The sequence below is a fragment of the Ochotona princeps genome, chromosome 24 (assembly GCF_030435755.1).
Source record: "Ochotona princeps isolate mOchPri1 chromosome 24, mOchPri1.hap1, whole genome shotgun sequence".
NCBI classification, from domain to species: domain Eukaryota; kingdom Metazoa; phylum Chordata; class Mammalia; order Lagomorpha; family Ochotonidae; genus Ochotona; species Ochotona princeps.
This window is the reverse complement of record NC_080855.1, coordinates 28,481,848-28,765,393: the sequence shown is the minus strand read 5'-3', so window position 1 is coordinate 28,765,393 and position 283,546 is coordinate 28,481,848. Positions and strand designations below refer to the sequence as shown.

Sequence of the window (283,546 nt, the reverse complement as noted above, 5' to 3'; positions counted from 1 at the left end):
TCCCCTGCTCCAAGCCAGAAGGAGCTCTCTGGCGTTTAGGGCAGCTGAGCCGGACTGAGTCCTCCGGGTCATCGGGTCCAATTCCAACACTTCACGGTTGAAAGCACTAGGCCCTGATTCAGCGAGGCGGCTGTGAGGGTTGGTCAGAGCCAGGCTTGGAGAAACTTAAAATTTCGGTGAGGTTTGCCTCTACAGTAAATACCTCTGTAATAAACCAGGAACGAGTGGATAGAAGCAGTGAGTTAGAGGATGGCTGTAGGGACGAACATTGGTCAATGGGTGGATGAACAGATGGATGGATGGATAGGTGGATGTTTGGTGAACAGATGAAGGAATGGGACCTGACCCAATAGCTCAATGGCTAAATCCTCACCTGGCACGTGCCAGGATTCCTAAGGGTGCCAGTTCGTGTCCCAGCTGCTTCATTTCCCATCCAGCTCCCTGTTTGTGGCCTGGGAAAGCAGTAAAAGATGGCCCAAAGCCTTGGGATCCTGTGCCGGCATGGGAGACCCAGAAGAAGCTCCTGGTTCCTGGCTTCTGATTGGCTCAGCTCCAGCTGTTGTGGCCATTTGGGAAGTGAACCAGCAGATGCAAAATCTTTGCCTCTCCTTCTCTTTGTAAATATGATCTACCTTTCCAATAAAAATAAGTATCTTTTTAAGAATTTCTCCTAGCTGGACCAGGTATAGCTGCGCTGTAACACCCAACAGTAAAAACTGGAATGGGTATGGGCCATTGGGCAAGGACACTGTTCCTGCCAGGACAAGGGATGAGCCAAGTTAAGCTCTCTCTGCTTCGACCAAGGATTCACTGATTTGTGTGAGATATGCCACTGGGAGAAGACCTGATATAGGAGCCTGAGGAACTCCTTTGCCAGGACAAAGTCCCTGCGGGTGAGCACAAGAACCAAGGCAAGGAGCAGCCCAGACCAGGCCAGGTTACAGTACCTGCCAGCAGACACATGGGTCAGGTCTGGGGACGGGCTAGGCTGGGACAGTTCATTACATCCACTGGCAGATCTGAGAACCAGGACAGGTTGCAGGACAGGCCAGCGTGGGCTACAACACCAGCCAGTTGACATTAGAGCCGGGATTGGGGACTGACTATGCCAGGTTAGGCTGCAGCACCCACCATCAGGAGCTGGAACAGTGGGCTGGCTGAACCGAGCAAGTCTGAAGCATCTGCTGGTGGATGCCAAGGTGAGGTAAGCCATGCCAACTAGGCGTGGTGGGTTCCAGGTCTGGAAGCCTTTGGGACCTTGATCCGGCAGGACTCAGGTCTTTGGGTCTGCCTGCACGGTGGGTGTCAGATCTGGGAGCCCTGGGGGCCTTGATCCGGTAGAACCCAGGTCCTTGGGCCCGCTTACCTGGTGAGTATAGGGTCTGGGAGCCTTTGGGGCCTTGATATGGTGGGACCTGGGTCCTTGGGTCCGTCTTTCCGTGGGTTTCTAGTCCAAGAGTCCCAGGGTTGGGGGACCCTGAAGGGCCCTTGTCAGGTGGCCCAGGACACCAATGGTATCAGGGGAAGCTCACTGGCCGCCCAGGGGCATGCTGCTGTGGACTTGGTGTATGGGCTTGCAGGGGTCTGGTGATTGCACAGTGGAGGTGGGCTTGCAGGGGTCTAGTGATGGCATGATGGCACAGGTGGGGGCGTGTGCAGGGGCCTGGGTTTCGTGGCCAGAATTGGTAGTCTGACCATGGAATTCATGTATCAGAGCTGAGCCTCCTGGTGGGAAAGACGGAGCAGTGGATGGCTGACTCAGAAGCATATGGAGGATAACGCAGCCCCTTGGGGCCTGCAGAGGACAGCTGGTACCATTGCAAAGGAAGGAAGACAGAACAAATTGAACAACTACCCCAGCCAAATGATGACAGCAAATATTAACAGACACTCTAAGGTTAACTATGTCAACCAACGGACATTGCAAAGGGTTCCTCACCCTTGGGTCAGCAAGATCAACAGCATTTCAAAACAAGCAAAACCACTTAGGCAAGGCTCTTGGAGCATGCACCACACATTGGAGACCCTGGATTGGTATCAGGTGGCCATTTCCCATCCCCAGGGCCTTTCTCATCAGGCAGACCTCAGAGATCATTCTGATTATTATACACCAGTGGGGCAATTTTAGGGGACATCAGCTAATCCTTCATCTATAAATGGGGAGGGAGACCCCATGCATTGGGAATATAAAGGGAGAATAAGTATATAAAACATTTAACACAACTGGACACATTAAAATGGTGAGCTAAGTCACCACTTGTAACCATCAGCATCCCGTATAAGGACCAGTTCACATTCTGGCTGTCCACTTCCAATCCAGCTCCCTGCCAATGCTCCTGGGTAGGCAGCAGAGGATGGCCCAAGTACTTGGACTCCTGCCTCTATGTGGAAGACCCAGAAGAAGCTCTAGGCTCCTGGCTTCGACCAGGCCCAGATCCTGCCCTTGTGACCATTTTGGGAGTGAACCAGTAGATAGGAGATTCAGTCTCTTCTCCTATTACTCTTTTAAACAATTTTTCTTTTTAATTTTCCTGATGCGTTGATGAGTAGCTGACACACAGCTTCCTCCACCTTGTACCATTTGGACAAAGGAAGACACGGCTTTGACCTCTTTACAATCCACACACAACACCATGAGCTGTTGACTTCTCCAAGAGAATGCATATGGGCATCCTGTCCAAATAACAGCCAAGTCATTCCAAACAAGGCCATGCTCCACTTTCTGAGAGCGAGACTATAGCAGGAGTCTCAAGAGCCTGAGATGGATGACCACAGACCCCAGATGGTTAGATTATTTTGGGGCAACCAAGGAGGAACAGACAGAAGACCCAAAGTGGGGAGAGGGTGAGGGGCAGGAGGGGACCAACAGGGAGAAGTTGGGCTCCCTGCGGCCACCGAGAAGGCCTGGGACCCGACTACTCCCTCCTGATAGCCCTCCAGCAGACTGCTCACTGCTGGTGTCCCAGCTCAGACCTTCAGCGCTCACTCCACTTACTGAGCTCCCGAGGGTCCCCTGGACTGACTCTGAGCTCCCCAGTTTTGTTGAGGAGAGGAAAGAAGGGAAAAGAATATGATTCAAGTACAAGATGTGTCTGAGACAGCTGCGGTAGCCACCCCCATCCTCCATTGTCTAGGGGTGGGTCTACACAGCACACAAGATCAGATCTCCAACCAGGCAGAGGATTGGAGTGTGGGGGAGCCAGACAGAAGACAAGGGAGGCAATGGCAGTTCTCCAATCACCCAGCATGGCAAAATACCCAGGAGAGCGGGTTAAACACAGAGAGCTGGGTCCCGCCCCCTGGAGTTGCTGATTCAGGCTGTTTAGGCCCCACCCCCAAATTTGAATCCCGTACAAATTCCAGGTTACGCTCAGCTGCTCCCCTTGGAGAAGAAGGATGGACAGGGCTATATTATCAGGGCAAAGAAATTCTTTCTCCAGTCCCAGAACATAGTAGGTCTTCATGGAGGATCCTTTGAACTGACAACCCTACACCAACAGTCCTACTTGTCCCCAGCTCTGTTTCCTCGAGTTGTAGCTAGCTATGACTTTATCCTTCATTGTCAGAAGACCAAGGTGGTTAACCATGAGATAAGCTGGGGTCCACTGTAGTGACACAGTACCTATGACACCAGCATCCTGTTATCAGAACAGTGGTTGAAACTCCTAGCCATTCCACTTCCAATCCAGCACCTGGGAGATCGGCAGAAGACGGTCCAAGTGTTTGGGCCCCTGCCACTCACATGGGAGACCTGCATCGAGTTCCTAGCTCCTGGCTTTGCCCAGACCCAGTCCTGGCTGCTGCAGCCATTGTGAACCAACAAATAGAAGCCTCTCTCTCTGTCTCTCCTTTTTCTGTCACTGGGCCTTTCAAATAAATAAATCTTAAAAAAAAAAAAAAAAACTTTGAAAGGACCCTATTCACATGTCTTTTGTGTCTGTGTATTATTTTCCTTATTTTATTTCATTGTTGTTGCTGTTAACCTCTTATTGTACTTAATTTAATCCAATTTATTGTATTTAATTTATAGATTAAACTTCATCCCGTGGTTCAGTACTAGCTCAAGTTCCCGGCATCCACTGGTGGTGTTTGAGCCTATCCCCCATAGGGCAAGTCTTACACAAGAAAAAGAAAGTCAGGAACAGGCATTTGGTCTCGCTGCTAAGATGCCGCTGGCATCCGCATCACAGCGCTTGGGTTCATTCTTAGGGTTCATTACTGAGTCCTTTGGCTTCCTGCTAATGTAGCCACTGGAAGGTCGTAATGACAGCTCCAGTCACTGGGTCACTGGGCCACCCACCCACCTGAGAGACCCAGATTGAGTTCCCAGGTCCTAGTCTCAACCATGACCATGGCCAACAACTTAAACATGAACCAGTGGATGAAAATGCTTTCTCATTCTCTCTCTTTTCCAGGGGTGGAAGGACCCTGCCTTTTTGAGCGTGCTGCCTCCTGGGGTATGCAAGAGCAGAAAGCAGGACTGGGAAGCACAGATGGGGTCTCTGAGATGGGATGCAGTAATCCCACATGGCCTAAAACAATGTTCCCAAAAAAGGAAATGAACTCCCTCTCCTTTGCATGGCAGAAGACCTCATGGACGCGACCAGCTAGACCCAGACCTTCTTCCTGTTCTGACTCCTGGATTTGGCTCAGGCATGGGGAATGGGAAGTGGGGGATAGAGGCGTCCCCCTTTTGCTCCCAGCCCCCCACAAGCTGGAGCCACCTCATTGCCATGCAGCCCGCATGGCTGCACAAATCCCTTCTGGATCACCGAGAACAGGGGGTCTGATTTGCAAATGTCAGCCGCTCGTTAGCAATCCCGATGGCCGCGGTGGTAATGGTGCCTTTTCATGTCCCATCGTGTTCTACCGCATCAAAACTGCCACACGCGCCTGGTTTTATAACATCACGGCCTGGAAATAAATGTCCAAAATGATATGAAAATGTACTAGGAAGAGATTAATAACTATTCTTCTAGGAAGAAAGATAGCCCTTTTCAACCAGTCTATTATATGTATTTTTTCCCTCCTTTAAAAAAAAAAAAGTTTCATGATAGCATCTCTCCTTTGGGGAACTGAATTGTATTATCACTCACAAGCCATAATCAGTTCTGTCAGCTGTGGGGCTGAGCCACTAAAGGCAGGAGGGAGGGGCTTGAGAAACAGGACTTGGGGGCGGGGAGGTGACTCCAAAGGGTGGGCCCTGGAAGGGGGGGGCCCTGGAAGGGGAGGCCCTTGACCCCATCTCACACACACACACACACACACACACACACACACATCCCATCTCCAAATTTCCTTTCCAAAGAACATAGAACCTGGGTCATGAGCACTTTCTCGCATCACAGGAGGCCTGGAGAGCAGCCAAGTGGCACCTGTTTCCATGTGGGAGGTTTTTCCTCTCTGGTCCCAACAAGAACCCTGTAGGAGGAGTCCATGTTGTAGCACAACAGGATAGGCTGCCACCTGCTACGCCGGCGCCACATGTCAGCATGCCAGCCTCTCCACTTCTGATCCAGTTCCCTGCTTGTGCACCTGGGAAAGCAGCAGAAGACAAGTGCCTGTGGCCCTGCCTCCCATGTAAAAGACCCAGATGGGGTTCTAGGCTCCTTATTTCAGACTGACCCAGCCCTGGATGTGCCAGCCACTGGGGGAGTAAACCAGTACATGGAAGATCTCTCTTGCTCTGTTTTTCCTTCTCTCTCTTTCGCTATAACCCAGCCCATCTGATCAATAAAATAAATCTTATTTAAAAGAAAAAAAAAAGGATGAGAGGACAACAGCAACCCTTTCTGCGGCACAGCCTACAACAAAATGGCTTGCATTTGCAAGTTTCCAATTTCTGCTAGGCAGGACAGAAAATGAGACCTGCCACCTGCCGTAGATGACAAGATGTGGCATATGCATTATCTCCTTTCGCTACCTCAGCAGACTGAAGGGCTTGACCTCAGCAGCAATACCTCCATTTTATTGATAAGAACGCTGAGGCATCATATTGTCCCTTCTCGCCCAAGCCCAAAGAGGACCTTGGAATCTCCCCAGGTCTTCCTGACTTGGAAGGTTCCCCCCCTCTTCCAGTACTCCATACTGACCCCCACACAGCCAGCATGGAGTACCACAGAGACCCTACAGACAGCTACTGCCTGTGCCAGAGGGAGCAATGTTCAGGGAGGGATGGGACTGGGATAAACACCAAGGTTCAAATGAGAGGGGCTGGCATTGTGGCATAGCAGGCTAAACTCCGGCCTGTGATACCCACATGGCCTTGGATGCTGGTTCGAGTTCCAGTTATTGCACTTCCAAATCCAGCTCCCTGATAATGTTCCTAGGAAAGCAGCAGCAGAAAAAAAAAAAAAAAAAACAAGTGCTTGGGCCCCTGCCACCCACCTGATATACCCAGATGGAGATCCAGGCTCCTGACTTCTGCTTGGCTCAACTCTGGCCTTGGTGACCCTTTGGGGAGTGAAACAGCAAATGGAAGATCTATGTATGTGTGTATGTCTGCTCTCACCCCCATAACTTTGCCTTTTTAATATGTAAATCTTAAGAACTTAAATGAGACAGAGCAGATGTTCAACCTAGTGGTTAAAATATCCACATGTCCCTTTGAAAAGTCTGAGTCTAACACCCAGCCTAGGCCTCTGACTCCAACTTCCTGCTATTGCAGACCCTGGAAGGCGGCAGTGATGGCATCAAATGATGGGGTTTCCTGTCACCCATATGGGAGATCTGCACTGAGTTCCCAGTTGTGGACTTGGGCCTGGCCCATCGCTAGCTGTTTGCAAGGATTATGAAGGATGAAACCAGCATATGGAACCTCCCTCTCTCCATCCCAGCCCCACCACCCACTCTCAAAAATTAAGTAAAATAAATAAAGCATGGATGGGCGGGAAGTTAGTGTAGCTTTTTTTTTGGAAAGGCAAATTTATAGAGAGAAAGAAAGACATAAAGACCATCCATCCACTGATTCACTCCCCAAATGGCCACAACAGCCAGAGCTGAGCCAATCCAAAGCCAGGAGCCAGGAGCTTCTTCCAGGTCCCCCATGTGGGTGCAGGATCCCAAAGCTTTGGGCTGTCCTCGACTGCTTTGCCAGGCCACAAGCAGGGAGCTGAATGGGAAGTGGAGTAGCTGGAACACAAACCAGTGCCCATATGGGATTCTGGCGCATGCAGGGCAAGGATTTAACCATTGAGTCATAATGCCCAGCCCTGGTTGTGTCTTTAAAAGGGCTCACAGAATTCATTCCACATCTTATTGACCACAACAATAGGTGCACAAACTTAATTTTCAGGATAAAATTGCACAGATATGAAGGCTCACACAGAAACATACCAGTGAGAGTACATAAAACTGTGGCAACCATGGGGGCTGTGGTCAGTGTCACCTTGCCACTTGGTAAGCTGGCATCCCAGATAAAAAGAGGAATGTGAATCTTAGATCACTGAATTGTTTCTTACGTGCAAATCCATGATTATGTTGAGATAAAGCAACTCATTTTTGTTTTTGTTTAATTAAGTAGGGATAGCCTTCCAAACCGAAGGTACCCCAAGGCTGAGAACTGGGAAGGGACCCAGCCTCTGGGGGAATCCCTTGTCTGACGGAAGCAGGGACTTTTTGGTTGTTCTGGGAGGCAAGAACTCTGCCTGCTCCTTGCGAACTGGAAGACTTGCTTGCTGTCACTCACCTCCTGGAACACATGGATGCCAACATGGATACCTAACTTGGGTTGGGTAGACGGTGGGATGTTGTAGAAACAGAGAGGGACTTAGCCACAGACCTGGGTTCCATTCCTGCCTCTACCACTAAATCATTAAGGACAAGTGGAAAGTTTAGCTTCTTGGAGACTTCACCTGCTCCTGTGCAAGACAGAAAGGAGCCTACCTGCCACGTGAAGGGACTTCAAGGAGGAAGTATAATGAGGGGCTGGCGTTGTGGCAAAGTAGATGAACTACTGTCTGTAATGTCCATATCATGTGTGAGTGCAGGTTCAAGCAGTAAGTGATGGTGCAAGTCCTTGGGACCCTGCCATCCATTCAGTATGGAGTTCCAGGATCCTGGCTTCGCAGTCATTGGAGAAGTGAATCAGTACATGGGAGATCTCTCTTTCTCTAACTGTGCCTCAGTGGGCACCCAATAGATAGCCAGGATTAGTTAGTTCCACCTGGTGGTTCATTCCAGTGGGAAAGGGGGGTCACTGAGGGCGCCTTCCTACACCTGGCAGAGGGAGAGGGGCAGGTATTCATGCCAATATTTCTTCCTAGTCTGTTGACTGTCTCTTCTCTCCATTGATCATTTCCTTCCCTGTGCAAAAACTTCTGGGCCTAATGGAATCCATACGGGCAGTTGCTTTTGTTGCTCACACATACTTACACAGCATGCACAGGCATGCATGTGAGTAAATATACCCACAATCACACACACACACACTACATCCTGCTCCCAGTATCCTTCCTGCCACTCCCCTCTTCAGCCTCCACTTGTCCCACTGGACTGACTGGGAGCACCTCCACCTCCAGGCACACACTGAGCCCTCTTGTTTCTACACTCACTTCCTGCCTGGATCTTGCTTGTTTAATGAGCAGTGGGGTTTGGACACCTGCCTTGCCTACGGGAGGGCCTGGGTTTGGGGTCCAGCTCTGCTTCCACCTCCAGTTTGCTGCGGATGTGCACCCTGGCAGGCAGCAGGGGATGTCCAACTAGCTGGGAGAGCCAGATTAAGTTCTTGCCTGCTGGATTTGGCCTGGTCCAGCCATGGTTGCTGCAGGCATGTGAGGAGATAAAACTCTCTCCCTCTCTCTCTAAAATAAATAAAAGTTGCAAACCACCATGACAGATCATGTCATTCCAATTATAATGGCAGCTATCAAAAAGACAATAACAAATGCTGATGAGGATGTGAAAAGAATGGAACCCCTAACACTGTGATGGGAATGTAAATTAGCAGTCGCTACAGAAAGCTACAGGGAGATTCCTCTAAACATTCAAAATAGATCTAGTACTGAATGAGCCAGCTACCCCACAGGCAGAAAACTGGCGTGTGAAAGCCATCTCTACACTCCCACATTCACTGCAGCCTGGCCCACAGCAGTCAATTTGGGCATCAGCCCAGGTGTCCATCAACAGATGAACAGAAAATGTGGCCTAGATGCACGATGGGATATCACTCGACCACAGAGAGAGCCGAAATCCTGACAATGGCCATGAAACATATGGAGCTGGAACTCAGCTCATTGTAGAAAGAAACATTAGCCACACATAGAAACATAAACAGTGCATGTTCTAAAGCACAGGTTTAAAAAAAAAAAAAGTTGATGTGAACTTTGAACATGACAATTACAGTTTGGGAAGGTAGGGGGTGAGGAAGAGAGGGAGGTAGGATAACAGGTACCAAAAACAATCCGGGAGAAGTCATCTGGTCTGGGGCAGCAAGCTAAACCACTACCTATAGCGCCGGCATCCCATATGGGCGCCAGGTTAAATCCCAGCTGTGCCACTTCCAACCCAGCTCCCTACTTCTCTCTCAGGCCTCTTTCCTCACCTATGAGGGTTCCACCCCCTGACTCATCACCTCCTGAGGACCCCACCTCCTGGGAGAGCAGTCTTCCAACATGAGCATTTGCAGGTGCACACATGTTCAGGCCTTATAGCCATACTTTGGGTTGATCCTGATTATTTGGAAGATGGGCGACACGGGTACAGAGGCCAAAATATAAGTTGAAGGCGCACTTCTGAAGGCTGGGGGTGGCAAGTCCTCTCTGGTCAGCTCTCAGACGCCCCCCATTTGGGATAGAGAGAGAGTAACAGCCTAAAGACATGATGGTCTCTTGCTCAAGAGATGGAGCTGTCCTCTCCAGCGTCCACCATTCAAGATCACGTCCTGGGGAAGCTGGGACCAGCCACACCCTGCTGTGTTCCAAAAGCCAAAGCGATTTTCCCCCAAGAGAGACACCCTCCAGTAACCCCTTAACATAAGTCCCTCTTCACTCTCTGTATCCTTGTAATATACTCCCTTTGGAGCTGAGTGTGGCCACGTGAGAGACCTGTAATTCAGGAGAGGAGGAGGGACCAGGCTAGGAGAAGGACAAAACACAAACAAAAGGGAATTTTTTTTTCTTTTTTGGCCATGATCTCTCTCAGCTCAGATCAGCTTAGCAAGTCTTCTAGCCTCATAAAGAGAAATCTTTAACCCAATTATGTCAAACCCCACTGGATACATTTGATCTGGGGGAAAATATCATCTCTGGCAATCATAAAGAATATTAAGGTATTAGCAGCCGCCGTTTCAGGATTGCGTCGGAAGGGGAGCTGGAAATAATTGCACATCAGTTGCTCAAAAATCAGCAGTAAAAGAAATTGACGTGACTGTCTAAATTACCCTCCCAGCCATATAAATTAGGATTTTTATACCTCCCGATGACAAGAGACCAGGCCCTGGCTGTGCACAGCAGAGAAAGGAGTGGCTGAGCTCTGACTCCTGCAGGCATCTGGGCCCCAGAGCTGAGCTAGGCGAACCCAAGCTGTGTGAGGCAACCACTTGCCAGCCCTTCCAGAAGATTCTCCAGCTCAGCATGGCGCCACCTGGGAAACACGCAGACCTCTTGCAAGCCTCTCCCCGGCTCCTCAGACAACAAAAGGAATGTCTCCCTGGGCCCCCAACAGCTCTCACAGCCCTCCCCATCACTCCCTGGGAAACAAAAGGCTGTGGAGTTAGCAGGCAAGCTGTTAGCAGTATCAGCACTCACTACGAACACGCAAGGGCCGCCTTCGTCTGCGTTGCCGTAGTAGAATGCCTGAGACTAGCTCTTTTGTTTAGAAGCAGAGGTTCTCTCTTTTATTTTTTGTTACAATTCACTTATTTCTACTTGAAAGGCAGACTTACGGAGAGAAGGAGAGACAGAGAGAAAGATCTTCCATCTTCTGGTTCACTCCCCAAATGGCCACAATGGCCTGAGTTGAGATGATCTGAAGCCAGGAGCTTCTTCCAGGTCTCCTACATGGAGTGCCTTGGGCCATTGTCCACTGCCTAGAAGCAGAGCAGCTGGAACACAAAACCAGCACCTTGGCTCCAGACAGTTCTAGGGGCTGGGTGGTCCACAGGCAGGGGACTGCCTCGCTGCCTCCCCACATGGCAGAAGGCAGGACACAGAAAAGGGAAGGGGCCAAACCCACGGTTTCACTAGGAGGATCCTCACCCTGCAGTGCCAGCCTGAACCCACTCATGACAGCAGAACCCTCAGGATGAAGACAGTGCCCCCAGGACCTGCCTCTCAACACTGCTGTCTTAGGATTTACATTTCTACCACGTGAACGTTGGGGGACACACACAAACCATAGCATGGACTTGAGCTGCAGTGTTCCAAGCTTTGTGGCAGACTAGTCCACACATCTTTTGCTGCAAGGGCCAGCAAGCAATAGCTAGAAATTCTTTAGAGTGTGGAGGAGAGTGCCAAAGCCAGAGGCAGGGAGGGGCAGAGGAGGAGGAGGAACTCCTTCTACAGCCACTGGCGGAGGCCAGAAGACACTTGGTGACTTCCTGTTACCTAGCCAATGGCAGGTGCACAACAGACTGCCATGGTCTCATTAGCATCTGCCCACCTATCTCTCTGTGTTTTTCGACTCTGCATCTGTCTTATTGCCCTCCTCCCACGGTGACCATTCAGTCAGGAAGATATAAGCTCACCTTCACTCCACTCCAGTTAGTCACTCCTGAAGAAACAGAAAGAAACACAGAACACACACACACACTAAACAGAGTGGCTATCTTAAGCTGCAAGAGGTCCTGTGATTGGTTCTGCTTTATTACATTCCCATCCCCTGGACTGATCACCATTGACGGGATGGGATACACTTTATGATTGGCTAGATTTGAGTCACATGACCCCAGGTGGATTTCTTATTCCCAAAATCCCCTGAAGAAAAGGAGGATAACTTTCCAAAGGAAAGGAGGATGTTGGGTCTTCCAGCAAGCAGCTTCTTTACAGGATCCCAAGAAATAAGTGATGGGGGCCCAGCATATCTCAATTGACTAATCCTCCACCTGTAAGCACTGGGATCCCATCTGAGTGCCAGTTTGTGTCCCAGTTGCTTCCCATCCAGCTCCGTACTTGTGACTTGGAAAAGCAGCAGTGGATAGCCAAAAGTCTTGGGACCCTGAGCTTGTGTGGGAGACCCGGAAGAAGCTCCTGGCTCCTGGTTTTGGATCAACTCAGCTCCAGTCATTGCAGTCTTTTGGAGAGTGAACCAGCAGGTGGATGGTCTTTCTCTCTGTCTTGCTCTCTATAGATCTGCAGTTCCAATGGATACACATAAATCTAGAAGGAAGGAAGGAAGGAAGGAAGGAAGGAAGGAAGGAAGGAAGGAAGGAAGGAAGGAAGGAAGGAAGGAAGAAAGAAAGGGAGGAAGGAAGGAAGGAAGGAAGGAAGGAAGGAAGGAAGGAAGGAAGGAAGGAAGGAAGAAAGAAAGAAAGAAAGAAAGAAAGAAAGAAAGAAAGAAAGAAAGGAAGGAAGGAAGGATAAAGTTGGACTAGATCTTCACCCACCCCTGGTGTTATTTCTCCAGGGCTTTGAGTCTAATGGGGAACTTGAATTTCAGGGGCAAAGGCAGCCAATTGTCATAAACACTGAGACACAAGATCCCTGCACTACTTCATAGCAGGGACAAAACAGAATACAGTGGGCCATGATACAACCACGGGCCCAACAATGTCAAGGCCATATCCCTCCACCAGCGAGCCACAAAAAATCTGGGCAGGTGGGTGCATCAGGTGGGTCCTGGTTGAATGAACCCCTGGGGCTCCAGTCTCTCCCAGGAAGAAGTCATTTAGTGGCCAGCCCCCTTTCCAGAGGCCCGAAAACGAAGACCAGGCCCAGCTGAGGTTATGCCAAGGTCATGGCTGAAATGGGAACAGGGCCCACGTGGTCACCCATCTACCAAGGAAAGATGCCAGCGGAGGTGGCCGCTGTGGCCTTGCATCCTTTGAGTTCCCGAGTTAGCCTGTGCCTTCTCTCTGCCTTTCACAGTACAGTGCAGGCAGCCTGGGCACAGCTCCCTGAATCAGGATCTGTAACAACCTGGGGTGTTGCTGGCTGGTTTGAGACCTATTGAAGTGTTTGCCTCCCTGATTGTACTGGAAACCAGTGGAGAGGGACCAAGGAAGTCTCTCTCCCTGTCCCCTGACTCCCGGGAAAGCAGGTGTGGTGCCCACTTTGCTGTTGACAAGCTGGATGAGAGCATTCAATCTCTCCACCTGTCAAATGGGAGAGATGGCTCCTTGCTGCCACTTGCAGACAGCAGCCATGTCAGAACGGAGTGTACCAAAGGCCAGAACAGCAGCAGCCACATCCCAGCCACCCCACCAGACAGGTCTCCTGCTCACTGCGCTCATCTGGAGATGATCAAGACCAGCTCTTAGCATCCTCAGGCCCTAACTGACGGGTGGATTCACCCATGTGGAAGCCAAATCTCCAAGACAACACTTCCGAATGATACGACACAGCCCCAGAGTGTGGGAGGCTACGAGTCACTTGTCAACAAAAGCCCAGCACTTTGCTGTGAAATAAGCATCTGATTCCGGATGGGGGGAAGGGGGTGGGGAACTTAATTAAAGCTGCTGGTGGTGCTCAAGTGATTCACAGCATCCCTCCCAGCCTCCGCCTGCCTGGCAATTCCCTGGAGAGACACTGATTATCTCTCAGGGATGTTGTGAAAGTCCCCAAACACTCTTGGAAACAACATGCATCTTTAATACATTGTAACTGGGGGAAAAAATAGATCATGCAGCACTTTTTTCAAGGAAAAAAAAAAGCTCCAAAATTTGGAATAAAGAAGAAATCTGAAAGCAATGGGTGGGTCCAGCACACAGACCCTGGCGGGGAGAAATGTGACCTGCAGGGTTGCAGCAAGCCCCAACTGCACGCCTACTGTGTGCTGATCCATGGACCAATCCCAGGCCGGCTCTTTTCCCCGCTTTGACCTGAGAGGAAATGAGCTTTGCAGAGAGAAGCTGAGATGACAGGCTCTTGGCCTCCCTTCCGCTGAGCAGTCAAGCCTGGACTGTCAACCTCACGCATGAACTCAGAAGTAACAAATGCCCCAGAGCGAAAGCAACTGTGAATTGGCAGCCCACTGTGTGCAACCTCCACCTGCAGAACCTCAACCCCTCTAATCCTTGCTGCTTCCAGGCCCTGAAAGAGAAAAAGGTAGAGAGACCTTCCATCTGTTGATTTGCTTCCCAAACGCTGCCTCAACAGCCAGGAATGGTTAGGCTGAAGCCAAGAGCCCAGAACGCCACCCGGATCTCCCATGTGAGTGGCAGGGGCCCAGGGTACTGAGTTATGAGCTGCTGCCTCCCAGGCACATTAGCAGGCAGCTGGTTGCGAAGTACAGTAGTTGGGACCAGAATTGGCATTCTGCTACGGGATGCAAACATCCCAAGCAGAGGCTTAATCCACAGCAGCACAACGCCAGTTCTTGTTCTCTGTTGTTTCAATGAAAACCCTGAGGCTTTTCTTAATAACGAAAAGAAGGATATTTAGCTCACAGTTTTGGAGGCTGACGTTTCAAGTTCAGAACATTAGAACCGAGTCTCCAAAAGCAGGATCCACACAGCCAGCCCCAGACTAGGGCGAGCTCGTCCACCTACGCAACATTGTCAACCACTCTTTGTACCCTAGAAAGATATGTCCAGTCCTACTTGGTCCAGGACACAGTTCCGTAGGATTAAAGATGTGGACTCTGGAAAACACACAGGGAGTATCCCTTTCAAGAACTCCAGTCCCCCTGGAGAATGAGGCAGAAAACAAGTATCAAGAGATGAAGAACAGCTCTGGACTCGAAAGACTTAACCTGTTTCTGCCTCTCACTGGCTCTATGGCCTTGGGAATGGCAAGAACTGGGTCTTCGTGTCCCTGTCTAGCAAATTAATTGAATCCCCATCTCACGAGGTCACATTGGGGAAGAAGCACCTGCACATAGTGGGTCTCCACAACAGATGGCTATAATGATGGCGGTGTGGCTGTACAGCTGATGACCGTGACAATGGATGTCCTGGTGGAAGAGCTTACAGAAAGGATTGATCACCATTAAAAAAAAAAAAAGTATTGATAATTTCAGCCTCACTCTTGACCTTGGGGAAGGAAGTAGGACTGGACATTGAGCTCGGCCATGTGGCCTGTGAGGTAATCCATCAGGGATCTCCAGGGTGGTGCACACAGCTTTGTGTCCCCACTCCCTCCCCAGTACCTTCCCCAAGCATGTCTCCCTTTTCTATATTCTGGAGTTGTATTTTTGCAATAAAGCTATAACTATACCTGGGGCACAGTATTGAGTTCCTGGGGCCATTTTAGCAAAGTATCAAGTCTAACGGGTGGGTTATAAGAACCCTAAATTGGTCCCTCACTTGGGGATGTCCAAGACTGGCAGCTGATATCTGATGGTGCAGAGCTGAGTTCTTTACCTCTGGGGTCTGTGCTAAGTTCAGGGAGCCAATGTCAGGATGATAGATGGACGGAAGGTGGATGGAGGGATGGATGCATTGTGAATGTATAATGAATGAACAATGAATTGAAGGGAGGATGGATGGATGGATGGATGGATGGATGGATGAAAGAATGAATGAAACATCAGTTAGAACTGTTAGAACTCCTAAGGGTGGAGCAACACTGACTTGAACAAGGAGAAGTGGGGTGGCATGTCCGGAGAAACAGAGAGGAGAGAAGCACCTCCAGGTGAAGATGTTGAGCTTTTCCCTCCTCCACTCAGCCCTGCTCCTCCTCCCAGCCTCCCCTCCCCACCTTCACTAATGCCCAGGATACTGATCATTGGGCTCCAAAGACAAGATATAGCTCCCAACCCCAAGGCCACAGAGGAAAGGAACCTCAGACCAGACCATCTTATCTGTCCCAAGTCAAGGACGAGAACTCCTGCCACTCCCGCTTCACCTCACTCCCCAGAACTGTTAAATGACAGTCTGTACCATCCATGGAAACAGTGTGTGCCAGCCCAGAGAAGTGAGAACAGCCAGCCAGGGCAGCCAGATGCCCAAGGAGTGACACGTAAATTCACAGCTATGTGACAAAGTTCAGCAAGACCTAGTTCCAGGGAAGATCGGTTCCATGACAAATTCCCCTCCAGAGTCAAACTCCCTTGAAGAGCAGAATCTGTGTGAACAGAGCGTATTCCTGAGGGGCCACTTTGCTTCCTGCTGGGTAACGGCGACTCTCCAAGGACAGCTATTCTCCTGCCAACTGCTTGTTCCCATACAAACAGAGAGCCTAAGTGTGGGTGAACAGGACACGCAGCTCACAGCCAGACAGGCAAAAGGACAGGCGCAAAAGCAGGCAGCAGCCGGTGCAACGCAAAGCCAAGAACACCTGGGAAACCTGGGTTTATGTCCTATTTTGGTTTTTGTTGTTGTTGTTGTTGTTGTTACATAGCTTTACCCATTTGAGTCAGAGAGATGGGGATCTTCCATCTACTTGACTGGCCACAAAAAATCCAATCTGGACCAGGCCAAAACCAAGAGCCAGGAGCTCCATCCAGGTCTCCCAGATGGCTGACAGAAGCCCAAGCCCTTGAGCCATCTTTCTGCTACTTTCCTGGCAGTATCAGCAGGGAGCTGGATGAGAAGTGGAACAGCCAGGGTTTTAATCGGTGCTCCAGTGCATGATGCCAGGAATGCAGGAAGTGATCCAAAGCTCCATGCTACATTGCCAGTCCCAGTCCTGGATTCAAAACCGCTTTCAATCCCTATCTCACCCTCACCACGACAGCCCTTCCCTCTACCTTGATGGAGGGCTTCCAGTGGATGATGATATTAATCCAGGAATCTGATGTGACAAGCAGGGAGTTCATTCTATGCTGTGGGGTTCCCACCTTGTTGCCACACGTTCTTTAACCAGCCTTCCTTCTGGAAATGCTCCCCACTCCATTCGCTGGCTTGCGCAAGTGTCAACGCCAATGGTATCTACACCAGCATCCCCTGGGAAGCAAAAAGAGGATTTATTTTTTAAGATTTATTTACTTTCCCTGGAAAGGCAGATTTACAGAGAGAAGGAGAGACAGAGAGAAAGATCTTCCATCCATTACTTCATTCCCCAAGGGCCCAACAACAGCCAGAGCCAGGCCAATCTGAAGCCAGGAGACAGGCGCTTCATCTGGGTCTCCCATGTGGATACGGGGTCCCAATACTTTCAGCCAGCCTCTGCTGCTTTCCCAGGCCACAAGCAGGGAGCTGGGTCAAGTGTGGAGAAGCCAGGGCCAGAACCACATGGGATGCTGGTGCCACAGGCAGAGGATTAGCCACACCCGCCCAGGAAACCTTTTTTTTTTTTTTTTTTTTTTTAGTTTTTAAATTTTATTTTCAATGATGCTTACATAGTTGATCAGAGTGGGAAGGGTCAAGGATCAAGGGAAAAATAAATAAATAAATAAATAAATAAATAAATAAATAAATAAATAAATAAATAACAAGGATCAAGGAAAAGTGGGCAAGACCATTGCAGCCATTTAAGGAGTGACCCAGTGGATGGAGGATCTCTCTATTTCACTCTCTCTCTCTGTCTTTCGCTCCCTCTCTCTCTCTCTCTTTCCCTCCCTCTCTCTCTCTTCCCCTCTCTCATTCCTCCCCCAAGGCTCTCTTACACCACTCTATGACCTTGCTTTCTCCCTCCTATGTCCCATCTATGCTTTTGTCTCTTTGTCCATCTGTCCCCTTATCCTATGCTAAGACACAGCAAGAAAGACCTGCTCTTCCACCTGTTAACTCCCCATGCTGCAGAGCTGTGAAGGGATGGATGGATGACAAACACAGGCTGCGGTGCTCTGGAACAGCAGGACAAACAGCAAATGGAGAGGACCACAACATTGTGCTCATGCCAGCTGGGGGCACATACAAAAAACGCAAGCGTGTTGAACACCATTCCTTCTGCTCTCACCAGCAGCATCCCCTCAGTGTCTGCCATTGGGCAAGAAGACACTTGTGCATTTCAGGCTCTGGGTGGCAGCCAGAGGGCCACCAGGAGGGCCACCGGGGGCCACACAGAGCCCACAGCACTGGTGCTGCAGGCAGTGGCTAAGTGTACTGTTCCACAACATCAACCCTCTTGGGGTAGTGTTATAGCAGCAGAAACCGAATAAGGCTCGCCCCCCAAGAATTGCTGGTAGAAGTGTGAGGAACTGAAACTCTGGAGGGTGACCAGCCAGTGAAGGGTGAGTCGTCATGCAAGTGGCCAGCAGGGGCAGCTGGGCTTTGCCCTGCTGAGGACCCACGCGAGAAGGAGTAGAACAGACACGTGAGACTCTCACCTGAGGGGCCTTGTCCTCCTCGGGGGACACAATCAAATGCCAGCGCTTATCAAATTGTGATGATCTGGGTCACTCTTCCTGAGGAGGCCAAGGGTTTGGGAGGGGCCCACACACCTCAGCCTTTTGCCTGGGTGGGACACAAGGCTGGCTCTGAACCGTCTCAGCATTGGAGTCCTCCGATGCGACAAACAGGGGGCATGAAACAGACCAAGATCCTGGAGCAGCAGCCCAGCCTCCAGCATCTGACTCGGCAGCCCCATTTCCATCACAGCTGGTAAGCACTGGCCTAAACTTTGCAAAACTATTGCACAGAAGCAAGTTAAAAAAAATAATAGTACTCCTTCCTTGAGATATAATGATGTCACCTGTAGGTAGAAATCCAACACAGGGGGCCGGTGTGATGGCTCAATTGACTAATCCTCTGCCTGCAAGCACCAGCATTCCATATGGGCACTGGTTCATATCCTGGCTGCTCCGCATCCCATCCAGTCCTTAGGCACCTGCATCCATGTGGGAGACACAGAAGAAGTTCCTAACTTCTTTCTTCTCAGTTCTAGCCATCTTGGTCATTTGGGGAGCGAACCAGTGGATGGAAGATCTTTCTGTCTCCCCTTTCTGTAAATCTGCCTTTCCAAGTAGAAATAAATTAAACACACACACGCATGACCCCAAGGGTCTAGACACACACAAAAGGCATGAGCTGCCTTTACCACAGTGACCCAGGAAAGCGAGGCAGTCTACAGCAGAGGGTAGCTGAGCCCACTCCGAGAGCAACATGGGTGTGTATCCCCCAGGGGGTCAGAGTGTACTGACACCTTTCAGAGACATTCTCAAGTTCAAGGACCAGGCATCCACTTTGCCTCTCCATATCCCGACACCTTATACATAACAGGTGCACAGAGAGTGGTTGCTTGTGGATGTGCGTCAACGAGTGCCTTGGTGAATGCAAGTGTGTCTGGATATGTGTGTTTGTAAGGTATGTGCCTCCAGACCCCCAGCCTGATAATCAAGAAAAATCGCTGCCAGCTGCCACCATGGCCCAGGTACCTGTCGGAAGATATCAGCTGCCTAAGCGACCAGTCCACCCACATGGACTGGCTCATATCCCCTCCAGCTTGCAGCGGCCACTAAACCCTCATTAACCCAGCACAGCCCTGGCAGCTCCAAGACCCCAGAGGAGCCTTTTGCCCAGAAGGTGGGCACATTTCTGTCATCTTCCTGATTCTCCCAGCACTAAATCACCCCTCACCCCCACAGTCGCTGGAGGTTTAACTGGCTTGTAACAGATTTGTTCACAGATAAAAGTCAGCCGCCAGCACATCTGGAAGCTGACCCCAGCGCAGCCGTGGACGGCTGTGGGTCTCTGTATTTGACCTCTGTCTGGGTAGATGGATTAGCAGCCAGAGAGTGTCCCTGGGAGGCCTTCCTGGAACCGGCTGACCTCAACACCCACAAAGGCTCGTGTGTCCTCTTCTCTGAGACCCTTGTCTCGCCTGACCCTGAGTTACAAATGCACCAGGAGCAAGATTTATGGACAGACAAGATTTCTCCCACCTCTTCCATTTATTTCCTTGTCTCTCCTTTATCCGGCTCAAAACAAAAATCTCAGCCAGAGAGGTAGTACCTCTGCTGTAGCGCCAGCATCCCAGACAGATACCAGTTCAAGTCCCGGCTGTTCCACTACCCATCCAGCTCCCTGCTTGTGGCCTAGGAAAACACCAGAGGATGGCCCAAAGCCTTGGAACCCTGCACCCATATGAGAGACCCAGAAGAAGCTCCTGGTTCCTGGTTCAGATTGGCTCAGCCCTCAGCACTATAGCCATTTGGGGAGTGAGCCAGCAGGTAGAAGACCTCTGTCTCTCTTCCACTCTCTGCAAAAAATCTACCATAGAAATAAAAATAAATAATTTTTTAAATACATGAATTTCTTTTAAACGTTCATCACTCATTCTACAACACTTAGTGAGACCAAATGATATCTAGGGAATCTTGGCTATGGAGACATTAACAGATAAGGTAAAATTGACATAACGAAAAGCTATAAGACCAAGAGGGGTTGGGGTGGCATCACAAACATGGAAACTCAAATTGCATTTCTGAGTATGTGTTGTGGAACGGTGGGGTTAAGCCACTACCTGTGATGTCAGTGTCCCATATGGGCTCTGGTTCCAATTCAGACTGCTCCACTTCAGATCTAACTGCCTGTTAACATGCCTGGGAAAGTCATGGAAGATGATCTAAGCGCTTGGGCCACTGCACCCACGCGGACAACCCAGATGAAATTCCAGGTTCCTGGCTTTGACCCAGCCCAGCCCCAACTATGGCCGCCATTTTGGAAATGAACCAGCAAGCACAGGATTTTCTCTCTCCCTCCCATACTTTCACTCTCATTCTAGCTCTTAAATATACAAAGAAATGTGAAAAAAGATAAAGTCAGCTAAATCCAATCACAGTAATCCCACCCACCAATTGGACTAATCCAATTCAATCTCTTCCCCCAAGGCCCTGCCTCTACACACCACAATTGGGCTGGATTAAGTTTTCTGTTCAGCCATGAACACAAAACTTTTGGGCCTAAGACACACACGTGGGACAGGGTGAACGACGCTGAAACCCTAGCAAGGAGACTTCTCATGCCAAGGAGATGTGACAAGAACAGCAGGGATTGGACCTGGTACAATGAGCCTAGTGGCTAAATCCTCACCTTGCATGCGCCAGGATCCCATATGGGCAGCAGTTCGTATCCCGGCTCCTCCACTCCCCATCTAACTCCATGTTTATGGCCTGGGAAAGCAGTGGAGGATGACCCAAAGCTTTGGGATCCTGCACCCACATGGGAGACCCAGAAGAAGCTCCTGTCTCCTGGTTTTGGAACAGCTCAGCCCTGGCCATTGCAATCACTTGGGGAATGAACCAGCGGATAGAATATCTTTCTGTCTCTGCTTCTCTCTGTAAATTTGACTTTCCAAAAAAAAAAATCTAAATAAATAAATACAACAGAAGGGACTGCGGCCATGGAAGGAGGTGAAGTGTCCCAAAAGGGTAGCCCTATGATCGGGCATCTCACCAGATCTTGAGTAGATGGCAGTGCGGGGGCAGGAGGGGAGGACCCAGGGCTGGAGGAGCAAGACGAAGGGGCAGCGTGAACAGACAGCGGTTCAGGAACACCTGCTCCGGAGCCAGGCACCCCTCTCCAGCCGCTGCATTCTGCTGCTCTCTGGTCTTCGAGCTGTGATGCCCTCTCTCACATCTGCTTGGTTTCCCACTCCTTCTGTGACTCTCACAGACAACCTGGACAGCTACTCTACCCCCTGCCCACCCCCACCCACACACCCACACACCCACCCACAGATGAACCTCCAGGGCTCTTGCTTCAAGAATCTTCCATGGAGAAAGACTGGTTCCGGCCATCAGTCCTTATGTGGCCCCACTGGACTAGGGTGGTATGTAGGCACTGGGGAGAGTCTTTCCCCAAGCTGAATAGTCCAGTCTCTCACCTTGATCTCAACATATAAAAGGACTCAACTGAGCCTGTGTTTATACATTTTTTAAAGATTTTTTTTTTTTACTAGAAAGTCAAATTTATAGATAGAGGAGAAACAGAAAGATCTTTCATCCACTGATTCCCTCCCCAAGTGGCCACAACAGCTAGAGCTCAGCCTATCCAATCCGAAGCCAGTAACCAGGAGCTTCTTCTGGGTCTCCCACATGCGTGCAGGGTCCCAAGGCTTTGGGCCACCCTCGACTGCTTTCCCAGGCCACAAGCAGGGACCTGGATGGGAAGTGGAGCTGCCGGGATACAAATCAGCATCCATATGGGATCCCGGCGCCCCGATCGTGTTTTCAAAGAGCTCGAAATATTTCTACTACACTAACACAATGATCAGCATTTTAGCCCTGAAGAAGATCATGGTATACCAGAAGGCCAGTGGTTATTCTTCAAAATGGCCTTTCCATTGACTCAGGGAGGCGTCATGGCCATCTCAGCCAAAGGAACTGTGCTGCAGGTCCCAGGGTGTGAATCACTCTACCCACAGCACCCAGACCTCAAGTATGTGGGTGCATGTACCCTGGACCCTAAAAACCCTGCACAACACCCTGATACAAATTAGGCCCAGCACTCTGGGTGATGGTGTGGAAGGAGGATTCACCTTTGAACAAACTCCCTGTCTTGCTCAACAAAATGGCTCAACTGGCTACTCCTCTACCTGCAAGCCCTGACATCCCATATGGGCACTAGTTCATGTCCCAATAGGTCAAGCTGCCACTCGGCATTTTTGCATCCCGCAGAGCAGGTGTTGTCCCAGATACTCTGCTTCTCCAATCCAGCTTGTGGCCAAGGCACTCTGGGAAGCAATGGACAATGGTCCAAGTGTTTGGGGGACACCATGGGGAGCTTCTGGATCCTGACTTCAGCCCAGCCCGGCCCTGGCTCTTACAGTTACATGGGAAGTGAACCAGCAAATGAGAGAGCTCTCTTTTCACTCTTTCAAATAAATGAAATAAATCTTTCATTGAAAACATTCTTCCAAAGGGAGAAGCCACACCCAGCCTCTTTCCCCTACCCCCAGACACAGGAAGGAAAAAAGAGCATACGGAAACTTAATGGTCTTACCCACTTTCCTGTAGCCCTTGACTCTTTACGCCCTAATCAATGAGGTAAAGATCAACATAAAATAATAATAATAATAATGACATCCTTCCACTGTTTGTAACATATGAAAGGAACAAGTGGGTTTTCACCCATTTGAAGAGGAAGTTCAAGTGCCCTCACTTTCCCACCCAGACTTTGCCTTGTTGGATCGGCTCTTCTTCCCTATGGAAAACCGAGAGTGGGGCAGGCTGGTTACTGGGCCCCACCCCCACAGTCAGCCATAATCTCCCATTCCCCACCTCCCACACAGGACACCTGCAGATGCACTCCAAAGCATTCGAAGGGGGTTGGGGATGAAATGAAAAATGCATTCATTTTTGTGTAAAAATAAATAAGTAAATAAAGAGGTTTGAAATTCAGGCATAATTGTTTTCCTAATTCACCTTTTCATAAATTTGTTGAAGCTACTTTGAGCACATGGCTTTCAAAATGTGTCAAACGATTGCCTCTCAGCCTTTTGGCTAAGATCAAGTGTCAAAATGTCTCAAACTGGGCCTGGTGCCATGGCCTAGTGGCCAAAGTCCTCACCTTGCATGCACTGGAATCCCATATGGGCGCCGGTTCTAATCCTGGAGGCCCTGCTTCCCATCCAGCTCCCTGCGTGTGGCCTGGGAAAGCAGTGCAGGACGGCCCAAAGCCTTGGGACCCTGCATCCGCATGGGAGATCTGGAAGAAGTTTCTGACTCCTGGCTTTGGATCGGCTCAGCTCCAGCCGTTGCAGTCACTTGGGGAGTGAATCATCGAACCAAAGACTTTCCTGTCTCTCCTCCTCTCTGTATATTGGACTTTGCAATAAAAATAAATACATCTTTTTATTAAATGTGCCAGACTGAATTTACCGTTTCATTCTATTCTGTGAAGCTTATAAAGTCCGCTTCTCGAGCCCCACCTCACAGCCAACCAGGGTGGCATAGCAAGCTAAACCTCAGCCTGTGGCACCAGCATCCCATATTTGTGCCAGTTTGAGTCTTGGCTGCTCCACTTCCCATTCCAGCTCCCTGCATGTGGCCTGGAAAAGCAATGGAGGATGGCCCAGAGCCTTGGGACCCTGCACCCATGTGGGAGACCCAGAAGAAGCTCCTGGCTCCTGGCTTCAGATTAACTCAGAGCCAGCTGTTGCGGTCATTTGGGGAGCGAACCAGCACATGAAGATCCTTCTCTATCTAGCCCTCTCTGTCTCTCTGTAACTCTGACTTTCAAGCTAAATAAATAAATCCTTAAAAAATAAAGAAATTAGGGCTTGGCAGCGTGGCCTAGTGGCTAGGGTCCTCGCCTTGATCCCATATGGCCGCTGGTTCTAATCCCGGCAGCTCCACTTCCTCTTTGTCTCTCCTCCTCTCATTATATCTGACTTTGTAATAAAAATAAAATAAAATAAAAAAAAAATAAATAAAATAAAGAAATTAAATAAATAAATAAATAAATAAATAAATAAATAAATAAATAAATAAAAGTACCCCAGCCAGGGGTTGTAGGAAGTGTCTGTAGCAACAAAAATTAGGATCCAAGGTGAAGAGAGGGGGAGGATTGGAGCCGGTGTGGAGGGGCTGTCCAACTGACACCCAGGGTCTCCTGGATACATGGATACAGTGTTGACTCTGAGCTGACATTAAGTATCCACTCTGGCTCCTGCCCCCAGGATCAGGTCACTCCTTGAGTTTCTGAGCTCTGTGGAAGTCTCATTTTCCTTGAAACAACTCTAGGCCATATTCTCTGCAGAAGAAAAAGAAGCAGCAACAGCCAACATGCACCTGTTTGTGACTCCGTGACTCTCCGGATAAGCTGCTTAGAAGGTTTTGCTTTTCCTCCCCTGGCTGCCGAAGATTTAGCTAAAATGGGTCTGGTGAGACGCCGCGGTCCCTGTCATTTCTCAGGAGAAAGGGCAGACAACCTCATGCCCCCACCCCCGCCCCCTCCTCCCCCTTCCTTCCCACCAGAAGAAGGATCAATGTCACTACCAAGCTCACATGTCATCGGTGTTGGCAGGTGCCATGGAGAGCCGGCCGTCCCACTGACAGCATCAGCTGTTGCTCCCTGTGTTCCCAGGCGGGATGCCGCGTCTGACAGAAGGAGCTGGCGGGGCGGAGCCCCACACGGCCCAGGAATGTCACACAGAGCATCAGCGTGCGTCCCCAGCCCCCTCCGCCTCCCACTTCTTGCTTACAATAGAGAAGCCCAGACTGCCTCAGCCTGGATGCCCGAAGATGAAAAATCCATGTCTGCCTTCCAGCTGCCTCATTTATCCATTCATTCCTTCCCCCATTCCCTAAGTGAAGCCGTAACTCCCAGACACCCACAAGGTGACCGTCTGTGAATGGAGGGCCTTGGCAGGGATGAGTAAGCTATAAATGCAGCCCTGGGGGCGGGAAGCCCTGGCTGACTGATGTCCTTAGACACAGAGGAGAGATTTGGACACACACACACACGAGACACCACGATGCGCATGCATAGAGGCATGGCCCCGAGGAGGACATGACAAGCACTCAACCATCCGCACACCACAGACAGAGGCCTCCGCAGCAACCGACCCTGCGGAAACCTGGATTCTGAACCCAGCCCCACCCTACCACCCCACCCTACCCCTGGCTGGCTTGCCTGCCTCTGCAGGTGCCTGAGGCTTTCCTCTCAGCAGGTTGGTTCACACCTACCGTTCCCTGCTCTGCCTGGCACAGCTCTCTGCCTCCTGCCTCCATGGCATGATTCAGCTCAGCTTCCCCACTTCCTTAGGGGACCCCCGATTCTCTCCCCACCAGCTCCCCAAATCCTGATCGCTGCCTCTGAGTGCACTCAGAGGTCTCCAACACAGCACCTCAAACACATGTTGGAGGAAGTCTCTGGGGACAGGTTGCTTATGGCCAAGGTTGAGGTTCAAAGCAAGAAACTGTATTTCTCTTGCTCTCTCTCTCTCTCTCTCTCTCTCTCTCTCTTCCTCCCTCCCTCCCTCCCTCCCCCAGGCATTGGATTCAGCTCTCTGGGACACACAGGATAGGCTGGGCCCTGCCCAGGGCTCACACTCTGTATGGAGGAGAAATAAGCAAAAGATGCCAGGAGATGCACACGGCCCAGCAGGTGCTCCTAGCACCCAGGAATAGAGCGAGGCCCTCTCTCCTTCATTCACTCACTCTCTTACTGGCACTCTCCCCCCCTCCCTGGACAAGTCAAGAAGCCTCGCATGAGATGGGCAGGTTCAAACACAGTCCAGGTTGTTCGGTGTGACAGCTCAGCATCCATGGCAGCAGGCCGGTTGTGGGTGCTGTGTCTCTGGGAGCCCAGGTTTCCACCTGCTGATGGAGGGACTGCACCTTAAGGTGATGCCAGTGCTTTGCTGGATCTTCAGCAACCAAGTTCAGGACCCAGCAGCTCTGGCTGTGGGGAGGACAGAAGCCGAGAACTACAGGAGATAACAAATCAAAAATGCAGGAACCTGAGTTGCCACACCACATGGGGACACTGCACTGGACAGTTTGGTGACATTGGACTCAGCAAGGGGGAAGGGAGACCCCAAGTATAGGAAGAGCCCCAGCTCCAGGTTCTGGTGCCCAGATTCGCCATCTCCCTACAGGGGCAAAGTATGGAGGAGGTGGGTCCAACACAGTAGCCTAGTGGCCAAAGTCCTCACCTTGCATGCACTGGAATCCCATATGGGTGCTGGTTCTAATCCCAGCGGCCCTGCTTCCCATCAGCTCCCTGCTTGTGGCCTGGGAAAGCAGTGCAGGACGGCCCAAAGCCTTGGGACCCTGCATCCACATGGGAGACCTGGAAGAAGTTTCTGACTCCTGGCTCCAGATCGGCTCCAGCCTTTGCAGTCACTTGGGGAACAACTCAGCAGATGGAAGATCTTCCTCTCTGTCTCTCTTCCTCTCTGTATATCTGACTTTCCAATAAAAAAAAAAAAAATCTTAAAAAAAAAGAGTATGGAGGAGGCAAATGTACTATTTGTTTTCTAGAGGGCTAGCCCTCAGAGTCTAGGAAAGCTGATCATGGGGGCAGCAGAAGGTTCCAGAACACAAAGGAACAACTTTGGAGGTTGTGTCGCTGGTCTCGCCATACCATAGACAAACTTCCAGGAGGCAGCTTGCCCAGAGCTCTCCTGCCCCAGGGGGAACTGGATCCATGACTCTGCAATTTCCTCAAGGTCAAGGGTCCTGGCTGGACATCGCTCCAGAACCCTCCAGTTGGGTGTCATGCAGGTCTGCTCATCGGAAGGCCAGGAAGATAAGAGGGTCCTCTCCCTACAGCCATCGAACAACCTAGGATCTGGGGTAAGGACCCCGGAAGCTGCCGCCCCCAACACTAGAAGGACGAAGAGGCAGGGGAGGCAGAGGAATGCTTTGAAAGTTAAAGTGACAGAGAGAGAAGGAGAGAGAGAGAGCCAGAGAATTTCCATCTGCTGGCTCATTCCCCAAATGCACACAACGGGCAGGGCTGGGCCAGGCTTGAAGTCAGATGGCCAGGACTCCATCCTGGTCTCCCACATGGGTGGCAGGGACCCAAGTGCTTGAGCCATCACCTGCTGCCTCCCAGGGTGGGCATCAGTTAGGAAGCCAGGACTTGACACAGGTACTCCGACATGGGATCGCAGGTGCCTCAAGCCACTGAGTTGAATGCCTAACCCCTCCTGCCCCTGCCACCTCGCCCACTTCTCCCACCCCTCCTGCCCCTCCCGCTGACGGGCAGAACCTCCGGCAAGCCATTGCACCTGTCTGCAGAACCAGTAGGAAGAGCAAAGAAGAGTCACTAATGAAAGCTGGCGGTCGCAAATGTCACATTAGCCACAGACCCAAGTACACTTGTGAGATTGAAACAGGGCGAAATAGATCACCCTGAGTGAGAATATTAACATTTACCGTCCCAAGCATATTGCAAATCAAGCCTGCAGAAAACTAATTTAGCTGTGTCCTGATTTCCATACAATCCCATTTGCATTCTCCAAGCAACACATACCGAGGCGCTACCCCCGACTGACTGAAGCTCTCCTGGCCGCCCCCTCACCCACACAGGGGCCCTTGTCCCTGCAGCCTCCGCGCTTACTGCTTCTGCCTTCCACACACAGTGCCAGCTGGCAGGACAGCCTCCAGCCAGGGGCCCGCAGCCGTGGAAACAGAGCCGGGACTTGAACTTCACACCTTAGCACTCCTGGTCCAGACTACAAGATACTCCAAGGCCTTAAAGAAATGACTTGACTCTTGACCTTGGAGGAGCCACACTACCGCCAGCCTCCCTGGTGCCAGCTCCCAAAGAGGTCCACCAAGAGACCTCATCCTGGCCCCCTCGTCATTTAGCCACCCAGACCCAAGTGTGTGTCTGTGCCTAACAGTTCCACCGGCTATGGGATCCTGGGGAACCTTGCCTAACCCACGTGATGTCCGAGGCCCGTTACCGCCTGCACCCCATCAGCGCTCAGCGCCCTCCGCCCATCCTGAACCATCGCTCTGGGCACCAAACCTATGTTCCAGATAGACCCATACCCCTAATGCGAGCGGGGTGCCCTTCCCCCAAAGGACCAGGCTCTGGTCTCAGAGAAGACAGCCACTCCCTCCGCAGAGCAATGGGTAACCCCTGGCTCTGCCAGTTCCCTATAGAATCCATGTCCCCTTTAAGCTTTGGTCCCCATGGCAACCAGGGACTCCCTCCACCCTGACACCTGCAGCACCGCACTACCCTCATTGGTTTGAGGCCTGAGACCCTCTCCAAAGGGCTCTGAGAGCTTGGGCGCTTGGGTCCCATTCAGCTCCAGGCTAAGGGAGCGGTCTTCCAACTAAAATCCCTGGGAAGAGAGAGAAGATACTGACCCCAGGAGGAATGTAGCACCCAAGTGAAATATCCCCCCTCAAGCAACAGGAGAGACTACAGAAGCCATCGCCCAAACATGGCACACCTGTCAGCGAGCGAAGATATCAGAATTAAGGACCCAGGGAGAGCAGCTGGGAGCAGTCGTGCACGTGTGGCCAGCCCACCCTCAAGGCAGGCAGAAGTGCAGGTCGCGCCAGCAGCAGAAAGCTGAACCGGCCAGCGCACAGCAGGGCCAAGCCACAGCCCAGAGAGATGCTGAGTCGCCACAAGAATGAAGTCCCTGCTCTGTCTGTCACAGCGGCTGCCACCTCTGTCAGGGACCTTCTGTCCCTGAGCCTCTAGCCTGCACCATCTTCTGGCTGAACCCACATCATCATCCCACCTACCCCACGGCCTCTCTGCGTCTGCTTTTTGCCCAGCTGCTCACACCCGGGAGATCCCAGCCTTCTGGCCCAGCCTCAAAGAGCTCTTACTGCCTGTTCCCAGAACTTGCCTGCTTGCTCCATTTCCTGGGCAGCCCTCCCACCTCCAGCCTAGCTCCCCTCCTCCCACTGGGCTGTAAATGCCTCCTGGGCAGCTCCTGTGTCTTTCTTCTGCGGTTCTAACAGAAGCCAGCTAAATGCACAGACGCCTGCAACGCGGGGACCAGGGTGTGTGTGTGTCTGTCTGTCTGGTCCCCTAGGCTGTGCAGGTCCTGGGATAATCCTGCCTCTCACCTCTGTCACATGAGTTTGAGCCCGTGCAAGGTGCCAGGACCAGCCAGCCAGCCCCTTTCCTCTTCCTTCCCCAGGACCTGGAGGAGCACCCCTGAATGGATCCGAGGCGCTCCGGGCTGCTGCCCAGACCAGCAGGGGCAGCAGCTCCAAGCAGAGCCAGACAAAAGCCCCTGACGGGACTCACCGCCCCTACACCCAAAGCCACGCCTCCTGAGACTTACTCTGCTGCCACTGGGTGCCGAGCCCGGGAAGCGCAAGTGACTGCTGACGGTTTCTGTGAGTCCACAGCGACACCTGCTGTCCCTAAGGAGCACTGCTGCTCCTTGCTCAGCTGTGCCTCCTGATAGATTGCGTGTCGTGTGTCTGTGCTGTGTATTGTATGTTGGTTACACATGTTGTCTACAGTGTATGTTGTATGTCTCTGTATAGGTTCTGTGTTCTATATGCTGTGTGTGCTGTGTGTGTGGCACGTATGCAGCTTAAGGATGTTACGTGACTGTGTTGTGTGTCAGTGTGTGCTGCATACGGTGTGCCTTGTGTCTGTGTATCAGTGTGTGTTGTGTGTCCTTGTGTATACTTGGTGTGTGTGTCCCTGTTGTGTGTCTACACGCATTGTATATGTTGTGTGTGTGTTGTGTAGGCTGTGTGTCTTGTATGTCGTGTGTGTCCTGTGCAAGCTGATCCCCCACTTCCCTAAACCACAACCACAGGGTCAAGGCCGAGGTCAGCCACGATCAGAGGCAGGGAGGGCAGACACCTGCCAGGGTGTCACCCTTGGCCACTCGATCCCTGCGCCTGCCTGTAACCAAGGAGCTGGCTCCCTAAGGCAGGGTCCGCTTGGGGCAGACGGGGGTGTGCACCCCCAGCCGGGAGGCAGGTGGGCCTGAGCCTGCCCACACCTCTCTGTGAGCGCTGGGACCACAGCCGGGCTGCCCTTGGGACAGGGCGGCTCGTGGAGGCCTGGGGAACTTCCAGGAGAACTGAAGGAGCTGCCTTGCTGTCCTGGACCCTGGACCCTTGCTCCCCACAGCTCTGGGACAGCCTCAGACGTGAGGGGCAGTCTGGGAAAAAGGGCACCAAGCCCCCTCACCCACTCCCTGATTGGTCAGCTGTGCGGCGGCTGGCTCAGCCCCTGGCGCCGCTGGACTCTTCTGATTACTGGGGGACTACTGCCACCTAGTGCTCAGAAGGATAAACAGCAAGGACATAAGGAACAGGTGTAATCCACTTGGGGCGGAGGAAGGGGGCGCTTAAGACAGGAAAGAGTCCAGACTGCCCATCGTGTCAGGAGTCCCTCTACTCCTTATCCCCAGATGACAGCCAAGAAGGTTCAGTCACTCAGAAGTAGCCGATGCCAAGTGTCCATAAAATTTGGTAGGATTGGAGGAGCCGGCGCTACGGCATGTAAGGCTAAGTTTCCACCTGTGGCGCCAGCATCCCATATGGGCACCGGTTGGCGCTCCAGCTGCTCCACGTCCCATCCAGCTCCCTGCTTGTGATCTTGGAAAGCAGCAGAAGATGGCTCAACTCTTTGATCCCCTAAACCTACATGGGAGACCCAGAAGAAGCTCCTAGCTCCCAGCTTTGGATCGGCTCAACTCGGGATATGACAGCCATTGGGGAGTGAACCAAAGGATGGGATATCTCTGTCCCCATCTCTCCTCTCTGTAACTCCATTTTTTAAAAAAATCATGGGCCTGGTGCGGTAGCCTAATGGCTAAAGTCCTCGCCTTGAACACACCAGGATCCCACATGGGCACCAGTTTTAATCATGACGGCCCTGCTACACATCCAACTCTCTGATTGTGGCCTGGGAAAGCAGTAGAGAACGGCCCAAAGCCTTGGTATTCTGCACCCACGTGGGAGATTCAGAAGAGGTTTCTGGCTCCAAGTGGAGTGAATCAATGGCTGGAAGATCTTCCTCTCTGTCTCTCCTCCTCTCTGTATATCTCTCTTTCCAATGAAAAAATACTTAAAACACCTGCTGCGTCCCATCTTGAAGGTTCTAGTCCGAGTCCCAATTCCTTCTGCTTGGGATCCAGCACCCCACTAAGGGACACCCTGGGAGGCATCAGGAGATGACCCAAGTACTCAGGTGTCTGCCACCTACATGGGAGGACCAGGATGGAGTTCCAGGCTCCTGGCTTCACCCGGCCCAGCCCTGGCTATTGAGGTCATTTCCAAACCAAATCAAACTCACTCTCTCCTCTTTTCAAAAAAAAAAAATTCATTTAAAAAATGTATCAAGGTGAAGAAAGACCAAAACAATTCAGATCCCAGAAGGACCACGATCTGAAATTGAATTATAGATGAGGCAGGGTGGGGGTTACTGGTGAAAGGTGGTATTTAGTTCCAATGGCAAATTTTGAATTTGCTCTGGAATGAGGTAACACGATCGTCTCGAGTTGAACTTCCTCAGTTAAGCACTTGCATTCTGCAAGAGAATGTTCTTTTGTGTCACAATGCACACACGCCTGTATGCAGTGGTGAAAGCAGAAGCGCATGCAAGGACTCTCAGCTGGGTACAGGAAAGAAAGTTCATACGCACAGCAAGCAAAACGGCCTTCCTTTCCATCTGAAAGATTCACCTACGTATTTGGAAGGCAGGATAAGAGAGTGACCGAGAGGGATCTTCCAGGAGCCTAAGAACACCACCCTCTCCCAGCCACCATCTGTTGCCTTCCCAAACACATTAGCAGGGAGCTGGATGGGAAGCAGAGTAGCCAGGACTCGGACGGGCGTTCCAGTGTGAGATAGAGGTACTCCCAGAGGCCAGCCCCACCCCCCACCACACCCACTCCCATTGTTGGCCAGTGTTGGTCCTTAACATTGTTGCCTCTAAGCTGTTGTATGCTATTAGTGGGTCCAATCATTACACTGTCGCTTCAATGCATTTGAAATTGTGTCCGGTGTTTTAAACTTTGTTTGAGAGGCAGAGAGAGAAACAGCTACCATCTCCTGGTTCACTCTCCCCAGTGCCTGCTACAGGGGAAAGGGCCAAGGACAAGGGCGAAGCCAGAAGCCAAGGAGGAACCCAGATACTGGAGTAATCTCTGCTGCCTCCCATGGAAGCTGGAGTTAGGAATCAGAAACAAGGTATCAAATCTAGGCTCTGCAGTGTGGGACACGGATGCCAAAAGTCCCAGCTCTCACTTGCTGGTTACAACCTCAGAGGTGGATACCCACCCTAGGCCTTGCAGGTCGGATGCTCCATGCAATGGGCCAGGTTCACCTGACCCCCCTCTTTGCTCCTCATTGTCCCTTCCCCACACTTAGTGGGGGTGTGGGGGTGACCTCCTGCAGCCCAGTGTGCTGCATACACAATGACATGCACCAGTCTCAGCAGCAGCAGCTCCCTTGAATGTGTTGCTCAGCCTCTCTGAGCTCCTAACATCCTTAATGGCACTTGTAGCCAAACGCCATGTGGAGGAAGACAGACAGGCTAGGGAAACATCCCAACACAGAGGCCCTTGGAGAGGCTCGCCCCTGGACCAGTGGGCAGAAAGAGTGCGGAGGGGGACATGAGAGACATAACCAGCCACAGCCGGTTGCCATTCCTCCCTCTAGAACATTCCAATTCAGCAAGGTTGGCCCTCCCCAACCTCCGAGGATAGAGATGAAGAATCGAGAGCTATCAGTCTCACCTGGGTGGTGGCACAGAAAGATAACAGGACAGAGAGCCTGGGAAGCTTATCTAAGGACAGGTCCCTCCAGCTAGCCAGCATAGGGCAGGAGGCACCAGCTTGCCCAGGAATCCCCAGGAGCCAGGATGGATATGTGGCCAATCTGCAAGAATCGGTGAGAGCCGGCCCAGCCACAGAGCAAGGGTGCTGGGGAGGGAAGCTGGGGCAGCTGGGAAGCTGAGGGAAGCTGAGTTCCATGAGAAGCTGTCTGGATTGGAGGGGTTGTGGAGGACACCTGTGACAGCACACAGATATCTGACATCCTGAACCGTCTCTGTCTCCCGTGCTGGGCACCATGCACCTAGCACACGGGACAGGGTGGCTGGGGAACAGGGAATGAGCAGACTGGGAGGGTCCAGGAAGCGGTGTGTTCTAATCCTGAAGCCCACACACCAAGATAAGGATCCCGGCTCAGTCACTGCCTCGCCAAGGAGCCTGACCCTGCCCAGGTCTCAGGCAGTGCCACAAACAGCAGCAAACCCACACATTCAAGTAGATTAACACAAACACCTGGATAAGCATTTGGATCAGCAGCTAAGAGACCTACATCGCATAGCTCATACTGGTTGTAAGTCCCAGCTCCACTTCTGATCCCAGCTCCATGCTTATGTGCCTGGGAGGCAGCAGGTGAGGACGCAAGGACTTGGGTCCCTGCCACCCATCTGGGAGACCCAGATGAAGCTTCTGGCTCCTGGCCCAGCCCCAGCTGTTGAGAGCCTATGTGGGAAGTGAGTCAGAAGATGGACGATTCTTTCTCTCCTTAATAGAAAAATTATTTTTTCATTTGTTTTTATTTGAAAGGCAGAATTACAGAGAGAAGGAGAGAGAAAGAGCACCTAGCGTCTGCTGGTTCACTTCCCAGTTGGCCACAAAGGCCAGGGCTAGGCCAGGCCAACCCAGGAGCCAGGAACTTCACTCGGGGCTCCCACATGGGGACCCATCTTCCACTGCTTTCCCAGGTGCACTAGCAGGTTGTTAGATGGGAAGTGGAGCACCCAGGGAATAAATCAGTGCCTGTATGGGTCTACAGGCCAAACCACTAAGTGGTTTCTCTGGCCAAGCCATGGAGATTTCCCAACCCGCTGGTGCTGGGGGAAGAGGCCCTCTCCTTTCTCCACTGTGAAAATGTCCTCCCAGAGATCCTCACCTTTCTCTATAAAGCCCCATTCCTGGTGGATGTCTTGGTGGTTGGTATGTCTTGGGGCTTCCACATCCCACCCCGGGGTGCCAGGTTCGAGTCCCAGCTCCTCCACTTTTGATCCAGCTTCTTGCTGACGCACATCCTGGGAGGCAGCAGATGAGAGGCTAAGACCTTGGGTCCCTGCCACCCACTGGGGAGACTCAGGTGGCGTTCCAAACCCCAGGCGTCAGCCTGGCCCAGCCCTGGCTATTGCAGGCATGGAGGAAATAAATCTGTGGATGGAAGCTTCTCTTTCTCTCATTCTCCTTTTCAAATAAAATGAAAACAAATAATTTTTTTTAAATATTTAAGCAATGAAATTCCTGGACTGGCGTGATGGTTCAATTGGCTATTCCTAATTCCCAGATGGGTACTGGTTTGTGTCCTAACTGTTCCACTTCCCATTCCAGCCCCCTGCTTGTGGCCTGGGAAAGCAGTGCAGGACGGCCTAAAGCTTTGGGAACCTGCACCACATGGGAGACATGGAAGAAGCTCCTGGCTCCTGGCTTCGGATCAACTCAGCTCTGGCTGTTGTACATTTGGGGAATATATCAACAGATGGGAGATCTTTCTCCCTGCCTCTCCTTCTCTCTGTAAATCTGCCTTTCTAATAAAATAACTTTTTTTTGTAAAAATTAAATTCTTCTTTCCCTGACCTTGTTAGTGGTTTTCATGCCAAAATAAAAACTGCAGAGCTAAGAAATTTCAAACAGCATCCCATCAGAAGGCAAAGCAAGAGCGCCACCAAGTAAAAGGATAGGATGGGCCAAACTTGGGGACAGGCGGACCTCCTTGGTCCACAATGGCTGCAGCTTATTTTATGCTACCACTGAGTTCCCATGGTAACATGTCCCACCATTCTGCATCACCAGGTGGGGGGTCTCCAGAGTCTTTGCTCTGAGGGCCTCCGTGTCTCTGGGGAGGGTGTATTTTCTCAGGCATGTTCAACAACCGTATTTCCTAAAGCATTGGTACATCCAGCACTCCTTGACATTGTATAAGGAGACAGCCTGTTTGAAACTGAGTGACTGTTCAGCAGAAGTGGTGCGTGGGTGGGGAGCAAGCTGATATCCTTTCTCTGCTTTCCAGGCATCTCAGACTCGTGGGGACATGATCATTACAGCTTCCATCCACTTCGAACAAATAGAACAGGGATCCACCATGGAATTCTGCCATGGTCAAGGAGACAGGAGATGCCAGTTCCCTCTCTCGGCCCATTCCATTTGCACCAAGAGGAAGCAGAACGGAACTTGTGTTGACAGGTGGAGGTGAGAGCAGGGAGCCCTTCCCCAGTAAGATTCAGAGTTAGGAAACATGATCTTTCTGGAAGCAGCAAATCGGGTCAGAGGGGCATGATGGGAAACCTGCTGGAATGTGGAGAAATGAGGTATGACCCAGCAGGGTCGCTTGGCTTTGCCACTTGAGGCTAATGACTTAACCTCAGCTCATTTGTCACTGGTGGACAATACCTGGGATGTCTGCTCACAGAGCCAAGGAAATGATGGAATGTAGCAGGCTCCCAGTGAAAGTCGAAACTGCAGCAGCAAACCTGAATTGTAGGAACAGGCCTTGAGCCGAGCATAGTCAAGACACCTGCTTCCCACCCGTCAGAGTACTTGGGGTCAAAGCCTGGTTCTAGTTCCTGGGGCCAGCTTCCTGCAAATGTTACCTCCTGGGCGGCCCTGCCACCCCGGTTGAGGGAGCCGCCTTGGCTGGATCAAACTGGTTCAGACCCCAGCTACTGTGGGCGATAGAGGAACTAGCTAGCAGATGAGCGCTGCCTCTGTATGTCTGCCTCTTACATAAAGACAGAATTTTCAAGGAATTGTCAACATCAGCAATTCTTAAGCCACCTTCCTGCCTCAGGACCCTCTCCCAGATGTGAGCCATAGCCCAAAGCAAGCCACCGGCCACCCATTCAGCCCCTGAGGTTGCACCCAATAAAGCAGTTTATGGACCTGCTCAACTGCAAAGCGTTGCAGGCCATTAACTTCAATCCCAGCTTTATTACGCAAAGACATTGCAAGCCAGGGCAAGCCTTGGTTCAGGAGACACAGTTGCCAAGGCCCAGTGGGGTCCCCCATCAGAGCAGGTGCACACACAGATCGGCTGCTCGTGGCTAATGGGCTGCTCACAATCTCACCCACAGTCCGCTGGCATGGAGCCCCGAGGAACCATTCTCCTTGCGAATGTTCTGGAAGACACCAGACTGAGCCAGCCCACTTTCTCAGTACTGCCCCCACACACACACACACACACATACACACATGCTCGCACACACACATAGTATAGTGAATGCTCCCTAAAGGGTGACACGCAGCATCAGCCATCCTGATCAATCCTGGGTCTGCCAATGCAATCCCATGTTGGACATCTGTGAGGCAGCACCTCATTTATGCAAAGCAGAGAGAAGGCAGGGCTGCCGGAGGCTGGGTGTGAAGCGTGGAGGGAGTGGGGAGGGGGAGGGCAGGCTGATGGATGCCCCATTCCCGTGCAGAGCAATTGGCATGGCGCCGTGCTTCCCCAGCAACAGGCTCTGATTGGTCCCTGTCTGCCCACCAGCTGACACAGATCCTGCCAAGCCCGCGGTCAGTCCCGGCTCAGTCCTGCCCCGCCCCTTCCACTTTACAGGATCGGATTACCACATCAGAGGCCCTAACACCATGCCCATCACCGCATGAGGCACACTGTAAACCAGCGCCTTCTTCCAAGACATACACCTCACCTTGGTGCCGAAAGGAAAACTCTCTCTCTCTCTCTTTCTCAATTTTTTCATTGCAAACCTCTGGATACACAAATCCAAACAGAGCTCCTTCTCATCCCTCCGTCTCTGTGGTTCCTTCAAGAGACAATGGGGTGTCCCCAGTTGTCCCCTGCCCGGCTGGGCCCCTCAGTCCATCTTCTCACCTCTCCCAAAGCCTTCATCTGCTCCCCAGACAGGCTCCCCACCACTGCAGGGAAACTAGCCAAAGCCATCTGGGTGCAAGATGCAGCTGTCTGCTCTGAAAACACCTGCAGGCCAGGGACAAGACACAGGGCAGGGGCAGGGAGTAAGACACCATGGGAGCCGGGCTTGGGCAGCGAGGCCCACTGTCCACAGGCAACATTGCCCTGGAAGCCCACCCACCTAGGTCAAGGCCTAGCAGCCCCAGGCCCTGGATCAAAAGCTGCCACCCACCATCACCCCCCAATTCCACCTCCTTCCTAACAAGCTCCTTCTAAGTGCAGATGCCAGCATGCATCATCTCACTTGAAACCACACCATCGGCTGGTCATGCTGTCACTCATTCAGGGCCTCATTCAGCTTTACAAATGGAGCTCAGAGAGGCTGAGAGACTCTCAAATGGTTGCACAGCCATGGAGCAGGAAGCCAAAGTTCAAAGCAAGTCTTCCCCGGTGTTGATGCTGAGCTTTTTAAGAAAGAGAGAGGGTTATTTTTATTGGAAAAGCAGAATTACAGAAGAGAGACCAAAAAAATTATCCCATCAATTGGCTCAACTCCCCCAAGTAGCCACAACAACCAGAGCTGAGCCAATCTGAAGCCAAGAGCCAAAAGCCCATCTGGGTGCAGGATATCAAAGCTTTGGGCCATCCTCTATTGTTCCCCCAAACCACAACAGGGTGCTGGATGGGAAGTAGAACAGCAGGGCCACAAACTGACACTCATATGGGATGCTAGAACTTGCAAGAGGAGGATTAGCAAATTGAGCCATTGTATTGAGCCCAAAGCTGAGTTTTTTCTGCCGAGTGTTGCTACTTCTGGAAAGGGATTCAGCTTGGAGAGAGAGGCAAGCAGACGCAAAGAGGCCAAGGAGACAGGGAAGAGCAAAGATCCGAGAGAAAAACCTGAAACAAATCTGCCCTGGTCAGGTCCAGAGCACAGCAGGGGACACTTGAGAGCTCGGTAATGTCATGGGTTCGAGTCCCAGCTGCTCCACTTCTGAATCAGTTCCCTACCCATGTGCCTGAGAACTGATTGTTAACACGCCTCCCCCCTCCCCCACAATGGTTGCAACTGCTGGGGCTGAACCAGGGCAAAGCCAGGAGCCAGAAACTCCATTTGGGTCCCGCCACGTGGGAGGCAGGTACCCAAAGCCTTGACCCATCTTCCACTGTTTTAGCAGGTGCACCAGCAGGGAGCAGCCAGGACTCAAACCCAGCGTTCTGATATGGGACAAGAGGTGACGTAACTCACTGCACCATAACAATGACCCCCACCATCTGCCTTTCTAAAAGAAAGAAAACTCTTAATTCCAGCAAAACACGTTATGGGATACAGCCTTTGATGGCTACAGGATAGAGAAACCAAGTTGCACACCCCGCCCTTTCTACCTCCTCTCACACCATTCAAGTTAATTGAAGGTGTGAAAAGTCCACCCTGCCCCTCCTGCCCTTTGCACCATTCAGAACAACTGACAACTCCAGAGGCTCCACATACCCGGCCCCTCCTGCCTGCTAGTATACTAGCTCAGGGTAACTACAGGAAAACTTTGGGCTCTGGTAACTTCCTTCCTGCCTCCTGCACATGGAAGCTTTGTTTGTACTGCGTGGCTCTCAATCTGATTGGAGGATGAGAGCTTAAAAACCCCTGACTTTGGCAGCTCAGCGCAGTGGCTTCTGGAGTATAGCGGGAGCTGCTGTCGCCAAGCTTGGGAAATAAAGGCTCCTCCTAGCATCCTACACTTGGGCTCAGTGTGATCTCTCTCGCACTCCCCAACAAACTCCCTCCTAGCCAAGCCTCTAGCACCACGTGTTTGGCTACAACAAACAGGAGCACTTGACGAAGCTCTACTGATCAATACCCTTTCACTCTCAAGGAAGGCGCAAGACTGCACCTTACCTTCCAAGTCAGAAAAGTTTCCAAGAGAGAAAGTAGTGTCACCAAAAGCAAACAAACACCAGCTTCTGTGTTCTTTTGCACTGTAACTGCTGCCAGACTAGTAAAATTGTTGGAAGCGGAGGGCTATTGCCATGACGTAAATTTTTTCATATCCCTCCCCCACACACACCAAACAAGAAGGAGAAACATAAAATATGGAAATAATGATCACACCCGCTTTTTCCTAATCCTTGATCCATCCCACTCTGATCAACTATGTTAGCATCATGTAAAAATTAAAAATAAATTTTGAATAGATAAATAGAAAGGTGAGTCTTCAAAAATTACAACACTGTTGCTCATCTGCTCCGAGGTTGCCAGGGGATTTCAAATTCCATTTAACAATGACCCAACGACATAGATCAAACGTTTCTTTAGCAACAACTTACACAAGCTTTACCAAAACAAACTGGAAACAGCGATCTCCTGGGAATCATCAGAATGACCCTGCCATCAAGGACTTAAGGAGCCAAGATAACAGAACAGTCAGCAAGTTCGGAGTGAGCCGACTTTCAGCATCCATTCTCCTCCCACAGCGGCTGACAGCCTGAGTGTGATCAGAGGGTCCTGAAACCTTACCAGCTGGAGGAACAAAAGTTCCGAGCCTACCAAGGAGGGAAGGACACGTTAATCAGTACCAGCTTGTCGGCAACTTCTATACTCGCCCTACTTACAGAGACACCGGTTCCGTGGTTCAGAATTCAGACCCGGAACCCCCTGATGGAAACTGAAGTGAGCGACCCCAGCCTTAATGACCCCACACAAACACAGCTTTCCTTGCAAGAAGGGAACACCATCCAGAACCCCAACTTAGTCTGGACCTTTTTGGCTTTTTTTCCCAAAATGTAGTCCAAAAATACAAGCTGAAAATGACCCATAAACAAAAGAAAACAGAGGCAACAGGCATAGATGTTGTCCTGACTAAAGAAGCACAGATATTAATGTTACCACATGTGGGCCCTTCAGAGTAACTAGAGAGGTATTTAGTCTAACAGTTATGACCGATGCCAGCATCCCACAGCAGAGTCACCAGGCTCCAGCGACTGACGTCAACTTCCTGCAAACACAGATGGGAAGCAGCAGTGGTGGGTCAATTTGCTGGGTCCATGCCATGCACACAGGAAACCTGGTTTAAGTATGCTGCTTCTCACTTTGGCCCAACTTCGCCCTAACCATATGGAAACATCCTTAGGAAGCCCTCAGCCACTCCCCACCACCACCTAGGTGTTCCCTGCTGTCCACCTGTGACTCTCACCTATCATCTGAGAGGGGGCAGTACTGCATTGCTGTGTAACCAATCCCCTCACAGGCCCCTATAAAGGCTCATGATAAGGAGGGGGCTCACTCTCTTGATCAAGTGACTGGTCGTTTTCCTCCATTTTCCTCCATTGCTCTACCCTCCCCCCAGGACAGGTAATCCCCTGAGCATGGCCTCTGTGTGTCTGTATTCCTCTCCCTCTGTTTACTGCTTAGGTAGGACAATGATGTTATTTCCGATTTGTGAGCTACCAGGAGTTCCAGGAGACGTGAGGCCTAGCGGTGGTGGAATGTGGGCAGAGAAGCCAGAGAAAGGTGAATTTCTGCAGCTTTGTAAGCGTGTCCAGATTATTCGTTGCATGTCTCTTAGGATAGCTTATATTGTTGGGGAAGCTGGGACATAGGACTTCAGCTTAATGGATGGAATTAAGGGATAATGACCATTGGATTCTCTTGGAGTTATGATTGGTTGGATTCTGATTGATTGGCTTGCCATATTTCTAGTGTGTTCTGTTATCACCAACCTTGGTTACTAAAGACTCCTTAATAAACCTCAGACATGTCTGGTGTGATCTTGTTCACACCCCGTAACAGTGCCCAGCCACATTCCATCGTTAAGAAAACTTCAGCCTGTGGACCTCCAACCCAGGTAGCTTCTATAATTCCTCTTAGTGTTCCACATTTGCTCCCTGGTAGAAGACCTCCTGGCCCTCCCCGGGATCCACCACTGCCTCAGGTCTTACAGATGTGCGGCAGCAGAGTGAGTTTTGCCCCGGATCTTCCCCATCGTAGACAAGACGAAAACACGTTGTATAGTCCTGAACTTGTTCAGAGGGGTCATGATGATGATGCTTCCAGCATGAGTGGAGACGATGGCTGTCCCAAGACATTGGTCAAGATAAAAATGACGACAGTGACACCGACAGATCAGATGGAGAAGGGGAGAATGAATTTGTGCATTATGATGACAAAGGAATAAGGCAACAAGGAAGAAAACAAATCAGGCTTTAGTGTACGATTTGCTGATATGGCCTGGAAAATCAAGGAAGAAAAAGAACATGAAGGAGTTGACGCCACTTCAATGGCAAGTCAGGAGATTCCCCAAGGAGGGAAGAGAGGTGGAGAAATTTTCACACAATGAAGATAATTGTGACGATTCCGCAGCAGGAAAGCAGTCACAAAAACGACATCAAGAAGATTCCCGTTCTGATGGCGCGGGCGCATCTTCGTAGCAGCAGACTCCTCCCCAGTCTGTTCCTCCTCTCTCATGCCAGCATCCCCTCCTCTTGGACCACCACCTGCTCTGTCTTTACGACCTGCTGGACCACTACCAGCCCACCTCCATTCCTGCGACCACCTGGAATGCCAGGACTCTGAAGGCATTTACCCTGACTTTCACCCCCAGGTCCACCGCCAGGTCGTCCTCCTGTCCCTCCATCTCGTGGACCGCCACCAAGGCTACCTCCCCCTGCACCTCCAGGCATCCCTCCACCTCATCCTGGCATGACGGGCCCACCTTTGGTGCCTCCACTCAGACCTGCCCCACCTGGGCTTTTGAGTGTCCCACCCAATTTGATTCAGCGACCCAAGGTGGAGGATAACAAGTGTAGCCACCATGAGGAAAGCCACAGCAACCATCAGTGTCAGGCCACATATCACTAATCACAAGGCAGAAATGCCTCGATTTATTCCCACCGCACTGAGAGTACATCAGGAGAATAAAGGGGCTTTTGCTCCCCAGCGAATGTCAGAGGATGGTTGTGCTGTGCCTCTTGTCAAAGTAGTCCTCAAGTCTGGTCCTGCTGCTCCTATGACTATACAAACTAAGGATGTTGTTATAAGGGTTACTGTGACGGGGGAATCTTAGTTTATTGTTCTGACTTTTGTATGCTGCGGGCACAGGAATAGAGACTCCCAGAGAGACAGGCTCAGTGCATTGGCTCCTGGATTGTAGTTGAAGCTTCTGTCACCAAGGTTAGGAAATAAAGACACCTCCTAACATCCTGCACTTGGAGTCCAGTGTGATCTCTCACGCTCCACAACGAACAGCGTCCTCATCCCCCACTACATGGTGAGAAGCCGATCATCTCCCCACCCCAGGTTCCTCCAGTCTCCATCTCCATAAAACAGCAGCAGTAGCCTACCCACCCGAGTGATTAAAACCTGCAGCTATATAGTCAGGCTTTTCCTAACAGCAGCGGAAGCCCGTGAGCCCCGCTAGGCATTCAGAAAACCACAACCGCTTAACCAGCCAGAGCAGCCACCAAGACACTGCGGGTGTTACATTCGTGCAAATTCACACTTGGGGGGAGGGAATAATGAAGAGCAATTGCCCTTCTGGTGAAATGGTGGCTGGATGGAGGGACCCACGCTCAGCTGGGAACAGAGAGAGCCTGCCGCAGCTCATCAGAGTACCCCGTGCCTGCCCTTTCGTCAGCTGTCTGCAGCAGTTCCGCTTCACGAGTTATGGCACCGTCATTTGGCACTGCCTTTGGTTGCTTCGGACATGACCCATATTCCACACTGGGGGTTCAAGGGCTCAAGAACTCAGCTCTGCCTTGCCTTCCCTCAACCAAGAAAGGAAACATGTATTCGTGGGTTGACCAGCTGGTCAGTTTGAGGTCGACCAGTTTCTATATAGATGTCCTGGGATAAGTAAGGAATATTTTTAACAAAGGAAACTCAGATGCAAAGAGGGAGGGGTTGAGGGAGGGTAGGAGAGAACCTGCCCAGGTTCCCAAAGCTGCTGCTGCTGCTGCTGCTGTTTTTTTTTTTTTTTTTTTTCTGCCAAAGCTTCTTAAAGGGGAAGCTAGGATGAGAACGCAAATGTGTCTGCCCGGTATAAGTGCTTTGCTATCGCACAGAACTAAGGTCTGCTTCAGGACGGTGGTGTTGAGGCATGGCAGATTGAATCACCACTAAAGACTCCCAGTTCAAGTCCCAGCTGCTCTGTTTCCACTCCAGCTTCCTGCTAATGCACCTGAAAAAAGCAGCAGATGAGGGAGGAACTGTTTGGGCTTCTACACCATGTTGGAGATCCTGATGGAGTTCCCGGCTCCTGGCTTCAGTCACCGTTTGGAGAGTGAACCAGTAGATGGAAGACCTTTCTCTCTCTCCCTCCCTGCCCCAGCCTGTCCCTCACTCACTCTCTCTCCATTATTTTGCCTTTCAAATAAATACATAAATATCAATGGGGCAAACATCATGGCATAGTGGGATAGTGGGTAAAGACACTCCCTGCAGTGCCAGCATCCCATATAGATATGTTAGAAGCCCAGTTGCTTCACTTCCTATCCAGCTCCCTGCTACTGTGTCTTGGAAGGCAATGAATGTTAGCTCAAGTCTTTGGGCCCCTGTCTCCCACATGGCAGTCCCAGATGGAGTTCCTGGCTCCTGGCTTTGACCTGACCCACTTCTAGACATTGCAGCCATCTGGGGAGGGAATCTGTGGATAGAAGATCTTTCTTTCTCTCTGCCTAACTCTCTCTCTCTCTTTTTCCTCTCTGTAGCCTGCTTTTCAAATAAGTAAATGAATATTTGACACGTGTTTTTTTAAAACAGACTTGTTTAGCGTGAGCTTCTGCAATAGACCCATTACAGAGAAAAAGCTGAATTTGCTAAAGCAGCAGAAGATGGCCCCGGTGCTTGGGCCCCTGCACTCACATGGGAGACCTGGATGGAGTTCCAGGCTTCAGCCCGGCTCAACCCCAACTATTGCACCAATTTGAACGAGTAGGTGGATATTTACCTACCTGTGTCACTCTACCTTTTAAATAAATCAATGAGAAAGAGAAGATCTTGTCCTGAGGAGACCCAGTTGGAGTTCCTGAGTCAGACTAAGCCTGGTCCAGACCTAGCTCTTGCACTCATTTGGAGAGTGAACCAGCAGAAAGAAGATATCTTTCTCTGTCTCTTTATCCTCTCTCTCCTCTCTTTCTTTCATCTCTATAACTCTGCCTTTTGAGTAAAATTTAAAAAAAGAAAAACAGTATAGGACCAGCACAAATACTCAATTGGCTGATCCTCTCCTTTCAAGCACCAAGATCCCATATGGGCGCTGGCTTGTGTCTGGCTGCTCCAATTCCCTTCCAGCTCTCTGCTCAAGAGTGAAGAATGACCCAAGCTTTGGGAACCTGGACCCATGCGGGAGACCTGAAGGAAATTCCTGGCTCTTAGCTTCAGATCGGCTAAGCTCAGGCCATTGCAATCATTTGGGAAGTGAACCAGTGGATATAAGATCTTTCTCCTCTCTGTAAATCTGCCTTTCCATCAAAAAATGAATCTTTTTAAAACACACATACACACAGAGAGAGTATGAAAGTTTCCCAGAAGATGAAGATTATGGCTGGTACTTCCTTCTGCCCAAGCAGACAGAGCTGCTGGCGGCTTTGCTCTCTTCCATTGGCTCTGGAGCCTGGGAACTCACACACGTGTTTCAGTTCCATGGGCATATAGGGAGGGGAGAGGGAAAGGCCCCAGCTGGCATGGTGTCCTGGTGGGCTGGGACTGGGGTCTCGAGCACATGCTTGGGTCCCAGGCAGGCAGAGGGGTAAGGTCTCAGATCAGCATGTGTGCCAGAGAACCAGATCTGGAAGCCTATGAGCTTGGGTCCCTCGTGGGTAGGCAGAGCTCCAAGTCAGCACACCACCCAACCGGAAGGCGGAACTCGAGAAGATCAGGATGGGAGACTCATGCACTTCTGGGCACAGGGATTGCTCGGGGAAGGGGATATGGGAATGTGTGGGAGGGAGGACCACTGATGGAGTATGCTGCAGGTGAAGAATGACTTCTGGGGGACTTGCATCAACAAAGGCACTGCACTTGCAGGTAAGCAAGGGGGCAGAGACCGAGCCGTTTCAAGGAGGAAAGCTGGAGGAACTTCCTGGGTCAGAAGGATGCGCCCAGCCATGTGAGAGACCTGAGCTGGGCTAATTAGCATTGACCACAGCCAACCACCACCAATCATCACATATGGAAGTTAGGGCTGGGGACCTACCCGTCAGGGCTAGATCCACAGTACCCACCAGTGAATGTCAGAACAGGGGATGGGTAACGTTAGGCTGGGCCAGGACACTAACCAGCATATGAAAGAACCAGATTCTGTGGAGGATATGTGGGCTAACCACTGTGGGATTGCAATATTCCTTGGTTTGCCCAAGAGCTGGGGTGGGTGATGGGCCAAACTAAGCATGATCATGGAACTCACTGACACGGGTACTTGGATTAGGAACAGGCCAGGCTGGTCCAGGCTGCAGCACCCACAAGCCAGGCAAGGCAAGGCTGCTCCACTTCTTGGCAGGTGTGTGAGCTGGTTCGGAGGGCAAAGCAAGCAGGGCTGAGCCAAACTACAACTTACTGGCATGTGCAGGAACTAGGATTAGGTGCGGGCCTTGCCAGGCTAGGTTATCACAATTACTGGTTCGTATGAAAGCCAGGAATGGGGTCAGACTGGACAGGGGTAGGCTGCAGCATTTGATGGCAAAGGCCAAGACCAGGATTAGACCATGCCAGGCTGGGTCAGAACAACCACCAGCACAGGTGGGAATGGTCTGGTAGGAGAGCTAATGGGACACCCCAGCTGGGCTGGGTGGACCAGGCTGGGTAGAGCTACAATGCCTCTTTGGCCTGCATGTGAGCTGAGTTACAAGGAAAGGTAGGCTGGGCTAAGCAACTGTATCCAGTGGTGTATGATATGAGCCAGAATAGGTGGACACTGGTTAGGCTTTGCTGTAGCATCAGCTGGCAAATTCCAGGACTATGGGCGGTCCTATCAGACTGGACCACAGTACCACCTGGAAAGTACAAAGTCCAGGGTTGGGAGTGGGAAAATAGGAAAATTGTGGGTACCCATCTGATGGGCTGCAGCTCCCACCTGTGAGCATGAGAACCAGGGCTGGGGGTGGGCCTGGTGGGAGTTACTGGGTGTCACTCCGATACCAGTTCCTACTGGTGTACATGAGGGTTAGGTGTGTAGTGGGCAGGGTTAGGCTGACATCGGTTTGTGTATGAGATGGGGCTGGAGACAGAACTGACTCAGTAACTGCAACCACCATAAATGTGTAGACTGATGTAAGTGATGGACTGAGTCGGACCTGCACTGGCTAGCATGCACAAGAGTCAGGTCTGAGGTCTCCTCTGGTACGGGTTTTTTGGGGAACCCCCTAACCGAACTGGACCACTGGACTCAAAACTCCAACCACAAGGAAAAATCACAGGATATGTGATCTGACCGCGGGGTGCATGTGTACCCAGGCCTCCTCGGTTCCTGAAGGCTGTGCAATGAACAGCACGCTCAGGTGCAAGAGGGGGACATGACAGTTCAGTGAAGTCTGCAGAGGACATCTAATACCATGGAGGGCAGAACAAGCCTAGCTCAGAACAAGCCCAGTGAGTATCTGAGAGAATCAAGGCTCTGAGGTGCATCAGGTCAGTCAAATGGATCTTGAAGGATTTCCTCAACCTTGGAGCAACAAAATCAACAGCACCTCATCGAAACCACCTAAGCATGACCCTCAGAACAGGCTTCACATTGGGCACCCAAGGATGACATCGAATGGCTGTCCCACATCCTCGGGGACTGCTGTGGTTAGACGTCTGGGAGCAGCCCTCTCCCACTCTCTCTCTCCTCTTCCCCCTCAAAAACAGGAGAAATAGAAAGATTGAAAGCAGTTGTCTCATCCACTTTCCCCTCTTTCTGGACCCTTCCCATCCTAATCAGTGGTTCACGTGAGCATGCATCCTTCTCAATTATGTAAACATTATCAAAAATAAAATAAATCTATTATTAAAAAACCATAAGATTATGCCTACCATAGGATCAAGCAATCTTTCTAGATATTTATTCAGAGAAAATAAAATTCGTATCTTGAAGAGATACATACCCGCACTCGCATGTTCACCACTCACAACAGCCAAGACGTGGTGACCCAAGTGTCCCCAGCTGGGTGTGAAGAAAAGGTGACCTGCACCAGGCTCAGTGAAATATGACAGAGGCACCCCTGCGTGACCTCACTGAACCTTGGAATCTACAAAAGGCAACCTCATGGGGGCAGAGAGTAGGACGGTGGCTGTCAGAGACCGGAGGGTGCTAGATACGGGCAGACGGTGCTCAAAAGGCACCAAAAGTCCAGTTATGAGTAGATGTGGGGGAAACGAAGGTACAACCTGGTGACAATTGTGAACAATGATACCATTTCTATGCTCCGATCGCCTAAGGTTGTAGACCTTAAGTAGCTTTGGCCTGACCCAACCTGGCTCTTGTGACCATCTGGGGAGCAAACCAGTAGGAGGTTATCATCTATCTTTCATCTTTCTGTCTCTCCCTCCATCACTCTTTCTTTCAAATAAATCAATCAAAAGGGGGCCCGGCGTGATAGTGTAGTGGTTAAGGTCCTTGCCTTGCACGTGCCAGGATCCCATATGGGTGCCGGTTCTAGTCCCGGCTGCCCCACTTCCCATCCAGCTCCCTGCTTGTGGCCTGGGAAAGCAGTCGAGGACAGTCCAGGGCCTTGGGACCCTGCACCCACGTGGGAGGCCTGGAAGAGCTCCTGGCTCCCAGCTTCGGATCGGCTCTGCACCGGCCGTTGCACTCACTTAGGGAGTGAATCATTGGACGGAAGATCTTCCTCTCTGTCTCTCCTCCTCCTGTATATCTGCCTTTCCAATAAAAATAAATAAATCTTTAAAAAAAATCAAAAGGAATGAAGAGGGCTCCCTAACACCTGTAATGTCCCAAGCTGGGTCAGGGCGAAGTCCCGACTCCATCCAGATCTCCCACATGGATGACAGGAATCCAATTACTTGAATCATCAATGTTCCTCCTGGACTCTGTTCTTCCTGGAGGAAGAACTCAAACCCAAACATTTTGATATGGGATGTGAGCATCTTACTCACTAGGCTAGAAGGAGGATTTAAACAGGTAGGTGGATAGACGACAGAGAGAGAGAGGTAAGATACACCTGTATCTACACTGAGATTCACTACAAGACATTGGCTCCCGTATTCGTGAACTCTGACAAGTCCCACAATGCGGAAAAACAGTGGAGTAAATTCTGGTTCGTGCTGCTGGCAGTATACATTCCTGGCCAGCGGCAGGAAAAGAGTAATGTGTCAGCTCAAACAGGCAGAGGGAGAGAATTCAACCTTCCCGCATCAACCACCAAGTCTACTCAAGCCCTCCAGGGATTAGCCAGTGCCTACTCCTAAGGAGAACACTACCCAGCCCACCCACAGAATAGTTTCCATAACACCCAGAAATAACATTTCATCAGAAACCCAGGCACTGCATGGTCCAGCCGAGTGAACATCACAACTTCCAAACACAGCAGCGGGACAGCTTCCAGACTGAGACCCCTTGCCAGTTGCCTGGGCCTCCCAAGGGTCTACAACCTTTGAACTATACAGCTGCTCCCTGCTGCACCTGCAAATGCTTGCCTCTTGCGGAAGGCCAAGTAACCTAGAAGAAAACCCCGCAGGTACCCAGACCCAGGGAACAGGGAAGCAAGCCACAGTCCCCTGCCACCTCTGCCCACACCTGTGACCCCCTCTGGGAAGATACACCTGTCACCTTCTGAGGTGGGGGCGGGAGGAGCTAGCTGTGGGAAGGGAAAGTGGACAGACAGCTAGCTGGGCAGATGAGGCGACAGGAACAGAAAGCAGACACCCAGAGGGGTTCGAGTGACACGCACGTAGCAGATCTGGAGCTGCAAACTGCCTGGCAGAGAAGGTTACCAGAGAAAGAACAAAAGGGTGAGTCATCCTCAAACAGGCAAGAAAGCTCCTGCCCAGCCCACGAGTCCCCACACTTAGTCTCCAGGGGTTCTTGGTTGCCAAGCAGCGGCATGACCCTCTCCATTCAGGCCAGGCCCTTAAATGCCACCTCCATGGTGGGCCAGGAACTGCATTTGCACACAGCCAAGGAGCAGCAGCTTCCGCCACAGGCGGCCGGATCGTGTTCGCCTGCGGTCAGCAGAAAACGATGACTTTCCTGGAGGTCCTACGGCTGTCAGCCTGGCCAAGACCTCCTCGGATGACAGGGGCCGGTGACCTCACGCCCCGCCTCCACCTTCTGAGGGGACAGATTCTGCAGCTTTCCCTGAGAAAACCAACTGAAGCTAATCCAAGAGGGCAAAGGGCAAGGAGAGTCCCAGCGGCCAGCCTCAGCTGCAACAGGTGAGCGCCAAGGCGCACCTGTCACTACAAGATGCAGACCGGGAGACCACAGCAAAAGCGGCTGCTGATTTCACATCGTGGCAGGTGCCTCAAACTCAGCTCTAGATGCAAGTACAAGAGAGCCCTCGCAGATCTACCCATCACCGTCCTTCTTAGAGAGACAGGAAAACGGAGACAGGGGAGCCAAGGAAACGTGCATGAACTCAGTAAAGTTAATACTGGCATGACAAGCTCCCGGCTCCTGGTATCTGCTTGAGTACTGAACTGCAGGGAGCCAACACCGTGATGCAATGGATACAACTGCCACCTGCAGCATCAGCGTTCCATGTGGGCACTGGTTCGAGTCCTGGCTGCTCCACTCCCAATCCAGCTTCCTGCTAATGTAACATTCCTGTCCCACTTATACTTGGCACATCTAATTTTTTTTCATTTTTATTTAGTTATTTAATTTGAAAGGTAGAGTTAAAGAAAGACTTTCCATCTGGTGATTCACTCCCCAAATGGCCACAATAGCCAAAGCTGGGCCAGTCTGAAGCCAGGAGCCAGGTGTTTCATTTAAGTTCTGTCCCCCCTACCCCACCCAGGGGTGATAGGAACCCAAGCACTTAAGTCATCTTCCACTGCTTTCCCAGGTAATCAGTGGAACAGCTGGGACTCGAACCAGCATTCATTTGAAATGCTGGCACTGCAGGTGGCAGCTTTACCCACTGCACCACAACACCAGCCCTCGAAATTCTTAGAGTTCTAGAGGTTGAGGTGACATAACACTGCCAACGATTCTGTCACACCTCCCCACCAGTACAGTCCCCAGCGTCACCTCCGCTTTGGCCACCTCCGTTCCCCCGCCTTTCCAGTCCTGGCTGGGAAAGGTGCCCACGGTGGATGGTGGTATCTGAGTGTCAATGCTCATGGGGCAGTGAAATCACCACTCCTGGTTAAAGTTCCCTTGGTCCTCCTTGAAAGGGGGAGGGCAGGGGAACGCTCAGGGTATGAAAGATCCTGTGGGGGCAGAGGATGGGAGTGGGTCCACCTGAGCCCCTGCCAATCTCCAGCCCCAGAATCACAGGTTTGGCCCAGGAACAGAGACCTCGCAATGCAATGGTGCAGCTAATGTGAGGCGTGTGTCTCCATGGCAGCCCTCCAAGGACCGTCTTCCTGTTTTGAGCCATTTCTGTTTGCTTTTGATTATCTTGGCTCCTGCTGGAGATGGAGCACTGAGCATTTTTTCCAGGACTGTTTGCACAACGTCAGGTCTTCGGAAGGCACAGAAAGATATGAGAAGAAACAGACCGAGAGAGAGGGGCTGGAGTTAAGAGGTAAGCCACAGCCGGCATACCATACAACTGCTGGTCCCAGTCCTGGCTCTTCCAGCTCCCTGCTAATGCACCTGGGCAAGTAGCTGAGGATAGCCCAAGGGCTTGTGTCCCTGCTACTCACAGGAGGAGACCCGGATGGAGCGCCAGGGTTCCCAGCTCAGCCTGGCCCAGTCCTGGCTGTTTCAGGTGTTTGGGGAATGAACCAGTGGAGAGGAGAGCTCCACCTCACTGTTTCTGTCTCTGTGTATCTCTCTCTCTCTCTCTCTCTCTCTCTCTCTCTCTCTCTCTCTCAAATGTAAATGAAAATAAATTGATAAATTTTGTGACTCTTTAAATCAACAAAAGTGGCACAACCAGGAAGAAGGAAGGAAACAAAGCTTGTTACAGTTGCATGAAAACAGAGGCGAGTCAGCAACAGTGTTTCATTTGGGTCTTTGAAGAACAAAGAAAACAAGCCAGCCATAGACAAAAAGCTGCCAACTGCAATGCCATGCCCTTCAGGTCCTGGCTACTCTACCTAAGATCCAGTTCCCTGCTAATACACCTGGGAAAGCAGCAGATGGCCCAAGCCTTGGAAATCTGTACCATGTGGGAGATCCAGAAGAAGCTCCTGGTTCCTGGCTTCAGATTAGCCCAGCTCTGGCTATTGCAACTATTTGGGAAGTAAAGCAGCAGATGGACATTATCCCTTTCTCTCTGTCTCTCTCTGTGACTCTGATTTTCAAACAAATACATAAATCTTAAATATATATATATATATATATATATGTATGTATATATATACAGAGCTACACTTGGGGTTTTTTTGTTTTTTGTTTGTTTGTTTGTTTTTGCATCTTACAGGGAACCACTAGCACAACTGCAGTACAATGACTGTATCTGGACATAAATGTAACAGCCAAAAAAGTGGCCCAGGAACTCGACCTAGTATTTCAAATACCGCGTCTTATGTCAGAGGTCCTGTGTTCCGTGCCTGACCCCCGATTCCAGCTTCCTGCTAATGCAGCACTATGGCTCAGATAACTAGGTTCGTGTCACCCACATGGAGGACCCAGAGTGCATTCTAGGCTCTGGCGGGCATTTGAGGAGTGCTCCAGAAAGTGGAAGATCCCTGGGCTCAGCGTGACGGCTCAGTGGCTGAAATCCTCGCCTTGCATGTGCCAACATCCCATATGGGCATCAGTTCATGTCCTAGCTGCCCCACTTCCCATCCAACCTTTGGTCTGGGAAAGCAGACGAGGGCGGCCCAAAGCCTTGGGACCCTGCACCTGCGTGGGAGACCCGGAAGAAGCTCCTGACTTCAGATCGGCTCAGTTCCAGCCGTTGTGGCCACTTGGAGAGTGAAGCAGCAGATGGGAGATTTTTCTGTCTCTCCTCTCTGTAAACCTGACTTTCCAATAAAATAAGTAAATTTTTGAGACACACACACAGAGAAAGAGAGAGAGAGAGAGAGAGAGAGAGAGAGAGAGAGAGAGAGAGAGAGGATATCTAACTCTGCCCTTCAAATAAATGAATAAATCTTTAGAAATAATACCAGGACCAGCAGAAGGGGGGAGGAAAGGAATGGAGGAGTGGTAAAAGGGTACAGGGAGGTGGCATTGGCCATGAAAGCCAGAAGAGGCGCCTGGCTCCTGGCTTCGGATCGGCTCAGCTCCAGCCATTGCAGCTGCTTGGGGAGTGAACCAGTAGATGGAAGTTCTTTCTGTCTCTCCTCTGTAAATCTGCCTTTCCAACAAAAAAAAAATAAATCTTTTTTTAAAAAATTACTGTAACAGCAGATGTACAGCCTCGCCTTGAAGAAGCCAGTGGACACCTGCACATCACATCAGAGAGGCTGTGACACTCCCGACTCCACCTTCCTGTCACAGCAGGCCCTGGGAGACAGTGACAATGGCTCAAGTAGCCCGGTCCCTGCCACCCAGAGGCAAGACCCATATGAAGTTCCCGGCTTCCAGCCCTGGTTCTGTCCCAGTCCTGGCTCTCTTGTAGGCATTTAGGGATGAACCAGTGGATGGAAGCACTCCCCTCCCTCCTGCTCTCCTCCTTCTCAAATCTATAGCTTCCTTTAAAACACTGAAATGTCACTTTTTAAAAAAGATTTATTTATTTATTGTTGGAAAGTCAGATAGACAGGAAGATCTTCCGTCTGAGGATTCACTCCCCAAGTGGCCGCAAAGGTTGGTGCTGTGCCGATCTGAAGCCAGGATCCCTGAGCCTCCTCCAGGTCTCCCACGCAGATGCAGGGTCCCAAGGCATTGGGCCATCCTCAACTGCCTTCCCAGGCCACAAGCAGGGAGCTGGATGGGAAGTGGGGCTGCCAGGATAGAACTGGCACCCATTGGGATCCCAGCACGTGTAAGGCAAGGAATTTAGCCACTAGGCTACCGCACCAGACCCTGAAATGTCACTTTTAAAAATCCTTTCTGTGTCTATTTTCATTTTAGTATTTGCCAGTTTATAGCGTTGAAGCATAATTTTGCTAAACCTGGCAGTTTTTTGGGTAGTCTAAATTAGCTTATAACTCTAGTAAGACATATGTCAACAGTTTAAGCGCAGAACAGTTTTAGGAGGGGTGTGCAGAGAAATCAAGGTGTATAGAATCCGGTTGTATATAAACTAAAATTGAAATGTCAATGAAAAAGTCACAGGATATGGTTAAGAACTTGCCTTTTTTTTTTTAACATATTGGTTACTCAATACCATGTCAATTAATTCCATAACGTTATAAATTGTGGCTGATGTTATGCTGGGGCTTTTAATTGATCAGGATGATACTCTGCCAACTGTACCTTCAGACCAGAGATAGTCTCCCCAAGAAAACATTGAATTTATCTGGACAATAAGATGCTGGACTCTATGCTTGGTATATGCTTGCAATGAAAGAATCTCAACTGAATTTGAACTGTAATACTGCAACAAGGTGGAGGAATCCACCATGGGGGAAGGGTTTGGGGAGGGGTGGGGGGAATCTCAAAGCCAATGAAACTGTGTCACATAATGCAATGTAATTCATTTTTTAAAAAATCCTTTCTGATGGCTAGAGGACTGCTCCTTTGGGGCATCAGGACAACAGAAAGGAGTTGATTTGAAACCACATTCTCTGTTGTTAATTTTTGCCTTATTTTAAAATTTTCTTTTTATGGCATGTCTGCAATTTGCTTTAAGACATTCTAGCCAAGGGGGAAAGAAAGCAGGAAGCAAAGACTGGAGGAAGCCAACTGGCAAAATCCAGGCAGCTCTTTAGGATCTCTTCTTTCTAGAATGTTCAAAACATGTTTCCATTATTAAAAAAACAAAAAGTTTTCCATTTTGTTTCAGTGGGAAGAAAAAATAGTGTTTAGTTGCTTTTTTATTTAATAAAATTTTGTATTTATTTATTTGAATCAGAAAGAGAGAGAGAGCATCATCTATTGGTTCACTTCGGAAATGCCTATGACAGCCAGCACTGGACCAGTTTGAAGCCAGGAGCCTGGAACTCCTTGGAGGTCTCCCAGATGAATGGCAGGAATCCATATACTTGAGCCCCCATCACCTGCTGCCTCCCGCGGTCTGTGTGAGCAGGGAGCTGGAATCTGGACCAGAGCCAGGACTCAAATTCGGGCACCTGGATACGGGATGAGTTGTCCCTTGCGGGTACTTAACTACTGTGCCAAATGCTCCCCCCCTTCCCTCCACCCAGATGTTCCGTTCCAATGTAAAAACGTACAGATCGCTTTGCTACAATGTAACTGAATGTATACACAGGATTTGAATGGCTTTCCTCCAGAGCAGATCTTACACCAGGTTTGCTGGTATAATGTACTACATTAATGGAACACCGCTGAGCCATGTGGATTCTTTTAACCTCTCAGTGGCTGTCATCCAACTGACATTCAACTCTTCACTGCATACAACTCTATACAACCGGTTGATATATACAACTCTGAAACTACCATGTAGCTCACTCTTAAGTATTTGCTCGCCCCACCCCCCGCCCCAGATTGATGGTTTAAAAGCTGGACCAAGCTCTGGCATTGTGACACAGTGGGTTAAGCCAACTGCTTGCAATGCCAGTGTCCCACCTCAGAGTCCTGCCTGGAAACTCGGCTGATCTGCTTCCGATCCAGCTCCCTGCTTGTGGCCTGGGAAGACAGCAAGGATAGTCCAACGCCTTGGGACTCTGCACCCATGTGGGGGCCCGGAGGAGGCTCCTGGCTCCTGGCTCCTGGCTTTGCCTGTTGTGGCCGCTTTGGGAATGATTCATCAAACGGAAGATCTTTCTCTCTGTCTCTTCTCTCCTCTCTGTATATCCGACTTTCCAATAAAAATCTTTAAAAAAAAAAAAAGTTAAGTGTGGGTTCACTCAGGTTTCTTGGGAGACTTCCCAAATAAACTACTAGAATCAGACCCTGGCCACAAGAGAAATCACAGGATGCGTAGTCTGACCTTGGAGTGCATATGTTGAAACTAGGCCTCCTCAGTTGCTGATGTCTGTGCAGTGGACGGCATGCCTAGATGCACACGGAGGACATGAGTCAGCTCATCCAGGTCGGCAGAGGACGTTGGCTGCCTCATCAGAGGAGGGAAAGCAGAACAGGTTGGACCACTCTCCTGACAGGCTTTGTAGCAAGTGGCTGGGTCTGTGGATGCACTAAGGTGGACTCTGTCAACCAAAAGACCTTGAAAGATTTTCTCAACCCTGAAACAATGAAACCAACAACTTCTCAAAACTATCAAAACCACTCTGGGCCTGGTGTAATGGCTCTGTGGCTAAGTTCTTGTCTTGTATGCACTGGAATCCCATAGTGCTGGTTCATGTCCCAGGTGCTCCCCTTCCCATCCAGCTCACTGCCTGTGGCCTAGGAAAGCAGCACAGGATGGCTCAAAGCCTTGGGACCCTAAACCTGCAAGGGAGACCTAGAGGAAGCTCCTGGCTCCTGCCTTTGGATTGGTTCAGTTCTGGTTGTTACAGCCACTTGGGAAGTGAATTATTGGATGGAAGATCTTTCTCTCCATATTGCCTTCTCTCTCTGTAAATCTGTATTTTTAATATAAACAAATAACTTTTTAAAAATACTTCAATAACACCTCTGGAACTATTTTCCCCACATCGGGGTCTCTAAGGAGTCATCAACAGACTGTCCCCCATTCCCTGGTGTTGATGTAATTTGACAACAGGAATGAATTCTTCCACCTGTGCCACTGAGATAAAATACTGAGATAATTGTCCCAACCACCTTCCTCCATACCTGACCCTCTGCACCCTAATCAGAGGCTCTCATTATGCACAGCCCTCTCAACTATGTAAACCGTATTAAAAAGAAAATAAAAAGGTAAAACAAATAAAATTCCAAATTACGTCAATAAGATAGCTTAAAAATAATCAAAGAGTAAACATATACTGAGACAGGATATTGGCTGCTCACCCAGAGGCGTATAACCCAGGAGTATTTGGAAGACAGAGGGCAGAATTCACATAATTCAAAAAAAAAAAAAAAAGGATGGGCATTTGGGCATTTGGTAGTGATTTAAGTCATCCTGCGGTATGGCCAGGTCCCATAGCAGAGTGATGCTTTGAGTCCTGGCTACTTCACCTCTCATCCAGCTTCCTGCTGGTGTGCCTGAGGAGGCAGCAAGTGGCAGTCCAGTGCTTGGGTCCCTGCCAACCACAAGGTAGACCAGACGGAGATGAAGGTTCCTGGCATCAGTTTGGCTGTAGGGGTTTTGGGGAAGGAACCACTGGATGCAAGACCTCCCACCATCTGTGAAACCCGATAAAGATGGAAATACAAAGAAGAAAATACACAGAACACAAAGCCAGGTTGAAAAAAAAATAAGCCAGGAGGACAAAGAAATCACTCACAGAAGAAAAATTTGACACATGTGTATAGTCAGTCCTGAAATTGCAAATAAAACAGCAACGTGACAGAACTTCACATTTACCACCTTAGTGAACGTTCAAGTCTGGTAATACTGAGTATTGATGGAAATGCAAACAAACGGAACTCGTTTTTGGGAGAACGTCCACTGGCTCCATACCCTTAAAAGGCAATGTGATGCTGTTCAGAATCTTTGTCCCACCTGTTCCATTTACCAGGCTGGGTAAATATCCTGCAGCAACATCCCTTTGCTCAAGGTGCAAAATATATTTGCAGGAATGCTGGTTGCAACATTGTTTAAAACCAAAATAAGGCACTAGCATCAGGGCATAGGAAAAGAGGCCTCTGCCTGCAGCACTGGCATCCCATATGGATGCCGGTTCAAATCCCAGCTGCTCCACTTCCAATCCAGCTCCCTGCTAAATGCCTGGGAAAGCAGCTGAGGATGGTCCAAGTGCTTGGGTCCCTGCATCCATGGAGGAAACCTGGAAGAAGCTCCTGGCTCCTGGCTTCAGACTGGCTCAGTTTAGGCCATTGCAGTCATTTGAAAAATGAACCAGCAGATGGAAGGTTTCTTTCTGTCTCTTTCTTTTTTCTTAAGTTTTATTTTTATTTGTTTTAAAGGCAGATTTATAGAGAGAAGGAGAGACAGAAAGATCTTCCATCCACTGGTTCACTCCCCAAACAATCACAAGGCTGTAGCTGAACTGAAGCCAGGAGCCAGGAGCTTCTTTCAGTTTTCACACAAAGGTGCAGGGTCCCAAGGCTTTGGGCCATCTTCCACTGCTTTCCCAGGCCATAAGCAATGAGCTGGATAGGAAGTGGAGCAGCTGGGACATGAACTGGCACCCATATAAGATGCTGGTGCTCACAGGCAGAGGATTAGCCAATTGAGCCATTGTTCCAGCCCCCAACATGTTGACTTTTTATAAGAATTTGCCAAACTGTTTTCCAAATTGCCTGGTTAACTGCTGAGAATTTTGGCTGATCTGCCTCTTCCCCAGAACTTGATACTTCCAAGTCTGTTACACACACACTAGTTCACTCCTCTCTTCCCTCCGCCCCACCCCCAAATGCCCACAACAGCCAGGGCTGAGAAAGGCCAAGCCAGGAATTCAATCCCGCTCTCCATGAGAATGGCAGCCAACCCACCGCCTCCCATCTCCCAGGATGTGCAGAAAGCCGAGCCTCTGCTCTAGCATACAGGAATGCACAGTGCATGAGCCAGGCGCCCATCTCCAGCTCAGTGTTTAAGCCACCGTGATGGGCATCTGGGGTGGTTTTCCTGTGCTTTCCTGAATAGCCAACAGTGGAGAGTGTGTGTCCTCCTGCATGTCTCTCCCACACTCAGGTACCTTCTTTGCTACGGGGTGCACTCCAGTCTTCTGGCCATTTGTCATTGGGTTGTTTGTTTTCCTGAGTTTCGCGACTGCCTCCCATGTTGGATACGAGTCTTTTATCACATATGTGTTTTGCAAATATTTTCTCCCAGTCTGTGGCTTCCTTTGCCATCTTCTCAAAAGTGCGTTTTGACAATGTGGTTTTTAATTTGGATGAGATCTAATCGGGCATACTTTCTCATTAATGGCTCATGGATAGCCAAGACACATTAAAGAAACTTTTGCCTAGTCTAAGCACCAAAATTTCCCCTTGTTTCCTTTTTCTTTTTTAAGATTTATTTATTTTTATTACAAAGTCAGATATACAGAGAGGAGGAGAGACAGAGAGGAACATCTTCTGTCTGATGATTCACTCCCCAAGTGACCGCAATGGCCGCTGCTAGCCAATCCGAAGCCAGGAACCAAGAACCTCCTCCGGGTCTCCCACATGGGTGCAGGGTCCCAAAGCTTTGGGCCGTCCTCGACTGCTTTCCCAGGCCACAAGCAGGGAGCTGGATGGGAAGTGGAGCCGCAGGGACTAGAACCGGTGCCCATATGGGATCCCGGGGCGTTCAAGGTGAGGACTTCAGCCACTTTAGCCACTGGGCCCCCCTTGTTTCCTTTTGGAAGTAACTTAGAGTTTGCTGGGTCTAGAATCCATTTTGAGACAATTTTCATATAAGATGTGAGTGATTTTTCTTTTTAAAAGACTTCTTTATGTTTACTAAAAAGATTGCAGAGAGGAAGATATTCCATCTGTTGATTCACTCTCCAAGTGGCCACCACAGCTGGAGCTGAGCTGATCTGAAGCCAGGAGCCAAGAGCTTCTTCTGGGTCTCACATGTGGGTGCAGGGTCCCAAGGCTTTGGGCTATCCTGCACTGCTTTCCCAGACCACAAGCAGGGAGTTGGAAGGGAAGTGGAACTACCAGGATTAAAACCAGTACCCATACGGGATCCTGGTGCGTGCAAGCTGAGGATTTAGCTGCTAGACTACTGTGCCAGACCCGAATGATCACTTTAAAAAAAAAAAAAAAAGTTATTTTTATTGGAAAGACAGATCAGATTTAAGGGGGGAGAGACAAAGAAAGATCTTCCATCCAGTAGGTCATTCCCAAACGGCCAGAGCTGAGCCAATCAGAAGCCAGGAGCCAGAATTTTCCTCTGGGTCTCTCACACAGGTACAGGATCCCAAAAACTTGGGTCACCCTCTACTGCTTTCCCAGGCCACAAGCCGGGAGCTGGATGGGATGTGGAGCAGCCGGGACACAAACCAGTGCTCTTACGGGATCCCAGCACTTGAAGAGGGAGAATTTAGCCATTGAGCCATTATGCCAGGCCCAAGCAATCACTCTTTTTTTAGCAGAAACATCCCATTGTTACGAAGCATTGGTTAAAATAATGCTTCCCTCCCCCCCACCTGCCTTCTAAGATTTATTTCTTTTTATTGGAAAAGCAGTGTTACAGAGAAGAGACACAGAGATCTTCCATCTGCTGGCTCACTTCCCAAATGACCAAAACAACTGGAGTTGGGCCAACCTGTAGCCAGGAGCCAGGAGCTTCTTCTGGGTCTCCCACATGGGTGCAGGGTCTTAAGGACTTGAGCCATCCTCTGCTACTTTCCCAGGCCACAAACAAAGAGCTGGATCAGAAGAGGGGCAGCCGGGACTTGAACCAGCACCTGCCCAGATGCGGGCATCTCAGGCAGAAACTTTATTCAATACACCACCCTACTGCATACTTTCAAGTTAAATAAATATGCTCAGGCCACGTCTAAAGGACACCCAGTGGTTCCCACAGAATCCATGCAGGTGTCACCACAGTCTGCAAGAGGAAGCCAAGAGCTGAGGAGGCCAGGAACCAGCCGTTGGCCTGAAGCATGGGCTCCCAGGCTAGATCGCAGCTGCTGCTGCTGCCTCTGGCCTGCAGGGTGGACGCTGACTGACCCACTCACCCCATCTGGAAGCTTAACAGCATATGAATACGCTTCATTATCTCACATGACAATGGAATGCACCCTTTGGGAATGCTGGTGCACTCACAGCAGTCAAGTTCAGAAAGGTCCTTGGTCACCCATGGGGGACAGCTCCTGCTCACTGCTGTCCGCACTCCGCAACGTGGCTTCTGGCAGATTTAGAAGCGGTCTCTGCAGCAGCAGCCAGTGACACATCTTCTGCCTCTTTCTAAAGGATTTTAAATTTTTTGTTTGTTTTCAGCATATCTGAAGACACAGAGACAAAGGGAGGAGAAACACAGAGAGATCTTCCAACCACTGGCTTACTCCCCCAGATACCCACAACAGCCAGGCTTGGGGCAGGCTGAAGCCAGGAGCCAGGGACTGCATCTGAGTTGCCCACGTGGGTGACAGGGTTCCAAGGACTTCAACGGTCGCCTGCCGCCTCCCAGGTTGTCCTGGAATCCGATGCAGAGAGACCAGGAATTGAACCCAGGCACTTTAATACAGGATGTGGACTTCCCAGGCAGTGACTTAACCTCTGCATCACACACAAAATTTTTTTTAAGACCACAGATTCCTTTCCTGGAAAGCAGATCATATTTTGCAAAGTGCAACAGGATGCCCTGGCACAGCTCCCCCTGCTGGTACCTGCTGAGAAGGGATCCTAGGGCTGGCTGTCCTGTCTTCATCCCACCTCTACCCCCAGCACACCCCACCTGCAAGTCACCACTCAGGAGCTGGAAGTCCCTCCACAGTTCCAAGCATCACACTGGGGATTGGGAACATGTCTTGTTCCCATTGCAAACTCACGTTACGCCTTGAGTGTGTGTTGAAGCCATTTAAGGGCAAGTGAAGGGTTTTTTTTTTTGTCAAATCATGGCAGATGCAAGGGTGACGACACTGCTTGGGACACACTGGTCCCATCCTTGGAATCCTGGGTCGAAGCTGGCTCTGCTTCTGATCCAAGCTTCTGGAAGCAGGGGATGGCTTAAGTCACCCATCACCCATGTGCAAGACTCAGATTTGGCCTACCCCCGTCCTGGCTGTCGTCCCTTGCCTGCTCAGCCCCAGGCAGGGTCCTTAGGAAAACTACACCCACAGGCTCCCTTCCTGTCTTCCCACCTGTAGAAACCGCATCTGCATCCATGTGTATGAATCAAGCCATCCCGGGTTTCATTATTCCAGTCTGCTGCACTTCAGAAACCAGTGGTCTTTGCCTGTGCAGGGAAACGAGGAGGGAGGGGGCCATGCTAGCACCTTCCCACTTTCTGTCGCCCTTGAGGAAGTGCGAGAGGGGAAGCTGAAGGATGCTGAGGCCTGGGACCCCCTCGGGACAGCCCCCATGGGCTCCTCTCCTGCTCAAAAGCCCTCCGTGGCTCCCTGTGGTCCTTATTGTTGGCTCTGTCAGATTGCCACGGGGAGATTCACAGTCAGCTCTCCTAAGGATGAGAGAAAGATCCAGAAAAGAGCCTGAATCCAGGAAAAGACATCTCGTTGGCCAGAAAGAATAGTCCTGACCCTCTTCTCCCTCCCCCATCTGAGCTGCTTATCCTGGGGGAAGGGTGAGGGAATCTTCCCGCTCCAGGTCAAGTTCAAAGTCAGACTTGCAGTTTCCCACAACTTGGCTCCAATTCCACCCCCCACCCGCCCTGCCCACACTTCTCAAATCTAATCTCCCAGCCCTCTCTGGGACTCCTGCAGTATTGCTGGCTGATACTCCTAACTACGGGGAACTCACTACCATGCGATTGTGGGCACTGAGCCTTACTAACCCACCTGATACAGCTGCCAGCAGGGGCCTGCACTCTGCTGCCACAGTTGGAAGGGTCTGATTCCAGCAGTCCGTTTGAAAGTCCCCCAAGACACCTCACCCGGGTGAACTCACACTTGACTCTTATGTACACCAGCCAGTGCAAGGTCATGTTTGGTCTGTCACCTGTACCAGCCAATGCACATACCATTAGCTACAGCTGTCTAGTCAGTTTGGCTCCAGCCCCATAACTCATGTGAACCGATGTGCCAGCTTTCCACAGACCCGGCCCTCACATATACCAGCATGGCCTAGTTGGAGTGACCCCCAATAACCCCTACCAAACCAGCCCCCAGCCCAGGATTTTGTGTATGTCAGCCTGTGTTGTGGCCTAGCTGACTCTATCCTACATCCCATCTGTCTCTTGTACACACTCATGGGTGTTGCAGCCCAGCTCAGCCTAACCCGCCCCAAGACCCAGCCCTCACATATATGCCAACTGGTGCTGCCACCTTGTCCAGCCTGGCCTGTCCCCAGTCCTGGCTCTCAGGCTCACCAGCAGGAGTGAGCCCACAGTTCCCCTGCCAGGCCTTCTCCCAGCCTTGGATGTTGATCCTGCCAGGGAGTACTGTGGTTCAGCCTGAAATGACCCACACCTAGTCCCAGAACTTGCCAATGGGTGCTACAGCCTAGTCCAGTTGGTCCACTCCCATTCTATGTTTCATACATGTCAGTGGCTATAGTAGTAAAACCCAGGTTGGCCTGCCTCCAGTCCCAGCTCTCACACTCCCCAGTGAAAGCAGCAGCCCAGCAACGAGTCCCCAGAGTTCCCCCACCAGGCCTGCTCCCATCCTCGGGTTTTACGCATGCCAGTGGGCACTGTGGCCCAGTCTGGGATGGCCCATTCCCTGTCTCAGCATTTGCCAGCAGGTGCTATAGCCTGGTTTAGCCTGGAAACCCCTAGCTCCCATGTGAACTAGTGGGTGTTGCAGTCCTGCCCAACTTGGCCTGTACTCTGTTTGGCTCTCGGTCATGCCAGTGTATGCTGTGGACTGGCCCAGACCAGCCTACGCTCAGACCAGGCACACATATATGCCGGTCAGTGCTGCAGCCTTGCCTAGCCTGGCCCACCTCCATCCCAGGCTACTGTGCTCCTCAATGGGAGCTGCAGCCTAGCAGTGGAGTTCCCCTACCAGGTCAGCTCCTAACCCTGGATTTCACACCTGCTGGCAAGTGTCATAACCCTAGTTGGCATGGCTTGCCCAGTTCCAGTCTTTGTGTGTGCCAGTGAATGCTGCAGCCTAGCCCAGCCCAGCTCCTTCCCAGCTCCAGTCAAGTGTCAGGTAAGTTCCACAGTCCAGACTAGCTCAGCCTGTTACACTCCCACTCCACACAGCCTTGAACCCAAGCTTCTTGGACAGCAGCCTAGTCTTAGCGCTGCGTCAGAGGCTGGCAGGTGGACCACGCAGTGCTCACAAAGCCTGTCTGCTAATACTTCACCAATCAGACTCCTGGACGTCATGTGGCCAAGCCCCGAACCCCTGTGGGAGTACTTCCGGGAGGTGCCAGCCCTTGAAGGCCAGCTCTGTGTCAATGTACTCCAGGAGGGAGTGGCAGGTGACTTTATACTCAGAGTAGAACCACAGTGAGAAGTCCAGAGCAAAGGCCAGTGGCGCTGTTACACAGCACGTTAAGGCTCTGTCTGCGGTGCTGGTTCAAGTTCCAGCTGCTCCATTTGCCATCCAGCTCTCTGCTGATGCTGGGAAAGAAGCAGACGATGGCTCAAGTGCTTGAGCCCCTCCATCCATGTGCGAGATCTGGATGAAGCTCCTGGCTTCAGACCAGCCCAGGTTTGAGGTCACTTGGGGACTGAACCAGAGGACAGAAGATCTCTCTCTGTTCCACTCCCCTCTCTGTAACTCTGCCTTTCCAGTTCCAATAAATAAAGTTTAAAATAATGGAAGAACTTGAGAATGCCATGACCGGGAACTGATGTGGGAGGAGGGGAACTCGCCTGGGCCAGTGCCCACCTCGCAGTGTCATGGCCTGAAGAATTCAACAGGGCACAGCCAGCCTCGCCGGCCTCCACCTTGGGATCTGGCAACTCAAGAGGTCAATCTCCTACTCCCACCCAAACTGCAAGAGTGACAGTCACAGAAATCTTAAGCCCAAGGGCCTGCTGCAATGGCTCAATTGGCTGATCCTCCACCTGCAAGCGTCAGCATCCCATACGGGTGCCAGATCGTGTCCTAGTTGCTCCACATCCCATCTAGCTCCCTACTTGTGATCTAAGGAGCAAAGGATGGCCCAAAGTCTTAGGCCCCTGCACCTATGTGGGACACCTAAAAGAAGCTCCTGGCTCCTGGCTCCTGGCTCCTCCAGAACCACTGTGGCCATTTAGGGAGCAAACCATTGGATGGAAGATATCTCTCCGTCTCTCCTTTCTGTAGATCTGACTTTCCAATGAAAATCAAGAAAGAAGGGCCCAGCACAGTAGCCTCGTGGCTAAAGTCCTCGTCTTGCATGTACTAGGATCCCATATGGTACCGGTGTGTGTCCTGGCAGCCCTGCCTCCCTCTTTATGGCCTGGGAAAGCAGTCAAGGACGGCCCAAAGCCTTGGGTCCCTGCACCATGTGGGAGACCCAGAAGAGACTCTGGGCTCCTGGCTTTGGATCAGCTAAGCTCTGACCACTGCAGTCACCTGGGGAGAGAATCAGCAGATGGAAGATCTTCCTTTCTGTCTCTCTTCCTCTCTATATATCTGACTTTCCGATAAAAATCAATCTTCAAAAAATTTTTTAAAAGTAATAGTAACCTTTCCTTACAATGATCTCTCCCATTTTCTTTGTTATCACTGGTTTGTTTGTTTTTGTTTTGTTTACTTATTTACTTGAAAGGCAGAGTGACAGGGAAAGAGACTCTCCCATCTGCTGGTTCTCTCTGAGCTCTGGGCCAGGCCAAAGTCTCCTTCATGGATACAGGGGCCCAAGCACTTGGAGGCATCTTCGGCTGCCTTCCCAGGTGCATTAGCAGGGAGCTGGATTGGAAGTGGAGCAGCCAGGACTCGAACTGATGCTCCCATAGGGGATGTTGGCAGCACCGCAACCTGTCATTTAGCCCACCTTGCCACAACACCATTCCCCACCCAGCCCTGCCTTTCTTTCTTTTGAAGGGGACAGAGCAAAGCTGGTCATGCCTTGCTAAATCCTTGCACCATCTGCCAGTGAGTCACATCAGCCATACAGAGCTGAAGTCAGAACACGGGCCCCAGACCACCTGCAGCCTTGTTTATTTTGTTTCATCCCCTGTTGGCGCTGCTGTGAGACGCTGAACGCTACCCTTTTGAAGGGGCCTCCCTCTTCCGCCTGCCCTCGCTGACCGCAGGGACCCAACGGAGTTCCAAAGCTGCGCCCCTTGGCTGCCCGCCCCCACCCCGCTCCTGGACCTGAAGGCTCTGAAGGCCAACACGGGTGCACGAACTGAACACTCCTATTATTTTTTTTCTTTTCTTACAAGGTGAGAAGTTTCTTAGCAAAACTAAATTAGTGAGAGGGATACAACCTGAAATGAAAGCTCTTGTCCCGAAAAAGCCCCTAGCCAACGGGATGGTAGTGAACACAGACAACCTCGTCCTAGCCAACCCGCGCTGCCAAAGGGCAAAGCACCAGCAACTTTGACCTAGAAAAAGTTCAGCCCTGGCAACCACCCAGGAGGGGAGGCGATGGGGTAGGGCCTGGAAAGGGCTGCTGCTGTATCCCAGGTGCCTCCGGGAAGCGACTGCTCACCCCTTCCTCCCTGCCCCAGCTCTGGGGTTCAAGGCCATCCAGGCCAGCTGATCCCCCTGCACCCACCCAACACACACACACACAACGCACAGCCCGACGCGCCTGCCTTATCTCTCGCCTCTCCTCCTTCATATTTTCCACCACAGCAAAAAGCCAAGCACGGCTCCGTGAGGGCTGTCACGCTCCCGTGACTCGGGACGCGCTGTTCCTTCGGCCTGGAAGGCCGCGGCTGGGCCCTCTCTGCAACCTGCACCCTGCAGAACCCAGCCTGCAAGGTCCCTTACCGCACCTCTATCCCAACCTCAAACCCGCCGCCCTGCACAGCCCCCCTGGACCCTCCTCTTTCGGTTTAAATTTCCCTGCACGGCCGTAAACCTCTCTCCCCTTCCAGAACACCGGGCATCCTCCCACGCAGGGAGTCTTTTGGGGTGACTCTCTGGTCACCCCCCCACCCCCACACCAACCGAGACCAAACGCCGAATCCCGGGCCCTCACAAGAGCCACAGAGCACGGACCGAGGCTCCAGCGGGCTTTTGGCGCCCCCAGTCTCCGCCTCGGCCGCCTCTGCGCCTCCGCCGGGCCCCGCGCTGCCGCATTTCCAAATGCAACCTGCGGCCCAGCTCCCGGACCCCAGCCGCCGGTGGCGACGACGACGGACGACGACGGACGACGACGGACGACGACGACGACGACGCAGCTTTGGGGTCGCGTGGACTACAAATCCCGGCAAGCGCCGCGCGGCCGCGCCTGCGCAGCGCGGCGGCCGGCGTTTGAGTGGCAAGTTGTTTGTTCCAGCGAACACCAGCTGCTCCCCGCGCCGGTCGCCGCGAGCCGCCGCTCCGTCGCTCGGGTGCTCTGCCGGCGCTGTCGCCCTCAGCTGCCGCCGCCGCTTTCGCCGCCGCGGACCCCTCACAACTTGGCGGGGCCCCCCTGTTGGGTGCGGCCCGGCTCCCGGTGCCCCGGCCGGCTGCCCGCGGAGGGGGCGGGGGCCGCGGCTCGCCCCCCGCCGATGCGCCGCCGCGGAGCGCGCAGCGCGGGCGGACGATGGAACTCCACATCCTGGAACACCGGCTGCAAGTTGCCAGCGTCGCCAAGGAGAGTCTGCCGCTCTTCACCTACGGCCTCATCAAACTTGCCTTCCTGTCGTCCAAGACCAGGTGAGCGCGCGGGGAGGTCGGGGGTTGGAGGGGAGGAGTGGGGGGGCCCGCGACGACGGCCCGGGGTACAGACAAAGGCGCAGCCCGGGCGCCGGGGCTCGCCGCCGCGCCTCAGGAAAACAACTTGGGGCCCGGAGCGCCCCCGCCGCCTGCCCCGGCGGCCACAAAAGCCCGAGCCCTGCCGGGCTTGGAGAGGGTAGAGTGGGGGATGGAACCTACGGCCGCTCCACCCGCACACACCCCCCCCACCACGACGGCGATGCGCCCCTTCCCCAACCCTCCCCATCGCAATCCCCACTCCACCCCCAGAAAAACCGGGGATGGGGGATGGGGGGGAAGGGAAGAGCGAATCCGCGAATGAATGGATGGGCGAACGAATGAATGAATGAAAAACAGGTGTGAAGACGCGGCAGTGGCAAAAACAAACTCACGCCCCCTCCCATCCCCCATCCTCCCCTCATTGGACCGGGTCCCCCCACACACACATTCCCCTTCCCCAAGGCCGTGGTGGGGCGGGGGGGCTTGGGGAGCGGGAGGGTGGGGTGGGGGGTTGGGGAGTTCTTACCCTAGCGCCGCTAACCCGGAGCAGGAAAAAAAAATTGTAAAATCGTTAGTGAGTGTTGATCTGAAGGTGCCTGCAAGGGTTGCGGACGGTGGGGGAGGGTCTATACGATTCTTTTCTCCATAGGGTCCAAGGCAAGGGTGCTGGGATGGTGGGGGTGGGGGGGCTACTGAACCGTGGAAGAGTGTGTTTGTGCATCGCCCTGGAGGCTGGCCATAAATGCTGTAGGCCTTGGGAGGTAGACGGAAGAGGGGGGTGAAAAGTTGAATTTTCCCCCATGCCAGGTAAAGGTAGGTGACAGGGTTAGGGGTGGAGGTTTTTTTTTTTGTAGTTTTTTTTTTTTTTTTTTTTTTAGGAAGCAGCGGAAGCCCAATGCTGCCAGCTGCTCCAGCTGGAGTCTCCAGGTTTGCCTTATCTCTGGTTCGGGGTTCCTGGGCTTGCCTTGAGGTTCTCCCCTGATGGCCGTGACAGGTCAAGGTGAACATGAACATTGACAGGGGCCCCTCTCCCCCACCCCCAGCGGCCCTCCTTGGCCGCAGGGAGATCATTCTGTGGGAGTCTGTGATTTGCCTGTGAAAGTTCTTGCTGGGAAATCTCACTTTGATGTGTGTAGCTGCACCGGGAGCTGAGTCCCGGCCATTGTTCCAAGAACTGGAGCCGGAGCTGGGGGGGGGGGGGGGCATTTTGTTTACTTTCTTTCTCCCTGCTGCTGCTTTCTTGTTGTGGTGGTTGTTGGGGGGGGGGGGGGGGTCCTTCCCTTCTACTCCTGTGAGATTGCAAGAGGTAATTGTTAAACACATCATCTGGAAACAGATTCTGGACTCCCCCCACAACACACCTCCATGACACGCACCAGTCGGGCCCCCTTGGCCCACCCCCCTGGCTGCTCGCCTCCCACCTGGTCTGCCTGCCCTTCCTTGGGGCACACAGACTAGAGGTCAGCGGATCATGCTTGTCCCCCCTCCCCCCATCCGAGCCCTCAACCTTTGGTGGCAGCCCCCTGGCTTCTCTCTGCTGCCATTCAGAAGAAGAGGATGACTCAGGCTGCGGCTGTGCCTGGGTGCTGGGAGGAGGAGGGACTTGGGGGGGCTTCTTAGAAAGGCCCCCCCAAAAGTGGGCTCCCAGGGTTCCTCTTCCATGATGGGATGAACACCACGCCGTGTTGCAGCCCCTCCCTCCGCCCCTCCCAGTGTCCGTTTGGAGGACTCCTAGACAGGCTGGGCTCAGTGGGAAATGTATCCCCAGTAGGCCCAGGTGACAGGTCCCACCTCCCAATGACTCAGAGGTCAAAGGTTAGCTGCCTGGCTCCAGAAGGTGCTGAGCGCATTTGACCAATAAGTTCGCTCCTGTCTTGAGGCATGTCTTGAGTCGCCGCAAGTCCTCTTCCCCCACCCCACCTGAGTGGCCCAGGAAAAGGGCCCCCTCTCCCTCAACTCTTTCCCTCTGGAGAATGGACATCGCACCCACTTTGCCGAGCTGCTGTATGTGTATGTGTCTCATGGAATAATGTAGAAAATAGCTTTTTAGCAAGTCGTCAGCGGTGCTGGGGTCCAGGTAAAAGACTTGAGCCGATTGCCCTCCTCGGTCACCAGGTGACAGAGTCACACTGGCTCTTCCCACACAGCTTGCCCCCGGCTGGCGGCCCGCAGCTCCGTCCTTGCCTCCCACGCCCCACCTGAGCTTCACACAGAGCCCCCCCCCCAGGATCATGGAGTCGCCTCTGAAGCCAGTGCCCAACAGAGCCTCCAGTGACCCCCGGTTCACCTTGTCCTTCCCCCCACACCTCCATCCCTGTGCACCTGCACAGCCTGCGTCTCTTGCTTGGAACACACCCCACCCCCTAGAACATTCCCATCTGGCCCTTAAGATCCAGTGATATCACCCCGAAACCTTCCCAAGCCCCCCTCCTCTCCACTCCCCGGCACACTTAGTCACTTCCTCCCTCATGCCTACCTGGGGTGGAGGCGTGGGAAGGGAAATGGCATTGGGAGAGACCCACTCCGTGCTGGGGGCAGGGAAGGGAGCCGCTGGGTCCAGGAGATGCTAAGTGAGCCACACTGCCCCGCCCTTTCTGAAGCCCAGGGCCTGGTGGGAAGGGAGAGAGAAGGTCGCGGCAGGGAAGGGATAGTCTTCAAACAGAGTAGCCAACTGTGGAACTCCTGGAGCGGGTGCTGGGAGGCTTCCTGTAGGAGGTGGCACTGAATCTTAGGCCTTTCATAGGGATTAGTGAGGTGGAAGCAGGCACCCTGGTCCCCCAAGTTCACCTCCCCGCAGCGTGCATTCCATACCCCTGCTCTGACTGGCTGCCTTCAACAGCGGGAACCCGGGTCCCCCACAGTCCAAGATGGAGCTGGGATTTGCACCTGCGGCTAAGGGCCACATCTCCTTGGGGGTTCCAGCATCTGCCTTGGCAGCACCCTAGCCTGAAACGTTGGGGAGCACAGGTCTGAACCGCTAGGCCATCTCTATTCCTCCCCGCCCATCCACCTTGGGGGGCCTCTCCTCCTCCCAAGAGCGCTTGTCTTTCAGCACGCCCACCTACACTTCCTTCCTGTAACCCAGTCACCGTCCAGCCCTCCCACGATTCCATCATAAACAGAAGGTATGGGGCACTGTGCCCACAGCCCCCCGGCCACCTCCGAGAGTTGGAGCCACACTGGGCTTGGCTCAGGGTCACACACCTGGGAAAAACCCTGAAGCAGAACCTGGCCCCACGCACACACCCTGCACCAAGCCCTCCACGTTGTTGGCGCTTAGTTAACTGTTGGGCTGATGGATTTCCAACCCTGGCAGCAGGTTGACCCAGATTCCAGCCAGATGTTGGCCAGAGTTGCTGATGAGTGTCCCCCCTGGCTGGGGGCGGGAGGGCACAGCAGACTCTCACCTGGTAGCAGTGCCCCATCCCCAACCCTGGCCCCCAGGCCATTGGGGGCGGTGTGGGTGCAGTTGGAATAGGGATTGAAGGAATGTTGGGAACGCTTCTAGAAACTCCCAAGACCCTCTCTGGCAGCAGACTGCCGGCTGCCCGTGGTATTTCCTCTCTGCCCTTTCTGGAAATCTCTTCAGCCCACCCCACCAGCCTCTTCAGCCCCTCCAGCCCCACATCCTCCCGGTGCCTTGAGCCTTTGGGCCTGTAAATCCGACTCCTTCCATGCTCTGTGCCTTTTGTCTGCCTGCTCACTCCTTCTATTCTGTTTTTGCTTTGTTTTGTTTGCTTCACCACCTCCAGGAAGCCTTCCCTGAATGCACAGCTGGACTCAGACACTAACTCTGGCTTGATGGACTTCATCTTAAGGAGATGAGCCTGGGGACTCTCAGCCAGCGATTCTTTGTGACTTAACTTGACTCAAACAATAAGAGGTTTGAGCTGAGTGAGATAAGAGCTTATGAGTTGGACCGCCCCAGGACTGGGTGACTTAAAGCTTTGATAATGCCACCAGGGACTTGTGTTTTTCTGTGTGGCACGGTAGAACCCTGTGTCATGGCTGGGGTAGTGCCAGGCATCCCAGGTGGGCAAGAGGGAGCCCAGCAAAGGAAAGAACTGTAGCCCACAGCCCTACATGCAGTGTCCTTATTTCATTGGTCAGAGTGGAGCCCTTGCAGGAGCTTCAGCCTATTCCTGAGGATAAGCACAGGGAATGACCACATCACCGGCCAATCAGCACTCAGCACAGGCAGGAGGGCGGGGCTACAGGGAGGTGGAAGCCCCTGATGTGGGCGGCTGGCCAGGGAAGTGCAGGGAGGTTCTGTTGTGACCCCCGCCCCTCCCCTCACCCTAGATCTTGGTCGGGGTCACTTGGTGCCTGGTTTGCTCAGATCATACTAAAATGTGTAGCTGTTTCAGTAAAGGGCTGTGGCTGGGGGCCCGCTGAGGGGCCTGCCACTGGAGGGGACTGACTGGAGGGCCAAGGGTCTCACCAGCTCCCTGTGTGTAGTAGGTCTCATCCAGAACCCCACAGGGCAAAACTGGGCAGAGTTAACAAGCAGACCACCAGCACTACGGCAGGACCAGGAATGGCAGCTCACACTGCCAGGCACTTAGTATGTACCAAACGCTCTGCTGGGTTGGTTGGTCGGTTGTTTTTTAAGGTTTGCTTTTGTATTTGAAAGGTGAATAGACAAGGAAAGAAGGGCCTTCCATCCTCTGGTTCACTCCCCAAGTGACCACAGTGGCTGGACCTGGAACAATCCAAAGCCAAGAGCCAGGAGCTTCGTGCGGGTCTCCCACAAGGGTGCAGGATTCTAAGGCTTTGGGCCATTCTCTACAGCTTTCCCAGGGCACAGACAGGGAGCTGGGTGGGAAGTGGAACAGCTGGGACCTGAACCAGCACCCATATGAGGTGCTGGCACTTGCAGGTGGAGGATTAACCAGTTAGCCATCATGCTGGCCCCCAAGATCTGTTTTTTAAAGATTTATTTATTTATTTTCTTGGGAAAAGCAGAGAGGAGAGACAGAAAGATCTTCTATCCACTGGTTCGCTCCCCAGATGGCCTCCATGTTGGAGCTGAGCTGATCTGAAGCCAGAACTTCCACCCACATCTCCCACATGAGTGTCAGGCAGGAACCCGAGGACTTGAGCCAGCCTGCTCCACTGCTTCCCCAGGCCCGCTGGCAGGGAAGCTGCATCCGAAGTGGAGCAGCCAGGCTTGAACTGGTGCTCCAGGATCCCGTGCTGAACTCACAGGCAGAGGCTTTACCCCCTGCCACACAATACCAGCTTATCTAGTCCTCACAGCAACCCTATAGCTGGTGCCCAGCCTACGGGTGCAGAGACCAAGGATACCGAGTAGTACTCAAGGCATCCAGGCATGGCAGAACCGTGACTGGAACCCAAGAAGTCCGACTGGGAATCAGTCTCCATGACAACTCAGCCAGGCATCTGGGCAGGCTGATTTGGGCTCTTAGCCCAAGTGTCACAGTGAAAGGGGCCAAGATCATTATCCCAGAAAGTTGGGAGTTAGCAGAAGGCCACAGCTTCCTCTTTCTGTTACCCATGAAATACGGTTACCTGTCAGTTGCATCCCCCAAAGCCCATCTTTCTTGATCGGCAAAGACAACCAGTGGATGAGAGGGCAGTCAGCCCACGGCCACAAGAACCCCCCCCCCCCCCCGTCAGCCCAGCCTGTCTTCTGGACTCTGTGCGCGCCTGCACAGGGGCCCTCGTGTTGCTGCCTGAAGGAAACGCATCCTCCAGGCCTCCATGAGCACGGCTGGCTTCGGAGATGTCCCTGGGCTTGAGTGGGCTTGAGGTGGCCAGAAGTTTGCCTGGAGACCTTCCTCCGTCACGTGTGGCCAGTCTGACACCGTGACCTTGGATGAGTCCCAGGCTGAACTGGAACTGCCAGAGTCTGGGTCATAAGCTCTGCCGAGGTCTTGGGGAGGACTGAGGAAGATAAATCGCTCTCTGGGGGGGTGGGGCTCTCAGGACAGGGCAATCCATCCCCACCCACCGGGCACTCACTCAGCTGAGAACCCGTGCCTTGTAGAGCGAAGGCCTGGCCTCCAAAGGCCCACCAAGTGGGCTTCCTAGAGGAGGCGACTCCACCGGAGGCCGCAGAGATGGGCAGACGCGAGAAGAGGTGAGAAAGGCACAGAAGAATCGGGGGACACGTGAACCCCACAGGCAAGTGGGCTACCCACCTGTCCACCCTGCGGGGCCGGTCCAGGACAACCCCAGGGGTTTAGCGCAGCTCTGGGGCCTGGGCTTGCTACAAATCTGTGAGTTCTGTTCACGCAGGCGCGGGGGGTGCTAGTGAGAAACACAAAAGAAACTTTTGTCCCATAGGAAGAAAAGATGCCTACTTCCCAGTGAGGGCAGGGAGGGAGAGGCCCACGTACCCAGAAGGAGGCACCGCCGGAAGTGCAGAGCCCCGCAGAGGGTGCTGGGGTGATTCCCACGCTGACCCCTCAGCACATCTCCCTGTCACACTGCATCCCTGGCGTGGTGGACCATCCTTGATCTTTGTGCATCCTTGGCTGTGTCCTGTCCCTGCCCCCCGACGCACACACCCTATCATAGCTCAACCACGATTGTTAGAAAATACCCCAAATCCTGGCGCTCTTCCCTTAGAAAAAGAGGCCCCCCCCCACACACACACACACACAAGCAATAGCTCCAAATTGGCGCTGTGGCACAGCTGGTAAAGCAACTGCCTGTCATGCTGGCATCCCATGTGGGTGCTAGTTCAAGTCCTGGCTGCTCCACTGCCCATCCAGCTCCCTGCCAGTGCGGCTGGAGAAGCAGCAGAGGATGGCCAGAGGGACTGAATCAGCGGGTGGAAGATCTCTCCCTTGCATTCGGTGACTCTAACTTTCAAATACATTTTTTTAAAAAATAATAATGTAAAAAGAGAAGCAGTAGCTACAGATTGCCGAAGCTAAACCTAAAAGGTTGCCTTCTCCCTGCTACTCCATCACGGCTCCATGGAAACTGACCACCATGTTGGAAGGACACTGAGACAGGCCTGCGGAGACGTGGCAGCAGGAGCTGGTACCAGTGGGGAGCCCACCCCCTGAAGCACTGATCCTCTGCCCCAGGTGCAGGCCTACCCAGGTGATCAGACATCTGACAAGCAGACCTGCCCCCCGTGTCGCCACACCCGGATTCCTCCCGCGTGGGAACCATGTGCACAAGCCCTTCACTTGAACTCTTCCCCCGCCCCCAAGATTTAGGGTAATTTGTTATGTAGCAGTAGATAAGTAACTGAGTGGCTGCGTCATTTATCATCCAAATGGGGACATCTTTGGAGAATTTGCAGAAAAGACTAAAAATAGCTACTCCCAGACAAACCAGGCAAACCAGAACGTGCGTGTGGCTAACCCTCTCTATAGTCCAACCAGGCAGCTCCCACGAGTCTCCTCGGGCTCAGCCCTCCTCCGTCCTCCAGCGAAGGTGTGTGTCCTTGCCTGATCACTCGTGTTCCCCGGCGTGCGACTCCTTGCAGGGGGTCCAGGAGGGCCATGATGAGGTATTTGGGTCCCTGCCACCCATGGGGGAGACCTAGATAAAGTTTAGCCTGGTTCAGTCCCAGTTGTTAGTGGGCTTGGGGAGAGTGAACTAGCAGACAGGGTCATTCTCTCTGTCTCGCTCTGCCTATGTTTCTTTCTCTCAAATAAGTAAAATAGATAAACATTCTTTAAAAAGAAAAATGGGGAGCTGATCTTGCGGCACAGGTCAGGCCACCACCTGCAACGCCCGCTTCCCGTAGCAGTGCTGGTGGCTGCTCCACTTCTGATGCAGCTCCCTGCTTACGCGCCTGGAGAAGCCAGAAGATGGCACACCTGCTTGGGTCCCGACCCCACCTGGGAGACCTGGGTGAAGCTCCTGCCTTCTGCCAGGCCCATTTCTTGCTGTTGCAACCGTTTGGGAAGTGAACCAGCAGATGAAAGATCTCTCTGTATAACTCTACCTTTCCAATAAGTAAATCATTTTTTAAAAAGAAGAATGAGGCTCCCGGGCGCCCCCGCCGCCGCCTGAGCCGTGGAGCCGCGCGGAGCCGAGCCCGGGAGCTCTCACCCCGAGCCAGTGACCCAGAGCCAGCCGGTGGGCGTCCGGGAGGAGGCGGCGGCGCAGGGAGGGGACCGGCTGGTGCACGTGGCCCCAGCCGCCGCCATGGCGGACAGCGGCCCCGCGGGGGGCGCGGCGTTGGCAGCGGCGGCCCAGGGCCCCCCGCGTGTACTTCCAGAGCCCCCCTGGGGCCGCGGGCGAGGGCCCCATGAGGCGCCAAGGAAAGGTCACCGTCAAGTACGACCGTAAGGAGCTCCGGAAGCGCCTCAACCTGGAGGAGTGGATCCTGGAGCAGCTCACGGGCCTTTACGACTGCCAGGAACAGGAGATCCCTGAGCTGGAGATCGACGTGGATGAGCTCCTGGACATGGAAAGCGATGAAGCCTGGGCTGCCAGGGTCAAGGAGCTGCTAGTTGACTGTTACAAACCCACGGAGGCCTTCATCTCTGGCCTGCTGGACAAGATCCGAGGCATGCAGAAGCTGAGCACACCCCAGAAGAAGTGAGGGTCCCTGAGCCGCATGATGAACAGTGGCTCCCACAGGACAATCGCTGCCCCTGACTTCGTAGCAACAGCAATACCGGGGACCCTGCGACCAGGCCTGGTGCCAGAGTGGGACTCCCTGGGCCCCTGCTCCAGGGGCCTCCTCCCAACCCCTCAGTTTTCCATTTTGGGGTTTTTTAATTGTTATTAAGCTAATGGGACTTTTTGTGTTTTTATATTGACTCTGTGGTGCGGCCCCTGCAATAAAGCCTAGGGTAAGCCAAAAAGAAGAAGAATGAGCCGGTGTTGTAGTGTGACATTTTAAGGCACTGCCCGTGAGGCAGGCATCCAGTATCAGCATCAGTGTGAGTCCCGCCTGCTCCACTCTGTCCCTCCTCCCTGTCGAGGCACCTGAGAAAGCAGGAGATAGCCCAAGACCTTGGGTCCCTGTCACCCACGTGGGAGATCCAGATGAAGTATCTCTTTGTCTCTCTCTGTCCCTCTGGCCTTCAAACAAATAAAATCTTACCCCAAAAGCAAAATCTGAGGTTCCGTTTATCCACCTGTGGTCATAGCAGCATTATTCACAAGAGCAAGAGCCAAAAGTAGAAACCACAGTGGTGACTCCTGATGGCTGAGGGGACAAGCACGTCATAGTGTATCCACACAGTGGAATCTGATGGGAAGAATGAGGAAATGCTGGGCCCGGCGGCGTGGCCTAGTGGCTAAAGTCCTCGCCTTGAACACGCCGGGATCCCATATGGGCGCCGTTTCTTATCCCGGCAGCTCTACTTCCCATCCAGCTCCCTGCTTGTGGCCTGGGAAGGTAGTTGAGGACGGCCCAAAGCTCTGGGACCCTGCACCCACATGGAGACCCGGAAAAGGTTCCTGGTTCCCGGCTTCAGATCAGCACAGCACCAGCCATTGCGCTCACTTGGGGAGTGATTCATCGGACGGAAGATCTTTCTCTCTGTCTCTCCTCCTCTCTGTGTATCTGACTTTGTAATATAAATAAATAAATCTTAAAAAAAAAAAGAATGAGGAAATGCTGACACCTGCTGCCTCATTGCTAAGGGTGAGGGGCTGCTGAGCAAAACCAGCTAGTCCCAAAATGACAAAGTTGGGGGAAAAAAAAACATTGGAACTCCAATGCCAGGGGCCTATACAACTTTAATGCTCAGTGCATATGATGGAAAAAAACCTATGCATGGATTTCCAAAAAAAAAAAAAAATGAAAACAAAATAAATTGACTTAATGCTGGATTTTGATGAACTTTCAGGAGGCCCTCTGTGTGAACAGTCCAAGGCCTAAGCTAGGACTCTAGAAAGTAGAACAGCAGCGGCCAGGTGACGGCTGGAGGGTGCGTGTGTGCTCCTGGGGCCGGGCTGTCTGCAGCCCGTGTCAGCTCACTTAGCTGTGATGCCCAGCTGTGATGCGGACCCTAGCAGGGAGCCCTGACATCACAGCGACTGGCTCCTACCACCCACATGGGCAGCCTGGACTTGAACTCCGGGCTCCTGGCTTGACCCCCAGCAGGGGCCATCGTGGGCATCTGGGGAGTAAACCAGCAGCCGGGAGCTCTGTCTGTGGCTGGCTGCCTCTCTCTCTGGCTCCCTGAACCAAACACTTAGAAAAGATCAAGATAGCAAGACTAATGTTGTATATCTTCCTGGATTTTTTGCTTGCTTGTTTGTTTGAAAATACATTTATTTGAAAGTGACAGAGAAAGTGAGAAGCAGAGAGGAGGAGGTCTTCTATGTGCTGGTTCGCTCCTCAAATGGCCACAGCAGCCAGAGTTGGGCTGGTCTGGAGCCAGGAGCCTCCTCCAGGCTCCTACGTGGGTGCAGGGATCTAGGCAGTTTGGCCATCTTCTGCTTTCCCAGGCAAGCATTAGCAAGAGCTGGGTCAGAAGTGGAGCAGCTGGGACTTGAACCAGTACCCATATGGGATTCCAGCATCATAAGCAGCAGCTTTACTCGCTGCACCACAGCACCAGCCCCCTTACCACATTTCTAAAAATAGTTTTTTGTTTGTTTGTATGGATTGATTTTTAAGCTTGGGGACTCATCTGTGCCCCAGCTGTTCTGTGCGTTGGCCACACACACATCCCACTGTGCAGGTATCAGGGTGTTGGCCCCTGCCCCAGTGGCCCAGGCGACCATGGAATGCAGCTCCTCGCTGTCCCGTGTAACCATGAGCTGCTGCCGTTGGTGGCCTTGAGACTGGACAAACTGACCTTTTGAGTCTCCTGACCCTGCCTTGCCCCCTGTTTCTCTGACATTCCTGCTTGCCAGGCACCGTCCTCGCCCCGGGCGGTGCCCAAAGGGAAGTGTGCCTGGGACTTATCTTGTTGCCAAGGACAGACAGTAAACACACAGGAAGAGTGGGAAAGAACACCGAAGTGGCCGGAGGACCAAGGAGGGAGGCTGCGACTCCCACAGTGGATAGCTGCTGTGCAAGAAACCACAGAAATCAAAGAACAAGCGTTGGCAAAGATGGGGCAGCATCTCGGCTCCATGCACCCTTGGCGGGAATGTGGCACAGTTGCCATGCAGAAGTGTGGCACTTCCTCAGAAATGACAGGCCGACTTCCCATGGGACACAGTGTGGCGTCCCAGAAACAGGGAGAGGAGACTCTCCAAGGGACCTGTGCACATGCAGGTGTGCAGCCCCCCCAGAGCGGAAGCCCCAGGGGTCAGTCAGCAGCTGAGTGGGCAAATGGCAGGTGAATTTAGCACCTGTAAGCCCAAGGCGATATTCCTCAGCCTCACTGGGGAGAGACCTCCTGAGATGTGCTCCAGTGTGGGAGAACCTTGAGGAAGTGGCGGCAGTCTCAGACAGAGGTCGGTGCTCGGCAGGGTCAGGGTTTGGATTCTGCACCACGAAAGACACCTGCAAGTGCATGGTGCTGATGGTGGCTGGGCAGTGAGGCGTCCTGGGTGCTGCAGAACTGGTGAAGGAGGACAAAAATTAATGTGTAAGACTTCACTGCAGTTTAGGAAGGGGAAATGGCAGTGTGGATAGGCGCTAGCCAGGAGCATGCAGTGGCAGTGGCTCAGGCTGCCGGAAGGAGCTGCGTGCATGAAGTCGGTGAACCCTCGCAGTCGCCCTTCAAAGAGGCACCATCAGCAGCCCCGTGGTACAGATGGGAAGACTGAAGCACCGCTTGTCTCAGTAACTTGCTCAGGACTACAAAAAAAAAATAGGTGATTTATTTTTTTAAGATTTATTTATTTTGAAAGGTAGAGTGGCAGAGTAGAGAGATGGGAGACCCAGTGGGTCACTCCTCAGATGCCTACGGCAGCCAAGGCTGGACCAAGCGAGAGCCAGGACTTGCGAACCCAGGCCTGGTTTCCCATGTGGGTGGAAAGGACCCAAGAACTGCTGTGCGCGCTCATGTCTGAGTTCCCATGTGGGTGGTCCTTTCTCCTGGGGTATACCTGAAGGTAGAATTGGCTAGATCATGTGAGTACTTTCTGCTTGGAATTTGAGATCTTGCCCAATTGTTTTGCCATGGCAGCCATGCCATTGGACTTTTTTTTTGGTGGGGGGGGGGGTAAAATTTATCCCCTTCCCCCAGGAAAAATAAAAAAGAAATAGAAAATCTGGAAGCAATGAGTTCACCCAGTTTTCCCTAAACCTCAATCCTTCCCACCCTGATCAGCCATTATAATCATTATTTTAAAGTAAAATTAAAATAATAATAAAAAGACTTACTTTTATTTGAAAGACAGATTTACAGAGAGAAGGAGAGAGAGAAAGAGAGAGAAATTTCCATCTGCTGATTCACTACCATGTGGCTGCAAAAGCCAGAACCAGGCTTGAGCTGACCCAAAGCCAGGAGCTGCCTCCAGATCTCTGATGCAGGTACACTGGGCCACTGCTTTGGGCTGTCCTCCACTGCTTTCCCAGGCCACAAGGAGGGAGCTGGAAGGGAAGTGGAGCAGCCAGGATACGAACCGTGGCTAATATGAGATGCTGGCATGTGGTGGGCGGAGCCAATTGAGTCATAATGTGGTCCTTCTTTCCCCCCCACTCCATTGGATATTCTCAAGGAACAGGGATTTAAACCCAGGTCCTTGGGCAGTGGAACTTCTATTCTTTTTCAGACATTTATTTGGCAAACATATCTGCAAAACACCCACAATCACCAGGCCGAAACCAGGAGACAAGGTCCCCTGCCTGGTCTCTTTCCTGGGTAGTGGTGACCTAGCCACTTGGGCTGGCACCTGCTGCCTCTCATGGTACACATTAGCGAGCAGCTGGAAACAGGTGGAGCTGGGACTGGAATGCAGGTGCTGCACCATGGTGAGATACAGCCAGCCCACCCAGCGGTTGAAACTGCTACACCAAACACCCACCAGCCAGCATGACTGGGTGCTTGGAAGCTGGAGGTCCTGACCAGCCAGGTCCCCAATGGGAGACCTGGACTGGGTCCCTGGCTTCTGCCAGGCCAACCCTAGCCATTGCAGGCTTTTAGGGACCAAACTAGGGAATGAGATCTGTCTCTGTTTCTCAAGTAAATAAAAACCAAAAATCCAGGTCAGGTTTATTTTCCCTCGACAGATGGCTCTCCCCAAGACCAGGCTGGGTCTCCTGGACACTTGGGGTACCTCCTTCTCGCCACTTCCCAGCTACCTGCACCAACACACAGACACACACACACGCAGTCTCTCTCTGTCTCTCTCCCTCTCTCTCTCTCTCCCTCCCTCTGCTTCCCTCCCATGATTTGTTCCCTTCTTGAGCAAGAAAGGCAGAGGTCAAGGGGAAGTATCTGAGTTCAGTCCTGTGGCTCCACAGAGTTCCACAGTCACCTCGGCCGCGTCTGCTAAGATGATGGAAGCCTCCAGAATCACCAGTGGACACAGCCACAAAGGGAGGTCACCCCACCCCCAAGTTCAGAACAGGCAGCATGTGGTCACAAAGCAGATGAACCACAGGCTGGGGGTTTGGGGTTCAACCCCAGCTCTTGCGCACCTGGACCTGTACTCACCCTTGCATCCCCCTCTGTGGTCGGAGTCAGAGTCCCCACCACAGGAATATATGTGTGGACTTGAGCTTGGCAAACCGCTAAACCCAGCAGGTGGCCTGTGGTGACTGTAAGATGGATCAGTATTCCCGTCTGTAGAATGGGGGAATAATTCTGGGTCAATTGTGAGCATTCAACAGGCCAGTTTATACGCTGGTCTCCTTGGTTATTGGGCAGCCTTGGAATTGGTTTTCTTCCTCATTTGGCAGATCCTACATGAGGATCGGAGCCCCTGCAGGCTAAATGTAAGACCCCGTGCAGGAGGTGGCTGTAGTGGCCTTGGCCCCTGCAGCGCCCACAGCCAACGCTGCCGTCCAGCCACTGGGCTGGTGCCTCTGGTAGCTGCAGAGGAAATGACTAGTCTGGTTGTGACTTGCCAGGCATTTTTGGTTGGTTCTGCTGTGTGCTGTGGGCCCAGGGAAGGTTAGGCCAGCTGGAGGAGGGGTCTGCAGACAGAGCCGTGGGGGTGGTGGGAAGAGCAGGCAGTGCCAGGCCCGGAACAGGTGTGACCTCCCGCACTCCACGCAAGGTCTGCGAGACCCTCCTGTGCCCTGTGCACATCCCTGGGTACTCATCGTCCTCCTCCCACTCTGTGTCCCCTGTCTGCCTTCCCCTCTCAGTCTCTCTGTTTATCTTCCTTCTCTGTCACTCGATTTTTCAAATGAATACACAAATACTTGCCCTCCCTCCTGTGTCCTGGGCCCCCTGCTCTGCAGCCCCTCCTTCCTGGCACCTGACCTTGGGTCCCTAGACAGTCTCAGCCCCTCCTGACAGGGTGGTTTCAGCTCACCTGGACATCTGATCCAGTCCTGTGCACCTGGGAGCAGCGCCCCGCCCCTGACACTGGCCTTGGCCTTCCCCCCACCCCCAGCCTTCTCACCCCCCTACCTTCCCTTCTGGCTTGCTTGTGGGTTTCTCCAGCCACAACCATTCCTGCCATCCGAGTGGGATGCCCAGATCTGCAGGGTGCAAGCTGTGTGGCCCTGGCCATGTTCCTTTCCTTCTCTGAGCCCTTCAGTGCTGATCTGGGAGAGAGTTGGGGCAGTAAGCGGGCCTCCCACAAGGCCATCACTGAGATGCCCGGGTCTCCTGGTACAGTGTGTGGCTTCCAGCCCAGCCCCCTCTCATTCAGCTCCCTACTGAGAGACACCTGGGAGGCAGCATGGGATGGCTCTAGTATGGGAGGGTCCCTGCCACCCACATGGGAAACCACTTTGAGTTCCAGGCTCCAGGCTTTCGCCTGGCCCGGCCCTGGCTGCTGCAGGCTTCTGAGGAGTGAGCCAGCAGCTAAGACATCCTGTCTCTTTCTCTGCATCTCTAACTACATTTCAAATGGGTCATTTCTTACACCCTTGGGAGAGGAGTTCAGTGATCGTGTAAAGCAGCCTTCCCAGCCCCAGTGGTCAGCGGAGGGAAGACAGCATCCCATCTTTTTCTCAGTCTGTTGCTCACAGACACTCACTGTTCTGTCCACACCGTTGTGGTCTCCCTTCAGCTTTCCTTGCCCCAACAGCTCCTCGGGGCCCAGTGACAGGCCCTGGGGGTCATGCTCACAGGCTGCTCACCCCTCCTCACCCCCTGCACCTGACACCTTCCTGGCCCTGCCCCACAGAGGACGTGAAGTTCAAGGTCACGGGGTGGAGCCAATGGTTCAGGTCAGGAGTCCAGGCCATGCAAAGGCTCATCCATCTTTGCCAGCAGAGACTCAAGCCCATGATACAGAGGCTGGGCACCAGGCCCTCAAGACTTCCTCAATCCAAGTGTGTCTGAAGGCCCACCCCATGCCGAGTGCACGTGCCATGGAGACCCAGACCCCAACGCTGAAATCAAGACCGCCCTTTAGCACAATGGCAGGAGAGCCTAGCAGGCTCCAGGGAGGTGGTGTCCCTTGGTGCAGGGAGAGGGAGGGCTGAGCTGGGCTTCAGGCATTCAGATAGGGAAGGGACACCCAGGAAAGAGGACCAGCATGTGCAAAGAAGCTGGAGCCCAGGGCTGGGATAGAGGGAGAGAGGGTTGGCGATTCCCAGGGCCACAGCTCAGGCGAGCTGACCACTGTACCCTGCTGCCGCCTGCAGAAAGCCCTCCCGGCCCCACAGCCTTGTTTCCTTTTTTCCCCTCTATTAAAATGTCTGTGTAGATGGGGCCAGCACGATGAAGCCACTGCCTGTGATGCCAGCATCCTGTATGAGCTCTGGTTGGATTCCCAGCTGCTCCATTTTTGATCCAACTCCTTGCTAATGCGCCTGGGAATACGATGTAGGACAGCCCGAGTGCCTGGATCGCCAGGAGGCTGGAATGAAGCTCCTGGCTTCGGCTCCAGCTATTGCAGCCATTTGAGGAGTAAACCAGAGATGAACCCTCTCTCTCTCTCTCTCTCTCTCTCTCTCTCTCTCTCTCTCTGTCTAATGTTGTCTTTCAAACACATAAAGCTTAAAACATTTTTTCTGATACAAAGTCATGTGGTTCGGGATTCCAAAGAGATACACAAGGTGGCCCAGCAAAGGCCCCTCTTCCCATTGTGACCTCAGCCCCCAGGTCCACCCTGGTGGACAGCCAGACCACAGGAATCTGGGCTGTGCTGCTGGGGTGTGCGCACATGCAGGTGTGCTACTGTCTTGTTTGTTTTTTGATTTTTTTTTTTGAAGTTATATCTATTTGAAAGAGTGCCAGGGAGAAAGAGAGAAAAAGATCTTCCATCCACCGACTCACTCCTCCAAAGACCTGCAACAGCTGGCTCTGGGCCAGACCAAAGCCAGGAGCCAAGAACTCCATCCAGACCTCTCACATGGGTAGAAAGGAGCCATGTCCTTGGGCCGTGCTCCACTGCCTCCCAGACGCAGTAGCAGGGCGCTAAATCAAAACCAGAACTGGGACTTGATGCCAGGCACCCTGACATAGAATTCAGGGGGCCCAAGCAGCAGCTCACCCCACTACACCACAGTGCCGGTCCCTATCGTGACTCCTTTATTTGAAAGAGAGAAAGGGAGAGAGATCTTTCAGCCACTGGTTTACTCCCTAAATGGCCACAGCAACCAGGGTGCGGAGTTTCGTCCAGATCTGCCAAGCACTGGCCGTCCTCCACTGCTTTCCCAGGTGCATTAGCAGGGAGCCGGATCAGTAGCAGAGCAGCCGGGAGCATTGTGATGTTTTTGCCTCCTGCAGGTGGGCGGGCATTGGCTCCCAGGCCTTCTGCTCATGTTGTTCACAGTTCATACCGCGATTCCTAGCTTGGTGCATGGACCTCATCCTGCACACGTGGGAATGTGCCAGGAGCCTTCTGAAAATCCCAAGAGAATGTGTATGCTGAAAAAAACCAGTGCTGAGTGTCTTTCTTTCTTTCTTTTTTTTTCCTTTTTTTCCTTTTGCACCAAAATAAACCTGACTTCTAATTCTACATTTTTCCACGAACGTTTGCAGCACCCAGGTATTTATAGGCAAATGCTTAGAAGCAGAATCCAGGCTGGAGCGTGCCAACCTGGGTCACATCCTTGGAGGTTGCCTCCAGCAGGGAGGAGTCCCTCTGTCCCATCAGCCAGTCAGTGAGCACACACTCATGTGGGACCCCCCAACACCCGGAGACGTCCATCACTGTCCCCTGGCTGGGGGCTGTCGGTCTTGTTCTTTCAGACTCCCAGCCGCTTGGCAGTTCTCTGCTCACCCCTGGGGCTGCAGGGTTCCAGCATCTTTGACCTACATCATGCCCTGGAGTCAGAGCCCAGGTGCACCTGCTCCTGTCTGGGACAGCAGCTCAGCCCATTCCTTGGAGCTGGGTTTCCCCCATCAGGGGCGGTCCCCTCCCAGCTCCAGGAATGTCCCCTCTGGAACATTGGGTCTTGAGTGTTCCCAACTTCTCTCTGTCTCTGATTCTTGCTGCTCTTAGTTAACTCCTCAGCAAACTGCAGATACTGGGAGCAGCTGGGCCAGCAGCTGCCTTCAGGATCTGCCTGGAGCATGGAATTCACCATGGCCCAGAGACAACTTTGAGATTCCTCCCAGTCCTGGGGCAAGCCAGCCCTCTGCCAGCACTCACTGGCCCCTGAGGGTCCCAACTCCTGTGTGTGGGCAGATAGGGCGTTGGCCCTAGCAGGTCAAGCCCCCTGCTGGCCCAGGCAGCTCCTGGCTAACTCCCAGCTCACAGCGTTTAGCAGTGTTGACCTCTCTGCACCTCAGTTTTGTCATCTATAAGATGGGCTTAAAAGGCATTGGGTTCTGATGATTTCCTGTTGCTGGAGCACAGGACTCCTTCGCCTTCCTTGCTCTGACAGCATAACACGTGATCTGGGAGCCCTTTTTTTTTTTTTTTTTTTTGCTGTGGGATATGGAGCCAGCGCTGTGTTATAGGAGGTTAAGCTGCCGTCTGTGGTGTGAACATCCCTTATGGACACCAGTTAGAGTCCTGGCTGCTCCACCTCTAATCTGGCTCCTTGCTTATGGCCTGAAACAACAGCAAAGGATGGCTAAAGGCATTGGGCCCTGCACCCACATGGGAGACTCGGCTCTCAGCTTCGCCCATTGTGGCCACTGAGGGAATGAACCAGTAGATGAAAGAGCTCTGTCTCTCCTTCTATCTGCAAATCTGCCTTTTCAATAAAAGCAATACCTGCAGAATTTGATCTGAAGCCCTGGAGCATCTCTAAGGAGTCGCTGGACCTTCACCCACCTACTCCAGGCAGCTGCCAGAGAGGGTGGGGGCGTCTGGGAATTTGTGTGACCCGGGAGGGGGCCTAGCACCAACCTTGCAGCAGCAAATATCTGGATTTGTGTCTTGTCTTGAAAAACTGGAAAATCGGGCAGCGCAGGGTGCTCCTAGCAGGTGTCTGGTGACTGGTGAGGAGCAGGTGTGATCTCTGCCCCCTCCCCCACGCCCCCACACACACTGAGACCACAGAAGGGACTCACTGTGTTGCCACTGTGCTGACATCAGCCTGTTTAGGGGGGTTACAGGAATGTATGTTGCCACCATTCTTGAATGTACAAGGAAGGAAAATGGGGAAGAGGATACACCTGGTGTTTCTCAGCACATCTCCATCCTGGTCCCTTCGCTCCTGACCCAGTGCCACTGCCTGAGTGGGGCCCCACCCCAGCAGCCGCTGACCGGAGCCTCACACAGCCAACTGACGCCAGGAAAAGAGAGAAGGCTCGGCAGACTGCACTGCTGGGGGTCACCATGCTCCTGTCGGGGCAGGGGCAGCATGTGACTTTGGGCAGATCCCAGGTCTATCCAAGTAACCAAGGGTCTTTAGGGACACCCTACTGGCTGGCCTGGGACTGAGGGATTCCTTTGACAAGTTCTGGGGTACAGGAGGACTTCTGGTACTGAAGCTGGGAAAGCCCCAGACCATCAGAACCTGGTACCCAGATGGCACCTGTGCCCTGCATCCACACAGCCCTACAGGGCAGCACTCAGCTGTGTCTCTCTGCTCACAGCCAGCAGGGCCGTGGTCTGTAACCTGTAACTCGGGGTACAGAACCTCCCCACCCCCCAGCATGGTTTAGCACTCAGAGAAGTGAATTTAAGACTTTTAAGTCCTATTTATTTGAAAAGAAAAATAGAGATCTTTCATCTGTTGCTTCACTCCCTAGATGGTTGCAAGTCCTCGGCCAGGGGGTCCAGACACTAGGGACATCTTCGGCTGCTTTCCCAGGTGCGTTAGCAGGAAGCAAGCAGCTAGAACTCAAGCCAGCGATAGATGTGGCATCGATGTTCAGGGAATGCCGTGGTGCCTTCCCCACAGCTGCCCTGGGCACAGGGTGAGGCAGCCACCCCAAGAAGGGTCGAGAGAGAGACCCTGAAGTCACCCCTGGCCTGGCCTACAGCTAGGCCGTCGCCTGGGGAGGCCACCAGAGCCCGGCCCAGAAGCTTTCCAGAAGGGAAGCTGTATTGCAAACCCCAGCTCCAGCCTTAGCACCAGCAGTCAGGGCTGCCGTCCTGCCCCGAGCCCTGTTCCTCCCACTTCCCTGCAAGGCATGGCAGCTTTGTTGGGCTCCCCTCCCACTCGGCCAGCTGGAGCCCTTCTGAAGGCCCAGTTACGTACAAGGAGGCCACATTGATAGCAAGCATAGAGGAGGAAACCAGTCACCAACACAGGGAGTGACCTCCCCATCCCTAGGGGTATGTAAGTGGAAGCTACATCACAGCACAAAGCAGCCTTAACGTTTTGATTCCACGCTTCCCTGCACTCCTGCTGCCCCTGCCTGGCTGGCCCAGGAAGATCACTCCTTTTGGTTTTTCATAGGGACCTGTGGTGAACTGTCTCACAGATTAAACAAGCCAGCCCTGTGCTGGATTATTGGGGTGGGTTGCACCTGCCACCCTGACTCTACGGCTCCCCACACCCCTCTGATTCCTGCACCCGAGGTAGGACGTTCAGCCGTCACAGAGCTCAGGACCTGACCCATGCTGGTGGTGACCCAGGATCCCCGAGCAGGGCCGCGCTCCACTGGGTCAGGCATCCGAGAGTAAACAGATCAAGTTTCCAGCGCCGGCTGGGCGGCTGGGCCGTGCACAACAGGCGGTGGCAGGAAAGCTGAGAATGCTCCTCTCCAAGATGATTCAGCTCCTGCCCCCCCCACCAGGCCCAGGCTGTGCCCCCGTGGCTGGCGGGAGGCCAAGGCCCAGAGGGAACAGAGTAGGGTTTTTCGAGTTGGACTGGAGTGAGGTTCTAGTCCATTCCACCAGGGTGAGGGTGGGTGGAGGAGGGGAGGAGTTGCCAATGGCCTGTCAGACCGCTCTGGACTCAGTTTGCTCAGTTTATAAAATGGGGACCCATCCTCTTGCCCTCAGAGTGCTGGTGGCAGAAGGAAGTCTGAGAGGGCATAGGGAGGGGCCGGTGGCAGTTGGTGGTTGGAGGCAAGTTGAACCCAGTCCACTGGAGGGCATGGGGGCCAGCCAGCCTTGGCACGGGAAGTGAGGAAGGTAAGGGCTCAAGGAGGAGGAGGTGATGGGAGTCAGGCATAGAAAAAAAAAAATTTTTTTTTTCTTTAGGATGGAGGAGGAAGAGGCAGAGGAGGAGGCAGGTGCTCCGAGATGCCCAGCAGAAGGGCCTTGAAGGGTGGGCTGTCCGAGGTGATCTGAGAGGGGCTCCAGCAGCAGGCCCAGGACTTGGGGAATCTAGGCTGTGAGCCAGGGCACCCAGCACCCCTACATGGGAGCAACAGGAGACCAGGCCAAGGCAAGCTGGGCGGACACTGGAGGGAGCAGGTACCAGGCCAGCGTGGGCAGTGGCGCTGGAGTGAGTGATGGCTCAGAGTCGCCCTCCCGGACCCCTCCCCACTTTAAGTCCCACAGCCTTGGGATGGCAAAACCCTTGGGAATACCGACTCCCCAGGACCTGGTGGGAAGGTGGCTTTTGGCTAGTGGTTGTCGCTGAGTGACAGCAAGCCAAACTATTTGCCCTTTCAGGGGTGAGAGACCATGTGTGTGCGCATTCAGCTGCCCTGGGGGTGGGGCAGGTAAAAGAATCCCTGGCCTGCCTGGGGCCATGTCTGCCAAGGAACACTGACTTCCACCCCGTCCCCAAGGATGGGGAACTGGTGCTGCTCTTGGTGGTGGCGGCAGGGGCAGGCTCAGGAACTGGTCCGAGATGAATGAGGAGCCCGCAGGCCATGGGCCACGCGAAGCCAACAGCATCATTTGGTGTGCAGCCCTGCCAAGGCCCCACATGGGGCACTCAAAATGCAGCACATCTATGTAGCAGGATGATTTTTTTTTCTTAAGCAGATAATTTTGGGCCTGGCGTGGTGGCCTGTCGGTTAAAGTCGTTGCCTTGAATGTGTCAGGATCCCATATGGGTGCTGGTTCTAATCCCGGCAGCTCCACTTCCCATCCCGGTGGCCCCACTTCCCATCCAGCTCCCTGCTTGTGGCCTGGGAATAGCAGTCGAGGACAGCCCGAAGTCTTGGGACCCTGCACCCACGTGGGAGACCCGGAAGAAGCTCCTGGCTCCTGGCTCCTGGCTTCGGATAGGCTCAGATCTGGCCATTGCAGTCACTTGGGAAGTGAATCAGTGGATGAAAGATCTTCCCTCTCTGCATATCTGACTTTGCAATAAATAAATATACATACACATATATATATATATTTTAAAAAAAGGTAATTTTGCACAGCCCTCAGATGATGTTCCATGTGCCCATATGGCTCTGGGCAGAATGAAAAAAGATAAGTCCCCACACCCGGCTAAGACTCCAGAGCTGAGCTTCCAGCTCAGGTTCCGTCCCCAAACTCCAAAGTATTGACTGCTGTTTCTGGGGCAGCCCCAGTGCAGGGTAGCTAGAGGCTGCATTAATGTGGGGGGTGACTCCACGGTGAGCCCCCACATCACCCAGCAGCCCAGGCCAGACAGGAGGCAGAGGGGGAGATATGGTCCCAGGGCCAGCCCTGCCTGTATTTCCCCGGGATCCTGGTACCTAATTCTGGGTTACTGGACCCTCTGTGGCCACTTCTTCCGGGCAGCCCTCTCAGTTCACACCCTGCTTCTTGCTGAGGCCTGCAGTGCTGTGGGGCCAGGTCCTGCATGCCTTTCTGCCAGATCCCAGCCCCCCTCCCCACCTGCCTTTTGACCCAGGATCCCTGGCGCCAGGACACACCTGCCACCCTCACTCTGGCACAGTGGCCAACCTCACGCAGTCACAGGCCCTCACCCAGTCCTCTACATGCCTGGTTCTCTGTGGAGGGTGTTAACTGTGCTATCTGCACACGGAAGCCACTTCAGCTGGTGGCTCATGGCCTCCCCTCCTGACCTAGGAGATGCCGCGTTTTCCCCTCCCTCGCTCTTTGAGGCTCTTTAAAAAACGAAAAAAAATTATTTTTATTGGAAAGGCAAGATTTATAGAGATAAGGGGAGAGAGAGATCTTCCATCCACCAGTGCAATCCCCAAGTGGCCGCAAAGGCAGGCCAGAACTGAGCTGATCAGGAGCCAGGAGCTTCTTCCAGGTCTCCCACGAGTACAGAGTCTTAAGGCTTTGAACCGTCCTCAGCTGCCTTTCCAGACCAGAGGCAGGGAGCTGGATGGGAAGCGGAGCATCCAGGACATGAACTCGTTCCCATATGGGTTCCTGGCACTTGCAAGGTGGAGGATTAGCCAATCGAGCCATTGCACCAAACCCTATCCACTTTTCTTTTTAAGAGCTCCTTCTTTAAAAGGCATAGTGGGCCCAGTGCAATAGCAGGGCAGTTAACTCCTCGCCTTGAACACGCCGGGATCCCATATGGGTGCCGCTTCTGGTCCTGGCAGCTCCGCTTCCCATCCAGCTCCCTGCTTGTGGCCTGGGAAAGCAGTCGAGGACAGCCCAAAGCCTTGGGACCCTGCACCCGCATGGGAGACCCGGAAGAGCTCCTGGCTTCTGGCTTCGGATTGGCTCAGCTCTAGCCGTTGTGGCCGTTTGGGGAGTGAACCATCAGACGGAAGAACTTGCTGTCTGTCTCTCCTCTCTATATGTCCGCCTTTCCGATAAAAATAAATAAATCTGGGCCCTGCGGCATGGCCTAGCGGCTAAAGTCCTCACCTTGAACACACCAGGATCCCATATGGGCTCCGGTTCTAATCCCGGCAGCTCCACTTCCCATCCAGCTCCCTGCTTGTGGCCTGGGAAAGCAGTTGAGGACAGCCCAAAGGTTTGGGACCCTGCACCCATGCGGGAGACCTGGAAGAGGTTCCTGGTTCCCGGCATCGGATTGGCGCGCACCAGCCCGTTGCGGCTCACTTGGGGAGTGAATCATCAGACGGAAGATCTTCCTCTCTGTCTCTCCTCCTCTCTGTATATCCGGCTTTCCAATAATAATAAATCTTTAAAAAAATAATAAAAAATAAATAAATAAATCTTTAACCAAAAAAATGACATAGCAATAGGAAAGAAAGAAAGCAGCTTGGATCCACTGGTCTACTCCCAAAATGCCAAAGTGAAGCCCGGGAGTCAGAAATCCGTTTCTGATCTCCCCAGCATGGGTAGCAGGAACCCAAGCGCTTGGGCTGTCACCTGTTGCCTCCCAGGCACACTGGGGAGGGAGCTGGGTTGGAGCAGCACGACTGGGACTGTGGACTTCCCAAGGGGTGGCCTTAGCCTGCAGCACGTGACAGGGCCTGTTCCTTCTAGCTGCATTCCGCTCTGGACGGAAGCATCACACAGGGCCATCATACTTGGGGACTTAGGAATCTATCTGCCGTGAAGGAGCTGTGGTTCCACCCGTGTGCTGCCTGCTGGGGACTGCCCATCTGCCTCTTGCCTTCCACGCCCGCCACTGGGCAACCGTGGCGCAGTTATGGAGACCCAGCTGTCGAAGAGTTCTCCTGTTAGGCATCTGTAGAGGCCAGGCACCTCTTGACAGGAGAACAGGCTACACGTGGGAGAGGTGGCTGGCTGTGCCTGCCCTCAACCAGTGAGCATCAGTCTTGCCGTCTGTGAAATGGGACTCGCAATATTGTGCTAGGGCCTCCAGATCCTCAGATTCAATCCACTATAGGGCAGAAAGACTCAGGGAAACATCACTCCAGAAATTCCAGAAAGCCAAACCGGAGTTTCCCAAGTGCTGTGCCATGCAGGCCTGCTTTTGGGTTTTGATGTAAAGTCGACAAGGAGTATGTCTAGGTTCAAGTAACCAGCGTACCGCCATCCAGAAGGGTCTGGGAACCGGCAGTGCTGATATCTCCAGGGGTACAGGCACCACCTGCACCCCTGGCCATGGGTGCCAAGGGACCCATGGGCACTGATTAGGCACATGTGCTAATCAGGGCACCTGGGGGAGAGCAGCAGGTGGCCCGAGCGCACGCATGTACACACACACCCAGCCCTGGAAGTGATGGATGAATAGTTAGTTCTGAGACAGGTATCGGCATCCCAGGGAGCCCAGCAACTGGAGGTGGGCTAGGGAAGATCTGGAATCTGCAGTCTTTTTGGTTTATTGGTTTGAAGATTTGCTTTATTTTACTTCAAAATCAAAATTACAGAGAGCCTCCGTCTGCTGGTTCACTCCCCAAATGGCCACAGTGGCTGGAAGTGGGCCAGTCCAAAGCCAGGAGCCTGTAGCACCTTCTGTTCTCCCTCATGGGTGTAAGAGTCCAAGCCCCTGGGCCACCCTCCACTGCTTTCCCAGACCGTTACCAGGAAGCTGGATTGCAAGTAGAACATCTGGGACTTGAACCGGTACCCATATGGGATGTCGGCACATCAGGTGGATTAGCTTGCTGTACCACCACACCATCCCCGAAATCTGTGGTCTTTTTGCCCTCAGCTCCGCCAACTCCATCCCCACCTTCCCGATTTCCCCGTGGGCTGCCCCACGCCACCACCACACTCATTATCTGATTGATTTTTTTCTAATTGTCTGTAACAGCAATGAGTTAATTTCCCATCTTAGAACAAAAGAAATCTCCCTTCTAAGTGTGAACCAACACGAGGGCTTTCTTGTAACGACAGCCCGACACAGCCATGGCATCAGCTTGTCGGAGATGGGAGGAGTGAACTGTCAGTGACACAGGGACCTGCCAAGGACCCAGGAGAGACCCAGGAAGAGGCTGTGGCTGTCTCGGAGGAGGAAGCCGGATGTCCACCGTCCCTGCTTTCCCACACAGGCCAGCAGGAGGAGGAGGAGGCCTGATGTACCTGCTGTGCAGGAGACGCCTGAGCCAGGGCAGCTGTCAGGGACAGGGTGTGCAGTGTCGGGAAGCACCTTGTCCCACCAACACTGTGACAGGTCCAGACAACATGGATGCCACTTCTACAACAAACAGCTGCGGGGACCAGCACTGTGGCACAGTGAATAAAATTGCCACATGTAATGCCAACATCCCATATGGGCACCTGTTTGTGTCCCATAAGCTGTTCTTCCAATCTAGCTCTCTGTTAATGGCCACGAAAAAGCAGTGAAAAATGGTCCAAATCACCTACATGGGAGACCCGGATGAGCCCTGGCCGTTATGGTCATCTGGGAAGCAAGCCAACTGATGGAAGATTTTCTCTCTCTTTCAGATAAATAACGTTTAAAAAAAAATAAGAATGAGGGTAAAAGGCTTGGGGCAAGCTCTGTGGTGGAGTGGATTAAGCCACCTTTTGGAACGCTTGCATCTCCTGGTGGAGTCCCTGGGTCAAGCTCCAGCTTCTTTCTATAACACACTTGGGAGGCAGCAGGTGATGGCTCAGGATCAGAGGCCCTGTCACCCACGTGGGAGATCCAGGTGGGAACTCCGGCTCCTCGCCTCAGCCTGGCTCAGCTGCTAGGTTTTGCAGCTGTTTGAGAAGTGGATCAGTGGATGGAAGATCTCGCTTGTCCCTTTGAAATAAATAAACATGTCAGGGGAAAACAGAATAGGACGAGGCTGTTTCCAGCTCCCTGGCCAGAGTTCCCACTGGGGATATTGGTCGGGCAAGGGAAGGCATGTCAGAGCAACAGAGGACACCAGGGGTAAGAGGGAGGCTGAGCTGGTGACCAGAATGGTGGTGACAGGTGTTTCTGGCAGATCTGCCCTCTGTGAGACCTTGCCTGTGCCAGGGTGCACATTTCAGGACAAGTATCTGACAGCTGGCAGGGCCAAGGGGGCACCAGCCCCAGGGGACGGGTCACTTAAACAACTTATTTATCCCCAGCAGCCACACCTGCTGTCTGCTCGTGTTTGTGTCCTGCAGCCACACGGGTTCCTGGGCTCTGTTCCCAGAGTGTCCCTTCCAGCCAGGACGGCCTTGGGAATGAGCATCACATCCACAGTGCTGGCTCCTTGAGAGGCTGAGGGGCCCCCTCCCTACCCAATCCAGGCAGCTGAGGATTAGGGTGGGCAGTGCTCCAGAGGCTGGCTCTGAGCCCACAAGGGTCCCCAGGAAGAAACCAGGCCCAACAGGTGACTGCCACCTACTAAGGCACTGTGACTCGGCTACGGATTGCCTTGGTCCTGGCAGTAGCTACAGTGTTTCATTGGAAAGCCCAGGCCTGCAAGGAAATGAGAGACTCCCTTTGTTGGCTGAGCAGATCAGAGGGGGGCACCCAGAGCTGCCACAACACTGCCCCAGCCCAGCGGAACTGCCACAACACTCCCCCAGCGCGGCCTTCTCCCTCATGCCATATTTAGCAAGTTGCCTTTCATGTTCAGCAAGTCAGCCTTGGTTTTGTAACCAAGAGGCCAGGCCGACCTATCACCCCCAAAATTGTCCGGAGCCTCTCTGCCCAGCTCCTACCTATCCCCTAACAGCTGCAAGTTCATTCTTTTGTTTAAAAAAAAAAAAATTATTTGAGAGGCTAGTATTGCAGGTCAAGCTGTCACTTGTAGCACAGGCAACCCATGTGTGAACACTGGTTCAAATCCCAACTGCTCTGTTTCCCATCTGGCTCCCTGCTGACGTGCCTAGGAAAGCAGCAGAAGATGGTCCGAGTCCCGGTCCCCATCACCTACATGGGAGACCCACATGGAGTTCCTGGCTCCCGGCATCAGCCTGGCCGAGCCTCAGCTGTTGCAGTGCTTTGGGGGCTGAACCAGCTAATAGACATCTTTCTCTGTATCACTCTGCCTTTCAAATAAATAAAGCTTTTATTTAAAAAAAAAACAAATGAGAGACAAAGAGAGCTTCTATCCGCTGGTTCACTCTCCAAAGGTACACAATAGCCAAGGTTATGCCGGCTGAAGGCAGGAGCCCAGAACTGCATCCAGTCCCTCACGTGGGTGCCAGGGACCCAAGCACCTGTGGCTTGCCAGGTGCACATCAGCAGGAAGCTGGATGGGAAGTGGGGTCAGGAGTTGGCCCCAGCCCTCTGGTATGGACTGTGGGCATCCCTAGTGGCCACTTCACCTAAATGCCTGCCCTCCTCCTCCCTCTCCAGCTAGTGTGGCCTCTTCCAGGATGTCAGGTACACAGAACCATCACGAATCGACCCCCGGGAGCCACCTGTTGCAGGTGGTTTCCGTGCTGCGTCCCGTGAATCTGGGCTTCACTCCTGTGTGTTGTGACTGGAAGTCCCAGGGGTGCGCAGGCCCAGGTTTTCCCTTCGCAGCTGGGGACAGCACCTAAGGGTTGTCTCTGGCTGGTGGCTTGCAGTGATGACAGAGGCAGATAGCATCTGCCGGCTGGGCTCTGTGACGGCAGATGTTCCCTCCACTCTCAGGTGGACCTTTAGGCAGAACGTCGCCCACGTCACGTGGCCAGTATGCACTTGACTCTGTAAGAAACTGCTGAGTGGTTGTCCCGATGACTGGGCCGTTTTGCATTCCCGACAGCCACATGGAAGAACAACGTTGCCCCGTAGGCTTATGGGAAAATTGTTTAGTGTCTATTTTATTTGTATTGGGAAGGAGGAGTTACAGAGAGAGAAAGAGAAAGATCTTCCATCCACTGATTCACTCCCCAAATGGCCACAAGGGCTGAAGTTGGACTGGGCTGAAGCCCACGTGGGTGCAGGGACCCAAGCACTTGGGCCTCCTCCACTGCTTTCCCAGGTGCATTAGCAGGGAACTGGATTGGAAATGGAGCAGGCAGGATTTGAGCCACACCCCACCCCTGGGGATGCCAGTGCTACAGGCAGAAGTTTGGTCTATACCACAGCACCAGCCCCAGCTTATGTCAATATCAAGAGCATGTGTGTTCAAAGGGTGCCCTGAATGGAGGCACTTGGCCTGGTGGGAGACTCCTGTGTTCACTGTTGGAGTACTGAGTTTGAGTCCCTGACCCCAGCTTCCTGCTAATAGAGATGCTGGGTGATGGCTCAGGTGATTGAGTCCCTGCCATCCGTGACGTGGGAGACCTGTCCTGATACTCTGACCCCTTGCTCCTGCCCAACTCTTGTGGGCGTTTGGGGACTGGATCCAAAGATTGGGGTGCGTGTGCGTACTTCGGTGCCTCTCCCCCTCTGTCAAGTTTGTACATCACCTGACCCCTGAGACAAGGGCTGGGCAGGTTGATGAGAACTGCAGGTCAGCTGAGAGAGGAAGACGACCTTGAGGGAGGGCCCTTCAGTCCTGGGTCCTCATCCAGAGAGGCCCTGCGCTTACTGCTGAGGGAAGGGAGACCACGCCTGGCTGCCTCTCTGGCATCCTGTGGCCAATGGGCTTCACGCCCTGGGCGCAGAACCCATGCCAGGCAGCATACTGAAGGGCACCGATGCCAGAGAAGTGACTGCCTGCACACCATCACACTCGTGTCTGGGGGCAGGCAGCTGTGGCTAGACAGCAGAAAGCAGACACAGACACTGAGCGGTCATGACCTTCTGGTTCCTGGAGACTGGAAGTTGCACAGACCAACCCGGAACCAAGCCCTGAGCCCCATGCCAGGGTAGTCGTGGCTCTATTGTTGGGGGCGGGGAGGTAGAAGGCAGAGTCATTGTCAAGGGCGCTGTGTGGCCACATAGGGTTCGGGCCCACAAAATACACCAGTGCCCACACCCCTGTCTTCCGCAGGGGAAAAACCAGACAGGTCTAAACTGGGCTGGGCTGGGGTGGAAGGAATTCAGGCCTTAAGGCAACAGAGAACAAGTGGTCCCCTGTCTCCCTCTGAGGGAAGTGGGGCTCTCAGCCTCCTGTCTGGTGGGCGCAGGGACCCCGCAAATGAGGGGGTGCAGCAGGAACAGTCAGGACCTTTAGGCCTACCTGAGTCAGAACTGGAGGAACAGGCAATGGGGGCCAGAGGAGTAAACAAGCAACTTGCCCGAGACCTCCCAACACCCCGGGCTGGAGCTCTGCGTGGACTGGGTCATGGCTCTGGGCCCAGGGCTGCCATGGGGTGCCTGCTGAGGCTGATGGAACTCCATCTCTGTGTGTCCATCTGTTTCTCCAGGTGCAAGTTCTTCAGCCTGACCGAGACGCCGGAGGATTACACCATCATCGTGGACGAGGAGGGCTTCCTAGGTAAGCGCTTCTCCTCTGTGGACGCACTAGGCCACGGCCTGGGCTCTGCCCTGCTGCCCACTGCCTCTTCTGCGGCTTTGCCACAGAGTCAGCTGAGCACCCGTGTCCTCATCACCCTGTCCATCTTCCCTGATGCAGCCTGGGCCAGACAGCAGCGCCACAGGGGCCAGTAAGACTTAGTGTTCCTGAACGAGACAGAAAAGTCACAGCCAGGGATACTAGGAGGGCTCAGTGGCTTGCTCCTCACCTTGAACACACTGGGATCACATGTGGCTGCCAGTTTATGTCCCGGCTGCTCCACTTCCCATCCAGCTCCCTGCTGGTGGCCTGGAAGAGCACTAAAGGACGGCCCAAAGCCTTGGGACCCTGCACCTGCATGGGAGACGTAGAGGCGGTTCCTGGCTCCTGGCTTCAGATCAGCTTGTCTCTGCTGTGGCCACTTGGGGAGTGAACCAGTGAATAGAACATCTTCATCTCTGTCTTTCCTACTCTCTGTAAATCTGCCTTTCCAATAACAGTAAGTAAATCTAAAAAAAAAAAAAAAAAAAAAAAGTTGCATCAACTGGTTCATGCTCCCCCAGCCCCAAAATGACCTCACAGTGCTGGGGCGAACCAGGACCTCCATGCGGGTCTCCCACATGGATACAGGAGCCCAAACACTTGGACCATCTTGCACTACTTTCCCATTTGCAGGGAGCTGGATCAGAAGTGTCAGAAGTGGAGCTGCCAGGACACAAACTGGCATTCATCGGATGCTAGCATGGCAGGCAGTGGCTTAACACCCTGTGCCACAACACCAGCCCCACTCTTATTTTCTTTCGGGTACTCCTGTATCTTTACCAAGCACTAAGACTCGCATACTGTGCAGACAAAAGGAACCTAACCCCAAGAGACAGAATATTCTGTTTGCTCCACCTCCCACGACAAGGCTGCTCCCGGCCTCTTCTGGAGGCAGCAGGTGTAGGAAAGGTGAGCAGAGGGGACAGACGCGACTGGACTCGGTGTGCTGGTTCTGCACACCCTGGGAGGGAGGGGCCCAGGGTGCTTCCTCTGAGCACCCCCATGGGGCAAGCACCTGCTGTGTGCTGATTCTGCACCGACAGCCTCAAGGAACAGCCAGGGAGCCTCAGGGCCTGCCAGCAGGCTGCACTGATAACCGTGACCTTGCCTCTGTAGCAGGCTATGATGGTATAAGGTCTGTGTTGTGCTGTCCTGGAGACCAGGTGGGAGGGGGGTCCTTCAACTAGAGTAGCACCAAATACAGGAGCCCCTTGGGTTACACTGCTCATCCTGAGTGGAAAACATCATAAGGTAGAAACGCATGAGCTGCGCCTCACCCACCAAGCCCCATAGCTAAGCTCCGCCCACCTTGAGTGTGCTGGGAGCACTTCCATTGGCCCGCAGCTAGGCCTGCTTCTCACACTAAGGTGTGGCTGCCTCGCGCAGTTCACCGAACTCTGCATTGAAAGTAAAAGACATGAGGGTCATGTGGGAGTCCTTCTGCACCTGCCATCGTAAAGTCGAGAAATCATCAGCTGAACCATTGCACGTCGGGAACCGTGGGGAGCCGGACCCGCCAGTTGCACGTGTGTTGACTCATTTCCTCTCCACTCCTGGGCATCTCCTGGGCAGGGAGGAACATGGCGCTCCAGAGCTCAGAGACACGGGAGCCAGAGACAAGGAGAGCGGTGCCCCAGGCCAGCTGGCACATGCACAAGCAAGGAGGACTTCCTGGAGGAGGCAGGACTTGAGGCAAACTCAAGGAGAAGAATCAAGAGCCCCTCCCCCTAGGTGGAAGCCATTTGGGGCAGGGAAGGGCACGGGTCCCAGCAATTGGGACTCACTCGGCGTTTCTGGGGACCAGAGTGTGAGAAGAGGCTGGAAGGACCAGCCTGGAGGGCTCCCCAGTGGAGGAGCATGGGCAGTGGGGACGGAGCAAAGACCAAGACTCCAGAGGCACATGTCCCTGGGCCTGCTGCTCAGCTCGTGCCCTGACTTAGAAGCATCCCCATCCACACTGTAGAAGGTGCATGGGGGGCTTTCTAAACTCTGGCCCCTCCCAGGGACTCAAAAAGGAAGCTTTCGGTGACCCTCTGTGGTAGGCAGGAAATGCCAAAAGTGGGGTTCTGTGCAGAGGTAGACTGTTAAGCCAGGCTGGTCATGACAGGGGCGGTACTTGGGTGTGGTCCCCTGGGGACTTTTTTTTTTTTTTGAGATTTATTTGTTTTTATTGGAAAGAATTACAGAAAGAAGAGACAGAGATGAAGATCTTCCATCCACTGGTTCACTACCCAAATGACCATAACGGCCAGAGCTGAGCTGATCTGAAGCCAAGAGCCAGGAGCTTCTTCCAGGTCTTCCACAGGGGGCGGCCAGGGTCCCAAGGCTTTGGGCCATCCTGTACTGCTTTCCCAGGGTACAAGCAGGGAGCTGGGTGGGAAGTGGAGCTGCTGGGACACGAACCACCGCCCATATGAGAGATCCTGGCACTTGTAGGTGGAGGATTAACAGATTGAACCATCGCACCAGACCCAACTCTGCCTTCCAAACAAAAATAAATCTTTTTAGGAAACAATACTGGCATGAGCCAGCAGAGTTCCCTGTTCCCTGGAAAAGTTTGTAGAGGGTCTGGGTGCTCAGTGGACACAGTGTGGGGCTGTGCAGCACAGACCATGTGCTTGTATGTATTTCCATGTTTACTGAATGAGCAGTAGCTTGGTGCAGTGCAGGGCATTCCTGGGAACCCACCACAGCATCAGAAGTCTGTGGGTGGAAACAAGGGCTCTCAAGTTTGGAGTTCCATGGGGTACAGAGCTAGTCACGGCTCCACTTCACAGCCTCCCCAGTCACAGCTCCTTGTGTGTAAAGCAGGACAGAGATGGGTCAGTGTGACTCCTTCCTCCCTGCATGTGACCTGTCGGAAGGTAGAAAGGAGGAACACATTAAAAAGTCACTCCCTGGGGGCCCGGCGCAGTGGCCTAGCAGCTAAAGTCCTCACCATGAATGCACCAGAATTCCATATGGGCGCTGGTTCTAATCCTGGAGGCTCTGCTTGCCATCCAACTCCCTGCTTGTGGCCTGGGAAAGCAGTCGAGGATGGCCCAAAGCCTTGGGACCCTGCACCTGAGTGGAAGACCTGGAGGAGGTTCCTGGTCTCCTGGCTTTGGATTGGCTCAATTCCAGCCATTGCAGCCCCTTGGGGAGTGAATCATTGGACAGAAGATCTTTCTCTCTGTCTCTGCTCCTCTGTGTATATCTGACTTTGCAATAAAAGTTAATAAATATTTTTAAAAAATAATAAAATCACCCCCCTGGGTCCAGCGTGGTAGCCTAGAGGCTCTGGGCTCCTGGCTTTCCATCAGCTCAGATCCAGCCACTGAAAGAAATCACCCCCTGAGGGCCAGCATCATGGTGGTTAAGCAACCAGTATCCGGTATGAGCACCAGCTTGAGTCCCGGCTGCTCCATTTCTGATCCGGCTCCCTGCCAATGCACCTGGGAAGGCAGCAGAAGATGGCCCAAGTGCTGGAGTCCCTGATCCCACATGGAAGACCAGATGGAACTCCTGGCTCCTAAAACTGACCCTACCCATGAGCCCACTACTGGCTTAGGAGGGGCTGCCCCACTGTTTAAAGTGTCACCTTGGAGGGTTGGCCTGGAGCTGATGGGGAGAGGGTAGGATGGGCTGTGAGCACCCGTGGCCTCCTGCCGAGTTCTGAGTGCACCCCACCACTCACTCACCCCCACTCGGCATCGCAGAGCTGGCCTGCCGTGCATGCTTGTGCCGCTTTGTCTTTTTATAAACCGAAATTCTTTATCCGGGAGCCAGAGAGGCAAACATGCATGGAGAGTTCCTGGCCACTGATGGGCCACCGCCTCCAGATGCCCGCCATGGCTAGCTTTGTCATAGCGTGCATGGTCACGGACACCTGCTATGGGGTGGCCATCCCCCAAGGTGGGCAGTCAGGGCAGAAAGCCCTTGACCCTCAGGTTCCTAGGAGGGCCGTGAAGGACAGTCACCACCCACCCCAGTGTGGGCATCCTTGCTAAGACACCCAAGGCGCAGGCTTGGCTGCACTGGGAGGGAGACCCAGGACTCCCACCTCCACCCCAAGTTTGCAAGCTGCAGGTCTGTCCCCGTGGCCCAGTAGTGGCACACAACTCCCCAAGGGCTGTAAAGACCAGGAGGTAACATAGGACGTCAGGTTCCAGCCCCAGAAGCTGAGGCTGAGTATTGATAAGCTGCTTCCCATGGGCTCCAAGGCAAGCGCCTGTTTCATCTTGCCTGATTAACCAATGATAGCACTGAGGCCCAGAGAGGGACGGGCCAACCAAGATCACACAGCACGTCTGGGGTGCCAGAGCTGGCCGGTCTCAGCCCTGCGCTCCTCACCAGCCTCCAGGGATGCGCGGGGCCCCAGCAGTCACGGAGCCACCTTCTCTGTCTGTTTCCCGTTCCCCAGAGCTGCCCTCCTCCGAGCACCTGAGCGTGGCGGATGCCACCTGGCTGGCCCTGAACGTGGTGTCTGGTGGCGGCAGCTTCTCCAGCTCCCAGCCCATTGGTGTGACCAAAATCGCTAAGTCGGTCATCGCCCCGCTGGCCGACCAGAACATCTCCGTGTTCATGCTGTCCACCTACCAGACGGACTTCATCCTGGTGAGTATGTCACTCTCGCCACCAATCTCCTCCTGCTTCTGGGTGCGGGGACGGGTTGGGCTCCCTGCGGGATGCTCATGGCTCCACCTGCCTCAACCCACCCCACCCTCTGCAGGTACGCGAGCGGGACCTGCCCTTTGTCACCCACACCTTGTCATCAGAGTTCACCATCCTGCGGGTTGTCAATGGCGAGACGGTAGCCGCTGAGAGCCTCAGCATCACCAACGGCTTCGTGAAGCCCAAGATGGGTGAGTGGGGGGCGGGGCAGGGGCGGGGCAGGGGCGGAGCCCCACGGGTGCACAGGTTTCTGTCCTCCGAGCACCAGGCATGACCTGGCTGGATTCGGCTGTTCATGTCTGCCTGGGCCTGAGCCAGAGTTTGGGGAACAGGTAGGAGCGGAGCCGGATGGTGTGGGCAGGGAAAATCTATCCCCAGCAGCACATGCAAAGGCCCAGGGGCCCCTGGGCGGAGTCACAGGAGCACCACGGGCGGTGATGGAAGCTGAGAAGGCTCCTCTGGGTCCTGCCTGAGGCGGTTGCATCTCAGGACCCTCTTCCTGGACCACCCACGCTGTCCTGGCTGCAGTGTCCCTGTCTTTCTCCCTCCCGCAGTCCAGAGGCCAGTGATCCACCCACTGTCCAGCCCAAGCAACAGGTTCTGTGTGACCAGCCTGGACCCCGACACACTGCCCACTGTTGCCACCCTCCTCATGGACGTCATGTTCTACTCCAATGGGTAGGGACCCCAGGACTGCCGGCTGAGGGGGGGAGGCATGGAGCTGCCCTGGAAGGTGGCCTCATGGGACAGACGCCAGCAGCCCTGTGAAGTGTGGTGCCTGACCCCATGAATGCCACCCCATGTCGCTAAGAACACCAGGGAGGCAGGGCAGGGGGTGGGGACAAGGTTGTCTTAGTGCCCCTTCACCCACTCCCTGGCCCCCCCAGAGTGAAGGACCCCATGGCTGCCACTGGCGAAGACTGCGGCCACATCCGCTTCTTCTCCTTCTCCCTCATCGAGGGCTACATCTCCCTGGTGATGGACGTGCAGACCCAGCAGAGGTGAGAGGGGATGGGGGACTAGCACAGTGCCCGCCATGGGAAGGGTGTGGGGGACCACAGCCCCTGGGCCATGTGTGCCCGAATCCCACCCAGCCCACCCCACCCCCAGCTGTTTCCGTTGAGTGAATCAGGCCAGCTGCCCCCTTGTCTCAGCTGCACCTGAAGACTGGCCCTGCCTCATGGGGGGGAGCACCAGGGTGGGTGAGGGATGTATGGTTAATCTCGAGGGGGCCCCCCTCTCTCACCCCACGTAGGTTTCCTGGGAACCTGCTGTTCACCAGCGCATCCAGGGAGCTGTGGAAGATGGTGCGCATCGGCGGGCAGCCACTGGGATTTGGTGAGCCTCGCAGGGCACGGGGTCACACTAAGCTCAGAGGAGGAAGGCGAGGAGGCGGAAGAGGAAGCTAAGAGCCAAACCCCAGGGCTCTGGGGATGGGTGAGGGGTGGACACTGCCTGCTGAGGGACCTTGCAGGCGGAGCAGCCAGGCCGAGGCATCTGAATGCGCCCTGCCTCCTAGATGAATGCGGCATCGTGGCCCAGATCTCCGAGCCCCTGGCTGCGGCAGACATCCCTGCCTACTACATCAGTACCTTCAAGTTCGACCATGCACTGGTGAGTGGGGGCTAGGGGCGGGGCCAGCGCTGGGGGCGGGGTCCTGGGTCCATGGGGGCGGGGCAATGGCCGGGCTCTGGGCTCCCATTGGGAGTGGAGTTCGAGGGCGGGGGCTGGGGCGTGGTCACAGCTCACCTGCGGGCGGGCGGGCGGGCGGGCGGGTGTCCTTCCCCTGCCCAGGTACCGGAAGAGAACATCAGTGGCGTCATCAGCGCCCTGCAGGTCAGTCAGGCTGAGAAGCACTAGGAGCGTGCCGGGCCCGGGCCCAGCCCCCGCCCCAAGATCGTCCTCGCAGTATTTCTCCACGGACTGGAAAATCGGCCTCAGAGACTCCAAGGCAGGGGCCTCTAAGACCTCCCCGATTGTGACCCCTCCAGGCCTGGGGCCCAAGCCAAGGCCTCCCCCAGGCCCTCCTTCCTGCCTGCCCCAAGTCCCCAGGTCCTCCAGCCATGATCCCCATCCCTCCCCCTCCAGCCTCACCCCCGAAAAGATAAGCTGGGCTTGGAGGGGGTGGCCGGGAACCACTCATGGGTGGAAGTGGCAGCTGGGCAGCGTCTCCTGCCGCCTGGTGGCTGAGTAGGGCCGAGTGAGTGTGTGGACCCCTGGAGAAGCCTGGATGGCCTCAGTGTCCACCAGCTCTGTGCCCGCTCCCTCGGACGCACACAGCGAGACTGTGGAGAGGGACCCTGTCCACGCCCTCCCCTGTCAAGCCTCAGTCCTGGCCAGGAGGGAGTCCCAGGAGACCCAGCAGCCTGGAGTGCCAGCCCCTGTCCTCCTGCTGTCCCCTAGAGCCTGCTCGGGCAGGCAGAGCCTCAGCTCCCCTGACGGGGGCATCCCCAGCCTCCTAGATCTAGACCAGCACAGGGCTCCCCCATGGTCCTACCCCCCTGCCCTGTCCCCCACTCCCTGGGGTCATGCAAGGTCTCTGCCCCCAGGCCCCTGCCTGCCTGCCCCCCCTGTACCTGGGGCCACAGCGCTCAGGAGCATTTAACCTGGGAGGCAGCTTAACTGAGCCTTAATAGACGAACCCGTGCTTTGCTTTAGTTCTTTATTTAACGTACTTGTGCCCGGGCTGCTGCCAGCCAACGGTCTCGCTGCTGTTTTCGGGAGATGAAGCAGGGCGGGGCCTCAGGAGCTCCGCGTTACCTGCCCAGCACCGTGCCCAGGGACAGATGTGAGCAGTGACCCTCCCTGGTGCGTGGGGGCTAGGGGCAGGGATCTGGTACGAGCTGAGGGGGCCGGGGGCTTCCCTCTGGGCCTCCCAAGCCAGCCTGGTTCTGTCAGACCACAAGGCCACAGAGAGCTGGGCAGCAAGTGGCAGCCCTCCAGGTTGGGGAGCTCCTGCCCAGGAGGCCCAGGACCTGCTGTTTCGTTGATATTGGGGCCTAGCCGAGTTGGGCTGCTGCCGGAAGGTCAGAGAGGGTTTTGCTTGTTCCGCCAATGGTGGTCTGTGGGTCCTTCCGCCCCCTTCTCCCACCAGGGTGGGTCAGAGAGGGGAGCTCTTCTTCAGGCTCCCTGGGGGGCTGCGTGGGACCAGCCACTCCTGTGAGAAACCCACCCTTGGGTTTTGTGGATTTTTTGTTTGTTTTTGTTTTGTTTGTTTTGGATGAATTCATTCTTTTTGCACAAAAGCTCCCAAAATAAACCAAATCTTAGCTGTTGTCTGCTGGTCCCACAAGGTGGCCCTGGCAGTGGCGGAAGTGTCCCCCCCTCTGACCTCGGAAGGCCTTGCTTGTCCGTGGCTCATCCGTCGCTTTTTCGCCTCTCCTTCATGCCAGGCGAGCAGCAGCCCCTTGTCACCCCCTCCCTTGCCCCCCACCCACGGCGTATGTCCCTAGACCTCCTCGGACCTGTCCGCTGTCCACATCTATAAATACCTGTGTTTTATGTTGATAGAGCTGTATACTGTACATAGCATATATACTTGAGCAATATAGACGTTAATATATACTGTGTGCGCGTGGGAGTGGGCCCGCGCCTGCAGGCATGGTTTTCTGTTGTTGTTGTTGGGGTTTTTTTTTGTTTTGTTCTGTTTTGTTTTCCCAAGCCGCCGTCTATTTTACCTTGAAGTATATGGGCAATATGGTCACCAGAGAAGCCCAGGGAGGGTTCCTTGAGACCTGACCAGAGAGAAAAACGAAGCCAGCAACCCAAGCAGCCAGCATCCAGGGCCTGCCACGGCCTGGGCGTGAGTCTGGGCCCCCCACTGCCCCTGCACCTCCTTGTCCGCTCTGAGCAGAGGGCAGGGGACATTGGCCCTCAGAGTTTGGAATAGAACAGCACCCTCCGCACCCCCGCTCGGAGTTTCCCCCGCCTCCACACCCAGACCTGGTGACCTCGCTGCTGGCGGCTCACCTGGCACATGTGGTTTGGGTTTGTTTTGGTTTTTTGTTTTGTTTGATTTTTTTCTTTAACCTGCAAGCTTAGAGATCTCAGGTTCTCCTCCCAGGTCTCTTCCTGGGGACCGGTTGACAAAAGCGCGCGTGACCTTGATATTAGTGTGTGGGACCCCACTTCTTGGCCACAGGGGGCCCTGTGCTTCTCCCACACCTTCCTCCTGCTTATTTGTGTCCTCTGTGTGCTGTCACCTCTCTGTGGAATCCGCTTTTGGGTTGGGGCTGGGGGTGGCTTTCCCTGGGGCCAGCTACCCTTGTCTGTTTCCCATGCCACCTGCCATGGCCTGGCTTGCTGGGTGTGAGGGTCTCTCTGAAGCCCTTGGTCTCAGATCACCTGCCCCAGCCTGGCCCTGCTGAGGAAAAATAGGGAGGGGACACCCCCTGTAGGGTCTGCAGGGACAGGACAGGCTGCCGAGCCCCGAGCTGCCTGCTGAGCATCAGGGGCTCTGGTCAGAAAGGTCCAGGAGTCGGAACTCCACCCTCGCTGCTCACCTCCCCAGCCCTGCACCCTGCAGCCTGGACAGAGCCTGAGCAGGGACCACCCCTCTTCTGGTGATCAGGATCCTCTCCCATTCACCTCTCCGCACAGGGGAACCTCAAGCCCCCAACCTTGACTCAGCCAAGGTTCAGGCATGGCCAGCTCTGCAGCCCCTTCCTCTATCCAGGGAGGCCGCCAGAGCCTTGGCTCAAGGCACACGGCCGGGCAGGAGAGCCCCTGTTCTCCCAAGATGCCTCCCAAAGCACCAGCATCCATCCTGTCCCAGGCCTGGGCACCTTGGCTGTGCTGATCAGCCAGGGTTTAGCCTGGTAGGGCTTGATCCAGCTCCTGTCCCAGCCCTGACCCCGTCTACCTGACAGATCTCTTTAAGGACGCACCCCCAGCCCGTCCTGCCTTTTAGCTGGGTTTCAAAATCTGGCCCCAGGACAAGGAGGGGCCTTCCCGAGGGGTAGAATGAAACACTGGGACCAACAGGAAGAGGCCCCCCAACAGTGTCGGGGCGCCGGGTGTGGAGCTTATTGACCAAGAGTTTCCGAAGCTGGGGTCAGTCCGCAGCATCAGGCCCAGAGAGGCACAGTGGCAGCTGGGCAGCTAGGGGAACTAAGCAGGCACAGCAGACCCCGTGCAACCCTTTCCATGATGGGGCATGGTCGGGAGCTTTGGTCTCCAGGCCTCCCTGGGAAGGTGGCTGCCTTGGGGGGAAGGTGGAGATCGGGGCAGGTCTGTGGCACACAGGAGGCTGTGAGGGCTGCAAGTGCAGGTGGTCCCTGCCCCTGGGGGAGTCAAGGAGGCGGATGTGTGCATGTCTGTCAAACATAGGTGTATGTGAGCATGTCCGTATGCTAGAACATGTATGTGCGTGTACAGAGCTCACACCTGAGCCCAGGTATTCAGAGGCTCAGGGATAGAGGTGGCTGGGGGTGGAGATAGGGGGCTACCGTGGCAGGAAGCCTCACCCTGCTCCCACCTGACTGACCTGCCCACCTTGTCTTCAGGAGCACCAGGTGTCCTGAAGGCAAGGTCATGGGGGTAGACATCCCCTCACCAACAGGGACTCGTCCTAGCCTGGTGGGGGAGGACAGGAAGCAGGCAGAATTCAGGAGCCGACACAGTCCAGGCCCAGCCCAGTCTCCTTTGCACAGCTTAAGTTTACCCACATTCAGAAAAGCCAGAGTTGAGCAGGGTTGGCTCCCCCAAGAAAAGGGAAAAGAAAAATCCCTGAGTCCTCCTGTTGTTGCTCTATGCCAAAATCATTTCCGTTACCCTGAGTTGGGGAGGGGGATGCTGGCGGGGGAAGCTGTGTCTGGGGGAAGGCAGGGCAGGTGTGTCCTGGCCGCACCCCTCTAGCCCTCCCACCCACATGCCATGCCTGGGTCACCAGCAACAGAAGACACATCCACTGTCCCAGGTCTGGGGGGGAGGGGAACTGGTGGTCCCACCCCACCCCTGGGCCCTCCCATAAGCCCTCTAGACTCATGTACTGTATGATGGAGAAAAAAAAAGTACCTAATGTTCCCCCGCAAAAAAAAAGACAGTATATTTTGTACTTTGTAAAGTGTTCATTAAAATGAAGAAGAAAAAAGACGTGACGTGCGTCCGTGGTGGTCTGAACGTGTACGCGTCATTCCAGGCCTGTTTCCCATTCCCATCTTGCTGCCTTTCCCCATTTTGGGGGATGGAAGGGTGGGAGACACTGGCCAGGCTTCCAGCACAGCACCCTGGACCCCAGAGGTGGCACCTGAAGCCAGAGCATTCACCCAAGGCTGCCCCCAAGTCTCAGTGGCTGAGTTAGACATCTCCCATCTGCTGACTGACTCCCCAAATGGCCACAATGGCCAGAGCAGGACCAGCCTGAAGCCAGGAGCTTCATCTGGATCTCCCACACGCACAGAGGCCCAGGCGCTTGCGTCGTCGTCTGCTGCTGCTTTTTCCAGACCGCCAGCAGGGATCTGGATGGGAAGTGGAGCAGTGGGGACTCGATGCTGGCACCAACGGTGATGGCTTCCCTTGCTATGCCACAGTGCTGTGATTGCAACCAAAGGCTGGGTACTGTTACAAAGGAGAGTGGCTGACTCAGCTCGCTGTGCCACCGGTGACAAGTCCAAGACTGAGCAGCTCCATCACTCAGGGTCCTGGGCAGCGTCCCAACAGGAGCAGGGGCCTGGGGCGGCTGAGGGACTCAGGGTCACGCTGCTTGTTGTTACCGCAACTCCTCCTCGGGCAGCGGTGGAGCTGACCTCAACCCTCTCCCAGGGCTGTGACTCCAGCCAACACACAGACCCCTAAAGGACACACCTCAACTCCAACACTGGGCTGCGGCTGCCTCCAGGGCATTTATTCACACTGCCAGCATGTCAGGCCGCAGCCTTCGGTTCTCAACACTTGCCCACGTTTTCCTCACAGAATCACCCACCTGGGTGTCCTCCCAGTGTCTTCAAGGCAAGGGACTTGGGGGGCCTGAGGCTAATGTGCAGATGTGTGTGGTCCTTGACATTGGACATCACAGCCCCAAGGTGTCTACCTTACTCTGTTGCCAGGAGGTCCAGCCCTGATTTGCATGATTCCCAGCCTGGCTGGCATGGAAAGGAAGCTACACTAAGCAGGCGTAAGCCAGCAGGTGACAGTCACCTTTGGGGCCATTTTGGAGAGACTGGCTATCGCACCCACCTCTGGCAGTGGTTGGCCTGAGAGCCAGGCAGCCCATGCAGTTGGCCAGGGCCTTGGGGGATGGCAAGGTAGGGTAAGGGGCTGCATTTCTGCATTTCCATCCCCCATTTCTGTTTTTAACAGTCCCAGGATGGATTTTCTTTCCCAGAAACCCAGACCGGACATGCTAGGGGCAGGGGCACCAACGTATGAATGCACTTTGTGTTGCTACAAAAACTCCCTTACTTCATCCTGGCCCAGCCCTGGCTGTTGCAGCCATTCAGGAAGTGAACCAATGGATGGAAGATCTCTCAGTGCTTTGTAACTCTGCCTTGCAAATAAATTCTTTAAAAAATGATTGGGCCCGGCGCAGTGGCCTAGTGGCTAAAGTTCTCATCTTGGACACGCCAGGATTCCATGTGGGTGCCAGTTCTAATCCCAGCAGCCCCGCTTCCCATCCAGCTCCCTGCTTGTGGCCTGGGAAAGCAGCTGATGAAGGCCCAAAGCCTTGGGACCCTGCACCCGCGTGGGAAACCCGGAGGAAGTTCCTGGCTTCAGATCGGCGCAGCACCAGCCGTTGCAGTCACTTGGGGAGTGAATCATTGGATGGAAGATCTTCCTCTCTGCCTCTGTTCCTCTGCATCCCATATGGAAGCATCGATTCGATTCACATCTGCTCTGCTTCTGCTCCCTGCTAAGGTACCTGGAGGTAGCAAGTGCTGGCTCGAGTACTTGGGCCTCTGCAACCCCCATGGGAAGCCTGAGTGGACTTCTGGGCTCCTGGCTTCAGACTGGTCCAGTTCTATCAAAACTGTGAACAGTTAGGGAGCGAACCAGGGGATGGAAGAGCTCTGTCTCCTCTGTCACTCAGCCTATCAAATACTGAACTCATATATATCTGTCTAAGCAGGGCTGGCACATGGCCCCTACCATGAACTTAACAGGAGGCTGCAGCTTCCTCGTGGAGCATGTCAAACACAGCAGGAGCTGGGAACAAAGGCACAAACGCCAAGACCCAGACACGAAAGGGGAGGGCGTCTGGTCTGTGGCAGGAGCAGCCCAGGACCAACCGAAGGCACAACCCCCAGGATGGCTCCTACTATACACTGCCTGCTGCGTCCAAGGTCAAATTACTGGAGCTGCACCTGGATTAGTGTCTCATAGGAAAACTTTGGTACATCTAAAGTTGGCATCATGGTTTAGGTCAGAATAACAAAATATTGTTTTGGAGGGTTTTTTAAAGATTTTTTTTTTTAATTGGAAAGTTAGATTTACAGAACAAAAGAGAGAAACATCTTTCATCCACTGGTTCCCTCCCAAGGTGGCCACAACTGCTGGAGCTGCGCCAATCTGAAGCCAGGAACTTCCTCCAGGTCTTCCTTGTGGGTGCAGGGTCCCAAGGCTTTGGGCCTTCATCAGCTGCTTTCCCAGGCCACAAGCAGGGAGCTGGATGGGAAGCGGTGCTGCTAGGATTAGAACCGGTGCCCGTATGGGATCCTGGCACAGGCAAGGTGAGGACTTCAGCCACTAGGCTACCACACGGGCCTGAAGCAGGCCTGTTCCCAGGGGTCGGTGATACATTTTAGAGGGTTAAGCTGCTGCTTGGGACACCTGTAACCCATGTGGGAGTACTGGTTGGAGTCCTGGCTGCTTTGCTTCTGATGCAGCTCCCTGCTCATCCATCCTGAGAGGCAGCCGGTGATGGATGGCCCAAGTACTTGGCCCTGCTACCGCATGGGAGACCTGAATGGAGTTCAGCTTGGCATGGTGCTGGCTATTGTAGGCATCTGGGGAGTGAGCCAACGGATGGAAAACAAATTTGTTGTTGTTGCTGTGCCTTTCAAATATGTGAAAATAAGCACTTAAAAAATTGCTCCCTGGACACGCAGTCAGCTGATACCTCAGCCTAGGGATCAGCTCCAATCTTTTTTTTTTTCCTGTTTACCCACTTTAAAAAAAAAAAAAAAAAAGCTTTTTTATTGGACAGATATATAGAGAGGAGAGACAGAGAGGAAGATCTTCCATCCAATGATTCACTCTCCAAATGACCACAATGGCCAGAGCTGTGCTGATCTGAAGCCAGGAGCCAAGAGCCTCTTCCAGGTCTCCCACACGGGTACAGGGGCCCAAGGCTTTGGGCTGTCCTCGACTGCTTTCCCAGGCCACAAGCAGGGAGCTGGATGGGAAGAAGAGCAGCCGGGATTAGAACCAGCGCCCATATGGGATCCCAGTGCATGCCAGGCAAGGACTTTAGCCACTAGGCTACCACACCGGGGCCACTGTTTATTCACTTTTGCCTAATTCATCACGACCTGTGACTAGGTGTCCCTGTGTTCTGCTGAGAGCTTCAAAACCAACACCAGACAGACTGATCTATCTTCCCTTCATGTTTGAAGCTTACTGCTCTCGTATTTTAGACACTTACAGCCATTTTGTAGAAACACAAAAAAGGCAGCTCAGTAAGAAAATCCCATTTGGCAGCAGGCGGGCACTCCAACAAATCTTCAGAACAAACACTAGTGAAAAAATCAGCTTACTTTGGTGCACAACACTTTCAAAATCCATGTGTGGTTCTTGCATCGTATTTACCCGGAATTAAACTGGGTGGCGAGGGAGGAGTGACGTGGCTCTGTCCTCCGGCTCACTACCTTTGTACTTGAGCAAGTCACCTGCTGCCTCTTGGGGTGTGCACAAACAGGCATCAGGAGCCGAGCACACTGCATTGTGTCACGCTGACACCCTTACAGACCTCAGGTGTGTCTAGCCCCTTCTCTAGCTTTTCCAGTGGAGCTTAACACAGAGTAAAACAGGGCGTGGGAACTCGGCATGTTCGTGACACCGCGGCTTGGAAGCCCAGCTTCCTGTACTGGGAGTGCCTGGGCTCAACTCAGCTTGCAGTTCCAGCTCCCGGCCAGTGCACACCCTCGGAGGCTCCAGTACTGGGGGCCGTGCGTGCCACCCACCACCGGAAGCCTTGGATGGAGTTCTGGGCACCAGGCTTCAGCCTGGCCTGGCTTTGGCTGTGGTGTGCCTTGGCATCTGGGGCGTGAACCAGCAGGTGGAAGCTATCTTTCTGCCTTTCAAATAAAAATGAAGACAGGGAGGGCAGTCGTTATGATCCTGCAGGGTATGGGCAACACAAGATGGTTCTGGAAGCGCAGCCTTCCCACTCCCGCCCCCCAATTCTGGCTTCCCCACAGTCCACTTGCCCCCCCCCAGCACGTTCATTGTGGTTCCTCCACCCCTGAAGTGTCAGCTGCATGACCCAGCATGGCAGACGGGCCCTGTACCCAGGGCGGCCCACGGTGTTTACAGAGTGGATGAACAGAAGGTGCGGGGTGGGCAGGCTGCAGCGTGCCTACTGCTGTCTTCTCCCACCACCCTCAGCAGAGCAGGAGCGGCTCAGGAACACAGGGGTCTTCTAGAATGTTCTTCATTGCTTTGCATCTTTACCAAAAGCCTAGCTTTTTTTTTTTAGGTTAATCTCTAAATGATCAAGGAGGAAAAAAAAACAAAGACCTCTTTAAGCCCTTACAAAACACAAAAGGCCAAAAATAGACTTTTATTCCAAAAGACATTTTTTTATAAGTTATTTTCAAAGACAGAGACAAGCTGGGGTCCCAAATCAAATGGTTGGGCTTTTTGGGTTTTGGGGTTTTTGTGTGTGTGTATGTGTGTGAGATTTCTGGATCCTTCCCCCTCCTGGGCCAAACTCTGCCCACAAAACCTGGCCCCAGGTCAAGCAGAGAGAACCAGCCCAGCCTACCAGGGCAGCCGTGGGCAGGATCCCCAGCTGGGTGCGTGTCCCAGCAGCCAGCCTGCGGTGATTGGTGATGGACAGCCCTAGGCTGTGGCCAGCCTGGCTGCCGCCACTAAACTGCAACCTGCCTGTCCCAGACACATGGCACAGCTAGTCCAAAGCGGAGGATGCGCTGCAAGGAGCCAGAGCCTGAGTCGGCCCACACCTTACAGCCGGACACAGTGACCCAGGAGACTACAGCTTTCCCAAACCCAGGGTCTCCTGCAGCACATGACGCGAGAGGCCAGCATGGCTTACCCACAAGCAGCCATGGAGTGTGGAATTGCCTCCCAGTCCCTGTCCCCTTGGAGGCCTGCCCGTTGGAGGCTACCCTCACTCCAGGACCCCCGCAGGGACCCGCTGAGGGCTTGGGAGCCAGCAAGCACCGGGCGTCTACACCGGCGGGCCTGGCCCCTGCCTCAGCAGAGCCGCCAGCGGGGGAGACTCAGATGAACGACTTGGCCAGAGTCACTGTGTGATCCACGCCACAGGCCACGTCCACGGGCTGCCCGGGCATCGTCACCTGAAACAAAAACAAGGCCCGGTGCACGTGAGTGGACATGGCGGGGACACAGGCAACCTTGGCCTCTTAGCAGGCAACCCTAGGACATGTCAGCCAGGCAAACACGATCAGGCCAGCTGGCTGCCCATGCACGCAGCAGGCTGATGCTCAGCGCACTTGGGCATCCCTGGCCCCGGCCCGGGCACATGGCCCCAAGCTCCCTGCCTACCAGACAGGTGGCCCTGCCTTGCCCCGGGGGGGCACCATGGCTCCATGGATCCTTCCTGTTCCCAGCCCCAGGCTTGGTTTTGGAACCAGGTCCTGCTGACCCGGTGGCTTCCATCACTGTGTCCCAGGTAGCCACCAGCCTCGAGGAGGAGCGCTTGCTATGTCTCTGAGGAGCACTGGGGCCTGGCCCTGGTCCCAAACACACAGCCCACTTCCCTGAGGGAGACCCAACCCGCTGAGTGGCTTCACGGCATGGGGGCACAGAGGGTTAAGTCACGGCCTGGGACACAGGCATCCCACAGGGTCACAAGTTTGAGTCTCGACTACTCCACTGCTCTGTGTGGACACACCTGGGAAAGCAGTGCCCCAAACATTCTCTCAACAAGGGTATCACTTTCTAATCAGTGTCTCCTGACCCTGGGAGAGCATCCACAGGCAATGAGTAGCAGGTACAAGTCCAGGGAGGCCCCTGAGGAAGCCCCGGCTGGTCCACAGCCCTGGCTGGGGTGCGCAGGTATGAATTCACCACCGGGCTGGGTTACAGCAGCCAGGAGCTCTATAGCCCGGGGTGCTTGCTCAGCTTGTTGGGGGGCATGCCTGAGCCAGATGGCCCCAGGCGCAAAGCACAGGTAACAGGTGCCAAGCCATGCCCACGGCCGGGGACACAGTCCATTAGGGACTCGGCGTACAAGGCAAACAGATGTTGGTAAACAAGTCCCACCGTCCTCCCGTGCTCCCAGGGCAGTCAGCCTCGGCCGAGCCTGTCCCAGCAGCCGCTCTGCAAACAGGCCCTGAGCCCCTGGCCATCACACGGGCGCCCCAGGTTGGTGGGGGGCACCGAGCAAAACGTGCTGCCTCCATGGTGACAGGACCCAGATGGGCTCCTAGCAACCCACACAGGCCATTAGGAGCGGGTATTTGCCTTGCCCACACAGGTGCCCTTCGGTTCGCTAACCTGTGTCCGCACCTCCCCCCACACCGCGCCCAAGCAAAGTAACCCACACAGTCCCGGGGTTCCCTGGCCAGGACGTGCGCCTCCTGGCAGAAACCCTGCTCCACAGGGTACCCCCCTCCCACACACAGGGTGCTTCTCTTCCATGCCACGGGAGGATTTGAGGCCAAGGGCAGGTGTGAGACACCCCCCCCTCACACATCCTACTCTGCCCTTCTCGTAAAACCTCTGCTCTGTCTGCTAAGGGTCAGTAGCTTTCAGCGGGCGGACACCCTTCCCAGTCCACAGCACACTCAAGGGTCATCCAGCAGCCCACCAGGCCCAGCCTTACCCTCCACGGGAAATATTGGTCCTCCAGGCGGCCAATCCCCAGGCACCCTCGCACGTTCTTGCCCCACATGAACAGCTCCCCACGGTCTGCAAAGGGAGGCAAACGGAGCCTGGGTCGGGGCAGGCTCTCCAGGAGGGGCAGCCTCTGATGGCTGGGACGTCACGGCCCACAGAGGAGACCACTCAAGCCAAACGCTTCATATGCATTTGCAAATGTTCAGTGTATATGGCTGAGCCTTAGAATACTCTGGAACAACAGAGCACACAGTGCCGTGCTCAGTATCGATCCCTGTGACTTTCCACTCACGGTCCCCAAGGGGGCAGATACCTGGCTCAGCGGTGACACTGCTGGCTGTGAGGGTCGCATGCCATGTCGCAGTGGCAAGGCAGCAGCCCCCCAGGGCTTTTCTGCATGGAGTCAGAGAAAAAAAACAAAAACAAAAACAAAAAATCTCGCAGTGTCGCCCTCACAGCCCACGCAGCAGCCAGCACATGTGATGGGGTCCCCCGTCAGGGCCAAAACTCTGGACAAGAGCTGGTCAGGACCCCGGAACAACAGCCGCCATCCAGCAGTCTCCAGGTCAGCATGAGCCCCAGTTTCATGGCCAAGAGTGGCCCAGAGGTTTAACAAGAAAATGTTTCTTGGGCTCACTGCAATGGCTCAAGTGGTTACTCCTTCACTTCCAAGTGTAGCATCCTAGATGGGCACTGGTTCATGTCCCAGCTGCTCCACTTTCCATCCAGCTCCCTGTCTGGGGCCTGGGAAAGCAATAGAGGATGGTCTAAGGCTTTGGGCCCCTGCACCTGCTTGGGAGACCCAGAAGAAGCTCCTGGCTTTGGATCAGCTCAGCTTTGGCTATTACGGCCATTTGGGGAGTGAACCAGTGGATGGAAAACCTTTCTATCTCTCCTCTCTGAAGTCTGTCTTTCCAATACAAATAAATAAATCTTAAGAGAGAGAAAAAGTCTCTCATTTACTTGAGAACGACAAAGAGGCTAATGAGGGACGGTTCTGTCATGGCAGCCTAATCGAGAGCAGCGCAGCAAACTGAGCCGACAGAGCCGGGCAGGCAACTTGCAAAAGCGCCCGCTCAGGGCCTCTCTGGAGTAGCTGGGAATTTTCTGGCTTTGGTATCAGGCAAGCCCTGGAAGCAGCCTCCGTGTTGAACCCCCTTTGACCAACCCTTCCCCCGACAGTCGGGAGGGATGGCGGCTCTGGCCCACCAACCACAGGATGGGCTGATAAACCCGCCGTGGCCAGCCCGCACACCTGCCTCAGAGCAGGACTCTGGTTTGGCCAGGGAGGAGGCGGGGTAAGCCTTCCACCCCACTTCCTAATCACCCGCCGCCCCTCTGGTGTCCTCCACTATCCTGCTGGCCCCTTCCCTCCCACCGACATCTCAAGCAAACTCACTTTCACATGAGCTCAACCACAAAGCCGATGAGGCAGAGACAAAATTCTAGGATGAGAGGGAAACACACACACACACACACACACACACACAGTGTACAGCCCCTAGCCAGGTGGGCCCCAGCACCGGCCTCCCTCCCAGAGGATCCACACAGTGGCTGGGCCACGCCACGCCATGCCACTGGGAGGGAGCAGCACATGGCGAGGCCTGGAGCCCGCAGCCGGCAAGGTTGGGTCACTTACTGGTGAGGGCAGCGAAGTGGCTGAGGCCACACCGGATGTGGGACACATGGACATCGGGGCTGAACTCCGTCAGGCCGAAGAGGGTGGGGGGAATCATTTCTGGAAGCGCCGTTTCCAGCAGGTTTGGGCCTTTCCCAAGAATTCCATAACCCCAGACAAACACATGGCCTTCTCCTGCACACACAGACAGTGGTCAGAGAGTCCCACCGCATGGGGTCCGCTCCCCCAAAATCCAGGCTGCACCCCCCCTCCCCACAATGGTGTTGCTTCCAGCCATATGACCTGCCCCTTCTCTCCTGACCAGAATGAACAGCCAGAAATTTCAAATAATCCCCTGTCCCCTGCTTAACCTCACCTGTGGAGTCTGTCTAGCCAGCCTCCCACAAACTTTCTGCGTCTTGAAGGGGACCCAGGAGTGGGCAGCGTGGTCCACAAAGGTGCCCCAAAACAGAGGACTTCAACATAGCGCCACCTGCTGACACCTCTGCAAGTCACACTGATCAGAATAAGCCAAATTGGCAAATGCTTCTGGCCAGAGGCTCTGGGCGCTGGGCAACAGGACGCTTGGTTAGGGAAGTTCAATGCTTCTCAGTGGTGTCGGCTGCTTAATGCCAGGAGCAGGGGCCCGGGCTCTGAGCTCGACCTCTCCCCCCTCATCTGCCTATTACTTCCTGCCTGGAGACCCCGGCTGCCATCCACCTGGAAGTCCTACTTCGCCAGGGATCTCATCCTGCCCAACGAGCTCTTCCCACTCGCCTGCGAGTCTAGTGGACCCCAATCCTGCCCTCGGCAATCCACCCCCCCCCGTGCCCCCTGAGCTGCTGGGATAAGGGTCTCACCGTTCACCACGGCACAGCCGGTGCCGCCACATGCAGCCTGCTTCACTGTTCCCACCCCTGAGAAGGGCAGGCATCGGGGGACGTTGACCTAAACCAAAGAAAGGATGCACACTGTTAGAAAACAAACCTGCGGGGACCTGTATGACAGCTCAACTGGCTAATCTTTTGCCTGCAAGTGCCAGCATCCCATGTGGGTGTGTGTTCGAGTCCCAGCTGCTATACTTCCCATCCAGGAACCTGCTTATGGTCTGGGAAAACAGCAGAGGACAGCTCAAAGCCTTAGGACCCTGCACCTACATGGAAGACGTAGAAGACACCCCAGGGTCCTGGCTCCTGGCTTTGGATCGGCTTAGTTCTGGCTGTTATGGCCATTTGGGGAATGAACCAGCAGGTGAAAGAGCTTTCTCTCTGCCTCTTTTTCTCTCTGTAAATCTGCCTTACAAACAGAAAAAGATAAATAAGCCTTTCTCTAAAACATGTCAACATGAAGGCAGGGTGCCAGGGCTCTGGCACAGCATATTACAGCTGCCTATGGGATGCTGGCATCCCATACAGGTGCCAGCTCAAGGCCTGGCTGCTCCACTTCCTATCCAGCTCCTTGCGGATGGCCTGGGAAAAAGCAGAGGAGGTTCAAGATTTTTGGATCCTGCATCCATGTGTGGGAGATCTGGAAGAAGCTCCTGGCTTCAGATCAGCTCAGTTTTGGCTATTTGGGGAAAGCCTCAGCAGATGAAAGATCTCCCCATTTCTCTCTGCTTCCTTCTCTCTGCAACTCTTTCAAACAAAAATAATTACATCTTAAATTAAAAAAAAAAAACCTCGTGATATTAAAAAAAAATGGAGGGGCTGGCAAAGGAAGGCAGCGAAGGAAGGAGACCCAGGTTAGCACCCACAGAAAGGAAAGAGCGAGGGCAGGTGCAGGGGTCAGCAGCTGCGTGGCAGGTCACGGTCAGCGTCAGACACACGGCAAACGTGAGCAAGAGGAGGACGTCGAGAGGCAACCCCAACGCGTCCTTCTTATTTTTACAAAGCCACCTGAAGATGCCCGCGTCAGGTGGCCAGGCCTTCCGCAAGGATGACCAGCAAAGGAGAGGGAGGGAGAGAGGTCTCTTGCTCAACTTAGAGGCAGACAGACGGCCAGAGTTCCCACCATGCTCTGCTTCCCACCTGTCTGCGAGGGCTGGCCCAGGGCTGGGAACAGACAACACCACAGGTCTCCCACGGGTGTGGCAGGCAGCCAAGGCCTTGAGGCATCAGGCACCACTGCTGCCTTCCATGTGGCAATGGCTGGGGCCTGAAGTCGGAGAGCTGGGGGCAGTGCCAAACCCAGGTACTCCGACATGGGACACGGGCGTCTGACTCGTGGTGCTGAACATCAGAACCCAGCAGGGAGGACTCTGGAGGGGTGCCAAGACACAGCCGGAAGTCAGAGCAAAGGGAAAAACATCACACCTACCAGTTTGCATGAAAGCCAGGGATGGGAGCAGCCTGGACAGAGCTGGGCTGCAGCACCCACCAGCCAGAGTTGTGACTGGGAATAGGCCAGACTGCAGCATCTGATGGCAAAGGCCAGGCTGGGTCAGAACAATCACTGGCATGTGCAAGATCTGTGGCTGGGAGTGAGCTTGGTTGGGGAGCTAAAGGGACATCCCTGCTGGGCTGCTGTTCCCATTGATGAGAACAAGAACTGGAATGGGGGTGACAAACTGGGTTGGACACAACTGCAGCACCCCTTGGTATGTTGTGGACTGGGTCTGGGGTGTGCCAGACTGGGCTGGGCTCAAGAGCCAGGGTAGGTGAGGAAAGGATGGGCTAGGTTTCTGCATCCACTGAACCACGCAAGAGCTGGGTCTGGGGGTGGACCAGGAGTGGCTGGGCTGTAGAAACCAATAGTAAGAGCCAGAATGGGTACGGGCTAGTTGGGCAAGGCTGCTGTTCCTACCAGGCCAGGAGGTGGACCAAGTCAAGCTGGGCCAAGGACTCACTGCTGTGTGCAAGATCTGCCACTGGCAGGAAACCTGACAGAGGCCAAGCCAGGTTACAGTACTAGCCAGCATATGCGTGGGTCAACTCTGGGTACAGACTGTGATAGGCCAGTTCATAACACCCACTGGCAGATGTGAGAACCAGGATGGGCCGGGTTGGACCACAATGCCAGCTAGTTCACATTAGGGCCAGGACTCGGGGGATGGTTGGGCTGGGCTAGGCTATAGTACTTGCCAACAAGAGCTGGAACTGGGGGTAGGCTGGGCCAAGCCAGGCTGCATCACCCACTGTTGGAGGCCGAGGCGAGGCAGGCCATGCCAGTCTGGACCACAACTCCCACCAGCACATGTAAGACCTGGAATGGGGTCGACCCCAGCGGGGAAGCTGCAGGGGCTTCCCTGCTGGGCCACTGCTCCTGCTGGTGAGCATGAGAGCTGAGACTGAGCACAGAGCAGACTGGGCAGAGCTACAACAATGCCTGCATGTGAGCTGGGTTAGCAGGAGAGCCAGGCTAGGCTAAACAACTGTATCCACTGGTGAGCATGCAGGAGCCACAGTAAGTGCAAGCTGGTCAGGTTTTGCTGCAGCATCAGCCGGCAAGTGCTGGGAATGGGGGCAAGTCCTCTCCAGCTAGACTGCAGAACCACCTGGAAAGTGCAAGACCCAAGGATGGGGGGTAGGCCTAGCAAGGAAACTGTGGGCACCTCTCCGATGGGCTGCAGCTCCCACTGGTGAGCATGAGAACCAGGGCTGGAGGTGGGCCTGGCTGGACAGGCAGTAGCACCCGCCAGCGTAAGTGAGGGCTGGATAGTGGAGTCAGTTGGGCTGAGCTAGGCTGCAGCACCCATGGGTGTGTACAGAAGCCGAATGGGATGCAGACAAACCAGTCTGTTGCACATACCAGCATGTGCAGGAACAAGGACGGGAGGGTGTCCTGGTTTGGGTCACTGGAAGTCGTTCTGACTGGAATGCAGTTTCTGCTGGGGTGCCTGAGGGCCGAGTGTGTGGTGGGCAAGGTTAGGCCGGGCTGCAGCATCCACTGGTTCGTGTATGAGATGGAGCTGGAGACAAAACTGATCCAGCAACTGCAACCACCAGAGTGTGTATGTGGGCTGATGTGGGTGACAGACTGAGCCGGATCCCATACCATAGTCCTGACCAGAGTCAGGACTGGGGGGTCACCTCAGATGAGGTTTCTTTATAGACCCCCACTAATTGAACCACTGAGCTCAGAATTCCAACTACGGGGAGCACCACAGTATCTGTGGTCCGACATGGAGTACAGGTGTCACAATGGGCCTCCCTGGTTGCTGAAATGCTGCCGTGGACAGCACGTCCAGATGCCCATGGGGGACATGCCAACCAGTTCACCGAGACCTGCAGAGGGTGTCTAGTACCACAGAGGGCAGAACAAATTAGACAGCTCCCCCAGACAAGCATCCGAACGAACCGAGACTCTAAGGTGGACTGTGGCAGCCAATGGACCTTAGAAGGGTTTCCTCAGCCTTACAGCAACAAATCAACAGCACCTCAGAACTATCAAAACCACTTAGGCAGGACCCTTGGAGCATGCTCCACATCAGGGGCCCTGGGGTGACATCAGTTGGCCTTCCCCTATTCCTGGGGGCTGATGCAGTTGGGCTGCTGGGAGCGGCCCTCTCCCCTTCTCTCTCTACATTCCCCAGATGCCAGAAGAAACAGAGACTGGAGGCAGCTGTCTCATCCACTTTGTCCCATTCCTCGAACTTTCTCACCCTAATCAGTGGTCCACATGGGCATACATCCTTCTCAGCTACGTGAACATCACCAAAAATAAAAGGAATTTATTATTAAAATACAGAGAGAAAAAGAAAAAAAAACGCAATTGTTGTAGGCCACTTCCCAAAGACCCCAGCCCCTTCCTCTCACATTCCTGCCTGACTCCCAAGACCATCCGTGGCCAGCGGCTGGCTCCTAATCTTAGCACCAGGAGGGGGTGTCGCTTCCAAGATCCAATCACGAGCCACAGGCAGCTGTCTCACTGGCGTTTCCCTGCCCTCCCACTGGCTTGCTCAGACCAACTGCAATGCCACGAGCTGGCCCATGGAGAAGGCCACGGGGCAAGGAAGCAGGGAAGGCCTGGCTGTGGGTACCGGCTGGCTGCAAGCGAGAGCAGGGGCCTTGGCTCAACGGTCCTACGTCCCGACCAACACCACAGAGCGGGCCTGGAAAGGCCCTGCTGCTGGGGCCCTGGGCAGCAGGATGAGCAGGCCTCCTCCTCTGCCCCTTCTCTCTACTGATCTTAGAAACAATGTACACCCTGGGCCTGGGGGAGGGACAGATCTGGCCCAGAGGTTAAGACACCTGCATCTCTCATCAGAGCACCCCGGGTTCAAGTCCTGGTTTTGCTCCACATTTCCGTTTCCTATTAACGCCCACACCAGGAGGCAGCAGGTGATGGCTTGAGGATCTGGGTCCCTGGCACCCACGCAGGAGACCCGGACTGAGTTCCCAGCCCCAGCCACTGCAGGCACTGGGTGAGTGAACCAGAGGGCGGGAACTCTCACTCTCTCTCTCTCTGCTTCTCTAAACACGTATCAAAGCTGTTACACTGAAAAACAAGTTTCAAGTAAATAAATAACCATGCTTTCTTTGCTCTGGTGACTAGAGAGAGCTCAGGACTAAATCTGCCACTGCTACTGGCCACTGTGCCAGACCACAAGGAAACTGGTTTTGTTTTGTTTCTCATCTTTGTGGCTGATCTTTGGTATACCCTTGTCTGGGAGAGCAGCAGCAGATGGCGCAAGTGCCTGGGCCCCTGCACCCACAGGGGAGATCCAGAAGCAGCTCCTGGCTCCTGTCTTCAGCCTGTTTAACCCTAGCCATTGTGGCCATGTGGGGAGTAAACCAGCAGATGGAAGATCTCCGTCCCTCCTCTCCCTGTAACTCATTCAAATACATAATTGCTTTTTCAATTTATATTTAAAAAGTTTATTTCCATTTTATTTGACCTACTGATTCACTCCCCAGATGCCCAGAATAGCCAGTGTTGGGCTAGGCCAAAGTCAGAAAACCTGGACCTCACCCCCTGGGCCGGGGGGTCCCCAGCCTTGAGCCGTAATCTGCAGCCTCCCAGGGTGTGTGAGCAGAGGAGCCGGCGCTTACACCAGGCACTCTGACACAGCACACATCCCGACTTCGGCACCGCACCAAGTGCCCGTCCCTGTAGCTCTAGTTTTTCAAAAAGAAGCCCTTGGTTTGAGAATTGCTGAGTTAGGACGATGAGTAGAAAGAAACGCCTCTGTAACAATCTCCACTTTGCTTAGGTTTGCCATTTTCCTTAACAAAATGCTAAAAATCCTGTCTTGCTAGCAGCTCGTCTCCGTGAGAAAGGGGCAGATTCAGGGGAGGGGCCACAGGCAGGCCCCCCCCCATGGCTGAGACTGAGATGGGGTCTCCAGGAAGCAGCAGACTGCCAATTGGGCACTTGCCTGCAGGTGTATTACACTGTGCCCTAAAGCATATGGTGGCACCCCGGGGACTCCAGAAACAGTCCCACGGCCCCACATATAGGCCAGTGGGCACAACCACACATAACTCCACCTGGGCCGTCTCCTCTACGTGCCAACAATGAGGGCCTAACCAACACCCTGCATCATGATGTGGTGGGGAGCCCCTTTGACCATGCCTCCTGCTCTGGGTGTTCAAGTTTCTCACCACGTGCTGGCGGTGAGCTCCTTACCTGTGTGGAGTCAGTGACGGAGGCCAGCTGCCGGTACTCAGAGTTGCCCCAACCGAAGAGACCCCCATCGGCAGACACGGCCAAGCAGCAGTCGCCGTAGGTGGCCACCTGGATGACACGCACGCCAGCGAGGTCTCCTCCCAGCCTGGTGGGGGCGCTGGTGATGTTGTAGTGGCCCAGACCTAACACAAGGGAAGAGAACTTTCTCATCCTTTCTAGTAGCACTTGGCAAAGCCTTCCTGGGTGACCAGGCCCAGTCTGTTCCTACAGCTGCTCATGTGACGGACGCCCTTCTCTGTGTTGTCTTGGATTGTAATTCGTTGCCTCTTCTCAACCCCTGGAATTTTCTAGGTCTAAGTCCAGTCAGAAACTCGGCCAAGGTGGAATATCAATACTGGGCGACCCCATCAGACTTTGCCACTCCCAGGGCACTGCTGGACTCACTACAAAACAGGAGGCTCACCAAGCGCCGCTCACACCCTCCCATCAAGGCTATGAAGCGAAGCTGGCATGGTGAACAGCCAACAGAGGATGCCTACACAGCACCCTGCTGAGAACACCTGCCAACGCCTGCACAGCCCCAGGCAGGGTTCCTCAGACAGCACCAAGGCAGCGACGGACCAGGGAGCCTGGTTTTAAAGCAGGGGACCCCCCCACCCCGGGGACCAGGACAGTATCTTGCTGGCAGTATCCCCAGGCAATAGGCACAATGCTCTCTAGAGGAAAGATGGCCACCTCAGGTCCTCAGGGCTTCCAGAAATGTAATACAAGGGCAGATCAGATCATGATCCAACGTGACTCCTCAGCTCATGTGGGAAAGAGCCACCAGGGGGGACAGTCAGCAAAACCAACAGCTAGCAACTCCCCCACGGTGGCTTCCTGGGTCATTCCAGTGGGAGCTGTGGCCATGGTGAACGGAACAGTGGGGCCCCCAGGGAAGTGAAGAGTCATAACAGGAAGGTGCATTGTGGCCCGGAAGGGCCTTCTAGGTCACTTCTTTATGACCTGGGCTGAGGCCCCACGCCACCCCAGTCCGGGGCCAGGGACAGTACCTGTTTGCCCGTCAGCGCCCCATCCACACGAATAGACTTCTCCTCGGTCTGTGACAAAGAGACTGTGATCCTGACCACAGGCGACCTGGCAGGTGGACACAAGAGGCTGCTGCGAGCCCAGCGCCCTCCCCGCCGCTCCTAACCCGCTCCACCTCCACACCTCACTCTCCCTGGATCTGCCAGTCTAGCTTCCACCTCATCCTCCACTGACACTGCACTTGCACAGTCAAGGGCCCAGGTTCTTTCACCAGCCTACATGAGCCCTGGGGCACCTCGGCCTCGCCCGCGCTCTGCATCTCGTCACCACGCAGTCCCCTCTCTGTGCCTGTGACAACCATGATCTTCTCCAAGATCTGTCTTCTGCCCTCCTCAACCCTCACACTGCCCTGGGACCCTGCTCCTACCCCCAAGGTGCACCTGTTACCTTACATTCCAGGCTCAGTCACTCTAGGGAGCACTACCCTTCTAAGGAGAAGCATTGCTTATTGAGCACCGGCTATGCCAGGCACCATGTTAAGGCGGTGCCCATGGCCACCCCCGGGCAGGAGGGGAGCCTCAAGAAGCTCAGTTAACACTCAGGCAGGGAGTTGAACTCAAAGCTGCATGACCCAGAAGCCTGCTTGAGAAGCACTACACGCAGGGCCAGTGTCGTGACACGGCTGGTTCAACTGTGACCTGTGATGCCCACATGCCCTTCCATGGTGCCCAGCTGTCCGACTCCCAGGTAACATCCATCCATCCATCCATCCATCCATTCACACAGTCTCCCTGATGACTATGCCACCATCCCATGCAACGTGTAACCTTGCAGAAAGCCCCCAAGGGCAGGCTGAGTGGCTCTTAGACCTGGCTCTCACCTGGACCACCTGTCCATCGAAGTCCTGCAGTCTGTGGACTTTGTGACTTTCACTGACATTGGAAGCCAAGTTGGGGAAAGGAAAGAAAAATGGTCACAGTGAGCTCCACGTCCACAGTCAGGGTTTGCTAGCGGGAGATCGACAACCCTCCCCCTCCCAACACTCCCGCGCCTCCACACCCAGTCAATGCTAGAGCAAGCCTCAAGGTCACAGACAAGGCAGGGATAGGATGGGACATGAAAACAAAGCCAAATCCCAGGTGACTTGACACAGGCAGCCAGGGCTGAGACTAAGACTGGGGCCTGGCAGGGCAATACAAGGAACTACAGAGCAAAGATTAAAAGTGACAGGGAGCTGGACTGGAAGCAGAGCAGCTGAGACTTGAACTGCCACCCTAGGTGGCAGCTTAATCTGCTATGCCACAGCACTGGCTCCCGGTGGGGGAGGGAGGGGAATGTGGATTGAATTGATACAACAAGAAGTTTACAGTTTGGTGATGTGAAACAACAGGTTGGGCCACGTGCTTAGTCAGAGTAGCGGACTCAAGTCCTGGCTGTTCGGCTGCCCATCCAGCTACCCATGCCTGGGTGTGGGTGATGAGGGTGATGAACCAAGTACTTGGGTCCTTGCTCCCCACACGGGGAGGCCAGTGGAACTCTAGGATCCTGGCTTTGACCCAGCCCAGTCTTGGCCATTGCGGCTATTAGGGGAGTGAACCAGCAGATAGATCTTTCTCTCTGCCTTTTAAAGAAATATAAGTAAATCTAAAGAAAAAAAGAAGAAGAAGAAGAAGAAAAAAGAAAAGAAAAAAAGAAACCGAGAAGAATTAACTCAGAGAACTTCCACATCACAACCCACCCTCTGCTCCCAGCACACCCCGGCGTGTTCCCACGCTCTCCGTCCCCGCAGCTCAGGAACTCTGAGCGGCTTCACTCGTGGCAGGAAGCAGAGGGGTGGCTAACGCCGGAGCATTCCCAGGAGGGCTGTGTTTCCAGAATCTCACCTGTAAACTTCACCTTCCACCACCTTCCTTCCACACTGCCCGTAGGAATTGTTCCCCATGCTGAAGACTAGAGAACACACACCATCAGCAGGTCAGACTGTGGGCTCCTGGGTCTAAGGACGTCAGGGCAATGGCGGGGAGGGAGGAAGGGAGAAGGGACTCCAAGTGGCCCCGACCATCCGTTCACCCAGACTTCCTTTCGGCAACACGCCCGGCATCTTCAGGCTTACCCATGGGGATGTTAGGCCCACCCCTTCCAGGCCCTAACTCCATCCTTCCATTCCCGACACCTGCTACTAGGCTGCCCCTGACATCAAATCCCCTCTTAGAAAAGCTCCTTGGGCCCGGCGGCGTGGCCTAGCGGCTAAAGTCCTCGTCTTGAAAGCCCCGGGATCCCATATGGGTGCCGGTTCTAATCCCGGCAGCTCCACTTCCCATCCAGTTCCCTGCTTGTGGCCTGGGAAAGCAGTCGAGGACAGCCCAATGCACTGGGACCCTGCACCCGCGTGGGAGACCCGGAAGAGGTTCCAGGTTCCCGGCATCGGATCAGCGCGCACCGGCCCGTTGCGGCTCACTTGGGGAGTGAATCATCGGACAGAAGATCTTCCTCTCTGTCTCTCCTCCTCTGTGTATATCTGGCTGTAATAAAATGAATAAATCTTTAAAAAAAAAAAAAAGAAAAGCTCCTAGGCATGACATCTTTTCCTATCTCGTGCACTTCTGCGCACACTCACACAATCAGGCAAGGCAGGTGCTTCGGGCCTTCCCTGGAAATGCGTGCTCTTCTTGAGGGGGACCAGGGCTCTGACAGACCTCCCACCACAGGAAGAAGACAGGACCAGCAGGCGTCACCTGGTCCAAGCGGACACATGGCCTGCTATGGTGACACGGGACAAGGGAGTGGGAGCGGAGGCCTGTGGGGGGCCTGCCAGGCACTGTCACTCAAATTGGCCACCTCTGCCCAATCCGGCTCTGCGGAAGCCAGCCACAGAGGGTGCTTATCCACCTGGGGTAACACGGCCCCTCCCACCACCAGGCTCCCACGGGGCCACCCACCTCCTTCGCTGTCCGTCAGCACCAGGGAGTGCGCCCTGCCACATGCCACCTGTAGCACCCGGGTCTCCTGAGGTCCGTCCAGAGGCAGCGGGACGGGCGAGGGTTCCAACACGTATTCGTAGCTCCTGTCTAAACAATCACCATGGTAATGTTCAGAGCATCACACCTAGACTGAGAGCCACCCGGCGTGCCTAACGCCCACGCCACCAGGGCCGACAAAAGAACAGAGTCAGGGAGGAATGACTCGTTCAAAGCCCCAAAGCCAGACCGATGCTCAACCCCAGCCCCATTGACCACATGGCCTTTGTTACACAAAGCCAGCTCACGGAAGACGCACTTGGTCTTCTCAAAGAAATCTCTCTACATATCAGCTAATATCGTTCATGCTTTTAAAACTGTTATTGGTTTGTATTTTATTGGAAAGGCAGAAGGGCAAAATGGAGAACTTCCATCCAATGGTTCACTCTCCAGGGCTGGGCCAGGCCAACTGCAGGAGCCCAGGGCTCAGGCCAGGTGCCCATGCGGGTGGCAGAGGCCCTCGCAGGTGAGCCGTCAGCCCTGTCCCACACACAGTGCATTCACAAGAAGCCAGGAGGGAAGTAGAACAGCTGCGATGGTACCTCAGCTGGCACTCTGACACAGAAAGCCAGTGTCACAGGCAGGGGCTTCACGTGCTGTGCCACTGCACTGGCCCCTACGACTGTTCCCTAAAATACTGAAGAAAGAGGGGTCGACATAGCGAGTTAAGCTGCAATGCCAGCATCCCATATGGACACTCGATACAGAGGACCGGCTTCCAGTCCAGCTCCTTGCTAATACACCTCAGGAGAGCAGCAGAGCATGATCCAAGTCTTGGGCCCCTGACACCCACATGGGACACCCAGCTGGAGTGGCTGGGCTCCTGATTTTGGCCTGGCCTAACCCTGACTACCACAACCTGTGAATGAACCACCAAATAGACAATCTCTCTCTGCAGTCCTTCCGGTCACCCTGCCTTTCAAATAAAAGAAAAAATCTTCTCTTGTCTGCCAGGGGCAGGTGGCTGAAGGACTGACACCCACAAGGGGCGTCCTGGGTGGGCGTTGGTGCCATGGCAACCGCGCGGCCAGGGCTGCGTGGCTCACTCTTATCTTTGCGGCTCCTCTGGAAGCCCAGCTGCGAGTCCTTGTTGAGCCCCATTCCCCAGACTTTGGTGACATCCTTGGTTCTGGAGGACAGTAAGGTGAAGCCATAGCCGCAGGCAGCAGATGAGATCTGGAAAAACAAAACCAAAAAATGAAGAGTTCCCGGAGAGCATGAAGGGACCTGGGACGTGCAGGTTTCTACAGCAACCAGCGATAGGCTGTGTGACCAAACGCCAGTAATGGGTGTGACAGACTCAGCCACTAACAGGGGGCTGAGCGCTTACGACGGCCACGGGTTAGCTCATCTCATCTCATCTTCCCCTCACCCCAGATGATTTACTTATTTTTATTAGAAAAGCAGATTTACAGAGAAGAAAGACATAGAAAGATCTTGCATCTGCTGATTCACTCCTCAAATGGCCACAACAGCCAGAGCTGGGCTGAGGTGATCTGAAGCCAAGAACCAGGAACCAGGAACTTTCTTTGGGTCTCCCATCACTTGGACCACCCTCCACAGCTTTTTCAGGCTGTAAGCAGGGAGCTAGAAGGGGAAATGAAGCAGCCGGGACACAAACTAGTGCTCATTTAGGATGCCAGTGCTTGCAGGTGGAAGATCAGCGTGCTCAGCCACCGCACTGGCCCCACCATCTCACCTTTTTTCCAAGAGGTATTTATTTACGTACATTTATCTGAAATGTTGAGCAAATGAGACAGGAAGAGAAGGACAGAGATTTTTCCACGGTAACCAACACTGACCCAAGTCAAAGCCAGGACCAGAATGCCATCTGGTCCCCCATACAGCTAGCAGGGATCCAACACTGGGTTCATTTCCTACTGCCTCCCCAGGTGCATCAGCAAGGAGCAGGATGGAAGGCAGAGCAGTACAGCCTTGGTCGACACTTGATATGGGATATCAGTGACGCAAACAGCAGCTTAACCCATTGTGCCAGGTGGGCCTCATCCCAACCAGCTCCCAACTTGTGGCCTGGGAAAGCAGTCGAGGACGGCCCAAAGGCCTTGGGACCCTGCACCCGCCTGGGAGACCCGGAAGAAGCTCCTGGCTCCTGGCTTCGGATTGGTGGGAGGCCACACGTGGCATGCACATGCACCTCTATAAAACTCAAATATCGTCTGGCTCCAGTATCAATGAGATGCCCAAGACCCAAAGACAAAAAAGAAAGGCAGGGCCCGGCACAGTGGCCTAGCAGCTAAAGTCCTTGCCTTGAATGCACCACGATCCCAAATGGGCGCCGGTTCTAATTCCGGTGGCCCACTTCCCATCCAGCCCCTGCTTGTGGCCTGGGAAGGTAGTCAAGGATGGCCCAAAGCCTTGGGACCCTGCACCCACGTGGGAGACCTGGAGGAAGTTCCTGGCTCCTGGCTTCGGACTGGCACAGTACTGGCTACCGTGGTCACTTGGGGAGTGAATCATCGGACAGAAGATCTTCCTGTGGCTCCTCCTCTCCGTATATCTGACTTTGCAACAAAAAATAAATAAATCTTTCAAAAAAGAAAACTAAAGTTGCCTGGCCTCTGGAGGGCTCACACCTGTCACGCTCTCGGCGGGAGGGAGTGAACAGGGTGAGGGGCAGAAGGTGGCCCCTGACCACACCGAGAAGCCGCCAACTCTGAAAATGACACCCGGTACCCCATGCTCACTCTCATCGCTTGGAGACGCAGGTTTGTTTAATATCCGACAAATATTTGGTGAGCACACATTTTACCGCAAGGCCCGTTCATCCGTGTGAAAGCTTTTGAGGGGGCACCTGCCCCACAGCAGCCTTAAGTGCTGGGGATGGATTAGGTACCAGGAGCACTCCTAGTTCGGGCACTGTGACCAGGTCAGCCCATCACTCTGCAGGAAGTAAGAGCGCTGGACCAAAAAAAAATTGGTAAAAATCAAAACAACTACCTTTGGGGCACGGACCAGTGGCAAATACACTGAGTACTATTTACTCATGAGAAACCGTGGGGGCTTTTCGCCTCGGCTGCTCCGGTGCCCAGAGCAGTCAGCACAGCCATGCCCTCTCCCGACATGATTACTAAGTTATTTAGGAAGGCAGAGGGGGCTGGCGCCCTGCTGTTGGAGCCTAAAGCCTCTGCCTCGGGCCCCAGCAACTTACACTGGTTCTAATCCCGGCGGCTCCACTTCCCATTCAGCTCCCTGCCTGTGGCCTGGGAAAGCAGTAGAGGATGGCCTAAAGCCTTGGGACCCTGCATAAACATAGAAGACCTAGAAGATTGGCTCGGCTCCGGCTGTTACAATCATTTGAGGAGTGAACCAGAAGGTAGAAGATCTTTCTCTTTTTCTTAATAAATCTAGCTTTCCGAAGAAATCAATAAATCTTTAAAAAAAATAAATAGATGAATGAATATCCTTACATTCACCTGCGGCTGGGCCAGGCCGAAGCTGGGAGCACACAACTGGATTATGTCTCTCCCACGCGGAAGGCAAAAGATGACACTCCATCCACCCGGGTGAACTCAGATGCCACCACGGGACGCAGATCGCCCAAACAGCACCTCAGCCATCGCGCCCAACGCCTGCCTAGGCGCGGACAGCAAGAGCCTCAAGTCCAACAGCCAACTCCATAGGAAACAGAACCTGATCAAAGCGGCCTGAGGAGGGCAAGGGCAGAGATGGTCACGGTCCGCACTTGAGGGGCTGAGAAACGAGCCATCCACGGAGGGTTCACAACTCAAAAGTGGTTCATGGATGTAAGAACTAACACTATGAAGGTTCTAGAAGAAAACAACCTTTGTGATCTTGAATCAGGCAAAGAATTGTTAACAGATTATGGGAAGGGGGGTCAGGGCCTGGTACCACTGCTCAATTGGCTAATTCTCCACCTTCAAGCACCAGCATCCCATAGGGAAGCTGGTTGGGGTCCCAGCTGCTCCACTTCCCATCCAGCTCCCTGCTTGTGGCCTGGGAAAGCAGTCGAGGACGGCCCAACGGCCTTGGGACCCTGCACCTATGTGGGAGACCCGGAAGAAGCTTCTGGCTCCTGGCTTCGCATCAGCTCAGCTCCAGCCATTGCAGTCATTTGGGGAGTGAGCCAATGGATCAAATAGACTATTCATTTTTGGTTCTCCTTCTCTCTGGAAATCTGCCTTTCCAATAAAAGTAGATAAGTCTTTCAAATAAAAGCAGAGCTAGAATACCAAATGTACAGTTCACAGCATTTGATATCAAAGTGATGAAAGGCATTCGGTGGTGTTCCACGGCCCTCCCCTAGGGCACGTTCACCACCTCAACCGCCCTTCTGGGTTCTCCTGCCCAGGAGTCAGGCTAGCCCCGCGGGCGACCCCATGCCAGGGATGCCCCATCACCTGTGGGGCCCCTTTCCTCCCCTCGAACTCACTCACAGGGATGGCTGAGCCATGACACGAGTCCCACCCAAACACACCCAGTCACCCCCTTTAGAAAGGTCAGCGACCAGCCCCCTAGGGTGGCTAGAACAGCGTCCCTCCACGGGGCAGAGGGCGGCAGGCAGGCAGGCCAGGAGGAGGACTGTTATGACGAGGGGGAGGACGATGATGAAGAGGAGGAAGATGATGAAGAGGAGGAAGGTGAGGAGAAAGATGAGGAGGAGGAAGATGAGGGGGAGGAGGAAGATGAGGGGGAGGAGGAGGAGGAAGGTGAGGAGGAGGAAGATGATGAGGGAGCAAGGAGGAAAGGAGAAGATGAGGAGGAGGAGGAAGAGTAAGAGGAGAAGGAAGACAAGGAAGAGGAAGACGATGATGAGGAGGAAGGCGAGGAAGATGAGGAGGAGGAGGAAGACGCCGATGAAGAGCAGCAGGCCGCGGCGCCCACCTTCTGGTCCAGCTCCAGGCGGTAGGGCACGTTCTGGATGCGGCGGCGCGGCCGGGAGCCGGCGCGGGGCTCGGGCGAGGAGCTGGGCACCACGAAGCCGGGCACGCCCAGCGCCCCCGAGAAGCTGAAGCCCCACACGAAGACGCGGTGGCCGCGCGCCGCCCGCTCGCCCACGTACTGCGCCACCGGCGCGTCCGCCTCGGCCTCGGCCGCCTCGCGCCGGCTCCGCGAGCGGCCGGCCGCCGTCCAGTGCCCGCGCCAGCACCCGGGGCCGCCCAGCCGAGCCCCCGCCACCGCCAGCGCCATCCTCCGCTGCATGCCTCAGCCGCTGATGGGCGCCGCCATCGTCCTCAACCTTTCACCCGACGCGCCGCCGGAAGTGGCGCCGCCATGTTTAGTCCTGGCTGAAGGCAGAGGCACTGAAGGGCAGCCCAGAAGGCTGGTGGGTTTCTGGGAGGCAGGAGGTCTCCCATCCACTCATCCTGTTCTCACCAGTTCTGTGCTAGGGTTGATCGGCAGCTAGGGACGCCCCAGCCCCCACATTAGTTCAAATTATTTTCTTGTCCTGGACTGTGTGCTGCCTGGGACACATAGTTTATCATCGTCACTTAACAGTCAAGCTTGCTCCAAGGTTTGGGGGGCCCTTCCGGCTCCACTCGGGTTCCATGTCCATGTCCTCTTATAAAACCATCTCTTCTAGTCAAAATGCACGCTGCTAGTCAGGCACTGGGGTGCAGCAGACTTAGGGACCACGTGGGATGCCAACATCCCTTATTCACTGCAGGTTTATGTCCTGGCTGACTTCCTGCTAGTGCACCCAGGGCCACCAAGGAGGAGCCATGCTGGAGGTCCAGGCTCCTGGCTTCAGCTGCATCCCAAGCAGGCACTTCGGGAGAGAGCCAACAGGGGCAAGATCTCTCTGTTTCTGTGTCTTGCTTTCCCTCTGTCTCACACCGACTCAAATATGTAAACCTGCAGAGAAATACTAAAGTACAGACCAGGGGTGAGAGGCGTGTACGTGTGTGTGTGTTGGAAAGTGACCTAACCAACCTAAGAAACAGCTTTGCACAACCCTTGGGTAGCTTCTAGTGGGTGCTGCTAGCTACAGAACGATTCACCATTATCCTAAACCATGGATAAAACCATTCGCAAGGAGCTGACATGATGTCTCAACTGGCTAATTCTCCACCTACAAGCACCGGCATCCCATATGGGCATCAGTTCACGTCCTGGCTGATCCACTTCCCATCCAATGCCCTGTTTGTGGCCTGGGAAAGCTGTGGAGGATGGCCCAAGTACTTGGGACTCTGCACCTACATGGGAGACCCAGAGAAAGTTCCTGGCTCCTGATTTCAGAGCAGCTCAGCTCTGGCCATTGTGGCCACTTGGGGAGTAAACCAGCAGATGGAAGGTCCTTCTGTCTGTCTCTTTCCTCTTTAAACCTGCCATTCCAATAAAATCAAATCTTTTTTTAAAAAATGAAACAGGGGCCTGGCAGCGTGGCCTAGTGGCTTAAGTCCTTGCCTTGAATGCACCGGGATCCCATGTGGGCGCTGGTTCTAATCCCGGCAGCCCCACTTCCCATCCAGCTCCCTGCTTGTGGCCTGGGAAAGCAGTCGAGGACAGCCCAATGCATTGGGACCCTGTACCTGGCTCCTGACTTCACATTGGCTCAGCTCCAGCCATTGCAGCAGCTTGGGAAGTGAACCATCGGACAGAAGATCTTCCTCTCTGTCTCTCCTCATCTCTGTGTATCTCCCTTTCCAATAAAAATAAATGTTTAAGAAAGAAAGAAAGAGAGAGAGAGAGAGAGAGAGAGAAAGAAAGAAAGAAAGAAAGAAAGAAAGAAAGAAAGAAAGAAAGAAAGAAAGAAAGAGAAAGAAAGAAAGAAAATAAACAAATCAGAATTACAGAGAGCAAGTAAGAGACAGACAATCTTCCATCCACATTATCCCTGGTGGATGACCAGAGTCAGGCCATGTTAAAGCGAGGAACCAGGAGCATCTTCCATGTTGCCCATGCAAATGCAGAGTCCCAAGGCTTTGGGCCATCTGTTACTGCGGTCCCAGGACACAAGCAGAGAGTGGGATGGTCAGTGAAGTAGCCTGGACATGAACCAATACCCGTAAGAAATGCAGGTGGTTGGAGGTGTAGAATTACACTGCAGAGCTATCATGCTGTTCTCAGTTTTCAAAATATTAAGACCAAGCAATTCTAGATGGGCCTCCTAAATTTCTGAATTTGAGGTTTAGCAGAAGTCTTGGATACAGTTTCAGGACAGAAGCCGCAATGTATATATTGGAAGGCAGGGGGCGCTGTTTCCCCATAAAATTTCCAAGCATGCCAAGCAGTGCCCTCTAATAACCAATTTTTAAATACGTATCAACCTGATACCCAAAACATATTTCATCATTAATTTACTTTGTATTTCTTTTTTTCCCCCGCTAAGCAATGTGCGTGAGTGTTCAAAAACACTTTCATTGTTTTTAAGAAACAGATTAAAAAAAAAAAGTTTCCCTCCCCAGATGTGTGCAACAGCTGGGAGCTCCATGTGGGTTTGCCACAGGGGTGCGGTGGGGCTCTAGGGACTCGAGCCAGCACCACTGCCCCCCGCTGAGCTTGCGGTGACCAGCAGCAGGAGCCAGAAACAGAGCCGGGAATCTGTAGCTCCTCAGGGTGAGACTCGGGCATCCCACGAGTGCTAACCATGGCACCAAACACCTGCCCATGGCTTGCACACCTGGGATCTTGAGGAAAATTACATCTCACCTTGCTTCCCCGGAGGAACTTGCTTCTCTATTCCAAATCAGAACCTCAGTTCATTTTTGCTTTTAAAGATTTTCTTTTTATCAGAAGGGCAGATCAGATTTATGGAGAGAAGGAGAAAAAGGGGGAAGATCTTCCATCCGCTGGTTCACTCCCCAAGTGGCTGCAACTGCCGCAGCTGAGCCAATCTGAAGCCAGGAGTCAGGAGTATGTATAAGACTCACATACTTTTCATGGTCATAAACTTTTAAGTCTTATTTTTAGGGCCTAGTGCAGTAGCCTAGTAGCTAAAGTCCTCACCTCATGTGCTGCGATCCCATATGGGCGCTGGTTCAAGTCCCAGCTGCTCCACTTCCCATCTAGCTCCGTTTGTGGCCTGGGAAAGCAGTTGAGGACGGCCCAATGCCTTGGGACCCTGTACCCGCGCTGGAGACCCAGAGGAAGCTCCTGGTTCTTGGCTTCGGATCAGCTCAGCTCGGGCCGTTGTGGCCACTTAGGGAGAGAATCATCAGACAGAAGATTTTCCTCTCTGTCTCTTCTCTCTGTACATCTGCCTTTCTAATAAAAATAGATAATCCATTGACCAAAAAAAAAAAGGGAAAACGAAAAAAAAACCTTGAGCAATGGGAACGGCTAATGGAACTTTTTAAAAAGATTTTATTTTTTATTTATTTTTATCGGAAAGGCAGGTCAGATAAACACAAGAGAAATTAGAAAGGGCTTTCATCCACTGGTTGATTCCCTAAATGGCCAGATGGACAGGACTAAGTTAATCCGAAGCCAGGAGCTTCTTCTGGGTCTCCCATGCGGGTACAGGGTCCCAAGGCTTTGGGCCGACCTCCACTGCCTTCCCAGGCCACGAACGGATCTGGAAGGGAAAGACAGCTGGGACACGAACCGGTGCCCATATGGGATCCTGATGCTTGCAAGGTGACAATTTAGCTATTGAGCCATCACACTGGGCACCCTTCTATTTTTTTTTTTTTTTTTTTTGACAATTTCAAAACACGTCACTGAAAAGCGAACTCAGTAAAGTCAGACTCTAATGGTTTGAATGGGTGGCTCAGGACTACATGGAAAGCCACTGAGTCCATGCGTGGGTCAGAACTGGTTGCTGGAGTTTCTGGAAGAAAAAAAAACCCAAACCGTGCAAGCGTTCAGGCCGTTGCACTGGTCATTCCCATTCCAATCCTGCAAAAAAGAAAAAAAAAAAAAAAAAGGAAAAAAGAAAAAAAACGAAATTGGCCGGGGCCAGGCCCCAGCAGGCCCCAGGGAAGAAGATACAGCGCGCGGCCCCCATTGGCTTCCCAAAGCACCGGAAACAGCAAACTCCCACTTGCGGCGCTACGGACACCCGGGTCCAGGCTGCCTTCCAGGAAGCAAACAAAAAAATTCAAAAATAAATAAATAAATGTTAAAGGAAACAAAAAAAAAAGGAGGGAAAGCAAGCAGAGAAGGGCGCGCGTGGAGAGCAGGGCCTCGGCCGCCGCCCACTCGGCCGCGCTCGCCCGAGCGCCGCCCTCAGTGCTCCCCGGCGGCCCAGGCCTCCGACCCCGCGGCCCGGCGTCCTCAGGTGCGTACCCCGCGCCCGGCCGCCATGAGGAGCGGCAGGCTGGCTGCCTGGGTGGGGGAAGCGTGTCCCTTCGGGGGGACCGGGGGACGGGAAGCCGCTGGCGGGGACCGGGCGCGCGGCTGAGGGAGGCCCCGGAGGCGTCAGGCTGTTCTCGAACCCCGGTTCCCCCAGAGCGGTGGGGTGGGGGTGGGGCGGGGCGGCGGGGGAGGGGGACCGCGGCCGCACGCCCGGCGCGCGCACGTCTCTCCTTTCTGATTGGTTGGATGTGGACGTGTGGATTGGCCAAGGGAACTAGGGGGCGGGACTTCCTCCCCGTTGCCTGGTAACTGCGTCCCGACTCCTCCCTCGAGGGAACATGGGGAGCCAGCGCCTTGGGGTGGGCGCGGGTTCTGGCGCCGTGCTGGGTTGAGGGGACGGTCGTGTTTGAGGGAGGAAAAGAAATCCACTGTCCAGGAAGGGAGGAAAAAGAAAGCTCCAAGGCCTGCGAAGGGATGGTCTGGTGTACAGATGAAAACAATATGGGATGGATTCGCAGGGCTGGGTCCTCCGCCCCTCAAATGAGTAAGGTTTTATTGAGATGGGTCGTGCCACGGTGTGTTTTCTTATTTATTTATTTATTTTAAAGATTTTATTATTATTGGGAAGCCGGATATACAGAGAGGAGGAGAGACAGAGAGGAAGATCCTCCATCCGATGTTTCACTCCCCAAGTGAGCCGCAACAGGCCGGTACGCGCCAATCCGATGCCGGGAACCAGGAACCTCTTCCAGGTCTCCCACGCGGGTGCAGGGTCCCAAAGCTTTGGGCCGTCCTCAACTGCTTTCCCAGGCCACAAGCAGGGAGCTGGATGGGAAGTGGAGCTGCCGGGATTAGAACCGGCGCCCATATGGGATCCCGGCGCTTTCAAGGCGAGGACTTTAGCCGCTAGGCCACGCCGCCGGGCCCATGGTTTTTTTTATTTTTGGATTATCATAGACTACTGCATTCCGGAATATTCAGCCATGGTCTTCACTTTAGCAAAAAAAAAAAAAAAAAAAGACCGGGTTTTCTCATCCCCCCACTCCACCCCCGTGCACCGCCGAATGGCCCCAATGACAGGGCCAGCCAGGAGCCAGGCGCTTCTTCTGGGTCTCCCACACAGGAGCAGGAGCCCAAGCGCTTGGACCCTCCTCTGCTGCTTTCCCAAGCCATAAGCAGAGAACTCGATGGGAAGTGGAGCAGCCGGAACTCAAACCAGTGCCCATATAGGATGCTGGCATTGCAGGCGGCAACTTAATGAGCTATGCCACAGCATCACTTGTACTCACCTCACCCCAAACATGATATTTTCTTTAAAAAAAAAAGATTTATTTATTTTTATTACAAAGTCATATATACAGAGAGGAGGAGAGACAGGAAGATCTGCCATCCGGTGATTCACTCCCCAAGTGACCGCAGCGGCCGGTGCTGTGCTGATCCAGAGCCAGGAGTCAGGAACCTCTTCCGGGTCTCCCACATGGGTGCAGGATCCCAAAGCACTGGGCCATCCTCAACTGCTTTCCCAGGCCACCAGCAGTGAGCTGGATGGGAAGTGGAGCTGCCGGGACCAGAACCAGCGCCCATATGGGGTCCCGGGGCGCGTTCAAGGCAAGGACTTTAGCTGCTAGACCACGCCGCCGGGCCCAAGCATGATATTTTCAAGAGGAAAAAGACAGCTCTATGTTTGAGTTTGGTACTGATAGTTGAAGCCACACAGATGGCTGGCTCGAAGGCCGTTCGGAGAAGCCCACCATCTGTGTGACAAGTAGAAGCAGGGCTGGGTGTGGGACTGGTTGCTGGTGGCCAGCTGGTGGGCATGGGCCGTAGCAGCTTGCAATAGGTCCCGGCCACTCCTGTCTGGGCCCTGCTTAGCCCTGGGGTCTTGGCTCATAGCCATGGTCCTGGGCAGCCCCTGCCCCTGGTGTTCAGGCCACAGCCCTTGGACACTGGATCCCCATGTTTCTCCCTTCTTTCCCAGCATTGTCTGTGACCACACCCATCCCAGGCCGGTTCAGGGTATCTGCAGTTCTGTCTTGAGTGTGCCCTCAAGGGCTTAGGAAGTGGGTTCTGTCACCTTGGGCCACCACCTGCCTTCTGGGTAGGATGCTCAGTAGGGAGGGATTATTTTTTTTTTTCCTTTTTGAAATAATGTTTTTGAAGATTCGTTTTTATTGGAAAGGCATATATACAGAGAGAAGGAGAGACAGCACATGTGTGAGAGAGAGATGTTTTATCTACTGATTCATTTCCCAAATGGCTGCAACAACCAGAACAGGACTGATCTAAAGCCAGGAGCCTCCTCTGGGTCTCCCACATGGGTGCAGGGGGCCAAGCACTTGGGTCATCTTCTACTACTTTCCCAAGTCCATTAGTGGGAGCTGGATCACAAACGAAGGAGCCAGGACTCGAACCAGTGTCCATAGGGGATGTTGGCGCTTGTAGGTAGAGGGCTAGCCTGTTGAGCCACTGCGCCAGGCCCACATTCATTTTTAAAACACTTTTGACATGCCAGTCTACTTAGAGATGACTGTAATGTCATCGATGATAAATAAGTGTGGTGCTTGCCCCTGGTGTTGGCCCTTGTCAGTCAAGTCTTATTTCCAAGGAAGACTTTATTGAAACCTTCTCGTGGAAAGAATTATGGTGGGGGAATGAAGAAACAGATGGAAAGTGGTGTGTGTGTGTGTGTGTGTGTGTGTGTGGCTTTCTGTGTTTCTCTGGCAATCTGCCTTTTGAGGAAGTGAAAGACACAGGCAGTATTAGGAGATTCTGGGGCCCAGGAGATGTTGCTACACCTGCCTAGTCGGGTGTCCCTGCAGCAGAAGGCAGCCAACTTGAGGCTGGGCTGCCCGCTAGTGGGTACCCATCATTGCACCATCGCATCATTAGCTCACAGGGCGAGAAATGAACCTAAGCCATCTCCCCAGGGGTCTGTGTATCATTTTTTAAATTGGAAAGTCAGATACACAGAGACGAGGACGGACAGAGAGGAAGATCTCCCGTCCGATGGTTGTCTCCCCAAGTGACTACTGATCTGAAGCCAGGAGCCAGGAGCTTCTTTCGGGCCTCCCACGCGGGTGCAGGGTCCCAAGACTTTGGGCCGTCCTCGACTGTTCTCCCAGGCCACAAGCAGGGAGCTGGATGGGAAATGAGGCAGCCAGGACTTGAACCAGTGCCCACATGAGATGCTGGCACTGCAGATGGAGGATTAGCTTGCTGTGCCAACGCACCACTCCCTGGTGATTTTGTTTTTTCAGAAAGACACATACCTGGTGGTACCACACAGCCACTGATGCACTCTTTCAATTTCCCACTTCTGGGCGTGGAGTGTGAATAGAGTCATCAGATTGGTTGCTCCTTTTTATTTTTTCCTTTTTTCCTTAGTTTATTAAAAAAAATAATATTTGCTCTTATCTCCCAGAGCAACAGAGAGAAGAGAGACAGCTGCTGTTCCAGGCCTTGGTTCACTCCCCAGATGCCTGCTGTGGCCAGGGCGGGGCCAGGCTGAACCCCGGAGTCTGAATCGTCAGGAAACCAAGAGATCCAAGCTTGGTGTCTCGTGTGCATGGCAGTTCTCCCCGCCTTGCTCTCTATTTCCTTTTTAAGATGTATTTATTAATTTGAAGGTCAGAGAATTACAGAGAATCTTCCATCTGCTGCTGGGTTCTTGCTTAAGCAGAAATATGGAGTCAGGAGCTGTAGCTGGGAATCGAACCCAGAAACACGCAATGTGGGATATAGGCATCTCCATTGCCTGACCAGTAACCAAGGCGTGTGCAATGCTATAGAAAAGACTTAGATCTGTGCAGGGTGCTTTTTTTCTGTTGTTGTTCTTTTTAAAGCTGTTTTTGTTTAACATTTATTTAGATTTGGGCTTTTAGCAATGGCTCAGTGGTTGGATCCTTACATTGCAAGTGCCGGCATCCCTTATGGGTGCCAGTTCAGGTCACGGCTGCTCCACTTCCCATCCAGCTCCCTGCTTGTGGCCTGGGAAAGCATCAGAGGATGGCCCAAAGCCTTGGGACCCTGCCCCCACATAGGAGACCTAGAAAAACCTCCTGGCCCCTGGCTCCTGGCATTGTGGAGTGTGCTGCCATTTGTAGAATGAGCCAGCAGATGGAAGATCTTTCTCTCTGTTTCTCTTCCTCTGTAAATATGATCTCTCTTTCCAATGAGAAAAAAAATTATTTTTATTTGAAAGGCAGATTTTCAGAGAAAAGGAGAGACAAAGACCTTCCATTCCTGAGTTCACTCCCACATGGCCACAGTGGCTGAAGCTGAGCTGAGCTGAGCGAATCTGAAGCCAAGAGCTTCCTCTGAGTCTCCCACGTAGATGCAGAGTCCCAAGGATGTGGGCCATCTTCTGCTGCTTTCCCAGGCTCATTAGTGGATAGCTAAAAGGGAAGTGGAACAGCCAGGACTAGAACTCGTGTCCACATCAGATGCTGGAGCTTGCAGGTGGATGAGTAGCTTGCTGAGCCACAGTGCTGGTTCACCACCCCTCATCATGTTTCACTCATTAGTTTCTCCAGCTCCACAACAGGCCTTGACTGTGATTACCAGAGACATGACCACAGGAGGGCGTGCCTCGCAACTCTCAGCATGATGGAAAGCCGCCGGGTGTCCTGCGCTCACTGTCTTGCCCTTCTCTCACACAGCGATCATGGCCCAGGTGGCAATGTCCACGCTGCCCTTGGAACACAAGTCCTCGGAGAGCAGGATGGTGGTGACCTTCCTCATGTCGGCCCTCGAGTCCATGGTGAGCCTGCCTGGGGGTTCTAGAAGCATCCGCAGTTGCATTGGTCCTGGAGGACACAACCGTAAGACACGCCAGGGTCCCTCCCGGCTTTGCCTGTCAGCTTGCCATTTGTCCATGTCAGGGGGTCCCAGGGAGGATGGTGGGCTCAGCCCATCTTGTACTCACCTCCCTGTGACATCACAGATGTCATGACAAGAGTCCCAGCTCTCCAGACCAGAAATTCCACACAGCCACCTTTTCTTTCTTTCTTTTTAAATATTTATTTTTTATTTGGAAGATACTACAGACAGTGGAGAGGCGAAGACAAAGAATATTCTATCTTCTGGTTCGCTGACTAAATGACCGCAATGGCTGGAGCTAAGCCTATCCAAAGCCAAGAGCTTCTGGGTCTCCCACATGGGTGCAGGGTTCCAAGACTTTGGGACATCCTCCACTGCTTTCCTAGGTCATAAGCAGTGAGCTGGATCAGAAGTGGAACAGCCAGGACATGAATTGGCATCTGCATGGAATTCTGGTGGTGCAGCGTGAGGATTAGCCTACTATTCCACCACCCTGGTCCCACAAAGCAACCTTTGTCTCCTTGTTTGAGAAGGTTTTCTGTGTAAACTCAGAGGTACATGTTCATTTATGTGTACCTGTTTTCATTTGAAAGGTAAATTTACCTGGTGGGTAAACATGGGTTATGAGATTATATCATCTCAAAACATCTGATCGTATGGTGTTTATTTTTTTTTTTGAAGATTTGTTTATTGTATTCAAAAGGTAGAGTTATTGAGAAAGAGAGAGAGAGAAAGAAATTCTGTCCTTTGGGTCCATTTCCCAGATGGCCACAGTAACCAAAACTTGGCCAGTCTTAAGCCAGGTGCCACAGTCTTCTTCCAGGTCTTCACAGGGGTGCAGAGGCCCAGGCCCTGGGGCCATCCTCTGTCGTTTTCCCAGGTACATTAGCAGGGAGCTGGATGGGAAGCGGAGCAGCTGGGACACGAACTGGCGCCTGTTAGGAATGCTGCCGTTGCAAACAAGCGATTAGCTTATCGTGCCACTACACCTGTCGCTTGTTGGTATAGCTGTGTGTTTGTATAGCTGTGGATGTTTGTGTAGCTGTGTGTGTGTGTGTGTGTATAGCTGTGTGTTTCTATAGCTGTGTGTGTTCGTATAGCTGTGTGTAGAGTGGATCTCCTGCGTCATGAGATTACAGGTGATTGCCTTTTTTCCTCAGTATTTTTCTATAACTGCTATGTTTATTTTTTTAAATAATATAAATAGAAAGCCTGGCGCTGTAGCCTAGTGACTCCCGTGCTTGCCAAGCATGTGCTGGGATCCTATATGGGTACTGGTTCATGGCACAGCTGCTCCACTTCCCATCCAGCTCCCTGCCTGTGGCCTGGGAAGGCAGTTGAGGATGGCACAAAGCCTTGGGACGCTGCACCCGTGTGGGAGATTTAGAAGAAGCTCCTAGCTCCTGGCTTCAGATTAGCTAGGCTGAGCTCCCGCCATTGCAGCCACTTAGGGCATGAACCAGCAGACAGAAATCTTTCTCTCTGTCTCTCCTTCTCTCTATAAATTGGACTCCCCAATAACAAAAAGAAATCAGTCTTTAAAGAAAAAAATAAGGGATGCTATAAATGCTTAAAACTGTTTTTCCATGAGAAGCTACATCAGTGTGAGAATGCAAAAAAATGATAGGAAATGAGGACTTGTAGCGCAGTGGTTAAGGCTGTGGTGCTTAGCATCCCCTACTTGGGCTGCTGCACTTCTAAGCGAACTCCCTGCTAGTGCTCTGAGGAAAGCATTGGAGGATGGTCCAGAGGCTCAGGCCCTGCACCCTCACGGGAGACCCAGATGGAGTTCTGGCTTAGCCTGGCCCAGCCCTGGCCACTGTGGCCATTTGGGGAGTCACCACTAGGTGGAAGACCTCTCTCTCTCTCTTTCTGTTTCCCTTCACCCCCTCTCTGTCTACCCCTATCTCTCTGTTAATCATGTCTTTCAAAGAATTAAAATGAATTATTATTTAACAAAAATTGTGGAGAAAAGGATATGTTGAAGAGTTATATCAGGCAGTAAATAAAAATCTGATTTCTCTGAGGGTTTTTTATTTATTTATTTATTTGTTTATTTATTTATTTTTATTAGAAAGGCAGATATACAAAGAGGAGGGGAGAGAAAGAGGAAGAGCTTCCATCCATTGATTCACTTCCCAAGCAGCCACAATGGGTAGAGCTGCATTGATCCGAAGCCAGGATCCCAGAGCCTCCTCCAGGTCTCCCACACAGCAGGGTCCCAAGGCTTTGGGCTGTCCTTGACTGCTTTCCCAGGCCACACAGGCATAGAGCTGGATGGGAACCAGGGGCACTGGGACGTGAACCAGTGCCTATATAGAATCCCGGTGCATGGCGAGGACTCCAGTCACTAGGCTACCATGTTGGGCCCATTTTCTCTGAGTTTAATTATGCTTCTGATATTTGGTGGTAACTGTTCAGAAAAAATTTTTTTTCCTTGGCAGTTTTCTTCAGTGCAAATGCATATTCCTTGTCTATGTCTCACTTTGGATCCTTGTCCTTACGCAGCATTCTCAGGCCACATCAAGTCCAGACTTAATCTTTCCTCAAAAGGCCAGTGGTGGGCCCGGCGTGGTAGCTTAGTGGCTGAAGTCCTTGCCTTGCATGTGCCACGATCCCATATGGGCACTGGCTCTAATCTCACCAGCCCCACTTCCCATCCAGCTCCCTGCTTGTGGCCTGGGAAAGTAGTTGAGGACAGCCTAAAGCCTACGGACCCTATATCCATGTGTGGGGGAGACCCAGAAGAGGCTCTGGGCTCCTGGCTTCAGATTGGCTCTGGGCCATTGCAACCACTTGGGGAGTTAATCATTGGACAGAAGATCTTCTTTTCTGTCTCTCCTCCTTTCTGCATATCTGACTTTCCAATAAAAAATAAAAAGGACAGCGGTTTGCTTGTTTTCGTTTCAGTGCAAAGAGCTGGCCAAGTCCAAGGCCGAGGTGGCCTGCATCGCCGTGTATGAGAGCCACGTGTTTGTCGTGGGGACTGAGAGGGGATGCGCTTTTGCCAACGCCCGAAAGGACCTGCAGGAGGATTTTGCACAATACTGTAGGTGCCATGCGCTCTCCCCTGATTGGGCAGATATTGGGGTCGCTGCCCCCTAGAGGCCCCACCCCCTGCCATCAGAACCTTCGCAACACATGCCCTTGACCCAGCCCACGCATTGCATGAGAGCTCCTGTACACCAAAGGGCCTCCAGGAAGCTGCTGCTGCATTGAGGACAGTGTGGTCAGCACTGCCCTGGCTTTGTGGAATCCACGTGAAAACCATGGGGCATGCACTGTGGTGCAGCGTGTTAAGCTGCCACATAGGGCGCTAGCATCCCACATCACAACGATTGGTCCTGTTCCTGGCTACTCCACTTTTGATTCAGCCTTCTGCTTCTCACCCAGGAAAGCAACGGAAGACAGCCCACATAACTGATTCCTGGGAGACCCGGATGGAATCCCAGGCTCCTGGCTTTGGCCCAGGCCCAGTCCTGGCTGCAACAGCCATGTGGGGAGTGAAGCGGTGGATGCCATCTGTGTCTCTAGTCCCTGCTTCTTTGAAATGAACAAACACTTCTTTTTTTTTTTTTTAATTGGGAAGTCAGATATACAGACAGAAGGAATTACAGCAAGCGGCTGCAACGGCTGTAGCTGAGCCGATCTGAAGCCAGGAGCCAAGAGCTTCTTCCAGGTCTCCCACGCAGGTGCAAGGTCCCAAGGCTTTGGGTCATCCTCGACTGCTTTCCCAGACCACAAGCAGGGAGCTGGATGGGAAGTGGAGCAGCCGGGACCAGAACCGGTGCCCATATGTGATCACTACACATGTAAGGTGAGGACTTTAACTACTAGGCTGTCATGCTGGGCCCATTCAACCACATCTTTAATAATAACCGCAAAAATATTGAGTGGAGTGGTTTTCCTGCACGATTATTATTGCTTATTAACTGAGTACATGTAAGATTTTTTTAATGATTTATTTTTTCATTTCAAAGGCAGATTGAGAGAATCTTCCATCCTCTGGCGCACTTGCCCTGGCAATGGCCAGGGCTGAACCAACCCGAAGTCAGGAGCCAGGAGACTCTCCTGGTCTCTCATGGGAGTGCAGGATCCCAAGGACTTGGGCCACCCTCTGTTGCATTCCCAGGCGACAAGCAGGGAGTTGGATAGGAAGTAGAGCAGCTGGGACATGAACCAGTGCCCAGATGGGATGCAAGGTAGAGGATTAGCCTGTTGAGCCACCACACTGACCCTGGCAAACAAGATTTCTTATCTGTGAAATCATGTGTGGTTTTGCACGAGCAGGTATATTTCAGGGATATAATCGTATCCCATTGCCGCATTCCTCCTAAATAAGCCTGCCTCCCCTGTCCCTCTCCCTCCCTCATCGGGAAGCCCTTGTTTTAGGCTGCTGACCTCGGCCTGTCCTTGTGGGTTTGCAGGTGCCACCGAAGGGCTGAGCGACACGAAGCCCCCGTGCCCAGTGAATGGGTTGCAGGTCCCCTCGGGGGAAGCCGAACTCCTCAGGAAAGCAGTGGAGGACTACTTCTGCTTTTGTTACGGTAACATTCGAGTGCAGCAGGACTTGGCTGCTCCCAGCTCGGCCTCTGTTACAGTCAAGCTCAGGTGCGGCAGGAGAGGCAAGGGGAGCTCCACTCTTCCTGCCCCGTGAGCCCCACATTCCCTTGACTGCAGGCAGACCGCTCCCCAGCTCTTTGGTTTGTTCCATGTTAGTGGGGTTCCTTCAAGGAGGTCTTGGCTAAGGGAGTGCACCCCACATTCCTGATTTGTTTTTCCTACCCAATAGTCATAATAGTATTTTCTGGAAGACTAGGGGCTCTCAAAAAAGTCTATATGCATGTGAGATTGTGCGTTTACGATTTATTTATTTTATTTGAAAGAGTTATTTTCCATCTGCTGGTTTACTCCTCAGAGGACTGACATGGCCAGAACTGATGCAGTCCGAAGCCAGGAGCTTCTTCCAGGTCTCCCACATGGGTGCAGGGACCCAAATGCTTGCACCATTCTCCACTGCTTTTCCAAGTGTATCAGCAGGGAGTGAAACAGGGGTCCTGCGCAGTAGCCTAGTGGCTAAAATCCTCACCTTGTATGCCCCAGGATGCCATGTGGACACCTGTTCATATCCCAGCTGCTCCACTTCCCTTCCAGCTCCCTGCTTGTCGCCTGGGAAAGCAGTAGAGAATGGCCCAAAACCTTGGGACCCTGCACCTGTGTGGGAGACCCTAAGGAGTTTCTGGCTCCTGGCTTCGGATCAGCTCAGCTCTGGCTGTTGCGGCCACTTGGGGAGTGAACCAGCAGAAGAAAGACCTTTTTCTGTCTCTCCTTCTCTCTGTGATTCTGACTTTCCAATGAAAATGATAAATCTTAAAAAAAAAAAAAAGTAGAAGTCCCTTTCCTTTAAAAAAAATGATGCCTACATTCTCATCAGTATTATTACTTTTTTTAAAAGATTTATTTATTTTTATTGGAAAGGCAGATATACGTAGAGGAGGAGAGACAGAGAGGAAGATCTTCCATCTGCCGGTTCACTCCCCAGGTGGCCTCAGCAGCTGGAGCTGAGCCAATCCGAAGCCAAGAGCCCAGAGCCTCTACCAGGTCTCCATGCAGGTGCAGGGTCCTGAGGCTTTGGGCCATCCTCAACTGCGTTCCCAGGCCACAAGCAGGGAGCTTGGTGGAGAGTGGAGCAGCTGGGATAAGAACCAGCGCCCATGTGTTGTTTTGAATGAAGCGGGCTGGAATAGACCCCAACAGACCAGGCTAAAATTCAAAATGATGTTGCTCATGCTAAAGTTCCCAGTCACCAGACTGAGAGTCAGCCATGTGACCTTCGAGAAGTTGGGATGGGAGCATGCAAGGCAAGGACTTTAGTCACTAAGGTACCACTCCAAATAAAATAATGTTTAAGAAGCATCCCGTGTTCTGATCAAGTGCACAGCAGGTTCTCCTACAGGTGCAGCATTCTTCGCAAACATCACTCAGACTCTCAGAGCCATAGTTCAGTGATTGCATCCTAGGGCCCCCCCCAACCAAGGCCAAGGCCATTGTTCAAGCACTCAGTCACCCCTATCCCTCACTGATCCCCTCCTCCCCACATCCTCCCACATCAAGGCACGGTTTGTTTTGTTTTGTTTAATTCTCTACTGAGAGTTTGAAAAGCTAGTTACCCCCAGGCAGGTGTTTGGCGCAGTGGCGAACCCACCAATAGGGAAATCTGCATCCCATACTTCAGGGCTTGGCTTCCGGTCCCGGCTCTGCTCGCAACTCCAGCGAGCTGCTGACGTGCCCATGGGAAGCACCAGGTGATGGTTTGAGTACTTGGTTCTCCATCATCCCATGTGGAAGACAGAGATGAAATTCTGGGCTCCTGCCTTCACCCTGGCTCAACCCTCGCAGTCAAGGACATTTGAAGAGCAAAGCAGTAGATGGGACATCTCTCTTTGTCTCTTCCTTTTTCCTGTGTTCTCAATAAATAACAAGCTTATTTCTAAAGCTGAATAATTGACTCTCCTGGTTGTAATACAAGGACTTGGCACCTGACAGGTGGGTTCTCACTCTGAGGCACCTGCAGGTACCCAGAGCAGTTGATCTGGAGACCCCCAACTCAGGGTGTCTTGGGGTCTTGGACTTCTCCACTCTGTGAGCAGTAGGACAGCAGCATTCGAAGGCTCCCTGGCTGGTGCTGATGGAGGTCTGTAATGGACACCATCACAGGCCACTTAGCCTGACTGGGCCATGTCACATTGTGACAATTAAGCTTAGGGCAGTGGGAGTCTCGTCACTTTGCACACAGCGCAGGTAACCAGTAGCTACAACCTTGAGTAGGCCAGCACGCCAAGCGGTGCGCCGCACTAACGGAATGGAGAAAGAGCCCTGCTGATTTTTCTCCTTATGCTAAGAAGGTTTAAGGGGAAGTCAGTGCAGCTGTGTTCATGTGGGCTCCTTGGTTGGGAATTGTAGCAACCTTTCTTGATTATGTATGTCCTGTTAGGACTATAAGAAGGCACCTTAGGGTTTTGACGCATCCACTCTGTGACATTGAATCCAACGGACGACTAGAGTTTCAGACGTGTGCCTCTTCTTCCTCCAGGTCAGGCCCTGGGGACAGCAACCATGGTGCCCGTGCCCTACGAGCAAATGCTTCGTGACCCAGTGGCTGTGCAGGTGCAGGGGCTCCCGCCGGGCATCACCTTTCAACACCCCCGGACTTACGAGCTCGCCACCCTGAAGTGGATTTTGGAGAACAAAGCAGGGATTTCCTTCATCATCCACAGGTGCCACTCTCCACACCCCCCTGGTGGCTGGTTCACGGCCGGTTCACTGCGAGTTGGGAGTGCCTGGGTTGGATGTTTGGCCGCAGCCGCTGCTGGCCAACTCCAGCCTTCTGCTAGCGCAGACCCAGGGAGGCAGCCGTAATGGCTCAAGTGCTTAGGGCCAACATTGTGGCGTAGTGGGTTAAGTCATTGCTTGCAGCACTGATATCCTGTATGGACACTGGTTCATATCCCGGCTGCTTCATTTTCCATCCCACTCCCTGCTAAGGTGCTGAGAAATGTAACAGAAGATGGCCCGAGGGCTTGGGCCCTTCCCACCCTTGTGGGAGACCCAGATGGAGCTCCTCTACCTCTGTATAACTGTATTTCAAATGAATGAATTCATTCAAGGAAAAGACCGAGAGGCTAATTTGACTTCCTTTCTTGATTATATCCTGTTAGATGTAAGAGTTGATTTCCTGTGCTTTCTGGTTGGTTGATGCTGTTGGCTTTCTTACAGACCTTTCCTGGGTCCCGAGAGCCAGCCAGGTAAGTGGCAGTGCCGCATCCTCCGTGGCTGCTCTGAGGATCTAAACTGTGGCTGCTTCTCCTTAGCTGAGCTGCTAGCCCAACACATTCTCTGCAACCTCCGTACAATAGAGGGGAGTCGTGGGTATCCCGGGAGGGGGTCGATGCATGGGCGGATCCACAGCTCAGGGCAGGACCCAGGGCACTGGGAGAAGCTCCCCGACTGCCAGCAGGTTTGGTCATTGTCAATGTCATCCCCTAGGGGCCTCAAGTGACCATGTAGCTTTGGGCCACCAGTTACATGCAAGGCATTGCTGGATTCAGGAAGGGACCTGGGATGGGTTGTTGTTATCTGCCTCCAAACTCCAGCTCCCTGAGCTCTTAGGAGTCCCTGATGTCCCCAGGGTGACTAGGGTGTCACCGGGAGCCTGGGGGAAGAGCTGGCAAGGCAGAATAGGCAGGAAGGGCTTTGGGATAAGCAGGGTCTCAGCAGGCAGATCCTCCTGGAAAGTTCAAGTCCACAGGGACAGGCCAAAGGTGGTCTGATGAGCTCTGAGGGTCATACTGCATGCCCAGAGCAGTCAGCCTGACCCAGGATGATGGGGAGACCTCACCCCAAAAGTGGCTTGTCCAGAAACACCTAAAGATCCACCCAGGCCCACCTCCCCCACTACCCCTGCTACGTCCCCCTTCCCCAGCCTGTCCATTAGTTTGGGAAGTGCTGGAGAGCTTGGCTCAGAGCTGGCCATCAAAGTCAAGGTTGAAAGAGGATGTGCTGTTGAGAGGGCATAAATAGAGGGCCAGGGTCGCTGGGCGTGGAGAGTGGCACAGCACACGTAGGTATGGACTGAACACAGAACCAAGTGTGTGTTGGGAGCAGGTATGAGTCCTGGCCGGGGGAAAGGGTGGCAGGTGACCACAAGCCCCTTGGCCTTCTGTCATCTTTGCAAAATGGCAGTAGGACTGGCAGGTGACATGACAGTGCTTACAGGGCCCCAGGCACTGTTCCTGTGCTTTGCATGTTCAGACATTTCACGTACCACTCTACTCCCCCTCAGGGAACTGAGCCCAGGTCCCTGTGTGGTCACCAAAATGTCTTCTGCAAAATGGTGCTGGGTTGGCCTAGAACCCCCGATGCATGCCTTCCTGTAACCCTGGAGCCATCTCCAGGTGACCTGGGAGGCCCGATGGGACCTCAGCACTGTGTAATCCGTTGTCCTCTGGTACATGTTGATCACAGACACAGTGATTTTTTTGTGTGTGGGTGTGGTCCCCTGGTTCTGCCCCCTGCCAGGTGCCCCAGAGCCCAGAGGGGAGGGAACTGCTTCAAGTTGGCCTCCTATCCCTGCTGCTAGTCCATGACCACCAGGAGCCAAGGGCTGTTTCCTCTCTGTCTGCAGGGGCTTTCTGTGTTCTGTACCTTTGAATGTCAATCACCCTTGAGGGAGCTCCTCAGGGCTAGTGCTTGGCTTTTCTGTTCCTGTCCAGGTACTTGTGGCTCTGTAACAGATGCCGAGGGATCGGCCATGGCATCCAAGAGCAGGTAAAAATGGACTGAAGAGTAGTAGCAGTGGGTGAGGGTGCTCGAGCCAGGCTCCCTTGTTTTGGGTATTCTTCATGCAAAAGCAGATTTGCAATTCCAGGGCTGTGTTCGGGCAACACCATTCAGTTTATCATGCATGATGAAGAATGTTGGCTGAGGTGGTTGGATGGGGTGCTTGTGGGAGGGTGGTGTCCAGGGACATGGGCAGATGCCCAGTGCACTTGAGTTGCCCATGTCCAGGTGGCCTGTCCTGACTGGCGTCCCATTATCCTTGCAGCTGTAGTGATCCCATCCGCGTGAAAACCGAACCCATGGAAGAGTCTGGTAGGTACCATCCAGTGCTTCGAGAGTGAAATGCTTAGTAGGTTATTAGATAACTCCTTAAAAAAGATGTTTATTTTTATTGGAAAGGCACATTTACAGAGAGAAGAAATAGGAAGAGAAGGGCTTTTGGTTCCCCCGCCCTCCCAAGATGGGCACAAAGGCCGGAGCTGAGCTGATCTGAAGTCAGGAGCCAGGAGCTTCTTCCAGGTCTCCCTTGTGGGTGCAGGGTCCCAAGCCTTTGGGCCATCCTCCACTGCTTTCGCAGGCCATAAGAGGGAAGTGGAGCAGCCAGGACACGAACCAGCACCGATAGGGGATGCCAGCTCTTGTAGGTAAAGGATTAGCCTGTCAAGCCATCATGCCAGCCTCCCTATAAGTAAGTCTTTTATTATTATTTTTTTTTAACTTGAAAGTCACAGTTACAGAAAGAGAGATATTCCATTCACTAGCTCACTCCCCAAATGGCCACAATGGCTGCAGCTTGCTTGGTCCAAAGCCCAGGAGTTAGGAGCTTCTTCCAGGTCTACCACGTGAGCGCAGGGTCCCAAAGCCTTGGGCCATCCTTCAACTGCCCTGTTTTCCCAGGGCAGTTGGCTGGGAGCTGAATCAGACGTAGAGCAGCCAGGACATGAACCAGCCCGTGTGAGATGTCGTCACTGTGTTGCTGTGCGTGGAGAATGAACCTGCTATACTACCGCACCAGCCATAGAAAATATTATTTAAGTTATGCCTAAATTGGAACCTAAAAGTAAAATGAACAAAAGGTACTGGGACAAATGCCCCTCCCCTGCCTCTCCCTACTTCTCAAAACAAGAAATCCTAAAGGCAGGCTTTGTAGCACAGCACGTTAGGTCACCCCTGGCGACACTCGCATCCCGTAGTGGAGTCCCGGGTCCCACTCCACTGCTTGCCGTCCTGCTTCCTGCTGATGGATCCCTGGGAGGCAGCAGGTGACAGACCAAATAGTTGAGCCTCTGCCATCCACGTGGGAGACACTGGTGACCCTCCAGGTTCCCGGGAATGGCCTGGGTCATTCATAGCTGTTAGAGGCATTTGGGGAATAAACCAGCAGATGAAAAATCTCTCTCTCTCACCCTGTCTGTCAAATAAATAAATATTTAGAGAAAGACAAGAAGAAAGAAAACCAACATTAATTAGAAGCAAAAAAAGTGTTAAAAGCTTTAGAATAAACTTTTTGTTCTAAGCTCAAATGTTTCAACAAATGGTAGGAAAAGACTGAAATCATTAAACATAGCAAGGTTAGCAATTATAACAAGGGACGCTGGTTCGAGTCCTGGCTGCTCCGCTTCCGATCCAACCCTCCTAATAGGCCACTGTAGCCAGAGGATGGAAGATCTCTCCCTGTGTCCGCTACTCTCTCTGTCACGCTTTCAAATAAATAAACAAATAAATCTTTTCCCAAGCCACAAGCAGGGAGCTGGATTCGAAGCAGGGCCACCGGGATTAGAATCAGTGGTTGCAATCTCCTCTCTGTAACTTTCATTTTACAATGAAAGAAATAAATCTTGGCCCGGTGCGGTGACCTAGCAGCTAAAGTTGTTGCCTTACACGTGCCAGGATCCCATTTGGGGGCACGTTCTAATCCCGGTAGCCCCACTTCCCATCCAGCTCCTTGCTTGTGGCCTGGGAAAGCAGTTGAGGACAGCCCAAGGCCTTGGGACCCTGAACCCATGTGGGAAACCCAGAAGAGGCTCCTGGCTCCTGGCTTCGGATAGGCTCAGCTCTGACTGTTGTGGTCGCTTGGGGAGTGAACCACAAGTGGATGGAAGATCTTCCTGTCTGTCTCTCCTCCTCTCTGAATATTTGCCTTTCCAATAAAAAATAAATAAATCTTTAAAAATAAACAAGTAAATCTTTACCCTAAACAAACAAACAAAAAAGACCTTGTGTCCCATGCTTAGATCTGATTAGGAGGTGGAGGCTCATGGGAAATCTGACCCCAACAATGGGGTCTGATCTGATGGTAGTGAACTTGGGACTCCCTGTGTGCTCAGACCCGTTTCCCACGTGCTCCCATCTGCACAGTATAAGAGTCACCTTTCTCCCAGGTGCTGGAGAGGTCCGCTCACGTCAGGGCTGCTGGCTGAGCTTCGGGGTAGGCCGTTTGGGGTTCAGAGCCTGTGCCAGAGGGGAAGGGGCTGGAACGAGGCGGGAGAAATCCTGCCTGCTTCTGCTGTTTTCCCAGATGTCCCCGTGCCTCTTATTATTTTTTTATGTATCTGTTTATTATTTATTTGAAATGTAGAATGACAGATAATGCACACACACAGATCTTCCATCTGCTGGTTTCACACTCTGCACGCTTCCCAGCAAGCAGGCTTGGACCAGGCTGAAGGCAGGCACGCCATGAGGGCTTCCATGTGGGTGGCAGGGGCCTAAGCACTTGGGCTATTCTCCACTGCCTACCCAGGCGCAGCAGCGGGAAGCTGGATGGGAAGTAGAGCAATCAGGACGAGAATTAGCACTCATATGGAATGCCAGCCCCTCAGGTGGTGGCTTAACCCGCTGCCCCACAGTGCTTTCCCCGTGTGATTGAATCAATAGCCACATTTGCCTGCAGCCGGGGTTGACTGGTGCTTGCTGTCTTCCACGCAGCAATGCACGGATAGCAGATGTACCCATGCAATCTTTGGTTGGCAGATTTGATGTAACCTGTGGTTGTTGTTTCCGTTGCGTTCAAAGATGTCACCCTGCCAGCAGCGGATGTGTCCGTCAAGAAGGAATTGGATGACCCCAGCTACTATCAATGCCACACGCAAGGTAACAGCGTCTGATTGTTAGTGTTGTACCAGGCACTTAGCATGGGAAACCCCCTGTCAGCATCCAGCCAGCCGGAAGGCCACGGGGCCCCGTGTGTGTGTGTTGTGTGTGTGTGTGTGTGTGTGTGTTTTCTTAGGCTCTAGCACACTGCCACATAAGGGAAATGCCCTTCTGGTCATGAAATCCTGCCTGGCCACACACGCGTAGGCAGGTGGGTACGTGAATGTGAGGTGGCTCTGTGTCGTCCCACAGGCGTCTGTCTGGGTCTTAGCTGTCCTCACTGGGTGTGTTCTGTGGGCCTGCCCTCTCGCCCCCTCCGTCCAGCCTGCCACACTTTCTCCCTCAAGCCCTGGTGTGTGGGTGGGCATCGCAGGCGCCTTAATCCCAGTGGCATGGCGGGTCTTCCTTGACATCAGACTCCATCAGTGGGCAGGAGAGCAGGTGGCAGCAAAGCCACGCAGAAGTCAAACAGGGCATAGGCATGTGGTGGGATGTGGCAGGAGGTGCAGCCGCACATACCACTTGCTCACATGACAGTGCCTACATAAGTGCCTCCTCCTGTCCACCTGCTCCACTCTGGGGTCCCCCCCTGCTCTATGCATATGACCTCCTGTTAAGATTGCTCCTGATTCCCCCCGTATGCCTTTGTAGTTTTGCTATTGTCTAATGCTGATTCGAGTACTGGCGTCTTTTTGATGTCTTTTTTGCTGTCTCTTTGTGCCTCGCTGTATTTGTTCTCTCCAGGGAGTTGCTCTGATGCTTCCGGCAGTGAAGCCACTGCCATGGAACTCCCCATGGAGGGTAAGAAAAGCGAAGCATTTCCTCTCTCGCTCTCTCTCCTTTTTGAATTCTATAGGATGTTGTGGTGGTGAAGGCATCCTCTCCCACACTCATGTTTGAAAATGAAGGATAAGGCTTCGGGGCACCCCTGCCTGCTAAGGGCGCTGGTTGAGTCCTGTCCTCACACTCAGTATTATAGGCTGCATAGCTCCTTTATCTGTTGTGACCAGCAAATGGCTCAACTTCAAGCACTGGGGTATAGAAATTCCCCCCCAAAACGCTGCAAGAGCCAGAGCTGCTCAGAAGCCAGGAGCTTTCTCCAGGTATCGCACAGTGGGTACAGGGGCCCAAGGACATTCTCCACTGCTTTCCCAGGCCACAAGCAGGGAGCTGGATGGGAATGGAACAGCCAGAACTAGAACAGGCGCCCATACAAGATCCCAGCACTTGTAAGGGGAGGATTAGCCAATTGAGCCTTTGTGTCAAGCCTGAACTCTTTTTTTTTTTCTTTTATTGGGGCCTGGCACAATAGCCTAGTGGCTAAAGTCCTCACCTTGAACACGCTGGGATCCCATATGGGTGCTGGTTCTAATCCCAGCAGCTCCACTTCCCATCCAGCTCCCTGCTTTTGGTCTGGGAAAGCAGTCGAGGATGACCCAAAGCCTTGGGACCCTGCACCACGGCTGACTGGGCTGAGGCCAGGAGCCTGGAACTCTGTCCGGGTCTCCACGTGGGTAGCAGGGATCCAAGTACTGGAACCATCACCTGCTACCTCCTGGATATGTGGTAGCCAGGAGTTGGCATCACGCACTGCAGTAAACATCCACCTTGTAGAGTATTTTAAATGCCAAGATACAGGGGGCTGGTGCAGTCGCTCAGTACGCTAATCCTTCACCTGCAAGTGCCAACATTCCCTATTGGCACCGGTTCATGTCCCAGCTGTTCCACTTCCCATCCAGCTCCCTGCTTGTAACCTGGGAAAGCAGTAGAGGACGGCCCAAAGATTTGGGACCCTGCACCCGTGTGGGAGACCCGGAAGAGGCCCCTGGCTCCTGGCTTCAGATAGGCTCAGCTCTGGCCATTGCAGCTATCTGGGAAGTGAACCAGTGGATGGAAGATCTTTCTGTCTCCCCTTCTCTCTGGAACTCTATCTTTCTAATACAAAGAAATAAATCCTGTAGATATATGAAGAAAACACTTAAGAATGAATATCATTTTAGCCATTTTTTTTTTTTTCAAGACTGTACCCGGCCAGACTCTGCAGAAAGAAAGCCGGACCCTGGAGTGGATGTGAAAATGGAGGGTAAGTAGCCAAGGCTCTCGTCAGTCAGTCATGGCATCAAGCATGACTTGCTTTTTTTTTTTTAATGATTTGTTTATTTTTATTACAAAGTCAGATACACAGAGAGGAGGAGAGACAGAGAGGAAGATCTTCCATCCGATGATTCACTCTCCAAGTGAGCCACAATGGCCGGTGCTGCGCCGATCTGAAGCCGGGAACCAGGAACCTCTTCCGGGTCTCCCACGCGGGTGCAGGGTCCCAAAGCATTGGGCCGTCCTCCACTGCTTTCCCAGGCCACAAGCAGGGAGCTGGATGGAAAGTGGAGCTGCCGGGATTAGAACCTGCGCCCATATGGGATCCTGGGGCGTTCAAGGCGAGGACTTTAGCCACTAGGCCACGCCGCTGGGCCCAAGTACCTGCTCCTTCTTAAGGGATGCTCCCCTGAAGTCCCGCCTATAACTATGGTTGCCCCACCTCACGGTCAGTGACATGTCAGTGTGCGGCTGCTGGACAGGAGCGGTGCATGTCCAGAAGGCTGGAGGTCTCAGCGTCTCAGAACTGCACCCAGTCTGACACTTAGGAATGCTGTCTTTCTTTTTTTTTTTTTTTAACTAAGGCAGGTGTACATGGAGAAGGAACGATCAAGAATCTTCCATCTGCTGGTTTACTCCCCCAAATGACTGCAGCAGCTGGAGCTATGCCAGTCCAAAGTCAGGAGCCTCTTTTGTGTCTCCCATGTGGGTGCAGGGGCCCAAGCACTTGAGCCATCCTCTGCTGCTTTTCCAGGCCACAAGCAGGGAGCTGGATGGGAAATGGACCAACCAGGACACAAACCGGCGCCCATATGGGATGCCAGTGCTGCAAGCTGAGGCTTAGCCTACTATTCCTATAGCACCAACCCAGTGGCATTATTTCTCGCTGGAACTTTCCATCCAGCATTTTCAGCCCATAAGTCGCTGAAACTGAAGAAAGCAAGATCATGAACAAAGGATATCACTTAGCAAGATGTCTGCCTTTTTCTCTCTCCTGGCTTCTATATACAATTTTTTTTAACTAAATAAAAAAAAAAAAAAAACAGTCTTGGCTTTGGCTTCTAATCAAGGCGACAGCAGACCTGTCTGGAGAAGTGTTCCGCTACCTTCTAACCCTCGATTTCTGTCTTAAGGAAACACACATTCGTCGGGTGTTACCCATTCCGCAACAGGTGTGGAAGACCTGAACATCGTTGAAGTGACTGTCCCAGGTAGGATGGACATCTGGTTCCTGTGAGCCAGCTTGGTGTGCAGGGGCCGTTGACTTGGGCTTCGTCCCCCCGATGATGAGGCGAGGACCAGGCACGCTCAGCATCTCACTCCTATCAGACATTGTTCATCAGCTCCAGGGCTCCTCATGGTTCTGGAAGATTCCATGTCTTGCAAGCAGCCACAAGCCCCAGAAGTGGGGCACATCCACTGCCCATCAGGAGATGCCCTTTTGTGAATGTGTGGATGTGAAAATGCGAGAAGGTAGAGAAGAATTTAGTAACAGTTCCTTTAGGGAAGGCAGCTGAAGCCTGAAATAAGGGAAGAGATGTTTCTTTTCTTTCAAGGTTTACTGTGTTTGAAAGGTAGGGTTACAGAGAGAGCAGGAGGGATGAGAGATCTTCCATCCACCAACTCACTTCCTGACAAAATGGCCAGAGTGGCCAGGGCTGGGCCCTGCCATAACCAGGAACCAGAAACTTCGTTTCTTCCATGTGGGTGGCAGGGGCCCACGCACTTGGCCCACCCTCCACTGCTTTCCCAGGTTGTAAGCAGGGAGCTGGGTTAGAAGTGAGGCACAAGGGCTCAAACCCACAGCTGTATAGCATGCCGGCATCAGGCAGCAGCTTAGACTGATCTGCCACAACCTCAGCCCCAGGAAAGACAACTCTGTACATTGTTTTACGCCTCTGGGATTTTTGAACCATGTGACTGCTGTAGTTATTCAAAATCAAATAGAGTCAATTTTTTCTAAAGTACTGAAACATATTCCCATCTCACCCTAGTAACCCATTCCCTTGTTATATTGCATTGGCTGTGATTTCTTTTGTAATGTTGACCAACAGTAGTGAAAATGGACGTCGTTGTCTTGCAAGAACTCAGCCATGTTCCCTAAGGTGGTTCCCCTAAGGGGGAACAGCTACAGTCGCTTCCGCTTACAGATTCCCAAAACATGAATTATTGCTTGAAGTCAGCTGAACAATAGGCCAGTTAACATGCATTCCCAGGCACAAACAGCCTTTTTCCTTGGAGGTTTGGGAAGGAGGGTAAAGACATTCAGAATTCTGGTTTTTTTTTTTCATTATTTTAGATAACGAGAAGCAAAGATTATCAAGCATTGAAAAGATTAAACAGCTAAGAGAACAAGTCAATGACCTCTTTAGCCGAAAATTTGGTAAGTTCTGATAGCCTTACTTAGTCCGAATTTATACATACTTCAAACACCTACATGTTAAGATTTAGTTAGTTAGTTAATTTGAAAGGCAGGTTTTATAGTGAGAGAAGGACTGATAGAGAGCTCTTCCATCCAATGGTTCACTACCCAAAAGGCTGTGATGGCTGGGGTTGGGCTGATGCTAAGCCAGGCACCAGGAACTTCGACCAGGTTCTCCCACATAGTACAGGAGCCCAAACACTTAGGCTGTCTTCTGCTGTCTTCCCAGGCCACAGGCAGTGAGCTGGATCGGAAATGCAACAGCCGAGTCTCAAAAGCAGGGTCTGTGCGGGATGCTGGCGCTGCCAGCAGTGGCTTTACACACTGTGCCACAGCACCAGCCCCAGATTTCAAAATGATGATGAATTTTGTCATCAATTGGCTTTCTTCATTAGATATTTTATTTTTGTCCATCATGAGACTGAAAAAATTATTTTGCAGCAAAATAGATCTACCTTTAAATTTCATTTTCCGTGAAGTCTTTGGAGCACTGTGGTACTGGTGAATGGATACGCTGTGCCTGCTTAACTCCAGCACCCCTGTGGCAAGCCCACAAGTTAATATTCACGCAGCATGTTACTGCTGGGGAATGCAGTAAACATGGGTGGTCCCCAGTGTTGTCACTGCTTGAGAACGGTCTTAAAATCTTGACATCAGAGATCATGGGAGGAGTAGGGCAGGTGTCTGGGGCAGCCACTAACATGCTGGTTCAGAAGCCACAGCCCATATCTGAGTGCTTGGGTTCAAATTCTAGCTCCCCTTCTGATTCCAGCTTCCTGCCAGGCAGCTGCTGATGGCCCAGGGGCCTGGTCCCCTGCCACACACGTGAGAGACCCAGATGGAGCGCAGCAGGCTCCTGACCTAGGCCTAGCTTAGCCCTGGTTGTTATAGGGGTGAACTTGCAGATGGTTCTGTCCATGGGTGTCTCTGCTCTCAAACAACTTGACCTAGACAAAAGGCGTGGGAAGTGACTGACCCCACTGGCTTGACATGGTGTGTACCACCACAGGGGAAGCGATTGGTGTGGACTTCCCCGTGAAAGTCCCCTACAGGAAGATCACCTTCAACCCTGGCTGTGTGGTGATCGATGGCATGCCCCCGGGGGTGTCGTTCAAGGCCCCCGGCTACCTGGAGATCAGCTCCATGCGGAGGATCCTGGATGCTGCCAAATTTATCAAGTTCACGGTCATCAGGTAGGAAAACTAGCTCGTGATCATGGGAACTTGTCAAGTTGCCTTTGAGTGGTCACACATACCTACCCCTCCGCCACATCCCATTGTACCTGTCGCTACGTTACTACTCAGCAGCTAGAAGCAGGTGGGCGGGAGGAGGAAGATGAGCCGGGTTTCACTCAACGCTGTCTCTTTCTCTGCAGACCACTGCCAGGACTGGAACTGAGTAACAGTGAGTATCATATGTACGCAGAGACCCTCCCAGCTTCAGGCATGCCCCCCTGGCTGGGAAGGGCAAGTATCGCTTCTAGAGCTTCTAGCACACCTGGCCCTTCTGTCTGAACTGGCCTTCCCCTACATGTTAGGAAGTTATGTCAGTCTATTGCCTGACTTTCACTAAGAAGGCTTAAACAACAGTTGATGGCATCAGACTACTTGTGACACGTGACATCACCCCCACCTGCCCCAGCATCCTGGATGGTGAGGGCTTTCCCTTGGCTACTGCATGGCCACAGGTACGGCCCCAGTCTCGAGCTTGTCTCTAACAGTTGAGTAAATGGTGCCTGCCTGGACACCCATCACACCCAGCATCCTCAGCTCCAACTCATTCCACCCCCAGGTTTTTTCTGTTATTTTCTCAGAGAGGTAAAGTGACAGAGAAAGCACCCATTGCATCTATCCACTGCCAAATGTGTGCGAAAGCTAGGACTGGGCCAGAGACCCAGCTGGGAACGGGGATCTTGAGCCATCCATCACCTGCCCCTCTCCCATGGTATGCATCGGCAGGAAGCTGGACTCAGCCAAAGCCTGGCACCCCCATCCCATATAGCCCGGTCATGCTAATAAGTATTAAAGTCCCCGAGGAGGCACTCAGACCATGCACAGTCATTATCTGCATGTCATGTGTTTCTAATTGAGGAGTTCTATGGAGGGATGGGGTTTCCATATCGGAAACCACCCCCACCTTGCGTGATGTGGACAGCTCACTCTTTTTAGTACATTTTCAGCTTTGCGCACAATGACTCCTCCACCCCCAGTCTAGTAGAATATTTTCCGTCCGTACCCCAAAAGGTTCCTCCCACCCATGCGCAGTCACTTCCAGGGCCCACACCTGTCGCCAAGCAACGACTGATGGACTCTCTGGCTCTGTAGTCTGACCTCCTTTTGTGTCTGTGTTTGCCCCAAGTACCTGGCCCACCTGCGGGCCTGTTTAGATCGCCCATGCACCCTTGCCCTCAGACACCAGCCGTGTGAGTTCTGTGGGATTCCATGGCCACCACCACCAGTGACTCCTGACGCTCAAGCTGGTGAGTCCTGTGCCAGCGTCACTCATACCCGTCTACCCCTGTGGTTGCCCAGTTCTCTTGGGCACCATAGGAGAGCGAGGAGGCTGAACATACGAGCACACTGGCAGATGGCTCCTGCAGCGTGCGACACCTTCAACCAAGTGCTCTCCTGTGGGCTGCTGTCCCTTGAAAACACTGGAGTTAAGAACCCACGCTGAAACGCTAGGCACGGTTTTAAGCACTGGATCTCTAGGTGTTCAGTAGAGAAGCCTGAAGCCCCAGCCCGTGCTCACTCACAACCAACATTTCCCGTTTGTCAGTGTCCACTTCTGCAGGGATGGGTGATCTGGCTTCAACACGCACCTGTGCTTCCCTCACTCCTTCCCCTCCCCTGCTTAACCACACACCACTCTCTCCCACCCCTGCACCCCAACCCATGCCTAACCATGCTCATCTCCCACTTCACCACTTCCCCCAGCAACCTAAACCACACCCACACCTCTGTAACTACCTCCACCCTGCTCCCATTTAACCACACCTGTCTCCTCACTTAGCCCCACCCCTTGTGTCCAGCCTAGCCACTCCTTCCTGGCCAAGCCCTTGCCCCTCCCAGCCAACCCCTGCCCTTGCTAACCACTCCCTCTCCTACTTAGCCACACCCTTCCACCCAACCTAGCCACACCCCTCCTAACCACATCCCCTCTTATGTAGCCACGCCCCTTGCAGGTGCCTTCAGGCTGGTTAATTCTATTGGCTGGGAGAGGAAAGGGTGGGACCCTGTCTCTTAACTTCCCTTCTCTCTCCAAAGTGGGGAAACGGAAAATTGACCAGGAGGGCCGTGTGTTCCAGGAGAAGTGGGAGAGGGCCTACTTCTTCGTGGAGGTGCAGAACATCCCCACGTGCCTCATCTGTAAGCAGAGCATGTCGGTGTCCAAGGAGTACAACCTGCGGCGCCACTACCAGACCAACCACAGCGAGCACTACGACCAGTACACGGAGCAGGTGCGCGACGCCAAGCTGCAGGAGCTGAAGAGGGGACTGCGCAGGTACCTGCTGGGGTCGCCCGAGGCTGCCACAGCAGCGACAGCTGTGGGACCCCCAGAGCCCAGGCCAGCACCAGCCAGCGCGAGTGCAGCTACTGCTACGACCACCACACAGCCGGTGGAGGACGTGACCGGCAGCTTGTGGGACAAGCTCCGGGAGAAGATCAGAGCGTTCGTGGCCTACTCCCTCGCCCTGGATGAGATCACAGACATCAACAACACCCCGCAGGTGGCCATCTTCATCCGCGGGGTGGACGAGAACTTGGATACATCCGAGGAGCTGCTGGACACAGTGCCCATGACGGGCACCAAGTCCGCACACGAGGTCTTCCTGCGTGTGGAGAAGAGCCTGAGGAAGTTTAACGTGGACTGGGCCAAGCTGGTGAGCGTGGCCTCCACAGGCACGCCAGCCATGGTGGACGCCACCAACGGGCTGGTGACCAAGCTCAAGTCCAAGGTGGCGGCGTGCTGCCAGGGCTCAGAGCTCAAGTCGGTGTGTTGCATCCTACACCTGGAGTCGCTGTGTGCCCAGAAGCTCAGGATGGACCACGTCATGGACGTTGTGGTGAACTCTGTCAACTGGATCTGCTCCAGAGGCCTGAACCGCGGCGAGTTCAGCACGCTGCTCTACGAACTGGACAGCCAGTATGGCAGCTTCCTCTACCACACGGGCATCAAGTGGCTGAGCCGCGGGCTGGTGCTCAAGAGGTTCTTCGAATCCCTCGAGGACATTGATTGCTTCATGTCGTCCCGGGGTAAGCCACTGCCCCAGCTCAGCTCCGGGGACTGGATCCGAGACCTGGCCTTCCTGGTAGACATGACCGCACACCTCAACACACTGAACGTGGCCCTCCAGGGCCATTCGCAGGTCGTTACGCAGATGTACGACCTCCTCCGGGCTTTCGTGGCTAAGCTGTGCCTGTGGGAGACACACTTGACCGAGAACAACCTGGCCCACTTCCCCACGCTGAAAGCCGTGTCCAGGAGCAACAGCGACGGCCTGCACTACATCCCCAAGGTGGTGGAGCTGAAGGTCGAGTTCCAGACCCGCCTGGCCGATTTCAAACTCCACGAGGGGGAGCTGACCTTGTTCAGCTCGCCCTTCTCCATCAAGGTGGACTGCGTGCGGGAAGACCTGCAGATGGAGGTCATCGACTTGCAGTGCAACACCTTCCTCAAGGCCAAGTACGACAAGGTGGGCGTACCCGAGTTCTACAAGTACCTGTGGAGCAGCTACCCCAAGCTGCGGAGCCACAGCGCCAGGATCCTGTCCATGTTCGGCAGCACCTACATCTGCGAGCAGCTCTTCTGCATCATGAAACTCAGCAAGACCAAATACTGTTCCCCGTTGCCAGCGGCCCCGTGGGACTCGGTGCTCCCCGTGGCCTCCTCGTGAGCAAGGGACGCAAACCCTCCAGGCCAGGCCCCACACCCACCCCTGCCATGGCCAAGCGAGAACATTCATGACAGAATTTTCCCATATTGCCTTTTTTTTTTTACTCTCCCACTTGGAATGGAAAACACACTTATTGGCAGCTTCGTTATCATTTCTTTTTTTAATTTTGAAACTTTTATTTCCTCGTTAGCATTTGTAAGGCGTATGATGCCTCTCACCGGCGTTCCGTAGAAGCTGGAGGATTCTATTGAATTTCTATCAGTCCACTTGCCTCGTGCCCCACCGCCATGACAATCTTTCATGTCACCTGCCAGACTGCACTCTCCCCGCCACTTGGGAGCTTTGGGGTTGGCATCTGCCAGCTTCAGTTGTCAGAGAAACACAGAGAGGCATGATACGCGTGAGTAGTGGTGGAGGGCTCTGCGGGCACACGCGTATCCCCGCCCTCTGTTCTCACAGCATCATGCGTTCGAACACCCCTGTTGGGAATGGAGTCTCACGCGTGCTGTTCCCGTTTTGCCTGCCTCCATCCGCCTTCACATGAAACCACCAGAAGTTGAGCTTAAAGTGGAATAGCCCAAAGCAAATATTTTTTTTAAAGATTTATTTTTATTGCAAAGTCAGATATACAGAGAGGAGGAGAGACAGAGAGGAAGATCTTCCGTCCGCTGATTCACTCCCCCGGAACTGAGCCAGTCTGAAGCCAGAAGCCAGGAGCTTCTTCCGGGTCTCCCATGCAGGTGCAAGATCCCAAAGCTTTGGGCCATCCTCGACTGCTTTCCCAGGCCACAAGCAGTGAGCTGGATGGGAAGCGGGGCCGTCTGGATTAGAACCGGTGCTCATATGGGATCCCAGGCTCCTCCCCAAAACAAATACCACAGGGTACCACATTTAAAGTGGAGTTGAGGCTTAAAAGTTCTCCATAACAAAAACTTTTTGCGGGGCAAGGCAATGAGGTCCAGAGAAATCTTTATCCACTGGTTTGCTTCCCAGATGCCATGACTGGCCAGGGTGATGCCATAACCTAGGAATGCAGTTCAGGTTTCCCACGTAGGTGACAGAGACCCAATCCCATGCCAACCATGATCACAGCCTCCATGGGTCTGCTTGGGCAGGAAGCTGGAGTCGTGGGCCGCGGCCAGGAATGGAACCTAGAAACTTCCATGTGGAACACGGGTGTCTTAGCCATTAGGGTGAATGCCTGCTCCCTAACTTGTTAAATCATTTCATATTTATAGAAACTTACAGCCACTGCCTGTAATGTCTACATCCCTTTTAGGCACTGATTCGAGTCCCAGCTGCTCCCCTTCTGATCAGCTCCCTGTTGACGCGCCTGGGAGAGCAGCGGAAGATGGCCCAAGTGTCTTTGGACCCCTGCAACCCACATGGGAGACCCAGATGAAGTCTGGGCTGCTGGCTTTGACCTGGCCTAGCCCTGGCCTTTAAGCAGCCATTCGGGGCGGTAGATGAACCAGCAGATACAAACTTATTTTATTTGTTTGAAAATCTGAGTTAAGAGAAGGAGGGAGAGAACTAGAGAGCTTCCAACTGCTGGTTCACTCTCCAAATGTCCACAGCGGCCGGGACTAAATCAGAGCAAAGTCAGGAGCTGAGGATCTCCTAGTGGGTGTCCCGCAGGGGTGGCAGGCACCCATTGTCTGCCTCCTGAGCTGCATTAGCAGGAAACAGGATCAGAAGCAGAGGTGCCAGGACTCCAGCTGCCAGCACTTGAACCAGGCACTCTGATTCAGGCTGTTGGCATCTCGAGCAGCAGGTTAACCTGCTAGGCCACAATGCCAGCCCCCAAGCCCCTTTGTTTTATCGTTCGTTTGTTCATCAGCTTTCTCTCCCACCTTCTCGTTCCTATGTGTGTCTACACCTAGAAGAAGTGCTCCCAGTAAGTGTCATGTGTGTGTAAATGGATGTGCTTTTTTTGTTTTCTGACCCATTTGGGGGAAAAGTGACATCCATGATTTCCCATCTTTCTTCAAGGAAAATTTTGGAAGAACAGGAGTACTCACTTGGAAAGCCACACTCCAGTCAGCAACTCCGGGCAAATCAAACCATTGACCATTCCTGCTGCCATTTTGTCTTTTGGAGCAATTCCCTCTTTACCGTTATAGCATATGTCTCCTGAGAGGTGGTCTTTGATGACATGAATATAATCACACACACAAGGAGGTACTTCAGCAAAGTTCATGGAGGGTGGAATTAAAGACGAGGGATGCCCTTGGCCCAGCAGTTAAGACTGTTTGGGATGCCTGCATCCTAAAACAGAGGGTTCAGTTTGGGTCCTGGCTCTGCTACTGATCCAAGCTCCCCGCTAATGCACACCCCGGAAAGCAGCAGGTGACGGCCCAAATACTGGGGCCTTTGCCACGCACGTGGGAGACCTAGACGCAGTTCCAGGAGCTTGGCTTGGCCCTGACTCTGGCCCATGGATAGAGATCCGTGTCTGTCTGTGCCCTTCCAAAAGAAATTTCAAAATGTTTATTTTGGTGTAAAAAAAAAAAAAACTTGAAATGGATGCTTTCCATACTATACATTTTTCCATGGGCTGCTTGAAGACTTCATGGATGGCATTATTTATGTGTATCTATGGTGCTGTGTATCTATGTTTTCGGTGTACATTATTATATTTTTTTACTTGAAAGGTAGAGACACAGGGAGAAGGAGAGAGAGAGAGAAAGTGAGAAAGATCTCCCATCCACTGGTTCACTCCCCAGATGGCCTCAACAGCTGGAGCTGACCTGATCCAAAACCAGGATGGGTCTTCCACATGGGTGCAGTGTCCCAAGGCCTTGGCCACCCTCCACTGCTTTCCCAGGCCACTAGCAGGGAGCTGGATGGGAAGTGGAGCTGCCGGGATTAGAACCGGCGCCCATATGGGATGCAGGTGTTTACCGGCAGAGAATTAGCCAGCTGAACCATGGCACTGGCCTTGGGTATTTTAAGATTTATTTTATTTACCTGAAAGGCAGAGTTAGAGAGAGAGTTGCAGGGTTACAGGAGGAGAGAGGGATCTTCCACCCACTAATTGTCTACTCAGACATTTGCAGTGACTAAGGGTGAGCCAAGGATAAAGCCAGAAGCTTCTTCCAGGTCTCCCACTTGGGTGGCAGGGGCCCAGGAACTGGGGCCGCTGTCTGCTGCTTTTCCAGGCATGTTAGCAGGGAGCTGGAACCGAAGTGGAGCAGCAGGAGCTCTGATCATGGGATGCAGCAGCTTAACGTGCTTCATATGACTAGCCCCTCTGTTGGTCATTTCTAAGCAGACACAGGGCTCAACGTGGAGACCGGCAGCTGCCTGTCACCCAGCCTCTGAGCACACTCCTGTCAAACGTGAACTCCTTGGAGATTGTCCATCCGGATGGCAGGGCTCATTCCAGGCTGTCTCCTGGTGACTGGGCTGTTCTGCTTTGCATCCACTCCACAGGCCCCCGCATGGTGGCTCATGTACATGACAGAGCCAACACCATGGAAAATGAGGGACAGAGATGGGTTCCTGTAGCGGCAACATCTGGGTGTGTGTAGATGGGAATGCTTACCCAAGGGATATGAGGAAAGATCCTGCCCAGGCCAGGGGCTGGATTTGGAGGGTCTCTTCCCCATCAGGGGGTCTGGTGGGCACCTTGTCTGTCTGCAGGCCACTTAACCTCTTGTCTGTGGTGGTCACTCCTCTGCCACAGGCACTGGAGACTGGGGGGACTGGAGGGCACTGGAAGCCAGGTTCAGGGCCCCCACTGTGTGCAGTGTCCCGTCGGCCACAGACCATGGTTCTGGGAGGTCAGGATCTTGCTCAGGACCCAGCAGGGGTCCTGGCTGAGCCTCAGGGTTGCTGTATCCTCCTGCAAGGCTCAGATCCCTGCACCTGCATCTTAGAGCAGTGAGTCATCTGCCCAACCGATGCTGCAGCGAGTACCCACAGCAGGCACCTGCAGGTGCACCTGCCCCGGTGCCCATGTGCATCCACCCTCTGCAGGGGTCAGTCTTGTGACCACACACACAAGACACGGGCCACTCCAAGAGGCCAGGAACACGGGAAAGACACGGAGAGGGCCACGTTGGGTCAGGAGACTCCACACGATGGTGACACTCCATCTTGCATTTCCTGGGAAGCTTGGAACTGCTGGGCAAGCAGAGGAGTTGGATTTGGGGGCTCATTAGCCCAGCGCCCTGGCCATGAATGTTTCCAGCAAACACAGGAGCCAGGCGAGGCCTCCAGGGATTTTTCTCAAAATCCCATTCAAATTTTTTTTCCTTTTCTAAAGATGTATTTATATATTTAAAATGCAAAGTTACCGAAAGGAAGAAAAGGCAAAGAGAACGCTTCCATCCACTGGTTCACTCCCCTCGTGGTCACAGCGGCTGGGGCTGGCCTCTTCCAGGTCTCCCTCATGACTGCAGGGTCCCAAGGATTTGAGCCATCCTCCGCTGCTTTCCCAGACCATCAGCAGCAAGCTGGATGGGAAGCGGAGCAGCCGGGATTCGAACCAGTGCCCATATGGGATACCAGCGCCACAGGCAAAGGCTTAGCTCATTAAGCCCTGTCAGCCCCAACCTCATCAATTCTTCCGGGGCCAGACTCTTTTCTTGAGAAGCACCTGTTTATTCGCTGGCCATTGGTAAACCAGCCTTGTCCATCCTCACACAGCCCCTGCCCACGGTCTTCCTGACCAGCCACTTTGCTACAAGACGCTCAGCCGCTCTTAGCACCCGGGTAACTCCTGTCTTTAGAGACAGGCTCCCCCCAGGCTAGCAGCAGACTAGGGAAAGCTGTAAGGGGTGTGGGCTTTCAGCCACAGCGTCTCACCTGGAGTGGGGGCGCCTCTGGGAGTCATCACAAGACCCCACCACGACCCTTCTTACACAAAGATGGGTGTGCATGCCCCACCCTGCCTGGGGAGGAGAGGAACTATAGTTCCTCCTGCCCTTGCAAAACTTGCTCTTGATCAAGACTGGTTGGGCAGCAAGCACCACAGAATTTGCAACTTCCTCCCCAGCAAGTCCACAGGCCTCTGTCCTCATTCTACAAATACCCCGCGGGCAGAGCCCAGGCCACCTCCATCTCCCCGGAGCCCCTGTCTCATTCCAGCCAGCTTCATGGAGGAGGTGGCCCTGTCGCGTGGGCGGCAGTGGCGAGCTCTACCCGTAGCGTCCGGACCTCAGGCTATATACACTATACACAGGAACGGCGCCGCTCGGCCTCACACGGTCGACGCCAGCTTGCGCTTGGTGCTCTCGCTGCAACGGTGCAGGATAAGGTCGGCGCTGGGGCGCGGGGGCACCGCGGGCTGCGGCTTCGCGCCCTGCGGCTGGGGCGCCTCTGCCAGGAGAAGACGCGCGGGGGTCAGAGGCCCCGCCCCCGACTCCGCCCCACTGCCTGACCCCGCCCTTGAGCCCCACTCAGCTCCCTGGCGCTTCTGCAGACTCAGGCGCTGCTTCTATCTGGCCCCGCCCATCAAGGTCCCGCCCCCAGCGCCCGCACCGCTCCTGCCCTACTCAGCTCCTAACTCTACTGCGGGCCCAAGCCCCGCCTCCTCCTGCCCCCGCCCCCCAGGCCACGCTCCATCCCGCTCCCTTTGCTCCTGCCGGCCGAGGCTCCGCCTCCTCCTAGCCCCGCCTCTCAGGCCCCGCCCCATGTCCACTCCGGCCCCGCCCCGTCGAGGCTCACGCTGCAGGCTGCTGGCTCCGAGCTGGCCCGGCCGCTGGGGACGCCGGCGCTGCTGCAGGAAGCGCACGCTGTTGCGGCGGTAGGTGTCCTGGCTGAGGCGATTCCGCGAGCGCTGGTGGATGCTGTGCGCGTTGCGGATGGTCGACCTGGCCGGGGTTGGACGTGAAGTGCCCTCAGAGCCTGTGCCCACCCGGCTTCCAGTGGGGGGTCCCGGGGCTGGGTGCCTTTCCCTGCGCCTGAGGTGGTCCCCGCCTCCCTCACGCACGCTGGCAGCCCGTGACTCCCCTCTCACCTGCGGGGTGGCGCCCCTCGGCCTTTGATGTGCCGCTGGGCTTGGGTCAGCTCCTGCCCCGACCTCTGCAGGAACATGGAGGGAAAGTAGCCCGTGGTGTCATCTTTCCTGAAAGAGGCGGCGCGTGAGGCCCGGGCAGCAGGTGGGGGGGGCTGGTGGGAGAAGTTGCTCAAAAGTGGGGGACCCTGTAGACTGCTCCTCTCTGGGGTTCCACAGTTCGTGGAAAAACATCACTGAAGGATGTTAACGTTGTTGCCAAAATGTTGACACTCATGCAAGTTTTTTTTACTTTCTCACTAACTTGCTGAAAACTTTTAGTATGTATGATTTCAAAACTTTCTGAGCCAACATAGTATTTAAAAATCTTGGCAGCTCGCATGATGGTTCAACTAGCTAAATGCTCCACCTCCAAGCACCAGGATCCAACATGGGCCCTGGCTCATGTTCCAGCTGCTCCACTTCCTAGTCCAGCTCCCTGCTTGTGACCTGGGAGAGCAGTGGAAGATGGCCCAAAGCCTTGGGACCCTGCACCCGTGTGAGAGACCTGGAAGAAGCTGGGTCCTGGCATTGGATTGGCTCCGCTTAGCTGCTGGAACTGTTTAGAGAATGAGCCAGCAAATGGAAGATCTTTCTATCTCCCTTCTCTGTAAATCTGACTTCTCAATAAGAATAGCTTTTTGAAGATGTATTTGTTTTTATTGCAAAGTCAGATATACACAGAAGAGCAGAGACAAAGAGGAAGATCTTTCATCCAATGATTCACTTCCCAAGCAGATGCAACAGCCAGAGCCGTGCCAATCCGAAGCCAGGAACCCAGAGCTTCATCCCAGTCTCCCACATGGGTGCAGGGTCCCAAGGCTTTGGGCCGTCCTCAACTGCTTTCCCAGGCCACAAGCAGGGACCTGGTGGGAAGTGGGACCGCCAGGATACAAACCAGCACCCAGGGCGAGGACTTTCAACCACTAGTCTATTGTGTCAGTCAGGCCTGAATAGATTTTTTAATCTTAATTTGAGTAGCAGAGAGAGAGAGAGCCAAGCAGCCCTGAGGCTGGCCCCCCAGATGCCTGCGATGGGCTAGGCGAGAGGTGGGTAGCAGCCCAGAGCCTGCCGCTCTGATACCTGATACATCCCGCCATCTCCCCCCAGCTGCATTGGCAGGAGGCCCAGGTCAGGAGGCAGAGGCGGCACTTCTACTTTCTGATGTCCCCTTGTAAAGGGGTCGGCTAGGAAGGGGCATAACACCCTACACATTGCCAGGCTGGGCTGGCCACTCAGCAGTTCCAAAAATGGAAACGGAACGCAGAGGGAGGGGGAGGAGAATCCCCAGAAGCACTCGGCCTCCTGGGGGGCAGGGGAGGAAGGAACCCAGGGGCTGCCAGACAAGTAGGCCAGGGGTTCTCCTACCTGACCACCCACCAGCCGTCCAGGAGCTTATGAATGACCTCAATGGTTTCACCCTGGGCCAGGGTTATCTCGTCCTCCTCCGCGGCGGTGTAGGCTTTGATGGCGACATAGGGTTCACCTGGTCCACAACAGGTGGGTATGTCGAGGGTGTGCGAGGGTCTGCTCTTGCCCTCAGAGCCGCCACACCTCCCATCTCGTCTCTGGCTTCGTCTGCAGTCACCCGTTGCCACCACGCCAAGTGTGCCCCGTGGACCTCTCTGCTGCCCCATGCCAGGTTAGCTCACCCATCCCCACCTGCAAGCAGGCACTCCCTCCAGAGGCGGAGCTGAGGCCTCAGAAGTGGGGGAAGGGCAGGGGCACCTGTCCACATGATACTGGGGACCCCGTTCCCCCCAAGTGCTGAATTCTCTGTAGAGCCCGTTGGAGTGTTTCTGAGTCACCCTCCTCCCTCCCTCCCATGCCATGTGGTTCTAGGACTGCCAGCTTTTCCCTTTTGGTCAGGGCTGACACCACCTCCTCCAGGCAGCCCTCCTTCCGTAGCCTCACCCCTGTCCCCCTCCTGCCATGACCCTGCAGAGCAGAAGGGCACCTGCATAGTTGGGTTCAGGGTCCTCCGCCTCATCAGGGCTGTCCAGGGGCTCCAAGAAGGACGCGGGGACCCAGCCACGCTTGGTCTTCATTTGGCAGAACCACCAGCCTGTGCCCAGGGGTGCAGAAAGGTCATAAGGGGCGGGGCCTGGAAGCCCCCTCACCCCCAGCCCTTGGGTGACGTGACACACACTCAGCTTCAGCAGTGGCATCTCCACCAGGCTGGACACCGAGATCACCCCTCCCCCAGCACCCAGGCTCTCACGCCTCCCAGCTTGTGAGCTCTCTGCGTCACAAGTGGACATTTGCACCCCTTGATGGAGCAGCCCTGAGTGCTCCCTCAGAAGGGGGCAAGTCTGGGAAGCAGCTCCCCATCCCCGTTTTCCCACACCCACTGTGTGGACCAGGCTGGAAGGAAACCAGTGGCTGCCAAAGCCTTGGTAGGAGCTCCCCCACAACCCCAGCCCGGCAAGGGTGGGAAGTAGGGCAGCAGGGGATTGGGATACGGGGACACTGACCACTCTCATTCTTCTCCACGACATCCACCACGTCGCCCGTGGCCAGCGCCATCTCCGAGGCCGAGCTCTTCTCATAGTTGGCGATGGCACGGTAGGTCTGCAGGATGATGGGGCCTGTGATGTCTGTGGTAGAGGAAGGATACAGTGAACCGGCGCGGGAAGGAGAGGGAAGGGGCGGCCCCAGGAACTGCCACCACCAGCACCTAGCTCCAGGCTGGGGACACACACCACGCAGAGCTCCTAGTAAGCACAGCCTCAGGGTCAGCCGTGCCCTTCCAATTCATGTCCAGCTGCTCCCCTGCCTGCCTGGCTCCCTACTTACAACCTGGGAAAGCAGTCGAGGATGGCCCAAAGCCTTGGGGCCCTGTACCCAGGTGGAAGACCAGGAAGGGCTCCAGGCTCCTGGCCCCAGGTCACCATTGCAAGCCTTCCCTCTCCCCCAAGACCCAGCTCTCACTCGACCCCACAGCCCTACAGCCTGCCTCCCCCCTCCACCTTTCCTTCTGCCCTTGGTCTTAGCCAAGCCCACCGCCTCCTAATCCCGCCCACCTGGCACTCTCTCTCACCTGCCATGCGGCTCTTGCCATCTTTGGGCATCAAGTATGTCTCCGGCTTCTTTGCCCTGACAACAGAGCAAGCAGTCCATGTTAGCTGCTGGGCTGGACCTCCCGCTCCCACTGGGTAGATCTGCAGAAGGACTTCCCACAAGGAAAAGAACAGCAAAGGGGCCCAGGGTAGCCACAGAAGCAACGGCAGGGAATGTGGACCAGCAAGGGGGGAGGCCTGGGGAGCCCGAGGGAAGACACCACATGGCCCCATGAGGACAGCACTGGGCTGCTGGCATCTCCAGGGCTGCCCAGTGCTGCCTGCCATCTCTCCTTCACGCTGTGTGACTGAACATGTGGCTCCCCCTCTCAGAGCTCCCAGGCTGCGGAAGGGGGAGCCCCCAAGTCCCTCTCAGGCCCGGTGTTCACTCACTGGCTGTCAGTAGGGAGCTGCAGGTCTTCTGGGCGCACCTTGAAGAAGTCCAGCAGGTGGGGACAGCGCGAGATCTTGGTGGGCAGCCCCATGAGCGCGCTGCAGTAATCGGTGAGGGTGCCCTGGCGACTCTCGGCTACTCGCTGCCGCCCATCAAACCACCTGGGGGCTGGCCACACAACGCAACAGGTGAGCAAGGTCAAGTTCAAGAGTGGGGCTGAACAGAGAGGCTCCTGGGCGAACAGGTGCAGGGGAACCTGGGGCAGCTGACATGCCCCCACCACATAACTCACCTGGGAGGTGGGGGATGATCCTGTCACCTGGGTTAATTTCTCCTGCCTCAATGGGGAACATTTCTTTTAACGTCTTCTAAACAAAAGAAGGAAAGCCGTCAGGAGGAGGGGTTGCCTCATCACCATCCTTGGTCCCACCCGGCATCCAGGCCTGACCAGGGACACCACCGGGACACGGTCAGTACTGCAACTTCCTTCAGCCCTCTCCCGGCTTCCACTCCGGTCTGTTTTCATTCTGTGCGCGGGCAGCATCTTCCTAATTCTGTGTTGGGGTGCTGCCACCATGACTCAACAGGCTAATCCTTTGTCTGCCAGCGCCGGCATCCCATAGGGACACCGGTTCCCATCCATCCTCCCTGCCTGTGGCCCGGGAAAGCAGCGGAGGACGGCCCAGGTGTTTGGGTACTTGCCACCCACGTGGGGACCCAGATGGAGTTCTGGCTCCTGGCTTTCACCTGGCCTAGCCTTGGCTCTTGGGGTCATCTGAGGAGAGAGCCAGCGGCTGGAAGATCTCCTTCTTTGTGTCACTATGTCTTTTAAATAATTGATAATAATAATAAAAAAGAATTGTAACAAGATGTTTTGCCACAGGGCAGAGAAATGCTCCCTTAGCTACGGGCTGGGAGGCGTCTGGGCCGTACGCCTAGCCACGCCCACCCGACCGGGCTCCGCCCCTAGGGTGGGGATGACCCAGGGAGGCCCCGCCCCTCCACCGGTCCTTCTAGAACTCACGTGGAACTCGTAGATCTCGGTGAACCGCCGGTAAACGACCTTCTCTGAGAGGTCCTGCCACTTGACCAGGAACATGTACACCTGGAGAGAGGCCCGGGCAGGCGCTGTCATTCAGCTTCCCTGGGGTGGAGGTGGGGGGCAGGAGGCAGCTGGGGCACAAACTTGGGGAACCCAGGAAGGAGAGGCCTTGGGGACTGAAGCCGAGGAGCCTGTCTCAGAATGGGAGCTGAAAGGCAGGCTTGGCCCCTAGGGCGGGCCTGAGAGTCACACGGGTTCCATAAGGGCAGCTCTGGCGTTTGGGGAGTGAGCTAGCTGCTAGAAGCAAGATCTCTCTCTTTCTCTCTGCCTCCTTCCCTTACCCCCACCCCCCATCATTTTGCCTTTCAAACAAATAAATCCTTGAAAACAACAAAACATCTACAGGGGCTGGTGCTGTGGCACAGGGTGTTAAGCTGCCCTAGGAGGTGCTGATTCAAGTTGTGGCTGCTCCATTTTCTTTTTTTTTTTTTAAGATTTATTTTATTTTTATTACAAAGTCAGATATACTGAGAGGAGGAGAGACAGAGAGGAAGTGGAGCTGCCGGGATTAGAACCAGCGGCCATATGGGATCAAGGCGAGGACCTTAGCCACTAGGCCACGCTGCCAAGCCCGGCTGCTCCATTTTCATCCAGCTCCCTGCTTGTGGCCTGGGAAAGCAGCGGAAGACAGGCCAAAGCCTTTGGATCCTGCACCCACATGGAACACCCCGGAGGAAGCTCCTGGTTTGGCAGCAGCCCAGCCCTGGCTGTGACCAGTGCATTTATCTGGGGAGTGAACCAGTAGATGGAAGACATCCACCCGTGCCCCAGGCACCATTCTGGGTTTGTTTATTTTTTGTTAATTTTTATTGGAAAGGCAGATACAGAAAGGAGAGACAGAGAAAGATCCTCCATCCCCTGGTTAACTCCCCAAGTGGCTCCCATGGCCAGAGCTGAGCCAATCTGAAGCCAGGAGCCTGGAGCTTCTTCTGGGTCTCCCACACGGGTGCAGGGTCTCAAGACTTTGGGCTGTCCTCGACTGCTTTCCCAGGCCACAAGCAGGGCATGGGAAGGCAAGTGGAGCAGCTGGAACATGAACCGGCTGCCATATGGGATCCCAGTGTATTCATGGCAAGGACTTTAGCCATTAGGCTATGGCGCCAGGCCCAACCCTCTGTAATTCTTTCAGATAATATATTTTTAACTCTTCCCTCAATGTGCCATCCAAGGCCAGGCACCCCATGCAGTGAGACCGCCATTTGGCCTTCCCCTGGCTTGGGAACCCAGTGACAGAGTGGATAGGGGGATTAGTGTGGCTCTCTGGGCAGGTGGACAAGTCAGCCAGCATAGGTGTCTGGGAGAAAAGCACCTGCAGTGAGACACAGGGCAGGTCTGGGAGGAGCCGTCCCCTTCCCCTCATCTCAGCCCTGGGCTATAGAGCGGAGCCCAGGGCCGAGAGGAGGGACTGGGCTGGGCTGGGCTGGGCAGGGCTAGGGAGCCTGTGTTCCAAGACAGGGTGAGTGTCCCAGGCCCCAGTCCCACCCCTCGGACTACTCACGTAGTGCTGGCTGGGCACAAAGCGCTTCTCGAAGCCCAGCAGGGCTATGTGACGGATGAAGATGTCCCCCATGGCCGTCAGCCTTGCAGCTCCGTCTCCGGGGTGCGCCTCACCCCGTAGAAGCCTTAAGTAAGCTGCAAAGAGGAAGTTGCCTCCGACCCAGTCTTGGTGGTGGTGGGGAGGGTCATTCTTCTTCTTTTCTCCTTTCAGTTTCTGCAGGTTCCGCAGGCGTGAGCACACACACAGGTGCGCAGGCGCAGCTTGGTTTGTTTTGTGTGCATGGCAGGGGGGTAGTGGGGAGGGAGAAGCAAAAGCCATCTCCCGGCCTCTCCCTGCAGCTGGCTGCCTTCCTCCAGCCACCCTGCTTCCACTGTTCCTGGAACACACGGCAGATCCCGCCCCAGGGCTTTTGCACATGCGGTATCCTCTTCCCTCATTTCTCTGTTCATAAGCCACCTATTCTGAGAAACACTTTGCTAACTTCACACTCCCCAGACCCTCCCACCCTGGCTTTCTCCAGGGCAGCCAGGGACTGCTGAGCCATCTGATGGCAAGGACCCAGCCTGTGGCTCCCCCAGCCCTGTCTACCGTTGGGTCCTTCCTACAACCGTGTCATCAGCTTGGTGGATACGTGGGTGCCTCCAGACATGGCATTTGCACAGACCCAAGTTCAAATCCTCCCCTGGGACCATTCCTTATAGCTTCCCCCTGCCGCCCAAGTGAAACGGAGACCCCTTAGTTCTGCAAGAAAGGGGATCTGGAAGGAAGAGGAGAAACAGGCTGGAGGCCAGGGGAGAGCGCAGGGACTCAACCCCTCTGTCTGCCCGGTGGGTGAGAGGTCACAGAGCTCCCAGGTCGCAGGTGGGCGGCCTCACCCTCACTCGCACAGCCTCCCACCCGGGGTGCTTCCTCTTTGCCACCTCTGGAGCTCAACCATCCTCTGCTGCTTTTCGTGAGGAAGGAGCTAGATCAGAAGTGGAACAGCCAGGACTCAAACCAGCACTCTTATGGGATGCCGGCATTCCGGATAGATGCTTAACTTGCTGTGCCATCACTCTGGCCCCTGGGTGATTAACACGATGGAGTCAAGTTCAACTGATTTCTACTTTAAAAAAAATGATTTCTTTATTTTTATTGGAAAATCAGATATACAGAGAGGAGGTGAGACAGAGAAGATACTCCATCTGATGATGGTTCACTTCCCAAATGGCTGAAACGGCCAGAGCTGAGCCAATCCAAAGTCAGGAGCCAGGAACCTCTTTCGGGTCGCCCATATGGGTGCAGGGTCCCAAGGCCTCTACTGCTGCTGGGACATAAACTTGCATCCACATGGGATCCCAACATGTATAAGGCAGGGACTTTAGCCACTAGGCTACTGTGCCGGGCCCAGTTTCTACTTTTAACTAGAAAGGATGAAGTCCATGCCCCCTGCCTCTGGCTGGTGTCGCTTCCTGGCCACTGAGGACATGACCCTTGCCGCCTCCGGTTCCCCTCTGCCAGCCCTGGGGATGTCTGGCCCACTAAGGGCAGTCTCTGGTCATTTCCATTCATGCATCTAGGATCTTTCCACATTGGACAGGCAGATGAATACTACATGGCTCAGTGACAGTAAGAAACTGCCCCACCCAGTACGCTGATGGCAGAACCTTCTAGATACAGGGGTGAGGGTTTGGGCGCAGGCGCACCATGGGTATTTGGCAAGATGCTGTTCCGGAGGGCTGGCCCTGCTCCCCGTTCCAGCTCGCTGCTACTGCACACCTGGGAAGGCGGCAGGACATGCCACGTGGGAGACCCAGATGGAGTTCCAGCTGCTCTTGGCTTCAGTCTGGCCTGGCCATGGCTGTCTGTGGGGCTCTGGGAAATGAACCTTTCCAGGGCAGAACTCTCTCTGTGTGTGTGAGACCCTCCTTTTCAAATATCCAAAGTGGAAGACAGGGGCCTGGCACAGTAGCCTAGCAGCTAAAGTCCCTACCTTGCACACGCCAGAATCCCAGTGGGTGCTGGTTCTAATCCCGGCAGTCCCACTTCCCATCCAGCTCCTTGCTTGCAGCCTGGGAAAAGCAGTCAAGGATGGCCCAAGGCCTTGGGACCCTGTCCCCTCGTGGGACACCCAGGAGAGGCTCTGGGCTCCTGACTCCTGGCTTCAGATTGGCGCACCTCTAGCCATTTTGGCCATTTGGGGAGTGAATCAACAGATGGAAGATCTTCCTCCTTGTCTCTCCTCCTCTCTGTATATCTGACTTCCAGTAAAAAGAAATTTAAAATCTTAAAAAAAAAAAAAAAAAAAACACTGGAGGAGAGTTTGCTGGCAGTGCACCTGTGCCAGCTGAGGGAAGGGATCAGGGGATGGGGGATCAGGGAAGGATCCGGCAGATCTGACCCTGGCGGACTTCCCTTCCTTCGTGGCCTTTTTGTTCTTGCGCAATGCCCGGCCAGGCGGCTCTGCCTGCCCCGACTCACCAGCTGGCCAAGGGTGTGTGGGGGGGAGGGGGCAGTCCCCTCTGCACTGCCCCCCGCTGTGACCTCTGCAGACTGGGTGGGAGTGGCAGGAGGTGCCGACTTCCTCATGACCTCCGTAAGCAGCTGCACAGCCTCTTAGGAGGCGCAGCTGGCTTTCATGAACGTGTGGGATCAAATGAGTTCAAAATGCAAGGGACCACCATGTGACCCAGGGGTAAGAGGCCCAAAGCTTGTATCACGGCACCTGGGCTCCAGTGCCAGCTCTGGCCTCGCTCTTGGCACCCTGAGGAAGCTCAGGACCGCAGGTTCAGGCTCTAGGCTTCATCTGGCTTATGGATTGTGAACAGTGAGGATAGGAACTCTGCCTCTTGAATGAAACACACTACACTTTAGGGGGTCTGGTGCGATGGCTCAGCTAATCTTCCACCTGCAAGCACCAGCATCCCATGTGGGTCCCGGTTCGTGCCCCAGTCACTCCACTTCCCATCCAGCTCTCAGCTTATGGTCTGGGAAAGCAGCAGAGGATGGTCCAAATTTTTGAGACTGCACATGTGTGGGAGACCCTGACGAAGCTCCTGGCTGAATTACCTAAGGGAGATACTTCATTTCCTTTTTAAGGGGAAGAGATACGATTGGTTCAAAGTTTAAGTTCTGACATGTGAAGCTGTGGATCTTAAGTAGCTACAATACCTGACCAAGTGATAGCTGGGGAACCATTGCCTGGACTGGTCACTCAACGCCTGCCCCCACCCCCACAAGGGGCCAACAGGCAGAGATTTCCCTGCCTGATCGTGTCTGAACATCTCAGCGAAATGATCTAATGCTGGGTCCTGATTCTGCCCACCTCACAAGTGGGGAAACTGAGGCTGCCAGTGCTGGAACCCAGGCAGGTCAACACTCTTGGCCTTGAACTTAAACCGCATGAGGGGTCTTCACCAGTCATATAGGAATGAGTGCATTCTGAAAGGGCTGCGTGGATTTCCCACTTCTGCACCCAAACCTTTACCATATCTCAATTCCATTCTCCATGTATGTTTATTTGAGATCTCAAATGTCTATCATAGTCTGGGCTGGGCCAGAGGAGCCTGAACTCCACTGTAGGTGGGTGACAGGGTCCCAAGCTTTTGAGCCATCCATCTGCCCTGCGGGCCCCTACCACGTTCAGGGGTGTGCATTGGCATCAAGCCAGGGTGAAGTCAGGAGGCGACCCCAGGCCCTAGGGCTGAGATGTTGAGAGCCACTGCACAGGCCACCTGCCCTTCAACACCTTCCTGAGGACCCTTCGTATGCTGGGGCTGACTGAATGGGGGAGCAGGGGCTTCCCAGGGTGACCCCAGAAGCTTGGCTTCTCCCCAGACAGCACCTCCTCTGCCCTCAGGCCACTTGGCCTTTCCCAGATGGGTTGGCCTGGAAATCCCCAGGGTGTTGACAGGGAACTGCTGTCCAATCCAGAGGCCTGAGGGCTGCGGGTTGGGCCTGGCTGGCAGGACTGGAAACGAGCTGTGACTGTTTCCTGGGTGTGTGGAGGCTGGAGAGAGCCGCCTGCCTCCCCAGGTCTGCAGTGTGGCCCGGCCCTCCCTCCTTCCCACACCTGACATGGCCCTGCAGCCCCTGATCTAGTTCCAGGCTTCAGGCATCCAGGTCCAGCAGGGGGAAAGCAGACATGTGGTGGTCAGGGCCTGGTCTCTCCCTATCCCCCAGTCCACAGGCCTGCTTCACGAGTCTGTGAAGCAGCACGGATGGGCTCGTTAGTGGTCAGCTAAGAGTGGACACATCCTCGGCAGGGGGACAGAGGACTGAGGAGTCCCCCCACCTCGCCAGGGAGCAGCTAGCTGTCCCTGCTGTGACTGGGAAAGATGTCCTGTGAGCAAGGCAAGGTATTGCAGGCTTGTGGGCCACCTGCTCAGGCTAGGACAGCAGCTGTTGTTGAGGGAGTGGCACAGGGTGCAGCCCCTCCTAGGCTGAGCCAGGTTGGTGGCCCCACAGCTGGGAGGATGGGAGGTCTCCAGGCCTGGGACCTCAAGGGCCTCCAGCCTTTTCCGGCTCTGCAGGCTTGGAAAGCCTCAACTCTGGGCATGGATTTCAAGCTCACAACCCTGGTCAAAGTTAGAAGGGGGGTGCCAGCGACAGCTCTGGCAGGGTGGGGCCTTGGAGTACTCGGTCCCTATTGTTGGGGCGCTCAGGCTCCATGCACAGGTGTCCCTCCCGAACGGAGGTCACCAGCAGTGGGGAGGGATGGCTGCTTGCTTAGGCCTAGGCCGCTCCCTCCCCCAGGAGGAAGTCCAGGCCGGAAAGGTCTTGACCCACAGGTGTTGTATCACAGCTGCCTGGTTCTCAGGCAGCTTCCCGACACTTCCTTAAAAAGGGCTCACAGGTGCGTGTGCGCACTCACGTATGGCGCATGGGGAAGGGAGGTAGCAGTGCCGGCCAGCTGGGGAAGCCCACGGCCACCAGGCCTTGCTGTGAACCCCAGCCCCAGGGGGAGACAGGCGCCACCCACAAAGTCCTCAAAGCCTACAGCAGCCTGTAGAGGTCGCACTGGCAAGTGGGGAGGCTTGGTTGGTGATGGGGGCAACGCTCCGTGCCATGGCATCCACTCAGGAGGCTGGTGCAGGTAGGTGGATGCTCACTCAATACCACTCAGTCACTGTAGCCCTGATGGTTACCTGGGGCACACCGTGGAAAGCAAGGTGACCTGCTCCCACTGGGGAGGGGTGGGGTTCACACCCAGCAACCCAGGTCCACTCCATTTTGGGGCTTTGTGTGCAGGTCTGGAGTAGGACCAGGCAACGACTTCCACCTCTTTGCAAAGTGCCCAGTCACTTCCCAAATCTCTCCACACTACCACGGACGGTTCCTGGCATGGGTGTGTCCTGAGGAGCAAGGCTGGCGTGTTGGCATCCTGCCCCACCCCGAGCGTGGGCTGCAGGGAGAGCTCAGTCCAGGCACGGAGGCCTGGGGACACCACGCCGGCCCCACTGTTTCCCCTCTATTTTCGAATGGCCTCACTAACTGGCCACCAGACTTACCTGAGAAGCCATTTCAAGTGTAAAACCCTGCACCCTCCCTCCCCTGCCCAGGCCTGCTTGGTTTCCCCATTACTGCAAGGGGAATGCCGTAACCCACCAGGCACCCGGCAGGGGAGATCTGAGGTGTTTTCCGGAGATGATGGCAGGGGGTTGAGGGGGAATCAAACACGCAGCATGGGTGCTCACGCGCGACACAGTCAGTCTGTGACTGCACGCGTGTGGTCTGCCTGGCCCTCCTTCGCCCTGCCTGCCCGTAGCCCCCGCCTGGGGGGTCAGCTCTATCCTGTACCTGCCCGCACCCGCCCCAGGTCCCCGAGGCGAGCACGACACCCCAGAAAGAAAAGCGTCCGTGTGTGAAAGGCATGGATGGAGTTTTATTTATTACCCTATATCTACAATTTAATTTGAGGTAAAATATAAGCAACACATAAAAATGCCTATTTCTGCTAACATGTAATAGAATTCTCCATTGTGAATATTGTGATAAAGCTACTGGAAACTCTAGGCCATGACATACTCTAGCTTTCACAGAGCTGGGACACACCTGCACCGGCCTGGAACCCTCGGAGCCGGCACTCTCCTACAACAGTGCCCCCGGCTCCCACCCTGGTGGGAACCCCAGCCCCAGTGGGAGACAGGTGCCACCCACAAAGCCCTCAAAACCACAAGCAGAGTGGGGGATGGAGAGGGGGACCCACAGAAGCCCTCCTGACAGCAGGGCCCTGAGCGGGAGGCTCTGGCTGGCATAGTCAGTTCACCTGCCACCTGCTTGCTCTCCAACCTCTGAATGGTGACACACACGGAAGAACATGATGGCCAGCATGGGAAAGGCTTGGTCAAATACACAGACTTTGCTTCCCAGCCATTCATGGAAGCCAGGGGCAACCGCAACCGAGGGGTTGGTTAAATGATTCCGTAAACAACGCCGGAAGTGAACTACCTCGGAAGCAGACACGCGCCTGCAGCGGGCGGCTTCCTGTGGCCAGAGCGGCTGGCCCGCGGCTGGCCCCACGTCCCCCAGTCAGTCAGCCATTCCAACCTACGGTCACTCTGCTCTTTAATTCAATTCACAGAACTGCTGAAAAAGTAGACATTTCTATCTAAAAGTAGAAAAAAAGGCTTGTATAGAAGGTATTTCTGTTATACAAGTATATTACACGGTGTGGCAGGCTCCGGTCCAGAAGTTCTTCTCTCGAACCCCGCCACCGCTCCTGCAGCAGGAGAGAGCACACGGCCCCGGGAGGTCAACGGCACTGCACACACTGCCACCGCCCGCCCTCTGACCACGAGCACCACAGGATCAAACACGCCCCGTGCAGGGAGAGCAGCAGGCAGCCCCGGGTAAGGCAGGCGCCAGGACAAACCAGCCCACCATCCAGCAACACAGCAGAGCCACATCCTGAGGCTGCGGCCAATTGTCTTGTGGGGTACTTGGTCCAGCATTCCCTTGAGGGTGACAGCCCCGGATATGCACTCAGTCATGTGGGGCAAACAATGGGCTTGTGGTCGGCTGCACTTGGCGGCCTCAATCAGGTAAATCAGCAGTGATGACCGGGACTCAGAAGCCTGTCTGTCGCCAGGCACGGCCACCTGACCGCCCAAGCAGGGACCCCCACACATGCGACACGGGATCTCCACACAGGCGCATTTACCCTAGCAGTAGGAGCTCTACCACGTAGGGTCTGGTTCCTGCTTGATCTGAGAGCTCCCATCCGTCTCTTTTACTTCTAGAAGAACAACAAAGGGTCCCAGTTAATTGCACCAATAATGCAAACCTGTTCCTTTGGACACGCACTTAGGCGGTGTCCTTTAGCTAGGGCTGAGCGAGCTGGGACCTCAGAGCAGCACTGCCCCCAACCCCAGGAACACGCAGCGCCTGGCGCACAGGGCTCCATCCCAAGGCGGCCCTAAGCAACCCCACTGTCCCTCACAGGGGCTGCCCATTACCTTCTGAGGCTGGTGCCTCCAACTGGCTGGGCTCAGTGGACTCTGAAGACAAAAAGAGATACAGGTTAAGAGGGGGTGGGGAGGGGTACACATGCTTCTACTATTGACAGAGTCTAGGGGAAGGGGGGGAATGCAGAAACCGTTCCCCAGGGTTTTGTGCACACAGCCCAAGTCCAAGGTGAAGCAATGACCTTGAGACTAAACAGTTACTCAACTGTGCACTCAACAGTGCTCCCCAGTTAGCAAATACAACTGAAGGCACTGATAACAAGCAGCCAGAGTGCTGCCACAGAGGCCGGCACTTCCTTTCTGTGCCCCTTTTAAAGGAGTCATCTATCTTACTTCAAAGCTGGCGTGAGACAGAGACAGACAGGTATCATCCATACTTGCTGGTTCATTCCCAAAATGGCCACAACAGCTGGAGCTAAGCCAACCTGAAGCCAAGAGCCAGGAGCTTCTCCTAGGGCTCCCATGTGCTTAAGCATTTGGACCATCCTCCGCTGCTTTCCCAGTCCACAAGCAGGGAGCTGGGTTGGAAAGTGGAGTAGCTGGGATTTGAACCAGCGCCCATTTGCGATGCTGGCATCAGAAGCAGAGGATTAGCCTAAAGCACCAGCCCCATGGGCTTCTTTTAATAGAAGTCCTCCATCATTAGCCCTCTCAGAAGAGCAGTCCATTGTACTCACTGAAATCAAAGTTTTAAAACTCAGTATTAAAAACGCTTCCCAAAGCTTGTGGGAAACAGGGAAGAAAAGTTATCAATACCAAAAAACAGGTCAAGTTGTGGCCATCTGGGAAGTCAATCAGTGAATGGAAGATCTAACTCTGCCTTTTAAATTAATGTAAGTATTTTTAAAGACTTACTTACATTTACTGGAAAGGCAGATTTATAGAGAGAAGACAAAAAGATCTTCTATCCACTGGTTCACTCCCGCAATGGTGGCAACAGCCAAACCTGGACTAGTCCTAAGCAAGGAATCTCTTCCGGGTCTCCCACGTGGGTGCAGGGTCCCAAGGCTTTGGGCCGTCCTCAACTGCTTTCCCAGGCCACAAGCAGGGAGCTGGATGGGAAGTGGAGCAGCCGGGACATGAACCGGTGCCTATATGGGATCCTGGCACGTGCAAGGGGAGGATGAGTCAAATGAACCATGGAGCTTGGGCTCAATAAGTAAATTTTAAAAGGAAATTAAAAATTTGGCTTCTGGAGGTAGACACCTTCAGGCACTGGCATTGCCTGTCGGGGAGCCTGGTGTGAGGCGCCAGCTGCTCCACGTCTGACCCAGCTCCTTGCTCATGCAGCTGGGAGGCAGAAGAGGCTGGTCCAAGGGCCTGATGGAGTTCCTGAAGTCTGATGCCTGGCACCTGACTTTGGCCTGGCTGTCACGGGCATTTGAGGCGTGAATAGCACGTGCAATCTGCCCCTGCCTTTGAACCAAAGCACCATGTGTGATGCAGCGTGCATAGTGAATAGAACGTGTGTGCGTGGCAGGTGCCTCTCACTCACCTTGCAGCACTGGGCCTTCTGCCTCACTCTGATCAACCAGCTCTGAAAACAAAGCACACGAGGCGCATGACCATCTCCTCCACGAGCTGTGACATCCGAGAGGCATGTGTACACACGTGTGCTGCTCTGACGCTCCGAGCCTGCCGTGACAAGCACTACCCCAAGGCATGAGGGGAGAGCAGAGACAGAGCTGTGGGCGAGTCAGACAAAACTTCCTGCTCGCAGCAATCCCCAGAGTACAATGCGCCTGACTGTCCAGGCTGCTCCCTGCTCACACAGACCTGGGGAGGCGAGCTGCAGGAATTCAAGAATTTGGTTCTTGCTACCACAGGGGCGACCCAGAAAGATTTCCAGGTTCGGCAGCTTGCAGTCAGTGAGTTAATGGATGGGAGGTGGGTTGGCACATGCGCTTTCTCTTTCTCTCTCTGCTTCATAAACAAGCCAAGGCCAAGTAACGGTCAGACATCACACCTAGGACTGTCTGGACGCAAACCATCACAGGCTAGCCCGTGGGGTGGGAAACATGCCAGACACAGAGAAACAAGCTCTGTGATGCTCCCCCAGACTCAAAGCAGAACAAACCCTCAAAGGAAGAAATGCCTACAGGAGTTTGTTGCAGATAGTGTTTTGTCAGCTTTGTCAGGAAAATTATTAAAAATTACACGCTGAGCAGTTTACTGTACACAAATGAAGTTCAATGTCTTGTTTGTTTGACTCCGATAACGTCCTTGCCTATTCTTGCTGAACATGGCCCGTCACCTTTTATTTGTTCAACTCTTTCTTCAGTGGAGCGCCAAGCCTTCGACTATATTGTAAGTTAAAAATATGTTTATGTAATGTCCCAGCTGCTCCACTTCCCATCCAGCTCCCTGCTTGTGGCCTGGGAAAGCAGATGAGGACGGCGACCCTGCACCCCCCCCCACCCCCCGGGAGACCCAGAAGAAACTTCTGGCTTCAGATCAGCTCAGTTCTGACCATTGCGGCCATCTGGGCAGTGAACCAGCGGATGGAGACCTTCTCTCTTTGAAATCTGCCTTTCAAGTTAAAAAATATATATATACTTTTTTAAGAAAAATAGTAACTTAGAAGTTCAAAACAGGAAAGAAGAAGCAGTGACAGGTTCCTGACCCACACCTGTGGAAACACCCCCCTCACAGGCTGCCAGGCAAACAGCACATCCAAGACGTGGAAAGATACTCACGGTTATTAATCACGAGTCCCGGGAAGGGTCTAAAAAGAGAAACGGATTGCGTAAGGTGACAGTTCATGCTTACTCGGCAACAAGGAAGGTCTGAGCGTCTCCACGCACTCATCACCGTTACCACAGCTCCCCGAGGTACTCTGGGTGGGGGGCTAACGGGGAGCCCCACCAGACAACGGTAGCTCTGGGGAAACATGAACATGAGTCATGCAAACCTCGGGGGGGGAGGTGCTGCTGATTCCGGAATCCAAGCGCTAAGGGGCCTTGTGCTGGTGATGACATGGGGGGGCGGGGGTGGGGACTCGGGAACAGAACTCAAGATTCAGGGATTTCTGGGTGGATGCCTCTCACAGAGACATGCTCAGAGTGCTGCTAGAGGCCGGGTGGCTGCAGGGCAATGAGGCAGCAGCCATTGCTTCCATCCCACAGAAAAGCAGACTGCCCAGCTTGGGCTGCAGGCCCGCCCGACCTGAGGCGGCGAGGTGCTGGCCTTAGGGGGCCAGTGCAATGGCTCAATTGGCTAAGCTTCTGCCTGCAAGCACTGATACCCCACAGGGACTCCAATTCCTGACCACGCCACTCAATTTCTTAACCAGCTCCCTGCTTGTGGCCTGGGAAAGCAAAGGAGGATGGCTCAAGGCTTTGGGACCCTGCCCAGACCTGGGAAACCTGGAAGAGGCTACGAGTTTCGGATCAGCTAAGTTCCAGCCACTGTGGCCATCTGGGGAGTGAACCGGTGGATGGAGAATCTTTCTGTGTCTCTCTGCAAATCTAGTATTCCAATAAAGATAAATCAATCTTTAACAATAATAATTTCAAAACTACTGATTAAGGGGCTTCCAAGATTCTCCCGCTTTACTGACACAACTCTCCTGCATTTCTGCTCTGGAGGTCACACTGTCTCTGACCACTGCCAAGAGACTCAGACCCCCGCCATGCAACAGAGCCAAGGTGCAGCAGGCTGTAAAGGGCCGCCAAGCCCTGGCCTCCCACACTCAACAAGTCTCTTCTGGAGGAGGGAGTCTCTGAGCATCCAAAGAGTTAACAAGGGGCCAGCTTGGTGGCGGGTGGATACAGTTGCCACCTGTGGCCCCAGCATCCCCTGTGGTCTTCGGGGAAAGTCCCCCACTTCCCATCCAGCTCCCTCCCAATGACCTTGGCTTCAGGTTGGCTTGGTTCTGGCCATTGTGGCCAAATGGGGAGTGAACCAGTGGAAGCAAAATCTCGCTCTCTTCCTCTTTCAAATAACAATAAAACTTCATACATTAAAAAAAAAAAAAAAAAAAAAAAAAAAAAAGATGATGACGAAGAAAAAGAAGTAACCCGAATGTGTCGGTTTAATTCCATGGTGGAAGCCAGCAGGCCCAGCCCTCTGGGAAATCTGGTTGACCAGCAGGGGAGTGCTCACCTAATGACTGTGAACTTGATGAACTCGGCGGAATCTAAGATTCTTCTCATGGAGCTGATCTCCAGGTAACTGGGGGCCTTGAAAGACACCCCCGGGGGCATGCCGTCCACCACCACGCAGCCGGGGTTGATGGTGATTTTCCGGTAGGGCACTTTCACGGGGAAGCCCATGCCGATGGCCTCACCTGCAGGGAGACAGACACAGGTGAGCCTTGGCCACCGACAAGCACCGAGGCAGCGCAGCACCAGGATGTAGTCAAACATTCCCTCTGCACAGCAAGCATAAAGATTTTAAAAAATTCATTCCTTGTGATTCAAAAGTCAGATCAGATGTCCGGAAAGGAGAGGCAGACAGAAAGACCTTCCTTCACCTGTTTCACTCCCCAAATGGCCTCAATGGCCAGACCTGAGCCTATCTGAAGCCAGGAGCCAGGAGAATCTTCCAGGTTTCCCACACAGAAGGCCCTAAGGCTTTACTCCATCCACAAGCAGGGAGCTGGATGGGAAGTGGAGCAGCCGGGATAGGAGCTGGCACCATATGGGATCCTAGTACTTGCAAGGTGAGGATTTAGCCACAGAGCCATCACATCAGGTTGGTAAATACGGACAGTCACAAACGTGAGCCCCTGTACCCATGTGGGAGACCTGGAACAAGCTCCTGGCTCCGGCCTGGCCCAGACCCAGTTACTGCGGCCATCTAGGCAGTGAATCAGTGACGGAAGATCTCTCTCTGGAACTCTTGCAAATAGATACAGAAATAAATATTTCAACTGTCAACTTTGTAAATGCAAAACTTACCAAACTTTCGACTGAAGAGGTCATTCACCTGCTCTCTTAGCTGTCTCGCTTTCTCAACTTTGGACAGTCTCTCGTTATCATCATCTGGAATAATGGAGACAAAACCCAAACCTTAACAGGGAAGCGTAAGCATGATTCCGAGTGCAGAACCAGGGGCTCTGCCCACTGCTCACTCATGTAGTCTGGCATTTTGAAATCGCCAAGCTTTAAATGGCCTAATGACACAACAACCAGAAAACGCAGACCACTGTCGGCCTCTTGTGCTGCCTGCTGTTTCACACAGGGCTTTTAAAGGACTCTCCGTGTCTGGCAGGATGCTGGACGTGCGGCACCCATGCTTCCCCTGCTGAGAGCCCCACAGAGCAAAAACGGGGAAGTGCTGCCCCCTGGCCGACCCACCCACAGGGCCCAGGAGGATGCATGTCCCATGTCCACACGGGGCCGGAGATGGCCCCCGTCATCCACATGGGTAACTTTTGGGAAAGCTGACGTGACAGGACAGGTGGGCGGAACCCTACCTGGAATCGTCACCTGGATGATGTTCAAATCTTCAACGCCCGAGGCAGTAGTATTGACGCTGGGTGATGAATTTATTTTTCCTGAAACCAGAAGCACAGGGTGAGAGATCCCAGCAAGCTGCTCAGCATGCCCTCCCGGGATGATGCGGCCGGGGCCGCGTCAGGCCAGCGCTGCCTCTGGCAGGGCACATCCCCTATTCCTCCATTTCAGACTGTTTTTCCTGACTGGCAGAGCTGAGCAGATCAAGCGAGTGAGCAAGTGAGACACACACACACACACACACACACACACACACACACACACTGGAAGAACTAAAACATGCAGTACAGTGAAAATGCTTTCAGAACAAGTGCTACCGGCTGCACTGGACAGCTTGTCCGGCTCGTCCTAGCTGCCAGGTGTGCCCTGTCACCGCGGGGGTGGGGGGGCACTCACGTGGAGGGCTCTTGGAGGAGGTGCTTTCCTTGATGGCCGTCTCAAACATCTCAGGCCTGCAGACAGGAGACAAGGCTTGCGTGCCAGTCCCACAGCAGACACACCCAGCACCGCTACTGCTCTCTGAATGACAGGCAGCGACCTGGCTCGCGACCTGACACAGAGCTGTGACCTCTCTTCAGACCCTCCCCCTGGACCATGGGAAGACCCAGGCCAGGAGGGAAACAGCAAGTGCCCAGCTCGCAGCCTGAGCACAGACAGGCGGCGCAGTGCAGGCCTGAGCGCCAGGGTCTCTTGCAGCAGGCAGAAGCCGAGGCCTTACAGGCTAACCTCCACAGAAATGGCCTCGGGGCAAAAGCCAGCGACAGCGTTCTCTGTGTGACAGCACCCCTGGGCACTGAGCAACTGAGAGCTGGGAGTGACGTCACCATGATGGCTAAGCAGGCGATCCCTGCCTTTGCTGCTTCCACCACAGACGGCACACATCCTAGCAGGCAGAACACTGCCCTGGGCCAGGCTGGGGGCCAGGGGGCTTTGGCATGTTGGCATCCCGTATCTAAATGCAGGTTGGGGTCTTTGGACTCTTCTGCTTCTCATCCACCTGCCTGCTGATACGCCTGGGAGTAGCAGGTGAAGGCTCCTGGACGTGGGTCCCTGCCACGCACAAGGGAGGCCTGGACGGAGCTCCTGGCTTCAAGCGGCCATGTGGAGAATGTAACATCTACCTTTCAAACAAATTCATCTTTTTTTTTTTTTCTTAGATCCCAACTCTGGCTTCTATCCATGCGGAGCCGGGAAGGCAGTAAATGATGGCTCCTGGGACCAGATGCCCTGCTACCTGTCCTTCATGTCCAGCAGACCTGGAAAAAGCATTCTGAATTACTGGCCTTAGCTCAGCTTGGCACCTCAGGCATTTGAGGAGTGAATCAGTGCATGGACGATCTCTCCCAAATTATAAGAACAGGAGAGGCAGTGATGTGGGCTCAGGTCCATCCCAGCACCAACTACCAGCAATACCAAATTGTGGGGAGACTTCTCCATCGCAGCCATCACCCACCTGCAACAACCCCTTTCCCCTTCGATACAGTTATTAAAGAGCTATGCACACACAGGGGCACAGCACTAGGCTGTCTTCAAGACTCCGCAACAAGCACACAGCTCCACCCACTAGTGTCCTACAGGCCCAGGTTGTGAGCAACCCTGTCTCGTATCATGGCCTTACTTCTTAATGATGAACTTAATCTTGGCTTTGTTTCTTAGGATCTTCTCCAGCCTCGGGATGCCAAAGGTTGACGGCCTTCGGAAGGGCACGCCCTCGGGCAACCCCTCCACATAGAAGTCTTCCGGGAAGGACTCGAACAATGCAAAGGGCACCTTCACCGCCTGCTTCAGGCCCAGTGCCTCCCCTGGAACGCACGTGCAAAGTGCATCTGTCACCCTCCACATTTATAACTGATAACCATGCACACTTGATAAAAGCAAATTCATCTTAATTTTTTTTTTCCTTTCTTTTTTTCATCTTAGTTTTGGAAAGTTCCCCCAGTTCCGAAGTGCTTGGGAAACTACAGAGAAATTCATGGCATTCCAACCGAGGAGACACAAGTGCTCCCAGTGACAGTTAAGTCGTGGGCTGTGAAATGGTTCACTCAGGCTCGTTTCCTATTTACAAAACACAACTTCACGTTGTAATTCCAGTAACATTCCAGGGCCAGAACCATAGTTCAACAGAGTAATCCCCCGCCTTCAAGCACCGGACTCCATACAGGCACAGGTAAATGTCCCAACCGCTCCACTTGCCATTCAGCTTCCTGTTTATGGTCTGGAAAAGCAATGGAGGATGCCGCCTGGCCCCTGGGCTTCAGATCGGTTCAGCACCAGCCACTGTGGCCAACTGGGTAGTGTGTAATAGTGTACAGAAGATCTTACTGTAAATCTGCCTTATTCTTATTAGAAGAATAAGTAAACCTTAAATACAGATAGACAACAAATACTATTCCACAATCAACTTACCACATTTTTCATTGAACAGATTCTCAACTTTCTGCTTCAGGTCCGTGATTTTGGCATTCCAGGCCTCTGCATATAAAACACAAGGTCGTGACACTGTAGCACCTGTCGGGATGTGTTCCCCGGCATCTCTAAGCAGCACGAGAGACAGGTGCTCTAGCTGCATCTCTCTGCTGTGGTGGCAAGTGCTCTGACCCCAACACACTGACACACTGCTTTCCCACTGGGTGCTGCCTCAAAGGGAACGCCCCTCCCTCCCAATCCGTGTCTCCGGGGGGCCAACAGCAACCCCATCGGAGGCTGCTCATCTTCCTAATGGCCCTGGTGCAGGAGCGTGGCAGTCTAATGTTCATATGCAAGGGCAAGGGCAGAGCTGCATGTAGGAGCTTCAGGCTGGGGCTCGGGCAGCCTGTGCTCTGAGCCATGCTGATGTGCCAAACAAAATGAGAAAAGCATCATTATCTTCTTAGAGTGAAACCGAGGAAAACAAAACGCCTATTTACCGAAGGAAAACTCTCTCCCTCGAGGCTTGAAAGGGACAGTAGAACCGTTGGTCTGGGTAGGGGTCCGCACAGCTGAGGTCTGAGGACTGCTGTTGTTGGGGCCTAAGGAAGAATGATAAACACTCGAGAGTAACACGTCTTTGATCACGCTCCAGGACCCGCTGCTTTCAGCCTGGGCTGCCAGACCGACGGAGCAGCCATGACAACAGGCACTTGCTGGCAGCACAGCCCTCCTCCGTGCACTGCACACGGCTACTCCTACTCCTCGGCTGCCCTGGCAGCACGAACGCTCTGCTCCAGCTCCCTGGGCTGGTGCCCACACTCCTTCATGAACCCCTGAATTCCAGCGCACCTTCACATACCCTTCTCGCCAATGGCACTCTCTCTCTGCTAGGTGGCTTCAACCAATTCCTTCAAGGATGACCAACATTCTGTGGACACAACTGTTTCCAACTGTCTAGTCTGCAGAAAGTTTTAGACAGGGCCTGGGCTTCCCTCGGGCAAGGAAGCCGTGCATGACACAACTCAGCAGCTGACTGTACACGCTGCACATTAGCTCCAGCCGCCACTTGCTAGAACTCGCTCCGTGGCATCAGCAACTCAGCAGCTGACTGTACACGCTGCACATTAGCTCCAGCCGCCACTTGCTAGAACTCGCTCCGTGGCATCAGTGCCACCTGCACTAGGAGTGAGCACGTCCCTGCTCTGCGGTGGCCAGCCACTCAGTCCTGACATGTTGGTAGACAAGACTTCCATATAACCATTTCACACTGAGAAAGGGATGGCAAACACACAGCAGGTCACTCCCTATAACAAGAACATTTTAGTCTTTAAGGATGCCAAAACTCCTTAGTAAGAACTGCAGCTTCCTCAGATGGTCAATGATGAACACAAGCACATCTAGACCAGCTGGCTCCGGCAGCCTACTGCCCCTGAAAAGGACATGTACCCCAAGAAATCAGGACAGTTCATACCCATGGTTCTGTCGATAGGCTCTAAGGTTAACCAACGAACGCCCCATCTCCTCCAAGAACATAAAAGCGCCTTTCATACACAAAGTGGGACAGACATAATCAAGTGGCCACCAGGTGGCACACGAGAGCTGAGAGGCAGTTCTAGACTGATTTACTCAATGGGTACTTTGTTGGCCAGGGACTGGCAAGGGGAATCAGAGTGCTGGTACAAGCCTCCACTAGTCCACAGCTGAAGTCTTCTGCTAGAGCACAGCCTGGGAGGCAGCAGGTATTAGCTCTGTCCATCGGTCCCATGACACTCCTGAGACACGTGGATGGAGATCCCGTCTCCAGGCCTCGCTGGCCCAGGCCTGGCTTTATTTTTTTTTTCTTTTAAACAAGAGTAAGTTTAAACGCACAAACCACTCACTCCAACAATGAGGACTGTGAGGTCCTGCAACAACAACTGCCACACACTCCTGTGCGAAATGGTCCAAGTAGTTACAAGCGCTGAGTAATTTCTCAGCGAAGCACAAAGCCCAGCAATTCCACACCTAACAGAAGGGAAGCAAACGTTGCCCTTGTGCAAAGGCTCCGGCAGCCTCGGGACAAGGGAACAGTGACACAGGCAGGCAAGGCACACCGTGCGTTCCTGGGCTGAGCAAAGCCAGGCAGAAAGAGAAGGGAAAAGATGTTCTTCAAGAATTCATACATGCGGCCTGGCTCGTATCCCATCCAGCTCCCTGCGTGTGGTTTGGGAAAGCAGTCAAGGATGGCACAAAGCCTTGGGACCCTGCACCCATATGGGAGACCCAGAGGAAGTTCCTGGCTCCAGATCGGCTCAGCTTTAGCTATTGTAGTGTATGGTTCACTTAGAAAGTGAACCAGGGCCCGGCAGCGTGGCCTAGCGGCTAAAGTCCTCGCCTTGAAAGCCCCGGGATCCCATATGGGCGCCGGTTCTAATCCCGGCAGCTCCACTTCCCATCCAGCTCCCTGCTTGTGGCCTGGGAAAGCAGTCGAGGACGGCCCAATGCATTGGGACACTGCACCCGCGTGGGAGACCCGGAAGAGGTTCCAGGTTCCCGGCTTCGGATCGGCGCAGCACCGGCCTGTTGCGGCTCACTTGGGGAGTGAACCATCGGATGGAAGATCTTCCTCTCTGTCTCTCCTCCTCTGTATATCTGGCTGTAATAAAATAAATAAATTTAAAAAAAAAAAAAGAAAGTGAACCAGCAGATGGCAGATTTTTCTGTTTCTCCTTCTCTCTGTAAATCTGCCTTTCCAAACAAAAATAAATCTTGAAAAAAGAAGAAACCTAACAAACTCATTAAAAAAAAAATTCATACATGTAGTTACACTGGGTACACCCAAGTGCATAAAAAATAGTGCCTACCAAATTCTAATTTAAAAAAAAAAAGAAGAAGAAAAAATGCCATTTATAAACATGGTATATGACTTGGAACTGAATATTATCGAAGTGTAAACAAACTACTAGAAACTCTAGACTGGCAAGACCTGAACTTGAATGCAGCTCTTGGCAATTTAACATGCCTTAAAATATCCATGTAATCATCTTATGATACAGCTGGGGAGAGGAGCCTTTTCTGGTCTTCTCTTAGTTCCAACTGTGGATCCCTACCCTCTCCTGCAATGACCATCAGGGTCACCCCGGAGCCCCCCGCCCACAAAAAAAAATTAGATTAGATAGACAGACAAATACAAGGAAAGCATAGAACCAGACAGGAAATGGTCAGCGTGGATCCACATACACCTTACTAGGTGGGACACAAAGATTAGTTACTCCTCACTAGGGTATTGAAGATTTCTCTGCACTCCCCTCCTAAAACTGTTCTGCACCTCAACTGTTGCAGACAAATGCCTTGTTAAGAGTTATAAGCCAGTTTACACTATCCTAAAATCTGCCAAGTTCAGCAAAATTATGCTTCAACACTATAAACTGCGAAATACTAAAACTAAAATAGACACGAGACACCTGAATAGTACCCTATAGCCACTTTAAGGTGTATAGCAGCCGGTTCTGTGTATAAACAAAAAAAATGAAATGTCAATGAAGTAGTCACAGGAGGTGGTTAAGAACTTACATGGTTTGAACATACTGATTATTCAATACCATGTCAATGAATTCCATAATGTTGTAAATTGTTGTTGATGTTGTGCTGGGGCTTTCAATTGATCGGGATGATATTCTGCCAGCTCTACATTTAGACCAGAGATGGTTTCCCCAAGAAACTGTTGAATTTATCTGGACAATAAGATGCTGGACTCTATGCTTGGTATATGTTTGCAAAGAAAGAATCTAGACTTGATTTGATCTGTAATACTACAACAAGGTGGAGGAATCCACCATGGGGGGAGGGCACAGGGAGGAGTTGGGGGAATCCCAAAGCCTATGAAACTGTGTCACATAATGCAACGTAATTGGAAATGAAATTCAGAGTCCCCTGCCGGCCCTGGAAACTCGCAGAGCCCGGGCAACTGTAGGACATGGCCTGCCTTCCCCAGCGGGGGGCTGACACTGCATTGCCACTCAAAGCCATCCTGCCACTCTCTCCCAGCACAGCCACGCTGTGAGGTGACACACTGCTGCCTCCCTTTAAAGCTCGCTTCCGCACACAGCACTCAAACCTTCATGGGGCCCAGGGAAGGTCAGCTAGCTCCAAGGATGCTGTTTATGGAAAGGGTACCCCACACTCTTAGAATGGACCTGTCTCCTTGGGGAAAGCAGCAGTGCCTGTACACCAGACACTCAGGTTCTGCTCAGACCTTCCTGGAAAGAAAGCAACGAAGGACTGGGAATGTGTGTACTTCGAATGCTGGCACTTCTGAGCAGAAATGTCCCGGAAACCATTCACATACACTCCTTGCCTTGCTTTCAGAAAACAGGGAAACAGCATGAGACTTTTGTCCACCTAGGATCAGCATTGCTGGGGCTGGTGTGATGGCCCAACTGGCTAATACTCCAACAGTAACAACATACTATGTATAAGGGTGCCAGTTCGTGTCCCAGCTGCTCCAATAAGCCTGGGAAAAACCGGCAGATGCAGTGGGAGTTGGGACAAAGAAAGAAATTCAGGATGAGCCAGGAACTACACTAACCTAAGCTGCTGCTGGTTATTTTGAAGTTATTTATTTTATTTTAGAAGCAAAAAAGTGGCCAAAAATAGCTGGGGCTGAATTAGGCCATAGCCAGGAGCCAAGAACCGCATCCAGGATTCCCACCTGGAGGTAGGGAGGCCAGCACTGGAGCCAGGATTCATCTCGGGCAGCTTAGCTCAGTGCTGCCGGATGCCAGCCAGCCACCCAGGCTACCTCTAACCGCTGCCAGCTAAACCTCCTCTAGGAGGCCGCCAGCTAAACCTCCTCTAACCACTGCCAGCTAAATCACCTATTTCTTTCCTGGAAAAGAGCAGAAAAAAAGTACAAGGAAGGGAGGAAATAACCACTTAGGGATCTTCCAAACATTAGACAATATGGTCTACAGATCTCACGTCCGAGTGTTCTCACGATGTCCTTTAGAAGCTCTGCGAGCCTGTGGCCCTTTTCACAAGCCTTCACACACAGGCCAGTTGTGGGAAGCTACATCAGCGTATGCACATACATGGTCAATCGCTGCGAGTGCCAAAAGAATCATCAGAAAAATGGGGTGGGGGACAGGAGCTTACCTTCCACAGTGACCTCAATTTCAGGGACCTTTGAATTGCTTCCGGGGCTTCGTGGTCTTTTGGGAGACTGCAATGCTGTAAGGCAAGAATACCATTAGCTTCACAGGCTGCTGGACAGAAGGAACAGAGCCGGGGCCGAGCCTGCAGTGGCGTGACGGCTATTAACACGCACACAGCTGGGCTCTCCCTGCAATGCAAGTTCCACAAGGAGACCACCCAGGTAACCCGCCACGGAGATGCAGCAAGGCGGCCGACACACGGCTGCCAACGGCAGATGGCTTAACAGAGAGAGAGCAGCACTCCAACTGCAGGGCCTGAAAGAGCTGCACGTGACGCAGTGGGGTCACATATTCAGAGAGGATCAGAGACAGAGGGGAAGCTCTTCCTTACACTGGCTCACTCCTTATGTGGCCGCAACAGATGGAACTGCGCTGATGCATAGCCAGAAGCCAGGAGCCTCTTCCTGGTCTCTCACACGGGTACAGGGTTCCCAAGGCTTTGGGTCATCCTCCACTGCTTTCCCAGGCCATAAGTAGGGAGCTGGGGGTGCCAGGGCATGAAACAGCACCCCTATGAGATCCCAGCATGTGAAAAGCGAGGACTTTAGCCACCAGGCTACCGTGCGGTGCTCCAGAAGCTACTTGTAACACCGCATTCCATACTGGAGCGCGGGTCTGGGTTCCTATTACTCCATTTCCAATGTAGCTCCTGGCTAATGGAGCTGGTAAGGGACAGAAAGAACGTCTAGGTGCTTGTTCGCCTGTCACCTATGTGGGAGACCTAGGTGGAGTTCCAGGTTCCTGACTTCAGCCTGGCCCAGCCTTGGCCCTTGTAGCCACTTTATGGGTGAACTGGAAGAAGGAAGATGTCTATCACAAATATATCAATCTAATAAGGCCCCTCCCAAAAAGCATCAAACATAGCAGGTGCAGCAGCGAGGCCACAGCGTGCCACGGATGTTGGTCAGCTGTGCGGCTGGGTCCAAGAAGGCAGGAAAAAGGAGAGGGAAAAGCAGACAGCAGGCGCGCTTACCTTTAGTGTTGATCTTGCTCGCCATCCCAGGAGGCAGGTAGGAAACGACGAGCTCAGGCCTGCAAAGAAAGCCAGAGAAGCAGTGGGGCCTCTCACAACCACAGGCACACCCAGGGCTCCCCACGACGGGGCTCACGGGGCCGCCTCCTGCACCCCGTCTTGCTGCCCTTAACTGTCTGACAAGTGATTTCATGAACAGCAGGAGAAAGGAAATGGCCACTGGTTCAGCTTCTTCACCCAGGGCACATGTGGAAATGCAACTAAGGACTCCGCAGCACCGACAGGGCAGACAGACACCTGCGCGCCCAGGACCCTGTAAGTGTCCTTAGATCAGTGCTGCCACGGAGCCGGCTGACAAAGCGAAGAACAGGACGAGGGACTCCCAGTCACAAGGGCAATGCCAGCACCACTGCTCCCAACCCGACTTTGCCACCAGCAACACGAAAGCCACACCTGTCACTTCTAGCCAGGCACACAGTTCAATTCCAGGATTGATGACAGTGGAAAGTACGACTTACTTCTTAACAACGAACTTGATTTTATTGCTGCCACGGACAATCCTTTCCAGGCGTGGAATTCCAAACCAGGTAGGGCTGCGGAAGGGAATTCCTTCTGGCAGACCTTCCACGTACAGGAACTCAGGGTTGGACTCAAACACAGGGTATGGGACTTTTACCGCCTCGGTGAGCCCAAGAGCTTGAGCTGAAAGTGGAAGCAGACATTATTTATGCAAGATCCAAGCTTGCCCACATTCTGTTATCTGTGTACACACTCCTACAATCTGATAACATCCACTGAACGCTGAAGGCATTTCTACTTAGCACAGTGTGCAGGCCATGACAGTTACATTACTGGTCAAAGCAATCTCTCTGAGCAGAAATGACTGGGAGCCACTTCACACGGTATCGGCACCCACCCACCCACCCGTGCTACCGCTGACACAGGCCTGCTGTCTAAGGACAGGACATGTGTAAGATGCAGGGACATCACAGTGAAGAGGGGCGGAGTTCTCAGGTCCTGATGTAGGACACAGCAGCTCAACTCCAGGCACGGCGTAATAGCTGCCAATGTGCCAGAACTCGGCCATCATTTGGCACGCCTCAGTTCCCCTTCCTTCTTAAACAGAGCCCATCAAACTCTTGCAGCCCCATTGCTGGTCAGGTGGGATGACAGACCATGGAATGCGGAGTTATCCCCCTCCTCCTTGCTTCTCTGGACACATACTCCAAGAGAAATGAAGCACCATCCTATCTGTGAACCTATATCAACATAATTCATTTATGCGTGTGAATTAAAAGCACTAGAGCTTACATACCAAATTTCAAGTTGAAAATCTCCTCCACTTGCTTCCGCAGCTTGGTGATCCTGACATTCCAATCTTCTTTGACTGGAAGGAAAAAAACCAACGTAATGAACAAGGTCGACTTGTACTCAGATCATGACAGACTCCCATCTTTCCACCGAAATCTGCCAATTAAAAAAAAAAAAAAGAAAGAAAAAAAAAAACACAAAAAAACTGAGGCTTTAATGAAAAATCAATTCTTGCATTTTTCAAGTATCAGAGGACATGCACCTAGAGAAAATCTACGTCTGCGTCATGAAGAAAGCAGTTGCTTGCTCCCGTCCGTCTGCGCTGCGAGGCCAGCGGCTCCCCAGGCAGCAACAGGGGTGCGCTGCTCTGCCGCCCGTCCAGGCAGACGGTGTTCCATGGGAAGGCGACGTGCGGCAAAACCACACATCACTCGCTGTTGGGGCATCCGGATATCCTGCTAAAGGCAGGAAGCTCCAGAGAATCTATACATTACAGGACAAGTTGCCACTTGTGTAGCTTGCTATGAGCTGCCAATTCCTACTGGATCTCTTCTGTTTTGATATATAAAAAAAAATTACTTATTTCAAAGACAGAGCGGCAGAGATAGAGAGACAAAGAGGTCTGCTATCAGCTGTTTTACTTCCCAAATGGCCCAACAACTAAGGAACTTCATCCTCGTCTCTCCCGAGGCTGGCGGTGGGGGCAGAGGTACCCAAACCGTCCTCTGCTGCTCTCAGGAGCAATAGTAGGGAACTGGATGGAAAGTAGAGTAGCCAGAATTGAACGGCGCTCCAGGTGGTTCTCCAGGGTCCAAAGCTGCAGTTTAAAACACTGTACTGCAACTTCAGCCACACCAACTTCCAAGCACACGAGCCATACTCACTGGTATGAACAAGATCTGAGGGATGACTCACTTCCTCTCACTCCCTGAAATCATCAAACCTGTTTTTTTAATACATAGCATAACATCACACTTTTTAAAAAAGATTTATCTATTTCTATTGCATGTCAGATTCACAGAGAGCAGGAGACACAGAGAGAACGATCTTCCATCCACTGGTTCATTTCCCAAGTAGCTGCAATGGCCAGGGTTGAGTTGATCCCAAGCCAGGAGCCAGGAGCTACTTCTGGGTGTCCCACGTGGGTGCAGGGTCCCAAGGCTTTGGGTCGTCCTCAACTGCTCTCCCAGACTGCAAGCAGGGAAGTGGATGAGAAGTGGGGCTGCCGGGACTAGAACCAGCATGCACATGGGATCCTGATCCTAGTGCATGTAAGGCGAGGACTTCAGTCACTAGGGTACCATACCAGCCCAACATCAATCCTTCTACTCCCTGGGCTCACTATTGGAGCAGTGAGTTAAATTGCAATGTCAATTCCTGAATCCCATATTGGAACACTGATTCAGTCCATCTGCCTTCATGTGGTCATGAAGGTAGTGGAAAATCATGCCAAGGTGGGAGCCCAGGACGGGTTCCCTCACTCCTTGCTATGGCCTGCCGGAGGCTTGGAGGCAGTACTCATTTGTGGAGTGACCCACCAGTGAATTCACTGGCCCCTCTCCTTCTCTCCCTCCCCCCTCCTCCTTGTCACTCAGACAACTGAGTTCTTAGCAACAAAAGTTCCCAAGTGAACCTGGCAAGGTAACCTACTGGCTAAAGTTCTCGCTTTACACATGTCAAAATCCCAAATGGTTGCCGCTTTGGGTCCCCACGGCCTCGCTTCCCACCCAGCTCCTTGCCTGTGGCCTGAGAAAGCCACAGAAACTCAATACGGCCCAAAGCCTTGGGACCCTGCACCCATGTGGAAGACCCGGAGGAGGCTTCTGGCTCCAGGATCTGGATAAGCAGCTGGGGAATGAGTGATCTTTCTCTCCGTCTCTCCTAAGTATCTGACTTTTCAATAAAACTAAATAAATGTTTAAAAAAAGAAAAAAAGTAGCTCATAAACTGGTGGAAGAAAACGATGCTCATTTTTTTCATTATGCAGAGTCAGGAAGGAAGGGTGGGCAGCTGCCCTAGTGGCTGTTGCGGAGTTGATAGGTCAAGTCACAGCTCTACTCTCAATCCCAGTTTTGTGCTGGAGTTTAGCAAGCAAGGGAGGCCGCAAGAAATGCCTCAAATGTTGGGGTCCCTGCAAGCAGCATGGAGACCTGTATTGAGTTTCTGGTTGTCAGCTTTGCCATGCCCAGCCTTGGCTATGAGGACACCAAGGCAGTGAACCAGCAGGTGGCAGGTCTCTGAATATTATGAGAGGAAAAAAAAAAAAAAAGAAAGAAAATCTCAAAAAAATGGGAGTGAGAAGATTCACCCAACTGAGGCTGTGATCCTAGCAGGATTTCAAATGACAAGCTGACAGCTGCCTGTGTGTGGCCTGAGGTGGCAGCTGCTGGCCGCATGTGGCAGACAAACAGGCGGAGTCAGGATGTGCTGTTAAGTGTAAAATAAATGAAATACAGAAAATAATTTGCTGTTTTTTTGTCAGCTATACGGAACAAAATGGAAATCTCATTACCAGAAAACAGAAAATGACACTGGCGATCCACGTGTTCCTATTGAAAAAGCTTAGAGGCTTGAGCTGTCCCTGGACCGCATGGCTTGTACGGAGAAATGCCTGCATCCGGCTGGGGCAACCGATGGGGCTGGAGGAGTGGGGTGCTTCTATGGCTTTGTGACTTGGAAAGATCGTACTTAAAAAGCCACCAAATGCCTGATCCCGAGTTAGTAAAAGGATCTCACAACTACCTTACCTGGAGTGTTTGTTCTTGGCTGAGTCACCTCGGTGGTAGTGTGAGTCAGGAGTTCTGGCCTGGAGAAGAATGGTGACCACGGGTGAGGCAACATGCACCACCAAGCGCTTCCCCATTCAGCTGCTACTATTATAGCAACATGTGCAATGGAGACAAACAGTCCTGAGACCGTTCTCTCAGTAATGCTTAACAACAGGTGACAAGTGGCAGGAGGCTCTGGGCACACATGCTGGGCTTGCTGTCTGTCGATCAAACACAGTTAATTGTCTCTCTCTCTCTCTCGACTGTCCACCCAGAGGAGGACGGTCAGAGCAGTCCTCAACACACACGGGCTTGTCAGAACCCTGAGCAACAGCAGCAGCAACACTGTGTTTCAGGAATTTAGGGTCACCTTCCAGTTCAGCAAACTTGCAAGCAATGGGAGTTGTGTGCCAGTCCAGCACAGGGCGGAGCCAGCACTGGCATGGCCCGGAGGGTTCAGGATTGTCATCTGAGCAACCTGTCCACTGGTGTGATTCGTTGCCATAATGAACATCTTTGACGGACATGTCCTTGACAGTGAAGCCTAATGCTGTCCGCAGGCTACTGCCGTGCCAATTAAGAGAACGCAGGTCTGCCCCCGGCGCACAGGGACAGCACCAGCACTCACAGTCCTACAGACATCCCGCAGAGGCTTCCCTTTGGTCTGCTGGTGGTGGCATGCAGTCCGGGGCTCCCAGCAGCGCTGGTACACAAGCACCTGGCTCCAGCACATGGTCGCCACTTCAACCAGAAATGGGCAGACGCTACTGCGTCAAGGCTGGGCCAATTTCCAGAATGGCCGCCTCCACCTCGTCTGGCTTAGGGTGGTGGTTCAGGAAAACCCACTGTCCAACACCAGCAGCGAGTTGTCTCTGGGAGACACAGCAGCAACGTCGGGGAAGCACAGGCCTGGAGTCACGTCGGTAATGTGACGGCCTCAGATTTCCACGGCGCGAAACCAAGGTTTTCATGATAGCTGGGTTCTGGCAGCAACATCGTTGTGAAAAAGCCAAGGAAGTGTTCTGATTCTGATCTCGTCCCCTGCATTCAAATCACTTCCTCTATTGCCCTACTTTCTAACACTGAGTCAGAATAACCTACATAAGGCAAACCCCGTTTAGAGGGATGCATGCTCCAAAACTTCTTGCCACCCAAATATCCAAGTACTTAACACATTTCCTTCACAGGAGGCACGCCTCCCCCCTCCACTGTGCAGGCACCACTGACCACCCGGACCACACACTCACTGCCTCCCCCAACAATGCTGCTAACACTTCATTGAATTCAACTCCTCAGGAAGCTCCCAAAGACAGGGTCCTATTAGGACCAACATCATAAGAAAATTTTGAAAATAAACAACTCAATTTTAAACATGAGAGGCCATGCTGTTGGAGGGGGAAAAGGCACCCTTTCTGTGACCAAGCATTTCGAACATAGTGACTTGGTACTTGAAGGTCTGTTCCTTACCTTTTGATCACAAACTTGATTCGATTGCCCACTTGAATGATTTTTTCTAGCCGCGGGATCCCGTACCATGAAGGGCTTCGGAAGGGAATGTTTTCAGGCAGTCCCTCCACATATAGGTCATTGGGGTGCGCCTCAAACTTCTGGTACGGAACAGCCTTGGCTTCCGTGCTGCCCAAGGCCTCGGCTGGACAGAAATCACAAAAGTTAACTAGGTAGACCAGATTTGAGCTGAACTCACTGTCCCACAATCCAAAGCAAGCAGTAAATAAGTAAATCTGAAACAAGTTGAGACACTCCACAGATGTCTCATACAACTACCCTCCCCATGTGAACTGGCGGTTCACAAAGAGGGTTCAGGACAGGCACCAGGCCTACCGGCTGCGATGCCCGGGGCCTCCTACAGCCCACAGCAGAGCAGGAGAGTCCTGGGCTCTGTTTCGGATTCCAGCTTACTGTCTACGTGTGCCCTAGGAGAAGGCAGCCAATGGCCCCAAGGGCTTGGGTCCACACCATTGCCATTTTGGCTCCTGGCTTAGGTCTTGCCCAACGCTGGGCAATGCAAACAACTTGAGAGTGAATATACATGTTACTAAAAACACTAAAATCTTTGTGCTTGCACTGTGGCGGAGTAAAGTTGGGCCTGTGGGAGATCTGAGTGAAGCTCCTGGTTCCCAATTGGACCGGGTCCAGCCAATGAGGCCATTTAGGGAAAGAACCAGTGGACAAAAGACAGGTATCTATCCCTTCTGCTCTTTCTCTTTGTAACTCTGCCTCTCAAATAAGTAAATAAAATAACAACCTAATTCTATGTATAAAAAGAGTTGAGAAGAAAACGACATAAGCCTTGGGAAAAGATAAAGGCCACCTGCATGTTTTTCTTTTTTTAAAGATTTATTTATTTTTATTTGAAAGGCAGATTTATACAGACATGGAGAAACAGATCTTCCATCCGCTGGTGCACTCCGTAAATGGGCACAATTCCTAGCATTGCATTGGTCCAAACCCAGGAGCCTGGAGCTTCTTTGGGATTTCCTATATGAGTGGAAGGGTCCAAGGACTTGGGTCATTGTCTGCTGCTTTCCCAGGAACATTAGCAGGGAGCTGGATCAGAGTGACACTTCTAGGACCTGAGCCAGTGCCCACAGGGGATGCTGGTACCGAAGGCGGGCATTGCAACCACTACGCCATGGCGTGGACCCCAACTGCACTTTCTGTCCATCACAAGCTCAACGAGACCTCCCAGCATGAAAACGTTCTGCTAAGAGGGCAACGGTGTCTCTAACCTAACACTTGCCCCTTCTGTGTAGATTAAAACATCTGAGATACACAATTACATACTAAAAAAATAAATCAATAAAAAATAAAGGGGAAATTGGAAGTAAGCCACACCTATCTTAATTATTATCTGGAAGCAGAACTCAGAATGACGGCAAAGCATCTCTTTGTGACACACACGAGCTACAGGCACAAACGAGACTCACCAAATTTTTTGCAGAAAAGCTGATCCACCATCTTTCTGAGCTTGGTGATCCTGGCATACCACTCCTCCTTCACTGCAAGAAGGAGCACACACACCTCTAAGCAGGGTGTCTCACACGGGGACAGAACAACAGTGGCATTTCCCCTTCCTCTACACAGTTAAAGCTAGCAGCCAGCAGAAGCCAGGGAACCCCATAACTACTAGACCGCGACATTTGTCCTGAAACACTGAGGAACACGACTGAGCTGGGAATCTTGCTACCATGCCAAATCACCGGCCAATCACACACCAGGGCCAAAGGGCACCATGGATCACACCGTGTTTCCATCAGACCACACGTACTAAGCAAGTGACCGTGCTCGAGCCTGCCTGCTCTATGCTAACTATGTCTTAAGCAGAATATGCGTTTGATTAGTGATTATTTAAACAAATCAAAGCAGAATCAAAGTGCCTAAGGCAATATACCAGACATCACATTTTGTATCTTAACAGCAATAAAAGCAGATATATTACTTCTTCTATTCAGACATGCAGTATTTATACTTGTTGATATTGGGAATTGTCTTCTGTAGTGAGTATTAGAGTCTGCCAATGGGGATCTTCCTGACATGGCATCTAATTAAGTTAAAGACATTACTGCACGTGAAAGATGACACAAAGAATCCAGTCCTCCAAGCGGCAAAGGGTTAATCCACACAAAGGGTTACTCCACACAACGTTCTGACATGACCCAAGACTGGCATCCTACCTCCTGAAGCTGGCTTGTCAAGCTGTAAATCTTCACGTGTTGAATTCAAAAGTTCATGTCTGAAACAGGAGAAATAGTATTACACACCCACAGACAATGTTTAGCCCCAAGTCTAGTGGTAAAGAAAAAGTCACTGCAGGCATAACTGTAGAGTACAACGTTGACCACAAATTGTCCCACAAGGCGTGTCCTCACAGTACGGGAGGCCACATGGCGGGAACTGTGGCACACGTTGACCTGCCGCTTGCAGCGGCGGCCCCTTTACGGGAGGGCTGGTGGGGCACAGGTTGACCTGCTGCTTGCAGCGGCGGCCCCTTTACGGGAGGGCTGGTGGGGCACAGGTTGACCTGCCGCTTGCAATGGTGGCCCCCTTTATGGGAGGGCTGGTTTGCAGTCCAGCTTCATGCCAATGCATCCTGGAGGGTGGCAGGTGAGGGTCGCTTGGCATCTGCATGAGTGGGATTCCAGCATGGAGTGCTGGCCTCTGGCTTTGTCCTGCTGTAGATCTCTAGTTGCTTTCTATCACTTTGCCTTTCAGTAAAAACAAGTTTGAAAGCTAGAAAATAAGCAAGTTAATAAAATGATGTTAAAAAAAGAGCTCTCTGTGTCTGGCATTGCAACCTAGTCTACACCTTGCACCAGGATCTCATACGGGCGCTGGTTCTTGTCCCAGCTGCTCCACTTACCATCCAGCTCCCTGCTTGTGGCCTGGGAGAGTAGTTGAGTATGGCACAAAGCATTGGTGCCCTGCACTGCGTGGGAGACCCAGAAGAAGCTCCTGGCTTCAGATCAGCTCAGTTCTGGCTGTTGTGTCCACTTGGGGAGTAAATCAGTGGACAGAAAATCTTCCTGTCTCTCCTCCTCTGTATATCTGACTTTCCAATAAAAAGAAATAAATCTTTAAAACAACAACAAAACCTTTCCGAGCAGCGTACTTACTAACGTGGGGAAGCATGGAGCCGTGTGGGTGGGATGCGGCAGAGTGGTACAGCAGCTCCTGGGTAGTGCCAAGCTTTCAGCAGCAGCCCACACCATATGTTACTCAGTTTCCTGAGAGGTCATTAAATCTTACAAAACACAATGCATCTCAAAGAAAAGCACCTGCTAGCAACAGCCTGAGAGGCAGCTGACCTTGAGGTACCTAGTGGGATGCGTTAAATTCTCCAAGTGCTCTTACTGCCAACTGACACAGAGGCCAGTCTGTGCGGCGTGTTCATCAGGGTAGCTGGGAGTCTCCCTGCTTTCTCAATAGTATCAGAGCATCACCAGAAACGAAACGACTGTTGTTCTAAAACTGCTCTTCAGGTTAGTGCACACCTCAAGAACATCATGTCTGGAGCCTTTAACATGGACCTCAAGCAGAAAAGCTGGCTCAAGCAGTACTTCCTGTCACTCCTATGGTGAACTCCTCGCCAGAGGAGCTAAGTGCCTTACTGGACTGGGCCAATTAGAGCAAGAGTTCTTGCTACTCACCGCCTGATATGCCTTATGCTATCCACCGCTTTCCGCGGTAGATACTGTATATCGGCTTTAGCCTATGATTATCAACTTTGGCTGGCAACAACAATTTGGGATTTAAATTGGTATCATTTTAAACTTAAATAGGGGTAGGTACTGTGACATGGTGGGTAAAGTCACTGCCTGCACGGCTGGTGTCTGCTCCCGGCGCGAATCTGAGTCCTGGCTGATCCACTTCTGATCCAACTAACTGCCTGTTAATGGGAAAGCAATGAGATGGCCCAAGTGCTTGGGGCCTGCACCCAAGGACAATGTATCAGGAGAAGCTCCTGCCCACAGATCAGCTCAACTTTGACTGTTGCAGCCACATGGAAAGTAAACCAGTGGATGGAAGATCTTTGTCTCTCCTCACATGGCCTTTCAAACAATTAAATAAAGCCTCCCACTGGTACCATTTTTATTCGTTAGGAAGGAGTGGCTGGCAGCTAGTCGTCCTTCTTATCATGAAGTGTGACGTGCCTCTCTGCCTCCAGGTGGTTCACTGCTGTTCAACACCTTCACGGGAGACCTGCATCATTTCTCAGGCTGGCCAGGGGACTGCATTCCTGCTGGGAGACTCACACGGTGAAGACCTGATGCTCTTCCTCTGGTCCTGCACCCCACTCTCTCTGTAACCTAGCAGACGACAACCTGCCGGCTCCTTTACCTGGAACTTACACTGCCTGCTGCCGACTGCTCCCTCTTAGGAGCCCGTGGGAAAGCTGCTGCTTCACAGCTCCCTGTCAACCCACATTTCCGGAAAGCAGCTGAACGCTCTCCTACTTCTGGACCTTTTAAACATTTCTGCACACAAACCCGAGCTACACATCCTGAGACTGTTTCTGTTTTTAGGCAAAACAAGAGTCTGAGTCTAATACATCTTCAGAATCTCTCAGGGAATACACGGAGTGTGTGCTGAGCCACCATTTCAACTCGCACAAGGAAGGAATGGGAGGAAAGGAACTAGCCCTGCCTGTTCATCTTTTGAAGTCAGTGCCAGGGCCTGGCGCCGTGGCCTAGCGGCTGAAGTCCTCGCCTCGAATGCCCCGGGATCTCATATGGGCGCCGGTTCTAATCCCGGCAGCTCCACTTCCCATCCAGCTCCCTGCTTGAGACCTGGGAAAGCAGTCGAGGACAGCCCAAGGCCTTGGGACCCTGCACCCGCATGGGAGACCTGGAGGAAGTTCCTGGCTCCTGGCTCCGGATCGGCACAGCACTGGCCCGTTGTGGTCACTTGGGGAATGAATCATCGGATGGAAGATCTTCCTCTCTATCTCTCCTCCTCTCTTTATATCTGACTTTGTAATAAAAATAAATATTCTAAAGAATAAATAAATACAATAATGAAGCCAGTGCCAAGAATCAGGGATTATGGTGTAATAAGTAAAACTGCTAAAACTGCAGCCTGCAATGCCAGCAGCACCCTGAGGGTGCCAGCTTCTGCCGCAGCTTCTTTCTCAACCAGCTCCTTGCTACACACCTGGCAAAAGCAACAGCAGATGACCCAAGTGTCTGGGCCCCTGCAATCCATGTGGAAGACCTGAAAAAAGCTCCCAGCTCCCAGCTTCTGCCTGGCCCAGTAGTTCGGCCAACCAGGCAATGAACTAGCAGAAGGAAGAACTTCCTTTCTTCCCAGGCAGGCAGGAGCCTGGCATCCGCGATGCCTGCACTGGGGGCCGGGGTGGCCTCCAGAGAGCCTCCTGCTGATGGAGGACGGCCGGGCAGCAGCAAGCGACTGGGGTCACGTCAATCAGTACCACGAACAGTGCCTGCTTTGCTCAGGCCAACCTTAGCTGGGGCAGCCACTTGGAGGACAAAACTGGTAAACGGGAGGTTGACTTCTCAAGTTAGTTTGCTTAAATGTAATAAATTTAAAACATGAATATACTACATCCTTTTTAGGATATTGAGCGGAAAACTGTGGAAGAAAATGACAGTCACATGAGTAGGTATTCATGCCCGCATCTTGAACACAGATAATTTACAAAGCAGAAGATACATACAAAACTCACACTTAATTTAGTTACAGCCCTGGTAGCTAAGAGCACTCAGCAGCAAATGGCAGGAGAGGAAGGAAGGAGTCCACAAGTCTTACTTCTTAATCACAAAGCGAATCCGTTCCTTGGCAAGCAGGATCCTCTCGAGGCGAGGGATGCCGTATGTAGAAGGTCTTCTGAAGGGAATCCCCTCGGGAAGCCCTTCTACATAAAGGTCTTCAACATGAGACTGGAAAAGAGGGTATGGGATCGTCACCGGGCCTTTGGCTTTTATAGCTTGAGCTTGAAGGACAGAAGAGAAAGGGGCCATGGTTAAGACGGAATGACAGCTTAAGCATCGCTCATCATTCTCTAACCCCACCCTTAGGGCCACTACTTAAAGACACAAGGGACGACGGAGTAATACAGTAACCTCAGGGAGCGGAGACAGACACCACACATGCTTCTGAAACCTTTATGACACGATGATGTCAGAAACACCTGCCAGCTGATGGCAGGAAATATGTATTGGGCACAACACAAGACATATGGCATCTTAAAAGGCAGAAACGTGAGCGCAGTAGTTACTGGGTGTAAGCGAAGGAATTTTTTTTTTTTTTTAAATAATAAAAGCAGAAGGTTGTCCTCAACTCGAAGATTTTGCACTAGAACTCTTTTCCAAGGACAAGCTGATACCATAGCCACACAAAGCCCAAGTTGTGTAGAGTAATAAAAATCAAACACAGTGAGTTGTCTCCCACCACAACACCTCCACCTCGGCAGGCACGTCACTGTCTCGTCAGGTCTCCCCAACGCCTCTGGGCCACGTGACCATTTCAGCAAAGACAGCTCAGGCAGGGACAGAGCCACGGCCCAGGTGTTCTGCGCTCCAAGCCTGTGACCTGCTGCCTGGCACGGCGCTCCCATAAAAGGACAAACTAGTGAAAACTACGAGGTTTCTACCAGGACGTTTAAGAAATAACTAAAAATATTATGGAAAAAGGAGTTGAATTCAGCAGCTATTTATTTTAGTCTAGATCTTCACTGAAATCTATGCTGTCATTTATGGAGGAAAACTAGAAACAATTCATCAATGTACACGATAAAAAGTAAGCTTAGAACTCAAGCTGAAAGAAATTTGGGTGCAGGCTACGGAGTAGCAATGAGGCAGCCAGCATTCCAGAGCCAGTGAGCGCTGCATGTCAGGCCCAGCTCTGCTGTGGGCTAGCTGCGTAAGGCAGGCACCCCGGCACAGCAGCCGATGGCGGCTCCAAGGCCTCGGGACCCCGACAGCTCTGTGGTAGGGAGGCCTGCACCGAGTTCCTGTGTCCTGGAGTGAGCCTGCTCCACGTTATTGTCACAGGCACTTGCAGAGTGAACCAGGGGAAGATGTGCTTTCCCGCCATCCAAACTGATAGCAGGATGTATAAAAACACTTAGTAATACAGGGAAAGAAAAGTAACAATTAACCTTCAAGTTAAAATTCTGTGGAACATGCAATGTTATAGCTAATGCAAACAACAATCATTCAAATAAAAAAAAAAAACAGACAACAGATGTTTTTCATGATTGTTGTTATTTTTAGATGCCCATCAGAAATAACAAACTGCTTATTATTGTTTCTCTTGTATAAGAGAACTGGAAAATAAAAGGGCAAAGAAAAAGACTGGATTTAACACAGCAAATGAAGACAAACAATTATCTCAAAATCTTTAATTAAATCTCCAGGATCCAGTGCTAAGCATGGAAATTTGTCTTCCAGTAGGTATGCTCAGGGTTTAAGGGAAAGGGTAAGGGATAACTGAGACCATGCAATGTTTCCTGGGCTTTGCATTAAGTTAGAGAGGTTTATAGACACCAGATCGGGTGGCGGAGAGGGGTGCAAGGCAGCAGTGGACTTGCCCCGGCCCACACCAAAGCCAACACCGGCTATTACCCCTCATACACTCAACATCACAGCAGTAAAAGATCTCAGCTTAGACATACCATATTTTCTCTCAAACAACTCTTCGACTTGTTTACGTAGATCAGTAATGCGAGCATTCCATTTCTCTGAAAATGAAAGCAAAGTCATTTCTCACTAATAGATAGATTTGGGGATACTAGAACATTCTTTAGATGACCCCGATAGTCTACGGCCATACCACCCTGAACGCGCCCAATCTCGGAAGATGACCCCGATAGCTAAGGAATTACTCTCAATACTCTAGATCCAATCCGCTTTAATCTACAGAATTTCACTGTTTTCCTCAGAGCTTTCACTGTGGTTCTAAGCATTATCCCAGAGGGAAGGGTAAGGAGTGTTTTCACTGACACTCAAAACAATGTCACACTGATCCTTCTTTGCAGTCTCCCAATCTCTGCAAAGCAGGAGTGCAGAGGAGCGGGGTCTGCAAGGGGCTCCAAGGGATCCACCAAGCCATCCTGGCTGCGTGCAAGTGAGACCCTACAGCAAAGAACATTCCTCACGCCTGGCACCTTACACCTAGTAACTGGGACAGAAATAAGGGGAACAATAAGACGCTGTTTTCTACAAGTTCAATGTCCTGTTCATCCTATTGTATTCAATGTCTTCCAAAGGACACACAATCAACTGGGGGAGGATCAATGAAATTCACAAAACCAACAAGAAAACCATGGTGGGGCACATTAAACAGTTCGTGTTCAGAGAAATAATGGCATTACTAATTCATTAGCTTTGGCTGCGATTCCACTACCTGTAACAAACACCAGGACAGTCAATGTCCCATTGCTTCGGCAAAGCCAAACTATGTCCCAGCCATGTCTTTAAGTCACTGCCAAGTGCCTCTCACTTTCCAAGAACAATTCCCCTGCAATTCCTCCCTGAGCTTTCATTAGGAATGGAAAGGGCTGAGACAGCCGGGAGCCAGGTGCCAGACGCCTGAGCAGAAACGTACCAAAGTTGAACTCCCGCACTTTCCGCTTCCCAGCGTTGGCGGGCTCCACGGCCGGGGGCGGGGGAGGCTCGCTGCTCTTCGGTCTCTTGGCGGGTGGAGAGTAATCATCATCTTGAAAAGGAAAGTTGCCATTACTGCAGGCACAGCCCGAAGGAGACACAGCCACAGCCTGCTCAACTCCCAACCCCCATGCCAGGAGCACGTGTCCCACAGGAACTGACTGGGACATCGCTCACTCTCAGAGCACGTTCAAATAACTGCCTTCAATTTCCCTGAAACAAGCTTTATGGACACCATCACGCGGAATTAGAGAAACATGTAAGAAAAGGACAATCACATAAAAACCTGGATAAATATTTAAGCTTACTCAAACTTTAAGCACATAAATAAAGGACGCTGGGAACTGTACGCTCAATAGTTTAAGGACACACACAGCTTACAGGATTAACAATGCATAACACAACTATGAACTGCCAGTGGAGAGCTGCTGTACACACCAGATCAAGCACCACAGGATCACAGTGTGTCACACTGCATGTCTGTGCCAGACCAGGCTCGAGGCCTGTATCAGAAACATAGCCAGCTCTAAACTTACAGATATGCAAGTCAACTAAGGCAAGCCTGGCTGGCAAGGTGACATAGAGGCTAGACCATATGGCTACCAGGCAGAGTCCCTGCTGCTCTACTACCAACCCAGCTCCCTGGGCAAGCAGTTGAGGATGTCCCAAGTGTTCAGGCTCCTGCACCTACACGGGAGACCGAGAAGAAGCTCCAGGCAACAACATGGCCCGGCCTCAGCCACTGCAACCATCTGAGCGATGGACCAGCAGATGAAAGATCTCTCTTTTCTTATCTTACTCTCTAATTCTACCTTTCAAACACATAAATCTTTACTAAACAAATACGTATGAAGGAGAAAACAATGAACTGGGTTAACGATAATAGCAGTGATGAAAGACCACCAATGACAGTAAGACGTGGTTTTGGGTGGACAGAAGTACGATGATCACATTTCAGCTGAACAGTTTCCACAGATGTCATGCAGCAGATGAGACCAGACTAGGTCCTTAAGGTATAAAAATGGACACACTGTTAAGTAGATTGAGGTTACAACGTAAGTAGTGTTGTTCTGGAAAACACTGGGTATCACTCATATGTTTAGTCTTCAATTCTAAAAATATCCTTTTAAACCTCCCAGTTTCCAGGGCTAGCAACGTGACACAGTGGGTTCAGCCACTGCCTGTAGCGCTGGCATCCCCGTTGGGATCCTGGCTGGTTCGCTTCTGTCTGGTCCCTGGGCCTTGGCACCCACTTGGGACAGGAACAAGCCCTGAGCCCCTCATTGCAGCCTAGCATACTCCCTGCTGCTGCACCCACTTGGGGAGCTAACCAGCAATTCAGTTTCTCTCCCTCATTCCCCCTCTCAGTGTAACTCTGCCTATTAAGTAAGTAAATAAGTCTATTTAACAAAATGAAAACCCCACGTCCAAACATCCAAATGGATTTTAGGCACTCTTGGGACTGGCGTGGTGGCTCAACTGGCTCTATCCCAAAGCACTGGTTGCCACTTGAGGCCGTTCCCTCTGCCTGTCCCTGTCTATCCATTCAACAAGTAAAAATAAACAAACGATCAAAAAGTGCAAGTTTCACTTTGCTTTGGAAAAGACACAGGCCTGGGGCAATGATTCAATTAGTTAACCTTATCCCCTGCAAGCACAGGGATCCCATTCGTGCACTGGTTCTGGTCCCGGTTGCTCCTCTTCTAGCCCAGCTCCCTGCTTGTGGCCTGGGAAAGCAGTCTAAGATGGCACAAAGCCCTGGGACCCTCTAACTGCATGGGAGACTTGGAAGAATCTCCTGCCCCCTGGTTTGAGATCAGCTCAGCCCCAGCCTTTGCCAGCCACTTGGAAAGTAAGCAGCAGATAGAAGATCTTTCTGTCTCTCCTTCTCTCGATGACCTCATCCGCCTTTTCAATAAAAATACATGAATAAAATTTAAAAGTTGTATTTACGGGCCCATTGTGATAGCCTAGTGGATGAAGTCCTTGCCTTGCAGCCACTGGGATCACATATGGGCACAAGTTCTAAACCCGGCAGGCAGCTTCCCAAACAGCTCCCTGCTTGTGGCCTGGGAAAGCAGTCGAGGACTGCAGTGGAAGATGGCCTAAAGCCTTGGGACTCTGCACCTGCATGGGAGACCCAGAAAAGGCTCCTGGCTCGGACTGGTACATCTCCAGCTGTTGTGGCCACTTGGGGAGTGATTCAACAGACGGAAGATCTTCCTCTCTGTCTCTCCTCCCCTTTGGATATCTGACTTCACAATAAAAAAAAAAAAAAAAAAAACTTTTAAAAAATTATATTTATTTAGAGCCCAGCATGATGGCTTCATTGAGTAATCCTCCACCTGACAAACATCAGGATCCCATACAGTTCTGGTCCCGGCTGCTCCACATCCCATCCAACTCCTTGTTCATGGCCTGGGAAAGCAGTACAGGACAGCCACTGTGTTTGGGACTCTGTCCCCACACTGGAGACCTTAAAGAAGCTCCCGGCTTCCAAGTTGCAGACTGGCTGAGCTCTGCCATTGTGGTCACTTGAGGAGTAACTTGGTGGATGGATAATCAATCGTTCTGTCTCTCCTCTCTGCAGTTCTGCTGTTCGAATAAAATAATTCTTACAAAGAAAAAAAGTCCAACAACGCAAAAGCATGAATGGGTGTGGCGTAAATACGCCTATAGCCACTGAGCATCGCTCGATGGATGTGAAACAAGTGCCGCTGCAGCCTGTGGAGCACAACACACGGGCTCACACACTCAACGCACGCCGTTTCGTACACGGCCAGGCTCACCCGGAAGTGGCCGCACATGCAATAGAGGATTCACTTCACCCTGGCAGCAGATCGCGTAAATTCAGCAGCGTGCTTAAAACAAAGTTCACCAAGTGCAGCTGATATTACAATCCTCCTCCAGGGACAAATCATGGAGATCAACCTACTCATTGTGATCTAATCAAAACATGAGTTTAGTTATATGATAAAATATTATGAAAAATACAGTTCACTTTGTGTGTCAGTGCCACAGAGTTAATCAGCCCCTGGTCTAACTGGCTGATGCCACAAAGCAAGGGGAAGGCTCGAGTCTAGACCTCAGATCCCTACTCAGGATCATATGGCTGCTCTCTGGACTGAAGCTCCAGTGCGTGCCTGCACCAAGAGCTGCTGTGCCAGGACATTGGCATGTCCACCTTACAAGCAAGCAGCTGGGTCTGGTGTGGTAGCCTTGTGGGTAAAGCCTTGCCTTGCACACGTCAGGACCCCATATGGGTGCAGGTTCTAATCCGGTGGCTCTGCTTCCCATCCAGCTCCCTGCTTGTGGCCTTAGGAAGTGAAGGCCCAAAGCATTTTGACAATACACTCATATGGGAGACTCGCAAGAGGCTCCAGGATCCTGGCTTCGGCTCGGCTCAGCTTCGGCCATTGCAGCTGCTTGAGGAGTGAATCAGTGGAACATCTTCCTCTCTGTCTCTCCTCCTCTTTGTATATCTGATTTTCCAAAAATAAATAAATAAATAAATAAATAAATAAATAAGTAAATAAATAAGTAAATAAAGTTTTAAAAGTAAACAAATAAAAATCTTTAAAATAAATAAAATAAACAAGTAGCTGAATCTGCACAGTACCCTAAAGTCCTCGTCCTGTATGCACCAGGATGCCATATGGGCACCGGTTCTAATCCCAGCAGGCCTGCTTCCCATCCAACTCTCTGCTTGTACCCTGGGAAAGCAGTCAAGGACGACCCAAAGTCTTCGGACCTTGCACCCATGTGGGAGACCTGGAAGAAGCTCCGGGCTCCTGACTTCAGATCTGCTCAGCTCTGGCTGGTGCAGCCCTTGAGTTGAACCAGTGGATGGAAGATTTTTCTGTTTCTCCTTCTCTCTGTATATTTGACTTACCAATAACAATAAATAAACCTGAAAAGAAAAACAGAAGCAGCTTTGGTGGGAGTGGCGCCTGTGCCAAGGTTACGTTTCCGTCTGTTGTGCCGGCAGGGCATACAGCTGCTCCATTCCGTCTCAATGTTAATGCACCTGCACCCACGGGGGCTCCTGGGGAAGCACAAGGCCCCTGGTTTCAGCCCTGCTCAGCTCCAGCCACTGCGGCCCTTAGGGAGTGAACCTGCAGACGGACAATCATCTCTGTCTCTTCATATCTCACTAATTCCTCCAAATAAAGACTAAGTAAATCTAAATAAAACAAAAAGCGAGAAAGAAGCAATACATACATTTCCATGTAATGCAAACTCAAACATTTACATAATCAAAGCAAAAAGCTTTAAAGTAAATTTCAAAATACTTTCATAGGCAACTACTGTTCTTAAGGAACACATAGCCACCATGCAATTGGTACTAACAGCACCCCCGCCCCGACACGGGGCGCCCCACAAGCTGCCGTTCGGCCAGCAGCACACTGAGACCCGCTTAGCTGCAGCACAGCCTGCCACAGCACAGGGGCTGGCCACGGCCTGCTTCAACGGGCGGTTCAAAGTAGGCTTGGCTCCTATTGCATCTGAAAATAATTTTAAATACAAACTACTAATGTTATCAGACAACCTGCCACCCTTCCAAAGTTTAAAAATATATCAAAACCGGGCTGTGTGAGCTGAGCTGCAAATGGTTCCTCCAGGGATGCATGATGCCAAACAGAGGGCTGCAGCCTCTCCTCTACAGATCCAGCTCCTAACTCAGAATTCACCATTTAACATGGACAACTGTATTTGGCCAGCTGCTGTGAAAACCCCCGGTCCACGTGCTGACCTGCTCAATTACGTAGATTCTGTAGACTCAACAGTAATGCAGGACACTACACACACTGTGCGTGTGCTACTGTGGAAATATGTCTGTCACAATGCTTGAGAAGTAACATGAAAGACTGAATTCAAAGACTACTTTCAACACGCTGGAATGACTTTTCAACACAAAGACGCCTTTCAGAACACTTAGAACATGAATTCACTTCAAAGTGATTCTGGACAGAATGGGAATGGACAGGGGCTAGTGCCCTGCACACCGGGTACAGGGAAGGACTCAGGTGCGGGGAGCAGTGACGGAATGAGGGCAGCCCCAGGTGGCTGGCCTCGCAGGGTCAGCCAAGACGGCACGGCCGAGACAGGATCCTCTGAGCACAGCGCCACTGGACTTGGAAGGGCAGCTGTGACAGCTACGAACCTGAGGCCTGCAGCCATGCTGTTCTAAGGCCTATATCCCAAACCTAAGGCACCCATGCGTAAACTGTGCAGCGTGCCTTCAAGCAGCAAGAACATGGGATCCCATTACCCTGTCCACACAAACGCGCAGAGGCTGACACTAACTCCCCCCAAAACTGGATTACATGTCGTCTTTTTATTTTTCTTTTCTACAGATTACTTGGGAAATGTAAAAAGAATTCATAGAAAAATTAAGGACATCCCCAGGGAAGCAGGCTACCTTCATCTGTCCATCATTCCTGCAATATCTGGTACTTTCCTACACAAAAGCAAGATTGTTCCTTCTGGATGTTCTTGAACATGGCAACATGCCATGGAGAATTTTTAAACTAAACACATTGTACAAGGCATCATTTTTTCCAGTATTGTGGCAGAGCAGTATCAGCAGTTTAATTTCTGTGTATTTTCTATCAAGAGCATAAACAAATTTTAAGTTTGTAACTGTGGATTCTTAAAGGGCTCCTACTGTTTTATAGTGAGCTTTCCAGGATGAACAAACCTGCATCATCGGAAGCCAGATGAGTAAGCAAGTTCTCATGCCACCTGCCTCCCCACGGGACAGTGGGATGGCCAGTCTGTGTCCAGTCAGCCCAGGGAAGGGCACATCTACTGACAGGCTGTGACCTCACGAATTCGTCCTGGACTCTCACTGGCTCACACACAGCGGCAGCCTCTGCAGCCCAGGTCCACTGCTGATCACAAGCATGGACACCTGGGGAGGGGTCATGGCACCCAATCTAGGGGCGTGGGATTCATCCCTCTCTCCCAAAAGGAGAGAGCTGCCTTCTCACCCATGAGCCTCTCGTCTCCTACTTATCATCACACGTGCCACAAAAGCAAGTATTCGCTCTCCATAGAATCGTAACGTAACTTTAATATTAGTTTTGAGATAAATCAAGTTGGCTATTGATTCTATCTAAAACTGTCAGGCTTGTGATTTCAGTATTTTTCTTGTTTCTATAGAAAGAACAGAGATTGGAACACTGGAACATTTACATGTTTCTAAAATTCTCTCCTGTGACAACGAGTCTCAAACTAAGAAGCAACTGAATTTCAATCACTTAATGTTAGACAATAAGCAATTAACAGCTGTTAGGTTAGCAAATTTATGTTAATGAGAAAGATCTATATATAATTGAGATTAATACACAAAGCATGAACATGTCCTACATTACGCAAAAGCTACCGTTCAACTTATATTTTAGAAGCAATGAGTTTGAGAAGTAGCTGAACATCATAAACAAGGATATGACACCCACAGGGTACCAGAGGGGAATTCCAGTATGCATCAGTTAGACAAAAAAAAAAAAAAAAAGTTAAGTAAGTACCTAGATGTCTGGCGAGGAGGTGGGCAGGAGAGGCATCTATGGGATATGAAATTTTTTTGAAGAAGTATTGGTGTGTTCTGTCAAAATGCAGATAGGAGGCCAACATTGTGGCTAAGCACATTAAGCTGCTGCCTCTATAGGCACTGGTTCGAGTCCAGCCCGTACCATTTCCAATCTACTTTCCCAGAAATGCACCTGGGCTCAAGTGCTTTGTGACCCTGTATCCGGGAGGGAGACCTGGAGGAAGCTACTGGCTCTAGTCCGGCTCGGTCCCAGAAGCTGGGCTCAGCAGATGGGAGGTCTCCGTCTCCTCTTCTATTGCAATAACCCCGCTTTCCAAATAATACTTCAAGAAAGTTAAGTACGCTTGGGAGTGTGTGCACACACTCTGACACGACCCGTCAGCCCTGACCCCGTGGGTTTACAGTGTAGTGCACCTCTTCCAGAGTGTACCACAGGGCAGAAGTTAACACCCTGAGAGGAAACACAACACAGGAGTACCGGGAGAGGGACACAACACAAAACAACACAAAAAACCTGATACACATCCATAATTATGAAATATAGAAAGACTGGTGCTGTCAGTAACTTTGTGAATGGAATTCTTCAAGAAAATCAGAACCAACTGGTTCATACACATTCGTGCTCGTCTTTCAGGAAAACATCAGGTTTGAAGCAATGTTGGCTACAGAGAAGATTTCACAGAGCTTCTGTAGCTGCCTCTTCAAAATCATTGTGAAAGACACATTTCAAGTTACCTTCTATTCATGACATAAATGCAAACGTGCTTCAGAAATTATTAGGGGTCACCAAAACAGCTAATACGCTAATCTCCTGCCTGAAATGCCAGCATGTCATACGCGTGTGAGTTCTACTCCCTGGTGCTCCACATGTGATTCAGCTCCCCGCTTACGGCCTGGGAAAGCAGCAGAGGATAGCCCAAGTGGGTTCAGCTCTGGCTGCTGTGGTTATTTAGGGAGTGAACCAGCAGATGGATGGAAAATCTACTGGGCCAGGATGGTTGTTAGTAGGCTAATCCTGTACCTGCAGCCCCAGCATCCCACACATCAGCACTGGTCAATCCCACTCCCAGCTTATGGACTGTGAATGCCTTGGAGGATGGACCAGACCTTGGACTCCCGACTTCAGATCGGCTCAGCTCTGCTCACTGGGACCACGTAGGGAGTTGGGCCAGCAGAGGGAAGGCCTCTTTGTCTCTCCTCTCTGTAAAATCTGCCTTTCGAATAAAAATACAGAAAATTTTTTTAAAGATTTCTTTTATTTTTGTTGGAAAGTCAGATATACAGAGAGGAGGAGAGACAGAGAGGAAGATCTTCCATTTGCTGATTCATCTCCAAGCAGCCGCAAAGTCCGGAGCCAAGCCAATCTAAAGCTAGGAGCCTGGAGCTTCTTCCAGGTCTCCCACATGTGTGCAGGGTCCCAAGGCTTTGGGCTGTCGTCGACCGCTTTCCCAGGCCACAACTAGGGAGCTGGATGGGAAGTGGAGCCTCCAGGATTAAATCGGGGCCCATATGAGATCCTGGCATGTTCAATGCGAGTAATCTAGCCGCTAGACTACTAAATCAGGGCCAACATAAATATATTTTAAAGGGGGGGGTGCGCGCATTGGGTGCTCTGGGATCACATGATTATCAACAGAACCACCAATATTTCCTCTCCTCCATGTTCCCTCTTTCCTCAAAACCCCGATTATGAAATCTGTTCCTGTGTGTGTTCCTGGGGCAACACCTTCTTTCCACAAGCTGCAGCGTGGGCCACCTGCAGGCCGGCACTATCTCACACCACCAGCCGCTGGGTGCCCTGCTGGGATGGGGGCTGCTTGGGCCATCCACACATGTCCATCTCCCAGCTCTCCTCCCGAGGCCCCTCCAGGAACGGATGGAATGCACACTGTGTGGCAATGTGAAAGTGACGAATGCTTTCATGACCAGAAGGAGACTTTTGGAATCAAGGCTTGTAGGGAACTAACCTTCAATGGTCACCTCAACTTCAGGGTCCTCACTTGTTTCTGAAGGGACATGTTGAGTAGAATCTTGAAAAAAATAAAATTCTAAAATGACATTCATTGTAAAGCATTTTCCCGTTATGTTCCAACATTTTACTGATGTGAACTCCCAAAGCTGCCTGCTATAAAATGTAAGTGGCATTTAAATTTCATTTCAAAATAAAATATTTGACCCTTTTAATTATATCTGGGAGCAAAAGAAAACTAGAAAAACTCTGAAAAACTACTGGATAACAAACAAGTTACCTGCGGATTCCCAGGGCAGTGAGATGATAAACGGACCCACAGTCCTTTACTTGTGCTAACTAGGACTTGTTAGGACAAAAGCAATGCTGGCTACTGTGCACACTCCTCCTCCGAGGGGGTTAACACCATGAAACGAAACCACACTCGGGTTTCTGCAGAGAAACACAGCCCGAGAATACATACGCAGTAGCACCCTCTAACTCTGTATGCAACATACTTTTTATAAAAATCAAATCTTAATGTTGTTCCTTCACAAGTGTACACTGGGATGTGAATGCTAGATGCTTAGCTAGAGTGTTTTCATTAGTTCTCTTGCATTTCAAACAGGCTGCGTGACTAAATCACTCGCTGAGGACTGTGCTGATTTGTCAGGAAAGGAATGAAGACGGGAAGCCAGGTTCAGTTCAGCTGTTCACACTGTGGTATCCTGCGGGCCTGAGCGCTGCGAGCGAGCAGGCAGGACAGGAGGCTGGTGACCCGAGGCCATCTGGGCTGCCCTGAGGAGCCCCAGCTGCTGCTTCTGTCTGTGGGTCCTTCAGTGGTCACCTGCGCTGCCACCCATCCACCCAATCACGCATACTGGAGCAAAGAGCCAATGACCTTGATAGCAAAAACATGCCAAGTTTACCCACCCAAGTTGTCCTGAGATGATGTGACACAGGAAATGGGCTGGAGAGTGTCAAGTGAGCATTGGAGCATCCAAGGAGACTTCACCCCAGTGAAAGGCCCCATGTATGTACATGTATGCATAACAAGGGAGCTGGCACCCTGGGGGTTCAGATCAACTGGCTAAAATCTAAGTACTGGCACTTAGTATATCTTTGTGATAGGAAAACAGGACACACCAGGACCAAGCCACCGAGAAGCAATGATTCTGAAAGGAGACTCGGGTATCTTACCAGCCATCATCCTTGAGAGAAATCCACCTAAAGTCCTTGAGAACTATTTAACCGCCTCAGCAGCAGGCGGCCAGGCTGCCCTTCTCCCTGTGGACTAAGGAGGCCGAGCTGTGGTGGAACATCCACCCCTAACATCCAATCTTCTCTCTGTATTGCCTTACACTGTTGCAGCAGTTCAAGGGGAGGTGTGGGTGTAACGGCAGAGAAAACTTGTCTTCATCAGCTTTATCTCAACTGAATTGCCCTACTGAAAAACTGGGACCAATTAATACTACACATTAAAAAGAAACAGGGCGGAACCAGGAATCATTTCAATTCTAAAATCCTATGGCTATTCTTCCTTGGAAGGTTTTTTTTAAATATGGCACAAAAACACCAGAAAAGGTTGAAAAACAGCTCACTCGGTGCCATGGAGAACTTGACGTGCAGTGACTTCTCAGCCTGCCAGCTCGGCTCCGTGGGCACAGTCAGAGGCAGGCGACAGCCGAGGGCCCGAAAAACAAAAACCCGCACACTGGAAGGGCGACGTACAAAAACTACCAACTCTCCTTTTCCAAAAACTGTGATCTCCGTTTCACAAACTGGAACGTAGAACAGCTCGGGTTCAACCAAACCTCCCCCTTTTCCTAACCTTCTGCTGGTACTTCCACTTCGGTTCCTTCGTTGCTCTCGGAGGAGTGATGGCTTCCTAGAAGGGAAACACAAACACTGAATCAAGCAGTCCCAGCGGGGCCTGGACGCAGAGAGAGCCAGACTAGGTCACAACGCACACAACTTAGACTTCACAACACACAGAAAACGACTTGTAACACTCGCCAGTAGTTACACAATGCTTTCTAACTCAGAAGAATAGGTGACACTTCTATTTGGAAACCAAAACAAACAACAACAACAACAACAACAACCTTATTTAAAATGCAAATATACAGAATAAACCTAACAAAGACTTGGGGATTTAATATTAGTTACTATAACTACATGACTGAATGAGGATGTTGCAACCTGAGAAAACACAATTTTGCTTCAAGAACCATGCTCAGCTGTCAACGACTCACACACAAAAACAAAGCTAGAGTCTAGCTTTGCTCACAACCTTAACAAAGTCCGAGGCACAGGGTCAAGGCTGGCTGTGTCCTGTTGCCTGACTTCCATTTGTACTACGGTGGAAGCTATGGAAACTCAATCCCCATTAATTTTTTTTAATCCCCATTAATTTAACCAAAGTTGCACTTAAAGGAAACTCGTAAGTTAAAAGTTAAGATACTACCTTTGGTCTCAAAAGCATTTTAATTCAGGTAATATAATCTGCCTGCTTCTAAAAACTGGAACATAAAGCAACGTATCAGGTTAGGCAGTCACAAGGTAAACAGGCTCATCCTAGCAGAGCACAAGTCTTCTTCACAAACAGGAGAGAAAGAACCTAAGATGTCACAGAGTCACTGAGACTAAGTGACCACGCTGCCCCAGCATGCACCTGTGTCCTGCGGCCTGAGCCCCTGCAGAGAGCAGGGCAATGCCATCTTCCAGTGTAAATGCAAATGCAGTGCCTGTCAGGGCAAACTCCAGGGGAAGGGAAGCCAACTCTAACCTATTCTGGGGCTTCCTAAAGAGAAAGCACAAATTGGTTTATTCTGGTCTTTAAACGGCACTGATTACGGTCTCAGGAACGGTCACTTCAGCACGCACCATCCTTCAGTTCAAAGTGCCACATCAAGGTGCCTCAGATCGAGCTCTTGTGCCATAAATTCTCTCATCATTTTGTCCTTAGTTTGCACTGTGAAAATCGTCCTGAGCTCAAAGCTGCAGGTCAATCTATACCCATCAATGTTCAACTAACATCTGAGATTTGCTTTCCTCTATCCACACTCCTCCCCTTTCGCTTGTTACCTAAACTTCTGAATCCGGGGAACAGTATGTCCTCTGACGGGGCAGTAAAGAAAATAGACTCAAGGTCAAAGAGAAACAGTGACGGGGAGGCTAGCAGCTAAAGGGAAAGGTGAGGAAGAAATGGAGCAGCAAAGGTCGCTGGCCAGAGAGGCCAGAAAAACCGATGGGTCCTTTCTTTGCTTTAAAATCTGCAATACACAGTTGAACGTCTATTACCAAGTAAGCCCGAAGAGAAATCTAAATGCACTCAAAACTAAGCAAGTACAAGCAAAACCACTACGAACTGCCTGTGACCAGTAACTTGCAAGCACTACACAAAAACAGCAAATAAAAAAGAGTCAACCCATCAACTTCGGAATTTACAAGTGACAGTTCTCAATCTTTCTGGAAACTAAGCATCGACATGACCTTATCAATATTTACATCACCAACTACACAACAACAGCCTTACTTTCTGACTGTTCTGATATAAGGTATAAATGTGTACTTTACCTTAAATATGAAAGTGTGTCATGTACCCATTTCGAGATTCATTACTAGATTCACAAAAGGGAAAATTGGTTTTGAAAACTTGTTGCTTGTGAAGTTCATTTCTATGTTTAAAAAAAAGGCCAATACATTTCTTTTTCCTTTTCCATTTGGGAAAAGTAATCATATAAATACTAAAACACAGTCGGGGCAAACATTAGGCACGAGCAGGAACGCGGGAGAACAGAAGTGAAAAGGTTATACCTTGCAAAGGCTTCGAAAGGGGGAGTTTCTCATCAACATCATCAGTTTCAGAAGGGCCTGCTTTGGAATACAAAGATAGGAATTCAAACAGACTCGCCCCCAAAATACTGTGGGTCACTTCAGTAAATGAACTGGGTGAGACAGATGGAGGATGAAAACCTATTTAAATAATAAAGGAAAAACAAAACACACAGAGAGAATGGCTGGCCGAATGAGTGGTGTGAATGGATGGTCCCAGGGAACGGAGACCAGGGAAAATGACCAAGGCGGGGGTTGCACAGGCATGGAAGGACACATGATGGATTTTTCAAACAGGGAGACGTTCATAGCAGTAACACTGTAACTTCACCCTCTTACAGATTAAGCTGCATGTTTATCTCACAGCAATTTGTTGCTTTCTTAACAAAGATTTGTGTAATCTTCCGTCACACTAGAGAAAAAGGCAGGGCCAGATTTTGACACCTTCCTTAGAATCTCAAAAATGATATACACTGTCAGGCAACTTAAACGAAAAAGCACCACTTCAGATTCCTCCTTTCTCACAAAACCACTTGGTACTTTCCAGTAAGGTCCCAAGATTCAAGTTAACAAACAAAGTACTTTGGGTTCATTAAACCCTCACAAAAAGTCACTGAAATTCTGAGAATTCTGAAAACTCATCAGCAAGCACTATCAGGTTTGTCATGATTACAATAACATTAAAAATAAAAGCACACTGTGTTTTCAACGGCCACTTCAAAATACAGAACACGCTCCTGCTTAGCACCAGCACTAACCAGTCCACTCTCGAGCATGATTCTGAAAACATCCTGGGACACTCAAGAGACAGAAATTCACAAAGACACACCTATACCTTACTATACATGACCAGCAAGACACATGTAAAACTACTCAAGAAATGTCAACATCCTTATATTTGGGATTTCAACACATCTCTGAACGCAGAGGCCTGGAGTCAAGAGCCAGATCCACACGCACATAGTGACCCTGGGCTAGTCAGGGACGTGTGCTGTACTAGACGTATTTCAAAAGCAGAGAGAGCAAGGGAGGGAGGGAGGGAAAGGCAGAGGGAGAGGCAGGGAAGGAGAAGGACATAGACTTCCATGCACTGGTCCAACCCGCCAATGCCTGCGACAGTCAGGGCTAGGGCAGCTGAAGTCAGGAGCCAGGAACTGCATCCTGATCTCCCTGACAGAGGCGGGTCACAGGTAACAGCATCAGGAGCTGTGCCCTAACACCTGCAAGTCCAGGCAGGCGGCCCCTTTAACAGGCCTGAACAATTCAACACTAACTGAGGCGCTGACATCACCGTACCGTCTCGGCTGCTTTTCACCAGTTCAGCTATCTGGCGTTCTTGGTATTTTATTCCACAAATACATCTTTTAATTTTATTTTTGTCAAAGGCAGAGATAGCTTCCATCTGCTGGTTAACCCCTCAAGTGAATCCAACAGCTAGGGCAGGCCAGGCTAGAGCCAGGGCGAGTCTCCCACGGGTGGCAGGGACCCCCTGCCTGGCCTCTCACCTGCTGCCTCCCAGGGCGCAGAGGAGCAGGGGACTGGGGATGGTAGCAGGACCGGGGCTTAAACCCAGGCCCTCCAAGACGTGATGTGGGCTTCTCCAGCAGCAGCCAACGTGAAGGACCAAACACCCTCCTCATCCTAGTCTATATATTCATTAACAAGTGTTAGTTCAGTCAGTTATATTTCGTAGGATTCCCACCCTATGTATTTTCTACTTCAAATAACATTAGTACTAGTGATTCCTGCCTTAATTAATTATATCCAGGGCTACAAACACTGCCCGTGAATAAATTTACAAGGCTTATTTATTTGTCGGTTCAGGGCTTCCACACACATAAGGAGCAACAGCCAGGAACTGAACCCTGGTACCTGCACAGGAAGTGAGCGGACTTAATCGTTAGGCTTTTACTATTAAATTTATTTTCAGATTACATTGTTGGATGCACACAAATTACCAGATACAGTATCAATTTTGTGGGTTTTATAATACAGTCTTTCTCTTTATTCCTTAAGATGAACGAAGGGGCCATCAGTTAACATCAATAAGTAAGTATTTTTCTGTTGTTATCTTCCACCACACCTTCATAAAAATATGTATAATACCTTCAATTATCTATGCTGCTTAAAAGCACATTCCTGGACTTCAATCACTCTAAGATAAGTAGTAAACCTTACCCTTGCCCTCAAAATGCTGGTGATACTGCAAACAGTTACCAAAACCAAACGTCTCCAACACGCCATACACTGCCGCAAGCTGCAAGGAACACTACACACGCACAGAGATGCAGCCAAGCTTATTCTGGAACAGCGAACATTTGTGAAGAAAACAAACTTTCCTACTAAGAAGAATCAATAAATTAACCACAATGATGATATCAGCAAATCTACTTGTGACAAAACAGAAATCTTTAGGTTCCACATTAAATGACAGACTACACCAAACAAATACACATTATACCATCTGTATAACCTTATGAAGCCAGCTAAGAGTGAACCTGCGGGGGTCACACACGAGTGTGCCCAGACTCTAAATTGCAGACACCTGAGCAGCACAAATGACCAGGGCAAAGAGCCACAGGAAAGCTGGAGGGACCCCACATGGAACAACGTTCCACCAGCAGCCCAGGCAAGGCAGAGTTTGCAAGAGAAAGAGGACACGTGAAAACCTAAGGAACAAGGCCAAGCAAGCGGCTCCAGACACTGGTTACCAGCAGGAGGACCCTGAAAGGGAGCCCCTTAGGATGGGCCCTGAGGGGAGCCCACAAGGAAGGGGGATCTGAGGGGAACCCAAGAATAGAGCTGCACAGCATGTGGACAGCAGGCCTTCAGCTTGCCTGATGCACAAGAACCCAGAGGCCACAGGGACGCCAACTTCCCAGCCGCACAGCAGAGATGACACGGTGCAAGGACACAGTGCACCTGAACCGCCCAGCTAACCTGTCCTCCAGGGCAGTGAAAATGCCCATTTTTAAAATGTGTGAAGAGATCCTTCAAAACACATTCTGAGCCACAAAATACCTTACACAAATGCAAAGCACTGGAAATAAAGCAGCTCCTTTAACCTTGATACAAATTTGAACACACTACAGAAAGTAATCTGAAAAATCCCCCTACCTGTAGACATTCAGTAATGTTGTTCTAAATAACCCACAGGAAAGAGGGCGAGTCACAAGAGAAACCGGACAATATTCTGCATTGGGGGAAGCACTGTGACACAGAGGGTTAAGCTGCCCCTGTGACGTCAGCTTGCCATATGAGCATCAGTTTGCGTTCCGGCTGCTGTGCTGGGCAAGGCTCCAGAAGATAGTCCAAGTACCTGGATCCCTGCCACCCACATGGGGTGGAGAGCCTTAGCTTTGGCCTGGCACAGAGCCAGCTGTTGGGGCCATGTGGGGAGTACCAGCAGGTGCCATCTGGTTCTCCCTCTATCTGTGACGCAAATAAATCTTTAGAACAACTTTTGAATTTGAATTGAATAGAAACAAAAACAAAGCCGAGTAGGCAATATGCAGCTAAAACAACTCTCTGAGGAAAAGTCATGGCATTAGAAATGCTAGTATGAGGGCCCGGCAAGGTAGCCTCGCCTTGAACCTGTTGGGATCCCATATGGGCACCAGTTCTAATCCTGGCGGCCCCGCTTCCCATCCAGCTCCCTGCTTGTGGCCTGGGAAAGCGGAGGATAGCCTAAAGCCTTGGGACCCTGCACCCGTGTGGAAGACCCAGAGGAGGCTCCTGGTTACCAGCCTCAGATGGGATCAGCTCAGCTTCGGCCATTGTGGTCACTTGATGAGTGAAATAGCAGATGTGTCTCTGTCTCTCCTCCTCTCTGTGTATTTGACATTCCAATAAAAATAAGTAAAGTACTACATTGAAAAAAAAAAAAAAACGGGTTCTTTTAAGGAAGAGAAAAGGAGTCCTAGCTGCTGCACTTCTGATCCAGCTCTCTGCTCCTGCACCTGGCAGGGCAGGAGGAGATGGGCCACACCACTCTCATGGGAGACCCAGAAGAGACTCCCAGTTTCAGTCTGGCCCAGCCCTAGCCTTTGTGTTCATTTGGGAGTGACCCAGCTGATGAAAGTACTTGAGCAAGAGCTAATTACAAAAGATACATTCTCCAGTACCATGATGCTAATGGGAAGCCTCGCAGTTAAAAAGACAATCATCCCAGGGGGTCTGGCCTGCACTGTGGTTCAATGGCTTAAGGCACCACAGCGCAAGCACCAGCATCCCATATGAGCACTACTGGGACCCAGCTACTCCACTTCCAATCTGGGAAAGCAGTGGAGGATGGTCCAAATGCTCGGGCCTGACTCCCTGCACTCACATCAAGATTCTGATGAAGCCCCTGGCTCCTGTCATCAGTATGGTCCTGCCCTGGATATTATGGACACTTAATGAGTGAACCAGCAGGTAGACTCTCTCTCTCACCGTTTCCCTACCTTCCTTCCTCTTTGGTAACTATATCTTTCAAATAAGTAGACACATCATATATATTTATCGCATGGGAGACCTGGAAGAAGTTCCTGGCTCCCGGCTTCCCAGTTGGGGAGTGAACCAGTGTATGGAAGATCTCTCCTTTCTCTTTAAATATGACTTTCCACTAAAAGTAATTAAATCTTTTTTTCCTTTTTAAGATTTGTTTTTATTGGAAAGTCAGATTTACAGAGAGAAGGAGAGATAGAGAAAGATCTTCCATCTACTGGTTCACTCTCCAAGTGGCCGCAACAGCTGGAGCTGAGCTGATCTGAAGCCAGGAGCCAGGAGATTCCTTGGAGCCTCCCATGCGGGTGCAGGGTCCTAAGACTTTGGGCCACCCTCGACTGCTGTCCCAGGTCACTAGCAGGGAGCTGGATGGGAAGTAGAGCAGCGGGGACATGAAATGGCACCCATATGAGATCCTGGTACATTCAAGGTGAAGATTTAGACACTAGCTACCACACTGGGCCAAAAAATAGTTAAATCTTAAAAAAAACAATAATTATATATATATAAAAATGTGAGGGGGTCAGAATAGATGAACACACTATAAAATGACAAAGGAACAGACACAAGACATGGGACCAGAATATATTCTAGCGACTCAGAGACAGACAGGTAACCAAATGGGGGAACATCCATTCAACAAACACTGCTTAAAAATTGCATCAACAGAACCAGAATATAGCCTAGTGGCTAAAGTCCTCACCTCCCATTCGCTGGGATCCCATATGGCCACCGGTTCTAATCCCGGTAGCCCTGCTTCCCACCCAGCTCCCTGCTTGTGGCCTGGGAAAGCAGTCGAGGACGGCCCAAAGCCTTGGGGCCCTGTGCCTGTGCGGGACACTCAGAACAGACTCCTGGCCCCTTGGGGAGTGAATCAGAGGATGGAATGTTTCTTTCCTTCTTTCTGTAAATCTGACTTTCCAATAAAAAACAAAAAACTGGATGACTTCATGAAAAACTCGGATCTCATTCCTGCACAGCATGCAAAAGCCAATTAACAATTTATCACAGATCTAAAAGTGAAACTGTGAACACTGTACAACCAGACAGTTGTACAACTGTCCCACTGTCATCTGTGCTAGGGAGCTTCTCAGAGATGATACGTGCGCACGTGCGCAAGAAGAAGAAATTAGCCACAAGCAAATTAAACTATCCCCTAATCCAATTCAGGAAGGTCTTTATTAATATAACACAAAGAACTGCCAAAATCCAATTACAAAAAAATGACCCACAGGCACTGCCCAGCACCCGTCCGGCTCAGAGGAGACCGCCATTTCCAGCACAATCCTTCTACAAACGCCCGGCCGCCCGCTCCCCGACCCTGACGGAGCCATCACCTGCTGTCAGCCCCCTCCCCGCGCGGGAAGGACGAAAGCTTCTACAACCTCAGGGGAACAGCGACAAGACGAGGAAGGGCTTGTATTGTAACAATCAAACACAATCTGTACTTCATCAGGCAATCCTTGTTATCACCATGTAAGAGTTCTGGGAAGCTACCCGCAACTGCATCAGGGCTGAGCAGTTCCCAATCGTTTTAAATCCTTCATTAAAAAAAAAATTCCAAAAGTACATTTTTGCCAGGTAATTCTTAAATGTCACAGGCCAAAAAGCATTCACAACTGACTGCAGAAATCACAGAATTCACTATGACACAATCTAACAGGTGCACACAGATACTCACATAATTCCAAACCCAGCAGGTTCCCTCAGCTCACTGTTTTAAACGGCCTCAACTCGTAAGGCACTACTAGGCAGATGGAAATTAAAGGCACAGGAAGGAATTACAACACCTACTCAAATGGCTACAATGATTAAACCTCAGCATCTAAGTGTTGACAAGGACGTGGAGCAATCAGAGCACTCTTTTTTTATTTTTATTGGAAAGGCAGATGTACAGAGAGGAGAGACAGAGAGGAAGATCTTCCATCTGATGGTTCACTCCCCAAGTGGCTACAATGGCTGGAGCTGAGACAATGCAAAGCCAGGAGCTTCCTCTGGGTCTCCCACGTGCATGCAGAGTCCCAAAGTTTTGGGCTGTCCTTGACTACTTTCCCAGGCCATTGGCAGGAAGCTGCATGGGAAGCGGGGCCGCCAGGATTAGAACTGGTGCCCATATGGGATCCTGGTGCATTCAAGGTGAGGACTTTAACCTCAATGCTATCGCACTGGGTTCAATCAGAACATTCCTAAAAGTGCTGACAAGAACACTTTGCGGGCCTGGCGGCATGGCCTAGCGGCTAAAGTCCTCGCCTTGAAAGCCCAGGGATCCCATATGGGCGCCGGTTCTAATCCCGGCAGCTCCACTTCCCATCTAGCTCCCTGCTTGTGGCCTGGGAAAGCAGTTGAGGATGGCCCAATGCATTGGGACACTGCGCCCGCGTGGGAGACCCGGAAGAGGTTCCTGGTCCCGGGATCGGATCGGCGCGCACCGGCCCGTTGCAGTCACTTGGGGACTGAATCATCGGATGGAAGATCTTCCTCTCTGCTTCTCTGTGTATATCTGGCTGTAATAAAATGAATAAATCTTTAAAAAAAAAAAAAAAAACACTTTGCACATCTCTTAAGAAGTTAATTCCTGGGGCCCAGAGGCTGCGCCAGGAACGCACCGGGATCCCATATGGGCGCCGGTTCTAATCCCGGCAGCTCCACTTCCCATCCAGCTCCCTGCTTGTGGCCTGGGAAAGCAGCTGAGGTCGGCCCAAAGCTTTGGGACCCTGCACCTGTGTGGGAAACCCGGAAGAGGTTCCTGGTTCCCGGCTTTGGATCGGCACAGCACCGGCCGTTGTGGTCACTTGGGGAGTGAATCATCGGACGGAATATCTTCCTCTCTGTCTTTCCTCCTCTCTGTATATCTGACTTTGTAATAAAATAAATAAATCTTTAAAAAAAAAAAAAAAAAAGAGGTTAATTCCTGGGTAGTCTAGTGACTCAAGCCCTTCCCTTGCATGCGCCAGCATCCCATACGGGCGCCAGTTCAGGTCCCAGCTGCCCCACTTCCCATCCAGCTCCCTGCTTGTGGCCTGGGAAAGCAGTAGAGAATGGTCCAAGGCCTTGGGACCCTGCACCCACATGGGAGACCCGGAAAGAGGTTCCTGGCTCCAGACTGGCCCATCTCCGACCACTGCGGCCACTTTGGGAGTGAACCAGCAGATACAAGGTCTTTGTCTCCGTCTCTCTGTAAATCTGACTTTCCAATTAAAAAAATAATAATATATCTTTAAAAAAAACCGGAAATGATTTAAATTACTTGCTGCTTAATAATAGCTACCAGATACTGCAGCTATACTACCTCACGGAGCCTGTCCCACACAGCAGTTCTTATTAGTTCTCCCTGCAGTGGACCCAAACTGCAAACAGCCCAGGAAGCTTTCAGGAAGGGAAAAACAGATGGTGGCACAGGCTACGGAGCCAGGCTCACCAGCAGGATGACACACGCAACGACACAGCAGGTGACACAGCAACACGGAATGAAGGAAGCCGCACTGCTCCCTGACCCGAGGACGCGGTACACGCTTCGTGACTGCACTCACACACACTGGGAAAAACTAAATAAACAAGCCAATCTACAAATACAGCAAACAGACCAGTGGTCGCCTGAATGCTGGGGAGGACAATGAACTGTGAAGAGACACAGGAAACTTTGGGGGAGGATGAAACTTTCATTGCTTTGTTTACAGCTTTCAAAACCAGCCCATATCAGACATCACTGCTTGCCACAGGTAATTATGCCTTGATAGACAATCTGAGCCAACTATAGAATACAACAAGTGTTCTAAACGACAACCTACCAGTGCACAAAAGCTGACTGCTTTTATCTTCCTGTAACACGCAAAAAGAAAACAGAGCCACACGATTCAGAAACAGATTCTGAAGACAACAGTGACACCGACAGAGACATCGTGATTGGTACGGCCCTGGGACCTCACACATTTTGCAAATTAACACTGAAAGCCAAGTCTAAGCTGTGCCAAAAAGTTTGCTGATACTTTTATTCTCTGTCTTATTTTGATATGGAATATCCTGAATATGGAAAAACAAGAAAATCAATGGTCACGTTCCATTCTCCTCACACATTGATTTACTGCTCAGTTTTGAAATGTTTTATTCCAGTGGTGAATTGGAAATACAGGCGCCAATCAAGGACTATTTTTAAAAAGGACTTTAACCTCAAGCAATTGCTACGAGAAACTACACCAGGATTACCTTGCACGTTATACTGATAGTAGTCAGGGTCCTCGGACTCCTCCTTCACCGTCACAGCTGCCATTTCCAGGGAAATGCCTGTGGTGTGGAAATGCACTTACAGAATTACAGGGCGGGGCGCTTCAGTGAGACCAGGTCTGGCACAGTCTCCCATCCTCCCAAATAATGCAAAGCAGTGCCTAGATATTCTGAATACTTTGAAAGCACAAAACAGTGACCAGTAGTTGCACGGCAAAACATCCCCTATAATCTACCAAAGTCTTCACCACTAACATTCAGCCGGGAGCCTTCAGTGATAGCCTAATGGCTAAGTCCACATCTTAAATGCACCAGGATCCCATGTGGGCACTGGTTTGTATCCCAACTGCTCCACTTCCCATCCAGCTCCTTGCCTGTGGCCTGGGAAAGCAGTCGAAGACGGCCCAAAGCCTTGGGACCCTGCACCCATGTGGGAGACCTGGAAGAAGTTCCTGGCTCCTGGCTTTGGATTGGCTGAGCCCTAGCTGTTGGGGCCACTTTTCTTCAGTGGACAGACTATCTTTCTGTCTGTCCTTTTTCCTGTAAATCTGTATTTCCAATTTAAAAAAAGAAAACTGGTCAGGGGTAGACGTTGGCACAGGGGTCAAGACACTAACACACCACCTGGGGACCCCAGCCCTGGGTTTCAGTCCTGCCTCTACACCTCATCCATCTTCCTTCTAATAATGCCCTTCCTGGGAGACAAGTTCAAGCACATGAGCCCCTGCCCCGTCCTTGGGCCATCCAGTCTGAGTTCCCGACTTCTGGCTTTCTGGCTTCAGCCTCACATGGCCCTGACTGTCACACTGGCTGCAGAGGCAGACAGGAAGTCACAGCTTGCAGCCAGAAGCAGAGTGTTAAGTGTGACAGGTGGATCTAAACTATAGCTGCTGGAGGCTGGGTATGGAGATCAGGTCTGTGAGTTAAGTCCACAGGAAAGAAGCTATAGGGGACTGTCACAGTTCTGGAGCTGAACTCTGGGGGTGTCACGTTCTGAAGAACCAGAAGAATGTTCCCCAGTAGGCTTCCAGCAGAGGGAGGAGCAAAGGAATCACCTACACACGAGTCAGTGTGCAAGGCTGGCCGTTAGGGGAAGTGATCAGAGCTGAGCCTGACCAGCCTGGGTTACTGCAGCCTCACTGACCCGGGACAGGGGACTGTCCAACTCCAGGCAAGCCGAGCCTTCTGCGTGTGGCAGCTGGAGCAACAAAAAAAAAAAAAAAACTAGGGTCTGACCGCCAGCTGGCTGCAGTTCTGCAAGGCGACACTTCAGGGCTAAGGTCCTTGCACCCCAGAGGAGAGCAGCATGAACCCCTTGCTCCTGGCCTGGCTGCGGCCGCCATCCAGGGCATGAACCAGCAGGAGACCTTTGTCTCTGCCTTTCGAATAGACATATTTTTAATAGGTGCAAAGTATGCTTGAAAACAATAAACCTAAATGATGATGCATATATAAAGTAAAAAAACTCAGTAAGATTTCTCTTAATTCACCATTCTTACTTTCAGATAAAATATTCAGGAAAGATATGAATAATAAACACAGTCTGCAAACTGATCACTTTCAGTGCAATTAATTAAAATCCAGACATAAAACTAGGATTTATTCAAAGATGGAAAAACAGTAAGATTGAAAAACCCTGGACCAGAGTTGTGGCACCGTGGGTTAAGCCACCACTCAGGACGCTAGCATTCCATCTCAGAACAAGTGCTTGAGTCTCAGCTGCTCTGCTTCCAGTCCAGCTGCCCACATAATGCACCTTGGGGGCAGCAGATGGCAGTCGGAGAGGGAGGGCACGTGGAACCCCCGCTGACTGTGGTGGCCACTGCCAACACTTGGGCCATCTTCTGCTGTTCTCACCGGAAGCTGGGTTAGAAGCAGGGCAGCCCGGACTCGAACTGGTGCCAGAATCAGAGGTAGAGGCTTTACCAGTTCAACCGTTCGGTTTTCGAAACACAATCATACAACTTGCCTAAAGTAGTGCCAGTTTGGTTCTAATGAATGGCTCCACCTAACTGCACAGCTGGGCACGCCACGGACACTGGCTTCCGCTGTCCTCTGAGTGCTCCCCGTGGTGCACTAGCATACGATGAGCTAGAAATGACACCTGACACTGCACTCGCTGCTCTGTCATCACATGGCTAGACGATGCAGGATTCTCGTTAACTCAGAAACAGAGGACAGTGAATAGAGATAACAAAAAGTCCCTGTGTATCTGCTGAATCCTAAACCTGAAAGCACCGTGAAGGCCTAACGACGGCAGGCTCTGCACACTGTATCACAATACACTGACCCTAGGCTCCCGGTCTCTCCCCACCTTGAACAAACTGGAAGCTGAGTTCAAAACACCTACAGCTTAAGGGCAAAGTACAGCTTATATGTTCCACTTCCAATCCAGCTGCCTGCTAAACACCCTAGGAAAGCAGCCGGAAACCACCCACAAGGGAGACCCAAGGCTCCTGGCTTGGGCCTGGCCCAGCTCCAGCAGTTGTGGCCATCAAGGGAGGGAGCCAGCAGACAGAAGACATTTTTGGGCCCGGCAGCGTGGCCTAGCGGCTAAAGTCCTCGCCTTGAACGCACCGGGATCCCATTTGGGCGCCAATTCTAATCCCAGTGGCCCCACTTCCCATCCAGCTCTCTGCTTGTGGCCTGGGAAAGCAGTCGAGGACGGCCCAATGCATTGGGACCCTGCACCCGCGTGGGAAACCCGGAAGAGGTTCCTGGTTCCCGGCTTCGGATCGGTACGCATCGGCCCGTTGCGGCTCACTTGGGGAGTGAATCATTGGACGGAAGATCTTCCTCTCTGTCTCTCCTCCTCTCTCTGTATATCTGACTTTGCAATAAAAATAAATAAATCTTAAAAAAAAAAAAGACATTTTTCTCTAACGCTGCCTTTCAATTAAATGAACAATAAATGCTAGAAAATCTGCCTGAAGTACATTGTGGGGGGGGGGGGGAGCACAGCATTACAATTCAGCACAGAGAGCCGAGAAGGATGCTGTGGATGGGGAACTGGCTGTGGGCATAAGTGCTACCGCAACTCTAGGCAGAAAACAGGGCTCACAGTTAACTGCGGCTGCAGCGTCCACACGCCAGACAACGGACTCACAGCCTGACTGCCTAACACACGATGGATCTCACACCGAAACAGAAGATCAAGATCAACAGTGCTTCAAGAATGCATCAAAGTGTAAAACACCAAAAACATAACCAATAAAGCAAAATCTGGAAAAATTTCATCAAAATCTCAAACTTTTGAGCTTTTAAGGTGTACCACTGGAGCCCGGCACAGTAGACTAGTGCCTAAAGTACTCATATACCGGGATTCCATTTGGGCACCGGTTCTAACCCCGGCAGCCCCGCTTCCCACCCAGCTCCCAGCTTGTGGCCTGGGAAAGCAGTCGAGGACGGCCCAATGCCTTGGGACCCTGCACCCGCGTGAGACACCAGGAAGAAGAGGGTGGAGGTGCTGCTGTGACAGCAGCTTAGAGCTGTCCTCACTGTGCACAGTAGTCTGGGAGCTGCTCCCAAAAGTCCACTGAGTTGGGCTCGGCAGCGTGGCCTAGTGGCTAAGGTCCTCGCCTTGATCCCATATGGCCGCTGGTTCTAATCCCGGCAGCTCCACTTCCTCTCTAACTCTCCTCCTCTCAGTACATCTGACTCTGGAATAAAAAAAATAAAATAAATCTTTAAAAAAAAAAAAAAAGTCCACTGAGTTACCCACAATAGCTCAAACCGTAACACTCCAAAAAACACTTCCGTGGGTATTCACAGCACGTTAACTAAAACACAGGCAAAAAGGCAAGCAAAATGCAAATCCGTGGCCAGTGATGGTAGGAAAGCAGGCGCTCCAGCTACACGGCAGAACGGCGTCCACATTTAAGTCGCTCTGGAACTCAAGCCTTCCCGACTGTGAGCTTCCCAGCGTGACACAGAGGGAAGGAAGCAAGCTTCCAGGATTCCACGCTGTGAAACATCAGATTGACCAGACACAGGACGGGTCAGGGAGGACATCGGGGCCTAATAGCAAATGGACACTAGGTTTTTACAAAGACAGATTGCAAAAGGCTGTCAATTCATTAACTGGGCATATAACAACTAGGCTAACATTGTACTGCACAACGACATTCAACTAAAAGTAAATAAATACCCCAAGCACTTGGGCCCCTCACTCACGTAGAACAGGATGGAGATCGGGACCCTTCGGGTGGCTGCCTGGCCACACCTGCCACAGCAGCCACCTGAGGAGGGGGCCAGCACATAGAAGCTTTCTGCTACTCTCTGCCACTCTTTTTAAAAAGATTTGTTTATTTTTATTGGAAAGTCAGTGATAGAGAGGAAGAGAAGAGACAGAGAGGAAGAACTTCCGTCCACTGATTCACTCCCTACGTGGCTGCAACGGCCAGAGTTGAACTGATCTGAAGCCAGAAGCTTCCTCCGGGTCTCCCAAGCAAGTGCAGGGTCCCAAAGCTTTGGACTGTCCTCGACTGCTTTCCCAGGCCACAAGCAGGGAACTGGATGGGAAGTGGGGTAGTGGGGACACAAACTGGCCCCCATATGGGATCCCGGCACATGCAAGGTAAGGATTTTAGTCGCTGGGCTATTGCGCTAGACCCTCTGTCATTCTTTCAAAATAATCTTTTTATACAAGATAATAATTTATTTAAAGGCAGTGTGACAGAAAGGGAAATCTTCCACTCACTGGCTCACTGCCCACATGTCCACAATGGCAAGGGCCACCCTGAGCTGGGTTGAAGCCAGGAGCTGCTTCTTGGTCTGCCACAGGGTGCAGGGGGTCCAAGCCGTCCTCCGCTGCATTTCTCAACACTTTAGCCACAAGCTGGTTCAGAAGGAGGGCAGCCAGAGATGAACTGACACCGTATGAGAGGCTGTCATCATAGACACTAATTCAAATAAATAAATCTTAAGAAAAAGAATTCTGGGGCCCAGCACGGTGGCCTGGTGGCTAAAGTCGTCGCCTATGCTGCAGCCACTTGAGGAGTCAACCAATGGACAGAAGATCTTTGTCTCTCCTCTCTGTAAATATGACTCTCAAATGAAAACAAATAACTCCTAAAAAAAGAAAAAGAAAGAAAGAAAATTCCTGGATGCCTTGGTGGGGGGTAAGTATGGATGGGGACTTGATAAATTTTACTGAGAACAAACTTCTGGCTACCATTTACTAAGGAAATCCTCTGTGGGGGTTTTAGTATCAGAGCACTGATAATGTCACAATTACAACTAATATATAATGATTACTAACTTCTCCTCAAAATGCGAACTCAGCAAAATGTCTCACATGTAACCTTTGAAAACTAAGGAAAACCCTTGGAAGCAGCAGTACTCACCGGAATCTTCCGTGGGCTCAGTCTTCACCTTGACGGGGCCACAGCTGCAGGAGACGGAAGGGAGGTGGCTCAGGTGGGCTGCAGCCAGAGCTCTCGCCCAGCACCCCGAGGCACAGGGCCTCAAAGTGCCAACACATTCACCTGACCGCGGAGCACTACACAGATGCCCCTCACACGACACACACTCGTTTCTCACATAAATAGAGTGGCCACCTGAATTAAGAACTTGAATTCCAAACTACCTTTTGGGGACAAAAGCACAACAGAGTAGCGCAGAGCTGCTGGGGAAGTCTGAAGCCCACACTCCTGTAACGTGGCCCAGCTCGCAGTGTGAGGATTGTTCTGGTCTCCACCAGCAGGTACTACGACACAGAACTACTGTACCACAACGCGTTATGTTCCCAAACTCCCCCCAAATGCTTTGACTGCCTAAAACACCTAGATGATTAAAAAGGCCTTCATCGCCCCATCTCCCAAGGACGGACATGCTGCAAATGCACAAGTGAAGAGAAACGGGGCTTTACCTTCCACCCGGAGACAGCAGCGATCGCTCAGCATCCGACACCATCACGCGCCCACCTGTGCACCGCAAGACGTCAGAGTTAGCTCTGCCGGCCAATTCCAACACGACTATCAGTGCCAAAGGCTTTGTAACTGCAGTGGGTGGGTGACTGGTGGGTGTCAGGTCTGGGATACTGGGAATAAATACTGACGTGGGTTACAAAAGAATACACTTTGCAGTCCTGGCCGGGCCCATCTGCTGCCTCTGGTGATTGAACTGGGGGATGTACAAGCCACCTGCCTTTCAAATTAATGAAATAAACAATCTGCCGCAACGAACTGGGAAGGAGAGGCTGTGATCAGGTACGGGATTTCTATACAGAGTGACAGAAATGTCCGGTAATTATAAGGAAGTGATAATTGCATAGTTTATAGATACACTAAAAATGACATAAAATAGCAGATTTTAAAAAAGATTTATTTATTTATTTATTCATTTATTTATTTATGTTGGGAAGGCAGATATACAGAGAGGAGAGACAGGAAGAACTTCCATCCATTGATTCACTTCCCAAGCAGCCACAACAGCCAGAGCTAAGCTAATCTGAAGCCAGGAGCTTCTTCCAGGTCTCCCACTCGGGTGCAGGGCACCAAGGCATTGGGCCGTCCTCGACTGCTTTCCCAGGCCACAGGCAGGGAGCTGGATGGGAACTGGGGCCAGCAGGACTTGAACCGGTGCCCATATGGGATTCCAGCATGTGTAAGGCGAGGACTTAAGCCACTAGGCTACAGCGCCAGATTTTTTTATTATTATTATTACTTAAATTATACTTCAAGTTAGAATTTGCAACCAAAGTGGAAGGTGGGGAGGAGCCAAACTTTAATGACCATGTAAATGGGTAAACAAACTGATATAGCTGTTATATACAGGAACAAAAGGAATACTATTCAGCAACTTAAAACAAATCAACTATTGATGCATGAAATAACCTGGAAACAGTTCAGCCAGAGCCCAGCAAGCGGCACACACACCGTGATACCATTTATTTCCAAGTCTGGGCAAGGCAAACCAAGGTAACTGAGAGTAACAACACCAGAGACCACCTGGCCTGAGGCAGGTGGGCCAGGAGCTGCCAGGGGTGGGAGGTCACTAGGAGAGACAGAAACCCCTCGTTTCTGGATTGTAGGAGTATCAAAATGCACGGCCGGGCCAAAGCAGAAGCAGACGGGCATTTTACAGCTGCACACTGCACCGCACAGCCAAACCTCAGTCATGAAAACACCAACACTGGAAAATAACCTCTGACTAAAGCGTTAGGATGATACCTTCAAGGTTGAATCGCATGAAAACCTGAGACACACTCACCCGGCTGCTCTGCACCACTCACTCAGAATGCCATGCTGAACTGTTCACCACGGGGCAGCACAACGGCTCTACCAGCCACTCCTCCAGCCCTAAGCGCTGGGAGCCCATAGAAGCACCGGTTCATGTCCTGGCTGCTCCCTGTTTACGGCCTGGGAAATCAAAGGAGGATGGCTCAAAGCCTTGGGACCCTGGACCCATATCGGAAACTCAGATAAAGTTCCTGGCTTCAGATCAGTTCAACAGCCAATCGGGGAGTGAACTTCCAGACAGAAGATCTGTAAATCTGCCTTTAAAATAGAAACAAATACATCTATTTTTAAAAAAGCAAACTCCTTTAATTAACAACCAGAAGCTCAAGCGTCAAGTCAAGATTCTAAGGTCAGTGCTGTGGCACAGTGGGTTAGCAACACCAGCATCCCATGCAGGCACGAGTTTGAGTCTAGGCTGCTCCACTTGTGCTGCAGCTGCCTGCTAAGGTGCCTGGAAACAGTGAAAGGTGACCTGACTGCTTCAAACGATGCCTTTCAAATAAAATAAAATCTGTAAGAAGCACATTCCTACAATAAATGGCTTCAGAAACATCAACAGCAGGCTAGATCTATCAAAGCACCTTCAGAAAATACTGATTCCTAAATAAACATATTCTCAAAAAGCTATGTAAAAACTGTATATTAATTAGCCTAAGAAATTGAGAACACATACATACATCAAAATGTTGTACAAAGTAGAAAAATAATTTTTGTGACAATTAAAATATTGGTTCTTAAGAAATCATTATGATGTATTAAGTTCTGATAAACAAGACACACACAGAGCAGAGTGCAGAAAGAGCTCGGGCCCCCATGTGGGAGCACGAGGGCCACTTACCCAGGTGCTTCTTGGGCTCCAGGAAAGGCCTGCATCAAAACAGAACAAAGACTTTCTGTCAACACTCGCAATGAGCTGGTGCGAGGCTGGCCGCCAGGGAACCTCCACCACACCGCGTCTTAGGGGAGGAAGCCAGTCACAGGCAAGCAGGGAGGAAAGCACTTCACCTCTTGATGATAAACGAAATCCCTGCTTTGTTCTCCAAGATCCACTTCAGGGTGGCAACATCGTAATTCTCAGGATGCTTGAAGGCCACTCCTTCTGGAAGCCCCTGGACCACCACGGCCGACTGGTCTCGCAGCATCTTCTCGTAGGGAACAGGCACCACGGTGGATTTGCCTAAAGCTTTCCCTGAGTGGAAGGGAGCAGACGCTGGCTGTCACGCAGCAGCTGACGTGGAAGCACGGTCAACACGTGCTGTGCGCCTGCAGCCTGGCACAGCGCACACACGGCACCCTTGTTCTCCCACAATCTGGTTTCAGAAACTACTTTGAGAGACTGCACGGTCCAGGAAGTCCCACGTCAGAAAACTGAAACTGACCCAAAGGGGGGAAAACGAAAACTGCACAAGACCTAACTCCTAAACCGACGCCAAGAGCCCGATGGCTTAGCGCAGCATGGTCTCTGCTTAGGCTGGTCCCACCCTGGGGAGCGCATTCGGGTCATACATAATTCAGCCTCAAAATCCAGGTGTCTGAGAGCGTCAACTACCGCCCCCAAATGTTAGGAACCATCCTGATCCTTTCACTGTGGCCTCTCGGGTCACAACCCGCCTGCATCCGTGCGACCAGAGGCTGGAGCGCAGTCCGCGCTGACCTGCCCCTCCGTGCCTCTCGGACGTCTCCTTCCAAGAACCAGCCCCGTTTGTTGGTACAACTACTCTGAACTTCTTCAGCACGGAGACAAGAGAAGCCAAACTGTTTCTACCACTAGCTGCCCTCTGGGGAAACGAATCCATCCCAGCTGTACAAGTGCATGCTACATGATTAACTATGTATCATCTATTCAACGGGCAAAGTTCAAGGGCATTGGTTTTACCGTAGCAAAAGCAGAAGTAGTCCTCCACGGTTTTCCTGAGGGTCTCGATCTCCACGGCGTCCACGCTCAGCCGGCTGCCCTGGCTCGCCGACTTCACCTTGTGCAGCTCGGCAGCTTTCTCCTCCTCCTCCACACCTGAGGAGCAGGGAGCAGCTCAGGACTGTGGAGCAGCTCGGGCACGTACATCCCCACACCGAGGACTTCGTGCGCCAACAGTGAGAGGACCGAGAGCTTCCTAACGCCTGAATGAGCACACCGCGGGACGGCAGTCCACTTGGAAGTGAGCAGCCTCAACCAAAACACCTCGCCACCAGCCATTAGCGAGATTTTTTTTTTAACAAGAAAAAAAATGATAAACTTATTAGCTACAAGCGTAAGCACAAACAGCGGACATGTCAGGCTTGTGAAATATGAAATGATTATGCAAAATTATTTTCAGTAGATGAGATAATAATAGTAAAACCAATCCTGCGTTGTTTCTCTTTAGCATCCTATGGAGAAACTGCAACCAACTCAGTGACATTTCTTTCTGAAGAAAGAAGATTTTTCTAACCCCCCCCCCCCAAGAGCTCGATATCCCCTTGAGAAGCCCCAAGAGCAGCCCCTGGAGCCGCTCCTCTGCCCAAAGATCTCCACAGCCACAGCCACGTGGCGGCAGAACACACACAGATCGCCCCCCGACCAAAACGGTGGCTCCAAGCAGTCGCTGTCTGCTACCCACAGTGACATATCACAAGATAGCACAGCTCCACAACACTTTACCTATGAGCTTTGCTTCAGATAATTTCTCCAATGGTGAGCTCAGGATCCTGGCATGTTTAAAGAATAGTAACCTAAGGGCCCGGAATGATGGCTCAGTAGCTAAATTCTCACTTTGCGTGTGAGACACACATGGGCACCAGTTCGTGTCCTGGCTCCTCCACTTTCTTTTTTTTTTTTTTTAAGATTTATTTATTGTATTACAAAGTCAGAGAGGAGGTGAGACAGAGAGGAAGATCTTCCATCTGATGACACACTCCCCAAGTGAGCGCAACGGCTGGTGCTATGTTGATCTGAAGCCAGGAGCCAGGAACTTCCTCTAGGTCTCCCACACATGTGCAGAGTCCCAATGCTTTGCACCGTCCTCGACTGCTTTCCCAGGCCACAAGCAGGGAGCTGGGTGGGAAGTGGAGCTGCCGAGGTTAGAACCGGCGCCCATATGGGATCCCTGCACATTCAAAGAGAGGACTTAGCCACTAGGCCACGGAGCTGGGCCCGGCTACTACACTTTCCCTCAAGCTCCCTGCATGTGTTCTAGAAAAGTAGAGGAGGACGGCACAAAGCCTCCAGACCCTGCGACAGAGTGGGAGACCCAAAGAAGGTCCTGCCTTCGGATCGGCTCAGCTCCAGCTGTTGCAAGCACTTGTGGAGTGAACCAGCAGACAGAAGATGTTTCTTTCTTCTCTGTAAATTTGCCTTTCCAATCAAAGTAGCTCTTAAAAAGAAAAAAAAATTAAACTAGGCTATGGTGTTTGCTAAACTGGGTGTTAAATGAATTTTCAACTGAAGATATTTCCGGCGCAATAGCCTAGTGACTAAATCTTTACCTTGCGTGCACTGGAATACTATATGGACGCTGGCTCATGTGCTGGCTGGTCCACCTCCCATCCTGCTCCCTGCCTACGGCCTAAGAAAGGAGTAGAGGATAGCCCAAAGCCTTTGGACCCTCTAACCAATGGGAGACCCGGAAGAAGCTCCTGGCTTTGGATCGGCTCAGCTCTGGCCGTGTGGCCATTTGGGGAGTGAACCAGTGGACAGAAGATCTTTCTCACTGTCTCTCTAATCTGTAAATCTGCCTTTCCAATAAAAAATTTTATGATAAATAAACTTTTAAAAAGCTATTTCTAATTTACAATGAGTCTGTTGGAATCCTGTCCATTTTCTGCGGCATCAAAGTATCAGCCAGGAAAACAAAGCATGAATTCCGAGGGCGAGACTGCAGTGCGCAGGGAAGACAATGTTCCCAAGGCTTAGCCCTGCCCAGGGCCACACACAGCGAGGCTGGACAACACACACACAGCGGCCAGTCATGCGACAGACGGCAGCTGACACACATATCATGAACACACACAACCAAGGCGTTAACACATCTTACTGGTAAAGAATACTGTCAATTTTAAAAAAGAAATTACGACCCTAAAGCTTAAAAGGTATAGCTGGAGAGGCAAAGGAATGCAATGGGGAAGTGTTGTAAAAGGACTAAAAATTCAATCAGAAGTGGAAATCAATGGACCGCAACTATTTTGACTCATGATCTGTTCGAGTGATCACAAATCACACCTAACGACGTCTTGCAAACTCAAGCACAGATCCTAGGCATCCGTTACGGTAACACCTTTTCAGTTACTGTTCCTGATTTCACAAAACGCTGTTGTCTGAGTTAGTGCAGCATCTACAGGCAGTATTAAACAGGGCTGTTACAGGCATTAACACCCTGCAGGAAATTCCTCCAGTTTCTCCCAGAGCCGAACAGGCTGAGCAGCGCCCCTCAGCCCAGGAGGATTACAGCACTCCCTGCAGACCTAGAGACCCCGAGAGCTGGGGAGACCTGCTCAACTCAACTGCTTTCAACTTATCCTGGTACTGAGCATGCAAAGACGGCCTGGGGAGCCAGCTGCCGGCTCCCACTGCTGGCTCGCAGTCCCGAGCTCCACGAGGCTGACAGCCCCGCACAGGGCAGCCCAAGGCGTCTGGGTTCACCTGAGCAAAATCCGTCCTCTTAAGCAGTAACACTTGACCCATTATGAACCATTTTCACAAGCATCAATCTCATTCATCTTTAAGAAAACAAGACACTGGCCTTGGCAGCGTGGCCTAGTGGCGAAGGTCCTTGCCTTGATCCCATATGGCTGCTGGTTCTAATCCCGGCAGCTCCACTTCCTCTCTGTCTCTCCTCCTCTCAGTATATCTAACTTTGTAATAAAAATAAAATAAATCTTAAAAAAAAAAAACATATCTTGTATGTAAACATTTGTTAAAACTTATAAAGTGAAACCATCTAAAAAACACACACACACACACACAATACTTACAGTATTTTACAAAATCTTTCTGAAAATCCTTTCTGGTATTGACGAAAGCACGTCCTCTTTCAGTTCCCACGACAAACACATCTGTCTCATACACGGCGATGCAGGCCACCTCGGCCTTGGACTTGGCCAGCTCTTTACACTACAACACAAACAGCAAGCACCATCACACACAAATGTTTAAAAACACCACTTCCACTGGGAGAGTAAAAAACCCAACGCTGGAAGTGCCTTCATACATCACTTGGAAGAAGGTTAGGTTTCGGCTTTAAGTATCACATATACAGATAACAACAATTTAAAGTTAACACCTCTTAAAAAAGCAGCTGTCTTAGAAAAACACCTGAAAAAATTTTTTAAAGAAACTTTAGGACAGAAACAAGATGGCAGAATAGGGTAAAGACACGTTTAAACAAAGAAACATTAGTGTGAAGCAGAGAGGGTACATTCCAAGAAATAGGAGAGGACAGACCAAAAAAAGAAACATTAGGTAAGTCAAGAACAATCTAGAACCTTGCAATAAAATGTGATTTTATGAACTTGAATCTGTAACAATTATTCAAGCACACAAATCAGTCCTTTTAACTAACTCAACAGGCTCTGCAACAGCCCAGCCCCCGGGCGGCTCACCATGGACTCGAGGGCTGACATGAGGAAGGTCACCACCATCCTGCTCTCCGAGGACTCCTCATCTTCCACCGGCAGCGTGGACATTGCGACTTGGGCCATGATCCCTGTGGAGGGCAGCAGCAGGACTGTGAGCACTGGACGCGTGTGTGGGGCTGCGCGGGGCGGACACAGATGCCCTCACTTCCCGGATTGTTTGTGCAAGGCTCGGGTGCCACCCCTCAGGTCAGCGCCACATCACAGGCAAAGCCAGATGGCAGCGGGAGCTGGTCAGGATTTCTCCCAGGTGAGGAGGGGCAATGAAAGGAGCTTGTCCCGCCGAGCCCAGCCCAGCCCACTGTGCCCACTCCACCTCGCCATGGCCCACCCTAGTGCGGTCAACAGGAGATGTAGGCTGAGCAGAGAAATTCTGTCTCATCAGGAAGGCGACAGAGCATCACGAAGCACCTGCGAGTCCCTCAGACCATCTCCCTTGAGGCGGCACATTCTGACACTCTGTCAGCCAATTCCAGCACAACACAAACACAACACACAAGTATCAACTCCTCACAAGGGCGGGGAGGAACTGGGATTTTTGTACATTGCTTCTGGGAATGTAAAATCATGCAGAAACAGTACAGCAGTTCTTAAACAGAATTGTCATACAACCTGCACTATCACTCAGGGTCTACAAGCCGGAATCCAACAGGTATTTGGTAAAGTATTCAGGACAAAAAGCAGAAAACACCCAGAGGTCCATCAAAAGGTGCACAGATAAACAAAAACTGCTATCTACAGCCTGACAAGCAAACTGATAACAGGCAACAACCTAGATGGGCCGATAGCATTATGCTAAATAAGCAGACACAAAAGGAGCGGCATTGCACAACTCCACTTAAGCAAGCTAACTAGAGTTGTCAAATTCATGGAAAGCTGACTGCAGCTGCCTGGGTACAGAGGTCAAGCTTGGGGCCAGCCGGTGGGGAGGGTTGGGGACAGCCACAACAGCACGCCTGGACCTGAGGTCACAGACTGAGACTGAGGTCTCTACACTGTCAACACTGAGATTTTTGTTACAGATATCTTACAAAACTTAAAAGTTTAAAAAAATCAAAATGGGAGACCAGCAACGTGGTAGCAGCTAAAGTCGCTACCACCAATGCCAGCATTCCACGCAGGTGCAGCTGCGTGTCCCGCTGCTCCCTGCTGCCTGGGCCCCTGCACCCAGGAGGGATGGGGGAGGAAGCTCCTGGCTCCTGGCCTCAGCTCAGCTCAGCTCCGGCCACTGCAGCGCCACTGCAGTCATCTGGTGGGGGTGGTCAGTCAGCCGATGGAAAAGAGTGCTCACGTTCTTTCGTTTTCTGTAACTCTGATTTTAAATCAGTACATAAAAAATGCACACACAAACGTTCTACAAAAGTGAAGTCTAAATTCCAACAACTTGATTTTCTGTGAATCACATGCAAACCACCTGCCTATTTAAAATTACTCCTTTCAATTTAGCAAGAGATTAAAATAACAAAATGAACAGGAAAGGACAACTGAAACATTAACAACCGGAAGCATGAGGGCCGGCGCCGGGGCCTAGCAGCTAAAGTCCTCGCCTTGCACATGCCAGGATCCCATATGGGCGCCGGTTCTCATCCCAGCTGCTCCACTTCCCATCCAGCTCCCTGCTTGTGGCCTGGGAAAGCAGTCGAGGATGGCCCAAAGCCTTAGGACCCTGCACCCGCATGGGAGACCTGGAGGAGGTTCTTGGTTCCCGGCTTCGGATTGGTGCAGCACCGGCCGTTGCAGCCATTTCAAGAGTGAATCTTTGAACGGAAGATCTTCCTCTCTACATATATCTGACTTTGCAATAAAAATAAATCAATCTTCAACAACAACAACAAAAAGCCTGCACATATAATTTACTGAGATGCCTAGATGTTCGTGAGCTCGAGCCCTCGCGCTCTGGAGAACAGACAAGCACCTGCAGAGCTGCCGGCAGCACAGCTGTCATTCCCTGTCCCCAGAGTGGGTGTTTCCCCATTGCTTGAGACTGTGGCCCAGCTCTGCCACCTGTCCCAGCTGCCACCACGCACAGCCACTTGTGGGGGGGAGCTGCGGCCTACACACCACATGGCAGCCTGTGCCGTAACGCTCACAGGCCATGTCAGAGCGCCTGGGTCCAGTCCCAGCCCCCGCACTCTGGAACTGCCTTTCTGATAATGTGTGCTGCCCTGGGCAGAAGCAGCTGATGGTTCAAGCACTCATGTTCCGCAAACCACGTGGAAGGGCTGGCCGGAGTTTTGGGCTCCTGGCTTCCACGCGGCCCAGTCCTGGCCGCTGTGGGCACTTGTCTCTCTGCCTTTCAAATAAAATGAAAATAAATAAAAATGTTGAGAGCAAAAACTGCAATATAAAAAGAAAAATAAAACTGATACTTAGTTCCAAATCTGTAAATAAGGAAAAATAATTCTGTCTCCCAAAATAAGGTCCCCATCCTAGCTAGAGAAGAATCAGAGAATGCACTATAAACCAAGCAAACAGTTGGAGAACAGAAATTGTCTTTCTTAGCAACCCAATTCCATTCTTTGCTCTTGACTAAATTAAGTCTAAATAAATTTACATTAAAATGTGCATTCATCAACAAAGGCACATTATTTTTCTATAATCACAACATTCACATGGAATATATCCATTACATTCATCATAATCTGCTTCAACTCCCCAGCAGAGCAAAGAGGAAACACATTCTCATTTTACAAAGATTGCATCTTGTTAGGGTCATAAAGCCAGCCCCACCCCACACATGCCTATTGGATCAGCTGGCTAATCCTCCACATCCAAACACTGGCATCCCACTCAGTGCAGGTTTGGGTCCCAGCTGCTCCTCTTCCCATCCAGCTCCCTGCTTGTGGCCTGGGAAAGCAGTCGAAGATGGCCCAAAGCCTTGGGATTCTGCACCCATGTGGGAGACCTGGAGGAAGCTCCTGGCTCCTGGCTTCGGATTATTGCAGCTCCGGCTGTTGTGGCTACTTGGGAGTGAATCTCTGAATGGAAGATTTCCTCTCTGTCTCTCCTCTCTGTATCTGCCTTTTCAATAAAAATAAGTCTTTGTCTATTTTTATTTTATTAAAAAATCTTTTATTTTTATTGGAGAGGTGGAGAGACAAAGATTTTTCATCTGCTGGTTCACTCCCTAAATGGCTGCAACAGCTGGAGCTGAGCCGATCCAAAGCCAGGAGCCAGGAGCTTCCTCTGGGTTTCCCATGCGGGTGCAGGGTCCCAAGGCTTTGGGCCATTCTGGACTGCTCTCCCAGGCCACAAGCAGGGAGCTGGATGGGAAGTGAGGCCACTGGGACACGAACCGGCACTCATTCGGGATCCCAGCATGTGCAAGGTGAGGACTCTAGCTGCTAGGCTACTGTGCAGGGACCAAAATAAATAAATCTTAAAAGAAAAAATAAAAGGTCATAAAGCCAGAAAGTCAGAAGATGAACTAGGGCAACACTGTGCCTACTGCTGCTGTTCTGCTCTCACCTTGGACCCAGGGCTGGGCGCCGAGGGACAGGACAAGGATTCCGGCCTCCCTGGGGGAACCCCAGGTGAGACCCCAGCTCCCAGGTCCAGCAGCTGAGGACACTCGGGAAGTAACCAGTAGAGAATGGGTACATGTGTGTGCACCTCTCAAATACACTGAATTTAACAGTTAAATTAAATGTTTTGATTTTATTAAATTAAATAAACAGCTCCTGGAGCCCACGATGCCCAGCAGCTCGATGTGATTTTTCAGGGGGAGACAGCAGAACACATGCCAGCAGAATTGCCCTCAGACTGGAGGCTGGGGTAAGCCGGGTGAATGTACCCTCAAGTGCAGACACACAGGGCTGTGCAAGGCCATCCCTGAGTCACCTCCCTGGACGCCTTTAGCTGCACGCCTCCCTGGGGGACGGCTCAGGACAACTGTCCCAAGACAGTGACACTCTCCCAGCACTCGGGAGGACACCGTGGGCCAGGCCAGGCTGTGGTCCTCCCAGAACCCAAAGCCAGGAGAGACCTCAGGAGTGGTCCTCAAGCTGCACCAACCTGTGTGAGCAAGGTTCCTTTCAGCCCAAACGTTTTACAATGCCCCTCAAGTTAAACAATTTCTTAGCAGTCCATGTGGCACAGCAGGTTCAAGTCCTTGCCCTCTGCAGGCGTGCTGGGGAAAGCAGCGGCTAACAGTCCATGTACCAGGGCACCTGCCACCCACGTGGAAGACCTGAGGGAGCTCCTGGCTCCTGGCCCACCCCGGGCCGTGGCAGCCGTCTGGGAAGTGACCCAGAGGATGAAAAAGAGAGAGCCTCTCTAGCTCCGTCAATCTGCCTTGCTAATATTGTAAAACTTCCTACACATAAAATAAACCCAACATTTACCGATTGCATCTAACACACCTTATTGCTCAACTTAGATAATATTCACAGTGATCTTGCCAGGAAGAAATAGGCAGAAAAGCAGAACAGAATTCTCTCTGAACCTGCAAGTTCCTCCGGGAGATGGGGCCCCAAGGCCCAAGGAACAGGACAAATCCTCGGGATGACGGAACAAATCCACGAGAGCTGGCGACCCACGCATCCTCTACTGCCATGATACACACCCTGAGAAACAGCACTCCCTGAACAGCTGCACACTACGCCAAGAGGACAGCACCCACACAACTCCTCTTAGCGTCTCACTGAAGTGACCTTCTACTTCTGCATTCCTGAATTACATTATTCTCAACACTGAGACGAATAGCTCAAACACATTACAGCTGTAACATAGGATGCTGAAAGTCGGCGCTGCCACCGGAAGTGTTTGAACACACCCATTCGTGGCTCTGCCCCATTTGCATTTGGTTTCTTGAGCGACCGACTCACCCACCGTCTAGATCCGCTGCCTGTTCCTCAAAGGGTGCCTGACCATGACAGTACCTCATCTGCACGTGCTGTCAAGCCCTGTCCTTCCTCTGTTTCTGGTAGTTAGCACGCAGGTCACTCCACCTGACCGATGCAGTTTTCAGCGAGGTTGGACCACACTCCTCATTCCTTCCGTCCTGCGTCTCAGACATTCCTCCTACCTGAAGTGAATCCTTCGGGATCTCTTTCTGGTGACAAAGTCTGTGTTCATTTCTAAAAACATGGCTTTTCCATTAAGTCTAGGTATACGCTTTTTTTTCTTTTCCTCTTTGGGTGTACACTTCTTGTTGGTTATTCCCAGGGCTGCTGGACTCTGGACTGGGACCCTGGCATTGCACAAATTCTCAGTTCCCCATCTCCTAGTTGCCCCACTGTCTACCTCCTGTGCCAGGCGTCTTCTGCATCCTCTTCTGGCCTCTCTGTTCCCAGTGTGCTCCTCGTGGCTTACACGACAAGAATTCCTTCTTCAGGCCTGGCGTGGTAGCCCAGTGGCTGGCTAAAGCCCTCGCCTTTCATGCACTGCCGGGATCCCATATGGGCGCCGGTTCTAATCCTGGCAGCCCTGCTTCCCACCCAGCTCCCTGCTTGTGGCCTGGGAAAGCAGTCTAGGATGGCCTAAAGCCTTGGGACCCTGCACCCGCATGGGAAACCCAGAGGAAGCTCCTGGCTCCTGGCTTCAGATCAGCTCAGCTCCAGCTGTTGCAGCCACATGGGGAGTGAATCATTGGATGGAAGATCTTCCTCTCTGTCTCTCCTCCTCTCTAAATATCTGACTTTGCAATAAAAATAAATAAAATCTTTTAAAAAATTCCTTCTTCACCTGTGCTTATCATCATGTTTAAGGCTGCCGGATTCTTAATTTCACAAGTTTTCTCATCACTCAGATTCTGTCAGCCACTGTGTAATGTCGTACTTCCCTATATCCTGATCACTAAGACCTGCCGTGCCCCTTTCCAACCTAACGCAGTAGCTGTCTTCCAGTCTCTCGGGTCCTTGGAGGTCTGCCTCTGCAGCTTCCAGTGGTGCCTGCTTGCAGTGACAATGCCCATCCTCTTCATGCCCAGTGACGCTGCTCACCTCACCTTAGAAAAGTCTCCCTGTAACGTGCATTCTAGGATGACAGCAGCTCCCTCCAAGCATCTGGGAACACCTGGCTGCCAGAACTCAAGACACAATCACTTCTGTTTCACCTGACGGAGGGGCAGGGTCTCCATACGACCCATGAATCCTGTGCAGACCCGGGGCTTTCCTTTCTGAGCCTCTCATTCAGAGCATCAGGACCTCACACAGCAGCTGCTGCCAACACTGCCTGCAATACCTGCATCTCATATCAGTGTTGATCAAGTCCCAGCTGCTGCTCAGCTTCTGATCCAGCTTCCTGCTAATATGCCCGGGAAGACAGCAGTCATGGTTGCGACCCTGCCACCCATGCGGGAGACCTGGCTGGGGTTTCTGGCTTCAGCCTGGCCCAATCCTGGCTGTTGCGGCCAGGTGTGGAGTGAACAGCAGATGAAAAAGCCCAATCTCACATTCCCTTTTCCCCTCCCTGATACTCCGCCTTCCACATGAATAAATCTTGCCCAAAAATCAGCCTTTCCATAGTTCTTCAAAATTCCTGTCTCGTCAAGCTTTTTGGTAATTTTACAAAAACTTCATTAAATAACTTTAGAACACTCACATTGTTTCTAATACAGAGAGCTAGCCTCACATATTTCTGATTCTCAAGAATAATTTAGGGGCAGGCACACAGCTCAACCATTGAAGATACTACTTGGGACCCTCAGAGCCCACATAGTGCCCAGGGTCAAGTCCAGGTTCTCCTCCGGATTCCACAGGAGGCAGCAGGGTCCCTGCCACTCACAGGGGAGACCCCGATGGAGTTCTGGGCTCCTGGCTTCAGCCAAGCCCAGCCCTGGCTCTTGTGGGCACTTGGTTAGTAAACTGGCAGATGCAAAATGTGTCCGTCTCCCCTGTCTCTCTTTTAAATCTATGTGAATAAATACATATATAATGCACAGATGCCCGTGCTGCAGCACAGCAGTTAAGCGTCCAATGGAGAGCTGGAGTAGGCCCTGGGACTCCACTGTAAACCCAGCTCCCTTGCGCATTTGACTCATCTTGCACTAAGTAGGAGGAACCCTGGATGGAATTCCAGGTCCTGGCTCTGGCCTGGCCCAGTCCCAGCTGTGGCAGGCAGCTGGGAAACAAACCCAGCAGATACAAATCTTTCACTCCCTCTGTCAACCCTGCCTTTCAAATACATTAATTTTTTTTTTAAATTTCTAACTTAGCCAGAACTAAGACTGCCCAGGCAAGAAGCAGAACTGCCACAGCTTCATTGAATTCCGGCCACAAAACTACACGGACTCCACAGGTCCCTAGGCCCAGGAACAGGCTCCTCCGCAGGAACACAGCCGCGTCATCAGCTGCTTGTCCTGTGATCCCAAAAAGCAAAGCACGAGCACGCCTTCCTGGCACTTTCTGCACAACAGATCTGAGTGCTGATGTCACGAGCTCCCCCAACTCAGTGACGGGGCGAGTGGTGTGCGCTCACACAGGCTGCGCTGTCCAGAAGATCCTGCTAGAGCCACGCGGAGTAAAGGCGGGCCGTCCGCACCGGGCAAAATCAACACAGTTATCACCCTAGTGACAGCCACATGCGGTCTGCTCATTTCCTGGGGAAGAATGTCAAGAACCACCCCCTCCTCAGGAAATGCCTGAAACTGCAGATAATACCAAACTGCATGCGCTCTACTTTTTCACAAACACACAAGCCTATAACAGCTCAACTATAAATGAAGCACTTAACAGTAGCTTGTCATGCAGTAGGGTAACGGTATCAGACTGTAACAAAAGGCAGGCGGAGGCAGTCTCTCTGAGAACCTCTTGGGGCGCTGTACTCACTCTTCTGCCCATGATCCTGGCAACGGGAAGCTGGCATGGGGCAGCTTCCTTTCTCCTTTGGAATCTTCTTCCACTGGACAGGAAACGGGACACCAGCTTCCTCCTGGCTAGAGGCAGCCTGCCCAGGAATCCCTGCCTTCTTCAATCCAAACCGACTCCTGACTCAATGTAACCATCCCTTGCTGGCAGGGAACGGCTTCTTCTTGCCAACTCCCGTCAGGGGAGCCCCTTGGCGAACTCCTCCACCAGGCTCGGGGTTTTCTGGCACACCAGGGTGCCCTCCAGGGTGGCACCTTTTCTCTTCATTTCTTCCACCCACAAACTCCACTCCTTATCACACACCATGGCCATGACTTCAGTGTTGAGAGGCCGCGGCAAAAAAAAAGCGTGGATCTCATTTTTCTTCTTCACGATCTCACCATTAAGTGATTGGTTCTCGCTCTAGATCTTGGCCCCCTCGGCACATGATTTTTTTTCCCCTCTCTAAGTCAAGAACTTTCACCGCATCACTGAAAGCAAGCACCTTCTGGCCAGCATGGCTGCTCCCGTGCCTTGGGGCTGCTATTAAATAAGCTAAGCACTAGAACGCGGTGGGGTGATTTCCCCAGCAGCCAGTCTGGCCGCCAGGAGGGTGACTGCGCCGCCACCAGGCAGGCGGCCGGCGGGCACACTGGACAAAGGCTCATTCAGGCCCTGGGAGGGCCCAGGCAGGCTTCATCACACCGCTCAGAACCACAGGCAACTTCGAACATCCAACTGCTTCTATCTGGAATTTTCCATTTAATACATGTGGACCACAGCTGACCGCAGGTAACTGAAACCACCGAAAGCCTAACCACAGATAAGCAGCTACTGTAACGGCTTCCTGAGGCAGCTGGATCTGCTTTCCCACTTACTCGGTTTCCTTCCTTCTTCCAAGGTCTTTTTCTTCTGAATGTCTTTTTTCTTTTTTTTCCCTAGCATCACCTTTTGTTTGCCTGGTTTTTCTGTGAGTTTCAAAGCCAAATTGTTTCTTTCTCTTTTATGCTTGTTGGCCATCCTTTAAACAGATGTGCTGCCTCCTTTTATCTCTGGAAATAGACTCCAGCCGGTCTCTGCAATCTTCCTGTGTTTCTTGTGATCCATTTCAGGGCTTCGGTTTACCTGTCTGTCCCATTCTGATGTTATACCTCCAGACAAGCCAATGATTCATTCCATAAAAATGTTTCTGCCTCACTGGGTTTCTGTTTTAATTTATTGATCCTTGCTGCTAACACTCAACTGCACCGAAAAAAGGGAACTTTAGGAGTCAAAGGAAGGCAGCTCCTGAGGATTCACACACGCTACCACCACTCCGAACCCTTGAGCGCTCCGCGTCAGGGACCCTGTGAGGACAAGGGGGGCGGTCCCCATCCCCGGGTGTGTGGTTAGGATGCTGGGTGTGGCTTCTCCCCTTCTCTTCCCACTTCCCCACACACAGAAGAAGAAAAAGAAAACTGAAAACAATGGTCTCATCACTTTCCCCTACTCCTCAAACCATCCCACCCCAATCAGTGGTCGATATGAGTATGCATCCTTCTGAACTACGTAAGTATCAAAAAAAATTTTTTTTAATAATACAGAAATACAATGAAGCAAACATTTTTATGGAATTAATTACTGGCTTGTCTCACAGTACATCAGATCAGAATAGCAAGGAGACAGATAAATACGCAAAGACAGGCAGATTAAAAAAAACACACAAGGTAAATCATCACATAATGGCTAGAACTACGATACTAGGTCATCTGTGAACAATGAATTGCAAGCAAGCAAAATATCCTTCTGGGCCATAAAGCAAAGAAGATACAGCAAACACAAAACGCTGATTGCCCATCAACAAGCAAACGTCTCCCCTAGAACAGTGCAAAGCGGGCCGGGTTTAATACAGTGGTGGACACGCCACGCAGACTGGATGGTCACCCCGGAGCAGATGAGCTGCAGCTGGTCACAGACTGTGTGGTCCGCCTCCTGCTGCACAAACTCCTGCAGGCTGGAGCTCTGACTTGGGACAAAGTCCACCCTGCGCAGTGACTTAGATGGTGAGACCACTTTGATGACTGGACCTAAGATACAGAGAAAATCTTCAAAATCGGCTAAGCTAGTTCAACTAGGATGTTGTACAGGAATATATTTCTAAACATCCGTCAGTGCGTATTTCACACAGTTCACACTATGACCAAAGAACTCATTCATCGCTGAATTTTTCAACATGGTACCATTTTGTTCTGATTATGCTCACTTAGTAAATGCTACGGAAAATGTGCTGCTCGGGGAGCTGACAACAGACTAATCCTCCACCTTCCAGCGCCTTCCAGCACCCTAAATAGGCAACAGTTCTAGCTCAGCTTTTCCATTTCCCATCCAGCTCTCTGCTAATGTACCTGGAAAAGGAGCTGAGGATGGCCCAAGGCCTTGGGCCCCCTGCAAGAGGTTCCTGGCTTCAGATCAGCTCAGCACTGGCCACTGCAGCCATCTGGGGAGTGAACCAGCAGGTGGAAGATCCTTTCTTTCTGCTTCTTCTATTAACTCTGCCTTTCAAATATAAAATAATTTAAAAAAAAAGTATGCTTGTAAAACGTTTCATATTTTTGTGTTGGGGTACTTCATAAACCCATTTCAAAACTTTGTCTTCTTTGTAGATGCAATTATTTTTCTTTGAAAGGCAGTGTTACAGACTGAGAAGGACACTCAAGAGCTCACTCCCCAGTGGCCCCAATGGCCACAACCGCACCGAACTGAAGCCGCGAGGTTCCTCCAGGTCTCCCATGTGGGTGCAGAGGCCCAAGGCCCTGAGCCATCCTCTGTTGCCTTCCCAGGCCCTTCTTAGCGAGAAGCTGGGTTAAAACTGGAGCAGTTAGTCAGGACCTGAAGCAACGCCCATATGGGATGGCAAGCCAGCGGTGCTGGTAACACTATTTGCATAGTAATTTGGTATCCTAATGATCACATACATGATTTACAAAACCACCCTTCATAAACAGAAGGTTTATTTATGTATTTATATGTTTGAAAGGCAAAGTAGAACAGAGAGCTCTTCCATCCACAGCACCAACCCCTAGGTCTGGATTCTGGATTCTTACAGATTCTCTGGTCTTGGGGCAGTTTTTCCTGTTTGCAGCCATTTCAGCTCCGCTAACAAAATGTTCTATTTTTACTGCTTCTTGGCACCTGTGGAAACAGGTGTCAACTTAGAACTGGAAGAGCAAACTTAACACAGTAAATCACTGATTCTAATTTGTCTCTATCAGCTACATCAAGAGACTAGATACTAGCTGTTTTTACCTCTTGCATCTCCAAGGAAAGACAGATATTAATTAAGGCAAAGAACTGAGCTGAGCACGGTGGCCTAGAGGCTAAAGTCCTTGCCTTGAATACACAGGGATCCCATACAGGCACCAATTCTAATCCCGGCAGCTCCACTTCCCATCCAGCTCCCTGCCTGTGGCCTGGGAAAGCAGTTGAAGACGGCCCAACGCCTTGGGACCCTGCACCCGAGTGGGAGACCCGGAGAAAGTGAATCATTAAACGGAAGATCTTCTCTCTGTCTGTCCTCCTCTCTGTATATCTGACTTTACAATAAAAATAAATAAATCTTAAAAAAAAAAAAAGAGGGGGGGTGGTGCAGGACTGTGTTGGTCTGAAACCAGGTAGTGCCAGGGGTAGCAGCGAGCCACAGGACTGAGACAGCATCTGCTGCCTTCCCAGGCTGCGCATGAGCAGGAAGCTGGAGAGGAAGTGGAGCGAGGACATGAACCCCGTGCCATACTGCGGGCATCCCAAACCTGCACCTCAACCACATGCCGGCCCCTACAGGTGCTTTCTGAAGTTCCCTTGTACCCCCAGCAACATCTCCCGAGGGAAACAGCAGTACAGCTAGGAAACAGGGAAAGCATCCCTATACTGGGCAGCAGTTCCAGAAAGCTCTTTTCAGTTTTAAACTCCCTGTGCAAGGGAGACACTGACGCTTGGGCTCCTGTCCTGGACTAGAGCCAGGAGCCTCTACTGCTCCCTTACACAATCACACACAAGACAGCCCTTACAAAAGAATTTCCTCTGCCACACTCCAAGGAAAATCCTGTGACAGATACAGTCTTGCCCTCTGAGTTCTTATTCGCCACAGACTGCATAATAACACCACAGTCTGGCTATTTTTACCCACTCATTTCTACTTCCTCAGAAAAATTTTTAAGACTTACTTTTATTTACTTCAAAGGCAGAGTTACGGAGAAAGGAGAGGGAAAGATACCTTTCTTCACTGACTCACTCCCCAAGCGGCCGCGACAGCTGGACCTGAGCCAATTCAAACCAGCAGACTGGAATCCACAGCCTCTCCCAGGTCTCCCACGCGGGTGCAGTGTCCCAAGGCATTGGACCGTCCTCGACTGCTTTCCCAGGCCACAAGCAGGGAGCTGGATGGGAAGTGGAGCTGCCGGGATTAGAACTGGTGCCCATATGGGATCCTGGTGTGTTCAAGGCGAGGACTTTAGCCGCTAGGCTACTGTGTCAGTGATCCCCAGGATCCTTTTTCAAACCACTTTTTAAGTTTTTAAATTTGTATATCATGGCTAGGCAAAAAAAAAAAAAAAAGGAACCTACAGTAGTCCTTATTCTTTTAAGATCTCATTTCAAAGCAGCAAAAGCAACCTCTAAAGGCCCCTCCACTCTGTACCAGTGAGTGGCTCGGAATGTGCCATCCCCTGCACAAAGGAGGGCACAGCTGGGAACTATTAGAAATGCAGACTCCCCTCCAAAACCCATTTCTCCTGTGAAAATAAACGCTACAGAGCAATTGAACAAAAACGATGCAGGCTGCAGGCCTGGCACAACGGCTCAGCAGCTAAACCATCACTTTGCAAGCTCTGGGATCCAATATGGGCACCAGTTCCTGTCCTGCCAGCTCCACTTCCCGTCCAGCTCCCTGCTTACAGCCTGGGCCTGCGCCCCAAGAGCACGGTCCAGCCAGCAGTGGCGCTGGCACCTGGGCACCACTGGCTCAGGGGTTTTATGGACACACGGCTCTGCATGCCTAGAGTTAACCGCTTAACTTCTCCCCACTCGTCCTCATTTATAAACACATCCTGCCTGCACTACCTACTGCCCTGTACACAAGGCACGCTCGGCACCGCTACGCCACAGGCAAGGCACCGTGCAGTGGCAGAGCACGCCAGGAGGCTGCTCGGGGGGAGCAGAAGAGGGGCAAGGGCAAAAGGCTTCACCAGGGCCCCTCCTGAGGGTCAGACAGGTGCACCGGCGGAATCTAAGCCACTGCGTGGAGAGGCGGTTGGTACCCCAAAGCTGGAGCAACAGCAGCAGCACTCTCATAGCCAGAAAATACAAAGGAAAGGCTTTCAACTTCAAGGGCGACTAGATTTCCACGGGGGGGAGGAAGGGTGGGAGCCATGATGCCCCACGACCACCACCACCACCACCAAGCAGGTGAACCAAGGGCCCAAGACCGTTGACCCAAAATTCCGCAGCCAAGAGCAAAGACCAGTCCTTCTCCCCCACTTCGGGAGGCCTTCCACAAAACAAGTGCCCCCTCCTACTCCCCCCCTCCTTCTTTGCTCCTGGTTGCAACGTGGCCCTAAAAAGCCACTGCCTGCACCCAAAGTCAGGTGCGGAGCCAGCAACACATCTGCCCCGGTGGATGGACGAGGAGAGGCCTGGTACACACGACTCCAACGGGATCCACCTTGGCACCCACTCAGCCACACACACACCCGCGGGGGAAAGGCCAGACCCACACAAGTTGTGCGGGTGATAAGTAGCAGGCAAGATCAGGATCACCACCACCACCCACCCGCCTGCCAACCCGCACACGGGGGCCAACACCCTTCTCCCAGGCAGGTCCTCTAGCAGCAGCAGGCCAAACCCAGACGCTTTGATTTGCATGGCCTCAAGGCTACAGAGTTTCTTTTCCGGTCATTGTGTTGATTCCCCCCCTCAGCCCCCCCTCCAGGCAAAGCAAACGAGTCTCCGACGGCCAGGGAGCGCCAGCCGGCTGGGGTCAGGACAAAGCCCATTGCGGGTTCCACCTGGGAGCGGGCTGGGGTGGAGGAAGAAGGGAAAGAGGAGTTGGGGGCGGCACTGACACCCCGCCTCCCGCAGTTACCAAGCAGCTGCGGCGCCGCCCCCGCGCCCGCTGGCCAATCCCGCGCGTCTGCTGCCCCTGGCGCAGCGGGCCCCCGGAGACGCGGAGGCGAACGCGACCCCACGGCTCGGGAAACTGGCACCACGCGCGCGCGCGCCCCCGCACCTCGCAGCCGGCCAATCAGCGCGGCGGAGGGGACCGTGGGGTGCGCGGCGCGCGCGGGCTCGCTCGCTCGGGCGCGCGGGGTGCACGCGCACAGCACCCCCCGCCCCAAACACACACGCACGCACACAAGCCGGCGCGCGCCCCTCCCCCACGCGCACCCCAGAGCGCGCGCACGCGCGTGTGTAACCGCCGTCCTCCCCCACATCACCACTACCGCCCCCGCCCCACCCCCACCACCTCGGTCCGGCTCCCCAAGGCTGGCACGGGGGGCCTGGGTAGGGTGCGGAGAGTGGGCGCAGAGGTGGAGAGCCGGGTGTCCCCTCCACCCCCTCAAAGTCCTCCCTCGCCGCCCGCCACCGCACCCCGACTGCTGCCCCATGCAGGGTCCTCCCTCCGCTCCCAGGCGCGCAGGGGGAAAGCGTCCAGGCCCAGCTCGCCATGGTGGCACCCCAGGCGGGGTGCGGAGGACGGGGATGTGGGGGTGGAAGGAGGGCGGGTGGTGGAAGGGGCTGAAGCGAAAAGGGACTCACCCGAGTGCAGCCGCCTCCAGGCAGCGCCGGGGCCGGGGGAGTGCGGAGGGAAAGCGAGTGTGGGCTGCGCGCGCGCTACGGGCCGCCGGGGAAGCGGCCTCGGCTGTGGCGACTGGTGAGGGGGCGAGGGGGCCCGTGCGTCTCGGCCGCGCTCCTGTCACCGCCTCATGGCCGCCCCGGCAGGGCCTCGCTCAGCGCCTTGATCCGTTCACGGGGGAAGGGGGGGACAGAGGGATGGGGCCAGGGTAGCCGCGGCAGGCGGGCGGCCGCAGCCAGAGAGCGCGTGCGGGGAAGCGGGGGGGGGGCGACCGGTGGCCCCTTTTTCTTTGCTCTCCGAGCTTCTCGCTCACCCTCCTCCTCCTCTTTTTTTTTTTTTTTTTTTTTTTTTTTTTGTTCCTCGAAGGCGCGCTGCGCCTGCGCACCCACAGCACCGCCCAGCGGGACTTGTAGTTCCTGATTGGCTCCCAGGAACGCGACGGCGGGGGGCGCGGGACTACAATTCCCAGGAAGCCGCGCGCGCCGGCAGCCCCGAGCTGGAGGACGAGGAGAGCGAGGCGCCCGGCCCTCTCCAGCTAGGACTGTCAATGGAGGCGCGGGTGGTGGGAGCAAGAACATGGCTGCACCTGGGGCCTGCGCGGCCGCCGGGTGGGGGAGGGGAGCGGGGGGAGACGGAGAAGGAACGGAAATCGAGACGGGTGGTGGCTGCAACCATCCCCCCTGCCACGCTGCTCCAGGGGAGGCTCCGGCCGCAGTCCCAGCCTCCCGACTATACTTCTTGCACCCCAAATTCCCTGCACGTTTGCAAGACCGAGACGCGGCACAAGCCTGGGAATCCCTCTCTCGACTTCGCCCCAGGCTGGCCTTGTCGCCCACGGTATTTTTCAAAGGGACCCCCCCACACCCACACACACACACAAAGCACAAACGCCCAGAGGAGCTGGGAGGAGGAATTCCCAAAACTCGCCCAGCTGGGGAACGAGGCGGGGGGGGGGGGGGGGGCTGTTGTGTGTTTAGTTTCTCTTCCTCATGGCTTTGCTCACCCTTTTTGCTTGCCACTCAGCTTCTACAAGGAAAAGTTGGAAGCATAAAAAGCCAAGTGGGAACGGGAAATCTGCCTTGCAGCGCCCTACCCCCCCCCCGCAAAAAAAAAAAAAAAGAAAGAAAAGAAACCTCTTCACCAACACTCAAACCTCAACTTTTCCTTCGGCGAAGTTTGGCGAGTAGTTAGTTCAAACAAACTTAAAAACCGTAGGAGAGACGCACCCGAGCCACACCCTCGGATGATTCCACGACGTCCCCCACCCGGACCTCGCCCACCGCCCTCCCACCCTATCTGACCCCACCCGCCTTCCTTCGGTAGGTGGCGGGCGCAAGGCTTGTTCCTGCTGCTTTGTTGCTCCGTGGCAAAGTTTCCAAGCAGCCAGACTGGGTGTGGGTCCTAAAGCCGTCCTTTGAATTGGGGTTCGGGAAATCCACGGGGACTCCCCGCCGCTCTAGCTCCTTGCTTGGCCCGAGACCACACCCAGAAAGCTTGCTGTGACATTTACACATTCCTGAAAGTTTAAAAGGGGAGTCCAGGTCCATACGTGGTTCCCCCCACCCCACTCCACCCCACCCACCAACCTAGTGCATGTCGGAATGTCCTGGCTGTCACTGGCATCTCATGGACGTTGGGGGTGAGGGGGAGTATTTAGTTATCCAGCTGTGTCCTTGACCCACTGGAGCCAATATCCCAAGAGCATGGGCACATGCCTGAACCAACGCAGACCAAGGACACAGTTTAGTTCCTGAGCAGTAACAGTAACTGGTTGCAAAAGGATAACTGTATCAGGCTGAAACAAAGGCAGGTGGGCAAGGTGATTCTCAGCACATCTGTACTTCTCAGCACACTGTACTCACTTCTGCCAGCTTACAGGGGCAATGGAGAATTTTGTTTCTCCCTGTGCAACTTCTTGGGCTCTGCAGGAACCTGCTCCATGGGGGGCAGCCTCTCAGCAGATCCTAGCTTGTTCTCCAGCGCAAAACCTGAGTCCCTGAGCAAAGGGCTTTCTGGGGTGCCGTCCATGGTGAGGTGTCCTGTTCATGTCTTCCAAACTCAGTTCGTTTTCAACCTTAGCCAGGCACATGTCACACACCACAGTTATGGCTTTGGCGTGCCAAGGGACCATGACAGAACTGGCCTGGATCTCATTTTCTTTCTTCACGATTTCACAGACATTCGTTCTTGCTGTAGATCTTGACCACCTCAGCTTATGACTTTCCTGCTTCTCTTTGGCATATGCGAATGTTCAGCATCTACTGTTGCATTTTGGGGGGCATTATTAAGTCAGCTACTGAAAGACAAGTACTGTAATTTCCCCTGACAGTGAATCTGATAACATAACTGATGACAAACTGCTGGGCAGTAAATACAGCATTGATACGCTGGGCAAAGGCATGAATCATTTTCAGGGGGCTGGGGAGTGGGGGGCAGCAAATGGTACGAGATTACATCAGTCTATTCAGAATCTTATGCCACTTAAAACATCAGAGCACCACAGGTAATGGGGTATGCTGCCACACCATGGCAAGCCGACAGTCATTATTCAGGGAACAGCTAAGTCTTGAGAAATCTATAACTAAGCCAGGAAGAACAGCCAGGATACTGGATGCTATCACAGGACTGCTGAAGACATTCCTTCTTTATTGACAAAGTTAGGGGTATCCATGAGACAAGGGGCAGCAGACATGGAGTGAGAGAGAAACGGAGCTGGAGGCTGGAGTTGTGGCGCAATGCCTGAATCAGCTGCAACTTACCATGCACACATCGCTGGCTCAGAGAGCCTGTTCCAGTCCCATTCAGCCACCTGGGAAGGTAGCAGAAGGTGGACCAAGAACTTACACCCCTGCCACCTACGTGGGAGACCTAGATGAAGCTCCTGGCTTCAGCCTGGCCCAGTCATGGTGGTTATTGTCATTTGGGAAGTGAACTAGCAGATGGAAGAACTCAATCTCTCGATAGATAGATAGATAGATAGATAGATAGATAGATAGATAGATAGATAGATTTTTTTTTCAAATAATTAACTCCATCTTTAAAAAAGAGCAAGTAAGGCAAAAGTGAATTTAGTCAAGAAGATGCTGCTCCTAAAAATTGCTCAGTAGAGAGCTGTTGATCATGAATTCGTTCAAAGACTCCAAGTGGAGTTCTGGGGGTGGGCATTTGGCTCCAAAATTACATTCAGCTTTGGGGTACCAACATCCCATAAGGTGGGTGTAAGACCCCTCTCCCTGCTTCTCATACCAGATTGATTTTCAAGTTCATGGTTCCCCACTACCCCAGCCCTGGCTCGTGCAAGCATTCAGGGACTAAACCAGTGGAAAACTTTTTGTCTCTCCCCTGCCAGTCCGTGGGAGAATGGAAGCAGCTACTGAAACCAACCATTCAATGAGCATTTGTCAGTCACGAGTCACCTCAGAGCAGAAAACTTCCTTCTGGGACAGTGAACGGCATGTGCCTCTGAGATTGGCAACCCTCAGCTTGCAGTCACACATACCACACCTTCTCAGTCACCCAGGTCTGGCTCACCCCATTGGCAATGAGTATGTACCATTGCCCTTCCTTGTCCATTTTCTCTCTCACCTCCAATGTACAGATGCCGTGTTCTTCGTGGTCATAGGTGTCAGCTACCTTAGGTAGCACCTCTTGGCACAGATGGGAATTTTTTTTTTTTTTTTTTTTGTAGCTATATGGACTGCCTGTTGGGTTGAGTAACAGCAACAACAACAAAATGAAATAACAGTGAACTTGCATCTTGGGGGGATGCAGTGTGGAATCTTTCTTTAGATGTGAGAATCATACTCAGTATGCCAGAAGACACACCCCTGTCTGAGGCTCCAGGAAGCAAAGATTCATGGCTCTCGGCTCAGGCTGCTTGGACACAGATGCATGGAGGCTGAAGCCGGAGAGCAACCACGTCATGTCAATGATCTGTCATTTCTACAGTGAATGAACCGTATGATAGGACATCACCATTAGGCAGCACACTGAAAGACAAAATAAGTCAGGTGGTCTAGGGCCAAGCCTCAGATGTAGCCAGACAAATGCATCTTCACAGAGAATCCAAACCTAGAATCTCATTCTAAAAAAAAAAAAAAAAAAAAAAAGATTTATTTATTTTTATTGGAAAGGCAGATTTACAGAGAAGAGAAGAGAGAGGAAGATCTTCCATCTGATGGTTCACTCCCCAAGTAGCTGCTATGATTGAAGCTGAGCCAGTCTAAAGCCAAGAGCCAGGAGCTTCTTCCAGGTCTCCTATGTGGGTGCAGGGTCCCAAGGCTTTGGGCTAACCTTTACTACTTTTCCAGGTCACAAGCAGGGAGACAAAACGGAAGTAGAGCAGCCGGAAACAGGAACCAGCGCTCATTTGGGATCCCTGGGTGTGCAAGGGGAGGAGTTAGCTATCAAGCCATTGCATAGGCCTTGAGGTGATTTCTGTTTGAGGGGTTATCTGGACTTAGATGAACATGCTTTTCCATTCGATATCATATTAATAGCGCTGAAAATTTTCCAATTTAATGGGAAAGTCTAGTGTTTTCTTTGCCTTCCCTAGGCATACTAGTTATTAGGTGGTTTGGGGTCAGGTATGATGGCTCAATGGTTAATCTTACATGCACCCCACCCCCCACCCCACCCCCCAAGCACTGGGATCCCATATGGGTGCCAGGTCGAGCCTCAGCTGCTCCACTTCCCATCCAGATCCCTGTTTGTGGCCTGGGAAAGCAGTAGAGGATGGCCCAAAGCGTTGGAACCATGCACCTCTGTGGGAGAACCAGAAGAGGCTCATGGTTCCTGGCTTCAGATCACTTCAGTTAAGGCCGTTGTGGCCATTTAGGGAGTAACCCAAACCATTTTTTGTTTTGTTTTGTTTGTTTGTTTAAGGCTTCAAAGTAACACAAATCAATGGGGTTTTTTTTTAACTTAAATTTACTTTTTTTTTTTTTAAATATTGATTACATTGCGTTACGTGACACGGTTTTATAGGCACTGGGAATCCCCCACCCCTCCCAAGACACCCCCCCCCAGTGGTGGATTCCTTCACCTTGTTGCATTACCACAGTTCAAATTCAGTTGAGATTCTTTCATTGCAAGCATCTACCGGGCAAAAAGTCCAGCATCTTATTGTCCAGATAAGTTCATCAGTTTCTTGGGGAGACCATCTCTGGTCTAAAGGTAGAGCCGGCAGAGTGGTTTTGATAGTTCAACAGATCTGAATTGCTGCCACTCTCACCACTCCAAGCACAATGTGGTCATTGGAGAGTCCATTGATTGATATAGTCCATCATAGAGTCTCCGTTTGCCCAGGATTTTCATTGCCAACATATAGCTGAGGTGGTTGATTGACTTGTTCTGTCCTCTGTCATTTGATGGTTAGCATTCTGAGTTTGAAAGCTCGATTGGGGGAATCCCCAAAGAAACTTTGAGGTGTTCCCAGACCAGATTCTTGTATGTGCTAGCAAGAACTGGGCCCGGTACAGTCCATCACCCCAATCAGCTGGTGGTTGCAGTTGCTGGGTTGGTTCTGTTTCCATCCCTGTTTTCCAATAGGACCAATGGGTATTTGCAGTCCAGCCTGGTTCTGTCCATCACATACTCAGCCCTTGCATAAACCAGTGGGGGGTGCAGCCCAGCCGGAGCGACCCACAAACAAATCAATGTTAAGAGAAGCATCTACCACACCAACAGTCAGTTATACTCACACACACACATACAAACACACACACCCTCCACAAGGCTTCTCCGGCTAGTTCTCACAGGGCCTGTCCAGGGAGTGGCTACAAGGTCATCCCCGCAGGCTGTTATCCACACCTCTACCCAGCAGCCCTGCAAGGGGAGGGCCCAGGGCCTGCGGGCCTTCTGCCTCCTGGGAATTACCAGCTGACTTCCTCCGGTGCTCCAGGCCATGCTTTTTCAGACTCTAGGGAAGTGGGCCTCCAACGGACCAGCACCTGCAGGCTGCCATGCACTCATCCCTGAGTGAGGACCCAAAGCAATGGCAGGGAGCTGAACAGGACTGCTGTCCCAGGCCGCCACCTTTCTGACTGGCTAGGAAGGTGAACAGGGTCAGGGAGACCGCCTTAGCTACAACCTTCGAGGAAAATTCCAGAACATTTGCAGACCGCACACGCAGGGCTTAGGATAAAAACCCAAAGAAGGGTTGTGTTCCTGACAGTGTAAAGGGCTCCTGGCCTCTGGGCTTGCTTGGTATGAGTTGACCTTCCCTGGTTTGATCCCAGTTTTTGGAAGCCAGAGTACAGCCTCAGTACCAGGATGTGTCACTGAAAAGGTGACTATGGTTTAACAAACAACATGTTTTTAAAAGTTCAGAGGGGCTGGGAACTCGCATTTACTTTTAACATATTGGTTACTCATTACTATGTCAATTAATTCCACAATGATGTAAATTTTTGCTGATGGTATGTTGGAGCTTTCAATTGACTGGGATGATACTCTGCTAGCTCTGTCTTCAGACCAGAGAGGGTATACCTAAGAAGCCGTTGAACTTGACTGGACAATAAGATGCTGGACTCTATGTTTGGTATACGCTTGCAATGGGGGAATCTCAACTGAACTTGAGCTGTGGTTATGCAACAAGGTGGAGGAGTCCACCATGGTGGGAGGGTTTGGGGAGGGGTGGGAGAACCCAAGTATCTATGTAACTGTGTCACAAAATACAATGTAATTAATGAAGTTAAATAATAAATAATTTAAAAAAAAAAAAAAGTTCAGAGGGGAGCCCGGCGCCGTGGCCTAGCGGCTAAAGTCCTCACCTTCAACACGGCAGGATCCCATATGGGCGCCGGTTCTAATCCCAGCAGCTCCACTTTCCATCCAGCTCCCTGCTTGTGGCCTGGGAAAGCAGTCCAGAATGGCTCAAAGCCTTGGGACCCTGACCCATGTGGGAGACCTGGAAGAAGTTCCTGGCTCCTGGCTTTGGATCGGCGCAGCACTGGCCATTGCGGTCACTTGGGAGTGAATCATCGGACGGAAGATCTTGCTCTTTGTCTCTCCTCCTCTCTGTATATCTGACTTTGTAATGAAAATAAAATAAATATTGAAAATAAATAAATAGAAGTTCAGAGGGGCTGGCATTGTGAGGAAGTAGGGTCGGCTTCCTCCTGTGGCACCAGCATCCCATTTGTCAATAGTTCCAGTACTAGATGCCCCACTTCCCATCCAGCTTCCTGTTAATGGCCTGGGAAAGCAGTGGAGGACGGCTCAAAGCTTCAGAACCTGGTGGGCAGTGTGAGAGAGAGATCACACTAGACCCTAAGTGCAGAATGCTAGAAGGACTCTTTTATTTCCCAAGCTTGGCAACAGCAGCTGCTACTACACTCCACGAGCCACTGCTCCCAGTGGTGATAGGGGTTTGTAAGCTCTCATCCTCCAATCAGATCGAGAGCCACACAGTACAAAAGTTTCCACGTGCAGAAAGGGAGTTACCAGAGCCCAAAGTTTTCCTGTAGTTACCCTAATCTAGTATACTAGGAGACAACAGGTGCCTGGATCCTCCGGAGTAATTTCTGGGCTGTCAATTGTTCTGAATGGTGCGGAAGGCCGGAAGGAGGAGGAGGAGTGGGGGTGAACTTGGAGCCTTGGAAACTGCTGGTTTCTCACCTTCAATTAACTTGAAAGACATGAGAGAAGGTAGGCAGGGCGAGGTATGGAAACTTGGTTTCCGTGCCCTGTGGGTCAATGGCCCACACCCCATCACAGTAGCAGACCTGAAAGAATCTCCTGGCTCCTGTGTCTGAATGGGCTCAACTCTAACTGCTGTGACCACTTGGCGAGTGAACCAGCAGATCGAAGATATCACTGTCTTTCCTCTCTATATCTCTGCAAAGAAGAAGTTCACAGAAAATACAGTTAAACAATCCCATGTGGGTGTTTGCTGGCACAGTAAAGCTGCTACTTGAGATACTCCTAGGCCATATCAGAGTACCAGGGTGCCTCTCCATTCCGTCCCAGCCTCTCCATCTTGGGCACCCTATGAGGCAGCGGGTAATGGCTCAAGGACTTGGGTCTCTGCCACACAGGTTAGGAAACCTAGACTGAATCCTGGCTCCTGGCTTCCGGATGGGACAGCCCTGCCTCTTTGCCAGCCACTGGGAAGTAAAACAGTGGCTAGAAAAATTCTCTCTCTCCCTGTCTCTGCTTTTCAAATCAAAAAGTGAAAATATGTTTTAAATCTCCTTAAAGATTAATTAATTAATTAATTAATTGCAAAGGCAGATTTACAGAGGGAAGAAGAGAAAGAGAAGGAAAAACATTCCATCTGCTGGTTCACTCAGAGCTGAGCTAATCCAAAACCAAGAGCCAGGAGGCTCTTCCGGGTCTCTCACACGGGTGCCGGGTCCCAAGGATTTGGGCTGTCCTCGACTGCTTTCCCAGGCCACAAGCAGGGAGCTGGATGGGAAGTGGGGCTACTGGGATTAGAACCAGAGCCCATATGGGATCCAGGGGCGTGCAAGGCGAGGACTTTAGCTACTAGGCTAGTGCACAGGGCCCCAGCTGCTCCACTTCTGATCCAGCTGCTTGTCAACGCATCTAGGAAAGCAGCAGGGGATAGCCCAAGTGCTTGGACCCATGAGAAAATTGGGAGAAGTGCCTGGCTTGGGACTAGCCCAGCTCCTGTCCTTGAAAGCGTTTAAGGAGTGAACCGTCAATAAAAGATTTCTTTCTCTTGCTTCATCTGTCACTGTACTTTTCAAAGAAATCAACAAATTATGTAAAAAAAAAGTAAGAAAAAAAGCATGGAGCTCTGGGTTGCACATGTTAATAATTCATTTTCAGGAAAAGTGAAATATTCCAGGGTCCTTTACTTCTGTGTCTCTCAACCAGACTCAGGAAATTATGAATTTACAGAAAAAAAAAAACTCACTAGGAAGGCTCACTCTCTGAAGATCATAAAATCCCAGAAAGCAAATGGACAGAACTGATTCCCCATGGACATGTCGTTAATTCCTGGGTCCCAGCCCTGAGCCTCTCACTCCTTGTGTCAGAACAGCGCCTGGGCCAGAACAGGTAAGCAGGCTTGGTGTTTGTCAACTGACAAGGTGTTGGTGAGGCGTGCGTGTTGGAAGCTTCCGACTGTGTGGGGATCACCGCTGGGTCTCTGCCTGCTTAGCCTGTGTGGAAGGTCATAGGCACACAGCACACCATGTCCCTGGGGGAACCGTTGACTATACTTTTGGCTAACCAAGACCTCAGCCTGGCCTGTTCATTGGTCATACAGGTGAGACAGGTGTACCCCAGCGTCTCTTCTCTGTCCTTGGACGGGCTGTGCTAGGACTTCTTTGATAAGCAGGTACAACCCATGTTACCTGCCAGGGAGATAGACGTGCCTTTTAGCCAATTACAGTGCTGTTGTTGGGTGGGAGGACTGTCGGGAGACCCCCCCTGCTGCCTTCCCTTTTTCTTAGTCTGTATAAGCTTGCACTTGTATTATAATAAATGGACATGCCCAAGCAGACTGTCTCCAGTGGTGGTTCTTGCTGCTGAATAACACTGTCACTTCATCCCCCGCTTGGTGGTTTTGGAGTCCTGCTCGCAGGAAACCCCCGAGAAGACTGGACTGGAACGTGTCCTGCCTTTCAGACCCTGCGCACTGTTGCCTGAGTTCTCTGACCTGTGGTTTCCTCTGCGGTAGTTTAGAGAAGAACTTCTGCCAGGGGACTGTAAAACGATCCTGGAACACAGAAGAACAAGCTGCAGTGGGTTGTGGTGTAGTGGGGTTTAAAGCGGCATCCTGTGTCAAAACACAGGTTTGAGTCCTCACTGCTCCACTTCCCATCCTGCTCCCTGCTAATGCACCTGGAAAAGCAGCAAAAGATGGCCCAGTGCTTGGGTCCCTGCCATCCATGTGGTTTACCTACAATGGAGCTCCAGGCTCCTGGCTTTAGCCTGGCACAACCACTGTTACAGCCACTTAAATGGGCACTGAATCAACTGATGGAAGATCTCTATCTCCCTCTGTTTGTTACTCTGCCTTTCAAATAAATAAAATAAACCCTTTAAAAAATGTAACAGTGGGCCTGGTGCGTTAGCCTAATCCTCCCTTTGCACATGCTAGGACCCATATGGGTGCTGGTTCTAATCCCGGCTGCTCCACTTCCCATCCAGCTCCCTGCTTGTGGCCTGGGAAAGCAGTCGAGGACGGCCCAAAGCCTTTAGACCCTGCACCCGTGTGGGAGACCCAGAAGAAGCTCCTGGCTTCAGATTGACTCAGCTGCAGCTGTCGCGGCCACTTGGGGAGTGAACCATCAATCAGATGAAAGATCTTCCTCTCTGTTTCTTCTCTATCTGCTTATCCAATAAAAATAAATAAAATAAAATAAAAATATAACGGTAATGTTTGAGTCATCCTGAAGAGGCTGCAGCCTTTTTAATTTTAATTTATTTATTTTTATTGGAAAAGCAGGTTTACAGAAAGGAGAGACAAAGATCCTCTGTCTGCTGGTCTACCCCCCAAGAGGCCACAACAGCCAGACAGCCTCCTCCAGGTCTCCCACGCAGGTACAGGGTCCCAAGGTTTTGGGTTGTCCTCTACTGTTTTCCCAGGCCACAAGCAGGGAGCAGGATGGAAAGTGGAGCAACTGGAATACAAACTAGCGCCCATATGGGATCCTGGTGCTTACAAGAGGAAGACTAGCCAACTGAGATATTGTGCCAGGCCCCCTAAGCAATGTCTTGACCATTGTACCAAGTGAATGCTCTATTAAAAATAAAGGAGGCGGGAGTGAGGGCACATTATTTTTATCTATTGGGAAGGCAAAGAGATCTACACATTTTTTGAAGACTTCCTTTCCTGTAGTTATCAACTGCAAAAAAATTTCATGCCCAAATAAGCTTATCTGTTAATTCCATCATCCACAAGCTTTGCAAAGTACTCTCCTATTTCTTAGGGAGCCCATGAGAATGTGTTTGGCAAACGTGTGTGAATGCATAAGAGGCATCCCAAGAATGTTTCAAGTGTCTGGGATATTGTGCCTGGTCCTCATGGCGCCATCCTCGTCCCCCAGGGCTGGACAGAAATGCGCGAGGTGAAATCACGATGACACAGTAGGACAAGTGCACCTGCCGTGGGAGTGCAGAGGCAGGGACCATGGAATCTGCCTTTGACTCCCAGCAAGGTGCATGCGTGGAAGACATCAAGAGCTGTGTGCCTAGACAGAGAAGCCAGCCAGCCAGGCAGGAGTGCAGGTGGCAGGGGGCGTGGCCAAGGGCCTGTGCTGGCTGGGGGTTGGTTGGGCCAGGTGCCCATCTGCCTGCAAAGCCTGGATGGTGTAGGAGGCAGGGAACATCACAATGGGGCTTTGTGTGCTAAGTGCTGCTGCTAGGATGTCTGTCATGCCAGCTACTGCTTCCACCACCTACCTCCTCAGGGAAGCTGAGCCAAGCTGCACTCATTTTTCTTTTTTTTTTTAATCTACCTTATTCTTATTGACCCAGGTTCAGTTGCATTCCTTTCTGTGTGCTTCTAGCCCCTTCTCTCAGAAGCCCCTGTGCCACTTCCAGGCTGAACATCTTCTCAGCTTGAAAAGTGCCCCTCCACACTAGCTGCCCACCCGCCCCCTTCTGCTGCAGGGCCCAATCTGCTTCCCGCCACCGTTCTGGAGTGAGGGTGCAGGGGCCTCTCCAGGTTCTAGAATTCTCTGCCCAGTTTCTGCCTCTCAGCCTGACACTTTGGGGAGTCATTTGTGTCCTTCCGTGTTGTGTGAATCTGAGGAATATGTTACTGTATGGAAAATGTCGACTTGTTTCTGTAAGACTTATTTCTGGGCCCAGCACAATGGCCTAGTGGCTAAATCCTCACCTTGCTTATGCCAGGATCCCATAGGGGCTCTAGTTTATGTCCCATCTGCTTCACTTTCCATGCAGCTCCCTGCTTGTGACCTGGGAAAGCAGCGGAGGATAGCTCAAAGCCTTGGGACCTTGTACCCACGTGGGAGACCTGGAAGAAGCTCCTGGCTCCTGGTTTCACCTCTGACTGTTACAGCCACTTGGGGAGTGAATCAGTGGGCAGAAGATCTTTTTTTTTTCTTAAGATTTATTTATTTTTATTGCAAAGTCAAATATATAAAGAGGAGGAGAGACTTCCATCCGATGACCACACCAAATATTACCTACGACCCAAACAGGCCACATGAACGACCCTTGGCAGGTGGGACCACAAGTCCTCGGGTACCTGAGGGGCACACGCAGGCTGGCCAGGCCATGGTTCAGGTCCACCCAGAGCACACACCCTCAGGGAAGAGCGTCACACCTGCCTGGACACAGCAGGCCACTCACAGTCCCCCACAGGCAGCCAGCTCATTGTGGGGTCTCCCTGGCATATGAAAGGGAGATGGAACTATCCAGATTACCAGACACAGTAACAGAGGCGATGGCAGGCGCAAAGAGCAATAGGTCCCAGTCCTCCCCCAGTGTTCCTTATGTTGCACCGTGGGAACAACAGCCTGCAAGGTAGAGGTGTTGGAGGAGGGTGGGACAGTCATGGGAGAAGCCACAGGTTTGACTGTGGCTGCATCAAGGCCCTAGGACACCCAGCAGGCTGCTGCTAACTTGTGCTGGCCCAGCCACCAGTGATCTCTCCCCATTATCCCCCTGCCCTGTTCTCCCCTACATTGAGCAGAGCCTTTGGCCCTGGAGCTGTTCTCAGAACTGGAGAACACTGGCCACTCAGACAGTAAGAAGTGGTTCCTAATTGGTTTCCTGTCTCAGTCCAGCCGCACCTGCCCTCTGGCTCCGCCCACTTCCAGCTTCCCTTGATCCTGTGCCAAGTTGGCGCCGGAGGAGGGGGAGATAACAGGAACTGAGCCTCAAATCTAAACCTGCAGAGCCAGGTGGATGCTTTGTGACTTCCCTAGCTGGGGCCAAACCCCAAGCGAACCCTGTGTGCACACCTGCGCCCTGGGCTTGCTGTGGGACATCAATGCTGGGGGCTCCTGCAACTGGCTTCCTGCCCTCCACCCCCAAAAGTCTCTCACCCCCACACTATTTACTGAGGACGCCCTTCAGGTCCATTCTGGCATCACCTGAAAGGTTTTGTCCCTACCCTGAAGGTCCCACCCCAGTCTCATCTGGAAGAACACCTGGAAAAGCAGGTGCACACACCAGGACTGATGGGGGCAGGGGATGGGTGGGGAGGGGATGGGGGGAGCCCAGCGGGGCTTTGTCCCAAGCTCAGTAGGTAAATGTGTGTGTATATAAGCATACATATGTGTGCCCAATGTGGCTTGTATCAGCTTTTAAATCTGCATGTGATGCCTATGGAGAAAGACACGGAGCCTATCCTTCTAGTCATCCTTTGCCCAAATGCCCACCACGGCTGGGACTGGGTCAGGCCAAACTCAGGAGCCTGGAACTCCATCTGGGTCTAGGCAATGGGTAGCAGGTGCCTGAGGACTTAGGCCATTGTCTGATTCTTTTCTCAGGCACATTAGCTAGGAACTGAATCAGAAGTGGAGCAGCTGGGACTCAAAGGATAGCATGTGTGAAACTCGCCACGGGCGGCTTAACTGCTGTACCCCATGAACAAAGAAAATGTGTGCAAATACAGAGGAAAGGGCACATTATAGAAACAACTTTTTAAAAAAGATTTATTTGTTTTTATTGCAAAGTCAGATACACAGAGAGGAGGAGAGACAGAGAGGATCTTTGTCTGACCGTAATGGCTGGTGCTAAGCCAATCCAAAGCCAGGAACCAGCAGCTTCTTCTAGGTCTCCTACATGGGTGCAAGGTTCCAAGGCTTTGGGCAGTCCTAGTCTGCTTTCCCAGGTCACAAGCAGGGAGCGGGATGGGAAATGGACATGTGACTTGAACCAGCATCAATATGGGATCCCGGCGCTCACAACGCGAGCATTTAGCCAATTAAAGCCATCACAAAGGACCATAGAGAAAACTTATTTGTTGTTTTTAGGTTGGAAAGTCAGATACACAGAGAAGAAGAGAGACAGAGAGGAAGTCGTTCTGTCTGCTGATTCACTTCCCAAGTGGCCACAACAGCCAAAGCTGAGCCGATCCAAAGCCAGAAGCCAGGAGTTCTTTTGGGTCTCCCTAGCTGGTGCAGCATCCTAAGGCTTTGGGCCATCCTTGACTGCTTTCCCAGGTCACGAGCTGGATGGGAGGTGGAGCAGCCGGGATTAGAACCGGTGCCCATATGGGATCCCAGCCGTGCGCAAAGCAAGGACTCCAGCTGCTAGGCTACCATGCTGGGCCCCAAAACTTCATCAGATGGTGTGGAAAGAGTTCTATAATGTTCAGATTTGAAGATTCCTTATTAAAGAATGAATGCCTTTAGAGCCAGTGTGGTTTCAGGCTTATCCTCTGCCTGCTGTTCTGATGTCCCATATAGGCACCAGTTCAAAGCCCAGGTGCTCCACTTTGATCCGGTTGCCTGCTTGTGGATGGGAAAGCAGGCAAAGAAGACCCATGGCCTCCCTACACCCAGGTGGGAGACGCAGAAGTTCCTGGCTTTGGATCAGCCCAGCTTTGGTCATAGTGACCATTTGGGGAGTGAACCAATGGATGGAAGAGCTCTCTTGTGTGTTCTGTCTTTACTTTTCTATCTATGAAATACAGTAAATAGCAATTTAAGTAAACTGTAAAAAATTTTAAAGTTATTCTTATTAGAAAGGCAGATTTACGAAGACAAGGAGAAAGAGAAGAGACCTAATCACAATCTTGACCACTCCCCGAGCGTCTGCGGTTATTGGGACATTCATTTCAGGAGTGCCCTTACCATTAAGTTCAACTTCTGCAATGGCGGGTCACAGAGAGCCACTCCCACGGCACTGAATGTTGTTGCAAAAGATGCTAGATTCAATGCCGCCTTAAGGAAACGGCGCCCCCTTTAACTCCGAGAAGCGCTGCCAGCCTCAGACACCCCCTCCCCTCCCCCGTGGGTCGGCCGGCTGGCAGGTCCCTGGAGCAGCTGGTTCAGAGATTTCACTGAAAGCCACAGCTTCGATTTCTTGCTTAGCAAGGCGATCACGTGAGTGCTGGGGGCGGAGAGGGAGTGGGGACCGGACTGCCGAGTGTCTTCAAGGACACTCGGAGGGCTTGCAGAGTGGAGCTTCCAAGCGCAGCCCCACCCCGCACCCCCCAGCAGCCGCGGCCCAGGCTTTGGGGGTGGGGCCGGCATTCCCTGCGGAGTCTAATCCTCTGCCAGCGGGGTGTGGGGCAGTGAGGCGGTGGGGTGGGGTGGGTGTCCGGGGAACAGCCGCTGGTTCTCGCAGGTATTGGGGAGCCAAGGGCACAGAAAACCTGGTGGGCGCGCTGAGTCTGGGGGCTCTGAGAAGTTCCCGATGTAGCAGCAGCTGGCGCGTTTTTTACGAAGTGTTTTCCTAGCTGTTCTCCCCGGTGCCATAAGGCTGCCCCGAGAGCAGGTGGTGAGGTGCGGTTTTAAGAACAGGTGAGGGCCAAAGCTCCAGAGAGGCGGAGCCAGGACTGGGGCCGGTGGAGACCACACAGCCCCTTTTGTTTGTTCTCGGGCTCCAGCCAGCTTTTCTCGTTTGCACCCACTCCCCCCCTCCGGCAGGGTGCACTTTGTTTCCGGCTGCAGCGCCCTGAGCTTGCTTCTTGTCTGAGCTCTGTCGTTCGTACTTACCGTGTAAAGTGAGATCCGGACGACTCCTGAGAACACTGGGATTAGCCGGGACAGCCAACCTGAGCGGGCTGGCGGGCGGGGGCGAGGAGAGCAAGGGCCAGATTCAGTCGGTTCCTGAGGCGTGAGACGCTTCCAGGCGCCAACAACTCTGAACCTGAGCTTTGCTGGGCTTGGCGGGGCTGAAATGAGGATGGCCGCCTCCCAGAAACTACTGTGACCTTGAAAAATAGGAGAACCCTGGGCACAGCGCGGTAGCCTAGCTGCTAAAGTCCTCTCCTTGCATGCCTGGGATCCCCTGTGGGTGCCAGTTCTAATCCCGGTATCTCCGCTTCCCACCCAGCTCCCTGCTTGTGGCCTGGGAAAGCAGTCGAGGACCGCCCGAAGCCTTGAACCCTCTCTGTCTCTCCTCTCTGTATATCTGACTTTCCAATAAAATACTAAAAAAAAAAAAAAAAAAAAAAAAAAGTAAGAGAATCTCACATGGCATTATTGCCTAGAAAATATAGTTCAAGGGGCAGGCGTTCATTGTGCCAGCTAAGACATTACCCCCATACCTGCATTTATTTCGGAAGCCCTGGGTGCAAGGCCCAACTATGCTTACTAGACAACTTCCTGGAAACACTCTCCGTGTGTGTGTGTGTGTGTGTGTGTGTGTGTGTGTGTGTGTAGGAGGTGGGGTGGGGGGAACAACTCAAGCTATTTGGGTTCTTGCCACTCCTGGGGGACACCTGGAGGGAATGTGGCTTTGGATTGTCCCAGAGTATTTAAGGAGTGACTGAACAAATGGAAACTCTCTCTCTACTTTTCAAATCCATTAAATAGAAAAAAATTTTTTTTTAAGAACTCTCTCTCTACTTTTCAAATCCATTAAATAGAAATTTTTTTTTTTAAGATTTATTTATTTTTATTACAAAGTCAGATATACAGAGAGGAGGAGAGACAGAGAGGAAGATCTTCCATCCGATGATTCACTCCCCAAGTGAGCCGCAACGGGCCGGTGTGCACCAATCTGAAGCCAGGAACCAGGAACCTCTTCCGGGTCTCCTACACGGGTGCAGGGTCCCAGTGCTCTGAGCCGTCCTCGACTGCTTTCCCAGGCCACAAGCAGGGAGCTGGATGGGAAGTGGAGCTGCCGGGATTAGAACCGGCACCCATATGGGATCCTGGTGCGTTCAAGGTGAGGACTTTAGCCGCTAGGCCACGCCGCCTGGCCCTAAATAGAAAATGTTTTAGAAAATAAGGCTATTTGGGCTGGGAGCGATAGCTTAGGGGCTAAAGTCCATACCTTGCACATGCCATGATCCCATATGGGCGCTGGTTCATATCCTGGCATCCCTGCTTCCCATCCACTCCCTGCTTCCCATCCACTCCCTGCTTGTGGCCTGGGAAAGCAGTCCAGGATGGCCCAAGCTTTGGATCCTTGTATGGGAGACAAGGAAGAAGCTCCTGGCTTTAGATTGGCTTAGCTCTGGCCATTTTAGCCTCTTAGAGGCTACTGGAAAATCATTATCGCTCTTTTTCTATGTAATTTGTCTGTCTTTCCAATAAAAATAAATTGGTTGTAAGAATGTATTTAAAATTTTTATTTATTTGAGAGTTCCAGAGAGTGAGAGATCGTTCACCTGCTGGTTACTCCCCAAATAGCTGTAACAGTGAGGGCTGTGCGAGGCTGAAACCAGAAGCCTGCAACTCCATCCAGGCCCCCTGGACATGCAGGGGCCCAAGCTCTTGGGCCAGCCTCCACTGCTTTTCCAGGTGCATTAGTGCGGAATTTGAGGAAAAGTAGAACAGCCAGGACTTGAACCCTTGATGTCACAAACAGCTACCTAGCTGGCTATGCCACAACACCAGCCCAGGTTTCATGTAAAGACAGGAAAATAGCAAGGATAGGCAAGAGATCACTTTGGTTGCAGAAAAACGAAAGAACAAAGAAAAAGACTATTGGGATGGCCCCGTTGGCTGGAGATCCTCTACCCTTCAGTGCTGGCGTCCCATATGGGCACTGTTGATATCCTGGTTGCTCCTCTTCCCATCCAGCTCCCTGCTTGTGGCCTGGGAAAACAGAGGAGGACGGCCCAAAGCCATGGGCCCCTACACCCATGTGGGAGACCTAGAGGAAGCTCCTGGCACCTGGCTTCAGATTGGCTCAGCTCTGGCCGTTGTGGGCACTTGGGGAGTGAACCTGCAGATGGAAGATATTTCTGTGTCTCTCCTTGTCTCTGTAAATGAGCCTTTCTAATAAAAAATACATGAAAGAAAGAAAGTTTCAAGTGAGATTATTTTCTACCACTGCTTGAAGAACTGCTGCCCTCTCATGGAAAATGCATATAAACTCACAGGTTAGGCAAAAATCCGTTTGCATTATTTCAGGGTCTTCCCGAATTATACATGCCACTGCGTGTTCCATATTTGTATTCTTCTAGAGCCTTTCTGAATTACACCTGTGTGTGTTCCCTGGGAATCTTTTTTTTTTTTAATATTTATTTTATTTTTATTGGAAAGTCAGAGATACAGAGAGGAAGAGAGAGGGGAAGATCTTCCATCCTTTGATTCACTCCCCAAGCAGCCTGATGGCCGGAGCTAAGCCAATCCAAAGCCAGGAGCCAGGGGCCTCTTCCAGGTCTTCCACCTGCTTGCAAGGTCCCAAGGCTTTGGGCCGTCCTCTACTGTTTTCCCAGGCTGTAAGCAGGTTGCTGAATGAAAGTGGAGCACCTGGGACATGAATCAGCGCTCCTATGGGATGCTGCCACTTGAAGTGGGGAGGATTACCTGATTGAGTCAACTCCGTGGGCCCAACCTTGACAACTTTGTTATTTCAATTGTACAGGGTCTCCTTAACTTCTTCCTTTTTTCTCTTTTTACTTCTTCCTTTTTTTCATTTAAATTATTTTTTTATTTTTTGATGATGTGTATGTAGTTGCGAAGGATGCCTGCCCACGTAGAGCACTGATTGGGCGTGGAAGGGTTGAGGAACGGGGGAAAGTGGATGAGACCATTGTTTCTTGTTTTCTTTTTCTTCTTTCTGCATCTGGAAGAACGGGTGAGAAAAGCTTAGAAGCTGAACCTAGCATCCTAACCGCAGCAATAGCCAGGGATGGCGGATGGCCACCCAGTGTCATGCCAGGGTCCTTCATGTGGAGCATGCTCCAAGGGTTCTACTCAAGTGGTTTCAATAGTTCTGAAATGCTGTCGATCTGACCGGTCCAAGGATGAGGAAATCCTTCCAAGATCCATTGGCTGACATAGTCCACCTTAGAATTTCCATTTACCCAGATACTTGCTGTCAACGCTTGGCAGGGAGAGTTGTCCTATTTGTTCTGCCCTCCATCCTCTGACATGACACTAAATGTCCTGTGCAGGCCCGAATGGACTGCCATATGTCCCATGTACATTTGGGCATGCCATCCACTGCACCGGGCATGCCATCCACTGCACCGGGCATGCCATCCACTGCACCGTCCTCGGCAACTGAGGAGACCCAGTTCTGAAACATACATTCCACAGTCAGACCACTGATCCTGCAAAATTCTCTGTGGGTAGAGTTCTGAGTCCAGCAGTTCAGTTGGGGGAGTCCCCAAAGAAACTTTGTCTGGGGTCCAGTGCGGTAGCCTAATGGCTAAAGTCCCTGCCTTGAATTCGCCAGGATCCCATATGGGTGCCAGTTCTAATCTCAGCGGCCCTACTTCCCATCCAGCTCCTTGCTTGTGGCCTGGGAAGGCAGTTGAGGATGGCCCAAAGCCTTGGGACCCTGCAACCACGTGGGACACCTGGAAGAAGCTCCTGGCTCCTTGCTTCGGATCGGCCTAGCTCCAGTCTGAAAAATAGCAGAAAAGAAACCTTCTCTGACATAGCCCCAGAATTGGGTCCTGTGTGTGCCAGACAGTAGGGGGTCCAGTTCAGTCTATCACAAAGATCAGCCTATTCACACAGTGGTGTTGCAGTTGCTGGGTCAGTTCTGTTTCCAGCCCCATTTCTGACACAAACCAATGGATGCTCAGGCTCAGCCTAACCCTGCCCACCACATACTTAGCCCTCATATACAGTAGTGGGAACTACAGCCCATTTGGAATGACCCCCAATAATCTCCACCAGGCCTTCTCCCAGCCCTGGTTCCTGTGCCTGATGGAACGTACAGTAAACTAGTCTGGACTGTCACACATCCCACTAGGCTTTTGTACACAACAGTGGGTGCTGAAGCCTCTCAGCCCAACTAACCCCACCACCCAGCCCCTACTTATGCTGCCGGATACCATTGTCTGTCTAGCCAGGCCTGCCTCCAGCCCTGGTTCTCCTGCAGCCCATCAGAGAGGTGCTCACAGTTTCCTTACTGGGCCCATTTCCAGCCTCAGGTCTTGTACTTTCCAGGTGATTCTGCGGTCTAGCTTGACAGGACTTGCCCCCATTCCCAGCACTTGCCGGCTGATGTTTCGGCAAAGCCCAACCAGCCTGCACTTAACTCTGGCTCCTGTATGCACCAGCGGATATGATCGCTTAGCCCAGCCTGGCTCTCCCCCAACCCAGCTCACATGCAGGCCAACAGGTGTTGCAGCCCTGCCTGACCTGGATTGTCTCCAATCCCAGCTCTTGCACTTACCAACAGGAGCTCTGGTCCAGCAGGGGAGCCTTCATAGGCTCCCTACTGTTCTCATTCCCCCATCCTGGGTCTTATGTGTGCTGGTGAGAGCTGTGGCCCAAACTGGCATGACTTGTTTCACCTTGGCATTCATCAGCAGGTGCTGTAGCCTGGCTCAGCCTAGTCTACCCCCAGTTCAGTTCATGTTGATGAGTGCTCCAGTCCAGCCCAGCCCAGTCCAGCCAGCCCCCAGGCTGGCAGGTGTTGTGATATGACCCGGCCTGTCCTACATTCTACCCTGGTTTCATATCTGTCACTGGCCCAGCTTGGCCCGCCCCCAGTCTGACCCACACATATACTGGCTAGTACTGTAACCCGGCCTGGTCTGGGCTGCTTCCAATCTTGGTTCTTGTGCTCACCTGCAGGGACTGCATCCTGACAAAGGAGTTCCCCAAGCTCCTCTATCAAGTCTCCTTCCAGTGGCAGACCTTGTACACACTGGTGGGTGCTTGACCCAGCCTGACTTGGTCCATGTCCTGTCCTGGCAGGAACAGTGGCCTTGCCTGACCAGCCCACACCTGTTCTGGCTCTTACTGTTGGGTGCTACAGTCCAGCCCTGCCTGGTCTACCCCCAGACCCAGCTCTAACATGGTTTAGCAGATGCTGAGACCTAGTTCACCCCATCCTATACCCAGCCTGGCTCTGGAGAGCACCAGTGGGTACTGAAGTCCAACCTAGTATGACACATCCCAAACCAAGTCCATACCCATGCCAAGGGATGCTTCAAGCCACGTCTAGTCCAGTTCACTGCCCCCATTCCAGCTCTTGTGCTCATTAGTAGAAATCACAGCCTAGCTAGGGCATCCCTTTAGCTCCCTCACCAGGCTTGCTCCCAATGGCAGATCTTGCACATGCTGGTGGTTGCTCTGATCCAGCCCAGAAAAGCCCGTCCCTGTCTTGTCCTTTGTCATTGGATGCTGGAGCCTGGGTTGGCCTGGTCCACCCCTAGTTCCAACTGTTGCTGGTGGGTGCTGCAGCCTAACCCTGAGTAGTCTGCCCCCATCCCTGGCTTCATGCCAACTGGTAGGTGTGACAGCTTCCTCCAGCATGGCTTGCACTGCATCCTGGCTTTTGCACATCCCAGTGTGCTAAGATGAGGGGAGGACCAGGTCCGCTCACTTGCTGACAGGTGGAACAGCCTTGCCTGGCCTGACTCACACCGAGCACTGACTCATGTGACCAGTAGCAGGAACAACAGCCCACCAGGGGATTCCCTGAGCAGACCCACTCCCAGACCCAAATCTTATGTGTGCCAGTGGGTGCTAGGTCCTTACCTAGCAAAGTCTGCCCCCTCTGTCTTGACCTTTGTGTGTGCTGGTGGATATTGTGGCCAGGTCTGCCCCACACACTAATTCCTGGGCACACCTACTGGTGCTGCAGCCTGCACCAGCCCGGCCTGTTCCCAACTCCAGTACCAATGAGTGTTGGGAAATTCCATGGTCATGCCTAGCGCAGCCTACCACCCCCTCCCCCAAGGCCACAGCTCTTGAACAAAGCAGTAGATACTGAAATTCCACAGGGGTGGGCCCATATACCCTCCCCCACAGAATCTGCCCCAGACCTGATTCTCATGCATTCTGGTCAGTTTCATGTTCCACCCTAATGTTACCCGTCCCTGCCCTGACACTGGTAGGTACTGTGATCTATTCCTGCCATGTAAGCCCCCAGTCCTAACTTCTGTGTGTGCCGGTAGCTGGTGCTCAGTGTTGGTCAATGCTAACTGGCCCATGAGCAGTCACTCACATGGGCAGGTGCATTAGTCTGACCCAGAAAGGTCCTTCAGTGTCCTTCCTCCAAACCTCTCGGCTTCAGCCCCGTCACTTACCTGTAAGTACAGTGGCCTTGTCAGCAGAAGTCTTCCCAGAAGTCAATCCTCACCTGCAAAGTACTCCCACAGCAGTCCTCCCTCCCACACATCCTATTCCCGCTTCCCTGATCAATCCATAGTCCCGGCACCCACCAGTGCATGGGTTCTCCAGTCTGATCTTTTGGTGGGGCAATGTGTTAGCCTGGAGCCTTACCTGTCCACTCAGGACCTTGAATCCAGTCCTCTGACACACATGGCATACCATGCCAGCATGCCAGCCTGGGATCTTAACCGCTACCCACCCTCTCTGCCTGGGACCCATTAACTGGGGAAGTTCTTAGGCTTGTTCAACTCTACCAGGCTCTAGTCACAGTTCCCAGGACCCCCAAGGCCACCTACCTAGGCGCTCAGCAGAAGGAGGGTGCCTAGGCGCCCCTCTCCTTGACTTCTAATGGAGTTATATTTGGCAAACACAAAGTAGAAATTAAGGTGAGCTGAAATTGTAATCTTCTGGGCACTTAGACTAGCATTTCAGGGGTCAGTGAAGACACTGGGGGCAGGTGTTGCAGCTTATCAGATTAGGCTGCAGCTTGGGACATCTGCCTCTCACATCAGAGTGCCCTTTTAGAGTCCTGGCTCCTCTACTTCGGATTCAGCTCTCCGCAGATCCACCTAGGTGAGAGACAGCAGGTGGGCGGTTCAAGTACTTGTGTGCACTTCACTCACTGTCGAAGACCACACTGACTCCTGAAAATACAAGCCGTGAGTTTTTCAAGTTCCCTGGCCTCCAGGCTTGCCCACATGATATTCTTTCCATGCACTATTTCTGGCAGACGAGATATAAATGGGAAGCTACTGGGAAGGGCCTCTGGGAAAACAATGGCTTTTTTGGCAGCACAGATCACATATTGGATCTGAGCCAGCAAATCTGTGCCTTTTGCTTTTCCTTTTTTTTCTTTTTTCTTTTTTTTTTTTTTTGCTTGGAATACAGGATCAACACTTAAAGGGCAGGCAGCCACCCATGAGCATGGGGAGCAAAACTACACTCCAGGGACGGGCCAGAAGGAGACAGAGCAGGTGAATTTGTAGCAGGAACAGCCTGCGCCATCTAATACTGACTCCTGATTTTGTTTTAGGAAATTTATTTGGGGGGCAACACAATGGCCTCACTGCCTAATCTTCTACGTGCAAGTGTTGGCATCCCATATGGGCACCGGTTCAAGTACTCGCTGCTCCACTTCCCATCCAGCTTCCTGCTTGTGGCCTAGAAAAGCAGTAGAGGATGGCCCAAAGCATTGGGACCCTGCACTGGCATGGGAAACCCAGAAGAATCTCCTGGCCCTTGGCTTTGGATTGGCTCAGTTCTGGTCATCGTGGCTATTTGTGGAGTAAAGCAGCAGACAGAAGATTTTTCTCTCTCTCCCCTCTCTCTCTCTTCTTATCTCTGTGAATCTGACTTTGCAATAAAAATAAATTTTAAAAATCTTTGAAAAATTATTGTATTCTGTTTTTTTTTTTTTAAGATTTATTATTATTGGAAAGCCGGATATACAGAGAGGAGGAGAGACAGAGAGGAAGATCTTCCATCCGATGATTCACTCCCCAAGTGAGCCACAACGGGCTGGTGCGCGCCGATCCGAAGCCGGGAACCAGGAACCTCTTCCAGGTCTCCCACGCGGGTGCAGGGTCCCAGTGCTCTGGGCCGTCCTCGACTGCTTTCCCAGGCCACAAGCAGGGAGCTGGATGGGAAGTGGAACTGCCGGGATTAGAACCGGCGCCCAAATGGGATCCTGGTGCGTTCAAGGCGAGGACTTTAGCCGCTAGGCCACGCCGCCGGGCCCTGTATTCTATTTTTGATATTGTTGACACAGTTGAGAAGGATGCATGCCCAAGTGGACCAACAACCAGTTTGAGGAGGGTTGAGGCATGGGGAAATTCTCCTTGTTTTTTTTTCCCCCTCTTTTAGTTGGGGAAGGAGGAAGAGGAGAGGCCTACTCCTAGCAGCCAAACCACACCGGCACTCAGGGATGGGTAGTGGCCACTCAATGTCACCCTAGGATCTCGGGGGTGAAAAACAATGTTCTGAGGGTCCTATTTAAGTGGTTTCAAGAGTTTTGAAGTACTGTTGGTCTCATTGCGTTGGGGAAATCCTTCCAAGGTCCACTGGTTGACACAGATAAAAAATTTTTTTTAAAGTATTTGTTTGAAAGGCAGAGTGACAGAGTGGAAGAGGCACATGGAAAGATCTTCTGTCCTCTCCAGACACCTGCAGAAACCACGAACTCCATCCAAGTCTCCCAGAAGAGCGGCAGGAACCCAAGGACTTGGGCCATTCTCAGGTACACACAGCTAGTTAGGGCTGTGTGTTTCGGCACACATCCCTTAGATCAAAGGCTGATTTCAGCAAAAGAGAAATTAGGAAGTCTCCATTGTGGCCCTCTGTGGTTTCTGCTGCTTCAGCACACATTTATTCCTGCTGGAATGCAATGCAGTCACATCCCCAAGCTTTACAAGAATAGCAAGGCAATGGGTCTGGCGCGGTAGCCTAGCGGTAGCTAGCGGCTAAAGCCCTCCCCTTGCACATGCTGGGATCCCATATGGGCACTGGTTCTAATCCCGGCGGCCCCACTTCCCGTCCAACTTCCTGGAAAGCAGTTGAGGACAGCCCAAAGCCTTGGGACCCTGCACCTGCATGGGACACCTGGAATAGGCTTCTGACTCCTGGCTTCGGACCAGCTCAGCTCTGGCCATTGTGGTCACTTGGAGAGTGAATCATTGGATGGAAGATCTTCTCTATCTCTCCTCCTCTCTGTATATTTGACTTTCTAATAAAAAGAAATAAATCTTACCCATTGTAAGACTGGAGGGGAGAATATAAGCGAGGGGAAAGAACTTGGGGGAGGAGGGATAGCCCAGCACCAACTAAACGGTATCCAAAAAACAATTAAAAAATGGGGAAAAAGAAAAAGGATGGAGAGGCAAAGGAGACAAGGAGGTAGACAACAGGGTCGTTGGGTTATCTGGTACCCCTCAGCCAGTGGGGACTCAATACAGGCTGTTCCCTAGGCGTTGGGTTGGGGGTCCTGGTTGGAGGTTGAGAGAGCCCTGCCTGGGGGAGACTCCCGACATGAAGATAAGGCTCAAGAGGGCAAGTTCAGCCTGGCAGGAAGGCAAGTGGCCC

The 283,546-nt window shown here is 52.3% G+C and overlaps 5 protein-coding genes and 2 pseudogenes across 18 annotated transcripts; 4 read left to right on the top strand and 3 right to left on the bottom strand.

Moving 5' to 3' along the window:
- Nucleotides 1-41,027: 41,027 nt before the first annotated feature.
- Nucleotides 41,028-66,458, top strand: LOC101534383 (WW domain-binding protein 11-like; annotated as a pseudogene).
- A 62-nt stretch (nucleotides 66,459-66,520) lies between these two features.
- CASTOR2 (cytosolic arginine sensor for mTORC1 subunit 2) lies at nucleotides 66,521-103,268 on the top strand. The gene is made up of 9 exons (XM_004587017.2): nucleotides 66,521-66,841; nucleotides 96,173-96,243; nucleotides 100,706-100,899; nucleotides 101,015-101,147; nucleotides 101,511-101,634; nucleotides 101,844-101,957; nucleotides 102,212-102,294; nucleotides 102,476-102,570; nucleotides 102,751-103,268. Exons 1-9 carry the CDS (start codon nucleotides 66,729-66,731, stop codon nucleotides 102,814-102,816), a joined length of 993 nt encoding a protein of 330 aa, XP_004587074.1. The 5' UTR covers nucleotides 66,521-66,728; the 3' UTR covers nucleotides 102,817-103,268.
- On the top strand, nucleotides 75,017-75,641 carry LOC105941911 (protein phosphatase 1 regulatory subunit 14B-like; annotated as a pseudogene).
- RCC1L (RCC1 like) lies at nucleotides 102,094-133,841 on the bottom strand. 2 transcript variants are annotated; one of them, XM_058680477.1, is made up of 12 exons: nucleotides 133,801-133,841; nucleotides 127,215-127,344; nucleotides 126,091-126,219; nucleotides 125,035-125,101; nucleotides 124,032-124,083; nucleotides 123,175-123,259; nucleotides 122,123-122,304; nucleotides 116,416-116,503; nucleotides 115,577-115,750; nucleotides 113,924-114,009; nucleotides 112,310-112,433; nucleotides 102,094-102,105 (listed from the first exon to the last, which is right to left on the bottom strand). In XM_058680477.1, exons 2-11 carry the CDS (start codon nucleotides 127,267-127,269, stop codon nucleotides 112,356-112,358), a joined length of 996 nt encoding a protein of 331 aa, XP_058536460.1. In that variant the 5' UTR covers nucleotides 127,270-127,344; nucleotides 133,801-133,841; the 3' UTR covers nucleotides 102,094-102,105; nucleotides 112,310-112,355. The 2 variants fall into 2 exon arrangements, with proteins under 2 accessions (XP_058536460.1, XP_058536459.1); XM_058680476.1 differs by lacking the exon at nucleotides 133,801-133,841 and adding an exon at nucleotides 131,032-131,337.
- A 1,275-nt stretch (nucleotides 133,842-135,116) lies between these two features.
- On the top strand, nucleotides 135,117-162,640 carry LOC101533896 (general transcription factor II-I repeat domain-containing protein 2B). Of its 6 annotated transcripts, XM_058680839.1 has the most exons (16): nucleotides 135,119-135,370; nucleotides 140,046-140,146; nucleotides 143,116-143,254; nucleotides 144,633-144,752; nucleotides 147,299-147,482; nucleotides 147,982-148,010; nucleotides 149,478-149,532; nucleotides 149,810-149,856; nucleotides 152,560-152,637; nucleotides 153,382-153,438; nucleotides 154,658-154,720; nucleotides 155,865-155,942; nucleotides 157,031-157,114; nucleotides 158,163-158,346; nucleotides 158,529-158,557; nucleotides 160,420-162,639. In XM_058680839.1, the coding sequence occupies exons 2-16, from the start codon at nucleotides 140,051-140,053 to the stop codon at nucleotides 162,048-162,050; spliced, it is 2,874 nt and encodes a 957-aa protein (XP_058536822.1). In that variant the 5' UTR covers nucleotides 135,119-135,370; nucleotides 140,046-140,050; the 3' UTR covers nucleotides 162,051-162,639. The 6 variants fall into 6 exon arrangements, with proteins under 6 accessions (XP_058536827.1, XP_058536826.1, XP_058536828.1 ...); XM_058680844.1 differs by lacking the exon at nucleotides 144,633-144,752 and having other exon boundaries at nucleotides 135,117-135,370; nucleotides 160,420-162,640; XM_058680843.1 differs by lacking the exon at nucleotides 155,865-155,942 and having other exon boundaries at nucleotides 135,117-135,370.
- Nucleotides 162,641-166,954: 4,314 nt separating this feature from the next.
- NCF1 (neutrophil cytosolic factor 1) lies at nucleotides 166,955-174,260 on the bottom strand. Its single transcript, XM_004587016.2, has 11 exons — nucleotides 174,105-174,260; nucleotides 172,529-172,609; nucleotides 171,797-171,872; nucleotides 171,504-171,672; nucleotides 171,092-171,147; nucleotides 170,526-170,648; nucleotides 170,009-170,116; nucleotides 169,420-169,537; nucleotides 168,016-168,123; nucleotides 167,724-167,869; nucleotides 166,955-167,375 (listed from the first exon to the last, which is right to left on the bottom strand). The coding sequence occupies exons 1-11, from the start codon at nucleotides 174,174-174,176 to the stop codon at nucleotides 167,257-167,259; spliced, it is 1,176 nt and encodes a 391-aa protein (XP_004587073.2). The 5' UTR covers nucleotides 174,177-174,260; the 3' UTR covers nucleotides 166,955-167,256.
- Nucleotides 174,261-179,947: 5,687 nt separating this feature from the next.
- On the bottom strand, nucleotides 179,948-258,642 carry GTF2I (general transcription factor IIi). Of its 8 annotated transcripts, none has more exons than XM_058680319.1 (35): nucleotides 258,275-258,642; nucleotides 243,666-243,769; nucleotides 243,039-243,177; nucleotides 239,968-240,102; nucleotides 239,097-239,280; nucleotides 238,930-238,958; nucleotides 236,720-236,774; nucleotides 236,196-236,239; nucleotides 230,833-230,910; nucleotides 222,127-222,186; nucleotides 220,139-220,195; nucleotides 218,327-218,389; nucleotides 209,748-209,858; nucleotides 208,816-208,881; nucleotides 206,949-207,132; nucleotides 203,357-203,415; nucleotides 202,610-202,681; nucleotides 201,129-201,312; nucleotides 199,641-199,699; nucleotides 196,898-196,969; nucleotides 196,101-196,284; nucleotides 195,583-195,641; nucleotides 194,551-194,625; nucleotides 189,915-190,016; nucleotides 189,415-189,480; nucleotides 188,627-188,810; nucleotides 187,405-187,460; nucleotides 186,969-187,049; nucleotides 186,451-186,534; nucleotides 185,654-185,837; nucleotides 184,246-184,274; nucleotides 183,045-183,086; nucleotides 181,541-181,582; nucleotides 181,246-181,320; nucleotides 179,948-180,804 (listed from the first exon to the last, which is right to left on the bottom strand). In XM_058680319.1, the coding sequence occupies exons 2-34, from the start codon at nucleotides 243,762-243,764 to the stop codon at nucleotides 181,262-181,264; spliced, it is 2,997 nt and encodes a 998-aa protein (XP_058536302.1). In that variant the 5' UTR covers nucleotides 243,765-243,769; nucleotides 258,275-258,642; the 3' UTR covers nucleotides 179,948-180,804; nucleotides 181,246-181,261. The 8 variants fall into 8 exon arrangements, with proteins under 8 accessions (XP_058536302.1, XP_058536303.1, XP_058536304.1 ...); XM_058680320.1 differs by having other exon boundaries at nucleotides 222,127-222,183; XM_058680321.1 differs by lacking the exon at nucleotides 183,045-183,086.
- Between the last annotated feature and the right edge of the window lie 24,904 nt (nucleotides 258,643-283,546).

Coding starts and splice junctions, on each gene's coding strand:
- NCF1 (XM_004587016.2), bottom strand. CDS start 174,176: ATGGGGGACATCTTCATCCGTCACATAGCCCTGCTGGGCTTCGAGAAG. Junction 171,873..172,528: donor CCGAGATCTACGAGTTCCAC/GTGAGTTCTAGA, acceptor TCTTTTGTTTAG/AAGACGTTAAAAGAAATGTT. Junction 167,376..167,723: donor CGGAGCCAGCAGCCTGCAGC/GTGAGCCTCGAC, acceptor TTCTCCTGGCAG/AGGCGCCCCAGCCGCAGGGC.
- GTF2I (XM_058680319.1), bottom strand. CDS start 243,764: ATGGCCCAAGTCGCAATGTCCACGCTGCCGGTGGAAGATGAGGAGTCC. Junction 209,859..218,326: donor AGTTGAGGTGACCATTGAAG/GTTAGTTCCCTA, acceptor TTCCTTTTCAAG/ATGATGATTACTCTCCACCC. Junction 196,970..199,640: donor GCCAAGAACAAACACTCCAG/GTAAGGTAGTTG, acceptor TTTTCCTTCCAG/TCAAAGAAGATTGGAATGTC.
- RCC1L (XM_058680476.1), bottom strand. CDS start 131,337: ATGGCGCTGGCGGTGGCGGGGGCTCGGCTGGGCGGCCCCGGGTGCTGG. Junction 127,345..131,031: donor GCCTGGAGCTGGACCAGAAG/GTGGGCGCCGCG, acceptor TTGTTTTTCCAG/ATCTCATCTGCTGCCTGCGG. Junction 125,102..126,090: donor GCTGACGGACAGCGAAGGAG/GTGGGTGGCCCC, acceptor TGTGTTCTCTAG/TCTTCAGCATGGGGAACAAT.
- CASTOR2 (XM_004587017.2), top strand. CDS start 66,729: ATGGAACTCCACATCCTGGAACACCGGCTGCAAGTTGCCAGCGTCGCC. Junction 101,635..101,843: donor GTCATGTTCTACTCCAATGG/GTAGGGACCCCA, acceptor TGGCCCCCCCAG/AGTGAAGGACCCCATGGCTG. Junction 102,571..102,750: donor TCAAGTTCGACCATGCACTG/GTGAGTGGGGGC, acceptor TCCCCTGCCCAG/GTACCGGAAGAGAACATCAG.
- LOC101533896 (XM_058680839.1), top strand. CDS start 140,051: ATGGCCCAGGTGGCAATGTCCACGCTGCCCTTGGAACACAAGTCCTCG. Junction 152,638..153,381: donor CTATCAATGCCACACGCAAG/GTAACAGCGTCT, acceptor TGTTCTCTCCAG/GGAGTTGCTCTGATGCTTCC. Junction 158,558..160,419: donor AGGACTGGAACTGAGTAACA/GTGAGTATCATA, acceptor CTCTCTCCAAAG/TGGGGAAACGGAAAATTGAC.